The 288,358-nt window shown below is 44.7% G+C and overlaps 3 protein-coding genes across 6 annotated transcripts; 2 read left to right on the forward strand and 1 right to left on the reverse strand.

Moving 5' to 3' along the window:
* Positions 1-3,124: 3,124 nt before the first annotated feature.
* On the forward strand, positions 3,125-96,539 carry PPP2R5E (protein phosphatase 2 regulatory subunit B'epsilon). 4 transcript variants are annotated; one of them, XM_066608190.1, is made up of 14 exons: positions 3,125-3,217; positions 26,823-26,986; positions 63,207-63,403; positions 68,303-68,404; positions 73,272-73,364; positions 81,070-81,200; positions 81,356-81,415; positions 81,811-81,919; positions 84,194-84,247; positions 84,331-84,381; positions 85,926-86,045; positions 88,210-88,337; positions 89,739-89,840; positions 94,511-96,539. In XM_066608190.1, the coding sequence occupies exons 2-14, from the start codon at positions 26,830-26,832 to the stop codon at positions 94,608-94,610; spliced, it is 1,404 nt and encodes a 467-aa protein (XP_066464287.1). In that variant the 5' UTR covers positions 3,125-3,217; positions 26,823-26,829; the 3' UTR covers positions 94,611-96,539. The 4 variants fall into 4 exon arrangements, with proteins under 4 accessions (XP_066464287.1, XP_066464286.1, XP_066464290.1 ...); XM_066608189.1 differs by lacking the exon at positions 3,125-3,217 and adding an exon at positions 10,136-10,533; XM_066608193.1 differs by lacking the exon at positions 3,125-3,217 and adding an exon at positions 10,136-10,533 and having other exon boundaries at positions 89,739-89,825.
* Positions 96,540-118,691: 22,152 nt separating this feature from the next.
* Positions 118,692-122,062, forward strand: GPHB5 (glycoprotein hormone subunit beta 5). The gene is made up of 2 exons (XM_066605820.1): positions 118,692-118,895; positions 121,874-122,062. Exons 1-2 carry the CDS (start codon positions 118,692-118,694, stop codon positions 122,060-122,062), a joined length of 393 nt encoding a protein of 130 aa, XP_066461917.1.
* A 4,847-nt stretch (positions 122,063-126,909) lies between these two features.
* On the reverse strand, positions 126,910-200,056 carry RHOJ (ras homolog family member J). Its single transcript, XM_066608194.1, has 5 exons — positions 199,508-200,056; positions 143,299-143,357; positions 134,442-134,606; positions 129,303-129,398; positions 126,910-127,649 (listed from the first exon to the last, which is right to left on the reverse strand). Exons 1-5 carry the CDS (start codon positions 199,716-199,718, stop codon positions 127,503-127,505), a joined length of 678 nt encoding a protein of 225 aa, XP_066464291.1. The 5' UTR covers positions 199,719-200,056; the 3' UTR covers positions 126,910-127,502.
* Positions 200,057-288,358: the final 88,302 nt, after the last annotated feature.

A 288,358-nucleotide genomic window follows, 5' to 3' on the forward strand; every position in this document is an offset into this window, starting at 1 on the left:
GCTCTATGACACTGTGTTTGACTTGAAGAGAGAGAGTTAAGAGTCTGTGATCGAAAAACTACAGCGTGTCTAAGGGTGGCTTCACATGAGCGTGTTTTAATGCGTGCATATGCGCGCACAAAAACACGTGTCTATTACAACCACTGTGGTATGTGCACATGTTCGTGCTTTACAGGCATTCGCTGCTGGCGGCTCCATTGAAGGCAATAGTCTGCCGGAACCCCGTAATTGTTTTTCAGGGAGGAGCTTTAAATATAAGCTCCTCCCTGAAAAACAAACATTTTAGTGTGGGGGGGAGGGGGAAGGGAAATAATTTTTTTTAACCTGTCCGGCGCTTACCTGCTGCACCTGTCACAGATGTGGCAAAGGAATTCTAAATTACAGAGAGGAATAAAGAATTCCCTACCGCAACTGTCACATATGACAGCCGCGGTAGTGGATCCAGCTGCCACCACCCAGTAATTGTTTTTCAGGGAAGGGCTTTAGGTATAAGCCCTTCCCTGAAAACAAGGCAAATTAGTGTAAAAAAAAACCCAAAAACATACGCACCTTTCTTCAGCTGCCGGTGCTTAGCTGAGTCCTTTCTGTGCTATCCCTGGCTCTTCAAAGAAGTTCTTTCAGCAGGCGGGGATTTAAATCCCTGCCTGCTGAAAGAGCTGCTTCTGATTGGCTGAGGTGCTCAGCCAATCACAGGCAGCTCTCGTCTGTCAGTCATTCAGCGAGAGCTGCCTGTGATTGGCTAAGGTGCTCAGCCAATCAGACAGCTGCTTCTGATTGACTGAGCACCTCAGCCAATCACAGGCAGCTGCAGTAGGGAGTTCTATTTTTTTCCCCCGCAGGGATGAAGAATTCCTGTGCTGCATCTGTCACAGATGTGGCAGGTGCAGCAGGGAATTTTTTTTCCTCGCATGGATGAAGGAAACATCTGGCAGCAGCGGACAGGTAAGTTTATTTTTTTGTTTGTTTTTGTTTTTTGTTTTAAAACACTAAAATTCTTTTTTTTTTTTTTTTAGGTAAGGGCTTTACATATAAGCCCTTCCCTGAAAAACAATTCAGGGGCGCCGGCAGCAGCCGCGGCTCCATTGAAGGCAATGTACGGACCTTTATACACGTGTGTTTTTGCACGTATGGGGGTGCGCACCTATGTATGCACAAAAACACGCTCGTGTGAAGCCACCCTTACTTTTGGGAAACTCTTGTGTAAGAATCACCTATTCTTTCGTATAGGAGCATGGAAAAAATTGCACTCTCATGCCATATGATTTTGTATGTGAGTGCAAAGCATTCTTTCTACCATGTTAACTATTGGAAGTACATGCAAATTTTTTTTTTCCTATGCACGTAAAAAAAAAAAAAATGCATGTACAGCGATATAATGTGGTTTTTACCAGTGGAACGCGTTGTTAGTACAGAAAAATCGCAGCAAAATAGAGTGTGACGTAGGTCAGATTTTCTCCGTTGGGCTACTTGCCTATGGATGTTTTTTTCCGGCCGATTTTTTCGGACCAAAAGGTTTGATGGAAACAGGACTTATTCAGTTGACTGGCTGTATGCACACAGGCCTTCTTTACCTAGACTGATCGTACGAGTAGTAAAAAACTGCAGCACGTTCTCTTCTCGACGGAAAAACAGACATGTCTATGGAAGGTGTTAAGCATGTCGGACGGCACACAGACACAGAAGAATCCAGCTTAAAAACACGTCTTGTGTCTCCTTAAGGCCTCATGTCCACGGGGAAAATCAGGCCCGCTACGGATTCCTTATGTAGAATCCGTAGCGGGTCCCTCCTGCCTCGCGGACATGAGCGCTGAAAAGAAGAATAAATAAGAATAAACTTACCTGCAGCGGACCGGGAAGGTCTTCTCTTCTTCAGGGCCGAATCTTTTTTCTTCGGCCGGCGGATGTACTCGGCACGCCAGCAGCGTGCCGCGCGCATGCTCCGGGCCGAAGTAAGAAGATCCGGCTGTGAAGAAGAGAAGACCTGCGCCGTCCGCTGCGGGTAAGTTATTCTTATTTTAGGTCTCCCGCGGATCCGGACGGCTTCCATAGGCTTCAATAGAAGCCCGCGGGAGACCCGCATGAAAATGGAGCATGTCACGTTTTTTTTTTCATGCTCCCCTTTTTTTTTTTTTTTAATTCACTTATTGACCATCCGCGGGTATTTATCTACCCGCGGGTGGTCAATGCATCCCTATGGGGTGCGGATCCGTATGCGGGTGATCCGCTGTGGATTTAAAATCCTATTTTGCCGGTGGACATGAGGCCTTAGAAAGGGGATTGCGCCTACAACCCCCCTACATTTATTCCATGCACTTGCACGTTCTCCTTGGAAGGTGTGACGTTTTGTGGACTGGCTTCACCCTCTCAAACTCGTCAAGAATCGATCAATCTCACTCCCATATATAGTATAAGGGAGGAGTAAAACAAAACTCTCAAACCATTGGTTTATCGATGTGCTCTGCTCCTCCCCCCCCCCCCCCCCCCCTCATGTTCCATAATAGTTTGAGGTTGTATCGGTGTCTCCTAAACTCCAGTCCTCAATCGGCCAACAAGTCATGGTTTGAGGATATCTTATAGATAGGAAGCCTATAGTAATGTCTGAGACACTGAAATAAGTACATCACCTGTGCAACACTGAGGAAATCCTGAAAACATGACCTGCTGGGGGTCGGGAGGACTGGAATCTGGGAAATGCTGGGCTATACAGGCAGATATGTCCAGAAGATGTGGAATGATTTTCCCTTTAAACTTTATCCTAACTTTACAACATTCTGCTATGCAACAAGTAGGGCACAGGTAGCTATAGGTGTTCTGCTTCATCTAGTAGAGTGCTTGATTCCATGGAAGGGTTAACAGTGATTTATAGCATTGCATACATGTAGTATGTGGACATATCACTAATGAAGGATGAATCACATGCAGGAAGCTCCTGAGTCATATTTAGGTGAGTGACTGGGTCAGGACAGATTGGGGTGTGAAGGTCTCTTATCTTCTTGGCAATTAAATTATGAATGAGTAACATGGCCATTCTTAGAATGCATAATGAAGTAGGGCGTTGTGTTCAGGGAGGACCTGGCCGCTCTCCTGACGTGTCTGGTTTAGTAAATACTTGTATTCCCCTTCATGCCAAAGCACGTTTGAGAGCTCACCATTGTGCAGTTCCCTCTGTTACTCCTCCTGGAAGAGAGCTCACAGACCACAACGGGTTCCAGTAAAGGTATCAATTCACCTTCAACGGCTGTCGGCTGAATGAGTGTTTCTGCCATACAGCGCGGTCAAGTGTGTGTGTTTTTAGGGAGTTTAAAGGGGTTACACCAGAATATCAAGTTGTCTCCTGTCCACAGGATCCCTTGCTGATCGGTGGGGGTCTTAGTGCCAAGACCCCTACGATCAAGAGAACAGGACTCCCATGTTCTGCTCTGGTCACTGCAGGGGGCACTTCTTCCCACCTACTGACTGGAGCGCTGGCCGTGCATGCTGACTCAGCACTTCATTCAATTGAATAGGAGTGATGGAGCGTTAGTGCGCTTCTGGCACCAGCGCTCCATTCAGTCTCCTCATTGTGGGGGGTGGAGTAACCACACAGTAAGGAGTACTGGGGGAAGGGGAAACGGGATCTTGAGATTGGGGGGGGGTCTCAGTGGTAAGACCTACAATGATCAGCAAGGTATCCCCTATTTTGGTACAACCCTTTAAGCCGCAGGCAGACAGATCTAGTCGAGGCTCATATCCCACCACCAAAAGGATTGGGTGTTGAAATTCAATATTAGTGATGAAGTTTTCTCACAGCTATGACAGATGATCATTCTTGCTCTTTCCTGGCCGCATGGACCGTAGTAGGTCCTGCCGGGAAAGAGTTACAGCCCGTATGACGGATCACAAGACAAGCATGGTGATGCTGAGTGCATGACCTCTCCAGTGGGCGAAGCTGGAGACCTGAAGTACTGGATGGGCAGGGATACAGCCCAACTGCAGGCAGGGTGCTACCCTCATTTGCATATAGCAGGTACCCTAAAGACCGAGCGAGTGGAGACACGCTGGAAAATAAAAAAAGGTACAATTCTACTCTTTCTACCAGTGGCAAACCACCTTTGTTCTCTGTTGCCTGCCTTTCGGCCACGCTGACACGAGCGTTACACACACAGCATTTTACCGCTGTGTGAGGCGGTGTAGCGTCGCGTATGGCAGCCATTTTTTACTGCGCATCTCCCGCACATTGTCATGCGCAGTCTTCCTTCTTTCACAATTTTTTTTTTTTAAAACTTCCTGTTGCTTAGCGACGTTGCGTATAAACGCCGCACATATGCAATGGTGTATGTAAAATATTTATTACACACCCATAAAGAATAGGGCTGTACGCACGTAATATGCCGTAAAGTACATGTTGTGGTTTTTTTCCCTGCGCAGATTATACGCAATGTATATACGCAAGTGTGAATGGATCAATGAATATCAATGCCCTTTCATCGCCTCCCTTTACTGTGGATTATGCTGATCGGAGTTTAACTTAACCCTTATCAACCACATGGTTGGTGCAAGCAGCCCTTCGAGGCATACTGATTCTGAGAGGGAGTCACTGGTGGACACTCTTATGGTAAGGGACCATAGAGGACATGGCGTATAGCCGCTGCTAGAATTCTCCCTCTTTTCATCGTTCAAAAGTGGGGAAGCATGTTCCATAGTCACTAGCAGGGCATCCAGGAGGGGCGCACTGCCTCCCCACCAAACACTCTCTTGCTCCTGTTCTTGTAACAGGTATAACTAGGATCTACAGCTCTGGCACTATGGACTACCTGCCCTATCTAAGTGTTTTTATATAGTGCCCCCTATTCTGCAGCACTTTACAAATCGGAGGGAAAATGAATGCAATTCCTTAAAGATGGCCATATACAGGAGACAGACCAGACAACTTATGTCATGTGAAAGATGGTGTCCCGACTCTCCTGCCAGTAGATGGTGGAGGAATAGGGATGCTGGATTTCAATATGTCCAATCCTTTACGTTCAGCAGAATAAAATTGGCTGTAAGTGCTCCTCTATCAGGCCACTGATTCGCCTTTCCCCATTGAAAACATGCACTTCTGAACGAGCAGGTAGGTCTTGAACATGGAGAAAAATTGTCTTATTAGATAAATGGTCAAATGGAAACTGCAGTTTAATGTTTCCAAATGTAAAATAATGCACTTGGGAAGAAGAAATCCTGGGAATGAGTATTGTATCAGCTGTTCTGTGTGAGCCGGGACTTCAGAAGAGGATATAGGGGTTCTTAGTCTCAAAATGAGTCCACAGGGCGGTCAGGCAACAAAGAGGATGCTCGGCTGCAGAGCTAGAGGTGTAACCAGTAGAAAGAGGCAGGTTGTGATTCCGCTGTGTAGCGTTCTGGTGAGGTCATATCTGGAATCGACTGTTACTGTGTTTCCCTCGAAAATAAGACACTGTTTGCCCCCCCCCCCCCCAAAAAGGGTACAGTGTCTTATTTTTGGGAGGGGGGGGGGGGGGGGGGCTTATACTCACCTGGTCAGTGGCGTCCCGATGGTTTTCGACGGCACTGCGGTAAGCTGTGTCCTTGTCTCATAGTGGAGCTTTTCCTGGTGACCAGGCGTTGAATACACCGCCTCCCGCAAAGCGACCACTGTGATTGGCTAATTAAGTGCCGGCAGCCAATCACTGCCAGCGCTCGATGAGCCAATCACAGCCATTCAGTGAATGACATCACTGGCTGTGATTTGGCTGCCGGCATTCAATTAGCCGATCACAGCGGTCGCTTTGATGGAGGCGGGGTATTCAACGCCCTGTGACCAGCAGAAGCTCCGCTGTGATACAAGGAGGATGCAGCTTACCGCAGCGCCGCCGAAGACCATTGGGACGCCGCGGAGCAGGTGAGTATTGTGGTTTTTTTGTTCTTTTTTTGTGTGGAACACCTGAGTTAGGTCCTATTTTGGGGGAAGGCCTTCTATTTCAAGCCTCCCCCAAAACCCGATAGGTCTTACTATTGGGGTAGGACCTATTTTCGGGGGAAACACGGTAGTTATAGCAGAGGACTTGGAGGAGAAGACAAGTGTTTTTTGAAAGCTTCTACCTTCTCTCTTGCGGGCTACATAATACTTAGTAAGACCCAAATCTGTTCTGCTAGCGATTATTGTCACCAGTGGGGGATGGTTTTTCCTGTAACTGAGGCAACTATGGATGCCCCAGTTATAGTAGAAAAGCGTGAAATTGGAAAAAAATAAAAGAATGTAATTCATGCCCAGAGGTCTTATATAATATAATGTGGCACTCATTACTTATAAAACTAAAGAACAAACATATCTAAAAAAATATAAGAATAGCCCTGTGTGTCACAAAAAAAAACCGCAGCAAAAATAATTTTGGAAACTGGAGAAAAAAAAAAGTGGGGCCATAAAACCACCCCATGGGTAAAATTCCTGAAAAGTGTCTGGTTCTTTAGGACTGAAGTACCCTGAACCTTAAGGGGCTAAAAGACCTTAATCCGTATTGTCTTGAGAAAAGATCCCCTCATATCTCACGTTTAATGACACTCAGATACATACCTTTGATATCAATGGAAACAGAAAAAGTTTTGTTGTGCAACATCAAAAATTTTTCTACATCAGAGGTGACCAGTGTGACCCCCCTCTGTCACTGGACACACGTGGAGCCTGTAGTCACGTTCCTGCCGCACACGTTGTAGAGCATCACCAGTGACTGATTGGCCTCTGGAATTCGTCCTCGCAGATCCTGCATGGTGGGCGGTAATGGGGGCATGTAGACCCTAACACTCCCCAGAGAAAAACATCACAGGGTCCGGGGAACATGAAAGCAGATGTGCCCTTTTTCAGGCCTATACACTAAGGCCCAATGTCCACGGGTGGTTTTGATTTGTGGCGTGGGAGATCTGCAAATCAAGCCCGCCCATAGGGATGCACTAGCATCCGCAAAACAGCTAAAAGCATGCGGATGTGATTTCCCCCCCCCCCCCCCCCCCGTCTGACAGTAAGACAGTCCTCGTTGCCCATAGCAACCAATCACAGTGCAGCTTTACCTCAGCAGTATATAATAAAATCTGCGCTGTGATTGGTTGCTACGAAGGACATCTTACTGGTAGACAGCTCTGCTAAAGGGAAATGTTTGCTTTTCTGTTTCCATTGATATTAAATATATATATATCTGAGTGTCATTAAACGGGAGTGATAAGGGGGGGGGGGGGGGGCACATAATATGTAATAACGCTGTATATGTTACAGCGGAAAACAAGGCAGAGGGGACATGATGGAACCCTGTGGGGTTACAGGTATAAAGAAGGTTCAGGAAGGAAACGCTAGAACAGTGGGGCACAATCTGAGATTAGTTGGGGGAAGCGGAAGGAACGTCAGGAAATATATATATTTTGCCGGGGATGAGGATAGATCTACAGGGAGGCCTCAGGGGCACGCACAGATGCCGCATGGGCAATCCTGCACAGAACCCGCCCGTGCCCGGTGACCCTGCGTATCTGTCCATGTCTTGAAGTTCTGTACTGCGGATGTGTGTGGAAGAGCTGACCGTAAAAAAATCTCCTGCTCTTCTGTCAGAATCCGCGGCCTGACGGCAGCGGCTACTGCAGATGGACTGCGGATAGGACGGCCTGCATTGACTTCAATGGAAGCCATTTGTGTGGGGACTGCAATAAAATGGAGCATGCTGTGACTTTTCATCCACGAGCGGAAACTGCAACTGGTTTCCGCTCGTGGACATGAAAATCATTTTTCCATAGCGTGTTATGGAGGGTTATTGCTCGGGACTCCACAACACCGGTGGGCATTGGGCCTAAGAGAGACATAATATAAGGGCCGTTTAGATGGACCATGTGGTGTTTTCGGCCAGCTGGTAACTTGCTTGCACCCAGCCTTGTGGGCAGAGGCGGCAGTGCAGATGGCATCGTTCAGGACGTGGAGCATTTTTTAATTGGGATAAAATCCTGAGTTTTGCCCCTTCAGCCTGCTGGCTTTAGGCCGCGCTCAGAAAAGCGTAATACAGGGGCAGCTTTGCGTCTGTATTGCGGACATGTCCAACGCAGCTGTGAATCACGGAAGGGCCAGGACACACATGGCCACAGCAACAGGCCTGTAATAGGCTTGTGGCTTAGGGTAGGTTCACACAGGCGAATGCGATCTCGCCACGAGAAAATCGTGTCCATGTTCATGCGATATTTGAGCATCAGCGTTACTTTTTCTCGTAAAAACATTGCTGCCGCTTGCGATTTTCTTGCGCAATTTTCACACCATTTTCGCTCAGAAAGACAATAGGGCTTTCTAATGTTAAAATCGCGTCGCACGAAAATCACAAGTTCATGCGGTGCGATAAAACGAAGGCTTTATAAGAAAACATGGGTGATAAAAAAGAGCAAAACGCAGAAAGATAGGACATGCCGCCATTTTTTTACCACGCAACATTACAAGAGTGAAAAGATCGCAAGTGTGAAGGAAACCACTGAAAAGCATGGGTTTCATAATTCTGCGTTTTCACGGGATCCTGCATCGCGCCACTTTATCGCCCATGTGAGAGCTCCCTCACACTGGAGATTGCGATATCGCTGCAGGAAAATCGCGGCAAAATCGTGATTTTTTTTTTTCCTGCGATTTTTCTCGCGTCAACGCTGCTTTTCCTTGCAAAAACATCACTGCGATTTTCTTGCGCGGTCTATTCACGCAATTTTTTTTTTCTTCACAGATTGATAGTCCGTGTAACAGAATGCACAGCATGTCTTCTCCGCGTGTGATTCTCGGACCAGATTGGCCCATTCAAGTCAATGCGTGGATGCAAAAGAACCGAAATGCGCTGAAATGACATGCCAGCGTGTTCCGTTTTTGTCATGCACCCATTAGGAGCTTTAAATAACATCAATTGGGGCACCTTGCTTTTTTTCCCGCACGTGAAAACTGGTTTGTACTCAAGATGCCACGTTAAAAAACACAAAATCTAATGTAAATCGCTTAAAAAACGGACATAGTTTGCGATCCCGTGGCATGGAATTGCGGTGGGAAGCGCAGTGAAATCCCACAACCGAATATAGTTTACCAAACCCCATTAACGACCGTGGAAGAAACGTGCAGCAGATAGTCAGGCGGTGGGCTACGGCTCATTCCACAAGGGCGAGTGCGATAGCGGGCTGCCCAATATTGCGCTCGCCCGCAGATGCGAGATATTTTTGTGTTAGAAACCGCCTTGCATCACTTCGATTAGCCGCGGCGGCGGACCGTTTTCCATTGTTTTTACTAAGTAAACATGGCTGCACGCTGCTGTCCCGACCACATAGAAAACAATTGGTGATGCATTCCGAGGGAACGCCAAAAGATGGGACATGGCACAATTTTTTCCCGCAATGCGACATTCGTGTGTCTCGTGAAAATGGCCTTACAAGCCCGTCCGGCGCTGACTTTTTGCTGCACATTCATTTACTGGGCTATTTTTTTATATCTTTTTTTCGCTGTCTTTTACTTTTATTAAAGGTAAAAAGCTTAAAGATTTTATTAATTGAGTTTATTTTTAAAATGTATCGGTACAAAATCACGTGGATTGTGATGCAGAACATTTGCGCAATGCGTCCGTATACCCCATCTGGGGTGATTAGTGGGCTCCGACACCACTTTATAGGGCGCATTACACTACTGGTATTGGGGAGCCCCTATATACAATCTGCACCCCTCTAACGGACACACTATTAGGTTTTATGTTACTAGCACAAGGAGGGATACAAATCGCCTCATGTAAACAGGCCCTGACCCTACAGCAGGCCTGGGCGATTTGGGTGACTTATAGTAGTTGCATGGCACGCTGGTACTTGTAGTTCCTGCCCATTAGCCTAAAGCTTGAGCACGGCCCGTCCTTCACTATAAAGTTTCCCCCGTGAGGTGAGAACAACACCCCATTCCTGCCCGGCGTTTCCCGCCCTTCCCCCTCTAACATACGGGCACTTTTGATCTCGACCAATCCCGCGGCCCCCTTCAGCAGCGCTCTGCACTCTCACACTAACCTGCTAGGCTTGGGCCCTCGCCTCTCTGCTGGTGTGGAAGCAGCGCGCCGCGACCAATCACAAGGCGTCCTCCTTTTGAACCTGCCCGTTCGTCAGTACAGGACTGGGCGGGGCTAAAGATCAGGGAAGGTTAGGTTGTGGTTTGTGTTCTGTGTGCCATGGACTCAGCCCAGTGATATTGACAATAGAGAGGAAATTGACAAGAGGGGGGCCCGTCCTGACCGTCCAGCCGCTCCTCGCCCTCTGCCCCCCGGGGACAGCCGCACACAAGGCCCAGGCCCGGGGAATGTCACTCCCTTCTTGTCAGGGATATTCGAGGTGATTGTGGACGGAGGAGGAGGATTATCCCGGGCTCGCAGGAACGAGCTAGTGCTGGGGAAGCGCTGAGGACTGCGGCCTAGACCGAGAGCAGAGCGACCCGCGGGCAAGTAGGAGGGAGAGCCGCCTCTGTGCCAGCAGCAGCCGCCGCCGCGCGTTACCAGGAGACCTGCACCATCTCTAATCCCTATTAGGAGCTCCAAGGTAATCCTGCCACATTCCTGCCCACCGTGTGTACAGCCCCCCTCCCCCTGCTTCCTGGCAGATGGGGCATATACTACCCCTCTCTACTGCCCCCTGGGTGTGCAGATACAAGCTGCACATGTCTGTGTGTGTATATATTAGTAGGACTATGGATCATCTGAGCTGCACTTGCATATATCTGTGTGTGTGTGTATATATATATTAGTGCACCTATATAGGAAGCCCGCGGCGCTCCTCCATCTGCCCTCGGTTGGATGGAGGAATGTGCAGCCTTCCCCCTGTGGCCGGTGTCCGCGGGGGCCGGTGTTTGTGTACGCGGCCGTGTGTATTTGTTGCTGTAACAACATGCTGCCTGCATCAATGGGAAGCTCAAAGGTGGGTGACACCCCCCACCGCCGTCCTACACGTGGGGGGCAGCCATGTATCTGCCGCAGCTAAAGTTTGGACACATTGCAGCACTTGGTCTATTAGATGCCTTGTCAGAATGCAGGCCGCCCTGTACAGGCGCTGCAGGGCAGAGGAGAGGCGCTTAGAAAGCGTTTCCTTAAAGGGGTTCTTCATGATGCCACTACCGATGGCCTATTCTTAGGGTAGGCCGCCAATGCTCCGGCCGAACACTGCTCTTGTGCCAACAGGGCTCCAGCAGTCCCTGTGTTGGGTTGGTTGGCCAGAGACCCGTAGCTTGGTTTACTGTCGGTGTTAGAGGGATTGTCTTCCGCACAAGTTCTGGCCGTGTCCGAGGCGGGCAGACCCTGAGCGGAAAAACAACCCCTTATGGTTCATTCACATGAGCCATTCCGTTAGTTTTTCCCTCGGAGAGGAGGTCTGAGTTTAAAAAACAATCACTGCTTGTCCTATTTTTTTATTTTATTTTTTGTGCTCGGCTCACATGAGAATCGGATGTGTCATGTGATGCATGTTGTGCTGGAATGTGGCCTAAACCGTTACCCCAGCTGCAGGATATGTTCCAAGAACCATCGGTACTCACCTGTTACGGGGTATTCCTGGGACAGGGCGTTGGCTTCAGTTTTCGCGCATCTACTGGAGAGGTGGAAACTGATAGTTGGGTGGGGTCTGACCGCTGGGACACCCATGATATCCCAAGTTCGGAGGGGGAAGGGAGGTCACGTCGGCCCTACTGCTGGATACTGGAGTGAATTGGTTGCAGATGTGCCCTGCCACTCCATTCATTTTAGTGGGACTGACAGAAATAGCTGAGCTACCAGAAGTGGGGCAAACAGGACCCTGTTTTGGGATTGCGGAGGTCCCAGTGGTTGGACCCCCACAATCTATTCACATATCAATGGATGGGTGAAAACTCAAAAGGCCCTTCTTTAGAGTACCCTTTGAAATCCCTGGCCACTACAGTGTCAGCGCTGCCGTCCTCCCTGCTGTACATGCACATGACCACCACAGCCAATCGCTGGCCTCAGGGATCACATGACATGCATGCTAGTATCTTCACCAAGGCCAGGGATTGGCTGCGCTGATCATGTGCTGGTACAGATCATTATTATGCCTCCTGCAGAGCTGGATTTCGCATGCAGAATCCGGCCCTGGGAGCAGCGGCGTCCGCGCATACCTGGTTGTGTCCGCTTTCATCTGCACTGTGGCTGGTCCGCACGGTAAGCCGTCGGACATGTGCAGTACACATTTTTAAATTTTTTCTTAAACTACTGCTTTTCTCGCGTCATCGCCTAGCGATGAAGCAGAATCTGCAGCCTTTCCGCAATGAGATTGCAGAAGGGCCACGGCTTCCGTTGACTTAAATGGAAGTCGTCCATACGGATTCTGCAGAAAAATGGAGCTTGCTGCCATTTTTTTTTCTCCCTTTCGATTCGCACACGAGCGCAGGAAGAATTGATTTCCCATAGCATGCTATGGGTGATATTTGCTGCGGATCCGCGGTGCGGACACCCGCCATGATTTCCACAGCAAATATCCACCCACGGGCAGGAGGCCTTAATCTAACAGAAATACGTGACCGGTGGGATCTGCCGGAGAATCTGGTTTAACAATGGCTTGGGGGGCACACGCAGCCTTTGGCGCTTGTGTGATCGTCATCTTGCGCTCTGCAGTCATCCTTTTCGGATGTACATAGTTCTTTGTCACAATTGGGATCCAGTGTCGCCCATTTTCACTTGAGACGTGGTGGTATGTGCGGAGTTATGCCCCTTTTGCACAGGACGAGATTCTCGCGATTCCGGTTTTCCCGAGTGAAGGAACTGCTGATGTCGGTAGCGTCTTTACACTGCGCAATTCTAGTCTTCAGCGGTCACATTCCTTTGTGATATACTGAATGATACGTCTTTTAAGCGGCACGATAATTGCACAATTCGGCGCTGATTTGTATGCCGACTGAACGTGAAACGAAAAGCGCCGGATTCTCCTTCACCATTTAGTCGTTGGCTCGCACTTACACGGAACGATTCACTTTCGCACATTTGAATGATTTTCTGAACAGTAGAATAGTTCCGTGTAAACACGGCATAGATGTCCAGAAACGGCTCAGTGTGCCGGCTCCCACGTCTCCCCGAGCATATAATGAAGACTGACCACACGTGGGGCATTCACTGTAAAGTGTGGTACTCGTAAGGACTCAAGGGCCGCACAGCCAAGGCATCCATAATGTGGTAGGATGGCCGCCACTGATATTAGTCCATAAGGGTGTATTCACACATCGCTGATTTGCTGCAGATCTGCCTCGTGAATGCACCGTTTAGCTGCATGTCTCCTTGCATCAGGCTGCGGCGCTCTTTGCGTGTTCTGCGTCGTCTTCCTTGCACTTGTTTCCCATATCCCATAGCAGCGGGTGATGGCTCGGTGAGGCCGGCCCCCTACATACCTGGCATAGGTGCATAGCGAGCCGTGCAAACTGCAATTACAGGAAAATCATGTTTGTTTATCACATGTAAATACTACTGAATGAGCAGCTTAGTGACACATGAGTGCTGCAGGCTGGAAGGGGTTAAGAAATATTACTCTTAATAATTGATAAGGCAGGTGATAAAGTGCTACTAAATATACACTAAGCAGGTCCAGAGCCTCATCTGCTGGATGACTATATACGGGTTTATTACTACCGCCACATAATAAGTGGCTGGACGGATGTCTGTGGTTATGGTTGGGGGGTGTGGAAGTAGCAGCTAACCGTTGGTGCCCAAGGAGGTGCAAAAGCCCCTGTATTAGAAATTGCACATGAAGCAATACTTGTGGCCTGTTAAGGGGTCTTTCACGCATGCGGCTTATTTCTGAAAGACCCAAAATCCGCATTTACACCTGCAGATTAAGCTGCATCTTCAGAAATATTTTGCACGTGTGACAGGTCCCTTGCCTTGGGGACCAAGGAGCTTCAATTTATACTTCTGCACAGTCGTAGGCTGGGCTCACGTGGCCGTACTTCACAGTGTGCCGCCCATGAGACGTGCGCAGCAAGTACACAATGACAATGCGTACTTGCTGCCAGTCGCCATGCCCTGTCTTGTGGTATATGTGCACATAATGGGCACCAAAATAGAATATGCTGCAGTTTAAAAAAAAAAAATTCTTTGCCCGCGTATTTTGCGCAATTCATGTGAGCGGCACCTTGTAAGTGTGTGGCCGATTGCTACTGAATATGAGGAGCGGATAATACGCGATGAGTGTTTGGTCGGGTTAGCCCGGCTAAAGTGTATTGCCTTGGCTGTAACCAGTGCTTTACTGTAAAGGTATACAGTGCCATGTAAGTGCATTTGTCTTGTAGGCTGAAAGGTTTTTGGAATCACTTCTGACTATAATGGTGAATTAGCAGGAATTGAAAGGGGCTGAAATAACGCGAGCCAAATAATATCTCCCGACTCCCCTATAATGTGTATGGGGAAATCGGGAGAAATAGCTGTCAGCTCTAAAAGCTTTGTGTTTATGGGTTCCTTAAAGGGCTATTATACTATTGATGACTTATCCTCGAGATGGACCATCAATAGGTGGTCGGCAACTGTTCAGCGATCCTGATCCTCACTGATTACATGATCGGCCAGCCCGCTGTCAGTGCAGCAGGGTGGACGTCGCCATCGCTGGTCAGGATCGAAAGCATAAAAGACTGCTTCACTCCCATTGAGAGCATTGCCTCCTATAACACTTCTTCTAGATCTGCTGCACCAACAGCGGGCCGGACTCTCAGGTGATCGGCGGGGATCCCAAGCGGCGGACCTCTGATCACCAACTATTGATGACCTATCTTGAGTAGAAGTCCTGGGATACCCCTTTAAGGTGTTGGAGTTGTTGAGTTCTTGTTGCTGGACTACTACAAAAGCTGAAGTGGCTCCTGGAGTGTCCTGGCCTGCTCTCTGGGGTCTTGGAAGGCATTTGGGATTGTTTTATGAGGAACTCTTGTACTAGAGAGTTGTACCTAAAGACCTAATCTGATGGATGAGTAGCGCTGTGTATCCCGAAGTCTGCGGTCAGGAGACACCAGATAGAATGTTGGGTATAGTGAAATTCTATCTGCTGTGCCCTGCAGATGAGCGCTCCCGGCTTATCCCCATACCACCCATTGGAATAAACATCCACGTTCAGACAATCTGAGTAGACTTGATTATGGCGGAGTCTGGGGAGATATAGATGGTAAATGCTTGTTTTTATGTTAGCTGGATTGTGTCAACATAAAGCCTCCTCTACACGGCCTTATTACAGCTCTACGGAGGCTTTATAGGGCCAGCATTGGAGTACATGATATCACACTGAATTGCTTTCTGTTGTATTCTATACAGACAATGATGCGCTCCATGAGGATGCGTGAGGGGTGTAATGCTGGGCAGCCAAAAACTTCCGGATTGGCGCTGCTCTTGGATTACATTATCACCCTCAGGTAGCTTTAGGCTCGGGCTGTACGGTGATTTTGCACGCATCATACGTCACAAGATTGCAATAATGCTGTTGCAATCAACAGAAAGTGAATACGGCCGGCCGTGTTGTCGCACGCAATTTGCAGCGACGACAACCTAATGATTGTAAGAAATCCAGCAAGTTAGGATTTTCCATGATCATGGCTACTTCTGAGCCTCGACGTGACCCCATTCACGTACGCTGAGTTGCGACATCACATCGCATTTGCAAACTTTGGCCGTGCGACTTGTTGCAGCCAACATTGCCATGTATCTCCAGCCTAACATGCAGTGAATTCACTCTTGGGCCTCTACTACACAACTATATTACACATCCCTGTGGTACTGACCTGTAATATGGTGCTCAGAAAACCCTGCAGGCATCGCCTAAAGCTGACAGCTCTCTGCATATACACAGGCAGGGACAGGCTGGCACTGGGCCGCCCCCATGACTCGGAGGGCCGTTAGCCGTCAATCTTCAAAGTACGTTTAAAGCGTTGGAGTATGGTGCCTCAAGGAGGTATTATACGCCAGCATATGGAGTGCCCATGGATTTGTGAGGACTACGTTATGTGGGATTGGTCCGGCATGCAGCAATTGGTGCCTATATTTAAATGGAAAGTATATTAGAGAGTAATATTGGTACCTGTATGCAGAGGAGAGCGCCTCCTGGATGACATGTACTTCTCTACACTTCCATCACTGTCCTCTCCTTTCCCTAAAGCCCTCGATCAGTCAGGAGAAGTAACCCACCTCAATAGCTACTTAGGGTCCTGGATTTTCATCATAAACCCATATCTATGAAAGCGGGTAAAGCCTTCCAGATCCCTAGTTACTTATTGAAATAGTGTAGGTTCTCTAACGCCGTCACAGTGGGGTCACTCTTTGGGGTCTTACTTTACTGAAACATTTGCCATTTTCGGTTCTTTGATTTTCCTCTCGCTCTGTACATGCCATATCCTGAGCTGGCATTATATATGTATGAACAGTGGCAGCACAAGGTTGCTTTATAATACACTGTATAGTCGGAGAACACCGCACTGTTGCTGCTGACAATCCGTCTTTTGAACTGCGTTCTTCTGCCTGCAGTATCCCAGTTAAGGTTGTCAGAATTAAATTTACATTTTTTTTCCTATGCCCAAACATAGTAAAACTGCTAATACCGCCTCTCCTGGGTCCCCGTGTGTCTCCGCTGACAGCTCTGAGTCTTCACTGTGACGTAATGTTTACAGGCTGCAGTCAGCCTATGACAGAGCCCAATGCTTGATCACCGTGCTCTGTGACTGACTGCAGCAGCCAATCACAGAGGAAGACCTGGAGCTCCCGTAGGGGACATGCTGAGACCCAGGAGAAGCACAAATTAGTGTTTTTATTATGTTGGGCATGAAGAAAATACTCTTTAAAAAAAAAAAAAGTAACTTGAGATAACCCCTTTAAGTTGCGTTTACAGCGTCAAGCATGCCTGGAATGATCCTTTAGTTTTATTCAGAAACCTAAATAAATTTCGTTGTACTGAAGTTTTTTCATCTGTCTTCATGACAGCATCACAGGAGTGTGCACTAATGGAGACAGGATACACAACGAGGTTAAAAGGGTTACTGGGACTAAACTACAGTACTGATGCTCTGACCTCAGGATAGATCATCAGTAGGTCGGTGGGGGTCCATTGCTACGCATCCCCACTGACCAGCTGCTTGATTGCAGAGGCTGCTGTTCCCAGGTGAGCAATGTGACGCCTTTAGGGTATGTGATGTCACATTCATTTGTTCTATGGGCTGAGAGCAGCTCGGTCCTTTTCAAGTGAATGGGTCTGAGCTGCACTACTCTGCACCGCCACTATGTAATGTATGGCACTGTGCCGGGTATGGACTAAAGTAACCGATTGGCGGGGATCTTGAGCGTCAGATCTTCGCCAATCAACTATAAGCGATCTGTCAGCTCAGGACTGGAGCTCATCACTTTCATAAACTACAGTGGAATCGGAGTGGGGAACAAGATAATCATGTATGTGTGGCATTTATACGCAATGTTGCTAAGTGACAAAGTGGGAATTTTTTTTTAAAGTGTCATACAGCATGTGTGAGATACGCCGTCATGCACCGTGCAAAATCGTTGCCCTGTGCAGCGATATTCCTGCTCACCGCCGGCTTACAGCAGTAAAATGCTGCGTGTACATATACGATCATGTGAGCCGGTCCTGCATCATGGGATAGATGTGAAACTGAAAGTAAATATCTAACTCTCAAGGTGTTGTCTGACGAGGGGCGTGCATGGAAGTGCCTGGAATACACAGAGGCAGCAGGTATGCAAAAATGTGTTTTCACCAGAGTGGCCCTTGAATCCCTTTAGTGGTACGCCCAGAAAATCTCCGGGGCTTGCTGCACTGACCATGCAGTTGAACTCCGGAAGATTTCCACAGACAGCTCTAGTGCTGAAATGTGCAGAGCACTGAGCTGTCATCTAAAGTCTTCCGTGGTTTTTACTGCAAACTCAGTGCAGCAAGCCTCAGAGATTTCCCTGCCACAATACCAACTGTCAGAGTAGTACAGTACTTTCAAACACTTGCGGGATTAAATTGCATTGTTCACACATTTAAAGAACCTGCCCTGTTAAGGCCTCTTGTCCACGGGGAAAATCAGATCCGCTACGGATTCTCCATGTAGAATCCGTAGCGGGTCCCTCCTGCCCCGCGGACATGGGGGCTGAAAATACGAATAAATGAGAATAAACTTACCTCCGATCCGCTCCGTTTCTTCTCTTCGCTGCGGCGTCATCTTCTCTCGTCGCGGCCGGATCTTCATTCTTCGGCTCGGCGGATGTGCACGATGACGTCGGTGACGTGCCCCGCGCATGCGCCGGGCCGAAGCAAAATGATCCGGCCGCGACTGAGAGAAGATGGCGCGGCGCCGAAGAGAAGAACCGGAGCGTGTGAGTTAAATCAGATTTTTGTCTCCCGCGGATCCGGACGGCTTCCATAGGCTTCAATAGAAGCCCGCGGGAGCCGTCCCCGCGGGAGACCCTCATGAAAATGGAGCATGGTCCAGATTTTTTCATGCCCCATTTTTAAAAAAATCACTTTTATTGACGATCCGCGGGTATTTATCTACCCGCGGGTGGTCAATGCATCCCTATGGGGTGCGGATCCGCGCGCGGGAGAAGAGTTAAAATCCGCTGCGGATTTTAATTCTTATTTTCCCCGTGGACATGAGGCCTAAGGGGGTTTTCCAGGGAAATACTATTGATGACCTATCATCAGGGTAGGTCATCAATAGTTGGTCATCTGGGGTCCGTCGTTCAGGCCCCCGACCGATCAGCCGAGCGGGCACAAGCTGTCAGTGCCTCAATAACACAGAGGTTGGAGCAGAAGCCTTGGTTCTGACCTCTGTATATTACCCAGTGCTTATAACTGCAGGCACGGCTTTCATTGAAATCAATGAGGGCCGTGTCTGTAGTTACAAGCGACGGCCACTACAGAGGTCAGCGCAGAGGCTCCAACCTCTGTGTTATTGCGGTGCTGACAGCATGCGCCCGCTCGGCTGATCGGTCGGGGTCCTGAGCGACGGACCTCAGATGATCAACTATTGATGACCTACCCTGATGATAGGTCACCAATAGTATTTCTGTAGAAAACTCCTTTAAAGGGTCCTCATTTGCTGGTACCGATAATTGGCAAGTTTCTCAAACTACTGCACAGATACAAACAGACATATCACTGATCCGTGTGCCCGTTGCTACCTTGGGCTGCCTACACATCTGTGGAATTCCCTGGCCAAACGGGTCCGTCTTATGACGGAACCGACCAGCTATTGACTATAACGGGGTCCGTTCGGTTCTGTCATAAGACGGATCTATTGGGCCAGGAGATTCCCCTTTCCTGCCCCCATAACGTAGCAGGAAAATAGACCCCTGACACAGATGTTGAAGCAGCCTTGGTGTTGATGGACGCAGCGATTACTCCCTGCATACAGCAGCGCACAGAAACATGTTGCTGCGGCTTACAGGGTAATCCGAGTCCTAGGACGGCTGGGAATAGTGTTATTTCTCATGGACATGGCCGCTTATTCTGCGAAGTCCGATATGTTTTAGGCATTGGTCTCGTTGGAGAGGGACGGTCACTGTTCGTATTTGATTGACCTAATAAGCACATAGCTATCGGGCTCAGTCACACGGGCGTAATTCCCAGTAAATAGATCCCATTGACTTCAATGGCTTCCTTCCTATCTGCGTATTTTCCAAGCGTTTTTCAGTGATGTGAAAAAAAACCTGCAGCTTGTCCTATTTTTGGTGCGTATAATGCCCCAAATATGCCATAGAAGTGAATGGGCCTGCCAAATAGGCAGAAAACCTGTATACTTACTGCATATTTGTACATCAAAATCAAAGGCCTTTACACTGTTTTTTTTTTTTGCGCATGTAAATAAGCTGCATATTTACCGCAGTAGGTGTAAAATACACAGGGAAGAAGCGGTTTTCGGTCTATGAATGCTTAAATTGAAAAACACCTAAACTGGTGTGAATGAGCCCATATCCTTAGAAAGCAATGTTACATGCAGAGTGCCATCAGATAGTGACCCCTGGGATCTGTCCAGCATCGGGGTAGGACGGCCAGGGTTCACACTGTGGTTTCCCAGAGTCAGGCTGGTAGCAGCGAGCAGTGCCGCTCCTAACTTTCAGTCCAGGTTCACACAAGTAACCTTGAAGCCTCCTCAGGTAAGTTGCATATATTATGTGTTACCGTGCATTTCACCTCTCGCTACAGTAACAGGTCAGATCCATATCGTGGCCTCCGATCTGCACGCATGTTCTGCATGTCTCAATAGGATTTTCTAAAACTCCTTTCAGAGTAGTGCTGAAACGAAGATCCCCTAGATGTGTTGTGGCTGTATGTGTGATGACGCTGTGGTATGAGTGCTGCTTCTCCCCGCCGCAGTCTTACTCATTGCACATACGTCTGTGTTTTGTCCTGCGGTGTTCTTGGAGAAAGTACCTTTTGAAACTTTACTTATTTGTTACCAAAGCGGCGACAAGTGTGCGGCGGCCCGGCTGAAACGGCGCACACGTGGTTTACTGCAAACTGCCAATACTTATTAATGGCTTACACATTGATAGCAGTGTTGCGCATAAAACGGCACAACTATTGTCTTCCTGCAGACCTACCTGGTTAAAAGCAACACTGACTACAACATATAAGCCCAGTGGGAGGCCGTATCACATGCTGGGGTGCAGTTAACAACCACACTTGTAAAATATGTATCTTTTCTATTGCAGATGAATTACATTTATTTTATGTTTCAACTCTTTAAAATAAATATTAAAAAAAAAAGTTTTAAGATGTGGTTCTTCACTGCACTTCAGTCACAACGCTCACTGCTCGTATGGGTTGTCGTGTCCATTCTACCTGCAGATGAGACTTAGTGCTTCTTGCCTAGAATTAGTTTGTTGCTCTGTAGGCCATGAATCATGGTACAGTTTTTTTTTTTAATGGAGATCATGTTAACATACAAGTGTTTGGCCATGCTATCTGCTGTAAGACATAAGTCACTTCCTGTGACCTCCCATCGCAGGAAGCCCGGTGGCAGGTCCCGGCTTGTTGCTAGATTACCTGTGATGAGCCCGACCTCATCCTCAACATCTGCTGAAAACTCTGTAATGTTGAAAGCAAAGGAAGTAAAGAAAAAAAATAAGGTCAGAAGAATGGGGGAGGCTTGTCATGGCTTCACGGGGCTGCGTACCGCCTGTTCACATGTGGGCTCATGTGTCCCGTGCAGCCAAGTAGTAGACAACAGCTTAGTTTGATTTCAGTGCTAATTGATGTTCTACAGTTCAGCGCAGTTTGTCTCCGTTCATCTTGATTTCAGTTTTTTTAACTGCGGCCGTGCTCTTGTTTCTGTGAAATAAAAAGAATCTAATGGATCAGAGACTTTTTTTTTCTTCTTAAAGGGGTTCTGACATCAAAAAAAAAAAATTGTACTCTCCTTGCCTGGCCTGGCCCGATCGCCAGGCATGTCCCCTCCAGCCGGCATCTTCTTCTGTGCCTTTAACCCCTTGAGTGGCACGCCCGGAAAATTTCCGGGAGGAGCTCCACTGCTCATAGCGATACTGCCCGGAAGATTTCCGGGCTATGTATCACTATGGGAGCTGCAGAGCACAATGCCACAAGCTGTGACAGTGTGCTCTGCCTGCACAGACCCACACAGAGCAGTGCAAGGGCTTTGAAAAACCAGCAGAAGATATTGCCGACATGTCGGCAATGTCCTGCTTTGTTTACAGGTTGCCATAGAGACCATCGGCTTGTCAGAAGCAAGCCGATGGTCTCTGTGGCAGGGAGAGCTTGGTGCTTGGCTGTCAGAGGACAGCAAGGTACTAGCTCTTACAGCAGAGATCAGAGAAAACCTCCGATCTCTGCTGTGTTAACCCTTTACATGCTGCAGTCTATGTGACTGCAGCATGTAAAGGGTTGTCACTGCAGCATGTAAAGGGCTGTCACCATCGGACCCCTGGAATGTGATCAGGGGTCCTGATGGGTCCCTGTGGAAGTCCCCTATAGGGACAAAAAAATAAAAATAAAAAAAATTAAAAAAATAAAGTAAAAAAATTATTAAAAAAATTAAAAAAACACTTGTCTCCCTTTACTTTGTAAAAAAATCAAAAATACAATCACACATGTGGTATCCGTGTGCGTCATAATGACCCAGAGAAGGAAGTTAATACATTATTTAACCCCTTAATGACATGGCCCCTTTTTTTCTTTTTTCCCCATTTCTTTTTTTCCTCCCCCCTGTTTAAAAAATCACAACTTGTCCCGCAAAAAACAAGCCCTCATATGGCCATGTCAATGGAAAAATGAAAAAGTTATGGCTCTTGAGACGCAACTGCAAAACTAGTTGAAATTCAATGATTAGACCATTTTAAAAAACTTGCCCTGGTGGGCACGACAGGGTGGTAGGAAACCCGCCACTCAAGGGGTTAAAGCAGAGCAGGAGCGGTCAAAAAGACCGCTTCCTGCTCTGGTCCGTCCGTCAGGCCCGTCCGTCCTGCTGAACTCCGAGATTCTGCGCAGTGGAGACGCGGCCCGTCCTGACTCCTGTCAGAGGGCACCTCTCCACTGCGCATGCGCGCGATCCCGGCGCGGCTCGTAGAGGAAGAAGCAGAAGAGCAGCGCCTGCTGGGAGATGACCCCCCCCCCCCCCCCCCCCCCCCCGATGTCAACAACAACAGAACAGGTCAGTATAAGATTTTTATGCTTTAGCAGCCATTAATCGTGGGTTCCCTGGGTCCATTAGGCAGACCAGGGAACAATGGCTGCTAAAGCATAAAAAAATTATTTGTCAGAACCCCTTTCAAACTTTGGTCGGTGGGTGACGGTTCAGTTTTAAATGCATTTTGTTATTTGTTTCAGTTTAACAAAAATGTATTAAAACGTAAAGCAAAACACAGATGTGTACAAACCCATCAAGGGGTGATTTGAAAACCCAAATTTAGGTCGGTCTCACGCGACTGGATTTGAATTGTGGATTCTGCACTCGCTATTTGCATGGATGATCCGGGGTAAAACGCAGGCATTGACAGGCATATACTTTTTGATTTTTGATGCGAATTCCGTCAGCAAAAGAAAAATTGCAGCATGCTCTTATTTTTGCCAGAGTCAATGGAGGCATCTGACTTGGCAGCCCATATGCAATTAACATTGCTTATGGGCTGTGGGTACCTGGGCCTTCACTAAGCGACAGCGCTGAAAATGCAAACTGAAGAAACCCCCCCCCCCCCCCTACACTGCGCATGACCACAGGTTAGTGCTGTACGCAGGGTCGCTGGCCAGCTTCACAGCTGGTATCCACTACTGGCCTCCTGCATGCAGAATCCAACCCGGTCGTGTGAGCCCGGCCGAAGAAGAAGAAAAAAAGCGCTTTGCATTTAAATTTTCCTCCAGCCCCGCGCCGCTCCAGTTGGGTTTGTGTGTGCTCTTGGCCTTTGGATTATATGGACATACCGCGTCGGCTGTCTATATATTATGCAGTTACTATGAGTGTGCCCCATCTCTGCTGCATATGGGAGACACAGGGCCCCATATTCTTGTTTAGCAGTAAAATCCGATTAGCCAGCTACCCGTTATGATTGTCTGCTAAAGACTAGATGTTATTACAAGTGTTCCCCCTTGCTTCAGGAGGCTATGTTTTGCACAGTACAGCACCCATTCCTGCACCCTGCTCTCCCATCCTGTATACTTGTACATGCTGCATCCATCTACTGGAATGTCATCCTGCTCTCATGTCCGCTCCTTGCTGGCGCTTCTACCCTTCTCTTTAGTTGGATGTCCATTTGTGCATTGTCAGTGTTCTTCTCCTGGCCTGAGATACGACTCAGTAATACCTATATGATTAATCTATGGCTAATGCACAGCGCACTGCTGCCTGTTGATGTGGAGCACAAATCAAACTGCTGCCTTTATAGAGAAATTCTTCTAGAAAGCTGCTTTTCCTGCTCTATATTCATTGGCGAGGATTTCACACTCACTATGGGATATTTTATTTTTCTGGCCTTTTATTTAGTACACAGCAACTGGAGATCCCCAGCAGTAGTCCCAGACGAGGCTGTCATGTTGGTCCCTGTGCACACGGCAGAGCCAGCGTGACTCCTTGGGCCACTGAAACAACAGTCCGCCTTTTACCGCGATTAGCGTGGGATTTGAAACGCTGTGCTAATTGAAGCACTGATTTTCGGGTGCTGTCTGCTCTGTTTTCGCGCTACTTAACGCACCTAATCACAAGGATGTCAAACGCTGTACAAGGTGTTCAAAAATGCTGCTCAAAATCAGCTAGTATTACATTGGTTTGTTATTACCTGTCTATCTGAAACGCCTGGCCTTTTTCTTCAGGTGGGCCCTGTGATCTCTTTGTGAGCAACTCTGACTTACTTTGGTTCACGTATTTTGAAAATCAGTTTGTTAGTTCTGCATTCATAATTCCTGTGTGATATTACATGGAGCGTACCACACAAGCCCTTTAGAGGAGACTACGGACACTGCCATCACAGTTACTGATGATTAGGGGCTCCTGTCGCACAGTTGTAATAGAGGAGATCATAGCTCATCCTCCTGCCTATACACTTAAAGCTCATGTCTACAAGCAGATGTGTAAAAAGCTGCGTAGATCACGCAATATTGTACTGCCATGGGAGCCGTACATGTGTATGCCTGTTGGCAATGTTGAATATGCTACCCATAGAGAACAATAGAGCTGTACGTGCGTAGTGCACGCTGCCATAGAGTACTTGGGCAGTCTGTGGCATCATGGCTTTCTCCGTTGCTCCATTGAACATTCTCCTAGATTGCCCTGGCTGCCCAGACCCTAGTGAAGGCCTTGAGCGCTGCCATGTATTTAAGCCTTTTAAGCCGTAATAGGCCAATAGACAAACCTTGTCAGGTACAACACAAAAGCACGCTGAAGTCTCCGAGTTGAGTTTACGCTGTTGTTTTTTTTTCTGTAAGTCTGAGCTATTCAAATATTTACTTATCCCTCACCGTAAATACACTGCAAAAAAATCCACATTGTCAAAATTGCATGTGTGTTTTTTTTCCCCCCCTACTCTTTAGTATTCTTACCTTCCAAAAAATCTAAAGGGCTAATGCCGACGCCGGATTTCTGCCGCGTTGTACGTGGCGTTACCCTGCAGCTATTGGGTTCTATTAAACCTAATAGCTCAATGTTCATGCTGCGGAATTCCGCAGTGTGAAATAAACCGCATGTTCTAAATGCCGCTGGAATACACACGGCCGCCTTTCATTGTAGTCAGTGGAAGCCGGTATACTTCCGCTGTAAGTATGGGGGTTGGGGGGGGGGGGGGGGGGGTTCGGTCACAGCCATGGGCATGAGCCCTTAAAAGTGATCAAAAAGTCAACTAATGGCTCACACTAATGGCTCAAACGTTTTTGCTACAGGAAGTCTGTGTAGCCCCAGAGCTGATTTGCATGTCTCTGCCTACATGGACCACACACTGACCCATTATAGTCATTGAAGCGACACAAAGAAAAAGTCGCAACATGTTCTATTGGAAGACAGTCGCCATTTCAAGTTGGGTGAGTGTGCAAAAAAATATGGTGCGGACACAGAGGACGTCTTTTCACGGGGAGATGTGCCGCCAACAAGGGAGCATTCTTATGCCCTCCATGAATGAATGAGTGCTTGCTCATCCTAATGTTGATTGTGGGCATATTCCTATGGGCCAATTAGGCAAACGACCGGTCATGCCTGCTCCTCGGCTCATGTAATAGGGCCATGAGGTGGGCATCACACATTGCATTGTTGTGGAATGTCATTGGGGATTCCTCATCAGCACCATATTAGGTCTCATGTCCACGGGGTTAAAATCCGCAGCGTTTCTCCCGCACGCGGATCCGCGCCCCATAGGGATGCATTGGACACCTGCAGGTAGTTAAATACCTGCGGATGTCATTTTTCCCGTCAGGCGCGGATCCGCGTGCGGGGAAAAATCCGGACATGCTCCATTTTAGTGCGGGTCTCCCGCATGCTCCTATTGAAGCCTATGGAAGCCGTCCGACACCAAACAGAACCCTTGTCAAATGGGTACAAAAATGCTGCCCATTCACAGTCAATGCGACTGTTCCTTTCCATTAGGGGTACCATCACAATGCTGTTTTCAGCGACTGTGATGGAACCCCTAGAAGTAGTCACGCACTTGTGTGAGCACCCCCTTATATAATCAATATATAACCCCTCCTACTCTCTGTTATATATTTTTCCCATTATACCTCTCCCTCTATCAGAACCGTCCCATTGAACTGCGGCTGCAAATGGAACCCAGGGGACAATTCTAATGACCGGCATGTATTATGGAACAGCCATGCATGCAATACACTCTTGTAAAAGAACCGTCCGCATATAGTTTTTTTTCCTTTTGCTTAGCAAAAGGAAAAATTTGAGATTAAAATCAAGATTTTATTTTTAGGTCAAATCGCCCAGCCCTATTGTATGGCGACCGCCACTTGGGACTGTACCCTCACACAAAAGTAAGGTGACAATAGGAATTGGGGTAGAGGCGGGCTCTCCTGACAATGGGCTGATACACAACCTCCAAGGACTAACGCTTGCAACTGTACAGTGGGAGCTCTTGATTTAACCCTTTATGGATTTTGTATAGTTGCCTTGCTTGACTGTGAAGCTGCACTTTTTGATGTTCTTTGGCTATATATAAAAAATGTGAAATTCGGTGACTAATTCTTTTTAACATTTTTGCTATTTCACTTTTTTTTTTTTTTTTTCCCCTCAATGGAATGTGGAAAATGTGTGAAACTGTCAACAAGCTATCACTTTTTAAATATTTTTGGGAATGTTAAAGCAAAATAAGCATTTATCATTACTAACCCTGTGTATTCTACTACTGACGCTTGCTTTGTCATCTTGTCTTCAGTAGGGATATGTCCTCAGCACCAACCACTCCTCCATCAGTGGATAAAGTAGACGGATTTTCACGGAAGTCCGTCCGAAAAGCCAGGCAGAAGAGGTCGCAGAGCTCTTCACAGTTTAGGTCTCAGGGCAAGCCTATAGAGTTAACGCCTCTGCCTCTGCTTAAAGGTAAGTGAATGCACCATGTGTACCAGCAATCAGGTATATCCACGGCGGGATCATTTCTATTATACAGGATACTTACATACAAATGCGCCAAATACACGTGCATGATATGTACAACCTTTTAGGCTCTGTTCATATTAGTGTTAAAGGGGTTTTCCAGGCAAATACTATTGATGATCTATCCTCAGCATTGATCGGCTGGGGTCCACCGCTTGGGTGCGTGCTGTTAGCGCCACAAAAGACGGAGGTACAGAGTGGAAGCAGTTTGCTCAGACCTTTGTAGTGACCGGTGTTAGTAATTGCAGGCACATCTCTCTTTAAAATCGATGCCAGCTGCACCTGCACTTACTGGCGCCAACTTCTACACAGGGGTCTGAGCGAACTACTTTCACTCTGTTACCCCTGTGTGTTGTGGTGCCGACAGCAGGCAGCTGATTGGCTGGGATCTTGAGTGGTGGCCCCCAGCCGATCAACTATTGATGACTTCTCCTTTGTGTTTAAACTGAACACCTGAGTGAACGTGCAAACTGTGACATTGTTTACTCAGGCGAACGATTTTTCACTCCATCTAGAGGTCGCTTACATGGTTCAATATATAGTGTAGTGGATTTCTGATCATCTGGTAAACTAGTAGAGGGGAAGGTTTCCTAGTGAGACGACTGACCGCTACAGCTTTTGCTTTCCACTCTTCTTGTGCCTCGCAGTTTAGCAAGTTTTAAAATGGCATTTCCAAGCTGTTGGGCAATGCTCTATCAGAAACCTGTCCTTCTGGAAAGCCTGCTTCTTCACAATCGGCAAAAAGAACCAAACAGTCTTACTGTTCATACCTTCTTCCTCTGGAACATGTATTCCACTCTTTCTGCACTTGTCCCCTCTATTCTCAGGATCAACTTCTGGCCCCCTAGCAATATGCCAGCACTTCACAAGATGCGAATACCCCTTTCGAACATTGCTGATATGCTGCAGATTTTGGTTCAGATTTCACCCTTTCAACTGAGTTTAAATTGAAGTGTGTGAAATCTGCTGCAGATCTGCACCAAAATCTGCAGTAAATCAGTGATGTGTCAATGCACTCTTAAGGTGTTTGGCCGATACAGCCTGTGTACCTGCGTCACTTGGTTACATTAGGCCCAATGTCCGCGGGCAAATTTGAGTTGTGAAAGATCCGCAGTTCAAGCCGTCCATAGGGAAAACTTGCCGTCAGCACTTGAATTTGGACATGTGGATTTATTTTCCGGATTCTGCATGCAGAAAACAATTGGCAGCGTGCTCTGTTTTAGTGCTGGAAGTCTGATCCGCAGCCTCTCCGTAATTGGCATTGTGGGCTGGCTAATGATTCCACGGGAAACCAGGAGTTTATAAAAAATAATTTAAAAAAATGTATTGCGCATGCGCCAGCCGACACTTCCATGCACATCCACAGTACAGACCCGGACAGGAATGTAGGGTGGCCCGGCCGCAACAGGGTTGGATTCCACTGCAGGCTCCCGCATGCGGTATCTGACCCCACCCCTTCCCCGTCAACATGAACCCTTGCACATCTTGAATATCAACTAATGGTTCCTGATGCAGTTTTGTAGTAGTAAATTCTGGCTTGCTATTCATATGAATTACGTAAGAAACCATTACCTAGGAAATACTGAGGGGAAAAAAACGAAGCGCAAATGTTTACTATTAAAGTGAGTGGGATTAAAAGAAATGCTGCTCGCATGTAGAGGGAAAAGCACAGCAAATTTTCTGCTATAAGGGTACTGTTAGCCTGCCCTCACACGGGACTGATTTCCAGAGGAATGTCCGCAGCGGACATTCCGTTGCAGATCAGCTGTGGAATGCCTGCCTCCAATCCCGCACCTTCTGGTTTTGAAGAGGATTTCATTGTGAAATCTGCAGCGGAGACGGCGACGTAATTGACAGTTTCCGCTCAAGTTTTCTGCGGGTTATTTCCGCAGCATGTAGATGAGATTTTCAAAATCTAGTCCACTTTGCTGCTACTGTAAATACAGCAGGATTTCCGTGCGGAGGGTCTGCATGGAAATTTTGCAGTAATTCCGCCATGTGTGAATCCAGTCTAACTGTTAACCTGCGGATCTGCTACAACAAATCCGCAGCATTTAAGCAACTTGGAAAAAGACCCTTAAAGGGGTTTTCAGGATATGTATTCATTAGGGTGCCGCCCAAATTAAACGGGTGAATTAAAGGGGTTGTCCCGCGCCGAAACGGGTTTTTTTTTTTTCAACCCCCCCCCCCCCATTCGGCGCGAGACAACCCCGATGCAGGGACCTAAAGAAAGCTTACCGGAGCGCTTACCTGAATCCCCGCGCTCCGGTGACTTCTATACTTACCGGTGAAGATGGCCGCCGGGATCCTCTTCCTCCGTGGACCGCAGCTCTTCTGTGCGGTCCATTGCCGATTCCAGCCTCCTGATTGGCTGGAATCGGCACGGGGCGGAGCTACACGGAGCCGGCATTCTGCACGAGCGGCTCCATTGAAGAGAGCAGAAGACCCGGACTGCGCAAGCGCGGCTAATTTGGCCATCGGAGGGCGAAAATTAGTCGGCTCCATGGGAACGAGGACGCTAGCAACGGAGCAGGTAAGTAAAAAACTTTTTATAACTTCTGTATGGCTCATAATTAATGCACAATGTACATTACAAAGTGCATTAATATGGCCATACAGAAGTGTATAGACAGACCCACTTGCTGCCGCGGGACAACCCCTTTAATGTGCAGTCCTTAGGAGTGCAGTGAATGTCTGTCTGTGTTTTTCTGAATCCACAATCTGCTTACAGGGACATAAGTTTTATTATTCACGGGAGCCAATTGGCAATACAGCAGCTTGTCATTGTTCACATTGGACCTAATATCACTCCTATATACGTCGTCTGATGATGCCCGATCTCATGAGTTGTGTGTAGCATGTCCCATCGGAGAGAATACTTCCATTGTATGCCTGTTATCACATGGCATTGTTTAGGCCAACAGCGCCCCGCAGTTGTCTGAAGTATAGCACACGATGTAATTACTCCATTGGAGTTGACCTATTTACGTAATCAGGTGTCTCTGATAATGACATTGTTAATGTATGCATTCTGCATGTGAAAACAATCTTCACAAGATGAGCCTCATCTCATGACAGGTGAGAGTACATTAAGACTGTCACTTTGTATTCACACAGGTGAGTGTGATTTTGGTCAGTAAAGGCGGGTTTACACGGAACGAATGTCGGGCAAACGATGCCCGACACTCGTCCATGTGTGTCCTTGCTCCCATGCTCCTGCACGGGAGCTAGTATCGCTGCTCGCTCACAGAGCGGCCAGCATGAGGGGGTATGGCGGGGAGGCTGCAGGAGATCTCTCTCCTCTTGCTCCCCCGCCCCTCTCCATTGACATAACACAGCGGCCGTTCAGTACTGAACTGCTATTTTCACTGAACGATGAGCGATCAGCTCATCGTCCATCATTTATGCTGCATGAATGATGGACGATGAGCTGATCCTTCATTGTAAATAGTTCAGTACTGAACGGTCACTATGTTAAGTCAATGGAGAGGAGTGGGGGAGCAAGAGGAGAGAGATCTCCTGCAGCTTCCCCGCTGACAGCTAATGACAATAGTATGTGTGTAGATGAGTGTGGGGGCATCGTGTTCCCGACAGTCGTCCTGTCTTAAAGGCCCTTAAAGTGACAGTTTTTCATGTCATTTCTTTTCTTTAGCCGCGTTTTTCGTGTGTGAAATGTGTGTATTTTTGTTTGCCACTTCCTGGTTGTTTGTTTCATGTGTTAAAAATACATCGCACTCATGAAAATCACATGCAAATCGCACGGCATGTGATGGCGATGCATTTTTTTTTTAATGCTCCCATAGAAAACATTGGGCAATTCTTAATGAAGAATTGCACGAAAATAGGACATTCAGCAATCTTTCTTATTCTTAGACTATCTGTCTAAGGCCTCCTTCCCACGAACGGATTTACGCCGCGTAAATCTGCGGCAAAAATCCGCTGCGTTGCACCCTGCTATTAGGTTCTATTGAACCTAATAGCACAATGCTCACGATGCGTAATTCCACCGCGGAATTACGCACCGTGAAATCTCCCGTCCTCACCCGCAGCATGTTCTATTTGCCGCGGGTGTACGCGCTGACGGCTTCCATTGCAGTCAATGGAAGCCATCCGTTCACGCTATCTCCCGCTGCAACCAGCGGAAGATAGCGTGAAAAAACGCTTCCCCGCCTACCGCCGCGCGTCATATGACGCGGCCGGCGTGTCACGTGACACGGCCGGCCGCGTCATGTGACGCGGTGGGCGTGTCACATGACGCGATGGCGGTGGGCGGGGAAGCGTCTTCACGCTATCTTCCGCTGGTAAGTATGGGGTCTCTGGGGGGCGCCGTGACGGGCTTCACTGCGGAATATTACGCGGCGGAGCCCGTCACGCTCGTGTGAAGCCGGCCTTAGAGAAGAATTGCTTGTAGGAAAGGGGTACTCCTAGATATTTTTTAATCTCTTCTATTGGTCACCGTCAGATGATCGGCAAGGACCCACCTCTCAGATCCCCGCTGATCAGTTGATTCTTCGGGTCGCTGTCACTGCAGTCAGTGCTGGAAGCACAATGCGCTGATCATAGTGCAGCGGCCTGGATTGAAACTGCAAGTGCAGCTCCTAATGGATTTAGCAGAAACTGCACCTGCAGTGCCAACCCGAGCTGTTGGGCTATGGTTAGCACATTCTGCTGACCGCAGTGACTGCGGCCCCAGGAATCAGCCGATCATCTATTGACCACTTGTCTGTCATCAATAGGTTACTCTAGCTAATCTTGGAGATTGGAAGCCTGGTATAGATGAAGCTCACAAGGCTTCCCAGTTTGTAATGTGCTTTATATCACAACTTTATTGTAAGTGCAGCCTAAATGTCCCTTGTGCCTCAAACAGGACCCCATGTAGCCAGAGAGAAATGGTCTCCGAGCTGAACTAGCCGCATAGATAGAACTTTTAATAGCATGTCCTTAAGAAGCCGGAGCCTCCTGATCCTGTGATTTCCCTGTAGCCGCCCGCAGCACAATTCTTTTTAATAGCCAAAATAGATTTAAAGATGAGACAATGGCAAGCACAGTTTAATGTTTGTGTGTAGTTCAGTATATCTGTATTGGAAACTCTTTGCTCCTTTTCACACTGGTGTCATTGCTACTTTCCTTTTTTTACACGGCACCCATGAAAGTTTAGCTACATTGCCTTAGATTGGGTCCATCAGGTACCTAGAAACAAAAATATGATGGAAAAGCAGGAACACAAATGTGATCCAAGCCTTTCAATATTCAGTTACTTTTGTATGTACGCAATAAAGTAAGACTTTGGCTGGACTATGACAGATACTCTGAGATCCCAGTTACGGTAGATAAGCTTAATCAATTAAACCCCCCCATAGACTAGTTTAGGCGCTCCTTTCATGTGTCTGCAGACACATCTTAGAGCATCCATGCAGAGAGAAATGTGCAGGAGCTCTGTGATCTCCTCGTCTGACAGCTGAGGTCACAGAGCTTTGCCAGAGACCCACCAAGTTGAATAAGTGCGGTTTCTGGGCATGCGATTGCTATGATAGCAAGTCACAGCGATCACAGAAAACTTTGTATGTAAATGAAAAAGTTTTATACAGTTGTTTAGGGTAAATGTTATGAATCTTATTATAGGATTGTTTTTTGTTTTTTTTTCTCTTCCTTGGCTGCTTTTTTAGCTGTGCTGAAAACGCAGCCAAAATGCTGTCAAAATGCATGTCAGCACCAGTAAATGCAGCCTTGAAAAATGCAGCGTTTTTGCAAACACCTGTGTGAGGGGAGCCTAAGGCTATGGCTACATGGTGACTTTGCCATGACACAGGTCGTGGGGCAAAATATGTTGTGTAGCTCTGTGGCATCGCAACATAATGCAAGTCAATGCAGTCACATTAAGGCTAGAAAATTGCCATATCTGCAACACACCGATCGCAAGGAACTCAAATCCTTTGATTCTCGTCATCGACAGCTCATGGTTTTAACATCACCATGTTGACTTTCATTATGTTGCAGAGTTGCGCTGCGATCCCTGACCACATGACCTCTGTCGTAACCAAAGCAATTATATGTAGCCCTAGCCTAAAAACGCATGTTTTTTCCCCCTTTTTAAAATTTTTCTTTTTATTTCTTTATCGATCTATTGCACTTTTGCTCTTCTTTTCCCTTATGGAACGGGAGAACGAAAAAAGAGCTCGCTAGTTTATCATTTCACCAGAAAAAAAGCACAGCATTATGAGCTGTATAGTGTTTTTTTTTTTTTATTTCTCCAGCATTTATGATTCAAAATTTAGCACGAAAACCAGGGACAGAAGTCCAAACGGAGCCTTATACGGTTTTAGGGCAAATTCACACATGGCTGAATTTATGTGGCTTTTCAGTGTGTAAACCATTCTGAAAATTCACAAAAAGTCCCTGCCACGTGTGAACAAGATTTTCTAGATACACAGAAGTTACTTGGTGGCATTTATAAGGTAGACTCATATGTGAAAATCCAAATTGTGGGGTGCTTTTTTTCCCCTCTTATTAAGGAAATGAAAAATTTGGAGGTAAAACTACAAATGTTGGAGAATTTGGAATTAATTTGCCATTTGCATGCCATAAGATTAAAATGCTTTATGGAACACGTGGTGTCAACACGCTCACTACAGCACTTGATACATTTCTTGAGGTATCTAGTTTCCAAGACTTTTGGGGTGGTCCAATGTTCTGGGTACTTCAGGAACTCCGCAGATGTGACATGGTGTCCAAAAATGACTTCCACAAAATCTGCCCTCCATAAGCCAAGTATCACACCTCCACTTCTGATCTATGCCGTGTGTCCAAACCACTGTTTACATCCACATATGGGGCACTTTCAGATTTGTGAGAAATCAGGTAGCCGATTTTGGGATGCTTTTTCTCTTATTGCCCCTTGAAAAAATTAAATATTTTGGGGCCAAACCTATATGCTATCTGGGAACTGAGCCGCTCCATTCAGTTTAGTAGGGCAGACTGATATAGCTGAGCACTGTGCTCGACCATCTCTGTCTGCGGCCCACAGGGGCCAATTAGCCGTGGGTTAACGACTGCGCTGCATTATAGAAAGGGCTGGCCGCTATCAGTGACAATGTAACTACACGTGGCCTGTCCCGTTTATTAGAGCTGCAGTGGTCAGCCCGCCCCCTCGAGCTGTTACTAGGCCAGCGCCTGGCAGCAGTACTGTCGGTGGGTCTGCGTGTGTTCATGAGCGGGCAGCCGAGTGCAGACAGTAGTCAAACTGGCAGGTCGGCCACCCCAGGCTGTATTCATTTAGCAGTCATGAGTTCGGTACTGCCTGCTCTGTCTTTCGAGTGGGTACTAATTCATTTGAATGTGCAAAAAATCACGTGACGTAATTTTCACACATGCGAATTCCACCTTTAAAAACTGTGGCATAATTTGGGGCTTTCTGCTAGTTTTCGCTGTGGATCCGCACACAGATTTACCCATCGACAGGCAATATCCATGCGCAGAACTCTTGACGTGTTTAGTTGGTGTTTGTATATTTATTGTGCAGCCCCAGACAACTCCTCTTCCAATGTCGCCCAGAGGCGCCAGAAGGTTGGACACCGCTTCTATGACAGTTCAAGGGGTTTAGAGTGGGAGCTTCCAAAGCAGAGGGGCTCTCTGTTCTGCCTAATGGAAGGGGGTTCTGAGACAAGCCCCGCTCTATGATGTCCATATGTCCTAATGGGCCATGAGACAAGCTTAACCTTGAGGAGCAGGGTGTTTAGGTCCTAAAGGACCAGACACTTTTTGGAGATTTCACCCATGTGGTAGTTTTATAGCCCCTTTTTTTCTCTCTCTCTTCAGTTTCAGTAAATATTTTTGCAGCTTTCTTTTTTCTCCCTGGAACATATAGGGATATTTTTTTCACTGACTTATTTTCTCTCCAACTTTTAGTTTTATTAATTCCCACCCCCCTTCCCCCCGCCCCATCCTTCAAATGTATGTTTTTTTTTAAAAAACTCTTACTAAAAGTATCAGAATGGGTTCCTCATTTTGTTTTGGACGTTTTGATATTCAATTTGTTTAATTTTTGATTACAGAGTGCCTATGGCGACTGTTTTGGTTTGCATGAATGGTGGGTCATAATAAAATTATATATATTTTTTTTACTGCTTTGTAACCCTTTTTTTTTTTAACCATCTATGTCCTCCATAACATTATATAAGACCTTCTGGGAGTCCTTCACATTTTTTTTTTTTTTTTTTATTTCCTACTTTTCACAAACTTTTTTCCTTTTTCACTAACCAAGCTGGTCGGACTCTATTAGGACCATGCAGCTCTGCTGTGACAGAGCACCCGGTGATCACCGTATTGCATAGTGGAAGTAATACTTCCACTTTAACCTTTTAGTATATAGCGCTCATTGAGCGCTATGTAGCCGAGAAGGCATAGGTGGTAAAAAAAAAACCAAAAAAACGCTTCTCCCTTTCCCACAGTTGAGGAGTCAACCTGCTCCTGCTTGATGGTTGTACTTCTGTTATCGGCTGGGTTTAAAGCCCTGGACCAAACGCTGCATATTTACTGCACTTGGTCCTTAAGGGGTTAAGTGCACATCAGCATGTAGCTGATTTTGGTGCAGATATGCAGCCGTTTTTGCCCCTTCAATTCAAATGCATTGAAGACATTTGCACCAAAAGCCGCAGCAATCAGTGACGTGTGAGCGCACCCTTAATGAGAGCATGCAACTGTTGTGCCTTTGCCATTGGACAGTTTTCCCTTACCTGTTCCTGTTCCCTTTCTCCTGCTTTGCTGAGGTTTTGAGTAACTTTTTGTAAATACTTTACGTACGTCTAGTTTTTAAGATGCATAACTTTTATATTTTTCATTGATTTCAAAAGCAAAATGGTGAATCCTGTAGCTTTCCTGCTCCTAGCGAGCGGCCCGGGGTGGGAGCTAACAGGGCTGGAGCACCTGCAGCAGGGGTTAACAGCTTTGCATTGTGCCTCTCCTCACTGCTGTATTGTTCCCCTGTTGTTTTACTTGGACGTCTATGAATAAATGTCAGTTCTCCTTGCTGGTGGGTGATTACCAACAGACTAACGTTGTCAGCACTTCAGACAGTGTCACTTTGCAGGAACCCCCCACCTTATTGACAAGGTGAAGGCTAGTGCTCAGTTGTCAGTGTATTGACACATGTAATAGAGGAATAGTGCATGATAGAATTGTATGATTAAAGGGGTTGCCCTATTACTAAGTAACATCCTTCCAATAAACTAATCTGTACTTGCCCTTCCTCCACCACCAGGATCCAGCGCTGCAGCCCTACCGTGGTGCTGGCGTCAGTTGTGACTGCTGACATCACCAGAAGTCAGGTGATCACTGCAGCCAATCAGAGGCTGCAGTGTCACAGCTTGTTCTCCTGGCATCGGGGGCTCTAAACCTGAACACAATGATGCCAGGAGTTCCGGAACGTGATGCTGCAGCCTCTTGTCGGCTCCAGTGGTCACCTGACGTCCATTGACATGAGCTGTCAAAACAAACCCAGGGACCACAGCAGGGCTGCAGCGCTGGATTCTAGCGGTGATGGAGGCATAGGTATAGCTCAGTTTATTTTACTACAACAGCCCTATTGAAGGGATGTTATCCCGGAACTGGACAACCCCTTTAAGTGCTCCAGAATAGTCATTTCATGGGAAGACAAGTATGTCCGGAGACCTGACAGATCCTCCGTAAATATACTGGTGTCTGCAGGTCGGAAGGGGAGTAATAAAGCAAGTGGTGCGGGTACAATGCCATCCCTTAGAGGGAGCGTATGTCATATAAGAAGATGACCATATAAGTATCCGTGTTCTGAAACGGCCCGCAGACAAGCTCGTACTGCTGAATTAGTCTGCATAGCTTTTGCTTCAGTAGCTTTATTGTTTGTCCCCTGTAGACTAAGAGAAAGACCGGGGAACACGGAGGAAAATTACACTTATAAAAAGAAAGATTACCATAGTGAGTGCTACAGAGGAGTGTCTGCCTTTAGTGCGATCTGGCAGTGTTCAGCGGCTCCGCAGATACTGGGAGATTTCCATAAATGCTGTTTATTTTAGCACAGAATAGTGCATGCAAATGTGGACAAGCTTTGTGCTAGGAAGGGCCTCAGCGTGGTTCACTGCCTGAAAAGGTGGCCATACACCTGCCAGCCAAACCTGGGTCAGGAGGCTCCTAGGTGCCAGAATCCTACTGCACATTGATGAGGAGCAAACACCCCGAAACAGCTGTCTGTGTATGGATTCTGGTTTGGTTTTCAATCCCCAAGACCTGTATAATCGGTCGGACATTGATTTGCCAGAAGGCTGCCATCCAATAGGTGCCGCTGAAGAGGTATTCAGTCTTCCTCATTTTCTAATAAACCTTACATGGTCGCCCAAAGTCGGTAGGTTCTGCCAAGCTTGGGGTCTGTTTACACCGAACGATCATTTGAACGAGTGATTGACGTCAGTTAGCTCGCTCGTACGGCCTGAGGTTAGTTCATCAATAGTAAGTCTCGGAATACCCCTTTAACATTTAATAACCTATTATGTAAGGCTGAATAAAGACACTCATCCATCCAGTTCAGCCCATTATCTTGCAGCATTGATCCAGAGGAAATCACACATTCTCATAGAAGCCAGTTTTCTTCATCTTGGGGGTTAAAATTTCTTCCCCGACTACAAACATCGCAGTCAGAAAAACTCCCTGGCTCAACAACCCTTCTAAAGTAATCTAGTAACTATAATAAGTTGCTTTCCTACTCAAAAGCATCCATGGTCCCTCTTGAAATATTTTGAGTTCCCCATCACCACGTCCTCGGGCAAAGTGTCCCACACTCACTGCTCTTGCAGTATAGAACCCCCTTCTGTGTTGCTGTTGAAAGCAGTTTTTCCCCTTTTCCTGAAAAAAAAAAAAAATTAAAAATTTAAAAATTTTATTATTTATTTATATTGATTTATAATCTTCGTCTCATTCTTTGAGTATCAGCGTCCACCCATTCCATGTATTACTTTAGTTGCTCACCTTTGAACCCGCTCAGACTCCAGTGTTTATTATGCCTAAAATTATACACAATGGGGTAAATTTATAAGATCAGCATTTCAGATGCCTGTCTTAGGCTTCCTTCACACAGCAGAGCTGTATTCCGTATGCAGATTCCAGCTGTGACCTCCGGCCGGCCACCTTGTGTACCTGTACTGAGGATGACCGCTTGCCGTCAGTCATGCGCAGTACAGTTTGTTTTTTTTGTTTGTTTTTCCCATGACGTCGGTGGGCAATGACGCAGGTTTCCGCAGCCTATCCTCAATGTCAGTTGCGAATGGGCTGCGGGTTGGAATGCTACCATTGACTTCAATGGAAGCCATACGTGTGCAGTCCGCAAAAAAAAAAAAGTATGCTGCCATTTTTTTGTTCTGCTCATGGAAATCGCAATTCATTTCCGCGAGTGTAAAAGGAAAGGTAAGTTTACATAGCATGCTTTGAACGCTATTTGCTGCAGATCCTCCGTGCGGACACCGACCACAGATTCTGCAGGAAAAATCCATTGGTGTGCAGCCGGCCTTATCATAATTTACCCCGCTGCACAATGTTCTTAATACCTTGGTTAATATGTCAGGTGCATCTTGGCACCCTGCGCACCTACACAGAAATACGCCAACACAGTTTCTGGTGTAAATCAGTCCGGGGCAGCCACGCCACCTTCTAAAAGCACTGCCCATTTTTTGTTTTACAAAAGTGGCAAGAAAGCACAAAAAGCTGAAAAAGTTACTATTATTTTCACAAATCTTTGCTTATGCGAAAACGCAACTTTATAGTAGAAATTGGCATTAAAAAACTTAATGTCCTCCCAAGTCCTGTGTGGTCTGACTAATGGTTTGATCATATAATAGAAGGGGGTCCCTCTCAAGGACACGGTGTAGTTGTTGCAGGGAGTGATGGCTGAACGTGCGCAGGTCTCAGTAATATCCATTATGCCTGTTTCTGGGAAAACTGGATGATAACCAATACGGTTTTCTTTTCAGAGGCTCTATCACCACTCCTGATGTGTCTATTGTAGATTAACCCTCTCTCATCCAATTTCCCTGCCACCCGCACACACGCTTATGTATTTTGGGTGGGAAAGCGCATTGTGGATTCCTTGGAATTGCTCAACAGAAACACATAAGGATGAACTGTCATGATTGTTTTTATTAGCAATTTTTTGAAAATTAAATGAATTATTGAGCGCATATTATATAAACTCTTAATTTCTAATTTATTTAATAATTATCACCGTGCCATGTTTATAACACTGTGCAAAACATCTCTCCAACGTTGGAGCTCTGTCCTGCATAGTGTTAGAAGATGTGTTCGACTTCACCCTGACGTCAGAGCTATGCAGGTAAGTCTGAATGTCGGACGCGGTTCAACACTGGATTGGAAAGGTTAAACTTGTATTCCATCTGAAGTAATTCTTGAGCATCTTTTCACGTAGCTCTTCATTGTACTGAATATTTATGAACAAATTAAAATCTGGGTGTTAAAGGTGTCCTCTGATTTCCTGTGGCATCATCTGTCACAACAAAACTGAGAGCTGTAGTGGGCTGCAGTCCTGGGTCCCATTGGTGAAGCGGCGATGCAGTAGCGTGATAAAAGGCATGTATGCGAAGCCCATGCTTTCCAATCGGTTCCTGTACGTTGGCTCTGTTTTCTCTGATAGGAAACAAAATCACGGCATGCTCTATATTGCCGCAATTTGCGATTTCATTACTTATTTTATTTTGTAGCCCAGGTTTCCCTGTGGAGCCTTCGTTTTTGTCCCATCACAACACACAGAATTGCTGTTATTGTACGAAGCGATGTGACTTGCACATTCAAAAATAAGCCCTACCTCGAAACAAAACCCTAGCTGCACTCCAAAAAGAAAAATGGGAATACTCTTCTAAATAGCTCTGTCTGGTTCATCCTGCTGCTCTCCAGAGCTGCACCAGGCATCCTGCAGTCTTCGTTTGCCCACAGAAGATCACTTCCTGGCTGTGGGATTCACAAATCCTGCCTCCAGGAAGCGATGGCTCTGATTCGTCCAGCGAATTGATTGGCTAATTCATAAATAGGTTCTTCGGCCACTGCTCAGCCAATCAATGGCGCGGCTCAACCAATTCATTAATCTCCTCCACAACTTGCTGGCTGTTGACTGGCTGAGCAACAGCTGAAGAACCAATCAGTGCAGCACTGGATGAACTAATCAGAGCCATCACATTGGTTCATCCAGCGCTGCTTACCCAATCGCAGCCATCGTTTCCTGTAGGTGAGATTTATAAATCCCGCAACCAGGGAGTGATCTTCTGTGGGTGAATGAGGACTGCAGGACGACGGGTGGAGCTCCAGAGAGCAACTGCAGGACCCAGACTGAGCCTTTTAGGTAATCTCCCCCCCCCCCCCCTTCTTTTTATTTTTTTATTTTTTATATATGGAATGCAGCTAGGGCTTAGTTTCAGGGTACGGCTTAACCTTCTCACGATTTTATTGCGGACAGCAGCAATGCGATGCATGATTTTTTACTTAATACGTTGGTCCTATTGAAAAAGGATTGTCCAGTGACCGGACAACCCCTTTAAAGGAGATGTCTCGAGGAAGCAGTTAATTTTTTTTTTTGCCCAGTCCCCCCCATTAAACACACATTACTAAGCCCCCCTGTAAATGACATTTCTAGCTGGTTCGTACTTACCGTTCCAGCGTTTCAGCAAGTTATAAAAGTTTCCTCAAGATGGCCGCCGGCTCTTTCCCCGTCGCTCGCTGCAGCCCGACGTGCGCGCTCCCGAGACGCTGCCAGCTGTGTCTCCATGGCAACCGGACGCATCGCAGCCGCCGACCAGACGCCCCGCAGCCGCCGACCAGACAGCAGGTAACCGGCGCTAGCCCCCGGCTCCCCAGCGCTAGCTCCCCCGGCCTAGCGACAGCCCCCCCGGCCTAGCGACAGCCCCCCCGGCCTAGCGACAGCCCCCCCGGCCTAGCGACAGCCCCCCCATCGCAGCGACAGCCCCCCCGGCCTAGCGCTAGCTCCCCCGGCGCAGCGACAGCCCCCCCGGCCTAGCGACAGCCCCCCCGGCCTAGCGCTAGCCCCCCCGGCGCAGCGGCAGCCCCCCCCCCCGGCGCAGCCCGGCGCAGCGGCAGCCCCCCCCCGACCCATCACTTACCTGGGAGGCTTCTCGGGGCTGCTGGGCTGGGCTGGGCTGGTCTTCTCCGCTGGGCAGCTCCAGTTTCTGCACCTTCCTCTAACAGAGGATGGTGCAGAATGGCCGCTTCAGCGCGCTCCCGAGCAGTGACAGCTCGTCTGCGCATGCGCAGAAGAGCTGTAGCGGGGAGCACACTGAAGCGGCTCGTGCTGAATGGAGAAGACCGGACTGCGCAAGCGCGTCTAAAAAAGCAAGCTGCCAGCGAATTTAGACGGAACCATGGAGACGAGGACGCTAGCAACGGAGCAGGTAAGTGGAATAACTTCTGTATGGCTCATATTTAATGCACAATGTACATTACAAAGTGCATTAATATGGCCATACGGAAGTGTATAACCCCACTTGGTTTCGCGAGACCACCCCTTTAAACCTTACCATTCCTTAATCAGAGGTGTCCATTGCTGATACTGCCAGCACTGATTGAACAGCTTGTATGGACACCCCTTTATTGCAAACGCATGGAAATGTATGAATACATTGATAACTGAGGAGCTACACAGTATACATTTTTCATAAAACAAGCTCCAGCATTATTAGATGAAGAGTGGAAGCATGTAGTAAAACAGACGTGCCAGGAGTGGTGCCAGCTCCTCTGTGACCAGCCAACAGCAGCATCTTCTGGTGTCCTGGCCCCTGATGTAACTGGGCCCACCACTACATTTTCTGGTGGCCCCACGTTAGTTCAGCCAAAGCCTAGTTCCTCTGCTGTTGGCTCAACTATTGAACAAGTCTGCCTAGTGCTACAAAAGTGGTTGGTGGTATCGCTGCCTTTCAGGAATGGCCTCACATTTGGAGTAGTTTTCAGGCCACGTGACGTAGCTGAAGCTCCCGCATAACCCTGTTCCTGTGAATACTTCAACACTGGAGTGCTTTAATCAATTCTGCATGTTCTCCTAGACCACACAAGTGATTTGTAGACGTCTGGCCTAGAACAAAGATCTATAACAAGTCAGGGGTTAATCGGCTAAGAAATGCTGCCCTTATGTCAAGGGAAATGAAGAGGACATAAATGTGCAACCAGTAGATCGTGTCCGTCTGTAATTGTAACGTTATAGCTACGTTGCCCATATGCATCAGAGTTCATTTATATATGGCAGCTACTACATTGATGCCCTCCAAATGCCAGGGCTTGCCTCTTTTTAACTTTGTCACTGTGCTAATGGTGTGTAAAATGTCCTATATATACAGAAATATAGTTGGCGTGACATACGTATTTCATTTATGCTTAGCGTACTGGCTCTCAGAGGCCTGGAAAAGCCTTAACTTCTATCAATCTCTAACGGTGACCTCGTTAGGTTTAGTAATAGAAGTCCTGCAGAAGTAACTTTTCTCCGATTTTATATAGTCACGCAGCAGAGGAAAAGGTCTCCCTTAGTGACATCACACAGATCAGCAAGTCTGCAGGAAGTCAACTCCCTTCCATGTTACAGCCAAGCGTGTCTGCGGATTAACCTCACTAATAATTCACTCTGTAACGATTCAGATCACTATTCTGAGACCTACATATGGATGGATTGTTTTCTATCCTGTCAGTTCCATCCTTTCATTTCTTAGTACAGAGCGGTGGCTACTTGTCCATGCTTCACTTCTATTAAGAGTAGTTGGCCTTTTTTCATCTCCTTCCGACAGTCGAAGACTACCCCATATAAAGTGCTATATGGGGCCGTATTTAGCTGCTGGAAGGAGCCGAAAAAAGGCCAACGGAGCAGAAACGCTCCAAAGGTGAAGTGCAGATACTCCTTAAAAAAGAAAAATAATAAAAACTGCAAGTTTGAAAGTTGCAAAACTACTAAATAAAAGGGGCTTCATACAGACTGAATGCTAGATAGCCCCTCCATCCAAAAAAAGTAAATCTAGTAACACACTGTACAGTATAAATTAGTTTTTCTATATTAAAGGGCCATTCGGTTGAATTTTTCCTTTTCATTCATTCTGTAGCTATTCCCCCAGTATAGTATAAGTGAACTTGTGTTACCTTGGTTAAGAATTCCTTTCTATCAGAAACTCTTGGCCTCTTTTTCCTCTTGGTCATGTAATCTCAGTTCTGACCAGCTCAGATTTACTTGGGGTTGGATGTTCAGTTTCTAGTCAGTTTCACAGTCTGAGTGATGCTGTTGCATGGACCCTACCACTGAAACTGCCCAGAGGGGGACACAGACACTCCTGTCACAACTAATAACTATGATCACACAGAAGGGGCGGAGCCAGCGGCCGACATGTACAGTCGCACCTGAGAGGAGCTCCCCAGGGGAACTACAAAATCCTCCAAAATCCTGGCCTTAACATGGCACCAAGCGCTATAATCTAACCAACTGGACCTCTAGAATCTTGCGGAGGTGACTAAGCCGCGGCCAAAAGAAAATAACCTCTCCTGGCGCTGTCGGAGCAAAGGCAGCGCCACGCCAACGCCCTGCGGCCTTCCCGCTCAACCTCGGAGCGGGTGGCCCCCGCCTTGCTGCCCCGCTTCGCCGGTGTGCCGGTTCGGGACCCGGGCGGCCGACCCCCTTGCTCTGGACGCGGCTGATGCGGCACAAGACTCCTGGGAAGACCCGCCGCTCGGCGGACCCGGCGCCCCTCTGATCCTGGGCCTTTCTTGGCGGCTGCGGCGTGCCGTGCCCTGCCGTGGACTGTCCTCGGGGCGCCCCGGGGGGCCCGCGACTCACCGAACACCGCGCTGATACCCTCCCGACTCGGGACCCCCTTCAAACGCCGCAGCGCGCCATACCCTGCCGCGGGCGATCGGCGGGACGGCCCGGAGGAACAGCTGCTTACCTGACCTAGCGCCGACACTCCTCAGACTCCGGACCTCCTTCGGCCGCTGCGGCACATCACACCCGGTCGTGGGTTGTTCGCGGGGCGCCCGGGGGGGCCCGCCGCTCGCCGGACCCCGCGCTGGTGCTCCTCTGGCTCCGGATCCCCGGCGGCTGCTGCGGTACACCACATCCGGCCGCGGGCTGTTCGCGGAGCGGCCCGGACTTGGCTCCGGAGGGGTGAGAGGCTCACCCTCCTGCTCCTGCTTCCGCCGGGACCGGGGGACGTCTGGCGGCTGCGCGGCCCCGCGCCGGGACCCGGCTGCGGTGTAGCCCCCACCTGCACCATTCTGTGGAGGGGGAAGGCCCACCCTCGCCCGAGCTCCCGAGTTGGCCTGTCCCCCGGGGACGCTCTACTACAATTGGGCCGCGGGAACCCTACATTCTGAGGCGGGGAAACCGTTAAGAAGACAGCTCCTGAGAGGAGGGAGACCTGCTGCAGCGCCCCCGGAGGAAAACACCCACGGTGCAGCCCTGCTGAAGATCACAAGCCACCCAACGGGTCCAACAATAGCCTTACGATTTGAAACCATTTGCTGCCATTGGACCGCGACAATCCACATCGCATCGGACTCCGAGGCTGCAAGATCGCGATCCCATACCCGGCCCTGCGGAGCCGGCAACAAACCGTAAGTTTCCCTCTTGAAGGGCGACAGGGGGCGGCACCCCAGCCCGCCAGAACTGACTCTGAGGACACCACTATACCCTAGAGAAGCATCCTCTTTATCACTTAACGTACTTACATAGCGACCCTCTGGGGGAAGAGACGTTATTCTGCATTAAATCTAACCAGAACACGACTAGCCGGACCGGCAAAACACTAAGGCCCATCTGGGACACTAATCTTTCCTGGACCCTTGAATTACATTATATAGGCTGAAAGCCCGAAACTCAAAACCTTAGTTGACGGGGCGGCTGGCTAGAAGCATCGCTACTGACTAACTTTCTCGCCAAGGCCAGATCAAGCCCTAGCTGGATCCCCTTTAGCTATCTAATCTATGGGACTCCCGCTATCTGGAAATTGCGACTACTAAATCTCTAGAACTCTGCAGACCCACACGTCTAAAATCCTAAAATAGACATTCTACACTATCTCAATCGCTAACCTATCCCCTCCATAAGCAACGCTACCCGACATCGCCCGTGCTGCATAACCGGAGGAGGACACAGAAACACTCGTACACTGACCTCTCTAAATTAACGCGCATATCTGATACTCGCCATCATGAGCACACGCGCCAAAAGTGGCTCTGCAGCCGATAAATTAAAGGAATTCTCCCGCACTGAAACCCCCGACCATTCTCCACGAACAATAAGACCTATTCAAGCGAGAGAGTTCGATGTCGGTACAAGACAAGCCCCAGAACCAACCTTGCGGCAACTTCTGGAGGCTATTAACTCCTGTAAGTCCTCCCTTACTGACAAAATAGAAGAAGTCAAGTCAGACGTCACTTTGCTAAGACAAGATCTACAAAACATACGGGGCAAAATGCGAGAGATGGAAGACCGCATCTCTAATGCAGAAGACTCTCTCCGTCCGCTCCCCGCGGCGGTGAAGAAAGTCGAAAGACTAACTGAATTCTGCCAGACTAAGCTAGACGACCTAGAGAACCGATCGCGTCGCAATAATCTACGCATAATAGGTCTCCCCGAAAAGACAGAAGGCTCCCAACCGGAAGTATTCGCTGAAACCTGGCTGAAATCCCTACTAGGAGACGACACCTTCTCGACTCACTTTACAGTAGAAAGAGCGCATCGCGTCCCCGCAAAACCCCCGCAACCGGGTGCTCCCCCGCGCCCATTCCTGGCAAGAATCCTAAATTGTAGGGACCGAGATGCTGCTCGACGTCAAGCCAGACTGAGAGGGCCACTTAAACATAATAACGCAACCATCTCCATATTCCCAGACTTTTCCGCGGACTTACAAAAACAAAGGGCCACCTTTACGGAAGTCAAGAGGAAATTCAAGGACAGGAACATCCCCTACTCATTGGTGTACCCAGCCCGACTACGCATCGCGACACAAGGGAAAGCGATCTTTCTACATTCTGCCACCGAGGCACTGGAGTGGCTCGACATGCACCCTGTTCCGCCAAAAATGCCTAGCCCTAACACACAGGCGGCAAAACCCTGAACTTAGCTGCGATTAATAGAATTTGAGGTCCCCCTGACCCACGGAGGGCAAACAGAAAGCCATGAAGCAAGACAAATTTCTCTTAGTCTCTCTCTGCTTCGATGCCATCGTTACAACATATGTAAAACCCAGTTGGCAAAAGATTTGACCCTCTGTAGGCCAAAGAGATATCCCCTAACGATAACATCTGCTACTTTCGAGACAGACTGTAGCTAACTTCTCTTTTGTTCTTTTTCTGTTGTTTGACATTTACGCTGAAATTTAAGCAAGATGTCAATGGTTGATAGTTTAAATTGTTTTAAATTGAATTTTGTTATTTTTCTTGACAAGTCTGTGCTGATCCGACTTTTCTCTCAGTATATGCAAAGCCCCTATCTTTACCCTTACTTCATGAGTGCAGATAACCCGTTTAAAGCCCCATACCCATGCGAATACCAATGTCTCTGACGTGTCTCAGTTGGAACGTGCGAGGCCTAGGCACTGCTCTCAAACGAAGGGCAGTGTTTTCCTATATTAAGCAAATTAATCCCCACATCGTCTGCCTGCAAGAAACACACCTCACCATAGACAAAGCTGACACCCTCAAAAAACCATGGGTTCAGTGGATGGCCCACTCCTTCCACACCTCCTTCTCTAGGGGGGTTTCACTACTTGTCCACAGAACACTGAGATGGAATTCCATCAACATCCGTAAAGACCCTGAAGGCAGATTCATATTCACATATGCCGAAATAGACTCTAAACCGTATGTTATCCTGTGCATCTATGATCCCCCTCATAACAATTTACATCTCCTGCAAGCTGCCATAACATTTGCACATCAATACCCTATGGCAGGAGTGATCTGCATGGGCGACTTTAATCAAGTAATGGATCCAACAAAAGATAGATTTCGTGCACCCTTAAACATCACCACCACCACAAGCTCCCCTCTGCGGCAACTGATCGAGGGTGTTGGCTGGATCGACCTCTGGCGGTTGCGCCACCCCGAAACCCTAGAATATACCTGCCACTCTCTTGGACATAACGCCCTGGCGAGAATCGACTACATATTTAGCTCTATGGAACTTGCAGTCTACCTCTCCAATATTACACATTGCCCACGAGGAATATCTGATCATAGTCCAATATTATTAACGCTAAAATTTCCCCAACACAAGATACTGCCCACTTGGAAATTGCACCCATTCTGGCTTAAATTAATCGGGTCAGATGACCAAACGCCCTTTCACATATTTTTATTTCTAGACGCACATAATAACAACACCCACCCAGCCCTAAAATGGGACACTCTCAAGGCCTATATTAGAGGATTCCTCAAATCCGCTATTACACACATCAAAAAATCAACATCCCAGACAGACAGAGAACTGGAAACCCAGACATTAGACGCCGAAAGGCTATACATTTCCGACCCTACAAATGCTAATAAAATAGCCTGGCTCAGCCTCTCCCGCCTCTATAAACAACATATACACACTAAGACTAAACGTAAACTATTCTTTGCTAAACAATACTATTTCGAACTGGGAAATCAATCCAGTCACTTACTCGCCAATCTAATTAAACACGAAAACCAAACTAATACGATCCTTAAGATTAAAAACCAACACGGCGCGGAACTGACTGACGCCCCATCTATTACAAACCGTTTTAAGGAATTCTATGCCAACTTATATAGCTCTTCCACAAGTGACTCTATAGCAGACGTAATGAACTATTTACAGGACCTGACTTTCCCAACACTCTCTACAGAACAGATGGAGTTCCTGGAGGCCCCAATCACCCTGGATGAAATCAAACAGACAATCCAAGAAATGGCACTTAATAAATCCCCCGGCCCAGACGGTCTCCCAATAGAGGTATATCGGAAGTACAGTGAACAACTAGCCCCACAACTATATGAGACATTACAGCAGGCCCAATTAGATAAAGCACTCCCACCCTCCTTTTATAAGGCCTCCATTGTGGTCATATTAAAACCAGATAAAGACCCCACAGATTGCGGCTCCTACCGCCCCATCTCATTGGTAAATGCAGATTATAAAATCTTGACAAAAATCTTAGCCATAAGACTGAACCAAGTAATCCTATCCATCATACACCCCGACCAGACTGGTTTTATGCCAGGGAAATCCACAACAATTAATATACGCAGAGTCCAAACAGCTATTCAGCTGGGCAGGCAGAATAACATGCCATGGGCCTTGGCCTCCCTAGACATGATGAAGGCCTTTGACTCCCTGGAGTGGGTGTTTTTAGAAGCATGTCTAGTCCGTTTCGGGTTTGGCCCCCAGTTCTTACAGTGGATTAAAACCATATATAAACTTCCAAGCGCTAACGTGATAGTAAATGGTATCCCATCGGCCGAATTCCAACTTGCAAGAGGCACCCGACAAGGATGCCCACTATCCCCGGCCCTATTTGCTATAGCCATTGAAGCATTGGCGATCCGCCTGAGATGTACCCCCAGCGTAACCGGCATCAGATGGGGAGGGATTGAAAGTAAAGTGGGGCTATACGCAGACGATACAATTCTTTTCCTATCAGACCCAATAAACTCTTTCTCCCAGGCCATGGTCCAAATAGACAGATTTTCCCTTCTGTCCGGACTGTATGTCAACTGGTCCAAGTCTACGATACTGTACACAAATCTTACCCCGGAAAACGACCCCTGTGTATCCAGGTATGGGCTGAAAGTAGTCACTACATTTAAATATCTAGGGATGTTTATGCCCCAAGACCATAATAGGGCCATAGAGGATAATATTGACCCACTGTTGAAAAATATAAAATATAAGCTAAAAAAGTGGTCTAAGCTGCCACTGTCGGTAGCGGGACGCATAAACCTGATTAAAATGGCGGTCCAGCCAAAGTGTCTGTACGTGCTACAACATATGCCAGTGAGCGTCCCTAAACGCATCTTCCAATCCTTTAACTCCCTCATCACTTCATTCATATGGAACTCTTCACGCTCGAAATTAAGTCTATTAACACTACAAAGATCTAAAGAACAAGCCGGAATGGCCCTCACGGACCTACGGCTTTATTACCTAGCGGGCCAGCTACGAAACATCCGAGCCTGGGTCCTGGACCGCGAGATGCCAATAGCAGATCAATACCTGGCAAAACAGGTTAAAGCAAACTATGATCACACAGGTATAATAGAGGAGATTACAGCTCCTCCTCCTGGCTGTATACTTATGGTCTGTAGCTTATTTAGTTGAATATACTACATATAACCATTACATACCAGGAACACCTCCCAAGACTTGTCGTTTTTGAAAATGCTCAGATACTGTCACCATCAACAGTTTGGTCCTTGTTGGAGGTACTCAAATCCTTGTACTTGTCTGTTCTTCCTGCTTGCAGAACATGCATTTCCAGACGCGTTGTACTTATGCCTTCCCCTTGCAATCTATATAGTGCTCTAATACATTCTATGTAGAGTGCAGAAAGCGTCAGTACCATTTCCTGCATGGGATCTCCGGCGTGTCAGAGCTGCAGGCTCTTGGCATACTCCTGACCACTCTGACTGTGACTACTGTCACACTTGAGGGATGTTGGGGCTTCTATGGATGCTTGTTACGTGAAAAAGTGTGAAATTCAAGAAAAAAAAAGAAGAAATCTATGAATGTCCCCCCAGAGGTCTTATATGACGTCATGGCGGACATGGATTTTATAACAAAATTTTTTTTACAAAAATAAGAAAAACAAGTTCTAAAAAGAATGACCCGACGTGAACATAAACCGTCGCCATATTAGACCTGTAATCCGAGATTGTGCTAATTTATATAGCAAAACCTCTGAAATAAAGTGAATCCATTCCCATACTTTCTTTTAATGGAAACCTAATCATTTTAAAAATAAAGAGCTATAAATGTAACTTCTTTTTTTTTTTTTTTTTTTTGTACAAGTCCGTAATAAAATAAAAAGAAATGAAGAAATTTTAGAGAGAGAGGCTATTTTAAAATATAGCCCTGTAGGTGACGAAAAGAAGAACACAGCAAAAGTAATTTTGTCAGGCTAGATTTTACCACTAGGGTAAAATTGCTTAAAAGTGTCTGGTCTTCTAGGACTGAAGCACTCTGGTCTGTAAGGGGTTAAGAAGCAGCAGAACCTGTTCCAAAAGAAGTTACTTAAAAATAACTTTATAACCTAATTGTTGCGCTGTGCAACCAAAACATTGTGCAGAACGGCATAAAACCTTTTCTTATTCACGGACCGGCTAGCCCAGTTTATGAGAACAATGACACTTTAGTGCAGAAATCTGCATATATAGGAAACAAAAGAAAATCCTTTGTGCAGCTGCCATGTTTGTCACAGCCGTCTGGTCGAGTCCTCACTCACTGGTGCTGCTCTTCATCAGACTACCTCACAGCGAAGCGCTAGGATGGATTTGCTGTTAAGCATTTATCTGTAGGTTATTGATAATACGATTGCTGTATATACTTGGGTATTAGCCGACCCGAGTATAAGCCGAGGCACCTAATTTTACCACGAAAAACTGGGAAAACTAGGTGCCTCGAGTATAAGCCTAGCTAGACTAGGTAAAAAAAACAAAACAAACCCCGCAATACTCGCCTCGTAGCCGGCGTCAGTGCCCCTGACGCGATGATCTCCCCAGCAGTGCGGCAAGCTGCTATGTAATTGTCCCCGCTGTCATCTCCCTGCTCTGCTTTTGAATTCCCCCGCCATCAGCAAGTAAGCTCTGTGATTGGATCGAGCGCCAGCCAATCACAGCTGGTGCTCGATGAACCAATCACAGCCATTCAGTGATGTCATTGGCTGTGAATGATTGCGCGTCGGCTGTGATTGGGTCGCAGATTTTTTTTTTTTCTTTCCCCTAGTCCCTCATTCGAGTATACGATGAGGGGGGCTTTTTCAGCATTAAAAAAAAGAGCTGAAGACGTCATCCTATACCCGAGTATACACGGTGACTTTGTAAATACTTTTACCCATTAAATGTATACAGCTTCTATGTTGGTCTATGCAACTGCATGGTTACGGACTGCAAGCAAACCCTGTTCAGTCATGTGTTGCTCCGCTCCCTCTACCTCCTTCCTGTTGTCCTATTGCCAAAGGATGGGACATAAGGCAGTATTGCGTTGTAGAATCCGCCTACACATGGTTGGAGTCTGTCACCTGAGACAACCTTATGTCTTTACGGGGCATATGTTTTTCTCAGTGATTAGCATAAAAAGTTAAGATTCTGGCGCTCAGTTTTTTTTAGTATAAGACATAAGGGCAGATTTATTCAAACTAGTATTCTAAATGTCTGAGGTAATGTGCCAGATTTACTAAGAGGGGCACCCTTAACAAATTTGGTGTATTTTGGTTTATCTTAAAGCCAGAAAATGAAAAATCTGCACCTGCTCTGAGTTGGATGGACTTGGGCAGTTTTTTTTATTTTTTTTTAAATGTCATTTTCTGGTTTTGAAAGGCACACTTTGGAGTAACAGCCCTTTTACATGGTACAATTATTGTCCTGAATCGTTCTGATCGCCACACCCCAGTGGGAATTTGGATGATGATTGTTCCATGTAAATGCATGCACAAAACGGAACGATGAGCGTGCCATATAAACAGCAGTCATTCACTTCTCAACGACTATCTACTTACTGTGAGTGGAGGCGGATGGTGAAAGAACACTCCCCAACCGCTTTGCTGTGTGCGATGCCAACGATACTGGCTACTGTGTAACGGCGCAGGAGCAGGCAGTGCTTGCCCAATGGCTTAATTGGTGTAAATCACCATAAAACTGCGCTCCCAAGAGCATGTTGGTATAGCGTACTCCGCATGTGGGATTTGCACTCCGAATATGCTGTACCCATCTTCCACAACTGGCCATGTTGTCATCCGCACAAATTGCGCAAAATACGTGTGCAAAAACAATTGCAGCATGTTCTATCTTGGCACATATTCCGCATGGATACACACCAAGATAGTACATGGCGATTGGCGGCACGCACCAAGTACGTAATGTTGTGGTGTTCTTGCTGCGTGTCTCTTGCAGGCGGCAGGCAGAGAGATACATACGTGTGGGCCTAAGTCAGACTGCCTACAGATTACCGAGATAGAGCTGCTTCCAAATCCCATTTGGTTACAGGTCCAATGGCCGATATACATCAAGAAATATTAAAATTTCCCACATCATGCGCAAATCTCGCGGTGACCGGCCCTGTTGACAGACAGGACCATCTCTGCTGCCCTAAGTTCCTTCCACATCCCCTCCTCTGTTTAGCTTTGTAATGTGGATGACTGTCCTATGTCGGCAGCGCCGCTGATCAGACTGCCTGATTCCTGGAACAACAGGTGATTGGTTAGATATGGACAGAGTATATAAGTGAATGGGCGACCATATAATCCATGTCTTGGCCAATGTCCCCAGAGCAGGCGCTGCTGTTTGCAGGCTGTCGCCGGTACGACCTCCATGTACTCTGATTGGGCATTTCAGTAACTGGAGTACTACTACACGGCGCTGCTCACCACTTCCCCTTTGAGATAACGTCTTGTTTGTCGCCCTCTCCCACCAGCCGGCTTTTGTTGGTTGTTACTAAGGATCGATGCTTCGCACAGAACAACCTTCTGTATTTGTGTAAGTGCGGAGGGAAAGCCACATAGGCGTCTGTGCAGCTATTGAACATGACAGCCGGCTCCTCCATTCTTTCCCATGTAAAACCTGCAGGTAATAGGTTTACGTGACATATTTGCAGTGTTTTCAGCTATTTAGGCAGTGTTGCGTACGCGTTGTTTTGTCTGCCACTCGTGTTGAGGCAGGTGGCTCTCATATTTACCTCTGTCGCTGTTTGTACTACGGTTTCAATTATAAAACGCCAAGCTGTTCGCTGATAACCTTCCGATTTAGTTCTTTACACCGTTTCCTACAGCTCCGTAGTCTGCTGTATACCACAGACAGATATTGATTTATCTATCCATCCTGTAATCTTACCAGTTCTTTGGTGTGATATTAGATGGTGAGATTTTTCTAACAACTTGAACGATAAATGATGTAAATACTACAAGGTGGGGGTCTCACAGCTGTATGAATGAACTATGAAAGATGGGAACTTTGTGCCAGAATAGGGATCAAATCCATCACGGTCCATCCACGAGGATGTACAGAGGAAGATGAAAGTGAGACTATGCCTTTAAAGAAGCCTGGCTGACCCGGTTACCAAACTTACCAGTTAGAAGTGTAAAAGCCCATTTCCACGCAACGATTATCGCTCAAAAGTCGTTCAGACGATGGCAAATTAGGGATAATTGTTGCGTGTAAACGTGGCCATCGTTCACTTTTTGTATGAAAGGTGAGCATAAAATCTATCATTCAGCCAGAGAGAAATAAATGGTGTTCTCAGCAGGTTCCAGAGATTACATTGTATTCTGCCGACAGCCTGTGCGAAAACAATGCAGCTGTGTGCAGATCCCAGCCCACATGCTGGACTCTGCAAACAGCTCCCCGAAGCCCTTTTACATGCAAATGAAGGTGATAGTGTTAATGGACATTAGTGTGAAAATTTTTTGTGTGTGTAAACGGGCCTTAAGTTGCCAGTTGGAAGGACGGTACAACAATGCTGGTTATGCAGACCATTACGTCATTAAGCTTGGATTCTTAGCGCTATGCTTTAGCTGTAATGACTATTGGGCTTGTGAAGCGCTGGGGTTGCCCTACTGACCTTCTGTACACATGCACACTTGGCTCAACTGAACTGCTATCAGCCAGCTCTTATCACAGGTTGATCCTGCCTGTTTCTTTAACCCCTTCATGACATGGCCTATTTTGGGCTTAAGGACGCAACAATTTTTGGCGGATTTTCTTCTCCGTTTATCAAAAGTCATAACTTTTTTTTATTTTTCCGTCGACGCGGCCGTGTGAGGACTTGTTTTTTGTGTGGCGAACTGTAGTTTTTATCGGTGCCACTTTTGGGTACATAGACTATATTGTAAAACTTTTTTTTTTTTTTTTTAATGATAGCAGGGAGAGAAAACGCATCAATTCTGCCATAGATTTTATTATTTTTTTTTTACAGCGGTACTCATGCAGCATAAATGAGACATTCCATTTTTTCTGCGGACCGGTACGGTTACAACGATACCAAAAGTCTTACTTTTTTTTTTTTTTTTAGGTTTTCCCACTTTTTTGCAATAAAAACACTTTTTCTGGGTAATCTTTTTTTTTTTTTTTTTTTTTTTCTAAATTGCTGCATTCAAAGTCCTGTAACTTTTGTATATTTTTTGATGTACGGCGCTCTATGAGGGCTTATTTTTTGCGAGACGAGCTGTAGATTTTATTGGTACCATTTTGGGGTACATACGGCTTTTTTGATCACTTTTATTGCGTTTTTAGTGAGGCAAAATGCTAAAAATTTGCATTTTGCCTCAGTTTTTTAGTGTTTTTTTCCCGTGCACAGTCAAAAGCATGTGCAACTTATTGTACGCGTCGTTACGGACGTGACAATACCAAATATGTGGGATTGTATTTTTTTTTTACCCTTTTTTTATGCTAATCTGAGAAAAAGCATTAAAAAATGGTTTTTTAACTCTTTTTTTTTTTTTTAATTTTTTTTTTTTAATTCTTTTTTTAATCTTAGTTTTTTTTACACTGTTTGTGTCCCTCTGAGGGACTTTAACCACTGCCCTGATGATCGCTGTCATAAGGCATGGCAGAGCTACTGCTCTGCCATGCCTTATCGCTTGTACAGCGATTATAGGCATAGGCAATACAGGACGCCAGTGTCTGTTGCCATGGTGACAGGCCGGGCTCTCGTGATGACATCTACTTAGATCGCGGCAGGGAAGGGGTTAACAGCGGGGGGCGCATCTCCGATGCCCCCCCGCTATTGCAGCGGGATGCCGGCTGTGACTGACAGCCGGCTCCCGCTGCGGGATAGCGCGGGATCATATGTGATCCTGCGTTATCTCCAGGACGTAAGTTTACGTCCTGTTGCGGGAAGTACCAGGCTGCCAGGACGTAAACGTACGCCCTGCAGCGGGAACGGGTTAATAGCCAAGATTTGCGCAGAGCTGCACACGCTTTCTGTTGTAACAGTTGCAGTCGATAGCAATACATCTAGTTGTATGCATAAAGGGGTCCTTATTAGAGATGAGCGAGCATACTCGATAAGGCAGATTACTCGAGCGAGTAGTGCCTTATTCGAGTACCTGCCTGCTCGTCTCTAAAGATTTGTCTGCCGGCGCGGGTGACAGGTGAATTGCGGCGGTGAGTGGGGGGGGGGGGCCCCTGCCGGCACCCGCATCTTTAGAGACGAGCGGGCAGGTACTCGAATAAGGCACTACTCGCTCTAGTAGTTTACCTTATCGAGTATGCTCGCTCATCTCTAGTCCTTATAGCTTACATAGCTGTTAGCTGATGGCTTTTCCCTTCTACTCTGACATATGCATGCGTGCTTGGCCGAGCATGCATGTATTTTTAATTGGCAGTTAGGAATAAATCACTTCTGACTGCAACTTACCTCCCGCAGGAATAAAGGATGGACCGTGTTGAAGTCTGACATAAATGATCCTCCTTTTCCCTGAATCTGCCTTTGTGTGACAGTCATGACACCTCACAAACATTCACTAGTCAAGGTTAACCAATATACACCAAATGTGTATGTGGCAGAGATGGTGGGCTATCCCCATAGATGTAGAAAGGGCTGTGGAGTCATCAAGCCAAACTTCTGACTCCTTCATGAATGGCCTAAAGAGATTGTAAAAAAAAAAAAAAAGATATATTGTAAAGTTGCATCCAGCCCGTAATTATAAACATTTAATGTTTTTAGAACGATTAAGTTTTTCTAGTCCCCAGATAATCCTGGACTAATGTTATAATAGCGCCACCTGCTGTTTCTACATTGTCCACCTCAATTATTGTTCCAAAGTGGTCACACATGCTCAGTGTTCTGTCTGTTCCATGGGGTGGTATCCCAGGTGTGATGAGCGGCTACTTCTGAAGTTATAGCGTCTTCTCTGATGCCAGAACAGATGCTGAGCAGGTGATAATAGTGTGGGACAGCCTTACTGCGATTGGTCTGACAAGCAGAGAAGACGCTGGAGCTTCAGAAGCAGCTGCTCACCGCACCAAAGGTCCCCCCCGCATATCCAGTACAGCAGACAGAGACTGGCTCCGTAACTTTTACTGCCACCCCTTCACGGATTCCTCTCTTAGACCCCCTGACACCTGCAATCAGTGGCGTTAATTTTGGTGGCCAGTACTAGAAAATTGTTGGGTGGTCTTCACTGCCTAGTATGAATAGCTGACTTTTTCCATTAACACTAGGTGATGGTGACTGCACATAACAATTTAGGGCTCATTCACACAGGTGTAGGCGTGTGTGTGTGTGTGTGTGCGTGCGTGCGTGCGTATTTGGTGTGAAGGTGTGTGTGTGTGTGTGTGTGTGTGTGTGTGTGTGTGTGTGCGTGCGTATTTGGTGTGAAGGTGTCTGTGTGTGCGTGCGTATTCCCAGCGTTTTTATTTTTTCCACAAAAAAGCAAGGACCAATTGATGTCACTATTTTTTTTTTAACCACAGTCCATAAAAATACAGTGAATTGTGTTTTTGCTGCATCTATGTAATTCAATGGCGATTTCAGTCTGTGAATACGGCCCAAAAAAAGGACATACGAAAATATGCCCATGTGAGTGAGCTCTAAATTTGGCACCAAACCTAGCAGCGGTGACTGCAAACTGGAGGGAGGTTGGGAAAAAATATTTAAAATGTGCGGCAATCGGTGGTGAGGCGGCTATATAGGTATGTAGCGAACCAGACGTGCTCTACAGAGTGACTCCTGCTGTATCGGATGCACTTGGCCCACTCTCACACAGGCGCTTTTTACAGCGATTACCGTGACGTTTTGAACGTTAGAATGTTCCCATTAATTTAAATGGGGTCTTATAGACCTACTCTTGAACGCCACAATTTTCAAGTGTGGCCTGCTCTTTTTTGTCGCTTTTTTGCACTTTTTAACGCCCCTCATCACCCATCACAACGATGGGGTGCGTTGAAAACTGCTATCGGTTGCAGTAGCCTATGTCCGAAAACTGTGGTAAAATCACAAGGTTTTGCCGACGCTATGTAGGAGAGTGGCGTCCTAATAACACGGACCTGTAGACACGCGGTAACCACGCGCATTCCTCAACTGCTGAGTGCAAATAAAAAATCGCAGCATGTCCTATTCTTGCCCAATTGTCAGACCAGAAAAGCGCCTGTGTGTGATGTCAGCGCATAGATGGGATGTCCAAATGCTGTCCGTAGCAACTTGCGTCAAAGAACCTCGGGGGCAACTTTATAATCGCCCGTGTGCCCTACAACTGCTGCAGCCATTAACCATCCGTTGGCAAACTGTGCCGGAGTGCAGTGAAGACATGTCTGCAGCTTTTGACCGCTCCATGTAGCCGGACCCTGAGGGAGCAGATCCCAAATAGACACTTGACATTTTTGTATTATAATGTGCTCAGTGTTTGCCTCTTCCACTGGAAAGTCACAAAATACTGATAGGAATTGTTTCGTATTTGCCTTCTTTCTGATTTTTTTTCCTCCTCACAGAATGAGACCATTTAATATCTGCTGTTTCTGACTAATAGCCCACTGTGCACATGATTTAATCTGCCTGCTTCATTTAAAAGCATTTATGTAAGCAAAGCGCTTTCCTATCAATAAGCCCCTTCTGACCACAACCGTGGATCTTGCATTTGCTTTGAAAACTGTATTGAAAATGGCTTTAATATAGGCAGATTATATAAGGCCCCCCCGATGACATTCTCTCTGGGTCCCGGAGGTTGAGAAATGACCTGCAGGGGTGTCGGTGGCCTGGGTGGGTCAGTGTGATGGCATAACGGGGTTTGGTCTCCTGCAGGTTATACTAAATACAAGCAGAATACAAACTTCATAAACGGATTCCTTCTATATGTTAGAATAAAGAAGAACCCCAACAAGCAGTTCCCCTTATTCGTGGCGTAACGAATTCCAGGTCCCCAAAAAAGTGGCAACTAGTGCCGGAGTTATACCTTCACTAGAGTTGTCTCACGTCGGTATCTCCAACCCTGTCCTTGTGAGACAATGCCTTTTAAAGGATTAGTTCTATAAAGGTCTATCGAGTATAGCTCAGAAGCTGGAAAAATGGACTTGGAACCCCGTTATCCTTTTAATTATGGGTTACAAAACTGGGATGTATCATAAATGGTCCTTGTTGGAATACACCTTTAACCCTTTCCAATCTGGTGCCTGACCTCGTCCGACAGTGAGGTTTCCCTGCTTAGCTCCCATGTTGGGCGAGGTCTGACACATGTTACTAACACTATGCAGGAGAGAGGTCCGTCATCTGAGCTCCTTTCTGCGTATGTATATTACACTATGCAGGAGAGATCGGATATCAGAGTTCTCCTCTGCATTTTGTAACATATATGTGTATATTATACATGTATGTTATTACATATTAACTCACACTTAATTTTCCAAAAATTGCTAATAAAATTATGATGATCATTTTTTTGTGTTTCCGTTGAGTAATTTCAAGGAATCCACAACGTACTTTCCCATCCAAAATAAATAAATAGCTGGGGAGTGTGTGGGTGGCAGGGAAAATGGATAGGAAAGGGTTAAAGCCTGTTAACGGCTATGGGAACCTTTTGTGCATGAAAAATCATCACTTACATCTTTACTAAATCTCTGCAGGGAAAAAAAAGATGCACTTTATTTGTGTTCTATTCTTTTTTTTGCATTGAGTTTTCCTTCGCTTTTAGAAAACCTCATTCTTGGTTTGCAGGCTCTCGTACATTCAAGTTTCTGGCATTCAGTTGGTCTGTCTTATGTGTACAAACTTGGCTCCCCTTCTCCTTTTCTCTCTGAGGCTGTGTAGCATAAACCTGCCCATTTTACTACAGAGCTATTTCATCCTCTTTGAGTAGCTGTTGGTCCTGTTACCCCTCACTGCTGATGAAAGCAGAAAATGTAACCTGGAGTGAATTACAGCCCTCTGTAGCTTTTCAGAATAAAACACCCATGGGGGCAATGGGCACCCCTGTCCTGGCTGACAGAATCCCTTTAAGGCCTCCAGCACACGGGCAGGGCGGACCCCGCATGCGGGATTCCCGGCCGGTGACCCCAGCTTACCTGTCCGATGGCTTCTGCACATGCTGCGGATGTGCTGCCCGGAATTCGGCCGTGCATGTGCAGTAACCACCGATGCTGGGAGGGGACGCGTGTCTCGCAATACTTCCACAGTGCTCACTGCGGAAGTTCCGCGGGACGGACAGCTTTCATGGACTTCAATGGAAGCCGGCTGTGTGTATCCCACACAATATCACAGCATGCTGCAATCTATTTCCGCTCGTGGAGATGAAATGGCATCTTGCCATTGACAGCTATGGGCTGTATTTGCAGTGGATGCCTGCCACGGACTCTGCAATGCAAATACATCTGTGTGCAGGAGGCCTTCGTAGTGGCAAAACTAGTTTCTTAAAATGTTTTTGTCCCCTCCCCCCACCCCCAAGAGAAAAAAAAATTCCCCTAGTGGCCTGTTTGCCGTGTGCTCAATAAAGCAGAATAGCTGACAGATGTCTCCTATAGTATTGCTGTTAGTCTGAGCCCCATTGGGGACCAGGACTGATGTGAGTGAGGAATATGTTGGCTCTGGAAAAAATAAAACACAGGCTAGAAAGCCCGTCTCGGGGACTTCAACAGAGCTTGGAGAGGTCTACTACCTACTAGCCTCCTAGAGTATCCATGCAGGCACCATGGTGGGATGCTCTGCTGACACCTTTGAATACCAATTTAAAGAAACCTGTGCATAATCTGATTCCTCACCGTTTGATATGATGTCATGTAGGCAAGGGTGACCGGCCGCTCCCGTTCAAGGCCCGCTGTTCATGTTTATGTATTGTCACTCCGACACTGATGTGACAGCAGGGTTATGCAGAAAATGTAAGATTCAGGAGAGAAGTGTGGTTTATATTTGTATAACTTTTAGGCCTAAAGCAATTAGTAAAACCAAAAGGCCCCAAGGATTGTGGACCCGGGGCCTCGTCCCTGCATGTAGCGCATATTACTGCGGCAGACCGACCTGTCTTCCAGCTCTGCTCAGTATGTGTGTTGTGTGCGAGCTATATTGCGAGGGGAAAAAAATTGTTGTGATTTGCATTTTTTTTGTACCCCATGTTTCTCTATGGAACTTTCGTTTTTATCACAACGCACAAAATTGCTGTTTTTATGCAATAAACCCTAGCTTCACTCCTAAAAAAAATTATAAAGGAATACTTGCCTAAAAGGCTCAGTTCGGGTGGTTCTCCTCTCCGGAGCTCTGCCACGTGTCCTGCAGTCCTCGTTCGCCCACAGAAGGTCATTTCCTGGTTGCAGGGTTCATAAATCCTGCCTCCAGGAAGCGATGGCTCTGATTGGTTCTTAAGCGCCACTCAGCCAACCAATGCAGCGCTGGATGAACCAATGCGAGGGCTGTGATTGCCTGGCGAACAGTTGATCTCAAGTGATGGACCCCTGCTAATCTTTTATTGATGACGTGTCCTGAGGATAGGCCAGCAAACGTTTATAACTGGACAACCCCTTTAACTGTTTTTTTGGCCTGCATGTGTTGCGCCATCTTCCACACCCAGGTATGTCCTTGAAGATGGGGTAGTGATTCGACACTGTATAGAACCGACTTGCATTACTCAAGTGTCAAGTGGTGAGGCTCCTTGTACCACTGTAGACCTGCTGATGCATCTTTTTTTTAGAGAACTCACCAGATATTTACAGGATGAATGAAGGGAAACGCCAGCTGAAGTGTATCAGATGCTAGTGGAAAGTATACCAAAGAGGGTATCCGATGTCATTAGGGCCGAAGGAGCCCCACCAAGTATTAACATATGGAAATAAATACTACTTTTGATTCTTGCTCAGGTGTCCAATTACTTTTGTAGGATAGTGTATTGCTAAATGTCATCCCTGTACTCTTAATGCATTATTCTGCCTTCGCCTCTCTAGTCCTGGTGGGTTTAATGATTCCTTGACTGTTCCCGGCACACGTCTGTAGCCGGTCTCGGGCTGCTTTCTCCTGCCTATGATAGACAGGTTAAATGCTCTCTTTATTACGCCAGCCTTGATGGGCTTTCCACATTGCTAAGTAATTATTTGTAACAACAATGGCTCTGTATTCTGGGAGCGATGATAATGTTATTTATTAACAAGGACTAGTAACCGGATCTGCCTGTGTGCATCAGCTTCGCTTGTATTACTGATCACTTAACACAGCCCCTGTGGAGGTCATCTACTAAATCATTTATACTACATAACACAATAGTTTTCATGGTGACAGCGCACAGCACGCGTGACCGCCACTATTACTGATGCATACTGCAGGGAATACCTATGGCGCCATCTGGTGCTCAAAATGTATAGCAGTGTGCAAATCCATCTAATGCACGATGGAGGACACACATGCTCAGTCACTCTCCCCACCGCCAGGAGCAAATAGAAGTAGTCTTCTGCTTCTCAGGGAAGGAGTGGAGCTTCTTATTTATGCTACACTACAGATTGCTTTAAAAGAGCATTTTAGGACTTTGGGCATGTCCGTGATTCATGGGACGCTCCCTTTAAAAAACCATAATCGCAATTCACCAGTTGAAACAATGCCACCAATTTTCAAATGTATTCTGTCCGATTTTCCATGAGGTCCATCACTTAGTCATGTGATCCTCCTCCATAGCGTTCATTGGCTGGTGGGATGTGCAGACGCTCTGGCCACATTGTCATGGATAAGCATGTGCTCTTTGGAAGGATGCCCACAGCTTGAAGAGGCCTCAGTATGTCCTCTTTGGGTGTAGTGGGCGGGCAAATACAGTTGTGTGCAGGTGAAGGGCAGAATTAGCACTGGCATGGAAACCAGTGCTACCACTCATGGGACTCCGCAGGACGGCGACTGAAGTGACCTGGCAGTTTGTCCAGGACCATAACGAAGTGCCAGGAACACCGAAAGACATGCAAACAAAATCAAGGTGGGGTGGCTAATGCAGGGCGAGGCGCTACTGGGGACAATTGAGAAAAAATTTAAGTTGGGCAACCCCTTAAATAAGCCTGGGCAATCGTATACCCTGTTTCCCCGAAAATAAAACAGTGTCTTATATTAATTTTTTGCTCTAAGAAATTTCACTTTTTTTTTACCTGTATAGCTGCCTGGGCACTATTTTAATTGATTTTTTAAATTCACTAACTAGGGCTTACTTTGGGAGTAGGGCTTATATTTCAAGCATCCTCAAAAGTCTTGAAAAATCAATCTGCATCATCAAAAATCATTTTCAGAGTAGGTCTTATTTTCAGGGAAACAGGGTAGTAGCTGGATTTTGCTCACAAATTCATATACTGATTTGCCGACCTGGAAGGATTGGAGACCAGTGCTCAGTGTCAGACCATGTAGGAAAATGCCTTTATTGAGGAAGGGTCATACTTGTTGTTTCAATTAATTCTTGTGTTTTCAGGAGGAATAACAGAGGAACGGCACAATGCAGAATTCTAAGAAAAGGAATTACATTTTTTTCACTTAATGTGAATCTATCATCTACCTACAGCTCTAAAATCTGTGTTTATGGGCTGAAAGTAGGTGAACCCTGAAGTACCAGGGATGTAAGTCTTCTACTTACCTCCCTCATCGTTCACCTGGTGTGAGCGCTTAAAGCCGCCGCTGCAGTGCATTGACTGGTGCTGCTAAGTAGTCTATTAGTAGTCTACACTGCTCAATGCTTTCAGTGGCCTTCAGCGCTCATACTGGGGGAACGACCGGGGAGGTAAGTAATACTTACATCCATGGGTCACTTTGAGCCCATCAGCTTAGCTTATAGGGCTATACTTAGATGACAGAGTCTGGTTAAACAGCGCAGCGGGTTCTCTCCACGATCACTGTTTTCACGTTTCTGCAGTTTTGAGACCCTCCAGAACCCGTTACTTGTGTGGCTCTTTGTGAGATGATGTGTTGGGCTTGTGAGTGCAGCTGCTGTGCAGAAGTATGCAGTTATGGTGGTGGTCTAACGCCGACTATTTTGTATTTCAGACGTCACAACCACAGAGCAGCCTGAGCTGTTCCTCAAGAAGCTTCAGCAGTGCTGTGTAATTTTTGATTTCATGGATACACTGTCTGATCTTAAAATGAAGGAATACAAACGGTCTACTCTGAACGAGCTGGTTGACTACATCACGATAAGCAGAGGCTGCCTCACAGAACAGACGTACCCTGAAGTAGTAAGAATGGTGAGTCCTGCCAAGTAAAGGCAACCCTGTCTGTGTGTCCTCCGCTCATGGCTCCCCCTGTCTGTGTGTCCTCCGCTCATGGCTCCCCCTGTCTGTGTGTCTTCCGCTCATGGCTCCCCCTGTCTGTGTGTCTTCCGCTCAGGGTTCCCCCCGGTCTGTGTGTCTTCTGCTTTAGAGCTCCCCCCGGTCTGTCTTCCGCTCAGGGCTCCCCCCGGTCTGCGTGTCTTCCGCTCAGGGCTCCCCCCGGTCTGCGTGTCTTCCGCTCAGGGCTCCCCCCGGTCTGCGTGTCTTCCGCTCAGGGCTCCCCCCGGTCTGCGTGTCTTCCGCTCAGGGCTCCCCCCGGTCTGCGTGTCTTCCGCTCAGGGCTCCCCCCGGCCTGCGTGTCTTCCGCTCAGGGCTCCCCCCGGTCTGCGTGTCTTCCGCTCAGGGCTCCCCCCGGTCTGCGTGTCTTCCGCTCAGGGCTCCCCCCGGTCTGCGTGTCTTCCGCTCAGGGCTCCCCCCGGTCTGCGTGTCTTCCGCTCAGGGCTCCCCCCGGTCTGCGTGTCTTCCGCTCAGGGCTCCCCCCGGTCTGCGTGTCTTCCGCTCAGGGCTCCCCCCGGTCTGCGTGTCTTCCGCTCAGGGCTCCCCCCGGTCTGCGTGTCTTCCGCTCAGGGCTCCCCCCGGTCTGCGTGTCTTCCGCTCAGGGCTCCCCCCGGTCTGCGTGTCTTCCGCTCAGGGCTCCCCCCGGTCTGCGTGTCTTCCGCTCAGGGCTCCCCCCGGTCTGCGTGTCTTCCGCTCAGGGCTCCCCCCGGTCTGCGTGTCTTCCGCTCAGGGCTCCCCCCGGTCTGCGTGTCTTCCGCTCAGGGCTCCCCCCGGTCTGCGTGTCTTCCGCTCAGGGCTCCCCCCGGTCTGCGTGTCTTCCGCTCAGGGCTCCCCCCGGTCTGCGTGTCTTCCGCTCAGGGCTCCCCCCGGTCTGCGTGTCTTCCGCTCAGGGCTTTCCCCCCCGCCGCCTGCGCGTCTTCCGCTCAGGGCTTTCCCCCCCGCCGCCTGCGCGTCTTGCGCTCAGGGCTTTCCCCCCCGCCGCCTGCGCGTCTTGCGCTCAGGGCTTTCCCCCCCGCCGCCTGCGCGTCTTGCGCTCAGGGCTTTCCCCCCCGCCGCCTGCGCGTCTTGCGCTCAGGGCTTTCCCCCCCGCCGCCTGCGCGTCTTGCGCTCAGGGCTTTCCCCCCCGCCGCCTGCGCGTCTTGCGCTCAGGGCTTTCCCCCCCGCCGCCTGCGCGTCTTGCGCTCAGGGCTTTCCCCCCCGCCGCCTGCGCGTCTTGCGCTCAGGGCTTTCCCCCCCGCCGCCTGCGCGTCTTGCGCTCAGGGCTTTCCCCCCCGCCGCCTGCGCGTCTTGCGCTCAGGGCTTTCCCCCCCGCCGCCTGCGCGTCTTGCGCTCAGGGCTTTCCCCCCTGCCGCCTGCGCGTCTTGCGCTCAGGGCTTTCCCCCCCGCCGCCTGCGCGTCTTGCGCTCAGGGCTTTCCCCCCCGCCGCCTGCGCGTCTTGCGCTCAGGGCTTTCCCCCCCGCCGCCTGCGCGTCTTGCGCTCAGGGCTTTCCCCCCCGCCGCCTGCGCGTCTTGCGCTCAGGGCTTTCCCCGCCGCCGCCTGCGCGTCTTGCGCTCAGGGCTTTCCCCCCCCGCCGCCTGCGCGTCTTGCGCTCAGGGCTTTCCCCCCCGCCGCCTGCGCGTCTTGCGCTCAGGGCTTTCCCCCCCGCCGCCTGCGCGTCTTGCGCTCAGGGCTTTCCCCCCCGCCGCCTGCGCGTCTTGCGCTCAGGGCTTTCCCCCCCGCCGCCTGCGCGTCTTGCGCTCAGGCCTCCCCCCCCCCCCCCCCCCCGCCGCCTGCGCGTCTTGCGCTCAGGCCTCCCCCCCCCCCCGCCCTGTGTGTCCCATTTTGCTTCCTATTGTGGACCAGAATTCCCCTTGAAAGTGTATGGGAGTGTAAAAAAAAAATAACGCACTGAAAACGGATGTTACATAATAGGTCTGCCTGATGTTTGTTTTTCTTTAAGTGCACATGAAAAACACAGTTCATGCCGCATATTTGCTAAAAGCACACTTGTACACGCAGTGAAAACACATTTTTATTTTTTTCGCTGACCCACAGTGGCCTGTGTGAATGAGGCCGAGGGTTGTATTCACCTTTACCTTGTGAGTTTTGTTCGATTTCTGAGATGGATAGAATTTGCTGAGGAAAAGAAACCAATTATTTCAGTGAGTTAATTTACACAAGAGATTTTTATCTATTTTTCCCCCTCTCAGACCGATGCAGCAGTTTTTCTAACTTGGATCATGTCCTTTATTTATGTGATTTTATTTTTAAAAAAATGTTCGTCCCATGAAATGGCCCAGTATCTTCCATGGGAGTGTTGAAAATAAAATGTGTCACAATCGCACATCATGTGATTTGCATGCAATTTCCATGCAAGTGCTGTGCGTTCTTACGCATGGGGAACACTTGTTTAAAAACAAAACACAGGCCGTACAGAGCAGAGAAACATGCGTGATTAAACATGGCATCGAAAATGGTTCGTTTTTACTGACCAAAATCGCTCTTGCCCGTGTGAAACCAGTTTAAGTGTAGCAGATGGTGAAATTGGACCGTGTTGGGGTAAAGCACAGTGTAGTGGAATAGGTTGGTGCTATAGAAGCTGAATGGCAGAGCGGTGTCGTGTATATTAGGATGATAACACTAGGCATCATTTGTGCGACTGGCTTCTCGCAGTGGCTACCATCCGCAGCCCGCTGCGTGAAGCCTTCCCTACACATACAGGGGAAGTCGGGATATAATTATAAACACACTGCTTCCTCCTTCAAAGTACAGGATGAAAAACTCATCAAGGGAAGGAACGCTGCCATCTAGACAACCAGTTCACTCCACTCCACCATCTATATTCCCCATGACGTCATAGAAGACCTCTGGGGGTCATTCACATTGTCTGCTTTTTTTTCTTTTTAATTTCACTTTTCCCCCTGTAACTGGGGCAACCATAGGAGTCCCAGTTATAGGGAAAAATATCCACCTGTAGTGTCATTGGTCACTGGCAGAGCTGATTTGGGTCTGCTAAGACCCTGCAGCTCTGCCACTGTGCCAGTAGTGGGCACCCAACGTTCACGCGATCATCAGGTTAAATAGCGGAAGCGGCACTTCCACTTTCTGTAGCCTCTTCATTCCCAGGATCCGTGGGGGTCCCATAGGTTGGACTCTCACCAATCATAAACTCCATGGAAATGTTTGGCCCAAACTTCTTTATCTCACATCTCTCCACTTCCGAGGTCCTACAACCACATTTACATACATGTGAATGATTAGCAGTTCTTTCTTTAATTATATTATCCGCTATATTAGTTGTTGACCTTTTTTATATTTCTTGCCCCTTTTAATACTTTTATGTTTGTAAGGTAGGTATTGGATTTTTGAAAGCCAAATGAATTGGAACTAATCTGCCGCAAAGACCCCACGCAGGGGGCTACGGAAATGTTGAGGACTACAGAAGTCTCTGTAATCTTTTTTGTATTGGGAGTCTAATCCTAAAACAATATTGACTTCTACCATCTATCGCCCAGTAAAGAGTGATCTTAATCTAGATGCTGAATGCTTCCTCCCCACACCTAGAAGTTTCTCCACGCTAATAGTTTAACTGACTTTAAAGCAACTCATGTCTGAGACTGGAAACACACATTAGTGGTAAACTTGCATTTCAAAAACTACGAAGAGGTGAGCCTAAAAGATCAAAACATCCAGGCAATTAGTGGAAGGGAATTATGGTACTCTGTATTAACGTTAGTCCGTCATTAGTCAGCGGTACTTGTTAAATATTCGCGACTGAGGAGAGGTCTTGAATAATCAAGCTTCTAATATTATGCCCAGCATCCCAATTACTGTGACCTGTTTTGGTGTTTGGCTTCCTATATTTCCTGACCCATTTTCCTACACTGGACTGGTGGTTTAAAGTAAACTGGTTGGTCTTAAAGGGAGTCTCCTTGTTCTTTTGAGCCCCATAAGCTAAATGTATGGGCTAACAGGAGCTGAAATGCTGAGTCCAGGGCTATGAGTATTATACTTGCCCTCTTCTGCGCTTCCACACTCTGTTCTCAAAGCCACCGCTGTATGCATCCAGCAGATTAGATAGCTGCAGGCATAGAATGAGAGGACTAGTCCTCTATGTGCGTGCACAAGTCATCTGCTGGAGGCATACACTGGCGGCTTTGTCAGCGCACAGCATGACAGCAGTGGGGAAGGTACGTATGATACATCCCTGGACTCAGCGTTTCAGCTCCTAAGAGCCCATCAGTTTAGCTTATGCGGTTCATAGGAGCTGACAGATTCTCTTTTTACAGAGAGATTTCTGAAGACAAGACAAGAGAAAATAGGTAAAGATAAAGTCCCCTGGTGCAAGCACCGAGTCATGACCGACTCCTAGGGTGACGTCGCATCGTGACGTTTTCTTGGCAGACTGTTTTTGCGGGGTGGTTTGCCATTGCCTTCCCCAGTCATCTTTCCATGAGACGCCCAATAAGTATAGTGCACAGGTCCCGTTAATTAGACTATGCCTTGTCAATCCAAACCCCCAGCGTTCAGTTGTTTCTCTATGCCCAGTGTCGGATTGGGTGGATGAGTATGCCCATGCAAGCACTTTAACTTGGTGTGAACTCTTCCTCCCTTTTTAACACACCCATTCACCTATAGGTACTACACCGGTGTTTGCATTTATATCGGCTTTGTAATTATTAGACCGAATTGCTCCAAAACCTGGCAAAGTCAGTAAAGTACAGATGTTTGTCACCCTTGTATAACAGCTTGTACCTCTACATACACAGATGCCACGGCATCGCAGGAGCCTCAGAAAACTCAAGTGCTGTTATTAATTATACATTTTCTTGTTCTAGGTATCTTGCAATATATTTAGGACCCTTCCTCCGAGCGACAGCAACGAGTTTGACCCTGAAGAAGATGAACCTACCCTTGAGGCGTCGTGGCCGCACTTACAGGTATGTCTGCACTGTGCTGTCTATAGCAAGGTAGCATTGCATGTAAGTACACAGTGAGATGCATTGCTTCCCTTGTCGTCTGTCGGGTTCTAGCTTCCACTCTTGGTATATATTCAAGTGCGGAAAATCTGCTTCTGTCTTAAGAATGAAACTTTATATGTCTGAGACATAAGCTGAGGACTCAACAAAAAGACAAACTAAATTCACTCACAGAGTGGCAAAGAGATGTTTGTCCTCCTCTCTCCATTTATGGAATTACTTGGCAATAAAGAAGCCAAACGGATCAAGTATGCAAAAATTGCCTGCAGGTTCTAGTTGTTTTACTGCTTGAGACATTAAAGAGGTATTCCAAGCTTTTACTATTGATGACCTATTCTCAGGACAGGCCATTAACAGCTGAGCAGTGGTGGTTCACTGCTTGAGATCTGCGCCGATCAGCTGATCCTCCTACCCTCTTTCAGTGCAGCGGGGCTGGACGTAACCATTGGTGCTCAGGGCCAGAAGTGCATTAATATAGGCTTCGCTCCCATTGAAGTCAATGATGCTTCTTATTACACTTACAGCTCTGACCATTGATTTTTTTTGTTTCAAAAGAGTTTTATTGAGTTTTTAACATTTTTTGAAGTGTTACGCAAAATAGTTCCCCGCGCAGGGGGTATACATATACAATGCTTATTTAATGAACAGTTAACATATTAGACATACGGTGTTGTAAACAGTGAAAGTAATGTTCCACACGCATTCTAGTTTCTACTTGTGAGCCTGTGTTTATGAGTTCTTTTCTGTCTAAGTCTCCTCCTCGTCTTGTGGTTGTTTGTAATTTTATTTTCTTAGCTATTGTTTGTTTTGTACTTATTCTTACGTTGCTGTTTATGTCCTATTTATTCTTGACTAGTGTGTTTTACTAGAATTTCTTCTCCGTTTGGGGTTTCAAGCATGGAGTGACCTGCTTAGGCCCGAAATAGCTAGGTGTTCTGCCCATGGCTCCCACGTCTTGAGGAAAAGGTCCATGCTGTCTTCCCTCATGGCCGACAGTTTTTCATAGAGCATCATTCTAGATATTCTGGCCTTAATTGGTTCTAAAGAAAGGATGGGTGAGAGCCACTGTGAAGCTATGTATATTTTGGTTGCCATACAGATCTGTTGTGACAATTTGTGCTGCTGGTTGTTGTATCCTTTAGGTTTGTCAGCCAGGAGACATACAGTTGGTGAGACGGGAAAGGCCTTTTTCAGGACCCCTGTTATCAGTTTTGCTACTTCTTTCCATAATCTAGTGACCAGGGGGCAGGTCCACCATGTGTGTGCTATTGTTCCCAGACTGTCGCACCCTCTGAAGCAGTTTGGGGAGGTAGCAGGGGAGTATTTGTGGACTGTGGTGGGAACTAGGTATGCTCTATGTAGGATTTTTATTGCCGACTCTGCAAGGGTCACTTGATGGCTTCCTTTTGCTGTGAAAGTGCAGCAGTGATGCCAGCAGGGCAAGGACATGGAGATACCCAGGTCTGTTTCCCAGCGCTGCATAAATGGTAATTTTGTTTCTGTGAGGGGTTTGTTCATGCTTGAGTACAGCGCGGAGATTATGCCTGGTTGGAGTGGGGACCGGAGGCAGACTCTTTCGAGAGGTGTGGGGGTTGTCTGGGGCCTAGTCTTGTTTTGTAAGGTGTGTATGAAGCTGTGTATTTGGTGTAGCTCGAGCCATAAGTCTTTTGGTATCGAGTATTTTTCAGTCAATTGTTGTGGGGAAAGGATTTTATTTTGATCTGTAAAGTGGTGGAGGAGTGTAATGCGGTTGACTCGCCACCACTTAAAGTTTTCTTCCTGGAGACTCAGTGGGAATGCATGGTTGGGGATCACTGGTGTCAGCGGTGAAATAGGAGACATTAATTTGAATTTGAATCTGTTTTTTCTCCATATCAGGAATTGGTGGTGCGTTAGTGGAGCTTTATGTGCTATATTTATGGATTTCCAACTTCTGTCCCAGAAGATGGTTCTCAGGTCCAGTGGTCTGATAAGAGAGGCTTCTATGTCGACCCATAGAGGTTTTTTTGAGCCTGCCATCATTGAGGGGATTTGTGTTAATTGGGCTGCTAGGTAGTACTTCTTTAGATTAGGTACCGATAGTCCTCCTATTCTTTTATGGTAGTGCATTATTTTCTGTTTGATTCTAGGTTTTTTGTTTCCCCAGATGAAATGAAATATAGCTCTTTGCATATCTTTTAATTCTTTTGGGGGGATGTTTATAGGTAGGCACCTGAATGGGTATAGGAGTCGCGGCAGTATGTTCATTTTGACCGAGTTGATACGGCCTATCCATGAGATTGTGGTTTGGCTCCATTTCTTCAGGTCAGCCTTTAGAGAGGTAAATAAGGGGGGATAATTCCATTTGTATAGTGCGTCTATATTTGAGGCTAATTTAACACCTAAGTAGGTGATGTAGTGCGGACTAGCTTTGAATCCAAAGTTTAATTCTAGGAGTTTCTGGAGGTGTGTAGGGGTATTGTGGAGCAGAGCTTCTGTTTTGTCCATATTGACTACCAATCCTGAGACTTCTGCAAAGGAGTCCAGGATTTTTATCAAGTTTGGTAGTGAAGTGAGTGGTTTGGTTAGTGTGAGTAGGATATCATCCGCGAAGAGGGTGACTTTATACTCTTTATCTCCCGCCCTAACCCCAGAAATATTTGGGTTCTCTCTTATCATCTGGGCCAGGGGTTCCATCGCCATTGCGAAGAGGGCTGGAGACAATGGACAACCCTGTCTCGTTCCCCTCTGGACCTTTATTTTGTTTGGTGTGGAAGAGGGTAGTTTTAGTTCAGCAGAGGGGGTTGAGTAGAGGGCTTGGAGTGCTGTAATGAAGTTCCCCTTTATTCCTGCTCTATCTAACACTGCAAATAGGTAGTCCCATGAGAGGCTATCAAAGGCCTTTTCAATGTCTAGGGCCAGTGTTACTTGCGGGTTTTTATGTGACTTTGCGATATGTATTAAATTAAGGACCTTTCTGATATTGTCCGGTGCTTGTCGGGACGGTATAAAACCTACCTGGTCTTTTTTAATTAAAGTGGGGAGGAAGGCGTTTAAACGTTTGGCTAATATGCTGGTTAAGATTTTATAGTCTAAGTTTAATAAAGATATGGGCCTGTAATTCTTAGTGGAGGTATGGTCCTTATTGGGCTTGGGGATGACTGTTATATGTGCTTTTAAGAATTCTTCAGGGATTGCTTCTCCTAGTATGATATTATTATAGAAGCGTGTTAATGGGAGGGTGAGAGTGTGTATGAACTTTTTATAGTATAAGGCCGTTAGACCGTCCGGGCCTGGTGCTTTTCCTGGTTTTAGGTTTTTGATAGTATCTTCTACTTCTTCCACCGTTATATGTTGGTTAAGGTGTTCATTTTGGTGCTCTGCAATCTGTGGAAGCTGTATGTTTTCTAGGTATTTCTGGGGAGCGGAAGGGGATTTCTGGGGTTTGTATTTGTATAGTTTATTGTAGAAGTCGGAGAATGTGCGGGCAATTTTATCGGGGTTTGACGTGCAGGTCCCACTTTCTGTTCTGATGGAGTGTACTATATTGATTCTTTCCTTTGCTCTGAGGCGGGCTGCCAGTAATTTGTCTGGTTTGTTAGCTAACTTGAAATAGGTCGCTTGCGTCCATTGGAGTGCTTTTTCTGCCTGGGTTGTGTATAATAGGTTTATTTGAAGTTTTGCATCTCTTATTTTTTTAGTTAAGGCTATACTGGGGCGCTGCTGGTTAGCTATTTCAAGTAGTACAAGTTGTCTTTCCAGGGCTTGTAGGGCCTGCGATTTTTCTTTCTTTTTGATGGAGGCTATTTTGGATATTTGACCTCGCATGAAGGCCTTGTGTGCTAACCAGATCCAGACTGGCGTGGAGGCTTCGTTGTCATTTGTTGCTATGTACTCATTTAATTTGTCATTTATCTGAGCCCGTGTTGTGGGATCCTTTAACAGCGATTCATTAAGTCTCCATCTTCTAGAAATAGGTTTGGGGGACGAGCTTATGAGGTGTGTGAGGACAATATCATGGTCTGACCATGCGCAGGGGATATGCCTTGATTGGGCTAGTACGGGGAGTAGATGGGTTGAGATTAGTGCCCAGTCGATTCGGGAATATGATTTATGTGGGGCTGAATAAAAGGTGTATCCCTTGTTCAATCCGTTGATCTGACCATTGATTTTAATGGGAGCAAAGCCTTTATTACACTTTCAGCCCCGAAAATTGATGATGACATCATTCTGCTGCACTGACAGCGGACTGGAGGTTCAGCTGATTGGTGGGGATCCTGAATGGTGCACCCCCGCCAATCGTATGTTGATGATCTATCCCGAGGGTAGGTCAATGATGGCCAAAAGAATGGAACACCCCTTTAAATCATCAGTATAAGTAGTGTATAGAGAAAGCGCACATTATTTTTTTACCACTCCTTCATTAGAGCTCATGCTTGTGGCTCATATGGACTCATTGGCATTTGCTTCCAGAGGAGAATACTTCTTTAATATGTGAGGAATAAACCTCCATGTGGTTCTACACTGATATGTACTGTATTACAATCACCGAGTAACTATGCATTCACAACCACCTCTACAGCTGGAACTGAAACCAGAAGGAACGACATTACGCCACATTTTATGACAAAACTGTTAATTGGTAAATCCTTAATTGTGTATTGGTGGTCCCTTTCTTAATGCAGAATTCTCATTTCACATATTTATGACATACCCATATACCATAGAGTTCTCAAAGGTGCAGGTCCTATCTTTAGGACCTGCACCTGTGTTAGAGAACAAGGGGCCACCAGCCTGAAAATGGGTGAAACCCTCACTGACTGACTGTTCATCATCTGTTTTCTTACAGCTTGTATATGAATTTTTCATACGATTTTTGGAAAGCCAAGAATTTCAGCCCAGTATTGCCAAAAAGTACATAGATCAAAAATTTGTATTACAGGTAAGCACATCTTATTATCTAACTTATACATTCATGTTCTATCAATTCTGTAATTTTGTTTACATTACTTTCTTTATGTAGAATGCTTAAGTTAGCTTTGGACAATCCCTGCTTGTTGAGGCCCTTTTACATTTAACGGTTGTCGCTCAAACAAAAGTGCGCGATAATAGTTACATCTAAACAGGAGCCGTCGCTCACTTTTTGTTTGTCACTCAGTGTCAGTCTGCATATGAATCATTGCCAGCGCTCTCACTTTTTACTACATCTAAACACACTCTGCTCAGTGTTTCACATAGAATATGAAGGACTGGGTGAGATGTGTGCAATCCACACCGATGATCTGCCTGTCTAAACACTCCACAAGAGCGCAAACAACTGTGAAGGAATTATCGTGACGTCACTTGCTCCTCCACTTGTTCAAACGAGAATCATCCTGTGTAAAAGGGGCATTGGAAGGGTCCCTTGGCAATAAGCAGATTACAAAGAAAACCTGGGGAAACCTAGCAGTCCCTCCATAGGAGAAATGAAGCATTACACCTCTACTGTTTGTAATACAGGACAGGTCCCCCAGAGCAAGAGACATTTGTAACTGCTTTCCACTCTCGCCAAGAAGACAAGTATCCTGAACGGAGGAGACCCCTCTGTCGTACCAGAATTCCCACTTGGGGTGTGCAATATATTTTTAAGATGAGAAAATACCTCTTAGGCCTCATGTCCACGTGCATGCAGATTACAGTGCTGAATACTGCAGTGGAATCCGTGCGTGCCCGTGGACATGAGGAGGAAAATACATTTTCTTACCTCTTCAGATCCAGTGCAGATCTTCTTTCTTCATCGTGGCGGCTGACGCGCACGCACAGTGCAAATTTTTTTGTCAAATCTCCTGCTTTTCCGTGGATTTGCGGAGTGTCCACAGTGACAGCTGTGGGTGGTCTGCAGATCGGACGGCTTCCGTTGACTTCAAAGGAAGCCGTCCACACAGGATCTGCAGGAAAATGAAGCATGCTGTGATTTCTTCCCGCGCTTGAGATCCGCATGTCAGAGAAAAAAAAAAAGAAAATCACATCCGCATGCTTTTTACTGTCCTGCGGATGCTAATGGGCGGCTTGATTTGTGGATCTCCCGCGCAGGTTCCGCAAATAAAATCTGCCTGCGCACATTGGGCCTTAGATAGTTCTATTGTTTTATATATATTTGGGACACGGTAACAAGTCAAGTTCTTTTTCCTATTGATGTATATTGTGCTTAAAGACCATCTCTTTCCATATGCACTATTAGAGCATATGGACATCATAGGGGAGCAGCTTGGGTCCTCACTGTGAGCCAGCTAGAAAGCTCATGATCATTAAACACCTTTTAACATCTCTATTCTGTACTCGGATTCCAATTTTCTCTTTCATGTAAAAATAAAATCTGTGTGCTGGCATACAATGGGAGACACTCCTCCATGATCCTTTGCTGCGGTTGTCGGCCGCAGCGGAGGATCGCTAAGTTTCTTCTATTGTTTTCAATGGGGAAACCTAGCACATGGTGCGATGCTGCCGCCGGCCCCATTGGAAACAATGAAAGATGCGATGTGAGCGCACACAACAAGATAGGGCCTGCCGTGATTCTTTTCCTGCATCAAATCACTTATGTGTATGACCCCATTCAAAAGAATGGGGTTCATGTTCGTGCAAGATTTGCGTGTCTCGCAACACCCACATCTTGCGTGATTTTCTCCTCCGTGTGAAGCCGGCCATTGGCCTCCTGCACACAGGCGGAAATTCCGCGGCAGGATTTCCCGCAGGATTTCCACCATGCCCGCTTGCATAGGATTGCATTAGATAACGCAATTCTAGGCAGACGGCCGTGATTTGTCCACATGAAAACACACCTGGAGAACAAATCGCGGCATGTTCTATTTCTGTGCGGGTCTCAGAGGCCCACACAGAAATGTCAGTGGTGACAGGCCGGCTCCTCTCTGCGCATGCGTCAGCTGGCACATAGCGCAGCAAGGAGACTCCCGGAGCGGGTGAGCTGCAGGGCTGTGCAGGGGCACGGGTTCGTATCCCGCTGCGATAATTCTCGCGTCAGGATCTGACGTGGTCGTCTGCAGGCGGCCTTAGAGGCTTCTTTTCCCCCCAGCTGCATTATGACCTGCAAACTGAATAGACTCGCCTTGTGACAGAGACGGGTGGCATTTAACAGACCCCAATGACTACAATGGAGTATGTTCGGTTTCTGTTCAGCCACCTGGCATTTCATGCTGGATCTGTGATGGAGCCTCTGTATGCCGATGTGAGCGTGGCATTAATTAGTCAAATACAAGTTCTCCTGCAATAAACGATCTCTCCTACAGATGTGTGAGAAATGTGAGAAGTTGTTTTTTTTCTACTACAATTTTAGATGGGAAGTTTTTTTTGTAGCTTAGATACCAGTAGTAACACGCAGCACACACAGGGCGGGATGTATTATAGACTATGCGCCATACCTGCACACAACTGCTCTGTAGTAACGTGTGACTTGGTGAACATTTTGCTCCTCACTTACCAATTTTCTTATGTGACGTGAAGTGGCTGCGCTTGGTGGGAAGGTTGCGGCCTGTCGGAGCCCAACACATTTACTATATTTACATCAGGTGTGAAGTATCATGCACATCTGCCTCAGCTAGTAGCAGCCGTAGATCTTGCTTACTGGCACACGGGCATCTTAAGATGCACCAAACTTATTAAGAGGTGCACACCTCTTCATTGCTGTTAAGGATTGGCAGGCGGGCGGTCTCGCTCACATGTGCCCTACTCTTGGGTTGTGGGCAGTCTGACATCTATTTGACAATCCTTAATGCTATAAATCCAGTACTAATTCCCATTCCTCCTAAACACTAGTGTTAGGAGCCTGCTCCTGTCTCCGGGCCGGTGCTCAGTGTCAACTTGTTGATAGAGATCTCATAACATTAGGCCTGGAGAATGAGCTTTTTCTTGCCAAGCCCGTTGCGTTTCTTGGTGACCCAGAGGAAGACATGTGTTGCTAAGAGACAAGCATTTTAAGAATCCCGTGCCGTCTCATGGAGTGACTGGCACTTGCTTTTGTATCCACTTTTACTTAGCTAGATATAATAAGCATGTAAATTATGCAAACACTTCAACCAACAGCCCAAAAATAACCTTTCAGATGTATTTTTAAAGCTACTGCCAAGCTCTGCAAACAGTTCTCATGATCTTGCAGGGAAGCTTTCTCAGTACATTGGATAAATACTGAGGCTTCTGCTGGTGAGCGCTGTACCGTGGAAGACATGCCATGTAAGGGCCCATTGCAGCGGTTTTAGATATAATAGAAACCTGTCAGCTCCTATGAAACCCCTAAACTAAAGTTGTGAGCTCACAGGAAAGGTGGCGCCAAGTCCAGGGGCGTGCGCCCAAGAAGCCCAGTGCATGCATTAGGGGGCAGCAGGTGAGTAGAAACATCACACCCCCTGGACTCTGCGCACATCTCCTATGAACGCACCCTGGACTCTGCGCACCTCTCCTATGAACGCACAGCTTTTATTCATGGAGGCGAGTGGTAAAAGTAACAATATTGTATCACACTTGTTATTAGGTTGCATTTATCATACCAACCCAATGATTTCCATGACTGTTACTGGTGGATTGCAGTACACTAAATACATTGGTGCAAGACTGAAGACACAAAGGGACTTGTGTTCCTTGGCCAGTACTTTATAGTGTTGTAGAGCAAAGAGCCAATATTACTGTCCGTTCACTTGGCCATCTCGGCTACAACTTTAGGCATTAAGTGGCACACTGAGATTGCTGTAAAGGTGGCATCTGACCACAGCCTATATCTGTAATCCATGGCTCATCCCAAAGTGGGGGGCACACATTCATTTCAATGGGACCACTGGCAATAGACTGGGCATTGTGGGGCATACCTTCATTTCAATGGGACCACTGGTATAAGAATGTCCGATCTCCAGCAGTCCCACTAAAGTGCATGTTCTCTGCCCCCTCACACAATCAGCAGTTGGGTTACACATAAAGGCTGCGGTGAGACAACCCCTTTAAACAAGAAGTCTTGATGCTGCTGTTTAGTCTGCATAGATTTTCTTTCTCCTTGTATGAATCGGGATTTCTAAACCTCATTCACATACATTCTACAGGTTGTGGATCCTTCATCAGGCTGTGATTCAGTGTCTGTACTTGGCAGAATGCAAATCACCAGTGCGGGGAGTTGGGAGAGATGTGCAGAATTGTGACTGCAGCAGTGCTGTCTGTTCTATTTTTTTGCATTTAGCGCATCTCCTCAACCATGGGTTGTGCTAAAGCGACCGTCAAAGGCAGGAACGCTACCTCCGAAACCGAAAATAGAATCGCAGCTCTTTCCCGTAGCCATATGAGAGAGTGGCCTAATGTCCTGTACCTATGATTTTGTGCCTAGAATTGATAATATATACTTTAAGGGCTTGTTTGCACAGACGTATGTGCGATTTGAAATGCACTTACGCCTATGTATTTTGCCTGCTCATGTGTGTATTTGTGTACACAGATGTACCGTGTGTTTATGCGCACGCAAAAATGCACACAATCACATTGATTTTGCGCATATAAGTGCAGTGAATACGCATGTTATCTGTGTATGTCGTGTGCATTTATGCAAATCCATTGATTTCAATGGCCTCTCCCAGTCTGCACATGTGCACCAAGATACATCATGTCCTGCTTTTTTTTTTACACGATTGCATATCCCATGAAAAAATACGCTCCTATGGATGAACCCATTAAATGTAATATGTTCTATTCACTGCGTAATGCACGCAAAGCTTTTGCAAATATGCTTGTGTGAACGAGCCCTAAGAAGCCCTATAGTTTTAACCACATGCGGGGAAACCCAGTTGGATTAATGTTATAGATTTGGTCCTTCGAGGAACTTCCCAGTTCAGCTGTTCATTTTTAATGCGATCTCTTCTGCCACCTAGTGCCTGAATGTGTTACTGCTGTGTCTGTTTACATTTCCCCATTGTGCAGATGGGCGATATTTCACTGTATTACCCATGGCGATAATCCGCACACGGGTAACACAGTGAATGCTTTCCATAGGATAACTGTGGAAAGCGCAGCCCAATGTACAGGAGCGGAAAATCGCTCACAATTTTCCACTCGCATCTAAAAATCGCGACTTGCTGCAATTTGCCGCGATTCTCTGTGATGAACCTTTAATCATAGATGGGTTGATCGTGGAAAATCGCGATGACAAAGTTCTCCCTGGCTGCGGCTCCCGCGGCGGTATAACACACCGCCTGTGGACAGGCAACCTAAAACCTGTTGCAAAAATGTATGTTGCAACAGAAATGTGTCATTGCTAGGCCAGGTTCACACCTCCAGCCAGAGGTACCATTGCAGATCCGGCACAAAATACCAGAAGAAATATCGCCGCAAGCAGCACTTACTCTTCCGGTAAGATGGCTGAGCAGAATTCGAGCGGACCCCATTATAGTCAATGGGGTCGGTTTGATGCTGTTTGGTTCCTTCATAAGACCTATTCGGCCAGGAGATTTCCCTTTCCTGCTTTACAAATGGAGCAGGAAACGAGAACCCCAAAGCAGAGGCGAAAGCGGCCTTAGTACGCTCCTCCTTGTCACCGGTGTTAGTCTGAGGCATACGCATTATCCGTATTGGCTTAGTGACCTTAATGGTCCTGCTAACGATGGTGGTGATTTTTCCCTACTTGGGCTGACTAGTATAGAGGGTGTTGCCATCTCGCCCTTGACTGTCCGGGGTGGGATTACCCCTTTTCACTATGTCAGTATATATTTATAGCAGCTGTAGCTTTGTTTTTCGCATCTAGAACTGCTTCATATCCACTGCATAGACAGAGTTTAAATGGTCACAAACTTTTAAAAGAACTTATGTGCTAATATGATGGTCTGTGTAGAAGAAAAAAAAAAAGCCCCATCTGGCAGTAAGGATCTTCTCACCTGGGCATACACAGTGTAAGTTGAGGAGCTCAGCACTGCTCCTGCTCTGGAATATCAAGCTGCTTCCTCCCCTGTCCGCCTGCCCCTCACCGCGCAGAGCCGGATGTCAGTGGACAGGGAAGGAAGCTCCTATATGGTGTCACTGGAAGCACCACAGTTCCAGGAGTGGTGGGTCACATGATGGGTTGCAAAAATGCAATAAACAATGGACATGCATTAGGTAAAGGTTTAATGTACGGCTGTGGCTTTGATAAGGAATAGTAGTACTGTGGCCGAAATACCCCTTTAAGTCTATCAGTTCTTCAAGGTGGTGCAAACAATTTTGCCCTGCATATTCAGCACCATATTCAAGCAGTTTGCTTTTGACATTCCAGAAGTGTTTGCATCCCTCAGTAAGCCTCCGGCGTATTGCAGGCTGCGTCGTTCTTCTGCTCTTGTGTGTAGTTTGCTTATCCCTCTATAGTTGTGGAGCTCCAATTAGACCAAGCCTCGCAGGTAGGAATTAGGACTTGCCAGTTGTTTCCAGGAATCACAAAACATAATGTGTAGTTTACACCAACACAATGGATATTGAGAAATGCAAACTCCTAACACAAAGTTTTGTCTCTGTACGACCCTTGTTCTTATACCCTGTTCCAGTATATGGACGTCAATAAAGGGGTTACCCCGATTGGGGCACTCGTTTCATGTGCCAGAACTGGGAGGCCACTAAGCAAGAGCAGCTCTGGTGGACCGGCCCCATCCATGTATATTACATTGCTGGCATACATCTAAAGCCAGTGCCAGGTTCCCTGGGGATAATAGCCGATTGCTGGAGTTTTGCTAATTTTGTATGCTTGCCTTTCCACCTGTACCATCTAGTATACAGTAGCGTCTCTCCACGTCCAACTTGAGTTAATGTGGGAGAAAATTAGTTGAAGCATACTTTAAACAATATGTCCCACTTCTAGATATATTGCTGCAGGAAGCAGACACCTCCATACATTGCAGTGGCCCGAAATTGGTGTTGCAGACTGAGACCTAGTCAAGTGAATAGGACTCGACCTGCAGTACCAACCTGGGCCACTGCATAATGTATAGAGCTGTCTGCCTCCTGCAGCAATATAGCTATAAGTGGGGCAAACTTCTTCAAGTCCAGCAGCCTTATCGCCCTAAACTGTTGAAGTAGTGATTGTACACTAGTAATGTCTCACCACCTTCAGCTGTATGCACAATGAACCTCATGCCTCCATAAGTCATTGGTAGGGGTAATAGATTAATATCGCACTGTAAGGAGATGCTAAAAAGAAAGGATTTTTCATCTAAAGGAGCTTTCTCATCAGACACAATCCTATTCCAAAATGTGTCCACCAGGGTGATCAGCTGATCCTGCTCCTGACATTTTTGGCAAATGGAGGCCAGCCAGTCTTTTCACCTGCAATGGCGGCTGCCGGGAGATTACATGGAATACAAAGACTGCTCGAGTTCACCAAAATGGAGCAGTTCTCCATTCTGGCTCATGGAGAGATGCTTCCTCTATGTCCTAATGGGGCATGTGGACAAGGGTGGTCTTCATGAGAAAACGGCTTTATGGGAAGCAGAGGTACACACATATGGGACCAATACGGAGGCGATTGGTATGGCTAACAGCTTTTCTATATATAATCTGTGAACCGGGGCTAACGGTGTCGTTAGTGGCCACTACATGTAAATATGAAGCTCTGGCGCATCGCTCTTAACCTGATTGGATACTAACTCTCATTTCTTTTTCAGCTCTTAGAGCTTTTCGACAGTGAAGACCCTCGTGAAAGGGACTACTTAAAAACAGTCTTGCACAGAATTTATGGCAAATTTCTCGGGCTTAGAGCATTTATTCGAAAACAGATTAACAATATTTTTCTACGGTAAGTGTATTGCATGCGTTATGTCCGTACAGTGAAATGCTGAAAAGCATGCATTAAAGAGGCGTTTATCTAGGCAGGGCATGCATTTGTGGAAACGGATCCTCAAGATTGTAGTATTTGTATCCTACAATAATGTTTTCATCCTTTTATTGTAGATTTGTTTATGAAACAGAACACTTTAATGGTGTAGCAGAACTGCTGGAAATATTAGGAAGGTAAGATTCATTCTTGCACCTTGATGTATTGGCATTATACCTTCCACTTTATGAATCCCAAGTTGTGGAACTGTTTAAAGGGGGGTGTACCACAATGAAAAGCTATCTCCTCTCCCCAGGATGGGGGATAACTTGCTAATTGGTTGGGGTCTCACCGCTCAGACTCTTGATGATCTGGATAACAGGCCTGCTGGGAAGCTTGCTTCTACACGCTAAGCATCATCTGACCTGCAGCACAGTCTGACATGTTTGGATTTGGCTGTGGATTCACTGCACTTTTGCTGTAAAATACACAGCAAAAAAAATCTGCTGCACCTGATCCTACGTTTATTCCATATATGTTCTGTTGACTAAACTATTGATCTTTTTGTTGTTGTTGTTGCTTTCTCTTTTAGTATTATCAATGGCTTTGCATTACCTCTAAAAGCAGAACATAAACAGTTTCTTGTGAAAGTGCTGATCCCTCTGCACACAGTCAGGAGCTTATCCCTCTTTCACGCACAGGTATGATCCTTTTATGTCTTCCAGGGTTACATTTTGTCTTCTCGTGTTTTGTGAATACTTATACTGGCCTCACCTGTGAAGGAAGCAGGAGTGTTATCAGTCTGCTGCTTAAAGGGATTATCCCAAAATTGACTATCCACGGAATAGGTGATAGAAGTCTGATTGCCGGGGGTTTCACCACTGAGACTCGCATTAATCCTGGGAGCTGCGTGGTGCCACTCCAGTCTGCAGGGAGGAGGAGATTAAATGGATCGATGCTTGAGCATGCGTGGTGCCACTCCATTCATCTTCAATGGGACTGATGGAAGAACAAGCACTCGGCTATCTTTAGCCATCCAATTGAAGATGAATGGAATGGCACAGCTCATGCTCAGCTGCCGCCTCATTCAATTTCTTCACTGCAGGGATCCTGTAATGAGGAGAAGTGGACACACACCCCTATTTTCGGGATTCCCCTATTTTCCCCACCTTCACAGAGTTTTATCTCTGTGGATAGGTGATAAGTCCATTTGGGGAATACTCCTTTTACCTCTTCCTGCAGCCCTTTGTGGGTTTTTTTTCTTCCTATTTTTCCATCTCCCCTTCAAAATTAATAAAGTCACTTTAATTTTTTGCCGACTTGTCCCGCAAAAAAAACAAGCCCTCATGTGACTGAGTTGTATTTTTCAGTGGTACTATGTAATGTATTGGAAAATGTTTTAAAAAGTTTCTAAGTGAGGTGAAATGAAAGAAAAATGCAATTTTGCCATGGGGGGGGTTCTTTTGCAGTATTCAAGATGCAGTAAAAAGCATGTGTTGTTCTGTGGGTCAGTGTGATTAGGGCGATACCAAATTTATATAGACTTTCTTTTAAATGGTGTACTACTGAAAATGCCTCTCTTTAAAGGGGTTCTGACATAAAAAAAAAAAAAATTGTACTCCCCTTGCCTGGCCTGGCCCGATCGCCAGGCATGTCCCCTCCAGCCGGCATCATCTTCTGTGCCTTTAAAGCAGAGCAGGAGCGTTCAAAAAGACCGCTTCCCACTCTGGTCCGTCCGTCAGGCACTTCCGAGGTGAACGTCACAAGCAGTGCTTTCTGTGGGCGGCCCGTCCGTCCGGCTGAACTCCGGAGTGCTGCGCATGCGCAGTGGAGATGCAGCCCGTCCTGACTCCTGTCAGAGGGCACCTCTCCACTGCGCATGCGCGCGATCCCGGAGTGGCGCGGCTCGTGCAGACAGAAGAGGAGGAACAGCGCCTGCCGGGAGATAACCCCCCCCCCCCCCCCCCCCCCGATGTCAACAACAGGAGACAAGGTAAGTATTATCTTTTTATGCTTTAGCAGCCATTAAACCATGGGTTCCCTGTGTCCATTAGGCAGACCAGGGAACAATGGCTGCTAAAGCATAAAAACATTATTCATGTCAGAACCCCTTTAATAAATAAATGCTTTCTTGCCATGTTTTGATACCCTGAACTTTTTATCTTTTCCGGCAGTGGTGCTCTGTGAGGGTTTTTCTTTTTTGCAAAGCAACGTGTAGTTTTTGTTGGTACCATGTTGGGACACACGAGACCTTTTGGACGCTGCTTGTTCAATTTTTTTCTTTTCTTTTCTTTTTTTTTTTTTGAAGATTGGGTAACTGAGAGCACAATTCTTGTTTTGTTTTTTTTTTTCTGATTTGTTCAACGTGCAGAACAAATATGATAGTTTAATATTTTTCAGTTTTACGGACAGAGCAATATTTTCTTTCTTTTTTTTTTTCATGCGACCGCTTCGAAAAGTTTTTAAAAATGTGCTTTTTTAAATTTACTAATTAAAAAAAGCCTTTTAATTAAAAAAAATTGTAACTCTCATATGGCCTTGCAGTGGCGATCTTCTGCTTGACTGTGCAATATACTGCAATACAAATATAATAGGCATTTTACTAAGCCTTGCCAGAAGCAGTGCCTAACAAGCAAAATTCCATGACAGCGATGGGGGCCATACCTTTCAGGGTAACTGAAAAGTAGTCTAAGATCTTGTTTCCTGTGGGCCGTTCAGGTGCGAGGAGGACCCCCCCTCCCTCTGTCAGAACGTTTAAGTGTTGCTGTTTGAGGTGACAGTGGCATCTAAAGGGTTAACTGTCAGTTGAATGGCGCTGAACTGCATGCTGTTCATCTGTTACTCCTGAAAATGTATGAATAAATCTGATAACTGGCTTTGGCACATTACAGACCACTCCTGTTTCAATCAGCTTCTGCAGAAAATGCCCCGTTCATGAATGTGATACCAATCTTTAATTGTGTTTCCCTCTGCAGCTGGCATACTGTATAGTACAGTTCCTGGAAAAAGACCCTTCCCTCACAGAACCAGTAAGTGTTGTGTATTTGCATCAGAATTCAATTACTTTTTCCCCAGTCTTTGGCTCATAAGTTTTTCATATTTTATTTATTAGGTCATTAGAGGATTGATGAAGTTTTGGCCAAAAACATGTAGTCAAAAAGAGGTAGGTGACCGCTGTAAGACTATGGCTGCTCATCATGTCTTATAAAGCTTACATCTTCCAGGCATTTCTCTTGCACTCAGATTTATTTCCTCACCTTGGCCTTTTTTCTTAAAGAGGCAATGCCAAGATATCAGCTTATGCCCCCTCTATGGCACTGCTGGAGATCGTTCTGCACGGTACTTGGTTTCTTTTTGACAGTCCTGTCGAGATGGAGTGACAGCACATGCTTCGCTGTCGCTCCATTCATACAGTGGGCATAGGAACCCCATTCTTGTGGTTGGTGGGATCCTCAGTCAGAATCCCCATCAATCCGACACTTCTACTCTATACTGGGGAGAAGAGAGTAAGTTGATATCTTGAGATAATCCATTTTGTCTAGGATCTCTCTAGGATTTCAAAGTTCGTTGTGGTTAACTGTGCTCTACAAACTACAGCACAGAATTCCATAGCATTTAATAGTGTGGATTCAGCTATGGATATGGACAGAATATCTGGCAAAAAGTTACACCGTGTAAATGCAGGTTAGGGATTACTTTACATGGAACATCCTCCGTCAATGATGATCGCTCCTGTGCTTTCACACAGCAGTAGTAATCGCTCACTGAATGGAGGTGGAGCGTCCGAGATCTCTTCCAGTCGCCCACCTCCATTCTGAGTAAACAGGCAATTGTTCATAGATGACTGACTTTCTACACACGTCCAATAGTCACTTTTTAGTTGAGCTAAAAAGCAAACAGCTCTGATAACTGAGCCATTCTCACACTTGCCTTGTCTGGTCCTGTGTTTACAAGGGTTGACAGTCCCTCGAGCGATTATTGGTCTGTGTAAAGCACCCCCATAGTCTTTACTATTAGCCCATACTACGGATAGTATAGTTAAGTTGAGTAAATTAATGTAAGGCCGCCTGCAGACGGGCGGAAATTCCAGCAGATGCCCACGGTTTGTCCTCGCGAAATCTCGCGCGGCAAACAAACTGCGTCATGCTCTTTTCTCTGCAGGGCTCGCAGAGCCCCGCACAGAAACGTCACTGCCCGGCCGCCGGCTCCGTTCTGCGCATGCGCCGGCTGCCCGTCGAGCCGGCACATCAAACACCCGGAGGCACGGGTAAGTACACGCTGCTCTCAGCAGGCGCTCGGGTCGGGTCTCGTGGCGAGAATCCTCGCAGCCGCATCTGACCCGCCCGTGTGCAGGCAGCCTAAGGCTGAATATTGCTATGTTGCACCAGCATGAACAATGCAAGCTCACTGTATGGATTAGCATTGGAGAAGATGGAAGGACCTGTAGACTGAGCCATCAGAGAACCTACTTGATAGTATTAACTCTGAACAGTATTCAGCAGCTTGCTGTGTATTGGAATGCATATAAATTGCTGAATGCAATTGGACCAACGTTTTTTTTATTTAAAAAATAAATAAATAAAAAATGCAGATACGTTTTTACTCCATAATACAGCCAATGCAATAAAAACATTGTCCCCAAAGTGTTTCTGGCCTGGCTGTAGTTGAAAGCAATATCATAGCCTTGACCGTTATTCTGTTTTCCAGGTCATGTTTCTTGGGGAGTTGGAGGAGATCTTGGATGTTATTGAACCATCACAGTTTGTCAAAATCCAGGAACCTTTGTTTAAACAGATTTCTAAGTGTGTTTCCAGCCCTCATTTCCAGGTGAGCTCACTAGCCATAAGATTAAAAAGAAAAGGATCTACCCATTTCCCAGCCACCGTTACATCATGGCAGTTGTCTGGTGATCACATTAGTCACTTTTTTTGGTTTAAAAAGTTAAACCACATCTTTTGATATCCATGGAGAGGTGGTTCTTCCTGATCTCTGGAAGGTGTATTGTAGATACTTCACAAGAGGACAACTACCGGTCTCTACGCTACTACACACAAACAATACAGCTGTGGTCAACATTATTGGCACCCCTGAATATAACATATATAATAATATAGTTTAGCCCCATTTGATGCACAAGACCCAAAAATAAAAACACTGCACGAAGAAAGAGTACTATACTGTAAACCATGCCAGGATGCGATGGATGGCGTTGTCAGGTGTTTGGGGTTAAAATAACCCCTGATGAGGCACGTAGGTGGTGAAACATGTTGAGCGGGTGTCTGTTTATTGCTTTTTTAATTTCAGTAAGCTCTACAATTTCTGCTAATGCTCAATAAGAGATAGGATTTCTTCTTCTTTATATACTATTTAGGAAATATGGGATATAGCTAATATCTGCCAGAGCAGCATGTGGAGGACACGGGGTTTTAGATGCCCCTTTTTAATGCATACCAATAAAGATTGGACCACCTTAGTAAAGTGATACCATAATTTGGGTTATATTGCCTCTGGCAAATCGTGAATTGTCAATTATACCTTGTTTTCTCCTGGAGTCTTGTAACAGATTACTTTATAGTTAATGACGGGCTCCCTTTAATATGTGACCAGCTGTCACATATTACAGAGCCTAGAACGTGACCTGCTAGAATGGTGCTCATTCTTTTACAAGAAGAATGATACCCGTCGAGTCACACCAATCATCCATTCTGTCTTTGTGTGCTATTGTATTAAGCATTTTCTCAAACGGGGATGACAGATTATAATTATCACTGTCAAATAGCATAAAAATAGTACTGGTTTGTATGAGGTGCGGGAGACGGGGTGGAGGATGGCGGCGCTGCCTGTCAGTGCGATGTGCAGGAATTATGAGAGGGTGCCACAGTTGCCGTTTAAAGGTGGTAAAATAGGATCCTTAGAGGGGATTCTTAGCGTTTCTTTGAGCATGTCACTGCTACAGCTATTGTTGAAAATAACCTTTTTAACAAAGTACAGTGAAATTTCTTTCGAAGTGTACTAATTGTTTCCTAAAACTTTCAATGCGTAAGTTATGTTAGAAGTGTAATCAGTGGAGACCTGAAGCTGAGACCTCACCCGATCCGTGAAATGAGGTCTCAGCCCATGATCCCACTGATGGAGACGTCTGACTTTTCACTGTAAAATAGTGATAAATAGTTTAAATAAATATAAATAGTTTTATGAAAGGTTAGTTACCCTTTTGGGAGTTACTCCCATCTTGTACAGTGATTACATCCCATAGGTCTGATAATCCAGCACTTGGTTTTACTGTGGAAATACAATGTAACGTAATATTTCTCTTGAACAGAAGCAGAAGGCTGAAAGAGGCAATTTGGATTATCGTCTAATAAGAAAATAGTTACAGTAGCAGATTTGGGTCTACCATTATAAAGTCAGTTTTATGTACTTTACTGTAGCAGCCAAATATAGAATTTCTGGTACGCAGATGCCTAGCAGGTTCCATCAATGCCAGAAATGAGATTTACTGTGTCCATGTTCTCAACCTAATTTCATTGGCAAAAGTTAAATTTCTTCGGAACCCCTCGAGATGATATTTCATAACTTGAACCTGTAAAAGGGGTTTTACCATTTCAGACAGTGCCATAAATGTGTTATACATGCACGTCCTCCAACCTCTAAATGCTTCCCCTCTTCACTTCTTTATTACTCCCCACCAAGCTGGGTACTCATTTTATTGTCCTCGGAAGGATGGAAGGCTGAGTCAACTTTGCGCCAGCTACCTGAATCATGCGGGGACTAAACTCGCAACCTTCAGGTCGTGAGCGAGAGCTGCACTTCTGCTGCCTTAGCGCTCTGACTGTGGGATTCTCTCTGCCTCCTTTTTTCTTCGCCATGTCCTCCAGCAATCACAATAATGCTCACCATTGAAGAAGTTCTTGGAGTGCCCTATAATCATTATTGTACACAACACTATTTTCCTGGTCAATGTAACATGAATTCTTTTCCTTGTCTGAAGGTGGCGGAGCGAGCTTTATACTATTGGAATAATGAATATATCATGAGCTTAATAGAGGAGAACTCAAATGTGATCCTTCCCATAATGTTTGCAAGTCTGTACAGGATTTCTAAAGAACACTGGAATCCGTAAGTGGAATTTTTTTCCCTGCTTTTTGCTGCGTTGTTTATCTTCTGGGAGCCCTTATTGTCATCTTACGTTACACAATGTCACAGCACAAATATACTGCAGCTTCAGTGTTTTTGCATGGGGTAAGGAAGCCATAAATGACATTCTGTGCCATCCACTAATATGCTTTCATAGGATGAATTTGCAGCCTAGCATTGGAGGCATTTAGGAATCCAATGTGCTGCAGCTTCCTAGCAGCCCCGAAACAAGGTGCACTGCTTTATGACAGCTAGACTGAAAGCTTCAGGCTGCTGACATCCTTCAAGGAAGTCCATGCCCTCGCTGCGGGATCACCAGCAGTTTAACAAATACTACAATATTAAAATATAAGAGAAAGTTCGAAAGTGGGGTTCGCTGATACAGCGACAATCTTGTATTGCAGCTAGTCTCGTGCCCATGAAGGGTCTGAGCTGTAATACCACGGCTGAAAAAAAGACCCCCTTTTGAGTAAAAATATGATAATTATGTGGACTTTTGGCCTCTTAGTACACAAGTTTCGGATGCATAGAATTTCTGTGATTCGGCTTGTAATGTTCTTGCAGTATAATCGCCCCTCCAATCTCTCTTCACTGATCCTTTAGATTGCTACTGTGAAAAGAACGGAACTGCAACATGCATGTTCGCACTTTGGGAGCCGTTCTCGGGATTGCTGGCGGTTCCAACAGTTGGACCCCTGCCAATCCGCAAGTTATATCCTGCATTATGAATAGGGGACAACTTGCAATCATGGCACAATCAATTTAAAGTGGTAGCCAGGTGACTAAATGTATTAGGCTGGGCTCCCACTGGACGGATTTCCGCCGGGAGAAGCGCCGCGAAAAAACCCGTGGCAGCTTTGAAGCGGCCCGGCCGCTCGCTCTTCCTCTGCGGCTGGCGCTCCCATAGAGGAGAGCGCGGCCGCAACGGAAAGAAAAAAAGAATGGATATGCTGCTGTCGGCAAAGCCGCGCCGCAGCAGCGGTTTCGGCCGGATTAACCGCTCAGATTGGCCGTCCCGTGTGGACGAGATTTCTGGGAAATCTCGTCCACATGGCTGGCTAATCCCGAGATTAGCGGCCGCAGGCGGATTTGCTGACGCAATTTCCGCGGCAAATCCGCTCTGTGTGAACCCCCCCCTTATAGTGATGCTGCCTCTTTGGGCTGGATGACTCAAAATAGCCTCCTTATTGAGGAAAGTACTGCAGTTGCCGTGTTGCCAGTGCACAGGGTGACTGCATTGGTTTTTGGGTCCTCCTACCTGTGGGCACAGTCACAACCATGATCAGCTATGCAACTACTGTATCCTAAGACTAAAGCCAGCTTATGCTTTCTGTTGTATCTTCCACCTGTTTTCTCACAATCTGTAACTTTTTCTCCCCCCAGGGCGATCGTCGCTCTCGTCTACAACGTGTTAAAAGCTTTTATGGAGATGAACAGCACCTTGTTTGATGAACTAACAGCCACTTACAAGTCAGATCGCCAGCGGTAACTTTTTATAGCTTCTTCTTGTCTGTAGCACTGAAAGCTTCTGCTGGTTTTCTGTGCTGCATTGACTTGACTAACGTATAGTTATACAGTTATGCGTTGGGCCCTGTTCACACTAGTCTCATGATTTCTGCTTTTAATGGAGCCATGTCAGGTATGACAGATCCATTTGTAACTGATAAGTGAATCGTAATTGATCTAATAGTTCAGGTATTTCTGATGGCATAATTAGTGCAATAGAAACACGCATGCTGTTCTTGTGTAAATAAAGACGCCTGGAAAAAAATCCTGCAGACATCATCCAAAAAAAGGTGGGGGCAGTTTATTACTGGTTTTCAGCTATAACAAAACTCTTTTACTTTTGGACATGCCATAAATTAGGGAAAGTGAATAATAGGCTATTAAAGGTTTTTAGAGACCACCCCTCTTGAATTGTAGCCACTGAGCATTCAGCCAACGAGCACAGGTCCTGCAGTCTGTGACTGCTGCAGCCAATCACTGACCACAGCAGGGACCTTCAAAAGGCAGCGATTGGCTGCAGCAGTCCTGGTTAGCAGCGATCAGGAAGGATAAAGGGGCTGTGAAGCAATTTCAAGTTGTAGGGAAACCCCTTTAATGCTCGAATAGTTCTAGATGATTATATAATAAGTGGATGAGTGATCCATCCTATGATGTTGGCGTAGTCAAGTAATGTACACCGTTGGCCCTTATTACTGACCAGAGGTACGCTTTCCATTTGTACATTTAACAGTTTTTCAATTATGAAGAATAAACAAACGCTCACCCTCTTTCCTGCATACACTTGATCCTTGTGGCTCGGCTATGTAGCCATCCTGGGCAGTTTGTGTAGTCCTTCACGATATCCTATAGGAATTTTAGTAAAATTTTATGCTGTGATACTGAATATTAATAAAGGCTAAAGATTTTTTTCCATACCTATGAAGGTGGACTTTCTTTTTACTAAAAGTTATATTTTCAATTGCAGGCTATTTTTTTCAGTATGTATGCGCCCCCTAGTGGCGGTCGTCTTACATTTTCACTCTTACTGATTTCCAGGAATACCTTTTTGTTTGCTGTAACACCATAAATATCTCTGGCCTGTTGTTAGTAAGCTTTGCGTCTTTCTCTAGATTAATGCCCCCTGTAGGTAGGCATGAGTTAAGGTTTTGAAGACATAAATAATTTTTCATATTCCACATTAGAGGGCTTTCCCCGTGTTCTAATGTGATGGCAACATCTCTATCTTAATTGGTGGGGATCTGACTACTGGTATACTCGCCGAACGTGAGAATTAAGGAGCCGCAGTGTCGGCTTAGTGCTGCACACACATGTAAGCCCCTAACAGTCACGTCAAAATTGGAAAATTCTTCTTAAAAGGTCATGTTGCCAAGCGGAATTTCTCATGTAAATAATTTGCTGCGGAACTCATGTCACTAAGGGGTTAAAATGCACTTAAGGTGACAAACTAATTTTTACTTCCATTTTGGGTTTCCAGCAGTGTATTTTTTTGTTAGTGTAGCCGTATAAAATCCTGTGTTTTGCAAGATGAGTTTTTGTTTCTACTGGAACCTATATAAGATACATAAAAAGTATTGAGCAATTTTTTTTTTTGGTGGGCAATGGGAAAAATAGCTATTTCACCATAGTTTCTTCTTTAGGATATATTTCTACGACATTCACCATGTGGTATAAGTTTACGCTAACTTAGTTCTATCATTAAGATTATAACAACACTGAGTTTAGAGGTTTTGTGTTTTACTACTTTTGCAAAATAGAACCGTTTTCTTTTTCTTTTTTTTTCTTTGTTAACAAAAATTTTGCATGGCGCCACATTTCAAGACCAGAACATTTTTTTTTCCCGTTGGTAGAGGGCTTATTTTTTGCAGAATAACTTTTTTTCTATCTTTTTTTTTTTTTTTGTGGTATGATTTCAAGGTATATATAACTTTTTGATTACTTTTTATTGCTGTTTTGGGAAGTGAGATGAACTGAAAATGGCTATTTTGGATTATTTTTAATGGTGTTTACCATGTAGGATACATAATGTAATATAGTACGGGATGTTATGATACTAATTCAGTGTAGGGGGTGATTTGAAGGGGTTGCCTGAATTATTTAATGCTCCTTCATACGAGTGTGTGCGCATTTGTGAGCACCTCAGCGCAACCTTTTTGCGCCCCAAACAGGGCTTTTTTGTGCGCCCATTGGTGTATTTTACTGTACTTCTTCTACCTGCAGGGCATGTTCATTTGCACACAGCAAACAGACGCACTGCTTGAAATAGCGAATTCTCCTCGAGTTCCAGATGTTTTTTTCCCCAGCAAAATTACGCAGCGTATTACATGGACTTTCTGCCCCCTCCCCCCATTGAGTCCTGTGGGTACCTTTTGGTGCATTAATGTGCAGAAAAGTAGAGCATGTCGCAGTTTTGTTTAGTTTTTTTCGTGACCAAAAACGCGTGTGCAAAATACGGAAGTATGAACAAACCTATTGAAATCATTAGATTCTATTCACTGCATATTGCATTCGTAGATTTATACGCACAAGTATGCCCGTATAAAGAAGACCTTACACTGTAGCTAAACTGCAGATCACGGAGCTCTGCCATTGGCTGCACCCACCTGTTACGCTGCGTACACAGGCTGCTGCGGCGCAGGACACAGCGGGGAGCAATGGAGCATCAGCTGTTTTTTTTTTTTGCCATAGGGGATCTGTTTAGCTGTAGTTTAAATAACTCTGACAATCCCTTTAATGTGTCCCTGCGCAGCACCCTACCCAGCCACCAACTGTGTGAGGACCTTAGCACAGGCCTGTTCTCAGGATCAGTGGTGGTCCCAATGGACAGACACCCCCGGTCATCAACTAATGGCATATCTTAGTGATGATCTGTCACTTTTTAAGATGGAAGACGGCTCCAATAGCAGTTTCATACCAGGATAGCTGCGTACGTGATATGAAACATGTTGAGAGATGAGGCATGGGTTAATCTGACGGGACAGAAGCGGTGCTCTGCCAAACCAGTATTAGACAATTGTTAACTGTGTTACATGCGTGTATGTAAGGAGATAGTGTCACAAGTACGGGAACAATAAGCTACTGTCAAGAGTAGGGAACATTTCTCAAAACCACAGAATCGCATTCCTGGAAGATAGAAGACCTATAGTAATTGTATGTGACATAATCCTGGGCTGTCTTATGTAGAGTGCCAGTCAGCGCTAATGGTGGCTGAGGGTTTATCCAGTTAGGGGAATTTATCTTCTGTCAGGAGTAATAGGATTGACTTTTGCTCTCCCTCGTCTTGCTGTGCTGACTAGGGTGCAGTGTCATTGCTTCCTTAGTGACATGTCATGTAGCTACTGCGGACCTTTACACCACTGCAGTCTGCTGTAATTGGCCAGTGCAGTTGGATGGTAGAACCAAAGTTAATGCAACCTAAGGCTGCGTGCGATTTTTCTCGTGATGCGACATCGCTACAAATCGCATGTATGTGAAGCCCATGCTTCCCAATGGGTTCCTTCACATTCACGCGATCTTTTGTAGGCTGCTACATTCCGAGTGAAAAAAACGTAGCATTCTCTAGACAGCCACAATTCGCAATGTTTTGTAGCCCATGTTTCCCTATGGAGCCTTCCTTTGTGTTCCATCGCACGAAATCACAGTTTTTGTGCAATGCAACTTTCACAGAGGAAGTCCTACTGTCCGTCCCTAAAATAAGCCCTAGCTGCATTTTAACAAAAGAACAGAACCTTGCCCAACAGGCGCTGTCCGCTCATGTTAAGAAGGTTGTGAGAGAAGAGTGCGTGTTAGACCCAAGTGGCAGTGCTCATACCTGAAGGAAAATGTTAGAACTTGTTAGCGAGAACTTATCTGTCCAGTCGGGTCAGTCAACATCAATAGTATCTGTCGGCACATTTATCTGGGTCATGTAGGTTGACAACATTCCAAAACTTGGAGAGAGAGAGAGAGGGCTCCCCCCTGTTCCCCGCTGCTGCTGCCCGCGCTGCCACGGCGACCCCCGCCCCCCGGCGGCCCCCGAACCTTTACGCCCGAACACTGAAGAGTTCGGGAAAGCCGGTGTCCGGGTGCGTAAGTGTCCGTTACGGACACGTTCGATCATCTCTAGTAATGACCTTGTCCATAGTGATTGTCTGCAGGATTTCTGTTAAATTTTTCCAAGGGCTTTTCTACAAGCTAACTATTATTATTGCATTCTAATCCTTGTCGTAAAAAAAAAACCAACTCTTGTACGCACCCATTAAATATCCCATCACTCCGGTCCCGGAAGGTCCCACAGCAGACATATGCCAGTCACTGGATTCAGTGGTGATGCTGCTATGTACCTATCACAACTACTGAGTCTAGTCCTTGACTGCAGCTGTCACATAAAGGGGAAACGGGCCATGACCCCCTGCGGGGGCTTCCAGAACTGGAGGGAGGGGGCATTTAATGAGTTAATTACTGCATTGTTTAATCATTTATTCATTCCCATAGCTCATAGCAAATATTTTAAAAACTCCTGGAAAATGTGTTTTTAAGGTGAGGGATGGGGCTTAACATTGCAATACGTGAGAAAGTATAAACCAAAAGAGGGAATCGCCAGGATGTTTTGTGCATTTTATATATTTTTAGTGTCTTTTAAATAATTCCAGATTTTTATTCTGCTTTGCTAGTGAGAAGAAAAAAGAAAAGGAACGCGAAGAACTATGGAAAAAATTAGAGGACCTTGAATTGAAGAGAGGTCTAAGGAGCGACGGCATCATCCCGACTTAACAAAGGAAATGATTTCATCCTTATCCTGTGGAGTCACATGTATGTAGTAGAAGATGGAGCAGCAGTTTTCTGTATTGTGCAACTTTACAGTAGATAACATTTGTTTCATTATTACAACAGCACTGTATATAACTGTCTTAAGTAAGGAAAAGACAAAAAAAAAGAAAACAAATCTATGGACTTTAATCCAAAGTTTGGACAGTAGATGAACTTTTCAGAACTTTGCAAACATAATCATTGTTTATTTACATCTTCTCGGATCTTGATGAAAATTTTACAGTGTCAAAAACTCCTCCCCACATTTTGTCAGGCACTTGGTATTTATCATAGGGCAAATTATCACAGTGTTTCAGATCCAGGCACCCTTATTAAATTTAGCTTTTCTTTCTGCTAAACTGTATAAATCTATTTATATAGTTAAAAACAAAAAAAAGTGAAAAAAAAAGAAAAAACATAAATTCTGAATTTGCAGAACATCCTCCTTCTCTGGACACCATTTTCCTTTGTAGTGCTATTATTTCTTATTTCTTTTCTTTCTTTCTTTTTTTTTTTGCACATCTGTTCCAGAGCTTGAATGTCTTAGCAAAACTGTTCACCGTAACAGTTTTGTGTCCTGGTGTGTATATAATATACATATATTATTAATTTTTTTTTTTTTTTAAATAAGCTCTGCTGCTTCTTTGACTATTCAGTATGCATAAGAGCGGTGGCCATTTGCAGCCCTCCAACTCCCAGCATTACACACTAGCTGAAGGGAAGAATGTGCCCTCTATTAGTCCAAATAATCACTAGAGCTTCTTGCAAAGAACAGTATATACACAGAGGCTCTTGTGCTTATTTTGACTACTTGGGGTATGAGTGGAGGTATGAAAACTACAACACTGGATGATGAGCGTTGTAGTTTCACAGCTACAGGTTGCACGCCATTGCTGTAATACGTAACCCGTAGCAAAAAAAAAAAAGCTAGAGTTTTTTTGCAAAAAAAATAAAATAAAATTAAATATGTATCGCTCTGGCACTTGCTTTGACTATTGGGTATGCATTAGGGCTGTGGTGTGCAATCTGCGGCCCTAGTTAAATTGCAATCCCCAGTCATGGGCTGTTAGGGACTGGGATGATGTAGTTTTACATCAGCTGCAGGTTGCACATACACTGCATTTAGAGCATCTGTCTGCAGCCATTCAGCTGTTGTAAAATGCTGGGAGTTGTAGTTTTACCACAGCTGGAGGGTCAAAGCTAGCACACACCACTGCAATAGAGAATACAGAGGAAGGACGCTTGTTCTTCCAGCGCCGTATGTTGAAAACGAGATTGCATTCTCTGTATATCAAACACTGACGACCATGTAAAACCCAAGCAGTATTAGTTTGTATCTGAGACACCACTGCGACACACAAACACAGGGCTGTTTTAAAATCCTATATATTATATATATTTTAGCCATTATTATCCTACAAATTTTATTGGACCATTTTGAAATAAAGATTTAAAAAGAAAAAAACACTATAAGCGGTGAAAACAGGACAAGGCGGTGTTGGAGTGGTACTGATTGTATTCAGAGACAAATCCGTTTGAGCTGTTTGGAAGTCATTGCCTTATTTTATAGTAAATATTTATTAACGTATTCCAGCAAAAGAGGATGTTACCTCTAGGAAACACACTCACTAAAAAGGAAAGAAAAATCCATGTTGCAGTGTTTTTGTGGACATTAGATCTGTACGACACGATGCCAGCCCCCCCCCCTCCCATCGGGAAGGTGTTTTTTGTTTTTGCCTGCAACATCAGCCTGCATTCTGAACTGGATGCTCGTTTCAACTACTGTGTTTACCATCAAAAGTGATTCTTCAAAATGCTACTGAAAAAGGAAAGAAATTCTGGAAATTCCTATTGTCCTGAGTATTAATAAAGTGAAAATGCTTTTATATCAAAGGTGCATTGTGACCAAATTGTTTAAAACCAAGCGAGGAGTGCTTGACCACCCATTGCACTAGGAGTCAAGTGAAATCGGCAAGTAATAAAGGTAAAATGTATTAATCTATGCATATTCAGCTGCGAAGGGATGATCAGCACTTGTTCTTTATCCAACGTGCACCAGAGCATTCTATTGCTGCCTATTGGTAGCAGCAAGAGTGTTTTGGGTATCATCGCATGTAGCCATCTATACTCGATACATCTGACTGGATTGGCTTAACACATGGTCCCACTTTTGGAAAGGTTATTTAAGGGTGTGTTCACGTACAGCACAGCGGAGAAAATCTGCATCCTTTGGTACGGATTTTAGTGCAGATTTCGCTCCTTCAGCTGAAATTAAATTGAACAGGTGAAATCTGCTACGGATTTGAACCAAAATCGGCATAAAAATACAGATATCTCTTTTTTGACTGCGAAAAATCGCAGCAAATCTGCTACATGTGAGCGCACCCCACCCACCCCCTACAAAAAAAAAAAAAAGTTCAAGTGAAAATGACTAAGCTGCAGTACCCAACACAACCCATATGCAAGAGCGGTGCTGGTTTTTGGAAAAAAATATACTTTTTTTGTTTCTTCCGAACTCCTACCATCTCTTTTATTATACATGTTCAGCTTGAACGCAACAGATTTTTCTTTTTTTTTTTTTCTTTTTAAAGAGGACGGTGGTGGCCAACTCTTCAACGCTGTTCATCCCAAGGGAAATTTGAAGATCAGCAGAAAAACATGAACAAGGCCAATATTCCCCCCCCCCCCCCCCCCCCCAGAGCCATTAGCAACCAACGGGGTCTGTAGCCCACCACATTCTAGTTTTTCAGTAATAAAAATGTATTTTCTATGTCCGTTTTTAGTTTGTTTGCTCTGCAAATAAAGTGAAATTGTGGTAATTCTTTAACCACATATCATCCAGTCTTATTTAGTATTCACAGTCAGGTATGACTTCTTGAGGTGTTCTCCAGGGGTATGTTAATTCATTTCATTGAACAGAGCACAGGACTTGTTGAATTTGCAATTCTCTATATATCTCAACTTAGCCTATATTCAAACACCTTTATTTGTTGTGCTTTTCTATCCCTGGTTTCCATGGGAATACCTTAAAACTGTGTTCAGACGGGAACCTTGAATGAAAAAATTGCCTTCTAATTAGTCAAGTGAAGAGAAAAGATGCAAACATTGGTCTCCATTTTATAGGGTTTCTATTCATTTCCATCATTTTAGGAGGACACTATAGCCTAGTCGACTATACTAGAAAACAGAATCCACATCAAACAGAACAGAGTTTGCACCTTTTGGTTACCATTTATTTTATGAAAGTCAATGGTTCATTTCCGTATTCCATCTTAATACCATTTTCAGTTATTCAGATAGAACCCCAGGACGGAAAGGCTCAGTGTAGTCAATATGTGTAGTCAGTAGTCAGGGAATGTTAGTCAAGCCCCATTTACACGCAAAGATCGCTCAAAAGACAGTTTGAGTGACAGTTTTAAGCGATCATTTTGCAAAGCTACTAATGGGCACTAATGCCTACTAGTAGCTTATTAGCTTCATTTGCATTTAAATGAAGCTCCCTTCCATGTATGCAAATAACAGCGGAGTGGTCTGTTATCTGCATACAGCTCAATTGTTCTCCTGCGGGACAGCAGCTGAAAACAATGTTATCAGCGCTCCTGTGGAGAATCACAGCGTGCGGTCCCCGCTGTCAGCTGCCCAGCTGAACGATGGTTTTTATGCTGAAATAAAAATCGTTCGGCCGAAAAGCTAACTACGGTAGCATTTACACGCAACGATTATCGCTTAGAAGGCATCGTTTGAACAAATTTTGAGCTCTAATTGTTGCGTGTAAATGGCCCTTAAGTCTTGCAGCATATTGAAGAAAAATAACAATAGTTTGGCATTCAGAGGGACTCGGCAGGTTGGATAATTGTCCATAAACAACAGTAGATTAAGTAATATGGAAGAACAATTTTTGGTTCTGCTCTGCCCAATGTTGCGGGATTATTCTCTCTTGCAGTTTGGCTGAATGTGTTGAGTCAGTAGTTGACCTGTTCCTGGTGGATACCTTCTACATAAAGCCCAAATGTGCCCAAACACATTAGACCAAAGTTGATGAAAATGGGTGATTGCAACCTTAACGAATTTTTGTCGTTTTAGCCAGTCAATGACACACCATCTAGAACGAAGTCACTGTGTTTGAAAGTATCATCCGATACAAGAAAGATCATTCTGTGAAAGATCTTTCATATCATACCATATAATGTGTATTAAAATTTATATAGCTGGGTCAACAGAATGGTGGTTCACCAGATGACCATTCAATGATGGTCCAACCATGAGCATACGCCTATCCAATGTGTATGGCCACCTTAACCATATCGCGTGCGCCGTTCAATGAACTGCCAGTCAGCTATAATCAGTTTTTACTTGGCCACCCGGGTTTTACCTTAGGACGAGACAGAGTACTGGCCATCCACTCTTGATGGAATTAGTTTGCTGCCCTGTATGGTGGACCATGTTTCTAGGTTGGTCATCTTTTCCTGGAATACTTACATGGCAGGATGTTTAGTGCAACAAAGCCTACTCCATCTGTACATAAATATATTTTGTTAATACTTGCATAATGTTATATAGTTCAGGACTTTTGTAATTTCAGAATACTTTTAATTAAGTGATGTATCTATGGAGATATTGAACATACACATTTATCTGTGACTTGATAATCCTACATGTTCTGACCAATACACCTTAGATCTCTATATTGTAGCCATTTTTAGAATATAATTCTGTGTGATTTTTGGACTAGGTTCACAATTGTATGTTTTTCTGATTTGTATAAAGCTTAAGATTCTTATTTTTGTGTACTACCTCTAAGCAGAAATTGAAAAAAATTAACATGTAATTGCACTTAAAGCAAACTTTCAACATATCATAAACACAGGTCAGAAGTTTTAATCAGCCGGTTGCTGAGACCTGCATCGATCGCTAAAACAAAGGGGGCAGACTCTCAAAGCCAAGCGCCATCTTCCATCCTTGCTAGCTGAAGACCGGCTTGTAGACTTTTTAGCTCCATCTTTAGCCGGCCAAGAGAGACCGCACTCAGTTTGATCACTTTTGCCTCCTTCGTTTTAGAGATCAGTAGGCGTCTCGGCATCCAGATCCCCACTGATCAAATTTTCCGACGTATCAAAAGTTTTCTTAAAGGTGCCGTTACATTTTAACTTTGAGACTTTCTCTCATCCAGCCCCTTCAAAAATCTTCTTTACATTAACGTTAGTGTTTTGAAGATCTGTTATGTTCCTCTGTCTGCCTTGAGCACATAAGCATGTAGCATTGCCATCAAAACACCAGTATTCGTCTTGGATAACAAGACATTGTCTACCTGCAGCTGCTATTAGGGGGAGCGTAAAGGCATATGGTTTATATATTGAACTTAGAAATGACAGTAAGCAGGCAGCCCCCTTTAGTGGCAGCTGCAGGCGGTCAACATCTTATCTTTTGAAATCCTTGAGGATTGTAGCTTTTTCGTAAAATTAGACCGTATTCACACGGCTGATATTTCCGCGTGAGTTCTGTCCATATCGGAGATGGGCAGAACGCGCACAGAAGAACCCCTTTAATTTAAATATGTTCTATCACATGGGCAATTTTTTTTATTTTTTTTTTAACCCCCACATGCTGAGATTTTTCAAATCTAGTAGGACATGTGCGGGATACCACACATTACATCTCACTGCATATGGATGGGGGTGTCTGTGTGATGCGCGTTGCACCTGAGATCATTGGGCGCAACTCGCTCTTGGGCATGTGAATACAGCCTTAACCTATATTAAAAAGAATTAATCTGTTCAGAATTTTGGACCTAACAGTCTGATGAAAGCTGGACATTCATTTTAAAGGTATTTTCCACAGCACTAGCCATGTGGATGAGATTTTAATCCATCTCATCCACATGCTGTGGACCAAATCTGGGCAGAACCTGCAGCCGAATTGATATCCAGTGCGGATTTTAAATCTGCAGCATGTCAGTTGTTTGCTGTTGATTTCACCCTTTGCAGTGCAAAGGCTGAAATCGGTGGTAAATCCATACCAAAGTCCACATGCTGCAGATCCAGTGTGAATATAACCTAAGGAATTCATACAACCTGGTGGACAAACATCTAGCTCTCCACAATGCAGGTCTTTAGGAAACTAATGCTTGTAGGCTGGGACAAAGACCGAAGTCCATCCAAAAGCTGGATTTTCACTTTTTGCCTGGAGTTACATATTACTGTTTTTACTTTCTCACTTTGTTACATAAAATGTTCAGGATTATCAGATCACACGTTGTATAAGATTAATCTTTAAGGTCAGAACAGGAAGATATTGTGATCTATGTTACCTTGTACATACTGCTGTTATTTCTGAAGAATCTGCTGTAAAGTGAAAATGTATACATACACCTAATGTATGGCTTGGTATATAAATATGTCTTTCAAAGATAAAGTAGATCGTTTTTTGCTGCCATATTGGCTTCGTTCAAAGGTAAACTGCAATTTCTTCACATTTTTATATGAGCCTGAGTAGCAACTTGTATGAAAAGGGTATTCCGGAACAGTACGAGGCTCAAGTAACCCATCAACCCATCTTTTGAGGTCCTGTTTATTGAAGGACCTATGATATATATGGGTCTATTAAGAATAAGTATACACCAGGTTTGATTTATACCATACCAAAAAGCAATATACTCGACAAAACATTCTACAATTATCAATGTTTAGGAAAAAAAAGACATTTTTTATGTACTTTTATGGCTTTTTGATCATCCATTGGGAAAATGTGCTCAATTTTGTTTTCTTGCCCAAGGCTGCATAAATTGGTCGCTAAATTCTGTGTTGAAGTGATCCACATCATTTTCCACTTCTGGGTATGTAAACTCTCTGTGAAGGCAAAGTATAAGTTTTTGTCTCAGTAGAGTGGACAGACTTCAGACTCCATCCTAAAAAGTATCTGCTGTAGTGTGACATGGATTTGGCATTTAGACCACCTTTTTTTGTAATTGGCGAAGGCACCCAAGTAAAGCAACTGCAAGGGGAAGTGCACTAAGTGGCATGGGATTGGTGGAATAGAGAACTCCTTAACCCTCATTTTCAAGGGCTGCCAACCATGCTCATTCATTGAACTTAAATATATTTATTCTTTTTTTTTTTTTTTTTTTTTAACTGCATTTGGCTGTTTAATATACACATGCTGGTAATGGAAAAGTGTAAGGTCAAAGGAGTTGAACACAAAGTATCAACCTGTGACGTTTGTCGCAGTGACATATTAGTTGTCCAACATTAGAAAAACATGTATGCGGTTTTTCAGAAACAGTGCCACACCTGTCCACAGATCGTATGTGACATTGCAGATCAGCCCAATTTACTTCAATGGAGCTTGACTGCAATACCAGGAACAATTGGTGAACAGCTGTGCAACCGTTTCTGTAAGAAAGTAGTTTTTGATTTTCTAATCCTGTACAAATCCTTTAAATTGGTACTTACCTATTTATTGGTATCTGTGGTGGACTCTTTCTGGAGTTTATCAGTTGCCTAAAGCATCCATGTCTACAAAATGTCTCATATCGCAGTTTGTGGCTATATCATAACACAATTCTGTGCTCTAAGTCCGATGTCCAAATGTGACTGATCCATAGAGATCAGAGTGATTAATCGGTGTCTTTATGGTGAAAATTTGTTCCATCCAATGAAAATCTATTCCATTGGTCAGAAAATCTAGAACACATGCTTAAGATTCTTCTGGTTTAGTGTTTAACAATAATTGACCAACATTCGCAAATATATAGTATGAGAGTTGTCCTCAATATGAAATGAGTGAAAAATGAGTTTGAGATTTCATTCTGTGTGTCTTTGGCCTAGACTGACCTGTTTCTCTATCCACCCCTAACTCTCTACATTCTTGTCATGTGAATTAATGGTCTTCTTCCCCCCAATCGTTAATGCAAAAAAATTGAGTCAATTTTTTTTTAATTAAAGCAAAGAAAGTTGATTACCACCATGGAGCCTAGCCAGTTTTATAAAATGATTGTGTAGCCTGTTTATGCCATCTTAGCCCTTTTGCATTGTTGACACCATGTTGATCATGAATGATGAGTCTTTAAAATTGCAAATTAGCTTTTCCCATAATTGTCAAATATTGTCCCCTTGCAACATTAGGTGTGTGATATTTTAATAAAAAAGTACATTTAAAATACAAATGTTGTAATTTCTTCATATTTGTCACATAGTGCCAAGGTGACTTATTAACTCTAGTTGCAAAAGTAGTTTGGATCTCATAGGATGAATGAACAAGAGTCAGCTGGAGCCGATACGATGAAGAGAGTAAACATTATCCTCAACGTCAACCATTATCGAAATGGTAAATGTAAAGATCTTTCATGCTAAGAGTTTTTAAAGTTTTATGAATTGGGCAAAAACTAATTGGAGTAGACTGGAAAATTTTTACATCCTCTGATGGTTCCTATTTAGGTAGACCTGTCGTATCAAGGTTCCTACCATCACATTGAACTCTTAGCTTAGGTCTTTCTCAATACCATAAGCAAACTTTTCAGTAGTTATAACTCAACAGTTGCAGGGTATTAAGTTTTGTTTCTGAAATCCAGCAATTCTTGGGTCCGACTCTCAATTTCAGTCACACTTAATGCTGCGTGAAGCAATTTACAACCGAACAGCTGGTTAAAAGGAAACTTGGATTACAAGCCTTAATTTAAGTTCAGTGGCCAGAACAGAACGATGCCATAAAGAATGTTGATGAAGTGATTCAAATCCTGGTTCAAAATCAAGTCAACAAGATTCTGCTGCTCCTCTTAAAGTTTCCAAAAGAGAGAGGTGCATATTAAGTGTTTTCAAGCACAGAAAAGTTGGTTGCTTAAGTTTGAATATGATTTCACTGCCTCCATACAGTTCAGGCCATTTCACGTTGCCTTTTATTACTATTAATACCTCAGGGGCCTAATTTTCTTAAATGAAGGCAAGCTTGCAATATTTCAGTGATTTTGTGTACAGACACTGTATTAGTTTAAAGTATTGGAAAAAGCACCTTTAAGTCTATTTAAGATAAATTTATTTTTGTCTTTTTTTATTTTTAGTGAGGGGAAAAAAAGGACATCTAGTAAATTGAGTCAGACTTGTGCCTTTCAGCTGTGTGTAAAGTGAGAGGTCAATACTATATAAGGGTATAATGAGAGGAACAGGCAAATAATGCCAAACTGTGCCCTCAACAAAATCGATTTAACACTTTGCAATCCAATTTTGGATTCAGGGTTTCCTAGGGGGCTTTCTGTTTCTGCCATTACACAATGGCGCCATCTGCTGGCCAGACAGTACTGCCGTATGTGACATGCCGGAGAGGCCCCTAACAACAGCGCGGCCCGGCAATATACAGTAAGAATACCCTGCCGGACGTCTTCCGACATGGGAGCTGTACAGCCTTCAATCAGAATGTCTGAAGACGTCAGACAGTGGATTGGAAAGGGTTAAAGAGACACTCACCATTTTTTTTGCACCCCTCTCCAAGAGCAACATAAGGTAGTGAGTTACACTGATTATTCATAAGACTGCTGTGAGGATGTGTGCAGTAATTTTTTAGAAACTTACCTTTTATCAGTAGCAGCACATGCATAGAGGACTATTTAAAGTAGTCCTGGATATTCATAAACTGCAACTATCTCCACCCACCCCGCCATCCAGCCAGTGATTGACAGCTGTTTGCCGATTTCTGTGCCTAGAGAGAGAGCTGCCAATCATTGGCTGGAGGGTGGGATGGGTGTGGCCAGCTCGCTGCTAGCCTAAAGTGCCAGGAGCAGTATCTTTACATGGAGCAACTATTGTTCATATAGTCTCTCTGAAAAGCTGTTGAAGCGTATAAACAGTCATTTGCTTTTATACAGAGCAATGATTGTTCATTAGTTTGTCGAAATATAGTTCATAGATGGGATCTCTAGGCCATTTCTTTCACAAGTTGTTCAAATAACTTTACACCAGTCGCCTTTTGTTTAACCAACAAGTATTTTTTTTCTTTTTAGTTACCGTTAGATGAAACAAAATGACTACGGACTGATTGCTCATCACTCTGATAGCGGTCATGTTTACAATGAATAACCAGTTCTTGAATTCGCTCTTTTGAGCTATTATTTGGCCAATAGTCTTTCCACGTATAGGTACCATTAGTCACTCTGTCAGGGAAATTTCTGCGTACAGCACCAATCAGGCCCACCCCAATGCCCCGCTGCCGGCAGTAAACAAGAGACACCACACACGGAGGTCTGGTATAGTTCCTCACACGGGGACATGACTGCGCACTTTATTACAGATTACATGGGATCTTATACCCTTTGGTCTCATCACTAGGAATGGGTGATGGGCTCATTGGCTCAAATTCACAGCATAACCATATATGGGAAGTCCGGATTTCCGGCTGAGGCACTGAAAGTTATATACATAGTTGAACAGTCGTTATCTAGATATGGCGCTTCTGGGAAAACAGCCAAGTACGCGGCCTTCGTGTTCGGTTCTGTATCATCTCTGAATTTCTGGACACATGTCTCTCAGCCTTGCAAACTTTTGGAATATCTGATGTAAGGCGACATAAGTTTTTCTCATTTTAACTTTGAATAGAACTTGCATACAGGTATAAAAGCATAAAAAACATTTGGCAATATATACATATACCCTCACAACTCGCTTAGGATCTGGAATACAATTGATATTGCATAGGTTACCAGGTAGCAATATGAAGAGTGTCTTGCAAGTATCGTGAGATTCACTGATGGTGCATTTAGTCTCCTCTGCCTACCCAGCATGTTGTCCAACAACTAGAACTATGCCAGACTAAAAAGATTATAGCAGAAAGCCAAGCTCAAGGTAAGACTAACATTCCAGATTTTCCTATAGTTCCTGTTGGTTTGATTCATTCTCTACAACTGCATTTTATACGTTTTGGTGAGTGCAGAGACAAGTACAGTCATCCCTTAATTCAGATACTACACTGGTCTGTTCCCCTTCCTTTTCTTACTAGGGCTCATTCAGATAGCAGTTTTAAAAAAAAATATTTTGCATCCATATTGATCAATCAAAACCAGGACAGGGTCCAAAATACTGAAGAGATGCAAATCTTTCAATTATACATTTTTCTATAAACTCCATTCTGGTTGAAATACTGATGCAAAATATTGATCAACTACAGCAATCTGAATGGGGCTTTCACGCACAAAGGTTCAAGGTAGTTGCCATTTAATGAATTTTACTGATGATTCCCTGCACTATTCATGGTTCAAGATTTGAGCCTGTGACATGAACAGCATGGTGACTTTAAGGTTGGCATTGTTGTCTTGCAGTGCAGGGTCCTAGGTTTAGATCCAACAAAGTGCAACATCTGCATGGAATTTGCATATTCACCGCATGCTTATGTGGATTTCTTTTGAATTCATTAGATTTCCCCTGCATTTCAAAAACCTATTGATTGACTTCCTATGACATTGTCCTATGTAAGTGTGAACTTGGATTATGAGTCTCCACAGGGACTAAGGTGAAAATAAACACACCTGTAAAGTTCTGAAATGATGCTTAGTTAGATTTTTGATTGTATGATGGCCTGAGATTGTAATCCCAAGACTGGATCAAACCTTTCTTTCTGTTAATGGGTTTAATTAAAGTGCTCTTTGTTTCTGTCGGTGTGTTTTTAATGATATCTGATTTTTATATGTTTAATATTTCTGGACCGCTTAAAAAAAAGAAAAAAACACTTGTGTAATGAGACACACATACGCACAATATGCAGTAGGTTGGAATACCAGATAATGAGGGGCTGCTGATAAGTCTTTGGCTTTACCCAAAAAGAAACAAGATAGGAAGATGAAACTTTACATTGATTCCACATCCTCTCTACTGCTATCAACACACTTCTTACATCGGTATTCCAAGCTCTGCAAGCCTTGCAAAAGGAAGGATTTCAGTTGTACCTCAAACCAGTCATCCATAGCAGCCTTGGCATCAGAAATGGTGTGAAATTTGGTACCCTTGAGGCATTTCTTCAGGTTTGGAAACAGATGATAGTCGGAGGGTGTTAGATCTAGGGAATAAGGTGGGGGGTCAACCAGCTGGAAGCCTATATCCACCAGTTTTGCCACGGTTGCTTGTGCAGTGTGAGTGGAGGTGTTGTCTTGCAGGAACAAGATTCCTTTGGACAGCTTGCCGCGCCTTTTGGCCTTCAGAGCTGCCTTCAATTGGTCCAAAAGTTCAATGTAATACCTTGCATTGATGGTGGAACCATTTTGAAGGTAGTCCAGTAGCAGCACGCCCTCCTTATCCCAGAACACAGACGCCATCACTTTAGTGGCTGATTTTTGCACCCTACTTTTGGTGAGGAGAACCACTTCCTTCACTCTTTTGACTGCTCATTGGTTTCAGGGTCATACAAATAAATCCAGGTCTCCTCCATAGTGACCAGTCGAGCAAGGAAGTTCTTATCAGTCTGGAAACGCTGACAAATGGACGAGGAAGTTCTCACTTCCATGCTTTTCTGATCTGTTGTCAAACATTTGGGGACCTACTTTGCAGATAGCTTCTTCATGTTCAAATGTTCATCGATAATGACACAAACAGGTTCACGAGAAATCCCCATGATCTCTGCTATTCCTTTAGCTGAAATTGGCCGATTCTCCAGTATGAGGTTGTGCACATCATCGACAATCTCCGGAACAACACCGTCTCTCGGTCGTCCAGGACGTTCCTAATCATTGGTGCTGAAGTGGCCCGTTTTAAATTTGGCGACCTAGTTCTTAATTGTAGAATATAAAGGGCATTGATCCCCCAATGTCTACGACATATCACCATGAATATCCTTCGCGGACTTTCCTTGCCGAAACAAGAATTTTATCACTCCTCTGCTCTCATTTGCTGTGAATATCGCCTTAGACTCCGCCATTTTGTTTTCCCGCTGCCTAGATCACTGTGGCCATAAGCTACAAACACAAAATTTTGAAAACTTATATTAGACACATAAGGCTTTCATGTGATGTAACATTCGTTACCATAGAAACAAACAAAAAAAAAAAGAACACAAAGCCAAAGACTTAGCAGCCCCTCGTAGAAGACTTGTCCAGTGCCGTATGGTGTTCACATATTAAAACAGCTCTTGAAAGTCTGTGTTTGGATTAATTACCAGGAAAAATGAAACACATAATCCGTGTACAATCCCAAATTGCATTTTCTTTTAGAATCGTTTCAATTAGGCACTTAGATTTCGGAAATCCTATTAAAAACTAATACCGTGGGATGTAGCAAGGAGGTATAGAGCCAGGAGCGTTTCTAGTAAAACTTGGAATAAGTAACGTAATCTTTTCACACAAAAAGGCAACATAAGTAAAATCCAGTCATATGAAAAGATCAAGACAGTTGATTAACACAAAAGCCATCTCTGTGTGATGATAAAAACACAAGATTTAGAAACAAATCTATCTTGAAAGACATTCAGCTCCCAAAGTAAAAAGAAGTAAAGGAAACTTATTTACTAGCAGAAAGAGGATTTGTACATTGTTGAATGTAAACTTTGTGTTCTAGGTTATAAACGTCTAATATACAACTTTTTTAGTTTTGATCAAATTGGGAAAAATTCAAAGGAATGCCAGTTTTTAGGCTTATCCAATATAGTGTGTTGGTAAGAGTATTCACAGTTGTATTAAAACAAGCCCTTGTGGAGGGTAAATGTAAAGATGAAACCCCATGTAGGTTGCATTACACTAGGATGGAGTAGAGTTGAGATTCTGGTTTATTGCTCTCTTAGGTAACACGTTAATGGACTCACTTTTTCTTTGGAGAGGGATCGATTTCTGATGTAATTAATAGTTACTAGTATAACAGTGCACACTGTTGCTTAAAGGGGCCTTAACTTTTTAGATGACTTGGGCTTATCTACTAGTTTGTGTTAGTATCATTTTTGTAATACTTGCCTTTAAAATTTAGTTGCTTTTCCACTGTAAATGTTTGAAGGAGCGGTCACTAGGGGTCTCCCAGCATCTCTGCAATCAACTCTGTCATTAGGTAAAGAGCTTCTGTGTTAACTGGGACATTTCCATTTCCACAAGTTCCCCTGCATTTACTGACTGCGTTCTGTCATCTCCAGACACTGATAACTCCAGTCTCTGCCTCTCTTCATGTTATAGTGTGTAGCTGTGTCTGTGCACACACAAATTATAGTGCATTTACTAACCATTTTGCCAGAATGTCTCTAAATGCTTGATCAGAGGGGTAGGCATTCACATACTGCCTCCCTGTTGACTGAACCAGAGACAGTGCAATGCAGCATGGAAAGTTAGGACAAGTAAATGCAGGACAGTGAACTACTGGCAGAAAGCTAGGCTTGCTACACAAACCCTCCCTGAAAGTGGATTGCAATGCACAGGGCAGCAGAACAATGGGGAAGACCACCTGAAAATCAGAAATTACAGATATGAAACGGTGCAAACTGCAGAAAATGAGTAAGGAGGATTTGAGTATTTTAGAAAACTTAGGTATGCTTTAGGCCCAATGTCCACGTGTGGATTTTAATGATAAAACGGGAGATTCGCAGCTCTAGCTGCCCAGAGGGATGCATTAGCATCTGTAGGGCAACTTAATGCATGCGGATGTGGTATATATTTTTTTCCAGGTGGGCGGGTCACACGCACGGTAAGAAATCGCAGCATGCTCCATTTTCCTGTGGGGTCCCGCAGCGACTGCTTCCATCGAAGTCAAAGGAAGCCGTCCCCGCCGCGGCACACCTGCAGCTGTCACTGTGGAGGTGCCACGGATTCGCTGGAGAGCAGCAGATTCAAAAACAAAAAAAGTGAGTACTGCACATGCGCTGGGCGCGTTGCCTAACGCTCCCGGACACGTCCATTGTGCTACAGAAAGAAGATCTGACCGGCTCTGAGGAGATCTGCGCTGGGCGCATCGCCTAACGCTCCCGAACGCATCCATTGTGCTAAAGAAATTAGATCTGACTGGCTCCGAGGAGATCTGCGCTGGACCAGGAGAGGTAAAAAACATTATTTTCCTCTCCATGGCCGGGGGCACGCACGGATACCACTGCGGGATTCAGCTGTGACCTTAAGCTGTGAAATGGGACCTCGTATTTAAAATATAAAACTAAATAAAAACTCGAGTTTATTTGTCCTACTCTGTCATGTTGTTAAAATGTTCCACAGTCTAGGTGCAAATCTGAAATAAAGCTGTTCTTGCTTGTTAGCTATTCAGTATACTAGGGATGAGTAAAACTTAAAGTGTAAGTGTCATTCCAAAAAATGTTTTACCATGCCAAAAGTTTTGATTTTGTGGATCTGTGTACTGAGGCCCCTACTGATCACTCGAACAAAGCAGCAGAAGTGCTCATCCAAGCACTGTTTCTGCTTACTAGCTCAAGACTGGCTCATAGCGCTTCTGCTGAAATGTCCCTATGGGATGTCAGCTTCTTGAAAGTACAGTTACAATAATTGTAACTAAAAGGGAATTCAATTCTTATTCTAGCTTTATAACTGCCATAGCTTTTTTTTCTTATATAGAGTACAAAATCTGCATAGACAGAAATACTGTGTAAAGAAAAATAATCAAGCAGGTAGGAGTTGTCGTTTTTCCTGCAAAACTCTGTATGCAGTTCCATCTCAGGCAGGTATGTAAATGATTAGTTGTGGTGTGATTAGATGAACGGTCTTGTCACCTGAGGCCCTAAAAGTGGTTCCACTCTTGGCCTATAAAAGGCTCTCAGAGGCTACTTCTGTGTAGTGACCTCTTTTTCTGCTTGTGTACAGCTTGTTGACGACGACGCCTCGAGACGGGATAAATTATTGCAATGTGAGAAGCTTGATGGTTGTAATAACCCATTATCTGCCACCTGGGCCATTCTGACCAGACTGTTAGGAGGTATCAGGACCAGCGGATGCGTGAGGGCACACACACGGAGACTGAGTTCGGGGCGCCCTCAACAGATCACCAGTGGAGAGGATCGTCTGATTGTCCGACAAGAACAAGCAGCTCCAACTGTTTCATTGTCCATTAGTCAGAGACAGATGGTACCATCTTTACAAGTGTCTTGTTGGAACCATTTTGCAGCGCTTGGCTAAAGGGCATTTGGTCTCATGGTGCCCATTTTGCGTACTGCCTTTGACACCCACCCACCATCACCTCCTTTTGCAGTGGTGTCATGAACAATAAAACTGTACTTCTGTGGAGTGGAACTATGTTGTCTTCAGCGACATATCCAGATTGTTTGGCTGCCAGCCGTATTCGTTCCTGGAGATCTAAGGATGAGCACCTTTGCTGTTGAGCAGCACACTGCTGGTATGATGGCTTGGGGGGCCATTGAATACAACCGTCGGTCACCTTTGTTAGTATTCAAGACAGCTCAGCAATATGTTCAGGACATCCTGCAGCCACATGTGTTCCTCTCATGGCGGCTTCCAGGATGTATTTTCCAGCAGGATAATGCCCGGCCGCACAACATTGTCACATTTCATGGCTGCCCAGTTGCCAGATTTATCATCAATAGAACATGTATGGGGTCATGTGGGATAACAACTTCGACAGACTACGAGTTTGCACAATCTAGAGACTCAGTTACAGCAACTGTAGACCAATATGCTACAGGATGACATACTGAACCTGTATGCCTCCATGCCCGCCCATATCACATGTTGCATCCATGGAGGTGGCCCAACAGGGTTCTAGAGCCTTCCTTCAAGTTTTCAGTTTTCTGCAATAAATTCTTTTGCTCTGATATAGTAATCACTTATCAAAGTTACAATCGCACATAAGTTTCACTTCATTCTGACAACTCCTTCTAGGGGATGGATTTTCTTTGACAATGAGTATAATTACATTATGAAATTCTATATAGACAGTACAGCAGTTTTCTGCTATATGGTAGCAGCAATGATGGGGGGGAGTTTGACAGAGAAATGTCAGAGTTAAAGGGCCTTTTATATGGACAGCTGATGGGGAACAAATCCCATCCACTCAATTGTTTAAACAAATGAAGGTGGAGGCAATCGGCCAACAAAGGAGCAAATGATTCCCCTTAGTGATCGTATATTTTATGCATACGGCTGTTGCTGGTCGCACATTGGCCTGTGTAAACAGGGATGTGTTACAAACTACAACATAACTGGATGTTCCTGAAATGGTCGTACTATAGGTCATTCAGAAATATAGTAATGCTAATCGATCAATGTAAAATGAAACTGGACAAGCCCCAATCAACTTGCAAAAATGGGCTAATAAATCTTTCAGATTTCCACACCCAGTGATTCTCATTCATCGTTCAGTTGCTGCATGCAGAAAACTGAACAACAGATCATTGATCAACAACTGCACACTTACTGTGAATGAAAGTGAGTGGGCCCGAATGATCGCGGACCCACTTCACCTCCATTAAATAGCAGTGATTGTTCCTGTGTAAAAGCATAGAAACTAATAATCACTCTGATGACCTGTTGGGCATCTGTACCCGACATCTCGTCTAGAAGGGCCCTCATTGCTGGTAGGAAATCTGACTGTGTAAAAGAGCTTTTTCTGACTACATATCCGTTCCCAGAGACCCGAGAGTGACATACAGATCCTTATCTCTGTATATATTGTATCCTGTTTCATCAAATCCTCCAGCAGTATAATAGAGTTGTCATTAACTCAACTGTAACAAAATGGCTCTGCTCAATCTGTCTAAGCCTTTACAGCAAAGCTGATAAATGAACTGCAGAAAATGTGAAATATCAGCTTGAGGCTGGATTCACACGGGGTCGGCAATGTAAAAACACGTGAACGGGCGCACAAATCTAACATTTGTGAACCTGTTTAGACGGCCCTGGCCTGGCGCTAAACTGTGTCTCCCCCTTCCCTCCCCCTCACCGTCTTGGCAAGGGGAGGAAGTGGGAGCTAGTGTGCTAAGCTCCCACCCCCTCTCCGCCCCTTGTTGCAGCCAGCAATGGGAGGGGCAGAGCTTAGCTCCACCCTTGCTCTGCCACTTCCCATTGCAAACAGCCAGCAAGGGGTGGAGAGGAGCAGGAAAGGGGGTGGGAGTTTAGCAGGCACACTGCTAAACTCCCTCCCACCTCCCTTCTCCAGCAGCTGTCATAGGCTCCCATAGGAGTCTATGCAGCTGGCGGTGGCGTAAAAACGCCCAGCCAAAATGCACTATCTTGGCCCGCCGCAGAAATACACCCATGTGCACTGATGCATTGTAAACTAATGCATCAGAGGGGCAGCGTATATCGGCTGAGCGTGAAAACCCGGCAGATATACGCCCATGTAAATCCAGCCCTAGTGTGTCTGCTGTAGTGACCAGTGTTTAAACTGCAGTATTTTAATTTTTTGTCTTCTAATGTGTCATTTGTGTGCATGTCAAATGACACATTAGAAAACAAAAAATTAAAATACTGCAGTTTAAACACTATTTCTATGTATGTGTGCGCCTGTTTCAAGTATAATTAGAATATTATATATTTTCATTGACAATTCCATTTATCACACTTTTACACACAGCATTTTCAGAGATATGTTCCTACCTTACTATAAATAGTCCTATACACATTCTACACTCCTTTCTAATTTTAACTATTGAGTCACAATGTTGCATACAACTCATTGTATTAGGGCTTATTCAGACAGATGTATATCGGTCAGGTTTTCACGTCCGATATACACTGTCCCTCTCTGCAAGGGGAGGAGGTGGGCCTGGCCAGGAGCAGTGCACTGAGCTCCCACCCCCTCTCCGCCCCTCGCCACTGTTTGCAATAGGAGGGGGTGGGACAGGCAGAACTTGGTTTCGCCCCTGTTCCGGCCCTCCCATTGCAAGCAGCGGAGAGGAGGCGGGAGCTCAGTGCAGTAGCTGCCGGCCAGGCCCGCCTCCTGCTCTTGCAGAGAGGGTCAGCGTATATTGGCTGGGCGTAAAACCCTGTCTGAATAAGCCCTTACTCTGGACTGCAGTTGTAGCTCGATGGTTGAAATTGGAGAATTTCACTACAAAAGGTTTGCGTATAGAGTTGAGCGAACGTACTCTGTCGAGCTTGATGCTCGGGACCCGGCGTCCCACATACAAAAATGCTCGAGTCTCCCATTGTAGCCAATGGGGTTCGTTACTCGAGTAGAGCTTTCGAATTTTACAAAAAGCTCGACTCGAATAACGTGGACCCGAGCATTTGGGTGCTCGCTCATCTCTATTTGTGTAGCCACGTTCTTAAGGCCTGACCTGCTACGTGGAGACTACTTGTAGCACAACTGATGTACTTAAACTATTAAGCAACAGTGCAAAGCAATAGATTGGGTTTATGCAATCTGGTGCACTTGAAACTGTTGCTAAAATCAATCCGTAGTGCTATGAAAAGTCTAGATGTAGCCATAACCTCTAGAGGCTTTTCACTTTTCAGCTTGTTAATTAAATAATGTTGGGGTTCCAGGAACGTCTACTAACTGGTGGGCTACCTAACACCAAAATTGCAGACTGTTAAATGTTGCCGAGGTCAGCAGAGACGTATACTAGTGTACTATCATTTACTGTAATGGGCTTGAAAATGGTGTCCTGACCCAGCAACCTTACCCTCAATTTTTTAATTTATTTATTTTTGGCTTGTGTAGTCCTTTATTACAAACCAATATCGCATGCCAAATTCTCCTGTATTACAGTGCCTCCATATGACAACCGATTCTCTTGAATGCAATATTTTTATTATGTTATCCAACTCTACATGCACATCCCCCCACCCCCTCCCAGATTCTATTTGAATTGTAGGTACATGGCTGATCACTGTGGACACCACATTAAGGATCAGAAATACTGTCATGTGCGATTCTTAATATTTGTTTCTAGATGTTCTTTCTATAAGACAAAAGCCATCTGACTTGGACATATACCTTATTATTCTTTTTTTTTTTTTAAGTTGGTCATAACACACTGCTACACCAAGCTCTTAGTAATGCAATGATTAAGTGATCTTGAGAGTAACTGACGGCAATGACGCATATATCCATGGCTTATTTCATCACACACACTCACAAAATACTGGCATTGTGGTCCTTTTCATTTGGGCTACAGGGTAGAGATTTATGAGATTAGTGACAATATATGGAAGAAGATGGTATTTGAGAATTCGTTCTCTCTTTATTATGTTGGGGTTTTTTTTGTCTTTTTTTTTAATATCTATAAATTTATCACCAAGGTAATACAGGAAAAAACAGTAAACTAAACACCAGAACAAAGGAGGAGAAAGCATTCCAAAAGGCTGGACACGAACAATAGTGAACTTGATAAATTAAGCCGTCTTGTCGTTAACCTACATCACTTCACTTTTATGTTCTGTCGCAGGTATTAAGTGTAAAGGACAGGATTATTGATAATTGCTCCTAATTTATAAGGCTGTCATGATTTGTTTTTTTCCTAATTTTTATTTTAAACCCACTTATTTAACCTTCACATCTCACACTAGTTGTCTATTGTGAATTTCCTATTTTTGGCATACATAATAGTTTCCAGCTAATTTAATCAGAAAAGTTACAATACTTCTGTCATTGTGATGGCTGAATAAGGCTCAAAGAGATGAGTTTAGAGAAGCTTCCTGTAAGCTCTTCATGATTCACTAGTTTATGCACACAAATTTGCATTATATATATAATGTCCATCTATTATATAAAGAAAACCACTACATATAAAGAAAAAAAGCATATTCACTTTTCCTCGGACATCCCAGACTCCTGGCACCATGGCGCCCAGCATGTGACCACTGATGCCAGGAGTTCGGATGATGATGCTGTGGCTTCTTGATTGGCTGCAGCGGTCATCGTACTTCCATTGAGCTGATACCAGGAGGCTGGTGCTCGTGTGGCGCGTGGTCAAGGAGAGGTATCATGCTTTGTTTATTTTAGACTGGGCCCAGCTGCTGGCAAAATTTTCCTGATAATGATAAAACCCCTTTAAGTATTACCATAAAATATATAGAAAAATTTAAATTAAGAAAAATGCAGCAATATGTGTTAAACAACCACCTGCAAAGAAAGAAAAGTTTGTTGTAGGGTCATGCAGAAACCAGGGCTTTGTAGTGATCTGTGGCGTCCAACTGCTATGGCTGTAATATGGATATAAAAAAATTGGTTGATTTCTGACTGTTTGAAACCTTTTAGATTGTTTTTCTTTCTTATAGAACATCGTATGTAACAAGTTTTATTTATTATTTATATATAATAATACAGACTTTCAAATCCTCATATACTGGATGTGAAAACAATTTCTAAGCATTCCATGCTTAAAAATGAGAAGAATTGTACAAAACGTAGTGATTTGTGTTAACTTTCTATTACCTTTTTTGTTCATCCATGTGAAAGTTTAGGAAGCCTTTTGTCAGTATTGTTTGCTTTGGATTAATGTCACTAGGGTAAATCGTCATTGTTTTAACATATGATTTCCTGAAAAGAAAAGATAACATACTTAAGTGAGAGGCTGGTTGTACATAAGCTGGGTATTGATGGTCCTGGAGGTTCATGTAAGGATCTGCCTTCACTTACTTTGATTGACAGGTCTGTTTCCACATATATGTCTGTGCATCAGAGAAGCTACAACAGAGAGCAGGCGGCGAGGGAGGACACAGTCTCCATAACCAGGTCTGCTCATTCCCATTTTAATTCCATAGATGTTGTGTGTATATATCTATAAAACTTTGTATTTCCACATATTGTAATGGTTTGTCTCCTTTATGTACGGTATATCATATTTTGCCATGCTTTATTAATTGGTTTGCAGTTCTCTAAATATTAAGACTTTTTAAGACTCTAATATAATTTTAATTTGGGTAGAATGAATGTGGAAATACATTTTTTTAACTAAGTATGATGATGGTGTATGATTACATTTTTAGCTATTGTGTTAGACTATTAATTTTCTTCTGCTCTCCATTGCTTGCCACCATTTAAGTCTACATTCTTAGAGAATCTTGTGTGTTGCGAGACTCCCAAAACTTGCACTACTATGAACTCCATTCTTTTGAATGGACTTATTTATATGAGCAATTCCCCCCCCCCCCCCCCCCCATCACAGTGAGGATAAAAATCACAGCATGTCCTATCTTTTCCCTTGGGACCTTAAAAGACATCGCATAGCACTCACATGCCGTGCGAAGTGCATTCGAGTGCGATGTGATGTTTCCCATTGAAATCAATGGGAAACACTTGCGATCCTCTGACGCGGGTGAAACATGCATTTGAGGATCAAAATTTCACAGAAGCGGTCATGATGGCAAGTGCAATATCGAGCTGAGTTTTTGTGCTCTCGTCTTATGTGTAGCTTTTGATGCAACTTTTTGAATCGGATACAGAAGTTAATACAAAAGAGAAGTAGTATCAGCCTTTCCTTTAGGCTACATTGAGATGTAGCCGAAAATCTGCAGCAGAAGTTTTTGATTTGGATCCTCATCAAAATCCATACCTGGATCTACATTTAATACGTGAATTTTGACTCTGATTTCACTCTCTAATGTGGATTTTTGTGCAAAAAAGCAGCAGCATTTGCGCTACGTGTGAGCATACCCTTCTGCTTTTTAAGTCCATTAGAAAAGCAAAACTGTACTAAACCATAATGATGTACATTGACTAAGACTAGCTGGTGAAGTGCCTGGAGGAAGTAAAATGTGACAGATTCATTAAGCGGTGTGTGCCTTCTAATAAACTTGGCACATCTCTGGTTGTTCGTGTGTAATAGAGACAAAGCTATGCTATAATCTTCTATTTCTTGTGTACATTATAGTAAATATGAGGGGCCATGCGTCCCTCCCACTATGCTATGACCCAATTCCCAAAGTTACACTATAGGTAAAAGTTGCAAATTATGGTGTAAACATGACATGTGCTATAATTTGTGACTTTAATGCTATAAAAGTGAGGCAAATTACTTTATGCATTTTCCCCAATGTGTGGAACCAGTCTCAACTCTATTGTCACTTATTTAGGTATGTGTTTTATAAGCATAGAGTGCTCAGTTTGTAGAGGTATTGATTAAAAAAGTGAGATTATTAAATGCACTTTGTACTGTGACTGCGGATGGTGGAAACTCTAATGGTGGCTATTGAGGGAAATGTGTAGGTCTACATAGTTCCCTATGTATGCATATTGTTCATAGAATTTGTGAATTCTATTTATACTATATAAAATATGTATAGAATATTCGTAGCTTGATGTTTAAAATTTCTCAAGGCCTAGCCCCTTGCTCTGCATGTATGTATATGCATATATTGTGTGTGTGTGTATATGTATGATATATGTGTGTCAGGACAGTTGTAGTTGTGCAACAACATAGAGGGGGGCTCTTTACTGTAAGAGCAGTGGGACTGTGGAACTCTCTGCCTGAGGACGTGGTGATGGCAAAATCGATAAAGGAGTTTAAGAGGGGACTAGATGCCTTTCTAGAGCGCTATGATATTACAGGATATAGCCACTAAATAACCAGTGGAGTTGTTGTTCCGGGGTTTGGAGTTAGATAGTACTTTCAAAACGTTGATCTGGGGATTATTCTGACTGCCATTATGGAGTCGGGAAGGAATTTTTTCCCCCAAATGGGCTAATTGGCTTCTGCCTTATTGTTTTTGGTTTTTTTTGCCTTCCTCTGGATCAACCAGGGGGGGTGGAAACAGGCTGAACTAGATGAACATTGTCTCCCTAACATTCTATGTTACCATGTAACTGGAGGGTCTTAGGTTAGAGATTACTGAGCTGCTTAAATCGAAGTAGTGCTCCACTCCTCTGCAAAGAGAACACACCACTGCTGGCTGTGTATCCCTAGCTAAAACACTGAGGAAGGGGCGCAACAGCCCCGAAACGCGTCTATATGCTGGATTAATTTTCAATAAAAACAGAGGGATTGAACTCAAAAACATATATCATACCTCCTTGGGATAAACGGGATTGCGCCTATAACCACTTTTTTTCTAATTTGTCTCATAAATAGAAGTAGTAACATTGCAGCAAACAGATATGTGAAAGGTTTTGTTAAAATATCCAGAAAAACTCAAAGCTATATTTTATTTTTTTCCTTGCTCAGTAGAATAAAGTGTTGCATCTGTCTTCTCCGCAGACCATGAACTACCAGAGAATGACGCTGATTTCTTTGCATCTGCTGATCCTTTGTAGCTGCTGGAACACGTACGCCGTCTCAAACATCAGCCTGAGAACCTTCATTGGCTGCGCTGTGCGGGAATTCACATTCTTGGCAAGGAAACCTGGATGTCAAGGTTTGCGTGTCACCACTGATGCCTGCTGGGGTCGTTGTGAGACTTGGGAGGTAAGTAATTTCATTTGATTTCTACTTTTTTTTTGTCCCTTTCACATTCAATCATTTTATATTACCTTTGTGATATTTAAAATTGGTGGTTTGCTGCCACCCAATGTCATAGTCTAAATGTTTCTTGACGTGCTAGTGCGACAAGGGCAAGTGTTAACAGAAGGAAACACAACTGTTCATCGGGCATCCTTTACACGCACTCTATTTGTGGCTTTTTTATCCCAGAAAAAGCCAGTATTCTCTTAAGTGGTATGTGTGTCTTTCACAAGCATTAGGTTTTATTTTTTATTTGTTCGGTCATGCGTTTTTCTTTGGCAATTTTCATATCCCATAGAAAAAAAAAGCTTATGCAAAAACACAAGAACTTAAAAGCCTAATGCCGGCTTCACAGGAGCAATTCGTATTGCAGAATCCACGGTCTGTGTCCTGGTGGAGGATCCGCCGCAAATCGCAACAATTAAATTAACATTGCTTAGCGACGGCGCAGAAAATACAAATATTGGAAAACAAACCCTGTACTGCGCGTGACCAGCAGCGAGCCGACACGGTCATCCACCATACAAATATGACAGGAAGGCCTTCACAGCCAGAATCCACTGCAGGTTCCCACATACAAAATCTGACGCGGTCATGTGAAGCCGGCCTTAAACAGCCTACTGCTATTTCACTGCTCCTGTCCCCAAAAAAACACAATTAATTAGCAATTAAAAATTGTTGTTTTTCCTATAACCACTGTGTGCAAGCACCCGTATGACTGTCATATCTACACAGCTAAGCAAATCAATAGCTGTAGTAGGTCAACAACATTCTCAGGTCCTGTTATGGAACCGTCCTGTGTTGGTAGACAAGATTTATTCAGACAGGTATACTGTAGCAGTGTTTAAAGGGCTTGTTCAGTGACAAAGTTTTCGGATGTTTTACCAACGTAGTTTAATTGAACTTACTATTGCACTCTCATAATGAAACTGCACCAATGTCCCCTATTTCAGCCGCCACCGCCATCAGTCCAACACAAGCGGAGAGCTTCTCATCCTCATGACGGTCATTTGTTTGAAGGGAACTGGTTGTCTGGCTCATTTTATCGGCTGCCTTCCCAGATATGGCTGATGCAAACATGTAGAAGGAGGCTTTTTGAGCCAGCGCTAGCAGGGTACCATTTACCTCCCCTTGGTTGCAAGACATTACTGCAGACGTAAGAGTAGTGCTAGGCACGTTTTGTGCACAGTGAGAGACCACCGAGGTGTACAGATCATCTAGCCTGACTGTTGCTGCCGGGCTAGGTCAGAACTGTGTTCGAGAGAAGAACCATCAAGGATTTAATTTTCTGGAGAGCATCAGTGTCCTGCCATACAGCTCTGCTGACCAGGGGTACACTATCACGTTGCTGTAAAGGAAGACCTGTGTCTCTGCTCTACATTACAGAATCTCCTGCCACTATTGGAATCTATGGGAAATGCGGCAGTTATTAAAGTTGGTTGAGTATGTGGTCCAGACCCGTCGGACCCATCATCTCTCTCCTCCACGTCCCATATATCAGGAGTCCTTGTGACCGGTAGTTTGCCCAGAACCATCCTTCGATATCACATGATTGGGTTGAGTCTCCACTCTGATGTGGAGCTTCCAGGACTATGAGGGGGTCTGAGACCTACCGGACAAAAAGTTACCTGCTATACTTCACATGTGTAGAGCATTCCCACGTACGTATAGAGCGATGAAGCCAGACACGACACCTCGCCGCACTGTGCATGTCTGAGGAGTACAAGGTAGCAACCAACGTGTAAGCCTTATAGGAGATTGGTAGTGTGGCCAGGGAATGCCGGGGGGCAGATTTTGAGCCCAGAACGTGTGACTCTTCCTGATATTGCTGAGATAACTTAAATGGTAATCTGCATACAGTGCGCAGCATTTGAAAAAGTGATTTTTGCTAGTTGGTTGCCTCAGATTTGGCACAAAGGAGCAGGTTCAGAGACCTTTTTGGTTCATGTGGGTAGCAGTTTAGGGTCCAAAAATGACCTAACAAGATGTCTTTAAAAGTATATCTCAAGCAAACTTGATATACTGATACACAAGGATTGATTGACTCATTGGTGTATTGTGCCCCACTGTACAACGCATAATGCAGCGCATCAGTTTTAGCTAGAGTGTTCCTTTTTAACCCCTTCTCTCCCTGCACCGTTTCTTTATGCACCAGATGGCTGGGCTTCATCGTGACCCACTATTTATTTTTGGCGCTTGCACTGTGGGGAATCAGCCACTGCTGGACACTGTAGGTCTTTAGGAATAAAATGATTGGGTATGTTAAAATTCAACATGCCCAATCCTTCACCCTCGGGGGACAGTTGGGACCACCCCCATATAGAAGTTGGTTCAATCACCATTCATTTAACATGAATAGCTAGATTACATTCCACATCAAAGTCAAATGCACGTTCCAGTGAAGGGAAAGTTACGCATCGAGTGTCACCATGTACCCCTTGTCTGAGACCCATATGTTTTTCTGCAAAATTTTCAGAAAAACAGTGTAGTAGGGAGTTTTTTTGATATAGTATTGAGGGAAAACGATGGGATTTTGTTCCATTTTCCCTGGCAGGAAACAGTGACCTGATGTTGGTAGTAGGTAAATAGGGAGATGCATGGTTTGTGGTGTTTTTCCTCACTTGGCCTGAGATTTTTTCTTTTTTTGGGGGTCATGGCATTATATTTATGATGTAGCATGTTCTAGTGTTTATTACAAGTTCTTTTTGTGTTTTTCTTTAGCTTGTCTTAGACACACACGTTTGGTGATTTATCATAGAAACTAGCATTTTTCCTGGATCTTTTTTGACTTTTGCTGTAGTTTAGGGCGTGCATTTTTTAACTGCATGGCAGATCTGAACATCGTGAACCAATACTGTATACTATGTGTATTGTAATTTTAACAATGCAATTGTTGGTCTTTTACCTTGTAGCATTTATATATCAATTTTCTTCTCTTACAGAAACCTATCCTTGACCCTCCCCACATAGACGCTTACCACAGAGTCTGCACCTACAACGAAACAAAGCTGGTTACTGTGAAACTACCAAACTGCATCCCCGAGGCGGATCCTTTCTTCACGTACCCTGTGGCGATCAGATGTGACTGCGGCGTCTGCTCCACTGCAACTACAGAATGTGAGACCCTCTAAGGTGTTCTTAAAAGCTGCTACATTTTATTCTTCATCTCAGTGGAAAAATGTGATATTTACTTGTTTTCTGACACATGAGCAGTAAACCCAACAGATCATCCTGCCTTAGGCAAAGATATACTCTCTCTGTCTAAGATATATATGGGGAGGCAGCCATTTTTTTGTCTTGTCACTTGTATGTCCCAGTAATAACATTGACTCCTATTTAATAGTTTTTTACTCTCAGCACTTTAAAAAAATAAAAGTTCTTCCTGACCGTTTTCGATTTACCCGAAACACTTCTGGCAGATGTTACTTTAAAGTCCATATTGAAATATGAAAACTACTACAACTCCAGCATTTTGGTCGGTAGTGGCTTTTTTTGGATTAGTGGTGGTTCAATTGTTTTCTTTTCATGCATGCTCTGGGTATGGTGTTTTACCTGTAGCTTTTAATATAAAAACGGCATAAAAATTACTGTGGGGTTTTTCATGCTATAAATAGGCATTCAAATGTAAATCTATGCCAGCTCATGGCTGGCATAGGGTTCAAAGTATGGCACCTGGACTGGCCGGTCATGTGCCAAAGTCATTAAGAGGCTTGTGCCTCTTTATACATTTGTCGCACATCACTTCAGGCTGCTTTTTACTTAGATTGGTCTATAAGATGCAAGTCCCTAAGTAAATTTCCCCCAAGTTCCTTGGTAGAACTTTTTCTAGCTTGTTTTAAAAAAAAAAAAAAAAAGTTTCTTGTGTGGTTTTTACAAGCTTTCATTTGCTAGCTTTTCTTATTTTTACTTTTTTACAAGGTACACACATACATGTGTTTTATGCCTTTTTATTTCCCATAGAGGCCTTTATGGGAAATGCTCAAAGAAACTCCACACCTAGAGCATGCTGTGACTTGTTTTTGAAAAAAATGCACCCAAAAAAAAAAAAAAAAAGGAGAAATGGTGCAGCTTTTTTTTTGCCAATTAATAGACAGAAACATCAGGTAAAAGACTGCAAAAACAAACTTTGTGAATACAGCTATGGGGTATGTTCTCAAATAGTGGAAAATGGTGCTGATTGCCCGTAACAGAAAATCAACATCCAAACCACAACAAAAACAGTGACAAACTTTGTACCATTGGTGTGGATTTTGATGGGGTTCTTGACGCAGATCGACAACAGAATTCACCCTTTCGGTTAAAGCTGCTTTCAATTCGCTTCAACCCCTTCATGACATGGCCTATTTTGGGCTTAAGGACGCAACAATTTTTGGCGGATTTTCTTCTCCGTTTATCAAAAGCCATAACATTTTTATTTTTCCGTCGACGCGGCCGTATGAGGGCTTGTTTTTTGCGTGGCGAACTGTAGTTTTTATCGGTGCCACTTTTGGGTACATAGACTATATTGTAAAACTTTTTTTTTATGATAGCAGGGAGAGAAAACGCATCAATTCTGCCATAGATTTTTTTTTTTTTTACAGCGTTAATCATGCAGCATAAATGAGACATTCCATTTTTTCTGCGGACCGGTACGGTTACAGCAATACCAAAAATTCTTACATTTTTTTAGGTTTTCCCACTTTTCTGCAATAAAAACCCTTTTTTTAAAACTTTTTTTCTATTCTAAATTGCTGCATTCAAAGTCCTGTAACTTTTTTAATTTTCGATGTACGGAGCTCTATGAGGGCTTATTTTTTGGTACATACGGCTTTTTTGATCACTTTTATTGCGTGTTTAGTGAGGCTAAATGCTAAAAAATTTTTATAGTGTTTTTTTCCGTGCACAGTCAAAAGCATGTGCAACTTATTGTACGCGTTGTTACGGACGCGACAATACCAAATATGTGGGGTTTTATTTTTTTTTACCTTTTTTTATGCTAATCTGAGAAAAAGCATAAAAAATGTTTTTTTTTACTCTTTTTTTACATTTTGTTAATTCATTTTTTTAATCTTAGTTTTTTTTACACTGTTTGTGTCCCTCTGAGGGACTTTAACCACTGCCCTGATGATCGCTGTCATAAGGCATGGCAGAGCTACTGCTCTGCCATGCCTTATCGCTTATACAGCGATCTCAGGCATAGGCAATACAGGACGCCAGTGTCTGGCATCCTGTTGCCATGGTGACAGGCCGGGCTCTCGCGATGACATCGCGAGTTCCGGCCGGAGACACAGAGGGAGTCCACTCCCTCTGTGAACTCTTTCCCTGCCGCGACCTACTTAGATCGCGGCAGGGAAGGGGTTAACAGCGGGGAGCACATCTCCGATGCCCCCCGCTGTTGCAGCGGGACGCCGGCTGTGACTGACAGCCGGCTCCCGCTGCGGGATAGCGCTGGATCATATGTGATCCCGCGCTATCTCCAGGACGTAAGTTTACGTCCTGTTTCGGGAAGTACCAGGCTGCCAGGACGTAAAATTACGCCCTGCAGCGCGAAGGGGTTAAAAACCATTTTGACCCTTTTTTGGAGCTGATTTTACGTTGCAGACAGTCTACACCATTTTGCCTCAATGCAATGCTAAAAGTGAAAAAAAACTGTCCTAATAATTATGTCCAACTGGAGCAGGATTTAGGTGAGAGCCATGGACCCCAAACTGGAAACCTCTTTCAGCTTTCTTTACATAAACCAGGCTGATGGCAATGTTTTTTTTCAAAAACTCTGTATCATGATGGTAGCTGTCTTCTCTATTTTGGTGCTTTTTCCCGCATCTCATCACCCACCAGAATGATGGGGTGCGTTATAAAGCAATGTCGAATGCAGTAACCTGCATTCGAAAACGGCTGTAAAAATCATGGCATTTTGCCAACACCAGTGTGAGAGTAGCCTTGGGCTTCCTGCAGACAGTCTCCTGTAAATGCAAGTTGCTGAGTTATCCTTTTGGGAAATCTGTGTGACCATAAATATGGCTGCTATTACCTACCCCAATGAGTTACTACCCAGCGTCCCCAGACTCTCAAAGACAAACCTGCTTAGTTGTAAGATTATGTATATAGGAATTTAAAGTTGACTTGGAAATGCCGTCCATTGTGCAAGCAGCATCCTGTAGATTGGAGGACTGGAGCAGATTTATGTATAGTTTTATGCAAAAAAGATTATAAATTGTATTTTGATATAAACCCCTGTTCATCATGGGCTTAGGAGTCTGGTGGGCAGTCCTATTCCATAACTGATGGCCCCCCCTCTGTGCATGTAGAGATAACCAATTACTAAGTAGGGCTGCCCACTAGAATCACAGGTGCAAGGATTAAATGCATAAATTACGTTTTTTATGAATGCCTTTTCCCTGGGAACTATATATCTGCTCGGCTCACCTTGTTCTAGAACATGCTGCCTGCAGGTCAGACGTGTTCAATATGTAACTTTATCCTTTAAAAAAGTTGAAAGATAAGATCTTGTGGAAGACGCAATATAAGCAAGTATCGTTGTCACCCAGTTTTCCCAGAACTCGGCAGCTTATATACCGTATTATAAGGGATTTTGAAAAAATATTTGTACAAATGTAAGAACATCAAGCCATTAGTGTTTTATTTGGCAGTGCAATTACTTATCTAAGTATATATAGACATATTTATGGGCTTTTATATTAACCTGACAATATATTTTTGTGATGGCTTATCGTGAAATGATCAAATAAATTAATTTTAAAGTACAATTATTTGGCCTTTTTTTTTTAATCTTAAAGGGATATTTCCATTTCTGCATAATCACTGCTAAGATTTACAGACCAGCCTGGATGCTGCAGCCACCAGATTTATCAACCACCAGTTCAGCTATTTCTGCAATCGCTACCATGGATGCCCACTGCGTACAGGCTGGCATCTCAACTCACTATAGTTGACTGAGATATGAGCACCCCTTAAAGGACATAGGAGGCAGTCACTTTATAAAAACAGTAAAGTTGTTTTCCCCAGTTCTACCCATCAGCCTTCCAATGGTGTCCAAAATGATGTGCTGATGTCTTAACACATCCTTAAATGAGTTGTCAGATTACACTGAGTTTTTAAAATTAGATCCAAACCAGTTAAAACCATAAAACAAAATATACTTACCTGTCCTCTGCCCTAGCGATCCAGCACTGCCGCCCTGCAATCCTCTCAGTCTGTGTTGGCAGTGGAAGTCAGAAGCAACTCATTCGCCACCCATTCTCCTGACATCAGCACTCACATCCTCGGTGCCATGACGCCAGGAGTTCGGAACAATGACAACACATCCTCTGGCAGGCAGCGGTCACCTGACTTCCCATCTCAACACAGACCGAGAGGATCATAGGGTTGCAGAACTGGATTGCCGTCGTGAAGGATGGGCAAGTACTGTTTGTTTTAACTGGTTTGGACCGAACAACCCCCTTTTAAAGCAATAGAGTGTTGTCAATGTAAGCCATTTGTAGTTCTGTATGAGAAAAATGAAATTAAATACATTTTAGTCTGCTTTCAGCCCTCCCTAGAGGAACTCCCTGCACATTATTTAACCCTGTAATAATAGTATACAGTGAGCTCCAATCTCTTTAAGATATTATAAGATTAATCAGCGCAGACTGTTGGACTTAAAAACTACAAGTCTGGAACTTTTTCTGGTAAGGTAAAAATCTTGAAATATTGCTGTGCCTAATATGCCAACCACCAGTCTCATAGTTTGCTTGTATTACATATCTACACTGTACTAAAAAGCTGCTGTCTGACAAGTGTTGGAAGATTTCAGGACGAAAACTACTTCATACCGAGTCACAACCTATAACCAGTATGAAGGCTGCAGCTTGTTGGCATGCGGAGAGCAGTAGTTGTATTGCAGTTGACCAACCACACCCGGTAAGCCTCTATAGGCATCTCTGTTGTGACCTCCATATTTCTCGATCGTCACCATAGCTGGAAACTCAACAGACAAACATTTTGGTTCATGGGTTTTATTATATATAAGCAGGTAAACTCAACTAAAAGGTATAAAACAGAATCAGAACAGGTTCCATTCTCCTTTCAAAGAGATACATTTATCTCTCCTTGGAGTGAATGGAACTAGGTCAGCATGCAGGTACCAAAGAGAGAGGGCACCACGGTACTGACCTTAGTGTTAATGACAGATCATAAGTTTATTAGCTAGAAAAGCGTTCTTATAGAAGTTTCGCCATTAATAGTCCTTCCTACTTGGAAGTCTTATGTTCAAGCCATTGGCTTATTGTAGTATTATTCTGAAGCCCACCCTAATGAATACATATCTAGGATGTCCATTGGAAAAGAAGGCACATATGGTGTATAGAGCCGTATCACAGTGTAAGGGGTGTAGGGGAGGGTGAGATACAGTGAGTTAGATGTTGCATCATGGAGGCGTCACAGATCAAAGGCTCCATATATGACAAAAGTCATTTTCTCTGGTCATATCCTCCACTTTGCTTTGTTCATGAAGGGCTGACCACACATCTGTCCACATTCTGTGCTTTTCCTGAGCCCTGTACGATAGCACCATACGTTTTTTTAGGAATGAACTCAGACAATTGTACAGGAGTTGCGACACTTCCCGCAGCCTCTCTTCTTCTTCTTTGGGTGGAACACGGTGAGAATGGCTTCATCAAACACATTCTTGAGCCCTTTTTGTGTCAGGGCTGAACACTCCAAGTAGCATTGTGCTCCGATCTGTAGAACACAGACTGAAAATCAGCACATATCATCACCATACACTAATTACAGAAACATTTCAACGTGAAACTGATGATGCAATAAAAAAAAAAAAAAGAGCAATTCCTTATGCGGATTTGCACAAAAATAGTACATAAGGCAATTTTTGAATCTCACAGCATCGCTGCAAGTGAAAAATCGCTCTTGTGAACAAACACATTGGAAAACAGAAAAGTTCAGTTCATATCAGTATTGGATAGAACTCGCATGTGAAACTCACCCGGATTGAATGACACGCCAGTACTGGACAAACAAAGATGGACACACCGTTTCTCCAACTACCTGGTTCACACTGTGCATATGCATCGGTAGTCTAAGACACTACATGCTGCTCTAACTGGCATGTGTTGCTGATGTGGGCAGCACTGGCCAATCAAAGCAGTGTATAGTGTCTTAGACTAATGATGGTGATCAGTCAGAGAAGTGGTATGGCTAGCTTTATTTGTCCAGGAGCGGAGGGGTTCTTTAAGGACTTGGGCGCTTTAAGGACTTTTTTACGGAGACTGTTTTGAAAAGATGAGACACCTTGTTTTAAAGGGTTTATGGGACATTCAATTGATGGCCTGGTTTTACGACAAGCCATCAGTGTGTGTGGCTGGTAGTATGTAGCTTGACAGTGGTGTGGCTGGTAGTGCCGCCCCTGGTTACAAAAGCCATGTGCTTGTGAGCCACAATCAACTCAGGGTTACGGTCAGGAGCCATATTAAACTTAAAATCGAGGAGAGAAACTTTTAGGCTAGATCTAAACACAGGTATTGTGGCTCTATTATGGCACATCTCAATGTACATTAATACAACTGCACTGCAAGTTGGCAAAACCCAACAATCGCAAGAAATCCAAAGCAGGTAGATTTCTTGTGATTCTCGAGTTGCGCCAACTAACTGTATGTGGCAACATGATCCCATTAACTTACATTAGGATGTGATGTAACAGGGCCATAATACTATCTTTTTCAGCATGCCATTTCTTACCACCAAAGTCATTATATAACCCTGGTTAAATGTAGAGAAACAAACTGAAATGGCTTCTATTTTGTGATTGTTGATATTTTTTTATTCTATTGTCTGTACATGACTATGGGGGCTGCTATCTTGCCTTTGCTGCAGAGAAAAGGTTTACTACAGCCTCATGGGCCATTCACATAATGTTGAGGAGCGGACCCGTTGACTGCCATGAGATGGTGTTTTAGGCATGCTATATAAGCTGTGCAGAGGTCACTGTACAGGGAGGGGGAGTAGTTGACCACCACCTATTGTGAATGGTGGATCCTGTGTAATCTATATATAGAGATCACCTTTCATTGTAATCCTGCCTGAGATGTTAATGAGATGAATGCTGAAATGTTTTCTCTACAGAACAGGAAGTATTGTCATATTATTAGGCTGAGTAGTCAATGTGAAAACTGCAGGATTTTTGGAATTTTTAAAAAGTCTAAAACATGACATTAAGAATTTTTGGCAATTTGTTTTCCCATTTTCAAACATCTTTAATATAAAAACCTAATTTATGCAATTGGTCACATTCCAATGACTCAATATTTTTAAAGATTTGAATCTGTATTCTGTGACTGGAGGAAGGAGCATATAACATAGTTATATAATACAACCTACCATCTTTGCGAGTTTCATTCCTTGCTCGTAAGTAATAGGTTTTTCTTTCATGTGAAGAAGTCGACCCAAAGTTTTCGGATCATCTCGCAAATCAATCTAGAATTAAATATAGAATTAATAAAGAAACCAGGATGCAGCATGCTGCCACTTATTCACATGCTTTTCATTGGAGATTACAATTTTCTTACTTAATATTATGGACATTATGTAAAGTGCAGCCAGTTTATGCATCAAGTTTAAGAAACTGTGTTATCTGTAGAGATGAGCGAGCACCCAAATGCTCTGGTCCACGTTATTCTAGTAGAGATTTTCGTAAAATTCGAGAGCTCTACTTGAGTAACGAACCCCATTGACTACAATGGGAGACTCGAGCATTTTTTTTTGTGGGACGCCAGGTGACGATCTCTCTCTCCCCCTCTCTCCCTCCCCCCCCTTCCCCCCACCCTCCCCCTCTCTCTCCCCCTCTCTCTCTCCCTCTCTCCCCCTCTCTCTCCCCCTCTCTCTCTCCCTCTCTCTCCCTCTCTCTCCCTCTCTCTCCCTCTCTCTCCCCCTCTCTCTCCCCCTCTCTCTCCCCCTCTCTCTCCCCCTCTCTCTCTCGCTCTCTCCCCCCCTCTCTCCCCCCCTCTCTCCCCCCCTCTCTCTCCCCCTCTCTATCCCCCTCTCTCTCCCCCTCTCTCCCAGACAAAAAATTTGCCAATGGCAGAGTATGTTCGCTCAACTTTAATTATCTGTAATTCCTTAATATCAGGGGCATAACTAAAGACTCTTGGGCCCAGGTGCAAAAGTTCAATTTGGGCCTCCCGCTACTTGCCCCCTATCCACTCTCCCGCAGCTACTTTACCCTTGGTCTGCCCCCCAAAATACAATAAATATATACCGTAGTATAGATACAATGGTTCAGCTCTAGTAACCTCCTAAGTAGTACAACCACCATATAATAGTCAGATGACAGCTCTACACAGTAATATTAATTAAAGCGCAGTTACTTCCAGTGATCATCTGTGATTGGTGTCATCTGCTTTCTCTTTTCTTCTCTATTCGATTCAGACTGCCATGACGATTTCCTATATCTACGACTAGTCTCTGCTTACTTTCCATTCTGCCACTACCCCCAATGACCCTCACAGTGGCTCCCATAGTAAAAACATCCCTCATGTGCCCCACAAAGGGGTAATATTCAGACTTAGCAATAATTCACCCATATTGACCACCAACAGAAATAATGCCAGCTTTGTACCCTCACACTGTAATAATTCTTTATGCTTCACATAGAAATATTTCATAGCACGATGACTCCCTTTCCTTCATGTCACAAATTAAACAGGAAAAGAGAATGGCTGTGATTGATTCATGAGTGCCGTGGCTCAGCCAATCACAGCCAGCCCTTCCTGGAGGCAGGGATTTTGATCCTCCAAACCAGGAAGGGCTGGCAGAAAACTTCACGCAAGTGCTGGAGAGCTTCAGGGAAGAAGACACGCCAGAGATAACAACGCCTCTTAGGTGATGTATTAGGTGATGTAGGTGTCTTATTTACTGCAGCTAGGGTTTATTTTAGGGATAGAGCTTATATTTCATGCCCCCTCCCCCCTGAAAATCCTCCCATGTGTTGCTACACAGTCGACGACTTTGTAGCACCACGTGCGACTTTATAGTGACACAAAATTGTGTTATCGCCATGAGAAAATACAGCGATATCGCACGGATCATCGATGAGATATCGCTATTTTTCTCACGTCCATATCGTATCGCCATGCAGAATCGGCCTAAAGTCTACATCCTGGGTGCCTGGTTCTTGCGTCATGTTCATGGCGGGGGCTCAGAAATTAGCCCATGCCACCCCGCAGTGGGAGCCAACTTCCCATTGCAACAGAGGTGTTCAATGAGAATAGCAATCTCTGCTGTTAACTCCCTGCGTGCCACGATCAATGTACATCACGGCATGTAAAGGGCTCACAGAGGGAGTGCGCTGGTGTCTATGCTATGGCTTGTGATCGCTATTGTGAGTGAAAAGACAATGCAGTATTATAGCTGTTATGGTTCAAATACCTTACAGAGGCATAAAAAAAATGTAAAAACAACAAAAAAGAAAAAAATACTTTCTGGGCACTTTCCCATTTGTTTACAAAAATCTGACATATTTGGTATCATCCTATCCGTAACAACATGTACAATAAATTGTACATACTATTTACTTTGCAGGGCAAAAAACATAAAAAAATCCCCCTGAAACACAAAAGCAAAATATTTTGTTCATTTTGCCTCCCAAAAAATGCAATAAAAAAGTGCTTAGAAAATTTGTAAAAACAAGTGCTTGCAGAGCTCAGACCATGGAAAAATAAAGTTATGGGACTTTGAATGTAGAGATGTAACAAAAAAAAATTAAAAAATTAGTTACCAAAAAGGGGGTTTTACAAAAAAAAAAAAAAATAGCAGAGTTGATGTTTTCTCTCCTGTCCGCCGAAAAAACTAAAGAAAAATAGTACCACTAAAAACCTACAGTTTGCCACGCAAAAAACATGCCCTCATACAGCCATGTTGATGGAAGAATAGAAAGGTTATGGCTTTTGAAAAGTGGAGATAAAAGTCACTTCCTTATGGCCAAAATAGACAGTTTATGACGCAAGAAAACTGAAGGACAGATCAGTCTGCGTAAACAGGTAGTCATTGATCTGCCTGTTTACTGTGAATGGAGGTGGGTGGGCAGCAATGATCTTCAGCCCGCTCCGACTCCATTCACTCAGCGATAATCGTACCTATATAAAAACATTAGTGATTATTGCTGGGACAACTGTTGGCATATCGGTGCTTGACAATCGTCGCGTGTAAAAGCACCCTAAGGGCGCCTACACACTGCCGTTTTTTTTCCTGCGATGCTAAATTGCGTTTTGCGTTTTTTCTGAAGAGCAATTAGTATAGAATGTGTTCTTGTCCATTGGGGGTTGTTTTTCCGGTCCGTTGCAATTTTTAACATAGGAACTGTCAGTTGCATATGTCTCCTTATTTTTCTCTTAATGCACCCATGATTGTCAATGGAAATTAACGAAAAACGCCACGAAAAATGTGCGGAAAACGCTGCGTTTTTCACGCACGAAAATTGGCAACGCCAGTGGGTAGGCGCCCTAATAGTTAAAGGAGATGTCTCGAGGAAGCAGTGAATTTTTTTTTTTGCCCAGTCCCCCTAATTAAGCATACATTACTAAGCCCCCCTGTAAATGACTTTTCTAGCTGGTTTGTACTTACCGTTCTAGCGTTTCAGCAACTTATAAAAGTTTCCCCAAGATGGCCGCCAGCTTTTTTCCCGTCGCTTGCTGTAGCCCGACGTGCGCGCTCCCGAGACGCTGCCAGCTATGTCTCCATGACAACACGACGCCCCGCAGCCGCCGACCGGACCCCTGGAGTGAACACGGCCGACCAGTCACCCACCGCCAGGCAGCAGGTAACCGGCGCAGCCCCCGGCCCCCCCACGCTAGACCCGGCTCCCCAGCGCTACCACCCCGGCTCCCCAGCGCTACCGCCCCGGCTCCCCAGCGCTACCGCCCCGGCTCCCCAGCGCTAGACCCTGACAGACGAAGGCCCCCTCGGCCCAGCGCTAGGCCCCGGAGCCCAGCGCTAGGCCCCGGAGCCCAGCGCTAGGTTCCGGAGCCCAGCGCTGGGCTCCGGAACCTAGCGCTGGGCTCCGGGGCCTACCGCTGTGGCCCGGGACCTTCACCTGTTAGTGAAGATCACCCCCCGACCCATCACTTACCTGGGCTGGGCTTCTCCGCTGGGCAGCTCCAGTTTCTGCACCTTCCTCTAACAGGATGGTACAGAATGGCCGCTCCAGCGCGCTCCCGAGCAGTGACAGCTCGTCTGCGCATGCGCAGAAGAGCTGTAGCGGGGAGCACACTGAAGCGGCTCGTGCTGAAAGGAGAAGACCGGACTGCGCAAGCGCGTCTAAAAAAGCAAGCTGCCAGCGAATTTAGACGGAACCATTGAGACGAGGACGCTAGCAACGGAACAGGTAAGTGGAATAACTTCTGTATGGCTCATATTTAATGCACGATATATATTACAAAGTGCATTAATATGGCCATACAGAAGTGTATAACCCCACTTGCTTTCGCGAGACCTCCCCTTTAAAGTCCAAAACATCAAGACTAGACAGTTTTCATAATGTAGCAGATTTAGCACAATGGCTCTTCTGAATGATGAATCTGTTGAATCTTTAGACTGTCTAGTCTAACTTATCCCAATTAGTGGTCTTATTTTATCCCAAAAATGTCATAAAATGTTACATTTAGGCCATGCCCTCTTTTCAAGAAGCTATGCCCCTTTTCCGGGCAAATTTGTAAAAAGTGTCAAAGTTTAAAAATACATGATAAATGTGGTGCAAAACATGTAAGAAAGTTTTAGTAAACTGACATATTTCCATTATGGATAATGCCCAGGGACGGATAATCACTGCAGGATTCGCGGTCAGATGCGCGCCGTGAATCCTGCAGCAATGTCCATCCATAGACATGCTATGTTAACAGATTCTCCCCTGCTCATAAGTGGAAATCAAATGCGATCGCAGCATGTTCTATTCATCGCGGAAAATCACACGGACAGCTTCCATTGCAGTCAACGGAAGCTGTTTGTACCGCAATTCACCATGCTGTGAGCACAGTGGAAGTATCGTGGAAATCCAAGACACTGCCCAGCGCTGGCGCGTCATACCCCGCACTGCGCATGCACGCCTGCTGAGACTCTCACCGCAGATCCGGAGGGGCAAGTATAGGGTCTCTGGGGGGCGCCGGGTCTGATTCCGATGCAATATTTTTCAGGCGGAACCATACCCGACCGTGGGCATGAGGCCTTAGTAAATTTTGCCCCATTGTATACAAAGAAATCTTCTAATGTTGATAACCGATTTGTAAATATCACACTTATACATAATTGATAATGCATGAAAACGAACAAAGGAGGACTAATTAAAACCATAAAGTATGAAAAGAGTGGGGTAACGCATAGAAGGGATCCACATTTTGCCCTGGGAGGATTATCATCCTGCAAACACTTCTGCATTTGTATTTTAATTCTCCATGAAAGATGAAAACTTGTTTCTAGACGTCCTCGTACTTCATTGGTAGTGCTATACAATGCAGTAATTCTATTTACCTGAGTACCTATTAAGACATAGGGGACATGTGGCATACAAGCCCTGAGTTCTGATACCCATTCCTCCTGGACGTTATGGTAAGAAGCTGGATTGACAACCGAGAAGCAAATCAGGAAGACATCTGTATTGGGGTAGGAGAGGGGTCTGAGCTGGTCATAGTCTTCCTGTAGAGAAGCAATATTAAGAAATATTAATATACACAGCTACAATCATCTCTTTATCTTTGCCAATGAAGATTATCTCTCTGTTTGTAAGCAGAAATCAACATCTAATCTAACCACTAGGTGGCAGCAAATACATAGTTTTTAAAGTCCAGTACGAGTTTGACTAAACAAAAATAATCAACGCAGATCAGCTCTGCAAAATGGAAATGTATTGTTATAGAAAACACATTACGGGCTATAAACCTTCTAGTACCAGAGTCCTCATATATTATAATGATGTGCTGGAAACTTTATGGATTTGCTATGTTTGCTTTTGTGATCCATTTCTAGGAACCTGTTGTGGCTTCTATTTTGTGTCTGACCTTTTTTGAACGAATGTTTGATTTACTTTCCCCCAATCTAATCCATTACCAGATCCAAAGGATTTCCTTAGTGCTTCCATTATGGTTATTTTGTCTCCATTTGACAAGTTCCCATCAGGATCAGGTTTATTCAACAAGACAGACAGATACAACAAGACAGCATTCATTGTATGGCATGAGGCTGGGGCTACGTAGAGACTTTATTGCGCAACTTTCAATTTTAAATATTGAGTGACCACTGCAGTTCACAAAAGTGCAGTCAGTTGTATTGAGCTCTCCATATTAAACAGGAATCACAGTGGTATAGGAATCTATATTTTTATATCAGAGACCCTTCACAGATATAGATATTTAAAACTTAATAACTTTTATTAAATATTTCTAAAAACGTGGGCTCACATATAACGCACAGATGTAGAAACAATACAAAAAGATAACCAAAGATGTTTTAAGATTGACCCTGGTTAGTGATCGTATAGAGTAGCGATTTTCTTATTCACTCACAAATAAAGTTAAGTCGTCGTAAATAGATATATACGAGTCTTACGAATACCGCTAATAAGGAGAGATGATGGTAACTTTATATATGATGGTTGGGCCCAGAGTTGAGTCCCATAAACCACCAAAGATGTGCCGACGTCCGAATGGTGGGTCTTTAATCCTTTAAATAATTACGCGGTGCGTGAGTGGTGAATAAGTACCCAGTTGTACCACGATGTTGTTTTACACACTATTATATTGTACACCGATAGTGTTAGACAAGAGGGCTCATCGCACATCAATAGTGCCAAACAAGGCTCAAAAGGGCTCCGCACATCAATAGTGCCGAAAAGAGGCTTAAAAAGCTCTCAAAAAGCTCGACGCGTTTCCCTATCCTGATATAGGACAGTTCCTCAGGAGCGACGGTGATTGTCACTGTAAGTTACTGTAAAGTACTTGTAAGGAAACAAAAGTCACCAGGGTTCAGTAAGTTAGTTCAATCTTTCATTAAGATAGTGGGACCCAGTTTTGGGTAGCACCACCTACTTAAGAAAATTTTTTCTGTAAGTTACGGTTACCACTTCCTTATTTCCACATCCCCAGGTCCCGGTTGGTCACTTATTGCATCATAGGTGTGTATAACTTGATGCAAAATAGTGACCCCCCCCGGGCTCTCTTTCTGATATCCATCTCTTGAATACTCTATGACCCTCAAGGGGGACTCCCTTAAAGGTTCATATACTTATCAAACCACTTTAGGTATTACCCTATAGCATTATCTATTCATAATGTAATCACGTGGCACCTAAAAAATGTTATCTGACACATCTTCCATTTATGATTCAAATATTATTGATATCATTGGACTTACATACGACACTATGTCCCTGAATGAGTGAAAATGATATGACAGAACCATTAGGGGTTAATCTTGTCTGACCTGAACATAGAAGGGCAACAATAAAGACATGGTGACAGAACCATCTTGGGGTCAGTAGACCTTTTCCGACACTGACAACATTTAATTTCTAGCGGCCGCTGCATAATGCATCTTCCAAAACTAAAAAGATTATAAATAATGCATAACCTCTCGATCCTCCTTTCATTTACTTGTTGAAAATACTATTAGGACCTTTCACTTATCGTACTGAGCCCGATGGGGGGGGTGTGACCTCTCTGGTGGTTGAGTGACGTTCGACCACGCCCCCTCTTACCACTAAGTCTCCAGTGCTGCTCCCTGGAGTATGCCCCGAGTGATGACGGGACACCTCTATCCGAGATATCTGTTTACCATCTGTGTCCCGTCCAATAGGGAGGCGCGCTGCGCGGTGACGTCACCACGCGACGCGCTATGCGTTCCGCTCTGGAACGCATAAGTGACTTTATGGTACTGATCACACAGACTGGGAGCCCCTCCCTCCGGGGTGACGCCACGCATGATGACGTCATCCCGCCATGTGAGCTCATATATGTGAGCCCACGTTTTTAGAAATATTTATTAAAAGTTATTAAGTTTTAAATATCTATATCTGTGAAGGGGCTCCATATTAAACAGGAAGCGCTCAACAGCTGTCCCAGCAATGATCATTCCTGTGCTTTTACACATCATCACTCAGTGAATGGCGGCGTAGCGGGCCGGTGATTGTTGCAGCCCGCAGCCTCAATTCACAGTAAACCGTTTATAGATGAACGACTGCCTGTTTCAAATTTGCCCTTGTTTCATGTAGCAACCAATCACAGTGCAGCTTGCATTTCTTATGGAGCTCCTGAAAAACAAAAGCTGTGCTGCAATTTGTTGCTATGCAGAGTTTTTTCCTTTAACAATTTCATTAATCTTCCCCTTTGTGTTTTTTCCCAACTATTATCTATTCAGAGACCCACTACATTTTAGTTTTTCCATTGATGAAATTGGGAGGGTTTTTTATTTTTTATTTTTTTGCAGGACAAGTTGTAGTTTCCATTGCTATGTCATGTCTTTTGTGTAGATGCACTGTGCAAACTGTCTAGTCTCTTATTATGTGAATTGCACAGCTGCAGCATATGAGAGGTTAATGTTTGCAAGTGGCTGGGATATGTCCGGAAAAGCATCAATATCTGTCTAGTCACATGATGTCTGTACCCTGTAAATGCTAGTTATTGGAGTGTGGTGAAGTAGTCCATAATCTTCAATGGCTGTGAGAGGAGTGAGAATGCCAACCACATGGGGGTACCTTTAACCCTCATGTGGTGAAGAGAATGGAGGCTGAGGAAAGGTATCTTGATGTCCCTATCTCAAGAACCTTCATTTAAGAGTGAGAGCTGAGTGGAAAGAAGAGTCCGCCGTGCAGTGATCCAGGTTCGGAATCAAGTAAATATGAAATGATCCTACCTCCATCTTCCTCCGGAGTGTTCCCCTTCCAGGAGCGGTACCTTACAGATAATGTGAACTGTAGGACCGGTGTCATCCTGCGTCTCCTCTCTGACCTCAAATCTGCTGTCCTACCTGCACTGGTGTGTATTAAGCTGTACGCTGTCAAGTTACAAGTAAAGTTTTTTTCAGCTCCTGTCCATTCCCAGGGACTGAAGTACTAAGGTTATTTGTGTGTGTGTGGACTTCCTTCATCTCTCCCCCGAGGATCATACCGGTGTGTAAGGAACGGTGGTGTCACACGTGACAAGTCTACAATCTACCACACGTATACAGGTAATTGCTGTCCCAGCGTTGCCTGGAAGAGGCCTAGTGATACTTGGGCCTAGGTTGCTTGCATCCCTCCGGGGAGGAGTCTGGTAAGAGCCACTGTGACAAATGCCAACTCTACCCTCCCAGCTCCTCAGCGTGGGTCTCGTGTCTAGGTGGCCGCTGGGGCACTACACATTTACAGATTCATGAGAATGAGTACATTCTGTTTTCATAAAGGGTCTGCTTGAGTACACATTTTGGACAGAATTTGACTTTTCATGCAATTTCTTACTTTTGATACAAAGTTGCCTGAAGTTGGTTATGTACATATAAACGATAGAATCATAGACTGGTAGAGTTGGAAGGGACCTCCAGGGTCATTGGGTCCAACCCCCTGCTCAGTGCAGAATTCACTAAATCATCCCGGACAGATATTTTTCCAGCCTTTTTGTTTGAACACTTCCATTGAAGGAGAACTCACCACCTCCTGTGGTATAGAATGGTAGAGTTGGGAGGGACCTCCACAACTACTAAGTTGTATTTTGATAACCCATATGCTGGGTGCTCTCTATAACATTTCGATTTGGTAGCCTAGTCACCTTTTGTGGCATTCGGTATATATTTAACACATTTGTAGATAACAGAAAAATATTGTATGCTCCTGTTGATGTAGATGATTTTTTATATATATATTGCACACCATGATATTAATTTTTCCATTTTTCTGCTTGCTTCTGAGTTTTAGGTTCAAATGTCTGTTTTAATGCATTAAGAAAAAAAAAAGGATTCCCATTTACAAAAAGTTGCATGAAGGTGAACATTGCAGTTGTCTTAACGGGTTTTGATAGCTACTAGCAGGTTGTCTGCTCTCAGGAAATATATAGTGTTTAGGAATGCAGTTTTCAATGTGTGTAATTCCGGTATTTTAAAGGTAACTTAAAAAAAAATTCTAGCTTTGAACCATATTTTTTGCCTTTCGAGCTCTGGTTTTGATATAAAAATGTGTGCATGTAGCCCTAGACTTAAAGGGGTTGTCTCGCGGCAAACATCAAAATTTTACCTTACCCCATTCCCCCTGTCACCCCCCTGGCATAAAATAGCAATTTAAAGCGGTTTTTAAAGCACTTGCTACTCACCGATCCGACGAAATATGGAGTTATAAAAATCTTCTCCCTAAGATGCCCGCCAGTCCTTTCCCAGGGATGCACCGCGGTTTTCTCCCATGGTGCACCGCGGGTCTTCTCCCATGGTGCACCATGGGCTCTGTGCGTTCCATTGCTGATTCCAGCCTCCTGATTGGCTGGAATCGGCACACTTGACGGGGCGGAGCTACGATGACAACGCGGTGACCAGCTCTCCGGCACAAGCGGCCCCATTCACCAGCCAGAAGCACGGACTGCGCAAGTGCGTCTAAGAACGCCAGAAGACATCAGAATTAGACGGATCCATGGCAACGGGGACGCTAGCAACGGAGCAGGTAAGTGAATAACTTCTGTATGGCTCATAATTAATGCACGATGTACATTACAAAGTGCATTAATATGGCCATACAGAAGTGTATAGACCCACTTGCTGCCGCGGGACAACCCCTTTAAGGCTGGTGACACGCGACTATGTTTCAACCCCCCTTTTGTGTGTAATGTGAATTTGTGTACCAACCTGACTGCAGGCCTCCTGACCAGAACATCTTTTTCCTGCACCGTCGCTAGGTGATGACGCCAGTACCCGCGACCTATCTGCAATGTCCAATGTTGGATGCACTTTTATTTTTTAGGAGGTAATGTGCGTCTAATATTTTGCGTGGGTCACCTTTAAGCTACTATTAGCAAATTTAAGCAGTACACTTTGTGATAAAGTTGCCTAAAGGTGCCTCTTTGTGTGTATTTAATGCTAAGTTGCATTTTTAAAGTGTGCCGGGCATCTACTTTTAAACAATATGTGGCTGCTTGGAATCCCTTTTTTATTATGTAATTTAGGTTTTATTTGTACACGTCAAAAATGTGAGAACTGTCCTAGCTACTGGAGGGGGCTAAAAAATAAGACAAGGGCTCAAGAACAAAACAGGGAAAAAGCATTAAAGAATTTAAACTTTCTAGCTTGGAGGAGAAAAGGTAGACGGAGACATGATGGAAACCTTTATATATGATATAGGAGGAGAGAAGGGAGAGGAGTACATGATGGAAACCTGCATATATGTTACAAGAGGAGAGAAGGGAGAGGAGGACATGATTGAAACCTTTAGGCTGACTGTCGACAGGCGATTCTTTACTGCATTTCCCGCAGCGATAATCCGGCCGCGGGAAACGCAGTAAACGCTTTCCATAGACTACTATGGAAAGCGCAGCCCTGCTGCCCATGAGCGGAGGATCATAGCGATTCTCTGCTCATGGATCTTAAATCGCTGCATGCTGCGATTAGCCGCGATTCTTTGCAGTGAGGCTATCTGTCAGATAGGCTCAGCGCGGAGAACCGTCAGCTCTCCCCTGCTCCCCAGCGGCAGCTCTCACGGCAGAGATCTGCCGCAGGATATCACTACTCCCATGGACATGAGCCCTTATATAGGTTACAGTAGGAGAGAAGGGAGAAGAGGACATCATTGAAACCTTTATATATGTTACAGGAGGGAAGAAGAGAGAGAGAGGACATGATGGAAACCTTTATACATGTTACAGGAGGAGAAAAGGGAGAGGGGGACATGATGGAAAAACCTGTATGTATATATATATATATATATATATATTACTGGTATAAATAAGCTTTAGGAAGGAAGTGTATTTATTAGGAAGCTAAATGCTTGAACAAGGGGGAACCATCTGATATTAGTTGGGAGGAAGATGCTTGGAATAAACGTCTAGCAGACGTCGTTGTAAAATCAGCAATAAGTGAATGCAATATACCCGGGATAAGGGTAGATCTATCCTAAGAGACAAAACACAAATAAGGCAGACTAGATGAATCATGTTGTCTATTTCTACCCTCAATTTTCTATGTCCAAACACCCCTGGGAGCAAAAGGGTTAAAAAATAATAGTATTAGGCTGTGTAGCAGTAGACCATGCCATACAGATATACAAAATGCTCTGAATAAATGGTAATTATACACAACAATTACCAAATTAGCTCATTTCGAATATATTTCATTGAGGGAAAAGAAAGTGAGCCGGTGCGCCTGTGTAATATGCAGCAGTTGGGGAGGCGACTCTCGGCTTACCCCATCTGTCCTTTACCTTACAGTAAGTGGCCCTGTCACAATGTGCACACAGTGATACTTGTTTCTTACAGTAGGATCATTGGCGCCAGCGTGCAAGTATAATTAGTCTCAGGAAGAAGGACTCAGCCATTTAATCCAGCACGGCCTGAATCAGTTACATCAATAACCTTGTAACTTGATGGGACACTGTAAAAATGCAATCTTTGCGTTGCAGTGTGGCATGAGTCACCATGTAATGTGGGCAGAGAGCAGCTCATCAGTCTTCTGTCTTGTTACTATTGTACCGGGGAAGAGTCGGACTATAGAAAACACCTACGTACGAGATGTTGGGATTATTACAGGTCAATAAACACACATTGACACATCTGTGGTTAATAATTATTACATTCTGATTTCAGAAACTGACAATTCGTCCGCTTTCGCATTGGCATATTGTCATTGTGCGACGGGCGCTGCCAATAGCCCATTGATTTGTATTGGGCTTTTCACACCAGCATTTTTTTGCATGTGCGTATTAGTTCTGCAAAAAGAAAAAAAATCACAGCATACGTTGTCTTGGTGCCAATATAGTGCACGGGGATTGGTAGCACACAGCAAGTACACGTCATTGCGTACTTGCTGCATTTAGCTTCAACAGAAATTCTTACTTTGTTTGCGCCCCCAGTATGCATATATGGTGTCTTGAGTCAAAAAGGCGGCGCCATCGTCCTCGTCACAGCAGAAACACAGCCAATCTCTCTATGTATTAATGTTAGGAACACTTAAATCGTGCCGTACGCCCCTCCAGCTGCATCTTCCCACACGATAAGGTCAAGGTAAATACACTTTGCATCTCTGTACACGTGCGGGAAGGACGTGGCTGGAGGGGCGCACGGTATGTTCATGAGATTTCAGAGTTACCAGTGCCGACATTAATACTCAGAGGGAGGTGGTGAGTGGGAGGAAAGGTCCGGCTTCTACTGTGATTCGCTCACTTGGGGGTATGATGGACCTGCCTCTTTGATGCAAGACGTGGGATAGGGGATAACTTACTGATCACTGGGGATCTGACAGCTGAGACCCTTACTAATCTGGAGAATGGGGGTCCCCTGTTCTCCTCATTGTGGTGTTACTGCACCCCCTGCAGTGAGTAGGAGATGGGATGGAGTGGTGGTTGTGCAAGCGCGCTGATGCTCCATTCAGTTTTATTTGGATTGTGGAGTTACCCTTGCAGCAAGAGCCTGCAGTGACAGGCAGATGGGTACAGGGGGCCCCGTTCTTGAGATTGGTGGGTGTCTTAGCAGTGAGATACCCCACTGATCACCAAGTTATTTCCTATTCACAGGATAGGGGACAACATTTCATCTTGGTACAGCTCCTGTAAAGTTGGATCATCTCTCCTGACATGTCTGTTTTAGTACATACTTCCATTCCTTATAACATAGCAATTCTGGAGCAGCATTTCTTTCAAATTTGCATTGTGCCATTCCTCTACCACTCCTTCTGGACATATATGAACAAATTAACAAAAGGTTGTTACCTTGTCAATGGGGCGTAGCCCTACAGCATCTAACACTGACCAATCAGTGCTGATAGCAATATACCTACCAACAAGGGGAATAGTACCGCCCAGTTGTCATTTAATTTACACATTTTCAGGAGCCATAACAGAGGAACAGCACAATCTAGAGTTCTGAAAAAAGGTCCAGAATTGTTATCCTATGAGGAATAAAAGTATTTACTAAAACAAACATGTCATCGGCGCTGAAGGGTCTTCTTGAAAGTTACCAGTGGCTATATAGTTTCTCCCTGGTATTGAGCGATACATATGGCAGATTGTCTTAGAGCGCTTTAGGTATCAGAAATGGAAATGCCCTAATTAAACATGATGGGACTGCATTATGGATTATTGTAACACTGACAGCTATTTCCAGTTTTTACAGAAGTTTTTTTCCCTTAATTGACAGTTTTAAAAATGAAATATAAAAGCTGCAGCAAATACCTGCCCTGCGGTGTCATAAAGTCCCAGGAGATACTGCTTCCCTCCAACCGCCACAGTCACTGAAAGACAAGAACATGTGAGGATATTAGCCGAGGGGGCACTGCTCATCCGTCAGCATCCAGGCTTGTAATATTCTGCTAGTCCCCATTTCATTTCCTGTAGCCATGACAGAAGTGAACAGACAGATATCATGTTTCGACGGAGGCGGTAGAGGCCGCACTTTAAACAGATGGTCCTAGTCAATGTGTGGAGTGACTGCGACATATTTCTTACAGTCTGTCTCTGATTAGTCATTTAACACACTCCAGAGACGACGACGCTCGTTTGTACTATACATGGAGAATAAACCTTGGCGTTCATTAGTCACTGGAAATACATTGACAAGACATCCGTGTGCTAAATAGTTACTGATAAAAAATAGGGACTCAACATCTGCTGTTACTTCATAATCCGGAACACGAAAATGACAATCTGTAGCCATGAGATAGAAAAACCACATGCAGAATAAAGAGGCTCCTGATAATGATAATGCTATAGTGATCAGTTCTCAATCTCTTGCATTATATCTCCATATTCCTGGAAAGTCAAAGTGGCAGCTTGCAGTGACCACTGAGGGGAACAAACTATGTAGGAATTTATTATGGAGTTCGACAGGAGTTGTAAACAGCTCCTAAGTTCCTCTAGTGGGACAGCAACTGACAGAAACTAGAATTTTTTCGTTTAGCTTCATGATTGTGTGATGGGAAGCAGGGAATTTGGAGTACTGGAATAGAAAATGTAGCACCGACCCAAATGAAGATGTAATACCCAATGAATCAGTACAGGATAAAAAAACAAAAGTAAACCGTGAACAAACTTGGATGTTCAATTCAAGCTGGATAAAAAAGGAAAATAAAAACGTTTGGCAATTGAATGATGATTCGAATGCCATCTATAGGCCTGTAGTATAAATGGACCATCAACCTGACTAAATTTTATGTTGCTTGGATGGAGACTGGATAAGCAGCTACTAAGCTCACATATCACTGCTTATCTTATTGCTGTTTTGTGTATGCCCCCACAGATTTTACACTGTTGTTGTCGGATTCTGATAATGTTGATGGATGATTTAATTTCTATGGCCTATTCAAGCGTGAATTATTTGTGTAATCTATACTAATCAGAAATGCTTCTGCTTGTTGTGTGGAGTCACAAAGGAGGTACTATTATAAGTACTCCTGTGAGTGCTTTGTACAATCACTGTGTGGGGCATCAATGGGGAAATGTTATTGTTTTGGGGTACTATTAATTTGTGCGGGAAAAAAGAAGGTACTATTAACATATGGGATTCTATGGCTAACAAGTATATGTAGAGGTTGGGGATAAGTAGGAATCTGCTTGAAAATTGAAGAGCCAAAAAATGTCTGCAGAGACAAATTGTGCCCGAAAGAATTTGTCACAGCGGTCTGGGCTGGATGAAGAAAAGAAGAAAAGTGAAAGTGAATGACTCCAATTAGAGAGGTCACTGGATTTAACTAACTCTACTGTATCGCACAAATATATATATATTATATACATATTTTCTTGGGGTGGTAGGGTATCTTTATAAACCCTCGCAACGCTACTACTGGCTCCTCCATGTGCCCTATTATCCTGCCCATTGCAGAGTTTCTGGAGCCAGCATAATCAAAGTTTAAAGCTACCCTCCAGGCCTAGAGAACCTAGAATGTCTGAACCGCTTCTCTTAGTACCTGATGTATTAGTATGTATTAGTCTAAAGGCCCATTTACACGGAGCGATGATTGCTCAAAGATCGCACAAACGACTGTTTGAGTGACAGTTTTGAGCGATCATTTTGCATAAACTATTAAGTAGCTACTCTGCTACTTAAGAGCAATTAAAGGGGTTGTACCGCGCCGAAACGTTTTTTTTTTTTTTTCAATAGGCCCCCCGTTCGGCGCGAGACAAACCCAATGCATGTGTTAAAAAAAACAAAACGTTTAGTAGTTACCCGAATCCCCGCGCTGCGGCGACTTCTTCCTTACCTTACTAAGATGGCCGCCGGGATCTTCACCCACGATGCACCGCGGGTCTTCTCCCATGGTACACCGTGGGCTCTGTGCGGTCCATTGCCGATTCCAGCCTCCTGATTGGCTGGAATCGGCACACGTGACGGGGCAGAGCTACGAGGACCAGGTCTCCGGCACGAGCGGCCCCATTCACCAGGGAGAAGACCGGACTGCGCAAGCGCGTCTAATCGGGCGATTAGACGCTGAAATTAGACGGCACCATGGCGACGGGGACGCTAGTAACGGAACAGGTAAGTGAATAACTTCTGTATGGCTCATAATTAATGCACGATGTACATTACAAAGTGTATTAATATGGCCATACAGAAGTGCTGAACCCCACTTGCTTTCGCGGGACAACCCCTTTAAGTGTGCAAATGAAGTCTTAGCTGAAAGCAGTTAATAGCTGGAGGGCTCTTATCTGCATTCAGCTCCTTTGCTCTCCAGCGGGAAACAATGCTATCAGCACTGCCCGTGGAGAACTGCTAATAAGGCTGAACTTTGATTTTTAGGTTGGGCTGAATTTAACAATCAACTAGCAGTGCACGAAAAGTGCATGATGGCCGCGCGTTTAGACGCAATGATGATTGCTCAAACGATCAATTTTTAGCAATTTTTGAGCAACCATCGCTCCGTGTAAATGGGCCTTAGGACACTACATGTTACTCTAACTGGCCAGCACTGCTCATGTGAGCAACAGTGGTTAATCAAAGCAGGTGTAGCGTGTTAGACTAATGGCCCTTTTACACAGAAGGATCATCATTCAGATTCCCGCAAGGGCCAGACAACAAAAGCTATTGAAAGGCTATGGAAAGGACAAACAAAACTTTTTCTTAACACCTTAAATCAAGTTAAACTTTGCTACAGCTCTAGCTAGCCACTTTGTGCTCCTTCATCATGCTGAGCAGTCACACCTCAGCATGTCCAACAATACATCAATAACTCCAGGCATACAAGCAACTATAATAAAGACATAAATAAGTAACTGTATGGAGAACTGCTCAGCATTACAAATATATGAATAAATGTTCCTAATAAATATAGAAATTTATAAGAAAAATTGTTGCACCAGCCGCAGCTGTATTCTAACTGCAGAGCAGTATGCAGGACGGCGTACGGAGGTACACAGAGTCTCGTCACCTCCTTACTCTGGAGCAACAAGCATTCCATGTGGTGGTGTATTACAAATAAATAATATATATAATAAAAGGTATCATATCTTCAAGATTACTTGGTTTCTCTTACTGAGAACAATCACACTTTGCTATTATAGCAGGAACGGAGAAACCTTAGATCCTGCCAGTTTAACCCCTTTAAATGCAGCAGGTAAGCAGATAATAGGGGAAGGAGTTCTTTCTGTTACTCTTCAACACCCTGCAGTACCATCAGGGAAACTATCTCTTCCAGCAAAAAAAGAAGACCTCACCGAGCTCCGATACCAGGAAAATCAAAATGTTATGAGTCTTAGGCTGCATTCACACGAACGTATATCGGCTTGGTTTTCACGCCGAGCTGATATACGTCGCCCTCATCTGCAGGGGGGGAGGATGGAAGAGCCAGGAGCAGGAACTGAGCTCCCGCCCCCTCTCTGCCTCCTCTCCGCCCCTCTGTACTAATTGCAATGAAAGGAGGCGGGATGGGGGCAGGGCTAAGCCCCGAGAATTAGCCCCACCCCGTCCCACCTCTCCCCATTGCAAATAGTGCAGAGGGGCGGAGAGGAGGCAGAGAGGGGGCGGGAGCTCAGTTCCTGCTCCTGGCTCTTCCATCCTCCCCCCCCCCCCCCCCCGCAGATGAGGATGATGTATATCGGCTCGGAGTGAAAATAAAGCCAATATACATTCGTGTGAATGCAGCCTTAGAATGTAGCAATGCAATTCAATTGTTTCCCTTTAAAAAACTGTTTTTTGTGCGATAGGATTAAAAAAAAAAGCTATATAAAATTGGTATAACAGTAATCATGCTGATGCAGATAAAAAAGTTATCATGTTATTTTCACTAAATGGTGACAACAAAAACAAAAAAAAAAGACAATGGCGGAATTCCTGGAGGTTTTTTTCCATCTCCTCCAAAAAAAATGTAATAAAAGTTATACAATGCATTATATGTACCCCACAGTGGTGCCATTAAAAATACAACATATCCCACAAAAAACAAGCTCTCGTACGGCTCTATCAACAAGTTACAATTTGACTATGAAAATCACTTGGTCCTTCAGGTACAAAATAGCCGGTCACTAAGGGGTTAAAGTCCATAGTGAAAGAAATTGATATATACAAAAATCCACTGTAAACACACATGACCGCATATTATATACATACAGGAAAAATAGAATAAATATTAAAAGAGGTTCTAAGGTTTCCTATAAGCAGGGCTCACATTTGTCGATAATGTGGAACAGCTGCATGAAAAAAAATCGTAAGGTACAATAGCTCCCCCACCCTGTATAGATTAGAGGGAATAAACACCATATGTAATGGGAATAATATGACCATATATGGACATTTGGGTTAATCCAGTTGCACAGATTCAATGATCTATAACACTGGTTTGTCGATTTTGGTTTTAATTTGCAAGTTTTGAATATTTTTTTTTTTTACCAGATTCTTACATATTGTATTCAGATGTTCTTTGTAGTCACAGCTATTCTCCACAATGAGTGGCTGTGCCAACCGAACTGTCAGATTTTTTTTTATATAGTGTGAACAATGAGAGGGCAATTCCAGCAAAACATATGCTATAATGGATAGTAACTGTGAGGGCTTATAACATAAGCCATCATACTTCCGGCCAGAGAGGACGGCCTTCATGAGTTGTAGATAATGAATTTACAGGAAGGTGCAGAAGGATACAGAATAGAGTTCTAGACTAAAAGGCTGTATGGGATTAGGAAAACACATCTTGCTTTTATTTTTAGACATGGTGTTACTTCAGCCCATAGGCTGCATCTAGGCTCATCCATCTCTGCATGACGCTCAACACGAGCTATATCGATGCTGTGCATTAGGGAGTAGAACATAAACCCCTGTTCTAACCTTACTAAATCCTCCGGATGAACTAGCTTTGAAAGCGGGTAGCTAGGGAAACACATCGAGGTACAGGATAAGAGTAGTGAAGTGGCTTGCTTATACAAGTATGATAGAAGGCAAAACAAACATGTGAGAAGGCTTTGTAATAAACAAAGGGCAACCTTTATATGGAAACTAACGCATAATTGGTCTGGAGCAAATTAATGCAGGAGACCTATGCGCATTACTATGAATGGTAGTCCACATGTTTTAGTGGATTACATACAAGAAAATCATAAAGCTCAGCCGCCTCTTTGATTTATTGTACAAATAATAAACATCATCAGATTTGTTAGATGTACAAGAAACCTGAAACTAATACTCAGTGAAAAGGATTTATTGGGGATCCTAATATGAATACTCAAATACAGCTATAAGCACAGAGAGTGGTAAAACGATTCATATCACACTGTATAAAGTGTCCAGGCTGACAGAGTGAATAAAGAGTACAAAGACTCACTGTACTTAATTAAAGGATTGAGAAGTCTATAGTGTTGATCGACATAACCATCAGATAATAAATCTAAATCTGCTATATTGCCTCCTGACACATAGTGCGACGTCCTGTCTTGGACGTACACACCTTTCTAATGTTATGTACATAATTCACTCTCAACCCTCAAATTAAACGTGACACTTTCAGTGTATTTCAGTGTTTTTTCTGACTTGTCATCAACTACTTGATGTACAACTCAATTGATTACATTACTAGGGACTAGAGATGAGCGAGCACCAAAATGCTCGGGTGCTCGTTACTCGGGACGAACTTTTCGCGATGCTCGAGGGTTCGTTTCGAGTAACGAACCCCATTGAAGTCAATGGGCGACCCGAGCATTTTTGTATATCGCCGATGCTCGCTAAGGTTTTCGTTTGTGAAAATCGGGGCAATTCAAGAAAGTGATGGGAACGACACAGCAACAGATAGGGCAGGTGAGGGGCTACATGTTGAGCTGCATCTCAAGTTCCCAGGTCCCACTATTAAGCCACAATAGCGGCAAGAGTGTGCCCCCCCCCCGCACTGTCAGCATAAAGATCGTTCTCCTCTGCCATAGCTGTAACAGCTGTGGCAGAGAAGAACGATGTTTGCCCATTGAATTCAATGGAGCCAGCAATACAGCAGGTTCCACTGAAAGCAATGGGCTGCCGGCGATCGCAGGATGAATTGTCGGGAAGGGCTTAAATATATAAGCCCTTCCCTGCAATTCATCCAGAAATGTGTTACAATAAAAATATATACCGGCGTATAAGGCGACGGGGCGTATAAGACGACCCCCCAACTGTCACCTTATACGCCGGTAATACAGCGGAGCAAAGAATAAAAATCATTACTCACTTCACCGGGCGTTCTGCGGTGCTCCTGCAGGCTGTCGCTCCCTCCTGGTCCCCGGCAGAGCATTGCTTTCTGGACGCAGTGGTTGAAATCCCCGCCTCCAGAAACACACGTGCCTTCAGCCAATCACAGCCATTCAATGACATCATTGTCATTGGCTCTTCTCAGGGAAGAAAATGAAAGTAACCCGAACATCGCGTGGTACTCATCACGAGTAACGAGCATCTCGAACACCCTAATACTCGAACGAGTATCAAGCTCGGACGAGTATGCTCGCTCATCTCTACTAGGGACCCATGATACTGTGTAACAAGCCAACGATTGAGCAATAATAAATATACATCAGATTAAAGGTATCTAAATCTGTTACATAATGAATACAAAAGGATACAAACACAGAAGATCAAATACATCTTTATTCAAATGAGCTCACTCTATCGTTGTGAGACCAAGAAGAAATGAATGGACCTTGAGACATAATAAATACTATTGCATTCATTTGAAATTTCAAACGGGTTCCCTATTGGTCTGAAAACCTTTTAAACCATTATTGTTTTTTGTAGTGTGTCTTTGACTGATAGTCATTTTATAATTTACTAAATAAAAGTTAATTTTTAATCATAACCAGTGAGACATTGATAGAAATTTAGGATATTTTTGCCATGGTGAAAGGCATCTAGTATTGCAGCTCAGATGCCTTAAAGTGAATGTGGCTAAATTTCAAGATTACATGTAGTTTATGGAGAAGAGTGGCACTGTTCCTGGAAGAAAGCAACATGTCTTTCTAATCTCATATAACCTTTTTAACATATGTTAGGTAGGTACTTCACGGGGTTGTCCCAAGATTGACAACCCCTGTTCTTGTGGAGGTCATAGAGCCAGGATCCTGTTCAGGATGACATTCTATAAACTGGAATCAAGAGCCGCTCTGTAAGACTCTGGCGGACTTGAACTGACCCTCCCGTTTTGGGAAAGAATTCTGTCTCATGAACAGAGAGGGTGGGGACTATATAATCTGCAGGGTATTTTGCCAGCCCTCTGATCTGCCAGTTTAAGGAACTGTTTTCAGCTGTCCAAGATGGCCACCACAAGTCTACCTAATCCCTATAATGCACCGCTAGTGTTAGACTATCAATGCACTATATCTGCTCTCTGATTGAAATCAATGGGCTGCCGGCAACCCCTGCACTGATTTTCGGGGAAGGGCTTTAAACATAAGCCCTTCCCTGAAAATCATCCCTAGCGTGTGTAAAAAAATATATACTCACCTCTCCGCAGCTGTGGCGCTCAGGTGTGTATAGCCACTTGGTCCTCCTGAACTGCTCTGAAGCTCTTTCAGCAGGTGGGGATTTAAAATCCCCGCCTGCTGAAAGGGCTGTATCTGATTGGCTGAGCACTCAGCCAATCACAGGCTGTGCTCAGCCACTCATTGAATGACAGCTGAGTGCTGCCTGTGATTGGTCACAGCGCTCAGCCAATCACAGGCAGCTCTTGGCCATTTATTGAATTCATGGAATGTGATTGGCTGAGCACTGTGACCAATCACAGGCAGCGCTCAGCTGTCATTCAATGAATGGCTGAGCACTGCCTGTGATTGGCTGAGTGCTCAGCCAATCAGATACAGCCCTTTTAGCCTGCTGAAAGAGCTTCAAAGCAGTACAGGGAGACAAGTGGCTAGATGCGCCTGAGCCCCGGCAGCAGCGGAGAGGTGAATATATATTATGGCCTTTTTTAGTCCCCTCACTCAAAATCTAGGTGCTCTCCCTAAGGAGAAAAGATAGCTTTTTTAAGCACTATATATACACAGTGAAAGCAGTGTGATTTTCACACACCAAAATAGCATAGGCCCATGTGAATGTGCCCTAAGCCCCTGTTCATACGACACAGTATGCTTTCCCATCATTGTCAACATCTGATATAAGTCTTAGTACAGTAACAGTAAATCCCGGGTGTGACAGATAGGAATGTGTTGGTTTTGGTTAAATACTGGAATCCAAGTGTATTTTCATTACTAACACATAGGATATTTTATGTTTTTAGTAAATCAGGCTTATGCTTGCCACACACATAGTAAGAAGCTGCTGGAGACTTGGCGGATGACTGTTTTTCCCTGCATTTAAACTGCAGGGGGCTCTTGAATAAAATGCAAACTGTGCCAAACCCGGAGGAAGGAGCTAAGCAAACACAAATGTGGAAACATCCATTAATGAGGATGAGAAGTAACAGTTTGTACTGCAATACATCTCCTATCAGAATTTCCAATATACTCAATCAAAAAGCAGCCGCATCCCATGTAGGCTGCTGTAAAACTGCACAGGTGATGAAGGCAGGCAGAGAGGTGAATTTGTGGTGTGGTGTGGTGGTGACAGAGGCGGTACACAATTTCTAATAAACTAAACTTTACTTAAACAGATATTAACTGGTCACTTCAGAGGAGGGCAGATTATATATGAACATTGCATGTACAGTATATGAACCCATTCGAATGAAGGGGGTTCATATTTGTGCATCTCAAACACAAGATTTTAATCGCCTCGGGTAAATCCGGCCTCAGAATGAGATTACATGGCATCTCCATCCGGGTTGTAGCAATCCACCTGCTTCTTCAGACTACCATAGACCATTACCTAATCCTGTTTCAAGAACACCAGACCCCTTCCATCCTGTTGGGACTGCCTCTCTCCTACAGAGACACACAAACGTCATAGATATCAACTATATCCATACACATGGTTACATCACATTTCCTACAAGTAATGCCGGTGTTTGCTGCACTCTTCTACTATACATATTGTACACAAATTAGCTTATAAATAGCATCTCTAAGTAAGACCCACTGCCTGCGACACATGCTTGAGCATAACTGAAAGTTCCTGGGTGTGCACACTGAAACAAGGCTGAGCCTCACTTACATCCTGGTCTGCAGCAATGTACATTAGTCCTCTGTTGGTGCAATCTGCCACCTTCACTACGCTACTCCAAAGTCTTTCTTTTGCAGGCCATCACAACCCAAGCTGCCCTTCAGTCCTCAATCATCAGGACCCTTTTGTCACTCATAATTCGGCCTCTGGCCGTCAGGCATGGCTTAATCCTGCAGTAGCCCTGACTGATTCCCCCAGCACAGGGATCCAGTCGCATACATCGCTTTTGCTGCTTAGTCTTAGGTCACACAGGGCTGCTACCTGGCCGCTCCCCAATCTGAGGAGACAGCCGCTCTTGCCTCTTCTCACCCATGGCAGCCACCGCGTAATTCCACTGGCTGCTGCTGGGCTCTCTCATATGCTGATTGGCTGCTCACAGTCTGTCTACGTCTCCTGCACTCTATTGATGGTGCAGCTACAAATCCTTTTATAACTAAGATGGACACTGCAAATCACTCATAAGGGGCGTCTAGCTTCACTCAAGTGAAAGAATATTTGATGAATATTAGGCACCATACTTTTTTTTCTCGCTTTTTCCTCCTTCTCCTCCTCTGGAGGAAAAGGGGGAGGAGGAGGAGAAGAAAAAGATGATATACATCTGCACTAAACATCTGGATTTCTAGTACAGTTTTCCATTTAAAAAAATCTGACATGGATTTCATGAACATACACCAGTCACTGTATGTTAATGGGAAGTAGGAGATACTAAAGCCACATTCACAACTGCATTCGGATTTCCATTTGGGTACACAGAATTCCTGCCCATGCAGATCCATCCTATGATTGAATCGAACAGCGCTCAATGGATCTTATTGACTATTATATGGCCCATCTGGCTTTCTCTATAACATCTGGAATTCTCCTAGACACAATAGGGCAGCATGGTACACCATTTGGTCTAGGACTATATGCAGGATTTGTGCCGGAGGCTCTGAATGGAGTCTATCAGGCAGATGTAAATGTGGCCTAAGCTTTTGCGGTGCATTTCAAAACAAGCTTGCCAATGACAACCAGCAGAATTGTGGATGTACCTGTAGACGATAACACAGACTGTAGCTCGGGATCAGTACAAGTTATGTAGTGAGCTTATTAAGTTATTCAACTTTTTATTATAATTCTGTCTATATACAAGAGTGGACATACCATGTAAATGGAGTCTTATAGTAACTAGAGGCCCTGATTTAAGTGGACAGTCCTCCGTTCCAGGACAACAAACTCCTGTGGAGCAAAAGGTCTTCTCTAGTGCTGTTACAAAGTACTGTGGTTGCCTGCATTATGGGGGCACTATGGTCTATGAATAGACAGGGGAAGCATTCGCAATATAAGCCTCTCTCTTCTCCATAAACTTTAATAATGAGGCTTGGTCTTGGAAATGCCATATACAAGTACAGTACATCCACCATATCTGCATAGGACAAAAGTTCATCTTTCTGTTCCCTCTGTTAAAACTTGTAGGCCCCAATGCACATTTTGTAACAGCCCCCACCACCTCCCATCTGTCATTACAATACAGATGTGTTTTGTGGCAGAGTAGCCTTTGGGCCCCTTCAAGCACCAAGTCTATAGCACCTCTGAACCCCCTATAGCTACATCCCTACCTATGTAGTGCTTGGTATACGCTGGATCTTGTACTGTAAGCTGCATAAGAGAAGACCCTCTTGAAGCATGAACGCCTAACAGTAAATGACGTTAAGCATTTCCTAGAAATTGGGGGTGTTGGGTTTTTTTTGGCATTGAGAGTTAAAGGAATTAGAATCAGATTTCATATTTTAGGACACTGGAATAAAGGAATTGAGGAACACTGCTGTATAAATGTCTGCCAAACCACTCCTTCTACTGCTATACATCTCTCTTGGCAGATATCCCAGGCTTGCTGCATGGTAAAAACACATGGACACAGACAGATTTGTGTGTCACCTGATTTATCCAACACTACTTTGGGCTGAACTACACTTCACGTGGAAATTAAAATAACAGCCCAGTCATGGGAGCTGACATTTGGTCAAACCATAAGATCTATCACATATTCAGGTGCCAATGAAGTAAAATGTGCATACACGTAATGCCACGTATACCGTTATTGTACTTGCTTATGCATGGATGATGCGATTTTATGTTAAAAACGTGCATTTTGCATCACATTTACATGTGTTTTTTATGCACATGAAAAAAAAATCCTATTTCAGCTCAATAGCAAAATGCTTTAAAAACAGAGAGACCAACAGTGAGAGCAGATAGACTGACAGCCAATATCTGGATATTGAAGTTTCGGTGATGTGTAATTGTGAGTACCATTATCCAGGCTGTTCACCAGTAAAACAGATTATTCTGACATCATCACTGTACAACCTCCCTAAAGGTACTGTGCTAATGATTTGTTCAGGGAACAGTGACTGCAGATAGGCTATATTAACTTACTTCAGAGAAGACTCCTATTTTCAAACAGAATCTGTGGAGCCAATTACCCCTGACCAGGGTAATCCATTAATTGACCATGAATTCTACAGCGAGGACACAATATTAAGAGCATCCAATTTGTAGGGTATGGACTGAATTGTAACGTTGATTGATCCGTAAACTGTTTGCATTGTATCCAAACAATAACATTGTATGGTATTGCATATTCTTCTTTATTGTACATTCAGTAAAGCAATATTTGCTCAACTGAACTGGTGTAACTCCTCTCTATAACCCGCGTTATATTCCGCAACTGTTACACTCAAGCAGAAAGAAACTACACTGTAATAGAATGCAGGAACTACGGTGTTCAGGAGATATTGGACTTGACATTACTATGCTTTGGACTATGTATGTGTGGAGACCTCTACTACAAATAGAGGATATAGGATCAGCGGGGGTCCCAGCGGTCAGACCATCGTGGCTCAAATTGCTCCTATCATAAAATGTGCTTTGTTGGTAAACCCCTTCAATAATGCTTATGTGTAAGAGATGGAGCTGCTGGCTAAGCAACCATGGGCCACCAATTGACTATAACTAGGTTATTTAAGTAGAAGCCACATCAATGGCCACTTTAACTGTAACTTGAAGCGACACAACTGCACACTGTTACTGTAGTGACCGGGACTGGCATTACAGAATAGAAGTACTTTACCTGCAAGTTAAGAGCAACCATTGTAACTACCAGTTCATTTAACAAAGGGTAGTTATGCTTGATGTCATTTAATAAGAAGAGGGAGTCAGAATAGGAACTAAAGAGTTAAGGTTGTTTAGGCAGTTCACCATCGTAAATCACGTAGCTGCTGAGCCATGACAAGCCCTTGGAGTGAGGGAAAAAGGAGGGGGTTTCCTCGCTCATTTCGTGTTGCACAGTAAAAATTATAAGTCTTGGGATATGGAAGTCAAGGGGGAGTATGGAGTGAGTCGGTGTTGAGAGATGAGTATGGAGTGAGTCGGTGTTGAGAGATGCAGAGTGAGAAGTAGGGAGTAGGAATGGCTGCAGCCATGCTTCCCTCTCCTCTGTCCTGCTGTAATTAGAGATGCATTATGTAAATGTTTAAGAAATCCTGTGTGCAGCAGCTACTAAAATCACCCCGATGCTGAGAGAAACTGTTTGTTTTTCCAAACCTGAAGTCCGTTCCAGCCAGCTCTGCTTTCTACCAGACAAGCAGCTGCTTCAGACAAGCAGTAGAGACTCTTCATAGGAATTTTGTGGGTACTGAAGAAATATTAGCTAGTGTTTCAGGATGGCAAAACTGTTAGTGGGGTTGTTACGGGGTTTTCAGATTTCGTCAATCTCTCTATAGTTCCCCCTTAGCTCAGATGCTGCCTCCCCAAGGCTTGTTTATCTGTGCACAAAGTGTGAAACTGTGTGTATGCAAGTTGTATATGTAATTTGCTGGTGTTTAAAATTATCACAGACAACCACATGCCTGAAAGTAAATGGTGTGCCTGTCATTTACTTACAAACGTGTGTTAGTCTTTTAATCCAGGCACTGGTGTTACAATCACCTAATTCCAGTAGTCGTCCAGATCCTGTTGTATACCTTCAACAGTGCGCAAGATTACAAAGAGCGTGCTGCACTTATCGCCACTGTGACACGGCTCCTTAGCCACATCCCAGAAACCGCTGAGAGAGTGCAGGCCTCTTCCCGCTTGTCATTTGGTGCATTAGGTTCTGGCAAAATCAACAGTGCCCACACCTCTAGTTGGCACTGTTGATTTGCTCAGAGCTCACTTTGCAGCACTGATGAGAAAGCGTAGGCTTGAGATCTACTCCTGATTCAACTATGGATCCCTACAATTCAATCTGTAAGATGCTCATAGTTTTACTAAATATATCAATGTCTTATATTGCTTTAATATTGGAAATTACATGTGTAAGTGAGGACATTGATATAGTTGACCCACAGTTTTTTGCTGTGATCCTCCAGTTTGGTTTGTATGCTTGTTCATCTTTTTAGCATCCTTAATAAAGAATTTTGCCAACATTGATGCTACTGGACAACTTACTGTTTGTATATAATTTGTAAGACACATTTTTCAGAGAGCGTTTGCACTCACCAAAATCAATAGTTGATGGAAGAATTTTATCTACATCAAAGTCATAAAGCTGTCATCTATATATCATCTGAGCTATAGATCATAAAGCAGGCATCTGGATAATGCAGCCACTGAGATATCATAGCCAAAGGGGATGAACATGTAAGTTTTTACATAGGATGACAATGGAGGTAGCAATCATTACATAAAAAGATTAATATGGCCAATCGCAGGGAATATGGCTGCTGTCCCGGGAATACTGTATATAAGCTGTACTAAGCAAGCAATATAGTGTTCTATTCTTTGCTGTAGATGGAGCTGGCTGTTGTTTCCTCTGTTTGTTCTGTATTTTGTCTGATCAAGTACCTGTATACACAAAAGGGCTTTAATCCCGACAGAGTCTATGTGAGCGGACATGTTTAGAGACTGGGATATTTTTCAGTGGTTTTACTCCTTATTAGGTGCGTTTTTGTGCCTCTGTAGAAAGCCGTAGGATCTTTAGGATGATGACTGACTAAGGAAGCTTCTAGAGGCTACACATTTACTGCCAATTCTTATTAACAAAATATGCAAAACTTGCACAATTTACAATAATCAAGCACAGAAAACTTAAGCAACACTGCAAATAGTCTTTATTATGTACTGGGCAACTTGAATTCCCCTTGTATTATCATTCCGAATGTAAAGGCAGTGATATTATCAGGTAATCAATATATAACATATATATGAAACAGACCCCCTAGACTATCATATGGTGCAAATAATAGTACTGTAGACCTCTTGCTTGCAGTAGAAGAACCATTGCACCCTGACAGGCACCAAGGCTTAGGTTTGACTGCACCCTTTATAGCTATACCTAGCAGGATCCTAATATTTCAAATGTAAGTTTGATGACTTAAAGGAGTATTCTGGGCTTTTACTACTGATGACCTATCCAGAGGATAGGTAATCAATAGTTGATCAGCAGGGGTCCGCCACTTAGGATTCTCACCAATCCTTCGGTCTAGCAGTCAGTACAGCGGAGATGGACGTCATCATTGTGGTCGGAAGTATACTAGAATGGCTTCACTCCCATTGAAATTAATGGGAGCAATATCTTCTATTCCACTTCTGGCTCCCAATTGGGGTTGGAACTGAAAGAGTAATAGTTGGCTTTGCTGCCATTGATTTCAATGGGAGTGAAGTTGCCCATTACCCTTCCTGCTCCAATCCTCATTACAACATTCGGCTCCACTGTACTGATAGCAGGCCGGAGGATCAGCTGATGATCGGGGATCCGGAGTAGCAGACTCTAGCCGATTAACTACTGACAGACTACCCTGAGGATAGGTTATCAATAAGTTTACTGATCATGCAGGGTAAAAAAAACTCCAGGGACTTTGTTTTGCAAAAATTGCAACAAATTAGAAGAAAAGCTATGAAGTCAAAGCCCTCTGCTACTTAAGATGACATCAGCATAAAAAAATTGCACATGGTAGGTGTGTGTGGGGGACAAAGAGCAAGATTTTGCATTGGGCCCAGGAGCTTCAAAATACTTATTTTACTTGCCGACTAGATCACGGTTTTCAAAACATAATTGGAGTCCAAACCAGGTTATACAAGGCAAGCAGCCAGCAATAGCAGAAAAACAGTCTGCAGCATTCTCAGAAACCCAGAGCTCATTAAACACGTTCACCTCCAGTTTGCAGGAATAGATACATGTTCCAGCTTTTTTATGTGCAGCCGCAAGGTATCTCTATTGCCCATAAGCTAAGCAGATGTTACTTTGGCAGCCAAAGTGAGTAAATCAGGACAATTCGCCCTGACGGGAATTACAGGATTCTATTTTAACACCTTGAAACAGCAGAATCTACCAGAGGAAAAAATGTATTTATATATAAACTATAAATAGTAACATAGTTAAAGGGACACTCTAGAAGGAACTGATATGCTGTCTTAGGGCTCCTCCATACGACCGTGTTGGTACAGCGTATTCTGTGTGAGTGCGTTTTGCATGCAGAATATTTTGTACCAATCTGCCATAGGCTCCTATGCTGCTAATCACACATATTGTACGAAATAGGCACGCAATAAAGATCGCAGCATGTTCTATCTTGGTGTGTATTACACACGCCAAGACATTGTATGGCAATCAGCAGCCCGCAGAAAGTAAGCAATGTTATTGTGTACTTGCTGCATGCTGCAAAACTATCATATGCGGGCAGCATGCAGTGAATTACACTTGTGTGCTGCCGGCCCTATACTGTATATAGCACAGGCCATGAGGGACAGAACATGGCACGTGGATTCTCTGTTTAGTCTGCTTTGAATGCCTGTATCATGAGTCCCCCTCAGGGCTTGCTCTAGACAAGAACACTTGTGCTTTTTAACCTGCACTAAAGGAGCCCAAATATATACCTATATAATAATATCCAGGCCTTTAGAGGCATCTTCTATGTCTAGAGGAAAGACTAGTTTCTCTAAAGAATGTATAAAAGTAGGGGGAAAAAATCTGTTTTATTAGTTTTTTATCTAGAAACCACAGCACTTTAGTCTGTTTGCATTATTGCAGCTCAACCTCATTCACATGATTTTCCCCCAAACTCCTACAAGCCCTTAAAGGGGTTTTCCATGCAAAATACTATTGATGACATATCTTCAGGAGCGATGGACCCTAGCCCATCAACTGATGGGGCACCCACTACAAGCATCATCAAACACAACAGTCAGAGCGAAAGTCACTGCTCCAAACCGTGTAGTGGCCGGCGCTTGTAAAATGTCTGCAGGTACAAGTGCTGACCATTACAAAGGGGTCAGAGCATGAGCTTCCACTCCAACTGCTGTTTATCCCAGTGCTGACAGTGGGCTTCTGATCAGCTGGTAGGCCAGGGTTCTGAGCAGCAAAGCCCAGCCGATTAACTATTGATGAACTTATGTCTTCTATCCTGAAGATAGGTCATCAGTAGTATTTTTCTTTGAAAAGCACTTTAATACATACCTTTATTTTACAGCAACTTTTCAGTAAAATTGCTATGTGTATACATAAGGAGTAGTACTATAGCTGGCCATTATATAACTTGGAGCCTACAGAAGGGAAAAGGGGTAGAAAATACAGGATACATCTTCAATTCTCAGTTGTCCTTGACCTGGTGGGAAGAGACTGTCTGCTCCCATACAATGCATATATAGAGAAGAGGAGATCCTACTTCCCTGTCATCATCTCTCATATACAGAGAAGTAGCAGCAGCATGGAGGACGTTATGCAGCAGTACTGAGTTGTGTTGATGTTATTCCAATAGCTGTGAGGCAGACACTTACTATAGCAGCATCTCTGTGTGTCTCTGTGCTTTTCAGTCATTCATTACACTCCTCCTCCCCTCAGACTTCTATGTGCAGAATGTAATCCCCTGAAAAGGCAGAGATTGTGGCGAGCATTATCACAATGTCTGCAGCCTGTGAGTGCATGGGAGCCTTTTGTGAAGATACCTCCTCACCCATTGCTAAGCAAACATCCATGTATCCTTGTCACTACAGCAGCTCTGTACCTAACAACAGACAGTGGATTGTGAAGAGGCTGGCAGCCGCTTCAAATGTGATTTACAGTGGTAAAGCAACAAAACTTTTAGTGTAAGTATATTACAGAAATGATGAGACTGACCCAAGCTAGTAGAGGAGCATAAGTTGTCTAAAAAGTTAGTGCCCTTTAAGAAAAAAAAATTCCCTCTGAAAACTCTGATGGACCTATGTCTTTTTTTTCTCCACCATTAAAGAAACACAACCGGGAAACCTACCACACAGTGCTATGCATTGTGCAAGTCAAGGCCTGAAAGCGTGGGCATGTCCCAGGGATTCTATACAAAATTGCGTACTGTTTTCTGGAAGAGGAATACTACTAAGTTATAAAAAAATCCTATACATTCAAGGACGCAGAAGATTTATTTTATGACATTGTGTGGAGTTTCCGTTGCGTCACAATCTCATACAAGCTGGAATAAACCTCCTTCTCAGCTATTCATGTACGTCCCTGACTGGAGTGGGAGACCCATTGTGATATGATCCCACACAAACCCTTTATCATGTGGAAAATCCCAGCTGACACAACAGTCTTTGTATTTCTTAAACAGATAACACAAAGGAGACTCACAGAAAGGAGCTCAGAATTATTACATAATGAGAGTAGATGGAGGCATGCGTCCTGTATGTTCCAGCAGTATATTATCCTATTGTTCAACTTAGGGCCAGCAAACAAAACAGAGAGAACTTAAAGGGGTTGTCCCGCGAAACAAAGTTGGGGTATACACTTCTGTATGGCCATATTAATGCACTTTGTAATGTACATTGTGCATTAATTATGAGCCATACAGAAGTTATTCACTTACCTGTTCCGTTGCTAGCGTCCTCGTCTCCATGGTGCCGTCTAATCTTCAGCGTCTAATCGCCCGATTAGACGCGCTTGCGCAGTCCGGTCTTCTCCCTTCTGAATGGGGCCGCTCGTGCCGGAGAGCGGCTCCTCGTAGCTCCGCCCCGTCACGTGTGCCGATTCCAGCCAATCAGGAGGCTGGAATCGGCAATGGACCGCACAGAAGACCTGCGGTCCACCAAGGGTGAAGATCCCGGCGGCCATCTTCACAAGGTAAGTCAGAAGTCGCTGGAGCACGGGGATTCGGGTAAGTACTGGACGGTTTGTTTTTTTTATGCCTGCATCGGGTTTGTCTCACGCCGAACGGGGGGGCTATTGAAAAAAAACAAAACCCGTTTTGGCGCGGGACAACCCCTTTAAGCTTCTTATGAAAAATTTGAAAGAAGGCATTGAATGGAAGTTTTAAAGAGGGTTCTTTACCTTTTAGACAAAAACGAAAAATTTCATACTGATGCAAAATCATTATATACTAAATGGGCTGCAGGTCTTGGACTACGAGTCTCCTCCTCAACCTACAAGCTTGTATGATCACATCAGTGATGTTTCCTGGGCTGTCATCATTATTCTTGTCCATCAATGTGAATGCCTGTCTATTGGCCCTCTTCTCCTTTGTCCTGTGAGGTGCACACAGGGTTTGCACCAGAGAAACCTACACAGCATAATAGAGACTGCAACCAATAAGCGCATTCCCTATAAAGAGACAGTAACCAATAGCTGAGTGCCCTGAAAAGAGACCGACTTAAGCTGTGTGTCCTCAGTGTGAGACTGTTTCTTGTAATTGCTAGCCCTTCACTTGGATAACTATACAATGAATCAGCACACCCACTTCTTTCCCCTCTTTATTTTCTTTGCTTTCTCCTTTTCTGCTCCCTTTTTCTCTCCTATGCCTTTAGGTCTATGTAAGATTAGCCAACTTTATGCTCTGTATAACAATGCTATTGGTTAAGCTTCAAAGTTGTACAATTTGATCAGAATTCAATAAGTTATTTGAAAGGAAAAACCACAATCCAAAAAGTTTGGCTCACGCAAGTGCAGGTCTGACCTAGAAAATGTCAAACACAAAAATAAAATAAAAATAAAAAAATGGAATCTGCTCAGGTTTCAGATTCTTTTGGATTATCTAGAACATTGTTGATGCATAGTACCCTCCCCTCACCTATTATGAAAAACGTTGACGTTGGTTCCAGTAATACCGCTAAAAAGTTGGATGAGGGTTGTTTTCCTTTATAAAGATTAGGATGCATGGTGTGAAGCAAGGGATGAACTTCTAACTTGTGCTGGGTGTGGATGTTGTACACAATGAAGACACCCGGCACATGTAAACAGTGACACTGCCTTTTGCCTATCACTCAGGAAACACATGTTGCTGTAGCTTACTGTTCAAGTGAGGATTCATCTTATCCCAGGATGTGCAGATATATAAGCACTGTGGGGGAAAAAACTAACATGCTGATATTAACAAATACAAGGCTGCATCTACAAGGAATAATTCGGTGTAGTTAATTCTGAATCACAGCTGAACCTAATCAATTACCTTCAATTTACACACACAATTTATCTAATGCAAAAAGTTGAGTAACTTTGTAAATACATTGTATATTTTATCTTGTACTGATCCATAGTTACAGCCGATATAATAATGCTTAACTGCATTCACAACTTTGTAACCTTCAAAGCTGAAATTTCCTAGCAATCATTTTCTGGAAGGGCAGTGGAGTTAGAGTCCCATTTTAGTGGAGTCGGAGTCAGTGGAAATGTACCAACTCCAACTTACAAAAAAATATATATACGTATATTATAGATATGATATTAATTCAATGCAGTATTTGCTGTATATTTCCTTTCATATGAATTTAGGAAAGTTTTGAAATGTCCTATAAATATAAGTTCTATTCATCCAAACCACCATTTATCAATAACATTGATAACTAGGATGGGGAATGTAGGAGGTAGGTTAATTACTTTATCATAATGGTGATGAAAAGTCACATTTTACCATTGTAATACAGTAAATTTATCACTGAAAAAATTAGTCATATGTGAAGGAGTGGGAGTTGGAGTCTGGGAAATCGGGGAATCAGATATTTGGCTTGCCGACTCCACAGACCTGTTTTCTGGCTAAGTGTTTGCACAGAGCTTCCTATGGTGATCCACATTCTGGTAAGCTTTATATTTATAATAGGAACTGTACTATAATCTGATTTAGGGAAAACTGAAATAGACTACTACATTATAGGTGCTGAACTAAACTTGTAGGGATGTCTCCGATAACAAGATTGGTGACAGTTTCTAATAGAAACCTGTAGAGTTGTGAATTTAGCTCTTGCCTAAATTTATATTTATAGAGCAGTTCCCTTTATCATACTAAACTACACGTTTAACATACTGCATATATTTTCAAGTAATGTTAAAAAGATGGAGTACAGAGGTATTATGGTGTTAGTGGGCTAATCAGACCCACAGAAGAACACTACTATGCATGCAAAGTACTAAATAAGACATAAAATAAGTCCATAAACAACATATTGCCGATTGTTTCCAGAATGTGTTATTTGTAAATGAATGGAGTAAAAATAAGTAAAAACTGCAAATAAAAAAGGTAACAAACACATATTGTATGTAGCCATATCGATTTTGTCAGAACAGGACAGAAGTTGTGAATTAGTATGATGTGCGGATATCTGTGGTTTTCTACCAAACTGTACAGTAGGCAAATCTTAGCCTCGGGCAACAGTGTGACAATTAGTCACACATCGCAAAAAGATTGACTGTGTCGGATTTTTGCAATGACCAGGAAATCCCCATGGGGAAGCAGAGGTCTCCTTACAGCAAAGCCCTGATTTTTATGTGACTAGCAGATGACCAGATATCCCCATGTTGCCATTACCTAAAGAAGTTATTTTTTTATAGCCTTTTGGCAGTACTTGCCAAAAGTGTAACTTCTTCACTTAAACAATTTAGCATTGTAAAACTGCTTTAACCACACTAGTGCTACGGCCATGTGAACAATAGTTATGTCAGTGCTTTACATGGCTTCATCTATGGCTGGGGAGCAGCTCACTGCAACAGAAACCTAACTTCAATCATCAGTTTGCACTAGAGACTGACCAAGGCGTTCTCAACCCTGTACATACATGTAAAGGACTACTCTATATGGTCAAAAGGTACGCCATTGTAATGGATAGAGAGATGGGCCAAAAGTTGCACCTAAAATGCAGTGTTCAACAGAAATTTCCCCATATTTCGGAGCTATAGAATTGGGAATGCCTCAAGTACTGTTTCTGATAAACTGAGCCCTGTGATATAAAAAGGGAATTCTTGATGTACCATCAAAGGAGCGCAGGAACTGTTAAAAGCAGAACTGGTGCTGGAGAGCTGAAGTGAGTGCCATAGCCTGCAGACACAAAGAATGTGCCTAACAAATAGCATGCACTGTACTAAGAGGCTGAAGCCTGGCTGCTGCCCAATAATTAGAAAACGTGTGGGAAACCAATACTGCACCATGGACCAAGACCAAAGAAGGCACAAGGAGTTCCTTGGAACTGGGTTGTAAGTGAGGCCAGCCTCAGTAAAGCCACCAGGTAGCATACCTCTACAAATCAGGTAGGTAGTCTGCAGGCCTGCTGTACACAGAGACAGATACATTAGCCCCTTTGCAACCTTCCTATTTTGTACCTTAAGGACCAAGCGAATTTAATTGTTGCATTGCAAGAGCCATAATGTGTTGACATAGCCATATGAGGGCTTGTTTTTTGGGGGACGAGTTGTATATTTTAATGACACCACTCAATAGTACATATAATAACTTTAATTACTTTTTTTTTGGGGGGGGGGGGGGGTGGGGGTGGAGAAGGAAAAGTGTCCAGCAATTCAGCCATTGTTTTGGGGTTTTGTTTTTACAGCATTTACCATTCAGTAAAAATAACATAATTTCTTTGTCTGGATCAGCACAATTACTGTGATACAAAGTTTGTATACCATATATACTCAAGTATCAGCCGACCCAAGCATAAGCCGACCCGAGTATAAGCCGAGTCAATAAGTTTTACCACAAAAAAATGGTAAAACTTATTGACTCAAGTATAGGCCGAGCTATACTCAAGTATATACTAGGTAAAGCAAAAATGCAATACTCACCTCCCAGCCAGTGTCTGTGTCCCCGACGCGATGATCTCCCCGCTCGGCTTTGAATTCCCCTGCCGTCAGTGCTGCGTAAGTAAGCGCTGTGATTGGATCGAGCACCAGCCAATCACAGCCGGCGCTCGATAAACCAATCACAGGAATTCAGTGATGTCATCCACTGAATAGCTGTGATTGGATTGAGTTCCACTTACCTACACAGCACTGACGGCGGGGGAATTCAAAGCTAAGCATGGAGATGACAGCGGGGAGAATTCTCAAACAGCTTGCCGCACCACCGGGGAGACCATCGCGTCGGGGGGACACAGATACAGGCTGGGAGATGAGTAGTGCGTTTTTTTTGTTGTCGTTTTTTTTTTTTTACCTCACTCTAATATAAACCGAGGGGGGCGTTTTCAGCATAAAAAAATATGCTGAAAAACTAGGCTTATACTCGAGTATATATGGTATATTTTTAAAAATATTTACTACTTTTACACAATAAAAACACATTTTTATAGAAAAAAAAATACTCCAAATCACCACATTTGAAGACCCATAACATTTTTATTTTTCTGTCAATGCAGCTATGTGAGGGCTTTTTTTGCGGGAAGAATTGTAATTTTATTGGTACCATTTTAGGGTACGTGTGACTTTTGGATTGTTTTTTATTATGTTTTTTGGAAGGCAAATAAAAGAAAAATGGCAATTCTGGCATTACCTTTTAAAATTATTTTTATGGTGTTCTCCATGTGTGATAAATAACAGGTCTTACCACAACTTAGACAATTAAAATATTTTGTTATGTGTTGCTTTTTTAAAAAATATCTTTTGGTATTTTATCCATTTTAAAAGAGTTTTTGTGTGTGTGGGGGGGGGAATAAATGCATATTTTTTTCAACTGGATTTTTAAAATTTCAAATAAACTTTGTTGTACTTTTTGACAGTATTTTTCAGTCCATGAAGTGGACTTAAAGATGTGAGCATTCGATTGCTAGGATAGTAGACTGTATTACTTATGTAGTGCCTTCTACTAAGCCTATGACACAACATCAGAGTCTGCTGGAGACGCGGCCTAATAGGCTGAGTTCCATGGCAGACATTGAGGCCTTTGTCAGACTTCTGGCTGCCATGGGAACCCAGTGGTACCTTTCGATTACACTACAGGGCAACGATGGGTGATAGAAAGAGCCCCCTGTCATTTGCTTACATGCAGCAGTTACCATTAATTGTTGCATGTAAGGGGTTAAACTGCCAGGAGCTGAGGTTTCTCCATTCCTGACTATTAGAGCGGTAGCCTGGCTGTCAGTAGTCAGCCAAGTCATTGCCTTATAAAGATGTATGTGCAGGCTTAAAAGACCATTAGTGAGGTTAGTAAAGAGGCGTATTGCAGTCATGAACAGGTTATTGAACATTCAAATGCTGATCACAATTCCTGGACTTGAACACCCAGGAGTAAGCTAAAGCTAATTATATTGACATGAGTTGGGACTTCCATCTCAGGCACATTAATACTGGGGTTCATTTCAATTGTGTTCACAGTTTACTGTTTTATGGAAAAATGAATTGTTAATAGAGATGAGCGAGCATACTCGCTAAGGACAATTACTCGAGCGAGCATTGTCCTTAGCGAGTATCTCCCCGCTCGGAAGAAAAGGTTTGGCTGCCGGCGCGGGTGAGAGGTGAGTTGCGGCCACCAGCGGGGGGGAGAGAGGGAGAGAGAGATCCCCCCTCCGTTCCTTCCCGCTCTCCCCCGGCGCTCTCCGCCCGCAGCCGAATCTTTGCTCCCGAGCAGGCAGGTACTCGCTAAGGACAATGCTCAATCGAGCAATTGCCCTTCGTGAGTATGCTCACTCATCTCTAATTGTTAACCCTTTATAGAGATATTGTGTATTATGCTGTGGGGTTTCTGTTCTATTCTAGAACTAGTCCCCGTATAATATTGCTAATAATGTTCTGTTGGTATTATTGTATTGCGTGTGTACCGCATTAATAATTCTAGAACCTACTTAGCTGTAGCTAGTGATAGATATATCTATGGTACAAGTTAAGCTGATTGCTTGTTACAATAAAAGTATTCACATTCATCTCTTTTTATTCAAAAATCAATATTGCATATTTTTGTAACTCTGTCTGCTGGATTGTACCTTGAATCTGTGTTGTTATGTCACCACCTGAGACATATGCATATTCCTAAAAATGCTCCTGGCTTTATACATGCTCAGTTGGCTGAGTTTGGAGTTACCAGAAGCCCTAGTTTTCAGGCTATGTTCAGATAAGAGGAAGATGGAGGGTGTACAGGATAAGGAAAATAATGGCTGCTTTGTTTTAGAAAAAGTGCCACACCTGACCATAGTTTGTGTGAGGTATAACAGCTCAGCCTCATTTAAGTGTGTAGGACTAAATAAAACCTGCAAACAACAGTGCTGCTGTTTTTGGAAAAAAAAGCAGCTGTGTTTTTCCAGTACTTTGTAACTCTTGTAACTCCCTGAAAGGTGCATAAATCAAATCCTGCTGATTATACTAGAATTAAAACAACTGTCATCCAACAGGCAGTCTGCTAAATTTCCATTATAAAAATGTAAAGAGTAATAAAACTATATTTTGTGAACACAAAATTTCTGCTTCTCTGAAATCTGAATGAGCTTCAGTTGATTAAAAAAAGCAACTGATAGATTTTATGATGTAAATGGGTTTATTTCCCTGACATATACAACGCAGGACTAACTTAATTCTAGCTGGAGGGAAAAAAGATCTTTTTTCCAGGCCGAAAATATTTTTTATTTTCATGCCGTTGAAGAGCTAGTCAGTAATTGCCATAAGCAGCCAAATATACTAATTATAACATGGTCTAATTAAACTATTAATTGGCTGCACTTTATCATTTGACAATACTGCTTCATGCAAGCTTTTAGGGAGTTAAAGGGGTATTCCATGACCAAGTAAATTTCCAAAATACTTATAAAATTATCTCACAATGCTATAGTAAATCCATCCTTGTTATTTGTATAGCGCCAACCTATTCTGCAGTGCTTTCAGGTAATTTTTTTTATAGCACCAAGCTGGGTATTCATTTTACCGACCTCGGGAGGATGAACATTCTTGAACTGGCTACCTGAACCATTCAGGGCTTGAACCTGCAACCTTCAGGTCATGAGCGAGAGCTTAGGACTGCATTTCTACTGCCTTAACATTCTGCGATGCCTTTCCTCTGCTTTTGCTACTATTTTCCTACTATCCTCTTCATTCAGCAGCATCCGCTATACGTTGTTGTCGTTTACATAAGCACTTCCTGTTCACAGTCCTCCTGTGCTTCTCTACTACATCTCCTATAATCCCCTGTGCTACATCTCCCTTAATCCCCTGAGCTACATCTCTGCTTGTTCACTCTGTACCCTTCTTCCACCCATTCATTAATACTAACTCCTACCTACTACACCACTTTCCTCTTTTATCACCAGCTATAGAAGAGGAGAGAGGCTGCATCACCATAACCAGCTATAGAAGAGGAGAGAGGCTGCATCACTGTCACCAGCTATAGAAGAGGAGAGAGGCTGCATCACTGTCACCAGCTATAGAAGAGGAGAGAGGCTGCATCACTGTCACCAGCTATAGAAGAGGAGAGAGGCTGCATCACTGTCACCAGCTATAGAAGAGGAGAGAGGCTGCATCACTGTCACCAGCTATAGAAGAGGAGAGGGGCTGCATCACCATCACCAGCTATAGAAGAGGAGAGAGCCTGTATCACTGTCACCAGCTATAGAAGAGGAGAGAGGCTTTATCACTGTCAGTAGCTATAGAGAGAAAGCCTGGGTGCAAACACTCATGCAAATGAATGGGTCTTATTTCCATCCAATTTTTGGACCACTTTTAGGTCCAAAAATTAAAAGAAAAAAAAAACGTCCGTGTGCAATTAGCAATTAGAAGGGGTGAATTATAGCTATGCCAGAGATTTTCCTACTTAGCAGTGAACTGCAACTCTCTGAAAAATCGTATTGAGATTGCATTGTATCTGATCCTCGTGACAGCTATTCTCTTATCTCTTATCGCACCACAGAAATGTCTGCATGGAAATTAAAGGGGGCTGCAATACCAGACATGGCCCACAGACGATTGGTGCTGTTTCAGGGGGAAAAAAAAATCTTGAATTGTTGATTTTTTATAACCCATTAAGGACCGTAAATATGTTGCAGCGAGTTGCAGGTGGTATACGGAGCTGTCTTGGTAGTGGAAAATGGAATAAAAAGTGATAAAATGAAATCATCATAATAAGAAATAAAAACTACAAGTCACCCCGCAAAAAAAAACAAGTCCTCACACAACCACATCAATGGAAAAATAAAAAATGTTATGGGTTTCAGACTTTGGCAATGGAAGCAATTTTTTAAAAGGGTCTATCATTTTAAAAAAGTAATGTGTTAAAAAAAAACTGTAGGAATTTGGTATCACTGAGCCACAGAATACGGCTAACATAGCATTTTTGCTGCACATTGAACACCATAAAAACAAAACTCAAAATACACAATTGTGTTTTTTGGGGGTTTTGTTTCACCCCACTTGTATTTATTAATAGTTTTATTTAATATACAATATCTTGTGTTGAACAACTTTTATAAATGTACAAGTCATCCCACGAAAACAAGCCCTCCTGCAGCTCTGTTGACAGAAAAATAAAGTTATAACTCTTGAAAAGTGTCCGAGACCCACTTGAATGGCATTGACTGTACTGTGTGGCTTCAGTCTAATAGAATGACACCAGAACAACCGGCTTTAGTAGCGCCACCATATAACTTGTATATTTCCATTGTGGTAAAGTACTGTACAATGGACAACGATTGCTTAGAGAAATATAAATCAATGTCTTTGTTCTCAGCGCCTTCATGATATGTAGCAGTTTATTTCTAGACAAATTAGTAATTTATCTCACATACACGTGATCTATTTCAGTGGCTTAAGCCCCTCTCTCTCTTGGCTATTACTCCATAATAAATGTGTCATTCTGTCATTTGTCACCATAGCACAATACCAGCATTAACACAGACAGTGGGTGGATTTTGCATACTGATCTAATGCATTCTTTTAGAACAACGAAGCTTATAGAACATCTCAATTTGTTACCAAACCTCATTTTGTGAATATCTACAATATATCAGGCTGAATGTTTGACTTAAGTACGTCTAATGTGCCAATACAGGCTATGTGCACAATGTCACACAATAAAAGGAGAACACTCAATGATCTGGCACCATGTCAGCCTCTGATAAGAAAATGGAGTTCATTTACATCTCAATTTAACACAGCTGAAGACTTAGGAGTAATATAGAAAGCTTTTATAGTTCTGTTTCTGGGCTAATGGAATGCGAGGTGACCCATGGTGGAGACATTGCAATGTCTGATGCATGTAAAGATATAAGATAAGAAGAGACTAGATGGATAAAGCATTAAAGTATAAGGAGGGCACATAAGTCACATGTTCTGGGGCCTCCACCATTTTGGAGGACCAAGAGGGTCTCTAAACACCTTCCCTGATGGCCTTATCCAGCAAGAAGATATGACGATACATGCGTGTGGTTCTCTTTGGAACTTCAATACCGTCATTGACTTGGCCATCTCCGAAGCAATACATTTCAGTGGAGGGGACCACATAGCTACATGGACACCTCTACTATATGGGATTGTGAAAGGTGGCCATGGAGTCTGGATCCCAGAGGAGGGATGATTTTTGTCCAGAGACCACTAATCATAATCCAGCCCTGTAGAGATACACGAACCCTGCTTGTTACAACATAAAGCTTCATGTACATAGTGAGATCGGTTTTATAATCGAAATGGCTTTATTTCCCTAACATATACAACACAGGACTAACTTAACTCTAAAAGTCTTTTTCAAGGCTGAAAATATTTTGATTTTCCTGCCATTGTAGAGCTAGTCAGTAATTGCCATGAGCAGCCAAATATACAAGTTATAACATGGTCTAATTAAACAATTAGGTCTGAGATACCATAAATGGATTAATCCATTGAAAATAATAATGGGTTCTTTTCACATGCGGGTTCTTTCCTTCTCGCAATAGGACAGAACTTCTGTGCAAAAATAGGTTGTGTGACTACACCCTAACGCTGGGTTCACACAGCGTGGATTTGCCGCAGAAATTCAGTCTGGAATTTCACTATGGCAAATCCGCCTGTGGCCGCTAATCCCGGGATTAGCCAGCCATGTGGACGAGGTTTGTCAAAAAACTCGTCCATGTGGGATGGCCAATCTGTCTCGGCAAAGCCATCAGAAGCTGGCGCTGCGGCGCGCATTCCCCAGCCGCAGCATGTCTATTTTTTTTTCGTTGCGGTTTCCCGACTGAAATCTTGCGTTTTTTTTTACTGTGGCAAAATCGCGAGATTTCCGCTGGGAATACGTCCCGTATGACCCCAGCCTAATACTTTCGTCACATCAGTTTGTTTTTATGTATCTGACCTAAATTTCATAGTTGTAGCCCGATTCATTTTTTTTCAGCAGTGAAGTGAACATGGTCTCCAACTACTGATGCAAGTTTCCAAATGGAATTTAAAGGAAACTAGAAATTAGCAGATCAGGTGGGTAGGCCAAGTGAGGGGTGATATCATCTTCAAGATTCTCTTTGAAAGCTTGTCTCCACATTTGGAGACCATGGTCACTTACGATCTGTGAGAAAAAAAAAAGTCTGACCTACATGTCATAATTTTAAACAAACTTTGATATGATAAAAGCCTACAAGTAGGTGAAATGGCACAAAATAAATACTTATCATTGCTCTCTCGTAGTTAGTCAGGGATACAAGTAGAATTCAGCCAATACAACTGGTAATGAATGCTACACACGAAGAAAGGTTTCATCTACAGATATGGTCACTGTGCCAGGGGTGCCGCGAACAAAACAGCTTATATAAATTACAAGGAAATTTTGTAACATCTTCTTGTGAGACACGGACAAAGAGACATAGCTCTATTGGATGCAAGGGTGGTAGTTTCACGTGGGACCAATGGCCCCTCTGCCACAGAAGACACTATTATAAATACATGCTGGGTGGGGATCCTGTTACGCCACTGATGGTACACATCTGGGCATACATGCCCCTCATCAGGTCAAAAATATTGCCCTGCATATGGTCAGATTATGATTAGAGATGGGCGAGCATATTCGTTAAGGACAAATACTCGAGCGAGTATCGTCCTTTTCGAGTATCTGCCTGCTCGTCCGCAAAGATTCTGGTGCCGGCGGGGGGCGGCTGGGGAGAGCAGGGAGGGAAGGAACAGGGGTGGGAGAGCTCTTTCTCTCTCCTTCCCCCCGATCCCCCTTGCTCACTCCTGCAACCCACCGCTCACCCCCGCCGACACCCAAATCTTTGCGGACGAGCAGGCAGATACTCGAAAAGGACGATACTCACTCGAGTATTTGTTCTTAACGAGTACGCTCACTCATCTCTAGTTATGATGCCAACACTTCATACGTCACACAATCACCATCATAAATTCAACCGTGTGTTTTTGCATCCTCATCTATATAAATAGCCAGTAAGTGCCACGATCTTTGAATGCTTGGAAAACACAGGAAACATTGAAGACATCCTGTCCTTAATTTATACACATTCATTACCCCCCCAGTGACCTGCCATGATCTGAGAGTTAAAAATAAACTTCCTTAAAAGTGTCAGCTTTAGAAATGAGGAATCAATCATCTGAAGGCACAAACAGCTTGTAGCAATGAGCACTGGAGCTACTATATAGAGTTTCATATGATTAATAAAATAACTGTCTGCATCAATTTTCACTCCAAGTCATGGATACAGAGCTAAGTGAAGAATAAAGGCTATGTGTACATCTGCAACCAAAGTTGTTTTTATTACTTCAATGCATCTAAAATACAACATGAAACTACAGTAATTAAAACTAACCACCATTTATGGTCTACAGATCATCTGCAACCCTACATCTGTGTCTTCAGAGTTAGACTTCACAAACCAAGTGACTTGTTTGAGCTCTTTCATCTCTCGCTCTTCTAAGGGAACATTGATCGGCATAAAGAGGAGGTGACCTACCCCAGTGTTTTCCTGAGCCTAGCTTAAAGATCATCTCCATCTAAATTACACTCATTGTTAAAAATAATCCCTCCCTAGAAGGAGTTGCCTTTCTATATGTGATTGTAATGTTGATATAAGTAAAGGCCCACTTACACACAATGATGATCTTTCAAAGGATTGAAAACTTTAGCAATCGTTTTGCATAAAGTGTTAATGGACACCAATGTCCATTAGCACTTTATCAGCTTCATTTGCATGTATAAGGACCTCCAGGAGCTGTTTGCAGAGCCCGGCATGTGAGCTGGGCTCTGTACACATCTGCATTGTTCTCACATGGGCTGTCAGAAGAATACAATGTAATCTTAAACACCCTCTAAGAATACATTGTTAGGTCTGTGTTATCTCACTTAGGCTGAACAATGGATTTTAAGCTCACCTTAAAATCATCGTTCAGCCGAAAAGTGCACATGGTAGTGTTAACATGCAATGATTATCGCTCACATGCTATTGTTTGAACGGATTTTGAGCAATAATTGTTGTAAATGGGCCTTTTAGTGATTACAATATCAGAGCAAAAGGATTATTTATTGTGGAAAACTGAATACTTGAAGGGAGGCTCTAGTACCCTGTTGTACCACCTCTAGCTTGGATGCAAGATGTGATACCAGTGGGTATAGAGGTTCTAGTATCCTGTTTTACTGCCTCTAGCTTGGCTTCAAATTGTTATATGGGCAGGCATGAAGGCTCTAGTGCCCTAATGTACCGCCTCTAGCTTGGATACAAATTGCGATATGGGCAGGCATGGAGACATACAGGTTCTGTATGGTATCCTGCAACATACCGTGTTTCCCCAAAAATAAGACACTGTCTTATATTTTTTTTTGCCCCAAAAAGGGCACAGTGTCTTATTTTCATTCGCTGAATGGCTGTGATTGGGTCATTAGGCGCCGGATGTGATTGGCTCATCAGGCGCTCGATAAGCCAATCACAGCGCTCGCTTTGTTGGTGGCGGGGTATTCAAAGCCCCGTCACCAGCAGAAGGCAGCTGTGAGATAGAGGAGGACGCCGCGCCGTCAGGACCCAGCGCAGGGACACACCGCAGACACCGTCAGGACGCCGCGTGCCATGTAAGTATTGTTTTTGGTTTTGGTGGGGCATCCGAGATAGGTTCTATTTTCAGGGGAGGCCTTATATTTCAAGCCTTCCCCGAAAACCCGATAGGTCTTACTATCGTGGTAGGACCTATTTTCGGGGAAACACGGTATCAGTCCACTTTTGCTGTAACTGAGCCTCTAGATCTACAACCTATGAGTTTGCATGAAGTTAGTATCTCAGGTGGTCCCATACATGTTCTATTGGTGTTAATTTTGGCAGCTGGGCCAGATATTAGCATCTTATGAGCATTCTACTTTAGTTGTAGTGCTCCTTTAATTGTTTATTAACATGACTAAATACACTTTATTATATGAAGTAGTATTTGTATAGCCACAAACATTTCCATATCGACATAGTAACCAGATGTGGAAATCATTTCTAGGAAATTTCTTGTGGGACACATGACACAGCACAGCTGAGGAGAAACATTCTGGATAAAACATACAACCTTATCACGTTAAATAGTAACAGCAGAAATCTTTTCACAAGTATGGAACAATGTATCCAAGATCAGGGGTGTCAAAGATGTTCAGAAGAATTCAGGTTAGAACTCTGTGCAGGCTAATCATGGAACATCCATATCTTCATTATTCTTCCACTATAATGCACTTGTCAGGCCCCACATGGAATACTGTGTACAGTTCTGGACACCGGTGCTCAGGAAGGATGTTGCAGTGCTTGAGGAGGTTCAAAGAAGGGCAGCTAAATTAATAAACGGAATGGGAGGACTGGAATACCCAGAGAGGCTATCAAAATTGGGATTATTCACCCTAGAAAAAAGACGGCTGAGGGGCGATCAAATAACTATGTATAAATACATGAGGGGACAATACAAGGATCTCTCCCATGATCTGTTTATACCCAGGACTGTGACGGTAACAAGAGAGCATCCTCTACATCTAGAGGATAGAAGGTTTCATCACCAACATAGAAGGGGGTTCTTTACTCCTTTGGCCTTCAGAACTGCAGCAATTCATTCTGGTATAGATTCAACTAGGTGTTGAGGTTGGTATGCAGGAATACTGGACCCACGATGTGAAGAAATTATTCCCCACACCATTACTCCATCTCCACCATTCTGACTTGTTGACAACTGACAGGGGTTCATCACTTCATGCTGCTTGTGCCAGATTCTGACCCTACCACCAGCACGGTGCAACAGAAGTCTGGATTCATCTGACCAGGCAATGTTTTTCCACTGCTCAGTGATGCAATATTTGCAATCGTTTGCCCACTGGAGTCTTGTCTTTCTATTTTTCTTAGATAGCAGTGACATTTGAAATGGTTGCTTGCTGTTACAGCCCATTTGTGCTAAGGAATGACAAGTTGTGTGTTTGGATACATTAGTTGGAGCACCAGCATTCTTTTTGGCAGCATTTTGCTTTACCGTGCGCCACCTGTTCATCAGAATGACATCCTCCTCTGACTCCTTTCGTCCGGGAGTTGTTTATGTCCACAGGATCCTCTTTTTCCGCATGCTTTTCCACCATCACACCATTCTTATTATACTCTCCACACCATTGCAAGAGAAAACCCAACAAGGCTGTCAGTCTTTGAAATACTAGCGCCTGCTAGTGTAGCACCAATGGAAATCTTTTGGATTACTCAATTTTCCAATTTTATTGTGGATTCACACTGAAACTGATCCACAGAAAACTTGTCACTGGATTTTATGCTGCATTCTGGGGTCTTGTATCTAATATCTATACAGAGACGCTTAAATTGTGCAAAAAAACCCCCCAATGAGGTGGAAGCCAATTTTCCTAATTTAAAAGGAAAAAAATGCTTCACTGAAACTCTGGAAATTGGAATAATCCCTGGATCACCAACCCTTTTGAAGTAATTAGTGACTATAACATGTAATACTGTATCGCCGAAGAAAGGCGTCCAGGCCCCTCTTAAACTTTTATCGAATTCACCCCCACCACGTCCTCTGGCAGAGAGTTCCATAGTCTCACTGGTCTTACAGTAAAGAACCCCCTTCTATGTCGGTGTAGAAACCTTCTTTCCTCTAGACGTAGAGGGCGCCCCCTTGTTACAGTCCTGGGTATAAATAGATGATAGGAGAGATCTCTGCATTCTCCTCCTGGTACAGTTATATATAATTAGGTTGCCCCTGAGCTGGCTTTTTCCTAAAAACCTCTGAGTCTCGTAGTTATTACTTTAGTTGCCCGTCTTTGTACCCGCTCAATCTCTGATATATCCTTCTTGAGTACCGGTACCCAAAACTGGACACAATATTCCATGTGTGGTCTGTCCAGTGGCTTGTAAAGAGGAAGAACAATGTCCTCGTGCCCCTAGACCTATTTTAATGCACCCCATGATCCTATTTGCCTTGGCAGCAGCTGCCTGATACTGGTTGCTCCAGTTAAGCTTACAGTTCACTAAAATTCCCAAATTTAGTGAATTCTGCACTGAGCAGAGGGTTGGACCCGATGACCTTGGAGGTCCCTTCCAACTCTACCTGTCTGTGAGTCTAAGGCCTTTTCCATGTCAGTTTTGGCTAGTGGCTTCCAATTATGCATCATATCATACCTTCCCCTTTGTATAAGTAGCTGTAAGTGATGATATTCAGAGATTCCAAAGTGGTGATCAGAACTGAGTAATAAAATGTATTAAGAGATCTTTTAACCTAATTTTTGCTGTGACGAATATGAATTGCTCAATTATGAATACATGACTGTTTTCAATGAGGCTCCTACAAGTGTACTGGCTGAAAATTGATGCCTCACTCTTGATAAATGAACTGTTGTGCTTCATAAATGAGTTTCTCTCTGCCGCCCTCGCAGGTTAGCACATTACACAGAAATGCATTATGAAAATGATCTGCTTCCATTTTCCTCTTCATTGATCACCACGTTGAGGAAAATTCATCAGCTTGTAACGTTTGTACTCGCCATCTGTTTGGAGGAAGTAATGGATATTTTACTTTCACAAGTTGATTACTTAATTGTGGTTTGCTGCTTTTGCAAATTGACTGATTTCTGATTACCGTAATGGGGTGCAGACCAACTGATCTACGCTCTAGATTACAATGGTGTAGGTAGTATTCTGTCGTTTACTGCAATGTGACGGAGATTGCGATAACTGCAAGTTATGGTCAAGCTGAAGTGTGAGAGTCCTTTTGCATGGAACGATTGTTGTGCAAATTATCGCTGTATTGTGCAAATCTGAACAGTAATCGTTCAATGTAAGCACTGCCAGTGACTGAATACATTTGTTGGCTTATCGTTTGTCGTTCAGTTTCTGCAGGCATAAAAATCAAATGACAATCGGCCTGCATAAATAGGGAATTGTTCATGTATGAATGACAGCCTGTTAATTGGGGATTGAGAATGGTGGCCAGAAAAGATCTCCAACCTCCTCCGCCTCCATTCACTGAGCAATCATTGCTCCTACGTGAAAGGACCCAAGTGGATAATTGGTAGTAAATACATACATGACATTCTGAGCACCTCTATAAAAAGACTCACAAGCCCTTAAAGCAACTCTTCATTTTCAAAACAAAATTCAGTCTCAGGGCTGAAGGGGGTTCTCTGCCGTCTATCCAATACACCGGTTCTAGGTCCTGTTTTTGGTCTTCCAAAATAGTTGATGCAATCTTAAAAATATCTAATCCCCAGAGTGTATTACTAGTATTAGACTACCAATGTACTATACCTACTCTGATTTGCCAGCGCTGCTCACGTGATCAGTGCTGGCCAATTGGAGAGCACTTCACAGTGTGTGGCCATCTTGGATAGCCAAAAAAACTGGACTGCAACCAGTGGATAGGATGGACAGCAGTGAAGAAAAAGTGTAAGTTTCTCTGGTCACTGGACAAAATTTTGGCCCAAATTTGGAGGGCTGCCGGTTGTACAACTGTCCAGTGTATAAGTGCATTGTGCTACTTCCCACATATAGCATTCCCATTTTAATACATCATTAATGAGCACAAATTAACCTTGGTCTACAAATACCTGATGGAGGTGTAGGCGCCTCCATATATTTTACACAACAGTTGTCTGAACCCACCAACTTTGGTGGGACTGGATGACTCTTGTATGTGAATGGGGATCTCTTTCCTCTTACATGGAAAAAAAAGGATGGGGGGGAAAAGGAAAGATTGGGCACATTGAATTTCACCAATTCTTTTACCCCCTGGAGATAGCCATAGTGAAACAGCTATGGTGGTGGTTTATCTCCACCCTCTCTTGACCAAACTGAGGGTTCACATGTATGTGGGAGTTGAGAGAAATAGCTGTCAGCTGAGCAATTAGTTGGCCAACAGCTATTGAAAGTGCATGGACACATTAAAAAGGAACCTGTCATGACCTTTAAGGCCATAAACTATGTTATGGGGCTCAAAGTTTAAGGAACGGGAAGTGGTGTTTGATACTCACCAGGTGCCCCGTTGCTGTGCTGTGTCCCTGCAAAGTTCATGCGTGCACACAGCATGACTCTTCTCAGATTGCTCCATGCATGCCCTCTCCCATAGTGATAAATGAGCCCAATAATGTAGTTTATGAAGCTCAAAAGGTCATGGCAGGATCCCTTTAACTTGAAGCTTCTAGGCTCCAATGCAAATTTCTAACATGCCCATCATCCACCATGCATTATTTATAATACCGATTTCTTCTTATAGGGCTGAGAGGGCTTCGGGTCCCCTCAGTTACCATGGCATGGGTGCAACTGTTACTCCTATAAATATGTCTTTGCTGCCTCATTGTTACTAGAAACTTTCCTAGTGATGGTGTTCAGCTGACCATCACCCATCTGACAGCTACAATTACCGTCCGCCTGATCAGACATTGTGAGAAGCTGAGGACAGCTATAGACATTCTCCACCACCTACTACAAACTTGCATGGAGACTAGAAAATGTAAAAAATGAATCTCTAAAGTAGACAATTGCTTTGAACACCTGCATAAAATGCAACATACATACTCAGTAAATATTGGAATTGCCAAATTTCACTTCTAGAATTCTTAAGATTTTCCTGCAGATTTAGAAGTTTGCTATAGAGCCATAGTATACTATTTACTAAAGAGTACTGTCTATGGGAAGAGATTGTTCTACGCTGCAAGGTCTGGTAAAACGTGTCTAATCTCACAGTGTAACCTGAGGACATCCGCCACAGCTAGTCCCATGAAAGAGCGTGACTGATGATGTCATGGGATCCTTGTCCGAATCTCCTAAGCTTAAGGGGAAAGCTGAACATAGTGGAAATCACTCTTGAAAAGACGCGCCTATAAATTCTATATAGGACATAATGCCCTGCGGACAATCCAAAGAGAATACAGAAGAGAACCTTGATGTGGGGCACGTCTTCTGCAAAGGCAGCTAAACCCCCAAAATTCTGCATTGTAATTGGTCAGCTGGTTGTGCAAATAATTTTAACATGTCCTATGGAAGAAGGGTCTGCTCCATACACAGTGAGTGTCGGCTGTCTTTGACAGCTTACACTTGGACCTCAGACACGATCAGAGTTCACACTGATTGCAGCTAAATGCAAGTTATAGTTTCCTAAGGAGACAAAAAAGAAACAAAAAGAAAGTTTTATTATTGTAAAAAAATAAAGCATATTAAAAGTTTAAAGAAAAAACCCTTTCCGGCGTTTAGAATAAAAAAATCTAAACAAAAAAAAACATATTTGGTATTATTACTGTGTCAGTAAGGCCTCATGCCCACATCCGGGTCAGATTCCGACTGCGAGACACAGCAGGATACGACCTGTGCCCTCGCATTGACCTCCCACTTACCTGTCCGGCGTCTTCTCTCTCCGCTCAGCGATGTGCAGGCTGGCACACAGCTGCACATGTGCAAAGCAGAGCACTGGCGTGCGAGGCCCACACAGAAATAAGACATGCCGCGAGTTTTAATACCGCGCGAGTTTTCACACGATCAAATCGGGCTGTCGGCATAGGATTGCATAAACTACTGCAATACTATGGCAGCGTGCAATGGCGGAAATTCCGTGGGCCTTTAAATCCATTATTTTGATAGAAAAAAAAAACAGACTTGCAATGTTTTTTGTTCACTCTGTCTCCCGACAAAATGTAATAAAAAATGATCAAAAAGTTACATGTCATCCAGAATGGTATGAATAAAAAGCACAGGCCGTCCCACAAAGGACAAGCCCTCACACAGCTACATCGATGAAAAAAATAAAGTTATAGTGGTCAGAAGATTGTGGCAGAAAATGTACATTTTTTAAGCTACTTTATTTAATTTTTTTAAAAGTAGTACGAAGAATAAAAAAAAATAAAATATAAATTTAGTAGGATCGTAATCCTGAAAACATGACCTGTTGGGGTGCCCTGAGGACTGGAGTTGAGAGACACTCTATTAAAACACTAATGCTTAGGAATAGAGATGAGCGAGCACCAAAATGCTCGGGTGCTCGTTACTCGGGACGAAATTTTCGCGATGCTCGAGGGTTCGTTTCGAGTAACGAACCCCATTGAAGTCAATGGGCGACCAGAGCATTTTTGTATATCGCCGATGCTCGCTAAGGTTTCCATTTGTGAAAATCTGGGCAATTCAAGAAAGTGATGGGAACGACACAGCAACGGATAGGGCAGGCAAGGGGCTACATGTTGGGCTGCATCTCAAGTTCCCAGGTCCCACTATTAAGCCACAATAGCGGCAAGAGTGGGGCCCCCCCCCAACAACTTTTACTTCTGAAAAGCCCTCATTAGCAATGCATACCTTAGCTAAGCACCACACTACCTCCAACAAAGCACAATCACTGCCTGCATGACACTCCACTGCCACTTCTCCTGGGTTACATGCTGCCCAACCCCCCCCCTGCACGACCCAGTGTCCACAGCACACCAAATTGTCCCTGCGCAGCCTTCAGCTGCCCTCATGCCACACCACCCTCATGTCTATTTATAAGTGCGTCTGCCATGAGGAGGAACCGCAGGCACACACTGCAGAGGGTTGGCACGGCTAGGCAGCGACCCTCTTTAAAAGGGGCGGGGCGATAGCCCACAATGCTGTACAGAAGCAATGAGAAATATAATCCTGTGCCACCACCATCAGGAGCTGCACACGTGGGCATAGCAATGGGGAACCTATGTGCCACACACTATTCATTCTGTCAAGGTGTCTGCATGCCCCAGTCAGACCGCGTTTTTTTATAAATAGTAACAGGCAGGTACAACTCCGCAATGGGAATTCCATGTGCACCCACAGCATGGGTGGCTCCCTGGAACTCACCGGCTGTACATAAATGTATCCCATTGCAGTGCCCATCACAGCTGAGGTAATGTCATGTTTAATGCAGGTGGGCTTCGGCCCACACTGCATGCCCCAGTCAGACTGGGGTTCTTTAGAAGTGGACACATGCAGTTACAACTCCGTGTGGACCGACAGCATGGGTGGCTCCCTGGAACCCACCGGCTGTACATAAATGCATCCCATTGCAGTGCCCATCACAGCTGAGGTAACGTCGGATTAAATGCAGGTGGGGTTCGGCCCACACTGCATGACCCAGTCAGACTGGGGTTCTTTAGAAGTGGACACATGCAGTTACAACTCCGTGTGGACCGACAGCACGGGTGGGTGCCAGGAACCCACCGGCGGTACATAAATATATCCCATTGCATTGCCCATCACAGCTGAGGTAATGTCATGTTTAATGCAGGTGGGCAAAAAATTAATTGGATTACACTGTAGGCGAGGGCCCAAAAAAATTGGTGTACCAACAGTACTAATGTACGTCAGAAAAATTGCCCATGCCCAACCAAGAGGGCAGGTGAAACCCATTAATCGCTTTGGTTAATGTGGCTTAATTTGTAAGTAGGCCTGAAGGCAGCCCAGTTAAAATAAAAATTGGTTCAGGTGCAAGTTTCAACGCTTTAATGAGCATTGAAACGTATAAAAATTGTTTACAAAAATTATATGACTGAGCCTTGTGGGCCTAAGAAAAATTGCCCGTTCGGCGTGATTACGTCAGGTTTCAGGAGGAGGAGCAAGAGGAGGAGGAGGAATATTATACACAGATTGATGAAGCTAAAAGGTCCACGTTTTTGATGGTGATAGAGAACAATGCTTCCATCCGCGGATGCAGCCTACATATTGTTTAGGTATCGCTGCTGTCCGCTGGTGGAGAAGAGAAGTCTGGGGAAATCCAGGCTTTGTTCATCTTGAAGAGTGTAAGCCTGTCGGCACTGTCGATTGACAGGCGGGTACGCTTATCTGTGATGATTCCCCCAGCCGCATTAAACACCCTCTCTGACAAGACGCTAGCCGCAGGACAAGCAAGCACCTCCAGGGCATACAGCGCGAGTTCAGGCCACGTGTCCAGCTTCGACACCCAGTAGTTGTAGGGGTCAGAGGCGTCACGGAGGACGGTCGTGCGATCGGCTACGTACTCCCTCACCATCCTTTTACAGTGCTCCCGCCGACTCAGCCTTGACTGGGGAGCGGTGACACAGTCTTGCTGGGGAGCCAGAAAGCTGTCAAAGGCCTTAGAGAGTGTTCCCCTGCCTGTGCTGTACATGCTGCCTGATCTCTGCGCCTCCCCTGCTACCTGGCCCTCGGAACTGCGCCTTCGGCCACTAGCGCTGTCGGATGGGAATTTTACCATCAGTTTGTTCGCCAGGGTCCTGTGGTATAGCATCACTCTCGAACCCCTTTCCTCTTCGGGTATGAGAGTGGAAAGGTTCTCCTTATACCGTGGGTCGAGCAGTGTGTACACCCAGTAATCCGTAGTGGCCAGAATGCGTGTAACGCGAGGGTCACGAGAAAGGCATCCTAACATGAAGTCAGCCATGTGTGCCAAGGTACCTGTATGCAACACATGGCTGTCCTCACTAGGAAGATCACTTTCAGGATCCTCCTCCTCCTCCTCAGGCCATACACGCTGAAAGGATGACAGGCAAGCAGCATGGGTACCCTCAGCAGTGGGCCAAGCTGTCTCTTCCCCCTCCTCCTCATCCTCCTCATGCTCCTCCTCTTCAACGCGCTGAGATATAGACAGGAGGGTGCTCTGACTATCCAGCGACATACTGTCTTCCCCCGCCTCTGTTTCCGAGCGCAAAGCGTCTGCCTTTATGCTTTGCAGGGAACTTCCCAAGAGGCATAGCAGAGGAATGGTGACGCTAATGATTGCAGCATCGCCGCTCACCATCTGGGTAGACTCCTCAAAGTTTCCAAGGACCTGGCAGATGTCTGCCAACCAGGCCCACTCTTCTGTAAAGAATTGAGGAGGCTGACTCCCACTGCGCCGCCCATGTTGGAGTTGGTATTCCACTATAGCTCTACGCTGCTCATAGAGCCTGGCCAACATGTGGAGCAGCGTAGAGTTCCACCGTGTGGGCACGTCGCACAGCAGTCGGTGCACTGGCAGATGAAACCGATGTTGCAGGGTGCGCAGGGTGGCAGCGTAGGTGTGGGACTTGCGGAAATGTGCGCAGAGCCGGCGCACCTTTCCGAGCAGGTCTGACAAGCGTGGGTAGCTTTTCAGAAAGCGCTGAACAACCAAATTAAAGACGTGGGCCAGGCATGGCACGTGCGTGAGGCTGCCGAGCTGCAGAGCCGCCACCAGGTTACGGCCGTTGTCACATACGACCATGCCCGGTTGGAGGCTCAGCGGCACAAGCCAGTGGTCGGTCTGCTCTGTCAGACCCTGCAGCAGTTCGTGGGCCGTGGGCCTCTTCTCTCCTAAGCTGAGTAGTTTCAGCACGGCCTGCTGACGCTTGCCCACCGCTGTGCTGCCACGACGCGCAACACCGACTGCTGGCGACATGCTGCTGCTGACACATCTTGATTGCGAGACAGAGGTTGCGTAGGAGGAGGAAGAGGAGGGTGGTTTAGTGGAGGAAGCATACACCGCCGCAGATACCACCACCGAGCTGGGGCCCGCAATTCTGGGGGTGGGTAGGACGTGAGCGGTCCCAGGCTCTGACTCTGTCCCAGCCTCCACTAAATTCACCCAATGTGCCGTCAGGAAGATATAGTGGCCCTGCCCGCCTGTGCTTGTCCACGTGTCCGTTGTTAAGTGGACCTTGCCAGTAACCGCGTTGGTGAGGGCGCGTACAATGTTGCGGGAGACGTGGTCGTGCAGGGCTGGGACGGCACATCGGGAAAAGTAGTGGCGACTGGGAACTGAGTAGCGCGGGGCCGCGGCCGCCATCATACCTTTGAAAGCCTCCGTTTCCACAACCCTATACGGCAGCATCTCCAGGCTGATAAATTTGGCTATGTGCATGTTTAACGCTTGAGCGTGCGGGTGCGTGGCGGCGTACTTGCGCTCGCGCTCCAACACTTGCGCTAGCGACGGCTGGACGGTGCGCTGAGAGACATTGGTGGATGGGGCCGAGCACAGCGGTGGTGAGGGTGTGGGTGCAGGCCAGGAGACGGTAGTGCCTGTGTCCTGAGAGGGGGGTTGGATCTCAGTGGCAGGTTGGGGCACAGGGGGAGAGGCAGCGGTGCAAACCGGAGGCGGTGAACGGCCTTCGTCCCACCTTGTGGGGTGCTTGGCCATCATATGTCTGCGCATGCTGGTGGTGGTGAGGCTGGTGGTGGTGGCTCCCCGGCTGATCTTGGCGCGACAAAGGTTGCACACCACTGTTCGTCGGTCATCTGCACTCTCAGTAAAAAACTGCCAGACCTTTGAGCACCTCGGCCTCTGCAGGGTGGCATGGCGCGAGGGGGCGCTTTGGGAAACAGTTGGTGGATTATTCGGTCTGGCCCTGCCTCTACCCCTGGCCACCGCACTGCCTCTTCCAACCTGCCCTGCTGCTGCACTTGCCTCCCCCTCTGAAGACCTGTCCTCAGTAGGCGTAGCAAACCAGGTGGGGTCAGTCACCTCATCGTCCCTCTGGCGGGATGACAGCGCTGATGTAACAGAGACAGCAGATCCAGGAAACAATTTTGCGCCAGCCTGCTGTAACGCTTAGCTGCGTATTAATTAGGACTACTACCCCCAGCAGATAGATACTGTAGGCAGCGTATAATATTATGTATACTGTTTCCCTCTGGCGGGATGACGGCGCTGATGTAACAGAGACAGCAGATCCAGGAAACAATTTTGCGCAAGCCTGCTGTAACGCTTAGCTGCATGTTAATTAGGACTACTACCCCCAGCAGACACGCAGTAAACTGAAGACGGTCACAGGCAGCCCAAATATAGCATTTTTCCCCAATTTTTTGGAAAAAGCCCACTGCCTATATAGCCTGAATATCTCTTTCCCTGCCTCACCAGTACTGGCCCTATACTCTGTACAATGACTGCAGACTGAGGACGCAATGCTCTGCACGGCCGATATACAAAAAAAAAAAAGTGCAACACTGCAAAAAGCAGCCTCAACAGTACTGCACACGGTCAGATGTGGCCCTAAGAAGGACCGTTGGGGTTCTTGAAGCCTAAAATAACTCCTAACGCTCTCCCTATAGCAGCTCCGGCATCAGCCGCACTTTCCCTGATCTCTGTCAGAACGCATCTGTGGCGAGCTGCGGGAGGGGCCGATTTATATACTCGGGTGACACCTGATCTCGCCAGCCACTCACTGCAGGGGGGTGGTATAGGGCTTGAACGTCGCAGGGGTTAGTTGTAATGCCTTCCCTGTCTTTCTATTGGCCAGAAAAGCGCGCTAACGTCTCAGAGATGAAAGTGAAAGTAACTCGAACATCGCGTGGTGCTCGCCTCTAGTAACGAGCATCTCGAACACGCTAATACTCGAACGAGTATCAAGCTCGGACGAGTACGTTCGCTCATCTCTACTTAGGAAGCATTTGCCACACTTCACGAAGGATTCTTTCACTCAGTAGAAAAAGATATAGGATCCATGGCAAACAAGTTTCAAAGTCCTGATGGGTTTTCCTGGCTTACAAAATCAAAGCAGCAAGTAGAGGTCTGCTCTCCTGAGTGTGGTTTTCTATCTACCACTGTCTTGTCAATCATCCAGAGGTATAGCCATCACAGTAAAAAGGCCGATTGAACAGGAACCCATCTCGGGAAGCTAGAGTCACGCAACTGCATATTAATTACAGACACAGCAGTCAGCGATTGGCATCAGCAACCTCCTAAATATATTTCTTGCTAATTGGACAATGTTAGAAAAGAAAGCAAATGGAATTAAAGACCAGAGGATAGAAAATCTCTAGAAGTCCCCTCCCCTTCCCAAAGTTTAATTAAATGCTTTGTGGCGATCTCTGCAGGGGCGGTGGGGTCGGCAAGGACACATCCGCTCACTCAGTCCGTATAAAAGTCCAACCAGTTTTATTTTTGGTTTGAGCTACAGAAAACAACAACCAGTGGGAAAACAGCAGCACGTACTTAGTGCAATTGAACAAAACAAACACTTGCCCAGCAAGGCACAAACTAGACCGTGGTTTTTCACCTACTTCTATATGCAGAAATTGTCAGCAAATCAACAAACATACCATGGTGGCCATGTAAAGTCATAATACATAATGAATCCACATGCCCTAAAAGTGTAATTGTTTTATTATGAAGTACAGTTGTCTATGTACTCAGTCTTTAACAGATCAATCACTGCATCTGGTTGTCTGTTGTAATTGAACTCTAATTACTGCATGATGTTTATGTAAACCTAAACCTCCAATTGCTCTTGGAGAAGGATATACAATCCTATTAGCATGACTACCAAGTTTTAGGGAGCAACACTGAGCTTTATTCCACAGGGATATCTACAATATTCATAGATTTTCAATTAAATCATATTTCAAGTTCAACCCCACAAAAATGTGAGTTATGGCCATTAAATGTCTTTACTTTCTGTAATGTGAAATGAATCCACTTGTAAGGGTTGTTACAGTACAAATGTGTTGAATGGTAGTAGTCTCCAATAGGCTGGTTTGGCGTGAATGTAAAATAGGGTACATTTTTGCATCTATATTATGGGTACAAATCCCAACCTGGATCCTTATAATGCTGCTAGTTCAGGTCATTGGATCTGCAGTTAGGTTGGGACTACTGTTGAGGGAGCCGAAACAGACGAAGTTTGCTAAACCTAAACCTGGGGCAATTAGTCTCAGCAGAACCCACTAAAATGGCATCTGCCATATGTCAGAAAGGAGAAGGAGGAAGGATCACATTAACCCAGGGTAGCCTATAATGCCTTAAAAACAGTTGTTCTTTCTCTTTTTTTTTTCTTCGCTATTAAACTTTGCTTTAAAAACAGCTCAAAAGTACTTAGATACATTCCAAGGTGACCCAGTAGCGTTATACAAGACTTTTTTGGCTCTTAAACAGTGTGATACACCAGTGCATCGGTGCAGTTCTAGGTCTGTTCGGACTAATGCGGACCAAACCAAACTTTTTCCCAAAATGGAAACTTTTGGTGAACTGGACAAACTGAACTTTTCAAAAGTTAATTAATTACTACCTGTCAATCAACGAAAACAGTGCTCTATCTGTAGGGCAACTAACAAACCTCTAATATTAGTGAGAAAGAGATTTTCACCTAAAACAGTTGTGCAAACAGCACAACCTGCTGATTAACACGTTAGCTTCTGTCTTCTCTGGACCAGAACGGTGCAGGACATCTCCATACACAATGTCGTGGGAAAGGAAAACCAGAAGGATTAATGCCGCGTTGCTGAACACAGCAGGTAATCCACAGTGTAGAAAGGATTTATTGGGCAACGCGTTTTGGCATAGCATGGATGCCTTCTTCTGGCGGATGCCTTCTTCTTGGTGGACAGAAGAAGGAATTAATGCAATGCCAAAACATGTTGCCCAATAAACCCCAGCTTCCTGTACTGTGGATTCTCTCCTGTGTTCAGCAGGAAATATAATGTATAGTTCTATGGGAAAAGATTCAGTATAACTTATTACCTACTCTCTCTAGAGTTCCTGAGTCCTAGGGGTGATACTACTTGATGATTGACAGCCTTCCCTTTGTGAGACCACCCTCTGGACTCAGACCAGAATGATCAGTGATTTAAACCAAACTGCTAGTTAAAATGAACTACTTGTGGATTTTACCAATGCAGATTTCCATAACTGCTGTGAGTTTTCCCACTGCGGAGAGCCTCCAGTAGATAAGCTGTGAAGCTGTGAATGAAGTTACCCTAAAGTGGTTTTCTTGGGCTTGTGCTAGGCCAACATCAATGAAACATTGATGGCATATCTTAAATACAGGGTTTAAGTTCTCTAAGATACAAAATATACTCCTTTTTTCCTACAGGGGATCAAAAATCTCACCTCTATCAAAACTTCCCAAGTCACTACAAATATATATAAAAACTGGGGCTTATTTGATAATACTGTCTAAAAGTTAGTGTCAATTTACACTAACACTCTTTTAAATGAAAGAACAACCCTTTGCTGGGCACAGCAAACAAGTGTCTGAAAGGCATAGTAAATTTGGGGCAAAACATGTTTGACAGTTTGCCAATACAATCTGCACCAGAAAACTATTGAATTTTCAATAGTAAAGAAGCCCTATTGTGTGCCGTTCTATAGACTGATAAATGCAAGAGGTGATGACCAGTACTGAGAATTCCTTAACTTAAGAGACCATACACACCCCAATGCTGTAGTAGAGGTCCTTCATGTGCTTTTTTTATTAGTATTTTTAAACTCCAAGTTTTTTCAGAGCATATTTTACAAATGTTTTCAGTTGTGCTTTTTTATTTTGTACCTTTTCAAACATGTTTTTTTCTGGTGTTTTTTAAGCTCTATAGAGAAGCCTATGGAAAGGTGGTAGAAGAAACACTATAACCAAAGCATGCCATTTTGAAAAAAAAAAACAAAAGCACCCATGAACACGCCAAAAACAGAATACTGTATATTTAGATTTTTCAGTAATTTGCTATAGACTTTAAAGTAACATCTGACCATGGCATATCTAACAAACAGATTAGTTAAAAATTAAGTGCAAAACGTGGTATGGGAATCCAGCCTTATGGGACAGTAGGCACTCTGTGAGGCAAAGCTTACGTCTGCATTACATAACTGACTAAAAATATCACAATTTTTTTTCTGGCAGACTCAAGGAATGGATGAGAAAAAAAAAAACTTGTGCTCTAAGTGCCTCAATATAGAAATCAATAACATGCAGAGGAACCGTATGGAGCTCTAAAAAGAAGATAGAATCCTGTTTCAAGTCTAACTTTGGTAAACGTTTGGTTGAGCACAAACCCAAACTGGGTTTTTATCAAAGTTCTACCCGAAATAGAGCTCTACTGTTTACGTTTGCTCAACACTAGTTCTGAAAACTCATGTAAAACACTAAGAGACATTAAAGCCCTATATAACACTATACAGGGCTTTTATGGCTCTTAGACAGATGCTTTACACATCAGTTTTAGAGGTTTTGGCGAACTTCTGGTTCAGTTTAAACTAATTCAGACCAACCAACCCTTTTTCAAAAAGTTTGACCAAACCGAACTTTTCAAAAGTTTGCTCATCATTATTGGTTACATACTATTCATTGGACATCCTTTTACTAGATGTAAAGCTGATCTTGCACATTCCAATTTGCCCACTAACTCAATCTAGTGGGATCCAACAACTAGAAACTTTGTGTCTACAATTCTTTACATCTGTTGGCAATGTCATTATTGATGATCACATCCAACAACCTACTGTTAGTTGGGGTCCATTTTACGGGTTCTTTGGGTACAATACTTCTTTATGCATGAAAATACAATAGTATACAATTGCATATTCTGCACTTGTGTCATATTTTACTACAGCGTAGGACCCACAGTAGGAGGAAAAAGTTGAACTTTTAGCAGAAAGTCAACAGAAAGCGCTCATCGTAACATGAATGAGGAATTAATTATACAGTGATTAACACCATGACGGTGCTCTTGCCCACGCTGCCCATTATACTTTGACCTGGGTGTTATGTATCAATCCAAGTGTAAAAAAATGACTTGGCCCAGATCTGAATGTTCGTCATTCAGACAATATGCTTCTTACAACAACTTATTCATCTTTCTGAAGACCAGAATCTTAAAGGCAAACAAAAATGAGACTATGCATGCATCATACAAGCATGTCTCATTATTTAATGGCCATTTTCCTCCAAATACCGAAACGATACAAGTGCTGACAAATCTTGTTTTTTCAAAACACAGCTGTCTACAAATATCTGAAGGGCTGTCACAGTGCAGAGCAATCAGCCCTATTCTCATTTGCACACGGAAAGAATAGAAGCAATGGGATGAAACTGAAAAGCCATGTGCCAGAACATCAAGCATTCTGCTTCTAGGGAACCTGTGTTGCCCCTAGAGGTGGTAGGGATGGGACCTTGTAGGTGAGGGATAGACTCATGGGGATTTGCCTCTTGAGCGTCTGGGCTCTACTGGCTTCAGATGGCTAAACTTTGAGAATCTCCTTAGTTACTGGTTGCCTGTATGACCAGCGTGTTCCCGTGCTATACCTTTCATAACTGTGAATGCAACCAGCTTTGAGTTATGATGCAGTGGAAAGAATACTCGGACTTTCACATAGTTTTGATGTGAAAATCATCTTTACTCAATGCAGGTAACAAAGGCAAACATTAAAGCTGGGTGAGGAAACAATAAAATAGTCTGCGAGGACAACACCATATACATCCTCTATGCCAGTTCTATACCAACTACCCCAGTATGCCCATGTACTCCCTTTTCTTTGGCACCTATGTCTATATGGCTCTATACCTTGGAGCGGTAGGCGCTTCATATGCAGCATACTACGGAGGCAGTCTCCTCTAGATGCAATTTCTTCAAGGAGAGGATCTCTCATAAGATGAACATGGCACAACATTTAGGAATGGGGAGCTACAGTGTGTTTCTATAGACTTGGAATTTGTACAAAGCCATAATATGGCCATGTGAATGAAGGCTTAAGAGAGGATCACAAGCCTATACGAGACAACCTATAAGGATTGGTATAGTGTTATTTTTAAGATGCTCAAACCCCACAGATGGTTCAAGGATGGACAGCATTCTACTGCAATAGCACATTTCCCTCTCCCCTCCCCCCCTATGACGGAAAACGTTAATGATATATTAAAGGAAACTAGGTAGGAAGGAAAGAGGAATACGGTTGACTAGGACTCTCAATGAGTTCAGAATGAGGTCCAGGAGATCATAGTTACAGGGACACTAATAGATACTTCACATAACCTAAAGTATTTGTAACATTTTATTTCTTATAAACCATCCATTTAGCTGTAAATGCTAAACCAATAACAATGCTAAATCTGTAACAGGGCACCCAACTATAACATAGTAGAGTTATGCCCCTGCATAAGGGCTTGTACGTAGCTATAATAATGCCAAAAGCCTTCAAGCATCATTTGTAATATACTCTTCATATAAAATTTGGACCAAGCAAGGATTCTGGACACTGCATGGTATGAAGGATGTGTGCATCCACAGAGTAGTTCAGTAGATAACACACAGAGGTGGGCAAAAAAATTGCATCACACGCTCCATTTGGTGTTTGGAATTGAAAAGAGTAAGTAAGCAGCACAAAACCTGCATGAACTGTTGTAAATCGGCAAAAAAAAAAACGTTTTAAAACTCAATTTAACTTAAAGGTGTTGTCCCGTGGCAGCAAGTGGGGTTATACACTGCTGTATGGCCATATTAATGCACTTTGTAATATACATCGTACATTAAATATGAGCCATACAGAAGTTAATCGCCCTGATTGTCTGGAATCGGCACACGTGAAGGGGCGGAGCTACGCGAAGACGCGTAGAAGGGGCGGAGCCAGAATGCCGCTCGTGCCCGGACCGACCAAAAGGGAGAAGACCCTTCTGCACAAGTGCGTCTAATCGGGCAATTAGACGCTGAAATTAGACGGCACCATGGAGATGGGGACGCCAGCGCAGGGAAGGTGAGTATATAACTTCTGTATGGCTCATATTTAATGCACGATGTATATTACAAAGTGCATTAATATGGCCATACAGAAGTGTATAACCCCACTTGCTGCCGCGGGACAACCCCTTTAAATTTAAATGAAGAAACTTTTACTATAGTTCACAGTGGTTTTATGCTGCTTACTTACTGTTTTCAGTATCAAACATTTAATAGGAATGTGATGCAATTTTTTGCACACCTCTGTATGTCCATACACTGTGCTACCATGGTTTCCAGACTAAATGGTTTGTACAGGATTATAAAAACATGTCTGCTTTCTTCCAAAACCAGTACCAAACATGTGCACTGGTTTGGGTAGTATTGCAGCACATCCACATTCATTTCAATTGAGCTGAGCTGTAATAATAATAATAATAATAATCTTTATTTGTATAGCGCCAACTTATTCCGCAGCGCTTTCAGGTATGGATAAATGCAAAACAATACAACAATTACAATATAAGGTACACTGGGTTAGACACAAATGGGTTGGGGGTGGTACAGGAGGTGCACGGGGTGGGGAACACAGGCAATAGGAAATATTATGTACAGATCATTTATCAGAAGGCAAACAGGGTGGAGCACCATAGGGAGGGGCGAGGGACTAGGTCAGGGGATTTGATATGCTTCCCTGAAGAGGTGCGTTTTTAAGGCACGTCTGAAATTTCGTGCATCGGGAATTGTCCGGATGCCTTGGGGTAGAGCATTCCAGAGGATGGGTGCTGCTCTAGTGAAGTCCTGTAGGCGAGCATGAGAGGTTCGTATTACAGGGGTGTTTAGTCTGAGGGTGTTATCTGATCGGAGTGAGCGGGCTGGGTGGTGTACTGACAATAGGGAGGCGATGTATGGTGGTGCAGCGCCATGCAGAGCTTTGTGAGTGAGGTAGAGGAGTTTAAATTTAGTTCTGCAGTGGATGGGCAGCCAATGCAGCGACTGGCATAATGCAGAGGCGTCTGAATAGCGACTGGATAGAAAAATGAGTCTAGCTGCTGCATTTAGTATGGATTGGAGCGGAGCGAGTCTAGTGCGGGGGAGGCCAATGAGTAGCGAGTTGCAGTAGTCAAGCCGGGAGTGGATGAGGGCAACCACGAGCGTCTTTAGCGTGTCTGTGGGTAGGAACGGACGTATTTTAGCAATATTTCTGAGGTGCATGTGGCATGTTTGGGCCAGAGATTGGATATGGGGGGCAAAGGAGAGGTCAGAGTCCAGTGTGACCCCAAGGCAGACAAGACACAACCCATTGACAGGTGTGGTGATGTTCTTGAAAGAACGCAGCCATGTTTATACAATCCTGTACAGTCCCTTTAAGATGGAAAGTACAGACAAAGTTTGTACTTGAAGGCAATTAGCCATGATAATAATTACATTATCTATAGTATATCTTTTACTATGTATTCTAATCTGAAGCAATATTCAGAGTTCCAATAGTTGTCATTGGAAACAGTTAACAAGTTTCTCAGACAGATACCTAACAGTTTATCTAATAAAATGATGAAAGATAATTAGTTTTTTTCTACATCAAATTATTCTACATTTTTTATTGTAAAGACTACTATTTGCAGAGAGCAAGTCACTTGTGAAATCTCTGTGCACACATTGAGCTCCCAAGGACTGCTGGGAGACTTCAGCTCTGAAGCCTGCAGAATTGTAAATACAGATCAGAGTATTATTATAGACGGTAACTCAAGAGGTCTTCATTCAACTTGGATCTATACTCAATAATTTAGATAGAGGCCTTGTGAGGATGCACGATTGTCAGTAGTTTAACCAGATGTTGACTTGAGTTTGACTTTCAAAGCTGTATCCCTCCCTTTTGCTGATTCTGATCTCCTCCTGTATAACATCCACAAGCAGCGGATCACAATCACCAAAAGGGAGAGATACAACGTGGAAAGTCAAACTTAAGTCAACATCTGGTTAAATTGATTATTTCATTCTCCCCATACAAGTAAACAGAGCCTACAATACAGCTATGTATCGCACTTCGTCAATGGCAAGTTTGGTCAGGATATGGTGATGTTGTGAATGTAAGGGGCTACCAACAAGGGATCAACACAGCCTCCATGATGTCATGAGCCCAGAGTCTGTCCCTAAACATAGGGGATAGTGGAGAAAGACCTTTTGAGCCTGCCGTCTCCACAGGCCCTAAGTCACTAGCAGTTCTGAAAGATATAAGTAACTTAATAACTGTTTCATAGCTGCAGTCCTGGAAGTGTGAGCTGAAGAGAGACCATGGACATTGCAGCCTGCAGAGTCTCATTACTGCCCGGAGGTAGACAGCAGGGTACAGCTCCAGGAGAAGCCTCGTCAACAGGAGTGAGAGTGGGATCTGGGACACTGCCCACAGCAAACTGTGTGAATACACTGTTAGGAGGTTTCCAAGCTACAGGAAAGACAGCGGCTACAAGTGCCCTGCGGATGAAGCTAGTGCAGAACTCGATAAAGCTGACGGAGATCATCCATGAAGGACACTGGAACAAGTGACGAACTGTGAGTGAGGCCAACCTTTGTTTGGGGAGTGGGTGTGCACACTCATATTAACTGAATCAGTGTACCTATTGTATATTTACAGACATGCTGCAGAAGTTTGCATTTAAAAGAAATATTGCTCACAAGTCATGGACAGAGACCAAATGGGGTATATTATCACAAGCCTTAAGAGTAAACATGCTGAGGACGGGTAATTGTACTGGTAACTGAGGAGTGGAACAGTGTATATTGCAATCATGCTTACAAGAAAACATTAGTGCCAAGCTTCAATAACCACTCCTCTGCAAAGAGAACACACCACTACTGGCTGTGTATCCCCAACTAAAATACTGAGGAAGGGGCGCAATGGCCCCAAAACGCATCTAGATGCTGGATTACTTTTCAATAAAAACAGGAGTCCAGCTCAAAAACATGTCTCGTGCCTCTGAGTGTAATGGGATTACGCCTAGAACCACAATTTTTCCTACATTTATCTGATGAGTGTCAATCACCATCACTCTTTACTGTTTAAATGAATACTTCCCATCGTATTGAGAAGGTGCAGATAGCATAGAGTTAAGGTCCATTTAGACCTGCTGTTTTCTCGTTTGAATGAGTGAATAATGTCAGAGAACGACTAAGCAAGCGGTATTTAAACCGAACGACTAGTGAACAAGCCAACAAGGATTTTTTTGCCTTATAAATAAATGCCGAGAGAAAATGAACGATTTATCGTTCAGCATTGGATCGTTGGCTGTGTTTGCACTTAACGATAATCGTTTATTTCCACTCGTTTGAACAATATTTATTTATTTTTTTTAACAATAATCATTCTGTGTAAAAGGGCCTTTACTGTAGAGCCAGTCAGGTTGTTTGATTACTTCTATTTCTTATTTACTGTCAAACCAATATTTGCTTTCGGTATTCTTTAATACATTCTGTATATAGTCTTGGGTCAGAAACGCTATCTTTTCTCCTTAGGGAGAGCAACTATATTATAAACTAAGTGAGGAGACTCAAATGGCCATGCACGCTCCTCTGGGTAATATGCAAATATGGGGAATTAAAAGCAAAGCCAGACTCCATGTACAGACAGCTGTTTCAGGGTTTTTGCCCTTCATCAGTGTACAGTAGGAGTCTGGCTTTGCTAGTGAGAGGCCTGGGACAGGGGTCAGAAACGCTATCTTTTCTCCTTAGGGAGAGCAACTATACTATAAACTAAGTGAGGAGACTCAAATGGCCATGCATGCTCCTCTGGGTAATATGCAAATAAGGGAGATGGAATAAATCCTCTACAGTGCCATCTACTGAAAGGCAGCATTCTTTCAAGCCAAAGTCAGACTTTTTATACAAGCCATGTTACAATGACCGGGAATTAAAAGCAAGTAATAGCGTTTCTGACCCCCGTCCCAGGCCTCTCACTAGCAAAGCCAGACTCCTACTGTACACTGATGAAGGGCAAAAACCCTGAAACAGCTGTCTGTACACGGAGTCTGGCTTTGCTTTTAATTCCCGGTCATTGTAACAAGGCTTGTATAAAAAGTCTGACTTTGACTTGAAGGAATGCTGTCTTTCAATAGGTGGCACTGTAGAGGATTTATTCGATCTCTCTTATTTGTATATAGTCTTGTAATTCCATTGGATCCATAATGTCCTGAAACCCATTCACTGCAAAACTCAAAACGGATTGAATCTATTCAAACAGCTCCGATATCAACTAATTTCTACAGTTTGCTAGTATACATTATCATGCAAAGCTATAAAGACTTTATGGGCTATGAGTGCCCATTCCTTGCTCATGTCCAACATATTTACAGCAAAGCCCACTATTATGAATGAGAAATTATCTCATTTTTTCCAGCTATGATATTTTGCATTAATACAGCATTTCCACCACATGGTGAACCTGACTGGAAGAATAGGAGTAGGGGCAGGAAAAAAAAAATCTGTAGGAACCTGGTATAGTCGACGGGCCTGTGTAAGTTGGTGTTCCCCAACCAGTGGTGTTTCGCCCTTTGTAATTGTTACTCAACCATAGTGAATTCAGTGAAGTCATAGGATTACAACAACAAGGGTAACATTCCCTTTGGTGTAACAACTTATGAAAATTGCATTTTTTAAAGTGAAGCTCCAGTGTAGGGCAAGTTTTGACCAGGGAAGCATACAAGAGTTTTTCCTATTGAAAAGTACAACTGTTTGGAGGCAGCAGAAGATCACGCTACTTCATTGATCCTGGCTATTCACTCTCACTGAGCATGTAATATTCATGCTTGCTATATTGTGTACTATTGGGTAAGGTGAAATAGATAGTGAATGATAGAAGTGTAAGGGGTGCCCTCTTAGCTTTCCTTACATGTGTCCAATCATTGCTGTGAGTATATGCATCTTTAAGGGGGCAGGTGGCTTCTTGAGAATGTGGCAGAAGATGAAGCTATGCCATCTTGCTTGACCAGAATAGGAGAGACCAGCTTGCCAGATAGTTGTCTCGAACGTTGCTCTTAAGGAGTGATGCATGTAGCCCTGGTGACACTCCTGGCGATTCTTTCAGACAGCGGTAGTTTGTTTGTCCAATGTAGATGTAGCATCACCTCACCAATGGCAGTGCACTCACTAGCGTGAAGATTTGGGAAGTGAGGGGAGCGTTGTATCTAACTAAATCAGCTACCGATACACAGCCGATTTCAAATCAAAATCTGTTCCGATGGTGTGGATTTTGACTTTTTTAGATGTGGAAATGTTGCGGAATTTTCAGCAGAATTTTCTGCTGTGGAACTTCCACAACATTCCTGCCCTGTGTAAAGATACCATTAAAGTGGGTGTCCACTTAGAACAAATCGCTTTTGGTTAGAAAGGCTCCTTTGGACGAACTGATCACAAGGTCTTCTACTGCTCGGATCAGCTATAATCTAGTAACAAGTGTAAGATACCCCTGCAGCGCTACCACAGGAAGAATGAATCAGTATGTTGTTCCCATGGAAATCAATCAGTGGCTAGGTCCTCCAAAGAAAATCTTGTTGGCGCTTATTGCTCTAGCTAGTAGAAGGTGGTCCTGAACAAGAGACCTCCTCTTAACTCAGAATTTCGTAGCAGAGTATCTTATTATGTGTTTACAAAACAACCCCTTTAAAAAAGTGTCCATACACAATAGATGAATGGTGGTGGGATCAGCCAATCATCTAATGTATATGGGGTATCTCAACTCCTCTCTGACAGGAGATGTGTGCCATGTTGGATATCAACAGGCTTAATTCTTTAGTTCTCAAGGGAGATCGGCCACTGCCATAAGTTGTCTGGCAGCAAATTTTCCCCTTATTATTGAGAACACATACACATTTGCCTGAGCTCTATGGGGACGTAAGAAATAGCAGTGTTCCAAATGACCAACAGATATCTAACGCCCATGGCCATCTTGACAAAGAGTGGACCTTTCACATAACAATTGTCTTTTCAGAGATACAATCAGGAAGCCTCTAACATCAGTAGTGTTCTCAGGTATATAGTTATAGTAAATGACAATTAACAAAAAAACCCCAAAAACTTCTTAATCTTTAAATTGAAACAAAGAAATATATTCAAGGAGACTAAAGCCAGCGAAAGATCTTAGGAGACTGCCTTCTAAAATCTCTGATGTAGGACAAGTGACTGCTATGACCCTTTTTACACAAGAACTAAGTGCCGATTGTGCAAGGACAGCCCTGTACCACTTTGTCTCTTGCTGGCTTTGTCTGGTTTTTTTTTTTACCACTATAGTAGGCCAACTGTGCAGCCCTAAGTTAGACCCCCACCGACCAGACATTGGTGGCATATTCTATGCACAATAAGGGACTTTCACACGAGACGGAATAATCTGCACGACACACTGCAAATCGCAGTAACTTCCGCAAAATCCGCAGGCTACTTGTGGATTTTTATGCAAAATTGAAAATAGCTTAAAACCTGCCTGGAATTCTGCATCAAAATCCACAGTTAGACCTGCGAATTTTGGTGTGGAATTCTGCAGCTGTGGATTTGACTGTGTCCTGCGGCGTAATTCCGTCCCGTGTGAAAGGTCTTTGATAGATTTCAGTCCCAGTTTCCCAGTTATTAAGAAGAATGAGCACAAATCTAATCTAAAAAAAAAAAAAAAAAGGGTGAACACATTTGTGCTAAGTGGAAGGAAACTAACCATAAAGTTAGTAAATAGAGAGATCACTTAGTGTATGGATGCCAGTGGTTGAGATAAAGTGTCCATATGCCACTATATTGCCCTCAAATACACATGTTATTGAAGAGGAGTAATATACAGAGAAAGACAGAAGGAAATAGTTCTAGAAGAAAGGAGCGCTCGCTTACCTGCATAGTGGTCAAACACAGTTGGCACATACTGCTCAGGGAAGGCATCATTGGCATAACTCATCACCAGACAAGTTTTCCCAACCGCACCATCTCCAACAACCACACACTTCAGCATCCTCTTCATGCTGTTAGTGCTGCCAGACCCACTGCTGTCATTTTCGTCTCTCTTATCCATGTCTGGCTGCTGCAAACTCCTTTCAGAGTACATGAAGTATAGAATATTCTGCGATCCAAATTTCTTTTCTTACTTTCCCCCTGAGAGGCTGGAAATCATAATGCACCCCACATTCTGCTGCAATCTCCTGCAATGATCATACTTTGCTACTTTGTATGCCTGTAGACTTGGTATTTTGCATGCAAGTGTTTGAGCTACTCATTGCTACATTTCACAGACTTCCCAGACTTTTCCTCATCCTGACACACACAGCTCAGTGTTTGTGCATCACAGGAGGGGGAATTAGACGTGTGGACGTCACTTGTCCCTCCAGTAGGCTGACCACAGAAATCAGAGCTTGCTGCTAATCCTTTCCCAGCCTCCACTCTTTCCAGTATCTAATATGGAAGGGAGGGAAGGAGGATGGAGGGTTTTTTTTTCATCATCTTTCTTTTTGGGCTTGCTCGGTGTCAGGAAATCATGAGTTTCCTGCTGAATTCCATATTAGGATCAATGGGCTGGAGAACAGTGAGGAACAATGGGAGCTCTGTGTGTGTTTGAACTGTACAGGAACTTTGCCAGCGCTGAGAGTTACAATAACACTAGAGGTCTCACTGCAGGCTCCTTCTCCTCCTGGCTGGAGACACCGATGATGTCACTTCAGCGCTGTAATCAAACTATTACACCAACAAGCTGCAGGAAAGCACAAGCAGTTCCTGTTAACCGCTTTACTTCCAGCCATCACTACCAATATAACTAGCTCCACTTTTTAGGTACTTTACCAAACAATTTATTTTGCAAGACTTCAACACCCAACTTGCCCCCAATCGCTGTCAGTTCATGCTGGAGTTGTAGTTATTCAACAGCCGAAGAGACAGAGCTTAGAAATGATTGATGTTAGGGTCCTTTTACACAGAAAGATCATCATTCAAAAAAAAAAAATTGTTGGATGGTGCGAATCTAAAAACAATGATCGTTCAGGGTAAACACGGCCAAGGATTGGACGATGAAGTATAATTCCGTTGCTTATCATTCATTTTATGCAGATATAAAAATCATGCAAGTTGTAAAGAGTGATCATTCAGTCGTTCTCATTGACTGGCGCAGTCCGCTGAAAAACCAGCGATCAGGTAAACAAGCGAATGACAAAATATGTAAACAATAAACTGCGTGTGTAGACTGAGAGCATGTTAAAGGAAACTATATTGTCATTGTCTGCTTGTTTAAACGATTTCTCTGCAACGCATATTTATTATAAACACTCATTAAGGTCTCCTTCAAATGGCCGTAGGCATTTTTACGGGCACCCGTAAAAACATGTGAACGGGTGCACAAATCTAATGCTGGGCGCCCTCTCAGATGGCCTAAGCCTAGTGCATATACGGCGAGGCCGAGATGCTGTTGGGCAAGGAGATACTCCCCCTCCCCTTCTCTCTCCTCCCCTCTGTCTGTTTGCAATGGGTGGGGGCGGGGCTAAGCTCCCGTCCCCTTCCATTGCAGACAGCAGGAGGGGAGGAGAGAGAAGGGGAGGGGGAGACAGCTTAGCTGCTAAGCTGTCTCCCCCTCCCCTTCTCTCTCCCCCCTCCTGCTGTTTGCAATGGGCAGGGGCGGGGCTAAGCTCCCGTCTCCTCCCATTGCAGACAGCCGGAGGGGAGGAGAGAGGAGGAGAGAAGGGGAGGGAGTTTAGCAGTTACGCTGCTAAACTCCCTCCCACCTCCCTTCTCCGGCTGCTGTCATTGGCTCCCATAGGAGTCTATGCAGCAGCTAACATATTCCGGGCATAAAGATAGTTCCAGGACTATCGGGAATAAGCCCGTGTGATCTGATGCATTGGAATCCAAATATGCTCGGTATTTGCACAGGCACGCATGCAAAAAACACTCCTTCACTGTACAAATATGTTGCGCAGGAGAGAGTTTTTGTGCTTAAGCTCAGGTGAAGGAGCCCTTAGTGATGTTAATTTTGTTACAACTCTTTGATGGTCGCAAAATGGGACAAAAATCGCAACCATCTGTTTAACCCTTGAAGAGTATACCCTCCATTATACTACATCTCAGGGTCCACCAAACGGCGTGTACAGCTTCACAGGGGCAGGAGGGGTAGAAGGCCATCTATACCCCTTATAGGTACTGGATAGGAGCTGGCTGTTGTTCTGGGAACATTACTATGATGTTGGATGGGGAGCATGATTTAGGCCATATTCACACGAACATATTTGTGCTCGCAATATGCAGAAATAAAACCCCTTGATTTCAATGGGTTTGTTCACATTTCTGTATTTTGTGCACATTTCAGTTGTGCAAAAAAGCCTGCAGCATCTCTCCTTTTCTGCGCCCCAAAAGGTTCCTATAAAGATTAATGGGGGTTTGGAAATGTGCACGCAATACAAGATGCGTAATACACTGCGCCATTCCGCTGGAAAAAGAACACATCTGGAACTAATTAGACAAATTAGCCATTTAAATCGGTGCGTCTTTGTCAAGCGTAAATGAGCGTGCCTTGTGGGGCAAAATGTACAGAAAATACTCCGATGCATGCGCAAAAGAGCACTGCTCATTCTGCAAAAATGCTACACTCAGGCGTGAAAAAATAGGCGTTTGCTCATGTAAATCTGGCCTTAATGACTGCAGTATTGGGGTGTGATTCATGTTATTGAGGGCATGGTTTACAACACTAATGCATGATGGGGGGCTCACATAGAAGGTGGAAGACCCCTATGCAAGAAGTCTCTGTTCAACCTTATGGCATCTATCGCGGGATTATGAGGGGTGATTATGTCTATCACCTTACACCACTGAAATATCCTCCAAGAACATAGTAAATCACTAAACAGATGCTCTAAGTAAATATACATTTTACTCACATAATGTTCTCATTTTAGCCCAAATCTAATTAAACTTCAATTATAACACATTCTCAGTTCTAATTACATTTTCCACCAGTTTTACTGTGTAGATTTATAGCTTAATGGTGGTTTAGCTAAGATTAGACATAGGCCAATCCTCCCGTTCCCCTTTAGATTGCTGAACTTTCTTTACTGTAATGAGGGAAGACTCCAGGTTGCAGAGTCGTTAAGGAAGTGTAAAGATAGATTTGGTCTTCTAGTGACTTTAACATCTGCCACAGAAGGTGTTGAAGATATTAGAACAATGTCAATTAAGCTGACAGCATTCTGGCACATGTAGATATGGCAGCGATTTTGATTTTTGCATACAAAAAAAAAGTAGTATGAACAGGATGTGGGCAGAATGTAAATGTACAAGTCTATGGGAGAGTGTGAACATAGCACTGAGAAGAGTCGGATTTGGAGCGCCAGCTTGATCTTCAGATGGAGACGGCACTGGATCACAGGAGTGGGCGTGCATAAAAAAAAAAGCTCACCTGGCTTCCTGTCACATTTCTCAACAGCCCCAAATTTAGTTTATGGTGCAGTGGGCACCGGACAGGCTCCCTTTAACCCCTTAAGGACCAAGCATCGTAAATTTACGGAGCTTGGTCCTGGGTTTTAATACCGTCTGATAGCAAAAGTACACCTCGGGATTAAAGCGCCTACTCTCCTGCAAACAAGCAGCAGCAGGTCGGGTCCTTGGCTGTCAGACACAACCGAGGACCTGGAGGAGAAAGGAAAAGCGTTTAACTTCTTCTGCCTTCTCCTTTCTAGGCTATATAGGGCTCAGTGAGTGCTATGGACTAAAGAGTGAAATTGGAAGTGTTAGTTCTGCTATGCTACCCAACGATCATACGCCCGCCTGGTGCCCCCTGGCACAGCAAACCTGCAGGGTCTCAGCAGACCCTGATCAGCTCTGTTAGTGACCGATGTCACTACTGGGGAATGTTTTCTCCTGTAACTGGGGGTCCTATGGATGCCCAAGCTACAGTGGAAAAGTATGATATTTAAAACAAACAAGTGAATGTTCCCCAGGAGGTCTTATATGATGTCATGGGAGACATAATGTTAAAAAAAAAGTTACGAAAATAAGTTAAAAAAAAATATAAAAATAGGGCAGTAAAACCACCACATGGCTAAAATCCCTAAAATGTGTCTGGTCCTCTAGGACCAAAACACCCTGGTCCTTAAGGGGTTAAGTTACACTTCTTCAGAAAAGAAAAATGCAGGTATGGATGTAGAATAAAATGCAGAAAATTATGGTGAGCAACAGATGGAAGAGATAATAGGTACGATTAGGGAATTATTAAGAGCAGAGGCAGGTGTTTGGAATTAACCAGGTTCCCTTTTTTCCTGTAAAACATGTATTGAAGTATTTACTGATACTTGTGGTTAGAGAAAGGAAAATGAGTCGCCTACAGTTAGTGAAGGCGTAAAACATTTGGTTGATTTAAGTAATATCAGCAAGATGTGGACTATAAAACAACGAATCTTCTTTGGCTTTAGTCAAATGTTAAAGGGTTATTTCCATCTTATAAAGAAATGGCATATTGCTTGGATATGCAGTTACTTTAGGATCAGTGGGTTTCGAGTTCTGGGACCCCCACGATACAGAGAATGTAGGGGGCAGCAGTGCTGCGTCACTTTTTCCCCAAAACCCCACTCACTTAATAAACAAAAAAAACCCTTATTCATACGAGCGTATATTGGCTGGCGTTTTCACGGGTGGACGATATACGCTTCCATCTGAGCAGTCCCCCCCTAAACGTGATTTTTGGTCATGCAACACCTATCACAACCGTAGGGCTAAACAACAATTTTTGGTCTTTCAATCCTTGCCATGGCCAAAGTTACCATGTAACTAGCTGGTGACAGTTAGAAGAACAGCTAGAGGGAAGAGATCCAGTGAGGCTTGTCCTGAACTGGCACACCCAAACAAGTTTGAAAAGTTGGCAGACGAGGGGAATGCCATTATAGGATTAGCACTGCTGCAGCACGACATGGCAACTGACCGCTGGGGGGGATATCTGCTCCAGTAAGAATAGGAGCACAGGGCAGGCTAGAAAGGTCCTGGTAGTGGAGGACTCGATTATTAGGGGGACAGACAGGGAAATCTGCTACAAAGACCTGTATCGTTGAACGATGTGTTGTCTTCCTGGTGCTTGAGTTCCACACATCACGGATCGGGTTGACAGATTACTGGGAGGGGCTGGTGAGCATCCAGTGGTCCTGATACACATGGACAAATAACAAAGGTAGAGGTAGGTGGAAGGTACTTTAAAATGATTTCAGGGAACTAGGATGTAAGCTCAAGGCTAGTACCTCCATAGTAGTATCTTCTTAGATACTACCTGTACCATGAGCCACACCAGAAAGGCAGAGGGAGATTAGGGAGGTAAACAAGTGGCTTCAGAGTTGGTGTAGGAAGGAGGGGTTTGTGTTCCTGGAGAACTGGGCTGCATCTCAGTGGGGAACTATGCTGGGGTAGAAGACGGCTAGAAGGTTGGAGGAGTATTTAGACTGGGGGAAGAGGGGAATACAGTATAGACATTGATCTGGGACTAAGCAATGAAAATGGGGTTGGTGCGGTGGGAGGGGTTAGTACAGTTAGAAAAGGCAGGAGAGTTAATAGGGATACACTTAAAATGAAAAATAACAAACTTTCTAAACTGTATGGTGTCTAATGCTAAAAGTCTGATCAATAAAGTTGACAAAACTAGAATTAATAGTATCTGAGGAAAATTACAACATGTCGGGAGTAACTGAAACCTGGTTGGATGAAAGCTGGGACTGGGCGGTAAACTTACAGGATTACAGTCTTATCAGAAGAGATCATAATAACTGGAAAAGGGGAGGGGTTTGTCTATGTAAAATCCAGTTTAAACTTATGTGGGTGGGAGATGAACAAGTGGAATCTCTATGGGTAGAGATACATGGAGGGAAGAAGAATAATAAAATCCTCATAAGGGTTTTCTACAAACCACTAAATACAATCGAAACCACTGAAAATCTATTACTGAGGGTTTATTCACATGAGCGTATATCAGCCGCCGTTTTCACGGCCGATATATGCTACGGTCTGATGCATTGAATTCCAATGCATTAGATCCCACAGGTGTATTCCTGCAGCGTAAAAGCGCTCAGCGACCAAATATAGTCCTGGAACTATCTTTGTGCCCGGAATACATCGGCCGCTGCATAGGCTCCTATGGGAGCCAATGACAGTGGCTGGAGAAGGGAGGTGGGAGGGAGTTAGCAATGTTTGTGATAGGAGGGGTGGACAGGGGCGGTGCTTAGCTCCACCCCATCCTGCCCACTCCAATTGCAAACAGCCGGAGGGAATTAGAGAGGAGGTGAGCCGGCGAAGGGGAGGCAATGGCATTGCGGCCAAGGCGTATATGCACCAGGCCTGTGCCATCTGAATGGGTGCACAAACGCCTACGCTAATGGGAAAGAGCCCTAAGGCAAATAGATGAAGCAGAAAATCACAATGATGCAATTATTATGATAAACTTTAACTATCTGAATATAAACTGGGAAGCCAAAACTTGTGGATCTCATAAAGGTAACAAGTTTTTGTCAATAACTTCTCCCAACTGCAGAACTAAACTATAGGGACAGCCATTTTGGGCTTAATATTAACCAACAGACCTGACGGAATAACAGTGGTGTAAGCTGAGGGGCACCTGGGAAATAGTAACCATAATATAATAGGTTTCCACTTGTCTTTGAAAAGGGAGTTTTATTAGAGAGCTACGAAAATACTAAACTTTAGGAAGGCAAAGTTTGATCAGCTCAGAGAGGCCTTAAAAATACTGACTGGGACAATGTCCTCAAAAATAAGAGTACAGACAATAAATGGCAAATGTTTAAAAACATCTTAAACGCTTTCTGTGAAATGGTTAGAAATAACAGTAAACCAATGTGGCTCAATAAAGATATAAAAGGGGGGAAAAAAAGCAAAAAGAAAGTGTTTAAAATCCTAAAACAAGGCGGTAGCAAAGTAGCACTAAAAATCTATAAGCAAAAACATAAATTATGTAAAAAGCAGCAAAAAAAAAATCTGCAAAAGGTAGAGACAGATAGACTCATTGCCAAGACAAGTAAACCTAACCCTAAACCATGTGTCGAAATCAAGGCCCACAGCCTGAATCCGGCTTACGATGTGATTTTATGTGGCTTCCTATGAGGTCTGGATGCAGGGGGACCGGCTTTCCACTTTCCCCAGAAGATGCAGCCAACACTTGGCAGAGAGGGCAACGCCAGTACAGAGAGCAGGTGCTGTCTTGGATTCTGAGCTCTTGAGCACACCTCAACACTGCTTTGTTCAGCAACTCACAAGCGGTGGCATAGCTCTGACAGCCTCCAAGGTAGGAAGCTTGATGTTAAAGAGGTGGAAGGGGAGAAATGCCATCATAGTTTATAGAGCTCCATAGACATGGGGTAGTTGCATTTAAGGCTCATTCACTAAGGTGGATGTAGTTTCAGTCAGTGCAATACACTTGCAATACACACGATTTCAGACTGAGAGCAGAAGCACACGGTCGTATGTGCTACTATGCTTGCCACTACTGAGCGTAGTTGCGCTGGAACAGGTTTTTCCCCCTCTTTTCAGACTTTTCAAATTCCGCGTGAGTTTGAAAAAAACTGTGAAAGATAGGTCCTGCCCTACCTTTCCCACACATAGTATTAACTACATGCAGGAAAGATAGGGCAAGTCCCATCTTTTCTCACCCTTACTATTAATGGGTGAGAATACTGCTAATTAAAACAAAGCCATTGAAATCAATGGTTTCAGTTTGTACCGTTATGTGGCCGCATAACAGGTCTAAATCATACCCATGTGTTTAAGCTCTGAAACTGTGTATTCACTGCATATTTGGAACTTCTTGTGCTTTTTTATGAACACGTATTCACTGTCTAAAAAAAAAAACATAAGAAGGTCCCATAAATTTTTCCTGCTTTCATTCGTAGATATGCAGTGAATACATTTGTATTATGTATATTCACTGTGTATTTACGCAATCCCATTGACATTAATTGGCAATTTTGGGCCATAATGTGGACCAAAATAGGACATGCTGCAATTTTTTTCATAAAAGTGAAAACACAGGTCTAAATAGCCCAATGCAAATTAACGGGGATTAAGCTGCACAAAAATTATACGCGTAATACGCTGCGCAAGTACGCATGTGTGAATAAGCCCTTAAAAACGTCCTTTTGAAGACAACCATAATGCTGATGTGACCCTCGGGGAAAATGAGTTTGACACCCCTACCCTAAACTGTTCTTTAACTATATAAATAGTCAAAAGACTAATACTAAAAGTGCTGGCCCTTTAATAAATATTGTAGGAAAACATTGCAGATGGTGATGAGGAGAAAGCAAATCTATTAAATAGTTTTTTCTCCAGTGTTTTCACAAAGGTAAATGAAATGTCAGATGAGATTCAGGGTGCATTCAGACCACCGTATATCGACTGGGTTTTCACGCCCAGCCGATATATGGCATCTCTCTCTGCAGGGGGAGGAAGCTGGAAGAGCCGGGAGCAGTGCTCTGAGCTCCCACCCCCTCTCTGCCTCCTCTCTGCCCCTCTGCACTATTTTCAATGAGGAGAGGCGAGACAGGGGCGGAGCTAATTCCCGGAACTTAGCCCCGCCCCACCTTCTCTCATTGCAAATAGTGCAGAGGGGCGGAGAGGGGGTGGAGAGGAAGCAGAGAGGGGCGGGAGCTAAGAGCACTGCTCCCAGCTCTTCCAGCCTCTTCCCCCTGCAGAGAGAGATGCCATATATCGGCCGGCGTGGTAAATTGCGATTTTGCGTGATCGCAATTTTAACATTACAAGTCTCATAGACCCCTGCAGAAGAAAAAACGCTGCGAATTTCGCAGTTAAAAAAGAACTGTAGTGGGTAGTCACCCTTACTGGGTACTATGGTGTGTCCCAGTAGAGCCAAAATATGTGATAATGGCAGACTTGCAAGAACAAATATACAAAGCTTGTATCAACACCAACAGGGAACATGAAAATTAATCAGACGATGGAGGATCACAGTCAGGTAATATAGCAGGCTGGGTTGCACCAGTGGGGTCAGTTTAACCACTAATAGATTAGAGGTGGGAGAGTTGTACGGCAACTGCCAGCTGGAAGATGGCCATGCAGAAGGATAATTCCTACTGATTATCACATGGTGCTGTTTCTTCAAGAAAGCAGCCACATTTTTCTAATCCTATTCAGGCCTTAGTCACACGGGTGTTTTTTTGCGCGATTTGCGGATCGCATGACGGATGCGCATCCGCAAATCGCGTGACCATGGCCCAAAAATTGCCCGAAAATCTGCTCCTAGCCGCGTTTCATTAGAAACGGGCCGGAGCTGTCCAGCGCATTGCATTCAATAGAGCCGGCAATACAGCCGGCTCCATTGAAAGCAATGCGCTGCGGGCGATCGCGGGATGAATTGTCGGGAAGGGCTGAAATATATAAGCCCTTCCCTGCAATTCATCCAGAAATGTGTAAAAAAAAAAAAATATATACTCACCTTGTCCCGGCAGACGGAGTTCAGCGCGGCCGGCCTGCAGTGAGTGTGAAGGGGGTGTGAGTCAGACCTGCCCCTGATTATATATTTAAGCCCTTCCCGACAATTCATCCCGGCAGCCCATTGCTTTCAATGGGCAAACATCGTTCTTCTCTGCCACAGCTGTTACAGCTGTGGCAGAGAAGAATGATTTGTCTACTATATGTTCTCAATGGGGTCGGCGCTGCTGCCGCCGGCCCCATTGAGCGCATATAGAGAAGAGAACAGGAATCGCAGATCTCAGATAGGTGTGATCTGCGATTTCTGTTCTATAATTTATCGGATGAGCGCATAAAAAGCGCTCATGTGTCCGATACCATTGCAAAGCAATGGTTTTAAAAAATCGCCGGACGCATGCGCATGCGCAAATCGCACGAAAAAATGCCCGTCTGACTAAGGCCTCAACCTGATTTTGGATACTGCCTATCCTGGAATTTCTGAATAAAGTATTTTTTTAAATGCTACCACATTCAAAGAGCCATGACTATTTTTTCTTTTGAGGTAGGCATTTGAGGGATTTTTTTTTCAGGTTGAGTCGTAGTTTTCATTAGCACCATTTCAGGGTACTTCCAGACTAATTGATTATCGCACTTTCCACCATATGAAAGTCCCATGAATGCAGGGCCTTTTTTATGTGAAAACAGCCTCACATTACTGCGGGGATTCCCTTCAACCCATTGCTCTCGATGGGGCGGCAGCAGCACCGGCCCCATTGAAAGCAATCGGAGAACTTCGTGATCCTCTGTGACAGCAGCAGTGGGGAATTCCTTCACCCTCGTGGGGAATCCCTTAATCCCTGCTGCTTCTGAAGGGATTTCCCAGCGGAGATGAAGGACGTCCCCAGCCGCTGCTGTCACAGAGGATCGCAGAGTTCTCCCATGGCTGCCGCCAGCCCCATTGAAAGCAATGGGCGATATCGCAGGAAGATAGAACATGCTGCAATGTGTTTCTCACATTGCATCGTGGTGCCATGTGGAAAACATCACTCATGTGTATGACCCCATTCAAATGAATGGGGTTTGAATTTGTGCATTTCACAACACACAGATCTCACTTGATTTTGTTGCACGTGTGAAGCCGGCCTAAGGGACATGAACGTACGATCCTGTGATCACTTCAGTAATAAATTTCAATACTACTGTATATACTACTGTATGTATTGCGGCCTAACAGGCATTTAGCAATGGCAGGCCTTGGGGACATTGTTAGATTGAATTCACATGCATTAGATTTGCTGCAGAAATTTCTGTGACTGCAGATTTGTTCTCTCAGTCTGAAGATGCCTTTTTCTCCAGCAATTGCTTGGATTCTGTAAGTTCCAGTCAGATATATCGGATAGTAGCAGAAATGTCAGCAACAAATCTGTAGTGTGTGAATAGACCCAGGCTCCTGGCTGTAATGGAAAGCCATCGGATACCTGCAATTGCCCCAATGGACTGACAGGGAAGTCCCCGCTAAACTTTAGTCATATCTAAGTGATTAAAAAAAAATCATAGAGAAGTATGGCCATGTTTACTTACCAAAGTATCAGTAGGATACAGAAAGACAAATACACCACCTCCCAATTGATGCAGACGGCCCTAATGCTAAATGGAGGAGCTTAAAAGAGGTGCAAAGTACTGATGAGCAACCGCTCACATGACCACCCTAAAAAGCAGGGAGTGGCTCCCCAGTGCTACACCTGCATATAGATAAAGCATATAAAGGCTGCCAGGTATAGATGAGCGAGTATACTCGCTAAAGGCAATTGCTCGAGCGAGCAATTGCCTTTAGCGAGTATACTCGCTCCTCTCTACTGCTAGGCCAAACTTGTTCCACTCCATGTAGATCCAAAGCCCACAGTTTAAAGTTAGACAGGCTGAACCGCAATCCAAACTCAATCCACATCGGCACTGACACCCCGGGCTCCCCAGCATCCAAAGCCATACAAAGGGGGAGCTCAAAAACTGCACATAGATAAATGATACGAAACGAGGCCAGTTGATACGAGTGGTGCACCCTACAGGCTTGCAGCCTATTAGTAAGGCCATTTTTTATCTAAGTGGTTAAATGGCCAAAATAGACATCATCTCAAAATCCAGCCATGCCAGCAGGATGGCAACGGTATATTACAATGAACAACCAATATCATTGCTTTCTAATGACGTGGCAGTTTGCATGAATGACCTGCTTATTGCAACATACACACAACATAGGTGGGAAGGGGTTAAGAAGAATCTGTCACCAATGACTGGCTATAAATGCAGTTATTCATAGTATTCGTGAATTTCAGATAAATTGACTCTCTTTTGGGGGACAGAGGGACCAGTGTTGTCAGTTGAATCCGTTTTTGTCCTCCTTTTCCATGTACTACTGTATGAATTAGACATTCAGAATTATTCCACAAGACTATGGGGGGATTTACTAAGGACAGGTGATGGAGCAGTGCGGCAGAGTAAGTCACCAAGTAAGTTGTACCAGGATCACAAGTTATCTTCTATCCATACGATAGGAATAACTTGCTGATCGTAGGGGTCTCAGACTGAGACTCCCATGATCCTATAAATGGAGGCCCATGACCCTATCCTCCTTACTGCAGCCCCCGCAGTGAGGAGGGAGACAGAATCGTGCGTTATTCTTGCTTGCACAACTCGGACTGCTACACATAGCCAAGTGTCAAGCGCTGGAATGGAGCCCTGCCCAGGCCAGCGCTCCTTTCATTCTGAGGTCACTGCGGGGGGTGAAGCTACCCCTCAGTAACAGGTAGTGGGGGAAACGGGATCCCCATTTTCAAGATCACTTGGGGTCTCAGCTGTGAGACACCCAGCTATCCCTATACTGTGATCTTGGGATCCTTGTACAACCCCTTTCAGGTCAACACCTTTTAATAAATTTGGCATATCATTGGCCAGTCCATGCAACAGAAATGCAAATCTATGCCAGCTATGAACTGGTGCAGATTTGCTCTACAATTGACGTCCATTTGTCATGCAAACTATAGTAAATATATCAGGCCATTAGTGGCCATGCACAGTTTTTTAGAAAAGCAATGAGGACGTCAGAAAAAGGAAAAATAGCAGATTTTTACGCTAGAATTGTGGTACTTGACAAATTCTCTAAGGGACCTTTCACATGAGACGAAATATTCCGCAACAGCTTTGCAAAATATGTCCGCACCAAAACCCCCCACTGCTAACTGTGAATTTTGATGCAGAATTGCCTGCATATATTCTGCTATTTTCAATTTTGCACCAAAAAAGAATATTTTTTGTGTGCATTACTTTTAAAACAGTTGTACGTTTTCCAATGTTATTTAAAGGCAGAAATTATGTGATCCTAGTCTTATGAGAAATAATGGGCATAACAGAATAAGGAAAAATGTTACTGCCGTTCTTTCTTGATGGTGAGTCTGGTGTCCTCCATATGACCCACTGTAAATTCCTGGGTAAGGTGTGTAGCGGGGTTGTTCATCAGTTATACAAAATACACAGGAAATAATCCACTTTGCTGTGTAAGCTTCACCTCTTCTAATCAATGGCTTTCCCTTGTCCTCCTTAACACGTTGAGTGCCCAGTGCTTTTGGACTGTGTTTTCTGCAGGGCCCACAATTTATCTACAGGTTTTTTTTATCCAATGTATCATACACCTAACAAAATATTTCCTATTAAGGCCCGATGCCTGCGGAGGGATTATCGGTGCAGGATTCGTAGCCAGATGCCAGTTGCGAATCCCGCAGCAATGACCGTCCATAGATATGCTGTGTTAAAAGATTTTCCCCTGCCCAGGAGCGAAAATCAACAGCGATTTTCCACTTGCGGGGGAGAATCGCAGCATGTCTTATTTTGTGCAGAAAATCGCATGGATGGCTTCCATTACAGTCAATGGAAGCCGTCCATCCCGCAATATTCTGCGCAGTGAGTACTGCAGAAGTATCTCGGGAATCCGCGTCATGTGCATGTGCCCCGGCTCGCCAAGCGAGACACTCGCTGCGATTCCAACAGGTGAGTATAGGGGCTCTTGGGGTCGCCTGGTCTGATTCCGTTGTGAGATTTTGCAATCCAAATCTGACCCAGCAGTGGGCATGAAGCCTTAAGAACACTATCACGCATTTTTGGGAGATCAGGGCCCCTGCGGAAAGATACCTGTCATCCACTCTTGGGTGACACAGCATTCAAAGTATTTGAGTTTTCAACACGTTTTATAAAACACAACAGGTTTTCCTTACACTCTCATTTGCTGTTGTTTGCACCCTGTAAGTTCAGATTTTCAGGTGGTTTTTTTCAATTTTCTGTTTCTCCGCTGTTTGCAATCCACTCTCAGGTAGAGGGCGTGTCACAAGCCTAGCATTCTGCCAGTAGTTCACTGTCCTGTACTTCCTTGCCCTGACTTCCCATGCTGCACTGAACTATGGTTCAATCACCAGGGGTCAGTATTGGAATGCACGCCCCTCCACTCTCCCAGGATGATTCAGGCATTCTGGCCAAATGGTGAGTGAACTCAATATAATGTGTGCACACCCCTCCCTGCAGTGACAAAAATTGTGGAGATTGTTATCTCAGTGTCTGCAGTTCTGTTAGCCTGCAGCCTCTGGGTGCATGGGAATGCTCACGTGAGGACAGCTCCTCCCCTCGTTGCTAAGGAAACATCCCCGTGTCCTCGTTACTAAAGAAGCTCTGTACCTAACGACAGACAGTGGATTGCAGAGACGCTGAAGGGAGACCCCTAGTGGCAGCCACTTCAAACATGACTTACAGTGGTAAAGCAACAACATTTTTAAAGCAAGTGTATTACAGAAATGATGAGACTGACACAAACTAGTTGATGTGCAGATGTTCTCTGAAAAGTTAGTGCCCCTAAGAAATGTTCTAATGTTAAAAAAGGACAGCAATTTAAGTGGTACATGTGTTTTACTACAAGAGTTCTTTTTGGGTAACTTTGCTCACACGTTTTAACATGATTTTTTTTCTGTCCCTATTGACGTTCTATAGAAATGCCTATGTAAAATGCCAGAAAAAAAGACACACACACAGTACTGTGGGTAAAGCGTTCCATATTTCCCTACTGACCTTCAGCTAACATCTGGCTGTGGCGTCTGAAAAAGAAATGTTGCAAAGAACAATGCTGTATTTTTCCTAGAAGTGCAATGCATGAAACCATCCTAAAGAGTCTGGGGAGATCCTAGAATTAGATTTTTTTTTTTTTGGGAGGGGGGTGGGAAGTTGCACCTCTGACAGCGTCCTCACATCTGTTGACCTCTACAGGGTTGCTACTTTGAAAGTGCTTGTGCTACAGGGTACACCTCTACAGGGGAGATGGCACAAGCAATGTATTACATTAGGGGTTGTATAGGATTAGATAAACGCAGCGCTATTCTTGTCCAGAGATCACAGGAAATATCCAGCACTGTATAGATCCATTTAAAATTGAAGGTTTCGAAGGTTTTAAAAACACATATCAGGTTAAGGGCCTATTCGCTCATGACTATTTTTCATCATTAATATTGAGCCAAAACCAAGAGCGGGTCCGAAATAGGGAAGGAATGCAAATCTTCCCATTATACTTTCTCTCTGTACGTTCTACTCCTGGTTTTGGCTCCCAAAATACTGATGTGTGAATAAGCCCTGACTGAAGCGTTTAGACTGCCAATTGCTTTCAGTCCAGTTAAGGGCAGTTGTTGCTCCAAGCGTGTCAGTCATCTTGTAGAATATTTCCTGTGATCTTCATGTTTTTGCATCTCTGGGCATGCAGGTGATCCATGTAGAATTAGGTTGGTGTGGAGGCTTGATAAGAGCGGGTTCCTGTGGTTTTTACTACATGAGTGCTATTCTTGTCCATAGGTTGTAGCCAGTATTGCAAATCAGCCAGTTTCATTTTAATGAGGCTGAGCTGTTCTTCCACACACAACCACTGGACCGGAAAGGCGCTATTTACAGCAGAAAGCAGCTACGGTTTTCTAATTTCATACACCTAATTTAACCCTTTCATGATCAAGGGGCATTGATGCTTCTTCGTCCAGATAGCGTTTGCACTGGCATGGCATGCACTGCTTTAAAAAGTATCTGTGCATATTATAACTACCTTTTCTTAGTTTTTTCTTTATCCCCAAGACATAAGGGGTTTTCATTTGTTTGATTTGTTTAATTCTCTTTTTTCCTTTTTTGAGCAGACAACTAAAAACGTAACATAGATAAACTAACTCTTTAGTGATATTTCTCACTAGTTAATTTGATTAAGGCCGGATTCACTAAAATTTGCGATGCAATTCCATGCAGATCTAAGTGGAGAATAAAACACAAGAATTTTGGTACACAGGGCTACATTCGCGTGTGGATCTATGGCAAAATATGCATCAGAAATATTCAGCTTAGCAGTAGATTTCTGCTGTGGATTTAGAGGAAAAATCCACTTCAAATTTCGGCATGCGTACACATTCTTAGATACCACAGTCACACTGACCACAGCATCTAAAGGGTTACATGGCTGGGATCAGAGTTAGCTCTGATCCTGACTATTAGTGCAGGACCCAACTGAATTGTGATAGCTGAGCTATTCCCGTGCCAGACTTCCGATGTAGTGCTGTAAAAAGACACATGCATCTTTCAGTAGAAAGCTCATTGGTGTGCATTATAAAAGTTGCAAATACTTACTTGTGCAAAAATGAGCAACTTTTTTATGCCAGAAACGAGCTTAAAAAATGTTAGAAATGTGCCCCAAGGTGTATCTATGGACCAAAATAGTATGTTCACATGTTGCAGATTTATTGCATAAATCTCTGCATGTGTATGGATTTCTGCAAACTCTGTTCACATAAAAGGGGCCGTCGCTGAAGTTTTGTCAATAAATCTGCAAAGTGTGAACTTAGTCTAACTCTCCATAGCTCTATATGGATATATCCCATTATCTTATACAGATGAGTAGCATCTATGATTCATCTCCAGGACTACATTGGACCATTATAAGGTCGCTGATTTGCTGCAGATTTTGTTTCAGATTTGCTGTAGCAAACAAAATCCGCAGCAATTCAGCAACGTATGAACACAGCATAACATTAGGTTAGTATGATGTTACATTTTTCTGGTTTCTTACAATTTGCAGTTCGTCACACTCCAATAACATCCAAACCGCAGCAATTGTTTCTTTAATTATTAAGAGAGTACTGGAAAGCGATACATCAGGTGACATCATTAAAACACGATTTGTAGAGCACATCTGCTGAATAAGTTAGTGCAGCACTGAATCACCAAGCCAAGGATGAAATCACCCAACGCAGACAGTTCTGGAGCCGCCAGATGTTACTTCATGGAGAGCCGATTTCATGATTTGGATAGAAAAAAATTACAGCTGTCATGTATATTTTTATTGCATGTTCGTCTGAATGATGAACCCTTTTATAATTTCTTTTCAGCCAGTAAAGTAGGCAAAATGTAAAAAATGCTGTACAAAAAATGTATCCCCTTTAAATTACTTAAGCACATTCTAATGAAAGTGGCAATTTAGAGAGATGGCCTAAGATTAGAAGTAGCCTTTTTTCTAGAAACAGCGCTACTCATGCTCATGGGCTGTGTCTGGTATTGCAGCTTAGCCCAACTCACTTGAATGAGGCTGAGCTCGATACTAGTGACAGCCCATGAACATGAGCAGAACTAAGCAATGAGAAATATTAACCCATTCTCCCACTGTGATGTACGTCACAGAGGTGTGGGGCGGATATGAAGCGTGCCTGGGAGCCGCTGCAAACCCGGTGGATGTCAGCGATTTATGACAGATGACACCTGCCACAAACAGCTGTGGTCGAAGCTTTCTTCGATTGCAGCTGTTTTACAGCTTATATGCATGGTCAATTCTGATCATTGCATGTAAACTGTAAACCAGAGAGGGTGTACACCCTCCAAATTACTATTGGCCCCTTGATGACATTGCATGGTGCTGATGCTGGTCATGGTAGCCCTGGACCTAGTGAAGACTGCCAGGGCTGCCATGTATTTATCCATATTAATATGTGAACGTAAATAATAGAATATATTGCAGTACTGAAGTATTGCAGTATATTGTAGAAATGATCAAACCATTGCAAGTTCAAGTCCCCAAAGGAGACTAAGAAATAATGTAAAATGTAAGCGAGATAAAATAAAAATAAAAAAGTTGAAAAATTAAAAATTGACAATTAAAACCTTTTTCCCATAAGACAATCAAAATTATAAAAAAAACCCATAATAGTCATCAATCATCACGTCATTATCTCTAAGTGAACGCTGTCATAAAACTGAATTAAAAGTGATCGAAAAGTTGTGTGTAGCAAAAATGGTAACAATAAAAACTACAGCTTCCACGGCATATGCTCCCATCGACGGAAAAATAAAGTTATAGTGTTTAGAATATGACGGCAAAAAGCATTTTTCTTTTTAATAAAAGGGTTTAATTCTTTTTAAAGTAGTACAGCATAAAAAAATTCTAAACACAAGATTGTCATATTGGTACTGACCCAAAGCATGAAGTTAATGTAATTTTGACAGCACCATGAACACAGCCAAAGCAGAATTCCCCCCCCCCCCCAAAGAAAAGAGGGTGTATTTGTGTTTTGTCCCTCAAGGAATAAGCCCTGATACAGCTACCTTGATGGAAAAATAAAAAAGTTATAGCTCTGAGAACACGGGGAAGAAAAAAAAAATAAAAACTCTAAATATGTCTGGTAGTTGAGTGGTTAAACTAGTTTCAGTCTGCATGAGTGAGTACAGTTGAAAGGCTCAGGCAATATAATGTTATCTGCCAGAAAATCGATTTTTAATGATCAGTTAATGCCATAAATCATTTGGAATTTTTCAAAATAATTACAACTTGGTTGAGTGAAACAACAGCACTCTGGTTCTCGCTAGGGGTTATTTTTACGCAAAAATTTTCAGATTTCCCTTTATTTAATAAATTACAATAGAATACACAGCAAAACATGGAGATACCGCTTTGTTGCTGAATCAGCATTACTTTGGCTGATACCATCCAGGAAGTGCTGCCACCTTCTGGCAGAATGTTGCAATTTTTTAAATCTAAAAATAACTGCTACTGCTGAGGTCTACAAAATTTTGCCATCAACACAAAAACGGAGAAACTGTTGCTTACCATAATGTTCCTCTGAAGCATTCAGTTAGGAATTATATAAGTATAGAAAAGTAAAAATAAGCAGTTTTTCCTATTTTTTTTATTGTTTTCAGCAGCACTCCTGTCCATGGACTTGTTCAGCTCAGACCAACTCACTTTTTTTAAATTTTGACGTGTTTTTCTTATTTACTTTATAAAAGTTTATAAAAATGCCTGCAGAAAAAAACTAAGGTGAATTTGCACGCGCAAAATTGCTCACGCAAACCGCTGACAATCGAACCCATTGATTTTAATAGGTTCCTTCAAATTCAGCGTTTTTGTACGCACATTTCTGTCAGGCAAAAAAATACATGACATGCTCTATTTTATGAACATTTGCGGACCCAAGGTACCCCATCCGCACAAAATCACGCATGTAGCTGCGTGATTCTGAAGTGTTAATTGATAGCACCGGGCACTAATTAGGCTGCTCAGCCGGTTCAAGAATGGTGTGGGCACATCCCGCACTGATGTAAACGGGCCCGGCAGCACAAGAAAGTACAGCAAGCAGCACACATATTCTCCTGGTAATACGTGATAGCGCTCCATTCACATCACATCAAACTCTCACGAACGTATATACTCATGCGTTTGTGTGCAGGAGCCCTAAAAACAAAAGCTCACCTAGAACATGTATGCTGCATTTCGAAAACATATGCCATGGGACCAAAAGACTAACTAAGGGCTCCTTCACACGGGCGTATTTGCACAGAGAACAGAACCCATTGACGACAAACGGTTCTTACACATTTACCGATAATGCATGTGCATAAAAAGAGAACATACTCTAAAGGTCACCATAGAAGTCTATGTGGGGGGGAGGAAGCCAATTTTTTATGTTAGGCTATGCCCCTTTTAAAATGTTAATTATGTATGGGCTGCAGGTTGAATGCCTTCATTGATTTCAATGGAGGCCGTCCGTGCAGAGTCTGCAATAAAAAAGAGCATGCTGCAATTTTTCTTCTGCTCACAGAATACGCAATTCATGTCCACGAATGTGAAGGAAAAATTGAAAGTTAATCCCTTTCAATGCCTGTGTTTTGCAGCGGATCCTCTGTGTGGACTGCGATAGCGGATTCTGCAATTAGAATCGGTTTGTGTGAGACCTCCCTCATCCTTTGTGTTCCCTCACTGTAATAATGCCCCTTTGTGTAGTTACCTCCACTGATCACAGGTGACAATATCCCTGATGTCCTTGTCAGCAGCAGTATTCAGTTACCAAAGCAGCAGTGATCCACATGCACAGCCACCAAAATCTGGAATTCACGGATCCAAAATAGCAACCAAGACTGGAAACCCACAAACATACAACACCTAGCCCCACTAACCCACCACCAATTTTTGATTTGGAGAAAGAACAGATTTAAATATGCCATGATGTCACCCATCCCACAACTACTACCGGTGATCCCCAATCAGGCGTTTCCCCTTAGCCTACAAGAACAAAATTACCAATGGTGGCGAGCCAATCACATCACGATCCTACACCAGTTCATGCCCTGTGGGAAACTACTATCTATGCATCAATTGATAGATAAAAACACAGTCCTAGAAAACTTATGGTTTGAACTAAGACAAATATACAGCTTCCTACGCTCCCCACTGAACACTACTAACCCGCCATCCATTCCTACACCTTTCGAGGGAACCTGCTTATGGTCACCACTTCAACCGGGTGTAATATCTACACTATACGCTTCCATGAATAAACCCCCAGAAGGCACAAAACTTCCCTTTATGACATGCTGGGAGTCAGATCTGAGTGTTACCCTCTCTCTACCACGATGGCATCATTGCTGCACATTCGCAGCAAAAGCCAGTCATCAAGTAACCTTAGCAGAAACCGCAGTAAAAATACTCCATAGATCATATTTAGTCCCCACAACGATCAATAAATACTCCCCTACCACCTCCCCGAATTGTTTCAGGGGATGCAACAACCTAGGTACAATCTTCCATACATGGTGGACTTGCCCCATAGTGGCCGCCTTTTGAAGAAGAGTAACCAACCTCATATCTAGAGTATTGGGTAAGACATTCCTCCTCACTCCATCTGTGTGCCTCCTGGCTGACAAACCCATGGGATATAGTAACCAACAACACAAACTAGCACAGCAGATCTGTATGGCAACCAAAATCTACATTGCATTCCAATGGATGAAACCCACCCTTCATATAGAACCAATCATAACTAGAACATCAAGAATGATGCTCTATGAAAAATTGTCAGCCATGAGGGATGACAAAATGGATCTATTTCTCAAGACCTGGATGCCCTGGGCCTTTTCATTAGATATACCAGGCTTAATCAGACCCCTTAGTTCATAAGCTACCAAACCGATAGAAGAACAAATAAAGATTGAATACTGGAGGAGGGAGGGATGGGGAAAGGAGGAGGAGCCGGGGGAGAGCGATATCAAAGACAACACACAATGGTGGAATTAAAGGACACAGAAGAGAAGAAAAACACGAGCACTTAAACCAGTCCACTACCTACACTAAGAACATGGTGAAATCCAAACATTGAACAAAAAATGTTATATTATTGTTATATGCCTTTCAATATTTTGGCACCCCCTGCCTGGGGATTCAAATAAGCTTAATGCAACTGTAATCCGACATCTCAATAAAAATTTTTGGAACCAAAATAGCAACCAAGGAGTAATCGTGACAGCATATCAAGTGCTGAAAAATAAAAATCGAGGAATCCCAGTACGGATCCCTTCATTCCACTGCAATTAAAACTACCCTCAGTTGGTACTGAGCATAACATGGACACAGACTCAAATTTTAGAGAAATTAGGATAACAAACCTTCATTAATGGCAATGGCCCACAGATCACATATCTTTATTAATAGCAGCCATAATATAGCCCTACCGACAGCGTGGGGCACCCTAATAACTTATACAAGAATATACTAAATAATTCAAGTTCCCACTTGTCAGTATTATTCTTCCAGCACTACACCTCCAATTTCCCCCACTTATCAGCACAATGCTTTGAATGTAGTTTGATTTATGTAGGGGAAACGACAATGGAAACGTATTCTTAGGCTTCATTCACATGAGCGTATATCGGTTGTGCTTTCACTGTTGTTTACAATGCATCAGTTCAGATGGCGTATTCCCGCAGCATAAAAGCCAGGCAGGAAAGACAGTTCAGGAACTATCTTTCCGGACGGAATGTGGCGGTGGCTCCCATAGATTCCTATGGGAGTCAATGGTAGCTGCTGGAGAAGGGAGGTGGGAGGGAGTTTAGCAGCATGTCTGCTGAACTCCCACCCTCTTCCTTCCTCCTCTCTGCCCCTTTCCGGCTGTTTGCAATGGGAGGGGGTGGGACAGGGCAGGAGCTAGTTGCTAAGCTCCTGCCCCATCCCACCCCCTTCCATTGCTGGCAGCCGACAAGGGGCGGAAAGGGGGCGAGAGCCTAGCACACTAGCTCCTGCCTCGTCCTGCCCGCTGCCCTTGCTGAGATCTGGCGAGGGGGCAGGACAAATTGTTTCCCCGCCCCCTGCCCAACGGCATTCCAGGCTCGGCCATTTGAGTGCCCGTTCATGCGATTTTCGGTTGCACTGTGGCCGTAACATGGCTGACTGAACATCGCTACATTCGTGTTTTACATTATATATTTTTTTGTATTCTAGGTCTTATTGAAGATGACTGCTGCCCAGAACCCCAGCTGATCAGCTATTTGAACTGGCCGTGGCCTCTTGTTTTTCCACTGACATCACATCCATTCATAGCGTGGCCTTTCCATAGCTATGTTTTTAATTAAGTAAATTGGATTGAGCTATTATACCAGGTACAGCAGCTATGACATCTACAACATGTGTCTGGTATGCAGTGAAGAGGCATGCCCAAGTGCCACAGCCTCTTAAACCATCTGATCGGTAGGGTCTCCATGCAGTGGGCTTCTACCAATTTTATTGATGACCTATACTGAGGTTAGGTCATCAATTTCAAACTCCAGGAAAACCCCTTTAACCCTTTGCAATCCAATTTTGGATTCAGGGTTTCCTTGGGGATTTTCTCTTTCTGCCATTATACAATGGTGCCATCTGTTGGCTAGAGACAGTACTGCAGTATGAGACATGCTGGAGAGGCCCCCGACAACAGAGCGGCCAGTAATATACAGTAAGAATACCCTGCCAGACGTCTTCCGACAAGGGTTAATGTAAGCATCATAAATAACAATAGTAGTGAATACAAATTATGACATAAAAGTAGTAAGACTAATTGCAAGAAAAACGAGATATATTTTACACATGACCCCCATTATGCTATAGCCAGTGCTCGATGAATGGCTGTGATTGGCTAAGCGTCAGGCAATCACAGCCAGCCCTTCCAGAAGGCGGGAATTTTTTAATCCCTGGCCAGAAGATGAAGAGGAGAAACAGTTCTGGGATCCGAGGAGAAGATGCGGTGGAGAGCAATTCTAAGGTGATGTATGTGGTTTTTTAATTTTCCCTGCAGCTGAGACTTAGATTTGGCTTTGACAGTAGGATTTCCTACTGTCAAAGTTGCATCTCACCGCACGAACATCGCGTTTTTGTGCGACGTGATGCAACAGAGAAGAAGACTCCATAGAGAAACATGGGCTAAAAACCTCACGAGTCGCAGGCATATCACGGGATCCGCGAGATTTTTGTGTTGAGTTATTGCATGCTACAAAACATCGCCTGTGTAAAGAAGCTTATAGAAAAGCATGGGCTTCACATACATGCGATTTGTATTATTGTAGCAACGGAACAAAATCGCGTGACTTTATCGCCTTATGCTAGCTTGCTTTTGTTTCTTAGGCGGTGTTTTTAACTGTGCTGTACTTGCGACCTTACTGGTCCCTGGGCCTTCGGTTATGCTGCACCATGGTTTCTGTTGTGGGGAAGCAGAAGAGTGGAGAAGTAGAGGACCAGTGATAGCTGATGCTGGTGTGTTGTGAGGCCTGTATGTCATTTAACAAAGTTGAGATGACGAGGACGAAAAAAATGGTAGTGTGAGGGTATATGTATATATTGCCATATGTTTTTTATGCTTTTTACCTGTATGCAAGTTCTATTCAAAGTTAAAATGAGAAAAACGTATATGTCGCCTTACATCAGATATTCCAAAAGTTTGCAAGGCTGAGAGAGATGTGTCCAGAAATTCAGAGATGATACAGAACCGAACACGAAGGCCGTGTGCTTGGCTGTTTTCCCAGAGGCGCCATATCAAGATAACGACTGTTTAACTACGTATATGACTATCAGTGCCTCAGCCGGAAATCCGGACTTAACATATATGGTTATGCGGTGAATTTGAGCCAATGAGACCATTACCCATTCCTAGTGATGTGACCAAAGGGTATAAGATCCCATGTAATCTGTAATAAAGTGCGCAGTTATGTCCCCGTGTGAGGAACTATACCAGACCTCCGTGTGTGGTGTCTCTTCTTTACCGCCGGCAGCGGGGCATTGGGGTGCGCCTGATTGGTGCTGTACGCAGAAATTTTCCTTGATAAATGGCGCCCAACAAAGTGGGATGGTAAAACCGGAGCCGTGCAGCGCAGTCCACCCGGATCCACGCCACGGAGAAGCCGTCCTGCTGCAAACCGAGCCTCATCAACTCACAGAACTCCAGATAAGACCGGCATATATTTATGTTGTGTTTTACACTGAGAGTCTTGCAGCAGGAGGGACTATCTGTGTTTTGTGACCGGACGGGTTGGGTTAAGAGTTCTACACGGTAACTCGTGGGCTTCGGGTTTGCCGTCACGGACCACTGACCGTGATAAGCGCACCAATTGCTCACCCAGGAACTAGTCCGTAGTCTATTTGTACTTTGAATTCCGTAGCGTTTTAGCAATAGTGGAGGTTGTTTGTTGTATCTGCAGAATTTTTTTTCTCTCTCTTTTCATTTCGTCTCAAAGAAGAAGGGACCCTCGGTTTTAGTTTAGTTAGTTGTTGATGGTTTAGCAGAGAGGGATGCACTCTGTGAGATAGGTCCCATAGAAGAAGGGACCCTCGGTTTTAGTTTAGTTAGTTGTTGATGGTATAGCTGAGGAGAGGGATGCACTCTATGGGACTGGTTCCATAGAAGGAGATGGCTTCGGTTGTTTTGCCGTATATAAGGGGCTAACAATTCGAGTCAGAAGGATGCACTCTATGGAGCGTGTTATTATTATTATTGTTGTTGTTGTTATAATATGCATAAGACCTTATTAAAGAAGACGGAGCCCCTCAAGGGCCGCCGCCGTGCGGATCAATTGATGGCGGAGAGACAAGGGTCCCGATCTGTAAAATGTAAGAAAACTCTTATGAAAATGTGTAACAAGGACCCGCACGGTAGATTACAGCATGGTGACTGGGAGGAGGTCTTTAGGACCAAGAAGGGCGCCTTGAAAGACCAAAGGTTGCTAGAAAATGCTAAAGTGAGGAGGAGAGAGACAGTCAGAGAAAGTTAAGTATGTACACGTATTAAGAAAGTATCTGTAAGTGAAATGTTGGAAAGTACAGTAAGTGATCAAGAGGGTGTCGGGAGAGTGTCTACTGAAGGTTACATTGGCAGTTAGGTAGGGAGAGAAGTATGGGGAACAAGCAAAGTCGAGAAGAAGGTTACAAGACATGTGATTTGTTTGCAGAGAGAGAGAGGAAAAGGTGTATAATACTAGGTAGATAGATATAAATGTATGTGTGTGTGTGTGTGTGTGTGTGTGTGTGTATATATATATATATATATATATATATATATATATATATATATATATATATGTACAAATGGTTAACTGAGCTTGCTTTTAGTGAGAGAAGGATTGTTTACTTGAAGCTGCAGCTTGTGTCTAGCTTCCAAGGCCAAGCGATAACAGAGCGACAGAGAAGGAAAGGAAGGGGGGCTGAAAGATACCCACGCATTCTAAAATATATCAGCGTTTAATATAGCATATAATAGCTTCAGTAAATAAGAAAGATAGAATGTAACAGTCACTCAGCAAATTTTTTCACATAATTGTCAAAAATAGCGCTCATTCACAATCTCATCTCAATAGAATCATGTACTTTATAACATTATAGCACTCACGTCAATGTTTTTCAACTGATGTATGTATGTTTGTCACACTTTTTGTCTGTGCATCTATATGTACTGGTACACCTTCAATGGGGGGTGACGGGGCAGACTTGAGCGCATGGGTGGATGAGAGTCAATGACCCGTGTTCAGACTGTGATGAATGTGAAAATGTGTGATGCAGATATTGACTGGGGATAAAAGTCCCCCCCACCCCCCATGCATAAGACTTTACTTGGTTGTGATGTGGACATGCAGACTGTTAAGCTTAAATGAAGGTGTGAAGAAAGAAGCAAGCGACCGGTATCGAAGGGGTGGAGCTAGATGATGTAAAATTGCGTAATGGATCATCCTTCTTTTGTCCACAAAGTACGTGGGTGGGTGAGAATCTTGAGCAACTAGTAAAAGTTTTTTTTTTCCCCACACATTTGATAAGACATTGCAGGCAGGATCAGATTAATAATGAATTTGCTTATAGGATGTCACATTTCAAATATTAATAGTTGTTTGTAGATTATTCTGCCCCGATGTAACTCCTGTCTCTGTTATTGGTGCTGACATCTTACAGGCCTTATCTGCATCCATCAAATTTTTTTTCCCCCAATGTTATACTACCTTGAACCCGGCTACTATTCTTCCAATTGAGTACCCTGGTTCAAAGGGGGAGGGGGGAGGAGAAGGCATAGGTGATCTAGGTATTGCAAATCAGCCATTTTAAAATTTTTTGCAACAAGATTCTGATCTTTTTGAAATAGAATATCAGCATGATTGTCTAGCATTGATGCAACAAGAAAATTTAAGTTTTAAAAAAAGTTACTGAAACCCCTTGTTGACAATGCATATTTTGAGTTGTTTTTTATAGATGGTCCCAGGGTGATTGACGGCTCCACACTGGATATGCAGTGGTCACACAACAAGATGTCCTAAAAGCAGAAGCTCTGCCTCCGCATGTCTCAGTACAAGAAGCGGAACTAAAGGCCCTCACTGAGGCGTGTAGAGTGGCAGAAGGTAAGACGGCAAACATTTACACTGACTCCCGGTATGCATTTGGCATAGCTCATGATTACGGCCCAACATGGAGGCCAGACAGTTCTTTACCTCAGCAGGACAGCCAATTAAGAATGGTGCAGAGGTGCAGAGTCTCATGGAGACCCCACTTCTACCTGACAAAGTGGAGAGCTCACACCAATTCCTATACCGGAGAAACAAGAGGCAACGCCATCACAGACCACACAGCAAATGCAGCGGCCCTCAAGCTGTGGAAGAAAGAAGAAAAGAGGAATTTAACAATAACTTTGGACTTTGATAAAAACTTTGGACATTGACAAAAACTTTGGACATTGACAAAAACTTTGGACTTTGATAAAAACTTGTACTTTGATATGCTAAAGACTTTACAGTTACAAGCCAGCAAGGAAGAAAAAGACAAATGGACTAAATATGGGAGCAGCAGAAAAAGGGACGGCGTATGGCGAACAATCAACAGAACTTGCCTACCACTGTCCCTGTGCCCCATGATGGCCCAGCTGACGCACGGAAAGACGCACCTCTCAAAGCAGCAATGATGTCGACGCCTGAACAAGGACGGGTGGCTCCTGGGTTTTCTGTAGCTGCTGCATCATTTGTCCAATTTTGCATGATCTTTGCCGTAAGCAATAGTACAGAAGTAAAATTTGCCGCATCACACTTGCCGGGACCACTCTACCCATTTCAGGGATTGCAAATTGGCTACACTCAGCTTCCACTTGTTGGGAAGTATGAATATGTGCTTGTTGTTGATTTCTTTTCAGATTGGAGAGACCGACCCTGTTACCAAAGTAAATAAGGAGGTAACCGCACAGAAGCTCATGAATGAGGTAATCTGCAGATACGGGGTACCGGAAGTGATTGAGTCAAACAAAGGTACACACTTCACAGGTGAAATAATGCAACACATCATGTCTGCTTTGGGTATATTCCAGGCTTTTCACACACCCTACCATCCACAGAGTAGTGGGAAAGTAGATATAAAAGGCAATGGAGGAAACGGGCAAATTTTGAATTGAGTGACTTCCATTAGCTTTTCTTTTTCTTAGGAAGGTACATGCCACAGTAGCTGAGTTTGGGGAGTGATTTTCTTGTTAATTTTGTCATAGGCCTCTCCAAGGAATTGTCAATAACGCATTCTGCAGTCTCTGCTTTTCTCTCAGGTCCGACAGACGAGTGTCACAATCTGAAACCAGGTGACAGGGTCTATGTGAAAAAGTTTGAGAGAGAAACCCGGTTTGAAGGTCCTTACCAGATGTTGCTCACCACCCCAACTGCGGTCAAGCTCGAAGGAAAGCCCACTTGGATCCACACTTCGCACTGAAAAAACTCATGATCCTGCATATCCTTTACAGGCTATGAGCAGGGTTGGGGACCTGGGCGGAAGTGGATGTCACAGTGACATTGTGGTACAATTTCTCTAACACACACATAGCCACCACACACACCTTTGACTACTGTACACTAGCCCCGTGTTTCAGGGATCAGAACAAATTAATACAATCAAATGTGCAATATGAAGACTACACTGAGGGTGAGAATCCAACACTGCATCGTGCTAAGAGAGAGGTTGACGCTCCAGGTGGTAACTTTGATCCACATGTATTAGAGATGAGCGAACGTACTCGTCCGAGCTTGATACTCGTTCGAGTATTAGCGTGTTCGAGATGCTCGTTACTAGAGGCGAGCACCACGCGATGTTCGAGTTACTTTCACTTTCATCTCTGAGACGTTAGCGCGCTTTTCTGGCCAATAGAAAGACAGGGAAGGCATTACAACTTCCCCTGCGACGTTCAAGCCCTATACCACCCCCCTGCAGTGAGTGGCTGGTGAGATCAGGTGTCACCCGAGTATATAAATCGGCCCCTCCCACGGCTCGCCACAGATGCATTCTGACAGAGATCAGGGAAAGTGCTGCTGATGCCGGAGCTGCTATAGGGAGAGCGTTAGGAGTGATTTTAGGCTTCAAGAACCCCAACGGTCCTTCTTAGGGCCACATCTGACCGTGTGCAGTACTGTTGAGGCTGCTTTTTGCAGTGTTGCACTTTTTTTTTTTTTTTTGTATATCGGCCGTGCAGAGCATTGCGTCCTCAGTCTGCAGTCATTGTACAGAGTATAGGGCCAGTACTGGTGAGGCAGGGAAAGAGATATTCAGGCTATATAGGCAGTGGGCTTTTTCCAAAAAATTGGGGAAAAATACTATATTTGGGCTGCCTGTGACCGTCTTCAGTTTACTGCGTGTCTGCTGGGGGTAGTAGTCCTAATTAATACGCAGCTAAGCGTTACAGCAGGCTTGCGCAAAATTGTTTCCTGGATCTGCTGTCTCTGTTACATCAGCGCCGTCATCCCGCCAGAGGGAAACAGTATACATAATATTATACGCTGCCTACAGTATCTATCTGCTGGGGGTAGTAGTCCTAATTAATTCGCAGCTAAGCGTTACAGCAGGCTTGCGCAAAATTGTTTCCTGGATCTGCTGTCTCTGTTACATCAGCGCCGTCATCCCGCCAGAGGGAAACAGTATACATAATATTATACGCTGCCTAGAGTATCTATCTGCTGAGGGTAGTAGTCCTAATTAATACGCAGCTAAGCGTTACAGCAGGCTTGCGCAAAATTGTTTCCTGGATCTGCTGTCTCTGTTACATCAGCGCCGTCATCCCGCCAGAGGGAAACAGTATACATAATATTATAAGCTGCCTACAGTATCTATCTGCTGGGGGTAGTAGTCCTAATTAATTCGCAGCTAAGCGTTACAGCAGGCTTGCGCAAAATTGTTTCCTGGATCTGCTGTCTCTGTTACATCAGCGCCGTCATCCCGCCAGAGGGAAACAGTATACATAATATTATACGCTGCCTACAGTATCTATCTGCTGGGGGTAGTAGTCCTAATTAATTCGCAGCTAAGCGTTACAGCAGGCTTGCGCAAAATTGTTTCCTGGATCTGCTGTCTCTGTTACATCAGCGCCATCATCCCGCCAGAGGGAAACAGTATACATAATATTATACGCTGCCTACAGTATCTATCTGCTGGGGGTAGTAGTCCTAATTAATATGCAGCTAAGCGTTACAGCAGGCTTGCGCAAAATTGTTTCCTGGATCTGCTGTGCGTTCCGTAAGGGAAGTCAGCCTCCAACCACACGCCAATAAGCGGCACATTTAATTACAGCGTTCGGTTTCTTCACTACTGGTAATACAGCATGCTGAGGGGTAGGGGTAGGCCTAGAGGACGTGGACGTGGCCGAGGACGCGGAGGTCCAAGTCAGGGTGTGGGCACAGGCCGAGCTCCTGATCCAGGTGTATCACAGCCGACTGCTGCGGGATTAGGAGAGAGGCACGTTTCTGGCGTCCCCACATTCATCTCACAATTAATGGGTCCACGCAGTAGACCTTTATTAGAAAATGAGCAGTGTGAGCAGGTCCTGTCGTGGATGGCAGAAAGTGCATCCAGCAATCTATCGACCACCCAGAATTCTGCGCCGTCCACTGCTGCAACTCTGAATCCTCTGGCTGCTGCTCCTCCTTCCTCCCAGCCTCCTCACTCCATTACAATGACACATTCTGAGGAGCAGGCAGACTCCCAGGAACTGTTCTCGGGCCCCTGCCCAGAATGGGCAGCAATGGTTCCGAATCCTCTCCCACTGGAGGAGTTTGTCATGACCGATGCCCAACCTTTGGAAAGTTCCCGGGGTCCGGGGGATAAGGCTGGGGACTTCCGGCAACTGTCTCAAGAGCTTTCAGTGGGTGAGGAGGACGATGACGATGAGACACAGTTGCCTATCACTCAGGTAGTAGTAATTGGAGTAAGTCCGAGGGAGGAGCGCACAGAGGATTCGGAGGAAGAGCAGCAGGACGATGAGGTGACTGACCCCACCTGGTTTGCTACTGAGGACAGCTCTTCAGAGGGGGAGGCAAGTGCAGCAGCAGGGCAGGTTGGAAGAGGCAGTGCGGTGGCCAGGGGTAGAGGCAGGGCCAGACCGAATAATCCACCAACTGTTCCCAAAGCGCCCCCTCGCTCCATGCCACCCTGCAGAGGCCAAGGTGCTCAAAGGTCTGGCAGTTTTTCACTGAGAGTGCAGACGACTGACGAACAGTGGTGTGCAATCTTTGTCGCGCCAAGATCAGCCGGGGAGCCACCACCACCAGCCTCACCACCACCAGCATGCGTAGACATATGATGGCCAAGCACCCCACAAGGTGGGACGAAGGCCGTTCACCGCCTCCGGTTTGCACCGCTGCCTCTCCCCCTGTGCCCCAACCTGCCACTGAGATCCAACCCCCCTCTCAGGACACAGGCACTACCGTCTCCTGGCCTGCACCCACACCCTCACCTCCGCTGTGCTCGGCCCCATCCACCAATGTCTCTCAGCGCACCGTCCAGCCGTCGCTAGCGCAAGTGTTGGAGCACAAGCGCAAGTACGCCACCACGCACCCGCACGCTCAAGTGTTAAACGTGCACATAGCCAAATTTATCAGCCTGGAGATGCTGTCGTATAGGGTTGTGGAAACGGAGGCTTTCAAAGGTATGATGGCGGCCGCGGCCCCGTGCTACTCAGTTCCCAGTCGCCACTACTTTTCCCGATGTGCCGTCCCAGCCCTGCACGACCACTTCTCCCGCAACATTGTACGCGCCCTCACCAACGCGGTTACTGGCAAGGTCCACTTAACAACGGACACGTGGACAAACACAGGCGGGCAGGGCCACTATATCTACCTGACGGCACATTGGGTGAATTTAGTGGAGGCTGGGACAGAGTCAGAGCCTGGGACCGCTCACGTCCTACCCACCCCCAGAATTGCGGGCCCCAGCTCGGTGGTGGTATCTGCGGCGGTGTATGCTTCCTTCACTAAACCACCCTCCTCCTCCTCCTACGCAACCTCTGTCTCGCAATCAAGATCTGTCAGCAGCAGCACGTCGCCAGCAGTCGGTGTCGCGCGTCGTGGCAGCACAGCGGTGGGCAAGCGTCAGCAGGCCGTGCTGAAACTACTCAGCTTAGGAGAGAAGAGGCACACGGCCCACGAACTGCTGCAGGGTCTGACAGAGCAGAACGACTGCTGGCTTGCGCCGCTGAGCCTCCAACCGGGCATGGTTGTGTGTGACAACGGCCGTAACCTGGTGGCGGCTCTGCAGCTCGGCAGCCTCACGCACGTGCCATGCCTGGCCCACGTCTTTAATTTGGTGGTTCAGCGCTTTCTGAAAAGCTACCCACGCTTGTCAGACCTCCTCGGAAAGGTGCGCCGCCTCTGCACACATTTCCGCAAGTCCCACACGGACGCTGCCACCCTGCGCACCCTGCAACATCGGTTTCATCTGCCAGTGCACCGACTGCTGTGCGACGTGCCCACACGGTGGAACGCTACGCTCCACATGTTGGCCAGGCTCTATGAGCAGCGTAGAGCTATAGTGGAATACCAACTCCAACATGGGCGGCGCAGTGGGAGTCAGCCTCCTCAATTCTTTACAGAAGAGTGGGCCTGGTTGGCAGACATCTGCCAGGTCCTTGGAAACTTTGAGGCGTCTACCCAGATGGTGAGCGGCGATGCTGCAATCATTAGCGTCACCATTCCTCTGCTATGCCTCTTGAGAAGTTCCCTGCAAAGCATAAAGGCAGACGCTTTGCGCTCGGAAACAGAGGCGGGGGAAGAAAGTATGTCACTGGGTAGTCAGAGCACCCTCCTGTCTATATCTCAGCGCGTTGAGGAGGAGGAGGAGGAGCATGAGGAGGATGAGGAGGAGGGGGAAGAGACAGCTTGGCCCACTGCTGAGGGTACCCATGCTGCTTGCCTGTCATCCTTTCAGCGTGTATGGCCTGGGGAGGAGGAGGAGGAGGATCCTGAAAGTGATCTTCCTAGAGAGGACAACCATGTGTTGCGTACAGGTACCCTGGCACACATGGCTGACTTCATGTTAGGATGCCTTTCTCGTGACCCTCGCGTTACACGCATTCTGGCCACTATGGATTACTGGGTGTATACACTGCATGACCCACGGTATAAGGTGAACCTTTCCACTCTCAAACCCGAAGAGGAAAGGGGTTCGAGAGTGATGCTATACCACAGGACCCTGGCGGACAAACTGATGGTAAAATTCCCATCCGACAGCGCTAGTGGCCGAAGGCGCAGTTCCGAGGGCCAGGTAGCAGGGGAGGCGCAGAGATCAGGCAGCATGTACAGCACAGGCAGGGGAACACTCTCTAAGGCCTTTGACAGCTTTCTGGCTCCCCAGCAAGACTGTGTCAACGCTCCCCAGTCAAGGCTGAGTCGGCGGGATCACTGTAAAAGAATGGTGAGGGAGTACGTAGCTGATCGCACGACCGTCCTCCGTGACGCCTCTGCCCCCTACAACTACTGGGTGTCGAAGCTGGACATGTGGCCTGAACTCGCGCTGTATGCCCTGGAGGTGCTTGCTTGTCCTGCTGCTAGCGTCTTGTCAGAGAGGGTGTTTAGTGCGGCTGGGGGAATCATCACAGATAAGCGTACCCGCCTGTCAACCGACAGTGCCGACAGGCTTACACTCATCAAGATGAACAAAGCCTGGATTTCCCCAGACTTCTCTTCTCCACCAGCGGACAGCAGCGATACCTAAACAATATGTAGGCTGCACCCGCGGATGGAAGCATTGTTCTCTATCACCATCAAAAACGTGGACCTTTTAGCTTCATCAATCTGTGTATAATATTCCTCCTCCTCCTCCTGCTCCTCCTCCTGAAACCTGACGTAATCACGCCGAACGGGCAATTTTTCTTAGGCCCACAAGGCTCAGTCATATAATTTTTGTAAACAATTTTTATACGTTTCAATGCTCATTAAAGCGTTGAAACTTGCACCTGAACCAATTTTTATTTTAACTGGGCTGCCTCCAGGCCTAGTTACAAATTAAGCCACATTAACCAAAGCGATTAATGGGTTTCACCTGCCCTCTTGGTTGGGCATGGGCAATTTTTCTGACGTACATTAGTACTGTTGGTACACCAATTTTTTGGGGCCCTCACCTACAGTGTAATCCAATTAATTTTTTGCCCACCTGCATTAAAGCTGACGTTACGCTGTGATAGGCACTGCAATGGGATACATTTATGTACAGCCGGTGGGTTCCAGGGAGCCACCCATGCTGTCAGTCCACACAGAGTTGTAACTGCATGTGTCCACTTCTAAAGAACCCCAGTCTGACTGGGGCATGCAGTGTGGGCCGAAGCCCACCTGCATTTAATCGGATGTTACATCAGCTGTGATGGGCACTGCAATGGGATACATTTATGTACAGCCGGTGGGTTCCAGGGAGCCACCCATGCTGTCGGTCCACACGGAGTTGTATCTGCATGTGTCCACATCTAAAGAACCCCAGTCTGACTGGGGCATGCAGTGTGGGCCGAAGCCCACCTGCATTAAACATGACATTACCTCAGCTGTGATGGGCAATGCAATGGGATATATTTATGTACCGCCGGTGGCTTCCTGGCACCCACCCATGCTGTCGGTCCACACGGAGTTGTAACTGCATGTGTCCACTTCTAAAGAACCCCAGTCTGACTGGGGCATGCAGTGTGGGCCGAAGCCCACCTGCATTTAATCGGACGTTACCTCAGCTGTGATGGGCACTGCAATGGGATACATTTATGTACAGCCGGTGGGTTCCAGGGAGCCACCCATGCTGTGGGTGCACACGGAATTCCCATTGCGGAGTTGTACCTGCCTGTGACTATTTATAAAAAACCGCGGTCTGACTGGGGCATGCAGACACTTTGACAGAATGAATAGTGTGTGGCACATAGGTTCCCCATTGCTATGCCCACGTGTGCAGTTCCTGATGGCGGTGGCACAGGATTATATTTCTCATTGCTTCTGTACAGCATTGTGGGCTATCGCCCCGTCCCTTTTAAAGAGGGTCGCTGCCTAGCCGTGCCAACCCTCTGCAGTGTGTGCCTGCGGTTTCTCCTCATGGCAGACGCACTTATAAATAGACATGAGGGTGGTGTGGCTATGAGGCCAGCGTGTGGCATGAGTGCAGCTGAAGGCTGCGCAGGGACACTTTGGTGTGCGCTGTGGACACTGGGTCGTGTGTGTGTGTGTGTGTGGGGGGGGGGGTTGGGCAGCATGTAACCCAGGAGAAGTGGCAGCGGAGTGTCATGCAGGCAGTGATTGTGCTTTGTTGGAGGTAGTGTGGTGCTTAGCTAAGGTATGCATTGCTAATGAGGGCTTTTCAGAAGTAAAAGTTGTTGGGAGGGGGGGCACTCTTGCCGCTATTGTGGCTTAATAGTGGGACCTGTGAACTTGAGATGCAGCCCAACATGTAGCCCCTCGCCTGCCCTATCCGTTGCTGTGTCGTTCCCATCACTTTCTTGAATTGCCCAGATTTTCACAAATGGAAACGTTAGCGAGCATCGGCGATATACAAAAATGCTCGGGTCGCCCATTGACTTCAATGGGGTTCGTTACTCGAAACGAACCCTCGAGCATCACGGAAATTTCGTCCCGAGTAACGAGCACCCGAGCATTTTGGTGCTTGCTCATCTCTAACATGTATACATAGATGCAATAGGAGTGCCAAGGGGCTGCCAGATAAATTAAATTCTAGAGATCAGGTTAAAGCAGGTTTTGAGTCCTTATTTGCTGTTGTCACTGTTAATAATAATGTAGATTGGATGAATTATATCTATTCCAATCAGCAGAGGTTTGTAAACTACACCAGAGATGCTTTGCAAGGGTTAGCTGACCAGTTAGGGCCCACTGCATCCATGGCGTTCCAAAATAGAGTGGCCCTGGATATGATTTTAGCAGAAAGAGGTTGGGTAGGTAACTTCCTGTACGTGTATTATCCCTTTGATCAAAAAGAGTATGAGTAAGGGACTGGACAATGTGACACCAACATTTCCCTTGTTTGAAAAAGATGAAGAGCCAGTTCCGATAATGTCAACCACGTACATTACCAGAAGAATGGAGAAATGTACTAGTACTGCGCCTGCCCCGATCTCCTAAGATGGATTATGGATTGTCAGTGGAATTCCCATTTGCCTAGGGATAGTGCAGAAGACCTTAGGTTCCGGCGAGGGCGCACCCTGCGAGGTGTTAACTTGTACAGATAGAGGGTATGGATGCCCGGAAATGAGCCCAGGGAATCCATGGCCTCCTTCTGAGGTGAGGTAGGGATCCCCCCCTCCTAGGAGTAGGGCCTTACGGGCAGTGTGGAAACCCTGACGCAAGGGAGAGGCAACCGAGGGAGAGTGCAAGGCCTGGTGCTTGATCTCCATATAAGTTTTTAGGGGGGTTTGTGAGGGTATATGTATATATTGCCATATGTTTTTTATGCTTTTATACCTGTATGCAAGTTCTATTCAAGGTTAAAATGAGAAGAACTTATATGTCGCCTTACATCAGATATTCCAAAAGTTTGCAAGGCTGAGAAAGATGTGTCCAGAAATTCAGAGATGATACAGAACCGAACACGAAGGCCGCGTGCTTGGCTGTTTTCCCAGAGGCGCCGTATCAAGATAACGACTGTTTAACTATGTATATGACTATCAGTGCCTCAGCCGGAAACCCGGACTTAACATATATGGTTATGCGGTGAATTTGAGCCAATGAGACCATCACCCATTCCTAGTGATGAGACCAAAGGGTATAAGATCCGATGTAATCTGTAATAAAGTGCGCAGTTATGTCCCCGTGTGAGGAACTATACCAGACCTCCGTGTGTGGTGTCTCTTCTTTACCGCCGGCAGCGGGGCATTGGGGTGGGCCTGATTGGTGCTGTACGCAGAAATTTTCCTTGACAGTAGTGCATCATGTTGGCTTAGGCGCAGGATCTGTGAACACTTTGCACCATGAAGCTGCCCATGCAACACTGGAAAAAATAGTGAATATTGAGCAGAGTGATGGTGCAGAATGTGGAATTTTGATCGCTTTACTGAGAAGTGCCGCAATGCAGTGAGCAGGTTGGCGAATTTGCTCATACATCTGCTCCTGCAACCCCATTAAGAAATGCTCATAAAACATCTACAGCTTTTCTGTTGTTTTTTTAAATACGTTATCTCCCTCTGTAATTAAGAAGGGTAAGCATGGCCCTGTTTTATATGCTTCATCTGCATCTGAAAATACTATTATGCAGGCCATTTCAGCGCAAGCTAGTGGTGTGGATATTCAATGATGAATAAAATGAACCTAGTTTAAGCAATGGTATTCTAGCTATGACTAAAAGCAATACTGTTTTGGATTCCCTCTCTATTCAGGTTAGCAGCCTGAAAAAGGATGTTGAATTTATAACACATGATTTGCAGAAATTTACTAAATATTGTCTAAAGCAGAGACTCATATTAATAAAATGGAGAAAAAGGTTGTTCGTATGCAGGATGCAATTAGTAAATGCAAGCAGTCTATTTATTTTCAATATAAAACAGATGATCTGACTAAGGAGAAATAATTTGCAATGGTGGAAGGACTGTATCCAAGATAATTTTTTGAGGGAGAGCTGAAATCAACTATTAGTGGATTATTGGTAAAGTACTTGACTGCTTGAGGTGAAATTATTTGTTAGATAGGTGGAAGGTTCCTGGGTACTGCCCCTTAGTATTAGTGACCTTACTATGATATTGTTTTTTTTTACCATTATCACTGCGCCTTGTGATTAGTGTCCTAGGGATATGGTGATATGTTTATGGGGTTTGGTGTGGCAGGGTGTTTCTTTTCTCCCCTTCTCTTCTCTCTCCTTCTCCACCTCCACCAATGCAATGTAACCATCGTCTTAAATTTATATGTGTAAAACATAAATTGAATATTATTTACCATGGTTCAAGAGGTTAATATCATTTTGTGGAATGTGCAGAGTATGGGGAATAAAGCAAACAGATATGCTAGTCTTTCAACCATTAAACTATTTCAACCAGCTATTGTTTGTCTGTTAGAATTACATTTAATAAAAGATACTGTACGCTTGCTTCACCATTCTGTATGGGCACATTCTTTTCATTCTGTGTACTCGATTTATTTACATGGGATAAGCAACTTAGCCCCGCCCTTGTCTAGCCCCCTCTCATTGCAAATAGTGGTAAGGGGTGGAGAGGGGGCGGGAGCTCAGTGCACTGCTCCTGGCTCTTCCAGCCTCCTCCTCCTGCAGAGAGGGACACAGTATATCGGCCGGGCGTGAAAACCCAGCCGATATATGGTCGTCTAAATAAGCCCTTAGATGTATTATTGCACAAAATAAATCATTTTTATTGGTAATATATATCCCCTATCTGTATTCCAGCAAAAGTATTAAGAAGGTGATGGAATTTGTAGCTATATCCCCCTGCTGTTCCTATATTAATTGTGGGAGATTTTAACCCTTTCCAATCCAATTTGTATCCTGGCTTTCCTAGGGGGCTTACTCTTTTTCTGCTGTTATACAACGGCGCTGTATGCTGGCTAAAGCCAGTACTGCATGAGGTGACACATTGGATAGGCTCCGACAGCAATGAGACTGGCAATATACAGTAATGTCTTTAGACGTCAGACAGTGGATTGGAAAAGGTTAATTATTATCTGCATTCCTTTTTGACAGATTTAACAAAGGCCCTATAGTTGCTTTTCCTTCCCCAACTGCTTTTGCACACTTAGTAATGGAATTGAGTTTATGTGATTTGTGTGGGTTGAGAAATCCAAAAATTTGACAATGCTCTTGTTATTGCAGTTCACATAATACACTTTCCAGAATAGATCCCCCGATAGGTCCTCCATCTATGCTTCCATCTGTTTGTAGAGCGGAATATCTACCACAAACTATATCTGATCACTCTCTACTGGACCCCACATTTTTTTAATGAATTAAAGCAGAGCAGAAGGAAAAAAATTACGATTTTGGCAATTTTGTCATTTTAAAAATGTTTTTTTTTGTACAGCACACATGTGAATTTATGCCCCAAAATGGATACCCATGTTTGTTGTGTGTTCAGAGACATACCCATTGTGGCCCTAATCTTATGCCCATATGCACAACGGGGTCCAAACAGAAAGGAACAATAAACTTTAACTGTTTTTAACGTTCACGTGATCGCCATTATCTGTTGGATAATGGCGATCACGTGACCAATCACGGCTCACCGCGGCCCTTGGTCACTGCTCTAGGCACTCAGCTACTGAGCAAGGAGATCTTAAATTTCACGGGTTCTCCCCAGCTTCTGCGCTTATGTGTGCCATTTTGGCAATGGGTGCATGCCCCTAAGTTGGGGAAAGATGCGCGGATAAAGATCCCATCGGAGGACATCGCCGGGGGCTTTAGGTAAGTAATTTCACCTCCCCTCACGAATTGGATCCGTGATAGGCGGGTGAAAGTATAACTTTTAAAAAACTTTTATGTGATCGCCTTTATCCATTGGATAGCGGCGATCACATGACCAGGGACCATGTACCGCGGCCCTCGTGAAATCTCCAGGCTGTTGGCTATGTTTGGTAGCCAGGAGCAGGGTAATTTTAAATTACCCTGGCAATCTACAACTTTTGCGAATGTGTCAGCTATTTCGGCGATGGGTGTGTGCGTGGAAGCCGGGGTAGGGTCCATGGATAAATCCAGGAGCCTTAGGTACGTAATTTCATCTCCCCTCATGGATACGATCCGTGAGGGGCTGTGCAACTTAAACTTTTTTCTTTTTTTTACTCTTATTCTTTACTTTACTTGATCTCAGGTATTCATTGGATAACAGTGATCATGTGACTGGGAACCGCATACAGCGCCTCCCTGTGTTATCACTCTGCTCTCAGCCACACATGGTAATGGGGAGCCAGAGAGATTTTAAATTTCCCGGGCTGTGAACCCTTCTGTGCATGCGCCCAACGTTTATGTCTGTTACGCATGCACAGAAGGCGACGTCGCGAGCCATCATGGAGGACGGGGTGAGTACTTTCAGCCATTTCCAGTGTGCAGGAGCTCTTATACAATGATTATAGGGAACCTGTCATCAAATATTAGCACAGTAAACTAAGTTATGGTGCTTAGGGTGGCCACACACGGGAGTAAGGGCATATATGCTTGCTATCGCAAGGTGTATATGTACTACGCAGGACACACAATTGCGGTGGTATTGCTTAGCACCGCAAAATTGTGCAATTCAGTGCACGATTTCATGCAGATGGGGGCCTACGGTGCACAATTGGACCCAAAAATAGAGCATGCTGCATTTTTCCCCCCGGAAGTCTAGGGAGCCTTTTTTCATACTCACGTGGTCATCTGTTCTTGCGGTGTCGCCCACCACAGTTAGCACGCGCACATCAGCTAACTCTTTTCAGAAGGCTTTGCATGTACTCCAATAGAGTTTTTGGTGCCTATAGCCGATGACCGTTTCCCTTTTAAGCTTCATTTATATGAGATTTAGTTATACAAAGTATTCATCCTTCCTTTTTATCTGCAGCACCTGCTATATTTTTTTCTGCTTTACATGCTTTATGTCAAAAGTGTGTTTTTAGTCTTTGCTTTTATCTGCCACAGGAACACAGTGCTTATCATTTCCTGCTCCCTGCAGATAATATAGCAGGCAGTGTAAGCGCAGAGTTTCCTGACAGAAGCTCTGATACACACTGCAGACTTTACCCCCATTGTTATATGTGTTGTCTTCTATTTAATGCTAAGGAAATTATAAAGATGAAATTATTTAGCATGTCTTATACATTTTCTTGATTGTCTTCTAGACTGGGATGATCTTACATCTGGTCAAGTACTGGACTGTAAATTTTTGCTCATTCTAAGTGACACTAGAAGGTATCTTCACACATGTCTACGCACCCCAAGCAGATGTATTGGACAGTCTACTGCATAGGAATCTACTGTAAGGCTACATTTACTTACAGTATTTTGCATCAGCATTTAAGAGCCAATCCAAGAAGTCTAAAAACCTGCAGAGAGAAATAATAAGTATATGTCTAAACAAAATGACTCCATTGTGCATTTTTGGCAACAGGAAGAGACAAACGCCAAGGATGCACTATGCAGTCATGTCTAGGTACCCTATGTATTAGGACAAGTACTAAGGGTGCATTGTGTAGCCATGTCTGGGTCCCCTGTATATTAGGACAAGTACTAAGGCTGCACGGTGCAGCCATGTTTGGGTACCGTATATATTAGGACAAGTGCTAAGGGTGCACTATGTAGCCATGACTGGACCCCCTATATATTAGGACAAGTACTAAGGGTGCACTGTGTAGCCATGTCTGGGTACCCTATTTATTAGGACAAGTACTAAGGGTGCACTATGTAGCCATGTCTGGCCCCCTATTTATTAGGACAAGCACTAAGGATGCACTGTGTAGCCATGTCTGGTCCCCTATATATTAGGACAAGTACTAAGGGTGCACTATGTAGCCATGTCTGGCCCCCTATTTATTAGGACAAGTACTAAGGATGCACTGTGTAGCCATGTCTGGGTCCCTTATATATTAGGACAAGTGCTAAGGGTGCACTGTGTAGCCATGTCTGGTCCCCTATATATTAGGACAAGTACTAAGGGTGCACTATGTAGCCATGTCTGGCCCCCTATTTATTAGGACAAGTACTAAGGATGCACTGTGTAGCCATGTCTGGGTCCCTTATATATTAGGACAAGTGCTAAGGGTGCACTGTGTAGCCATGTCTGGCCCCCTATTTATTAGGACAAGTACTAGGGCTGCACTATACTGTCATGTCGGGGTCCCCTATATATTAGGAGAATGGAATCTCTTAACCCATTTGGCACTCCAGAAATGAGTATATGAGTTAGAGGCATCGTATATACATGCAGCTCTCCCCATTGTAGTTTATAGGTTGTTACCTCGACATCTATCATCTACAATGGAGAGAACCACATGCTTTGTCTCCCCCTCTCTGGAGTGTTGATTGGGGAAAGGTGACACCCATTCTCCCAATAGGTGGGAGTCCTGGAAATAAAACCTACTTTAATTTGTTGTGGCATATACTTAGGATATACCATAAATGTCTCAGATGGGAATACCCTTGTGGCCCTTGGAAGTGGTTCAGTATGGCAATGTGGCCCTCAGACCAGAAAAACGTTGTGCGCCCCTGAACTAAAACATGATATTGAGTTGTATCATCTGCAGTGGTGGTGACATCATAGGGAGTCAGAAGAATTTCTGATGAAAAAAATAATAGTTTGGGGTTTTTTATTCGTTTATTAGGTACTATTATTATTAAGAGCAGCACAATTTGTTCTTTTTCCTCTTTAAACCACAAAAACTTAATTGCTGCAATTTTCTCACAATTGCTCTAAGTAGAGACTATTTTGAAAAATCCCCAATGAAAAACAATTCACTTTGGAAGATGTGCTACACCCGCTGCTATTAAGAAATATTTTATTTTCCCTGGATGCGGGCCCAGTGGACAGTCTGAGTCAGCTGTCACCTGTTTCTTGGTTTAAATAATTTACCGTTTAAGAAATGCTTCTGCTCACATTTTTGCTGTGCAGTTTCAATTTTTTTTAACTTCCCATGCTTGACCTTACAGCACCAATACAGACCCTTTACCGTCTAAGTATGGGCTACTTACTCCTCTGGGGAACATTAGTCTCTAGTGCACACACACTTTCTTTTCTCTTGTTCATGAAGTCTGGAGGGAGAAAAACTTATTATTTGTGACTGTATTTTTGAATTTCTTGTGACCATGGTAGCTCATTTAGGGACATTATAATTAAAAGCATTATGTCATTATGACAACCCAGCAAAACAGTTACGATATTAGCACCATATGAAAATTAGGGTGACATCATATTTCTGAGTACAAGTACAATTCCCAGAATTGTCTGCCTATTGATCTTCATTAGCCTACTGTGTGCCAGAGATGTACTATGTACTATTTGAGATGTCTGGTCTACCATATGTACCTCAAAGGATGTGCTTTACAATATTGCCACAAGTGCCTGCTATACTGTGCAGACAAGACCCCAAAATAAATTCAGACCCCTGACCAGACTCCAACATTAAGTCAAACACCATACTTATTTTCAGTACTGAAAGTAGATATGAAACTAAGTTTAATTAATCACCTTACTACAATTACTGCTTGGCCTATGCTGAAATGTTACTACTTATTATGCTACAAGTGATGTATCACAGTGGTGATACTTATGAGATTGCATTAAGACGGTCACAACAATTCGGGTCGTTGACCGCGTCTTCTTAAGTCTCAGGTGGATTGGAGTTTTGGAGGCCGCACTACATATTTTCCAAAAGACTAATACTCCTACTCCTAGCATTTTTCAGGAGTATTTTTAGCCAAGGTGGAATATGCAATCTGTAGTAATTCAGGTTAGTAATACATAGGCATACATGGTGTTAAAAACTCACTATTTATGCAAGGAATTTTGTCTATAATGCCTAACAATTAGAGATGAGCGAGCACCAAAATGCTCGGGTGCTCGTTACTCGAGACGAAATTTTCGTGATGCTCGAGGGTTCGTTTCGAGTAACGAACCCCATTGAAGTCAATGGGCGACCCGAGCATTTTTGTATATCGCTGATGCTCGCTAAGGTTTCCATTTGTGAAAATCTGGGCAATTCAAGAAAGTGATGGGAACGACACAGCAACGGATAGGGCAGGCGAGGGGCTACATGTTGGGCTGCATCTCAAGTTCACAGGTCCCACTATTAAGCCACAATAGCGGCAAGAGTGGGCCCCTCCTCCCAACAATTTTTACTTCTGAAAAGCCCTCATTAGCAATGCATACCTTAGCTAAGCACCACACTACCTCCAACAAAGCACAATCACTGCCTGCATGACACTCCGCTGCCACTTCTCCTGGGTTACATGCTGCCCAACCCCCCCCCCCCCGCACGACCCAGTGTCCACAGCACACACCAAAGTGTCCCTGCGCAGCCTTCAGCTGCCCTCATGCCACGCCACACTCATGTCTATTTATAAGTGCGTCTGCCATGAGGAGGAACCGCAGGCACACACTGCAGAGGGTTGGCACGGCTAGGCAGCGACCCTCTTTAAAAGGGGCAGGACAATAGCCCACAATGCTGTACAGAAGCAATGAGAAATATAATCCTGTGCCACCGCCATCAGGAGCTGCACACGTGGGCATAGCAATGGGGAACCTATGTGCCACACACTATTCATTCTGTCAAGGTGTCTGCATGCCCCAGTCAGACAGCGTTTTTTTATAAATAGTCATAGGCAGGTACAACTCTGCAATGGGAATTCCGTGTGCACCCACAGCATGGGTGGCTCCCTGGAACACACCCGCTGTACATAAATGTATCCCATTGCAGTGCCCTGGACAGCAGAGCTAACGTCAGATTAAATGCAGGTGGGCTTCGGCCCAAACTGCATGCCCCAGTCAGGCTCGAGTTTTTTATAAGTATACACAGGCACGTACATCTCCCTAATGGGAAGTCCATGTGGACTGACAGCATGGGTGGGTCCCAGGAAGCCACTGGCGGTACATAAATATATCCCATTGCAGTGCCCAGCACAGCTGATGTAACGTCAGCTTTAATGCAGGTGGGCAAAAAATTAATTGGATTACACTGTAGGCGAGGGCCCAAAAAAATTGGTGTACCAACAGTACTAATGTACCTCAGAAAAATTGCCCATGCCCAACCAAGAGGGCAGGTGAAACCCATTAATCGCTTTGGTTAATGTGGCTTAATTGGTAACTAGGCCTGGAGGCAGCCCAGTTAAAATAAAAATTGGTTCAGGTGCAAGCTTCAACGCTTTAATGAGCATTGAAACGTATAAAAATTGTTTACAAAAATTATATGACTGAGCCTTGTGGGCCTAAGAAAAATTGCCCGTTCAGCGTGATTATGTCAGGCTTCAGGAGGAGGAGCAGGAGGAGGAGGATGAATAGAATACACAGATTGATGGAGCAAAAAGGTCCCCGTTTTTGATGGTGATAGAGAACGATGCTTCCATCCGCGGGTGCAACCTATGTATTGTTTAGGTATCGCTGCTGTCCGCTGGTGGAGAAGAGAAGTCTGGGGAAATCCAGGCTTTGTTCATCTTGATGAGTGTAAGCCTGTCGGCACTGTCGGTTGACAGGCGGGTACGCTTATCCGTGATGATTCCCCCAGCCGCACTAAACATCCTCTCTGACAAGACGCTAGCCGCAGGACAAGCAAGCACCTCCAGGGCATACAGCGCGAGTTCAGGCCACGTATCCAGCTTCCACACCCAGTAGTTGTAGGGGGCAGAGGCGTCACGGAGGACGGTCGTGCGATCGGCTACGTACTCCCTCACCATCCTTTTACAGTGCTCCCGCCAACTCAGCCTTGACTGGGGAGCGGTGACACAGTCTTGCTGGGGAGCCATAAAGCTGGCAAAGGCCTTGGAGAATGTTCCCCTGCCTGCGCTGTACATGCTGCCTGATCTCTGCGCCTCCCCTGCTACCTGGCCCTCGGAACTGCGCCTTCTGCTACTAGCGCTGTCGGATGGGAATGTTACCATCAGTTTGTCCGCCAGGGTCCTATGGTATAGCATCACTCTCGAACCCCTTTCCTCTTCGGGTATGAGAGTGGAAAGGTTCTCCTTATACCGTGGGTCGAGCAGTGTGTACACCCAGTAATCCGTAGTGGCCAGAATGCGTGTAACGCGAGGGTCTCGAGAAAGGCATCCTAACATGAAGTCAGCCATGTGTGCCAGGGTACCTGTATGCAACACATGGCTGTCCTCACTAGGAAGATCACTTTCAGGATCCTCCTCCTCCTCCTCCTCAGGCCATACACGCTGAAAGGATGACAGGCAAGCAGCATGGATACCCTCAGCAGTGGGCCAAGCTGTCTCTTCCCCCTCCTCCTCATGCTCCTCCCCCTCCTCCTCAACGCGCTGAGATATAGACATGAGGGTGCTCTGACTATCCAGCGACATACTGTCTTCCCACGCCTCCGTTTCCGAGTGCAAAGCGTCTGCCTTTATGCTTTGCAGGGAACTTCTCAAGAGGCATAGCAGAGGAATGGTGACGCTAATGATTGCAGCATTCCCGCTCACCATCTGGGTAGACTCCTCAAAGTTTCCAAGGACCTGGCAGATGGCTGCCAACCAGGCCCACTCTTCTGTAAAGAATTGAGGAGGCTGACTCCCACTACGCCGCCCATGTTGGAGTTGGTATTCCACTATAGCTCTACGCTGCTCATAGAGTCTGGCCAACATGTGGAGCGTAGAGTTCCACCGTGTGGGCACGTCGCACAGCAGTCGGTGCACTGGCAGATTCAACCGATGTTGCAGGGTCCGCAGGGTGGCAGCGTCCGTGTGGGACTTGCGGAAATGTGCGCTGACCCGGCGCACCTTTCCGAGCAGGTATGACAAGTGTGGGTAGCTTTTCAGAAAGCGCTGAACCACCAAATTAAAGACATGGGCCAGGCATGGCACGTGCGTGAGGCTGCCGAGCTGCAGAGCCGCCACCAGGTTACGGCCGTTGTCACACACGACCATGCCCGGTTGGAGGCTCAGCGGCGCAAGCCAGCGGTCGGTCTGCTCTGTCAGACCCTGCAGCAGTTCGTGGGCCGTGTGCCTCTTCTCTCCTAAGCTGAGTAGTTTCAGCACGGCCTGCTGACGCTTGCCCACCGCTGTGCTGCCATGCCGCGCGACACCGACTGCTGGCGACGTGCTGCTGCTGCTGACACATCTTGATTGCGAAACAGAGGTTGCGTTGGAGGAGTAGGAGGAGGAGGAGGGTGGTTTAGTGAAGGAAGCATACACCGCCGCAGATACCAGCACCGAGCTGGGGCCCGCAATTCTGGGGGTGGGTAGGACGAGAGCGGTCCCAGGCTCTGACTCTGTCCCAGCCTCCACTAAATTCACCCAATGTGCCGTCAGGGAGATATAGTGGACCTGCCCGCTGTGCTTGTCCACGTGTCCGTTGTTAAGTGGACCTTGGCAGTAACCGCATTGGTGAGGGCGCATACAATGTTGCGGGAGACGTGGTCGTGCAGGGCTGGGACGGCACATCGGGAAAAGTAGTGGCGACTGGGAACCGAGTAGCGCGGGGCCGCCGCCGCCATCATGCTTTTGAAAGCCTCCGTTTCCACAAGCCTATACGGCAGCATCTCCAGGCTGATCAATTTGTCTATGTGCATGTTTAACGCTTGAGCGTGCGGGTGCGTGGCGGCGTACTTGCGCTTGCACTCAAACAGTTGCGCTAGCGACGTCTGGACGCTGCGCTGAGAGACATTGCTGGATGGGGCCGAGGACAGCGGAGGTGAGGGTGTGGGTGCAGGCTGGTAGGCACTCGTGCCTGTGTCCTCAGAGGGGGGTTGGATCTCAGTGGCAGGTTGGGGCACAGGGGGAGAGGCAGTGGTGCAAACCAAAGGCGGTGAACGGCCTTCGTCCCACCTTGTGGGGTGCTTGGCCATCATATGCCTGCGCATGCTGGTGGTGGTGGCTCCCCAGCTGATCTTGGCGCGACAAAGGTTGCACACCACTGTTCGTCGGTCGTCAGGCGTCTCTGTGAAAAACTGCCACACCTTAGAGCACCTTGGCCTCTGTAGGGTGGCATGGCGCGAGGGGGCGCTTTGGGAAACAGTTGGTGGATTATTCGGTCTGGCCCTGCCTCTACCCCTGGCCACCGCACTGGCTCGGCCTGTGCCCACACCCTGACTTGGGCCTCCGCGTCCTCGCCCGCGTCCACGTCCTCTAGGCCTACCCCTACCCCTCAGCATGCTGTATTACCAGTGGTGCAGAAACAGAACGCTGTAATTAAATGTGCCGCTTATTGGCCTGTGGTTGGAGGCTGGCTTCGCTTACGGAACGCACAGCAGAGCCAGGAAATTATTTTTCGCAAGCCTGCTGTAACACTTAGCTGGCTGAGTATGAATTAGGACAACTACCCCCAGCAGAGACCTAGTACACTGAGGACGGTCACAGGCAGCCCAAATAGATTTTTTTTCCCAAATGTTTTTGGAAAGGCCCACTGCCTATATACACTAAATATGTCTTCCGTCCCTGCCTCACCACTACTGGCCCTGGACAATGTAAAATTACTGCAGGACGCAATGCTCTGCACGGCCGATATACAAAAAAAAAAAAAAAAGTGCAACACTGCAAAAAGCAGCCTCCACACTACTGCACACGGTTAGATGTGGCCCTAAGAAGGACCGTTGGGGTTCTTGAAGCCTAAAATAACTCCTAACACTCTCCCTATAGCAACTCCAGCAAGACAGCACTTTCCCTGAACTAGGTCAGAATGCATCTGTGGCGAGCCGCGGGAGGGGCCGATTTATATACTCGGGTGACACCTGATCTCGCCAGCCACTCACTGCAGGGGGGTGGTATAGGGCTTGAACGTCGCAGGGGGAAGTTGTAATGCCTTCCCTGTCTTTCTATTGGCCAGAAAAGTGCGCTAACGTCTCAGAGATGAAAGTGAAAGTAACTCGAACATCGCGTGGTACTCGTCTCGAGTAACGAGCATCTCGAACACGCTAATACTCGAACGAGTATCAAGCTCGGACGAGTACGTTCGCTCATTTTTACTAACAATGTTTCTTATAAATAGAGAATTTAGAGAATTCTAATCCTGATTGATAATGTCTGTCTCTTTTCTTTCTTTTCTATCTGGGTCCAGACCGCCATGACCACTTCTTCCAGCCATGACTTGTCTCTGTACACTATCCCCATCATGCCACTTCTGCCAGTAAATTTCTCAATACCCGCTATAGTAATAGTACCTGTGGTCCCACTAATAGTGCCCACTCTGTTTCCTTGCTTATTGTGCCCCCACTTTTTTGTAAAGCCCCCTCTGTGTGGTTCACGTAATAGTGGTGTAGTGGCCCAGAGTTAGGGGTCTCCTCCAGCACCTCAGAATACATGTTTTAGGCTTGTCTCGTATTACTGTCATAAATGTGGTATGAGTATGTGTATTGGAGTTTGCAGGCATGAAAGGGGTTAATGTATGGTAATGTCTGGTGTTGTCTGGAAATTGTATTGTTTTGTCTGTTCGTGGATTGGTTGATCATGTGATGTGTGTTGAATTATGTTTGTGGAAAGAGAGGTCCAGAATCAGAATCACAAAGTGACAGTTGAGTATTTGAGTCAGTGAGGAGTAGGAGTTAAGAGGAGAGATGGAGGAAACAGAGAAATGGTCTGCCACTCATGCCAGAGCCCAGCCATTCCAGGAACCCTCCATATAACCACTAACCTTAAAGAGAGTGAAAGCCCAGAAATGATAGCACCGCGTAGGAGTACCGCGCAAGAACCACATGTGACCGGAGAAAGAGTGAAACCAAAAGTGTGTGGAGAAAAAGTGAGTGTTTGACAGCAGTTAGAGAGAGTGTTCAACTGTGAGGAAAAGCCTACAGATAACTAAGACTGTGGATGCATGATACCCTAGGAATCCTTACTACTTCAACACTATGCAATCGTTGTATGCAAGAACTGTTCATTGTCACTGTTTGAAGAGTTTAAGTAAATGGACAGGACCGAACGTTCCTGGTTCTCATTCAGAAAATACTCTCTGTGTGTGGACTACTTTATTCACCTGGAGATCCACCACAGAAGATGGAATGTTGGCATCATGAGTGACAAACAGGACTTCAGGTAACCTCAGTTACTAATTGTTGGTCTTCCCCTGCAGTAATGAGGGCAGGTTCTTACTCGGCTATCTTGAGGGGACAGTAGAGCCACCCGCTCCTTGGGCGCTACAGTGGTCCCTCTATGTAATATATCTCCATCTCATACACTAAAGCTGGACAGCAGGGCTCTATACGCAGTATAACATAACTCCTCCCCCTACTCTCCAGCACACACTATACTCAGAGTTGGAGATCAAGGGGGAGGAGTCTGGTTTGACTGATTATACAGCTGTCCTGTCCAACTCTTCTGTTTGTGTGTCTGGGGGGAAAGGGGGGTTTGTAGAAGATTTAATTGCTCTACTGATGTGTTCAGATGTATGCATGAGGTGGTTTTCAACTAGTAAATTTGCCTGTACATGTGTCAATGACCCTTGTATAGGTGTTATTGTGACCTCTGTTTGGAGGTTTACCACCAGGGTACTGGCATCCAGGGATCCATAATGCCACCACATTATGGCTATATTAAACCAGCCTGCTATATAAGACATATTTAGTGTAAAGGCATGGCTCCAAAAGCACACCCGTTTTTAACTGGAGACATTCAACACCCAAAAAAACAACCCTATTATTATTACTGAACAATAAATAGACTTAAACGGAACGGGGGACCTCAAAACAGCAACAAAACTAAGTCATAGTGCTGTTCAAAAAGATGACAAGGAGCCAGGGGATGTATTTTCCTGCTCTATAGAAGTCTATGGAAGAAAGCACATAGCAGTCTGAAAAGCATCAGAATTTACTGATGGACACCGCAGGAGTGGGTGAGAATAATAATACACCCCCCGACTCCCTGTCACTACCATAACTTAGTTTATGTCGCTGTTCAGAGTTGACAGGTGCCCTTTAAAGGGCTCTGCCGTATTTCGATGTGCTGCGGCAGAATAATATATAACTATTGTGTATCTATTTCTAAACCACATAGAAACACAGTATTTCTGTATTTTCCGTTACATTACCATCAACAAATTTGAACTTGGTCGCCACCTTGTGGTGGTTTTTTATAAGGTTGAGTAGACAACAAGAATTAGCATGTATTGAATGTTTAGGATGTATGAAAATATATGCTATAAACCTGTATGTTATAATTTCTAAAAACTTGGTGTTCATATGACCCACTACTTTCAAGTAGCTAGTATGTAGAGGTGCCATATTGCTTAATATATTAGATGTCTTGCGTTGTTTTCTTTCTGCACTGAGTCATGGGACTAAATCCAACCAAGGGCAATATCTGCATGGAGTTTGTATGTTCTTACAGTATTTTTGTGAGTTTTCTGCGAGTACTCTGATATCTTCCCACTTGGCTTTTTGTTTGTGTTTGAGGCAAATAGATTGTGAGCCCATTGGGTAGAGGGAGTGATGGAAGTGAGAAAAGGCTCGCTACAGTGTTGCAGAATATGTTGGTGCTATATAACAAACAAGAAATAAAGTTAGGATAATTAGCTTGGCCACTAAATGAAGTAAGGGAGACATTCTTTTCTTTTTCCCATAAGGAGGACACCGTATGACAAGCTTCTAATTCAATTCTGCACCAGTGGATTTGCAGACAGCTAACTAATAATCTTTGGTTTCCACTAAGGATCATTATTAAGAATACTGTAGGTTCTAATCAATATGCTGAATTCATCACTGTTGTTTCATTGGTGTGAAAAGTATACAAGATGACAATCCCCAGATGACAAAACCTATGAAACAGATTAAACCCCTGAATGTGCAATTAATCTTTGTTCAGGATGACAGCAGTTCATAATTCACAATATGCCAATGTATTTCATAGATTTAAAGTATATCTACTCACTTAGCAGAATGATTTAACCTTGGGAAAACACTGTATCAGAATTGTTCCCTACCAGAATATGTTAGATTCACACTTCTACTATAACCTAAGGTGTAAATGTAAGTGTAAAGAATGGAGATGGAACAATACCTCTGCAGCGCCACCTATTGGAAGGCAGCATTCCTGCAAGTCAAAGTTAGACTATACAAGCCTTGTAACAATGACTGGGAAACTGAGTCTAACATTGACTTGCAGGAATGCTGCCTTCCAATGGGTGGCACTGCAGGGGTATTGTTCCATCTCCCTTATTTGCATATTACCCAGAGGAGTATGAATGGCCTTATAAGTCTCCCCAATCGCTCACATTCTAGGTGCTCTCCCTAAGGATAAACGATAGCGTTTCTGACCTAATGTGAAATGTGTAACAGGCCCCCATGTACCATTTCTAATACTCTTTGTTGTCTTCTTAAGTGGCCTTTTGGATTCTCTAAGATACTATGGCCTGAGTGGGACTGCTGCTTCTATACTCCCTATAGATATGCCCCTGTTCAGGACACTTAGCTTCGGTCAGTGATTTCCAACTGGGGCACTGCAGCACCCTGGGGAGCTGTGAGAACTCGCCAGGGGTGCAGAGGCGCCCAGGAAGGGAGACAGGTTGGCAAATGACTTTCCAATCGGACTGCTGCTGGGATTAAAAAAAAATGAGCAGTATGGTGACAGCAGGTGCTGCTGGCATGGGGGTGTGGGTGCAATAACTGCTGTTGGGAGGGGGAGAGGTGGGTACAATGACTGCTGCTGGGGGACAATGGGTGCTGTTGCTGGAGGAGGAAAGGGGTGAAACAGCTGCTGCTGAAAAGGGAGGATTGCATACAATGGTTGTTGCTGCAGGGAGTGAGTGCAATGGCTGCTGCTTCTTTTCTATTTTTGAGTAAAGTTCAGGTGCTAGTAATTAACAATGATTAGTAGATATTGGAAATTACTTGTTTTTAGCTAGATTTTGTAAGACAGTTTATGGAATGGTTGTCCCAATGTATTTTATTTGGAGGTGCCCCAAGGCTGAAAAGGTTGGAACACACTGGTATAAGTAATGGAGAAAAAACAGCTGGTGGTTGGCACTGCCCAGATGGCGATATCTATCCAATTGTTGCCTAACTGGATACAGAACTTTATTATAGCTGCTATACACTTCCACCTCAAAATGAAGTCCTGAGGAAGATTGAAACGTATAGTAACCATAATAAAGTTGTGTATTCAGTGATGCAGTAATTGGATTGATTTTTTGACATTACAGCAGCACTCACCACCAGCTGTATTTTCCCCACTAACGAACATTACCAGTTTAGGAATCATATTCATAGCACTATACCTAGATTGTTCCTTTTGTTTTTTCCTTACCCCCATTTTTTCCCCAGAGCAAAATCTGCCCAGGCTTCATTATCTGCCATACCAGACACATTGTTTAAAGGTTGCTTCTAGGATCTTAATGGTGGTGTTTCTCTAGTAATATCTGAAGACAACCAGTGACATTCAGCTAGAATACACTTATAAGACCATAGCTCACAAAAGTATGTGAGTTTTGCCATTCCAGCTAACAGGCGCATGCAATTAATCATACAACTATGCAACGACTAAGAAAAAACACCAGCAGTAGAACAGGTGATAGAAAAGCATGGGCTCAGGGTTGGACACAATAATGGGCACATAAGGGCTCATTTACATGAGTGTCTGCAATTTTAGGCTGTGAAAAATTGACTGATTTCACTACATGTGTATATGCATGTTGCATGGGGTTTTGGTGCATATGTGCTTTTTTTAACGACCATGTGTCATCCATGTTTCATGCGTGCAAAAAAACACAGGTAGGCCCAATTCATGTCACTTTTTTTTGTATCCGCTGTCTCCTGGCAACATGTGTAAAAAAAGCAGTGCACACGCATGTAACATCCATGTTCACTGCATTTTTTTACGCTCCCATAGACTTTCATGGGCGATTTTGGTCCATGAATAAGAAACAAAATAGGACATACTACACTTTTTTATTTTAACAGGCAACATCTGTCTGCATAAAAAGCACATGTCTGAATAACTAATTTACTTTAATGGGTCTGTGTGCTGTCCGTATACAGACGGTAAGGATATGGACAACACAAGGACAAAAAAATACGCCTGTGGGAATTGGCCCTAATATAACAGTGATTTAAGGGTCCAGCAAACACAACCCCATTATTTAGATAGCCAATTAGGAACTCCTTCCCAAAAAGGGTTGGGTTTCAGCAGTGTGGTCAGCTGACCCACACTAATGGATAGCTGTGGGACAGTTTCATAGGCATTGTACCAACAACAAACTAGAAGACAGAAGGCACTGAAACAGCAGGGCAATTTCTGCTGATCATAAAAGGCTCAGAAGGAACACTGTTTGGCATTCGCACAGGCATTGAGAGCCTCTCCCTTTCTAAGCCCCATATATGGCACAATCAGCACTGATCTCTCTATTTTATGGGTAAAATGGCTTGGATGGGATTTATCTTAGATTCTGGCCCTTACAGAAGAAGCCTGGCTGTCAAGCACTGTCAAGCTTCTGTGCCTCCACAATCACTATGGAGTACATGTACGTATGGTGCCGGACCAGCCCAGTTACTGTGCCATAAAGCGGGGAAGGTGAATCTGTCAGTTAAAAAAATTGTGAATGTTTTGCCACCTGCTGTATTACAGAGGTATTCTAGGGGAAAATACCTATGTAATACAATTTTGTATGTAAGGGAGATAGAAGGTTATTGTGACAGTTCGGCTGTTCTTATATGTCTTCCAAAGTAAGTCCAGACCAGACCATAGAATAAATTGATACCGCAGACCTGAATCCAAAAATAATATGCCAGATCCCAAAATAAATTCAGGCCCAAAATGAATACAGACCCCAGAGCAGACCCCCAAATGAATGCAGACCACAGTCCACACTCAAAAATTAATTCAGACTGCAGACCAGACCCCTTAACCCCTTAAGGACACGGCCTATTTTGGCATTGAGGACCAAGCGATTTTTGGTATTTTTCCATCTCCATTTTTCAAAAACCATAACTTTTTTATTTTTCCGTCGACACGGCCGTATAAGGGCTTGTTTTTTGCGTGGCAAACTGTAGTTTTTATCGGCATCATTTTTGGGTACATAGAATATAAAGTCCTGTAACTTTTTTATTTTTCTATGTACGGAGCTCTATGAGGGCTTATTTTTTGCGAGACGAGCTGTAGTTTTTATTGGTACCATTTTGGGGAATGTACGGCTTTTTTCATCACTTTTATTGCATTTTTTTGGGAGGCAAAATGCTAAAATTATCATTTTGCCTCTGTTTTTTAGGGTTTTTTTTACGCTTTTTGCCGTACAAAATAAAAAGCATGTTCAACTTTTTGTACACATTGTTACGGACGCGTCAATACCAAATATGTGGGGTTTTAATTTTTTTTAACCTTTTTTATGCTAATATTAAAAAAAAGCACAAAAAAAGGGTTTTTTTAACTTTTTTTTTTACATTTTTCTTTTCTTTTTTTTAAACTATTTGGATCCCTCTGAGGGACTTACAGTACAGCACTTATGATCGCTGTGATAAGGCATGGCAGAGCTACTGCTCTGCCATGCCTTATCGCTTATACAGCGATCATAGGCATTGGCAACACAGGACGCCAGTGTCTGGCATCCTGTTGCCATGGCGACAGGCCGGGCTCTCACGATAACATCTGTGGACTCTTTCCCTGCCGCGATCTACTGTGACTGACAGCCAGCTCCCGCTGCGGGATAGCGCGAGGTCAGTTATGATCTCGCGCTATCCCGATGACGTACCTGTATGTCATTTTGCGCGAAGTACCCGCCTCCCTTGACGTACCTCTACGTCATATAGCGGGAAGGGGTTAATTACTCCAGACCCCACCATGAATTTTTACTAGACCCTGTATATGCACTCTGGGTCCTGGTACCATATGCTTGGTGCACATATAGTCCTGACACTCAAGACCCCAGTGCAGCTATGGAGCTGAAGAAGGGATATGTATGGAGGAGGTAATGCAGTAACTGTGTAGTGCCATGTAATGAAAACTACAAAAGTCCCAGTTACAGGACTAATTTTCTCACTCTGCCGACACCCACCCCCCGGTCTGGTTTCGAATCCTGGTTAAACCTGCTACCAATCCTTCATGATCTATAGCTGGTAAGAGGATTACGAGGGAATGATAAACTTATCTTTTTTTGCTGTTATTGCTCTATGATTTTCTGTTTTTTTTCTGGTGATCCACCTGTATATAAATAGTTTCATTCAAGCATCCTAGTAGTGTGGGAAACTTGTTTTAATAAAAAAGCACATTTATCAATGCTTGTGAAATACATCCTTTGTCAGAATGTCAGGATGTCCTGGTATCATTTTTGAAAATTAATAAATTAATTCACTCTCCAAAGCTATTGATAAATCACCCCCATTATCTTACTCCAAGGATGTGTGCTCACCTGTAATTAAGGCCTCATGTCCACTAGCTAAATGGAATTGCGGATTCCGCAACGGATTGTACCCATAGTCATTGGCCATCCGCGGTCCATTAAATTGATTTTTGCACCCGTGGATGGCATTTTAAAAGAATTGCGTTTTTCACGCACAGGAGAAAAAACGCGGCATGCTCCATTCTGCCGCGGATTCTGCGGGGATCGGCAACATTGCTATCACATTCATAGCAATGTGTATTCAAAAGTAGGAAAAAACTCACTTTATGCGCTCCGTCAAACCGTGTCAGAAAAGAGGAATCTTACTTGTGAAGGGGTGCCTGGACTCCTGGCACCCCCAATATCCAAGGAAGCAGAAAAAACTCCAATGGAGCAGGCGTATTCTTCATAGGTCGGTTTATTTCATATAAATGATTAAATTGGCGCTGCAACGCGTTTCGGCTTCTGTCAAGCCTTTTTCAAGCATAAAAACAATTGGCAAGTGGTCTCTATTTATAGCAAACACACACTGAGGGTAAAGGAGGAAGGGGAGGAGAAAGCAGACATCCAATGCAACCTCTAAATAATAATTACATTGTCCTAGGTAATATAGTATCCCCATCTTAATAACACTCTATTACTATTGTTAATAGGATATATATATAATAATATATGAAAATAAAACTTATCGAGTGGTGCCCGCAAGTAGCGCGGCGCCGTTCTGTGACGTAGTCTGGAGTCCACGGAAACAAGGGAGGAGGTGCTGTGTTACTGCACCAAAGATTAAGGCATTCCCTGAGGTCTAACTGGTAAGCGTTAGGTATCCCAGGTTACGAGAAGGGGGCGGGGTCTTATCGCATCGCCCCTAGGAGACCTCCCACCACGTCATTGGGAAAATCACGTGGTGCTGCGCCGGACGTAACGACGTCCGCACATGTAATTCCATGGAGGGGGCGGAGTCTAACCGCATCACTTCTGGGAGGTTACCTACCAGGTCATAGGGTGGTCACATGGTACCACGCTGGACGTAATGACGTCCGCACATGTAATTCCATGGAGGGGGCGGAGTCTAACCGCATCACTTCTGGGAGGTTACCTACCAGATCATAGGGTGGTCACATGGTACTACGCTGGACGTAATGACGATCGCATACGGGGGTGTTACACCTCGCAATTATGCGGTTTCCTCCCGTGGCATAGTAGTATGCGTAGTGACGTCCATGTTCAAGGGCGTTGTATCACATGATTAAGTCAACGGGGAGCCGCAGAGAAGAAGGTGTTTCCATAGTATATCATGTGATTAACTACGGAAACCCTTCTAGATCAAAATTCAAATGCAAATAGACTATCAGTTAAAAGCAATGTCCCAACCGATAGATAGAGGGTCCAATACTGCATGGTGGTATCTATTGTATCCCTTAATAGAGTAAAAATATAGTAAAAATATAAAAGGGTAGGAGAGGAAAATAAAAAATAATAATAAATAAATTAAGAAGCAAAAAATGGGAAATAGGGCCACTTGTCACTTTTTTCTGGTGATCCACCTGTATATAAATAGTTTCATTCAAGCATCCTAGTAGTGTGGGAAACTTGTTTTAATAAAAAAGCACATTTATCAATGCTTGTGAAATACATCCTTTGTCAGAATGTCAGGATGTCCTGGTATCATTTTTGAAAATTAATAAATTAATTCACTCTCCAAAGCTATTGATAAATCACCCCCATTATCTTACTCCAAGGATGTGTGCTCACCTGTAATTAAGGCCTCATGTCCACTAGCTAAATGGAATTGCGGATTCCGCAACGGATTGTACCCATAGTCATTGGCCATCCGCGGTCCATTAAATTGATTTTTGCACCCGTGGATGGCATTTTAAAAGAATTGCGTTTTTCACGCACAGGAGAAAAAACGCGGCATGCTCCATTCTGCCGCGGATTCTGCGGGGATCGGCAACATTGCTATCACATTCATAGCAATGTGTGTGGATATCTGCATGCAAAAAAAAATACCATTCAAAGCAAATCCACGTGGAATCCTCATGTCCACTTGAAAAATCTTGTATTTTTCAAGTGGACATGAGGCCTAAGACTTGTCATCTCATTCCACCCTATTTTCCAGCACAGAGTTAAAGGGAACCTGTCACCTGCCTAAAGCACCATAAACTAGCTTATTGTGCTGTTAAATTAATTTATGGTGCTTTAGGCAGGTGACAGGTTCCCTCTAAGAATGCACACACTGGATTTCTGGCTTCATCACTATGTAATATGTGATCTTGACAAAATCACCCAAACCAAAAATTGTGAAATACAGTCAATGATCAAAACACTTTAATTGGTCGCTAAATAAACCAAACCTTAATTAACTTCACATTACTGTAATTTCATTCCGTGTCTCAAATATATAATCAGACCAATTTCTATGAAAAAGGCAAAGCAAATGGCGCACCTCACACTCGGGAAGAGTCATTCCCTAACACTCAGGACAGGAAACCCCGCGGTGGAGGGAAGCTCCAGGGAACCATGGCTGGAGGATTGCCCTTCTTCTGGGCTTAGAGATTTGATGCCAACGTGTGACAGCATAATTTATCAGAATTTGTACAATATATCTACAGTGATACATAAAATAAATCCACTGAAGATCTCATAGTGACAGAAAATAGTCATTAAGGTTAAATACTTAAATAAACAGATTGATGTGCAGTTATACAGAATAAAACAAGGTAAGGGTAAGCGGGCACCTTTTACAAACGTCTTATGGAAATAACTCATTCTGGATGGGCAGGAGATCTGGCTGCAACACTTGAAAGATTTGAAATTGATATTGCAGATTATATATTACTGTATCTACTTAGCAACATTGTAAATACGATGAAATACTAATTAAACTGATGATTTCAAGAGCTGTCACTGGAAACAGTCAACAAGCTTGTCACAGATGCTTTTACTACATTTTGTAATGCAGTGAGATAGTATGTTCTACATTAGATTACTCCACAGTACACTTTACATAATCCAAATAACAAGGGAAGCTCTGAGGTGTAGCAAGGAGTTCAGCACAGGAACAGAAATCCAGGTAATACATGCTTACAACTGCAGAGGCACATCCAAATCGTAGTGGTTATACAAAGACTAATACTATCACCATATAGGGGTCATATATGTGGTTGATACCAGTTCTACAATAGTGCTCTTCCTACTGTATAAGTGATTACAGTACAATAAAATACAGTGACTCGCAAGAGACTTTGCTTTGACTGGAGTCATTAAATTTTCTAGCCTTTTCCATGTGGCCCAGACCTGCCATGACTTGCCTCTGCAAAGTTCGCTACACAAACATATTTGACTCATCACTTTTTCAGCACCCCACCAGCCTTTTACAGAGCTGCATATACTTTCCAGTCCGCTGCTGCTCCCAATATTGAGCCTGTTGCTGCTGCATCTGGTTTATTACTGTACTTCACAAAGGTTTCGTACCGTGTTAGCCAGTAGAGCAAATGTGATTGTTCCCAGAAACCAAGTAATCTTGTAGATATGATACCTTTAAATGCCTAACAAAAATATGTGATGTTAATGCGAGCTTTTGGATTTACTCAGAGTCCTTGATCAAAGCAAAATGAAATGGATTCAGAAACTTGTGCAAGAAGTAAAAAAAGCCCTTAGGCTGGCTGTACACGAGTGTGACGGGCTCCGCCATGGAATATTCCGCAGCGAAGCCCATCACGGCGCCCCCCAGAGACCCCATACTTACCAGCGGATCCGGCGTTTTCGCTCCCGCATGACGCTTCCCCGCCCACCGCCGCTGCGTAACATGACACGCCCGGCCACGTCATATGATGCGGCGGCGGTAGGCGGGAAAGCGTTTTCATGCTATCTTCCGCTGTGTTACAGCGGGAGATAGCGTGAACGGACGGCTTCCATTGACTGCAATGGAAGCCGTCAGCGCGTACACCCGCAGCAAATAGAGCATGCCGCGGGTGAGGATGGGAGATTTCACGGTGCGGAATTCCGCAGTGGAATTCCGCACTGTGTGCCCTGAGCTATTAGGTTCAATAGAACCTAATAGCTGCAGGCAACGCAGCGGATTTTCGCCGCGAATTACGCGGCGGAAATCTGTTCGTGGGAAGGAGGCCTTATACTTAGCACAACAAACACAAAGCACATTCTTTGGCACCATCTGGCATAGACAGCCCAATACTTTGACAGAACAACTAACAGGACATCAGCAATGTTAGATAGAGAATGGTAGAGCAGAGAGCATGTAGCTTCCTTCTCTTCCATTGGTTTACTACTGTATTGGGATCCTGAGCACGTTGATGCAGTTGAGAGTTGGGTGTGCCAGAGCACTGGTTGGGTTCCTTGATGTAATTGGGCATAGTCTTGCTACTTCCTCTCCATAGCTTAATTTTGCCATTAAGGTACTAACCACATCCTGTTGCTTCCAACTTGCATGGTACAAGTAAGAGGTCCTCCTGTATTGGGTTCAAGGTTTTGGTGGCTAAAGCGAGCAGAAGGACAGATTCTACGGTAAGTTGATTTATGCAATGTGCATCCTTCCAGCCTTCCTACACGGGACTCATATTTCTAATGCAATACTTCCAAGTCTTCACTTTAGATTCCTCATATGTTTAAGCCACAGTTAAAAATGTCATTCTGTACCTAGAAAGGTCTTCTGCTGTAAGCGTTTGGCTGAAATAATTATACCGGTACTCATTCCAAGTGCGTTTTCATTAGCAAAATCTGGCAAGGGAAGAGAATGTCCGGTCTTTTCAAGAGGAAAAACGGTGAGTCACCTTCAGAGGTTTCTTTAAAATAGAGCTAGACAGCAGCAACTTGTCAATTCAACCTCTTTCCACTTAAATGTTAATGGAATATATTATAGAGCAAATCCCACTTCCACAGAAGCATGATTGATATTATAAAATGCAAGCCGAACAGAAAAACTGTGAAGCTATTGGGTTACAAATGCCAAATGTAACTTGTCAAGTGTGCTCCCTTTTTGCCCCTCAATTGACAGCCATCCTGTCAAGCCTGTCTGGGACAAGAACAGCTTATCTCAATAAACCATGGCTTGCGTTCCACTATGTGCTTTGGAAACAGTGGAGGAACGTTACGGCATGTGCTTTGCTTGTGCAGCAGATATGCTGTAGTGGTGGAGACTGTCAAGTCATTAGAAATGGGAACCAAAATGAGTAATATAAGATGATTTATTACACTGCTTGTTCATTGATTTACCATGTTCATGGCAAGTTGATTGACTGAACTGGTCACTTGAAGGTCTGGATCGCAATAAGTCTTGCAAGTTAATCAGAAATAAAAGCACTTTACAGATGAAAGCAGGAAATAAAAATGCTCATACAATAGAAGACAGCTGTGGGTTTAGGTAAAACAGGGCTTCATGAGGTTCAGGTAATATAGGGAGGGGAGTTTGCATGGAGACTTAGGGCTTAAACTGATGGAAGTGTTATTACTACGTGCAAGAAAAGAGTACTTACCCTATCTTTCTCACATGTAGTTAATACTACATGCGAGAAAGATAGAGCAGGACCTATTTTCCTGCTTCTTTTTTCAAACTTGCATGCACTTGCGCAGAGTTTGAATAGTCCGCAAAAAAACTCAAAACCCGGTTCATGCGCTACTATGCGCCGTAGTGGCGAGCGTATTAGTGCATGCTTCCATTTATTTTTGCCCTAAAAGGTGTCTGATTTCAGAAACATATTTAACCTCTTCCCGACACACATATAGCTAAGTACGTCCTAACTGCATATACCCCATGCAGTTAGGACAAGTATATTGATGTGGTCTGAACTGGGTGAGGTAAGTAACGCACCCTAGCTATCCATGTAGTAATTTAATAAGGCTAGATTCACAGGAGCGTTTTATTTGTAGCAATTGTGCCGTGATAAAATGCTGGTTGAAAATCGCGACCTTCTGATGCATTGGATTGCAGATTTTCCAGTAGTACGTACAGTGCGCATTCCGGTAGCCGTTTTTATGACCAGCCAGAAAAGATAGATCTTGACCCATCTTTTGCCTGAATATGCCAGCCATTCCCATAGACTCCTATGGAAGCCTATGAGAACCATTAGAAAAGGGAAGGCGGAGGGAGTCTAGCAGCGGCTCATATTTCTAAAGTCCCTCCCCCTTCCTTTGCCGGCAGCTCCCATAGGCTGGGAAGGAAGGGGAAGGGGCTAGCTCTGCTAAACTCCCACCCCATCAAGCCCCTGTCTCGCCCCCTTCCCTTGCTGCCAGCCAGCAAGGGGCGACAAGGGGGAGGGAGTTTAGCAGAGCTGAACGCTCCCCCCGGCCAACGGTATTGTGGGCTGTGGCGTATATACACCGCAGCCTGTCCATCTGAATTTGCATGAAAATGGGAGATGCAGCCATGACTTGGTCGTGGCTGCCTCTCGTTTATGCGATTTTCGGCCATGATTCGGACAGCCGAAAATCACATCCCCCGTGTGAAAGAGCCTTAAGACTGAGGTTGAATTGGTGATCCAATCCAATTATGTGGTCTTTTGTAATCAGTAGGAAGCACTGGTATGTTCATTGTTAGGCCTCCCACGAGCGTTGCGATTTTTACGCTGGTCGCAACAGTATATTGTAGCCACAAACAAATCCCAAGATTAATTATTATTTTCTCGTCCGTTCACATGGTTGTATCGCATGAAAAATACACTGCAACCTGGAATTCAGTTGGTCGGCAGAAATCCTCAGAATGACTTCTAATGCTTAAATAGAGCCAGCTGTCTTTGCTTCTGAGTGCTGGGCGCAGGTAAACTCCCTTCCTGTCCCTTTTTTCAGCTCCCATTGGAGTCTATAGGAGCCTCCAGCCATTTTCATCAAAAGATAGGTCAAGACTAGAGATGAGCGAGCGTACTCGGCCACGCCCTTTTTTCGCCCGAGTACCGCGATTTTCAAGTACTTCTGTACTCGGGCGAAAAGATTCGGGGGCGCCGTGGGTGAGTGGGGGGTTGCAGCGGGGAGTGGGGGGGAGAGGGAGAGAGAGAGGGCTCCCCCCGCCCCCCGAATCTTTTCACCCGAGTACTGAAGCACTCGAAAATAGCGGTACTCGATCGAGTAATTACTCGAAACGAGTACGTTCGCTCATCTCTAGTCAAGACCTATCTTTTGACTCAGTGTGAAACATCGGCGACCGAAAATGGTCAATGATTTAATGTTGTGACACTGCGATTTTTTCACACGCATGAAAATCGCCCATGTGAATGAATGCATTTAAATCCAATGCTTCACCTGGTCGGGATTTTCGGCCAATGCTTTATCGTGGCTAAATAGCTACGAAAAAAAGCTTGTGTGAATAAGACCCCAAAGTGGAAGTAGACCGCTTTGTCTACAAGACTCTTGTGCAGCTACACAGGCTGCATAAATGGTATAATATATCTGCTCATTAGTGATATATGCATCAGGTGTCACAAGAAATGCGCATATTAGAAAGGACATATTCAAGTGTCATGTCGATATTAAATGTGAATATATGACAAGATTGATAATAGGGAAATGTCAATGCGGCTGAAGTATGACAATATACTGTAGGTAAGAAAAAGAATGTCAATGCTGTTAACCTGTAATAAAATATGGATGAAGAAGAATAATCCATGTTATTTTTTTACCTGTAGGCAACTGAGAACATCTGTCACGTCTGCCAGGGATGTGCTGCGTAAGCATCTCCTCTTCTTCTTGTAGCTGAATCGTACTGTTGAGCCACCATCTGTAGTACCTCCCTGGATCACCTTGTCCCTTCTTTCTTTGCCTGAAGCTAGCAACCTTTTCATTTTTTCTGTGGATCTGTTAAATTTTATTCATGGTTACATAATTGTCTAGTATGGATTATTTCAAGTTGCAAAAATCTTGAACATATTAAAAATTCTTCAACAGAATGAGAGAAGTCAAAATTTTCCATGAGTGGAATGCTTACTATCTTACTAACAAGCTTACTGTTTCCTACCCATGTATATCTGCATAAAATCACTTTTTTTCAGAAAAAAATGATGCCTTATTTAGAGCTGATTTTCATTATCTATATATTTTGATAAGACCAACTTTCTTTCCAATCAAATCACTACATCCTGGCTTTGACCACCTTGCATGATACCAGAAATCGGTACTTTGATACATGTGTCTTGAGATAAAAGGGCTTTTCGGAACTTGCAGGGGTTAAGCCAAGAACCCCTCGGGCACATGAGCATCATAAAATGGGGTCCTCTATCCACTTGAACGGCCATCCTGTAATTATACATAAATGGCTGACTGTGGGTTTGTCCAGCAAATTCAGTTGTTTGCCAAGAGTGTTGGGAGTGGGACCTAGGGTAATTAGCTGTTCACCGTGGACTCTGTGTTCTGAAGTGGGTTATGTCAGATGGCACAATCCCTTAAGATATTGATAAATTATCCTTAGCATAGGTCATTAATATCAGGTAGGAGTTTGATTTCTGCACTCTCACCGATGAGATGTTTGAAGAGGCTGTGGAACTCGGACAACCACTGCAGCCTCTTCCTTGGTCTGCGATACCACATTTATTGGTCATATAGCCTTTGTACAGCTCAACTTTAAGTGTATGGTGTAATACCAGGCATTGACTCTATGAAATGAATTGAGCTATGCCTGGTATATACTGAAGAGGCCACAATGCTCACTGAATACCGCAGCCTCCCTAAGCAGCTGATTGGCGTGGGTGCCAGGAGTTGGGCCTCCACTCTGATATTGATGACCAATCCTAAGCAAAAGTCATTACTATCCAAATAATGGAAACCCCCTTAATATACAGTCTTTGGTGGACTCAGATTTTCAATCTGTGTATGGCCATATGAAAGGTCAATACTAGAGATGAGCGAGCACCAAAATGCTCGGGTGCTCGTTACTCGGGACGAACTTTTCGCGATGCTCGAGGGTTTGTTTCGAGTAACGAACCCCATTGAAGTCAATGGGCGACCCGAGCATTTTTGTATTTCGCCGATGCTCACTAAGGTTTCCTTGTGTGAAAATCTGGGCAATTCAAGAAAGTGATGGGAACGACACAGCAACGGATAGGGCAGGCGAGGGGCTACATGTTGGGCTGCATCTCAAGTTCACAGGTCCCACTATTAAGCCACAATAGCGGCAAGAGTGGGGCCCCCCCCCTCCCAAAAACTTTTACTTCTGAAAAGCCCTCATTAGCATGGCATACCTTAGCTAAGCACCACACTACCTCCAACAAAGCACAATCACTGCCTGCATGACACTCCACTGCCACTTCTCCTGGCTTACATGCTGCCCAACCGCCCCCCCTCCCCCCCACAGCGCACACCAAAGTGTCCCTGTGCAGCCTTCAGCTGCCCTCATGCCACACCACCCTCATGTCTATTTAGAAGTGCGTCTGCCATGAGGAGGAACCGCAGGCACACACTGCAGAGGTTGGCATGGCTAGGCAGTGACCCTCTTTAAAAGGGGCGGGGTGATAGCCCACAATGCTGTACAGAAGCAATGAGAAATAGAATCCTGTGCCACCGCCATCAGGAGCTGCACACGTGGGCATAGCAATGGGGAACCTATGTGCCACACACTATTCATTCTGTCAAGGTGTCTCTGCATGCCCCAGTCAGACCGGGCTTTTTAATTCATAGACACAGGCAGGTACAACTCCCTATTGTGAAGTCCCTGTCGACCGACAGCATGGGTGGCTCCCTGGAACCCACCGGCGGTACATAAAAATATCCCATTGCATTGCCCAACACAGCTGAGGTAGTAATGTCGTGCTTAATGCAGGTGGGCTTCGGCCCACACTGCATGCCCCAGTCAGACTGGGGTTCTTTACAAGTGGACACATGTAGGTTAAACTCCGTGTGCACCTACAGCATGGGTGGCTCCCCGGAACCCACCGGCGATACACAAAAATATCCCATTGCATTGCCCAACACAGCGGATGTAACGTCAGCTGTAATGCAGGTGGGCTAAAAATTCATTTGATTACACTGTAGGCGAGGGCTCACAAAAATTGCTGTATCAACAGTACTAATGTACATCCAAAAAATTGGCCATGGCCAACCAAGAGGGCAGGTGAAACCCATTAATCGCTTTGGTTAATGTGGCTTAAGTGGTAACTAGGCCTGGAGGCAGCCCAGTTTAACTAAAAATTGGTTCAACTTAAAGTTTCAACGCTTTTAAGAGCATTGAAACATATAAAAATTGTTTAGAAAAATTAGATGAGTGAGCCTTGTGGCCCTAAGAAAAATTGCCCGTTCAGCGTGATTACGTGAGGTTTCAGGAGGAGGAGCAGGAGGAGGAGGAGGAGGAATATTAGACACAGATTGATGAAGCAGAAATGTCCCCGTTTTGGACGGTGAGAGAGAACGTAGCTTCCATCCGTGGGTGCAGCCTACGTATTGCTTACGTATCGCTGCTGTCCGCTGGTGGAGAAGAGAAGTCTGGGGAAATCCAGGCTTTGTTCATCTTGATGAGTGTTAGCCTGTCGGCACTGTCGGTTGACAGGCGGGTACGCTTATCTGTGATGATTCCCCCAGCCGCACTAAACACCCTCTCCGACAAGACGCTAGCCGCAGGACAAGCAAGCACCTCCAGGGCATACAGCGCTAGTTCAAGCCACGTGTCCAGCTTCGACACCCAGTAGTTGTAGGGGGCAGAGGCGTCACGGAGGACGGTCGTGCGATCGGCTACGTACTCCCTCACCATCCTTTTACAGTGCTCCCGCCGACTCAGCCTTGACTGGGGAGCAGTGACACAGTCTTGCTGGGGAGCCATAAAGCTGTCCAGGCCCTTAACCCCTTAATGACGCGGGCATTTTTCTTTTTCCATTTTCGTTTTTCCCTCCCCCCTTTCAAAAAATCATAACTCCTTTATTTATCCATCCACGTCACTGTATGAGGGCTTGTTTTTTGCGGGACGAGTTGTGTTTTTCAATGGTGCTATTTAAAGTACCATATAATGTACTGAAAAACTTTTAAAAAATTCTAAGTGGAGTAAAATGAAAAAAAAATGACATTTTGCCATCTTTTATTGCGTCTTGCTTCTACGGCGCACAAATGGCAACAAAAACGACATGATAACTTTATTCTATGGGTCGGTACGATTACTACGATGCCAAACTTGTATAGGTTTTTTTTTACTATACTCCTCTTTTTTTTTTTTAAAGACATAAAATTTTTTTCAATTATTTTCTGCGGTCATTTTGTGCGCGCAATAACTTTTTTATTTTTCCGTCGACGTAGTTGAGCAAGGTTTCATTTTTTGCGGGATGTCCTGTAGTTTCTGATAGTACCGTTTTGGAATACATACGACTTTTTGATCGCTTTTTATTGCGTTTTTTCTGGGAGACAGGGTAACTAAAAAAATGCATTTCTGGCATTCTTCATTTCTTTTTTCGAACGACGTTCACCGTGCGTGAAAAATTATGTGGTACTTTGATAGTTTGGACTTTTACGGACGCGTTGATACCAAATACATATTTTTAATTTATTATTTAGATTTTTTAATAATAGATATGGCAAAAGGGGGGTGATTTAAACTTTTACAACTTTTTTTTTTTTTCAATTAAAAAAAAACTTTATTGATTTTTTTTTTTACTTTACTTTGAAGTCCCCCTGGGGGACTTTAAGATGCGATGCTTTGATCGCTCCTGCAGTATGACGTAATGCTACAGCATTACGTCATATTGCTTTTTGACAGGCAGCCTATGAAGCCACCCCACGGGGACGGCTTGATAGGCAGTCTGCTAAGGCAGCCCTGGGGCCTTTCATTAGGCCCCCGGCTGCCATGACACATGCACGGCTCTCCCGATCTCACCGCGAGGGGGGCCGTGCGGGACCCCCGAACATCGTTCGGGGGATTTAAATGCCGCTGTCAGAATTGACAGCGGCATTTAAATGGTTAATAACCGCGATCGTCCGCGCGGCCGCTCGCGGCTATTGCCCGCGGATGTCAGCTGTTATAAACAGCTGATGCCCGCACTGTATGAAGAGAGGTTGCATCGCAACCTCTCTTCATACATACCCCGACGCCCCATGACGTACCAGGTACGTCATTGGTCGTTAAGGGGTTAAAGACTGTTGCACTGCCTGGGCTGTACATGCTGCTCGATCTACGCACCTCCCCTGCTACCTGGCCCTCGGAACTGCGCCTTCTGCCACTACCGCTGTCGGATGGGAATTTTACCATCAGCTTGTCCGCCAGGGTCCTGTGGTATAGCAACACTCTCGAACCCCTTTCCTCTTCGGGAATGAGAGTGGGAAGGTTCTCCTTATAGCGTGGGTTGAGCAGTGTGTACACCCAGTAATCCGTAGTGGCCAGAATGCGTGTAATGCGAGGGTCACGAGAAAGGCATCCTAACATGAAGTCAGCCATGTGTACCAGGGTACCTGTACGCAACACATGGCTGTCCGCACTAGGAAGATCACTTTCAGGATCCTCCTCCTCCTCCTCCTCCTCAGACCATACACGCTGAAATGATGACAGGCAAGCAGCATGGGTACCGTCAGCAGTGGGCCAAGCTGTCTCTTCCCCCTCCTCCTCATCCTCCTCATGCTCCTTTTCCTCCTCCTGAACGCGCTGAGATATAGACAGGAGGGTGCTCTGACTATCCAGCGACATACTGTCTTCCCCCGGCTCTGTTTCCGAGCGCAAAGCGGCTGCCTTTATGGTTTGCAGGGAACTTCTCAAGATGCATAGCAGAGGAATGGTGACGCTAATGATTGCAGCATCGCCGCTCACCACCTGGGTAGACTGCTCAAAGTTTCGAAGGACCTGGCAGATGTCTGCCAACCAGGCCCACTCTTCTGAAAAGAATTGAGGAGGCTGACTCCCACTGCGCCGCCCATGTTGGAGTTGGTATTCCACTATAGCTCTACGCTGCTCATAGAGCCTAGCCAACATGTGGAGCGTAGAGTTCCACCGTGTGGGCACGTCGCACAGCAGTCGGTGCACTGGCAGATTAAACCGATGTTGCAGGGTGCGCAGGGTGGCAGCGTCCGTGTGGGACTTGCGGAAATGTGCGCAGAGCCGGCGCACCTTTACGAGCAGGTCTGACAAGCGTGGGTAGCTTTTCAGAAAGCGCTGAACCACCAAATTAAAGACGTGGGCCAGGCATGGCACGTGCGTGAGGCTGCCGAGCTGCAGAGCCGCCACCAGGTTACGGCCGTTGTCACACACGACCATGCCCGGTTGGAGGCTCAGCGGCGCAAGCCAACGGTCGGTCTGCTCTGTCAGACCCTGCAGCAGTTCGTGGGCCATGTGCCTCCTATCTCCTAAGCTGAGTAGTTTCAGCACGGCCTGCTGACGCTTGCCCACCGCTGTGCTGCCACGCCGCGTGACACCGACTGCTGGCGACGTCCTGCTGCTGCTGACACATCTAGATTGCGAGACAGAGGTTGAGGAGGAGGAGGAGGAGGGTGCTTTAGTGGAAGAAGCATACACCGCCGAACATACCACCACCGAGCTGGGGCCCGCAATTCTGGGGGTGGGTAGGACGTGAGCGGTCCCAGGCTCTGACTCTGTCCCAGCCTCCACTAAATTCACCCAATGTGCCGTCAGGGAGATGTAGTGGCCCTGGCCGCCTGTGCTTGTCCACGTGTCCGTAGTTAAGTGGACCTTGCCACTAACCGCATTGGTGAGGGCGCGTACAATGTTGCGGGAGACGTGGTCGTGCAGGGCTGGGACGGCACATCGGGAAAAGTAGTGGCGACTGGGAACTGAGTAGCGCGGGGCCGCCGCCGCCATCATAGCTTTGAAAGCCTCCGTTTCCACAACCCTATACGGCAGCATCTCAAGGCTGATAAATTTGGCTATGTGGACGGTTAACGATTGAGCGTGCGGATGCGTGGCGGCGTACTTGCGCTTGCGCTCCAACACTTGCGCTAGCGACGGCTGGACTGTGCGGTGCGAGACATTGCTGGATGGGGCCGAGGACAGCGGAGGTGAGGGTGTGGGTGCAGGCCATGAGACGGTCGTGCCTGTGTCCTGAGAGGGGGGTTGGATCTCAGTGGCAGGTTGGGGCACAGGGGGAGAGGCAGCGGTGCAAACCGGAGGCGGTGAATGGCCTTCGCTCACCTTGTGGGGTGCTTGGCCATCATATGTCTGCGCATGCTGGTGGTGGTCAGGCTGTTGGTGGTGGCTCCCCGGCTGATCTTGGCGCGACAAAGGTTGCACACCACTGTTCGTCGGTCGTCAGGCGTCTCGGTGAAAAACTGCCAGACCTTAGAGCACCTCGGCCTCTGCAGGGTGGCATGGCAAGAGGGTGCGCTTTGGGAAACACTTGGTGGATTATTCGGTCTGGCCCTGCCTCTACCCCTGGCCACCGCACTGCCTCTTGCAACCTGCCCTGCTGCTGCCCGTGCCTCCCCCTCTGAAGACCTGTCCTGTGTAGGCGTTGCACACCAGGTGGGGTCAGTCACCTCATCGTCCTGCTGCTCTTCCTCCGAATCCTCTGTGCGCTCCTCCCTCGGACTTACTGCCCTTACTACTACCTCACTGCAAGACAACTGTGTCTCATCGTCATCGTCCTCCTCACCCACTGAAAGATCTTGAGACAGTTGCCGGAAGTCCCCAGCCTCATCCCCCGGACCCCGGGAACTTTCCAATGGTTGGGCATCAGTGACGATAAACTCCTCTGGTGGGAGAGGAACCACTGCTGCCCAATCTGAGCAGGGGCCCGAGAACAGTTCCTGGGAGTCTTCCCGCTCCTGAGCATGTGTCATTGTAGTGGAGTGAGGAGGCTGGGAGGAAGGAGGAGCAGCAGACAGAGGATTCGGATTTGCAGCAGTGGACGGCGCAGAACTGTGGCTGGACGATAGGTTGCTCGAAGCACTTTCTGCCATCCAGGACAGGACCTGCTCACACTGCTCATTTTCTAATAAAGGTCTCCCGTGTGGACCCATTAATTGGGCGATGAATGTGGGGACGCCAGAAACGTGCCTCTCTCCTAATCGCGCAGCAGTCGGCTGCGACACACCTGGATCAGGAGCTCGGCCTGTGCCCACACCCTCACTTGGCCCTCTGTGTCCTCGGCCGCGTCCACGTCCTCTAGGCCTACCCCTACCCCTCAGCATGCTGTATTACCAGTGATTTGATTTCCCAGGCAGGAAAGAAATTGGCGCAAGGCTGCACTCAACCGTAGCTGGTTGCGTCTGATTTTTTTACGTTCTCCACGCAGCACACACGTACCCAGAGCCCTTAGGACTGACAGAGGCAGGGCAAATATACTTTTTTCCCTTTTGTTAAAAAAGAAAAGGCCCACTGCGTCTATTCAATGACTAATATAACTGTGTTGCGGCCCTGCAAAAGTGTCACAGAACTTTACTGTTGCAGAGTTATTAACTGTGGCAGAGCAGGTATTTCCCAGGCAGGAAAGAAATTGGCGCAAGGCTGCACTCAACCGTAGCTGGTTGCGTCTGATTTTTTTACGTTCTCCACACAGCACACACGTACCCAGAGCCCTTAGGACTGACAGAGGCAGGGCAAATATACTTTTTTCCCTTTTGTTTAAAAGGATAGGCCCACTGCGTCTATTCACTGAATAATAAGTTTAATAACTGACACTGTGTTGCGGCCCTGCAAAAGTGTCACAGAACTTTACTGTTGCAGAGTTATTAACTGTGGCAGAGCAGGTATTTCCCAGGCAGGAAAGAAATTGGCGCAAGGCTGCACTCAACCCTAGCTGGTTGCGTCTGATTTTTTTACGTTCTCCACGCAGCACACACGTACCCAGAGCCCTTAGGACTGACAGAGGCAGGGCAAATATACTTTTTTCCCTTTTGTTTAAAAGGATAGGCCCACTGCGTCTATTCACTGAATAATAAGTTTAATAACTGACACTGTGTTGCGGCCCTGCAAAAGTGTCACAGAACTTTACTGTTGCAGAGTTATTAACTGTGGCAGAGCAGGTATTTCCCAGGCAGGAAAGAAATTGGCGCAAGGCTGCACTCAACCGTAGCTGGTTGCGTCTGATTTTTTTACGTTCTCCACGCAGCACACACGTACCCAGAGCCCTTAGGACTGACAGAGGCAGGGCAAATATACTTTTTTCCCTTTTGTTAAAAAAGAAAAGGCCCACTGCGTCTATTCAATGACTAATATAACTGTGTTGCGGCCCTGCAAAAGTGTCACAGAACTTTACTGTTGCAGAGTTATTAACTGTGGCAGAGCAGGTATTTCCCAGGCAGGAAAGAAATTGGCGCAAGGCTGCACTCAACCGTAGCTGGTTGCGTCTGATTTTTTTACGTTCTCCACGCAGCACACACGTACCCAGAGCCCTTAGGACTGACAGAGGCAGGGCAAATATACTTTTTTCCCTTTTGTTTAAAAGGATAGGCCCACTGCGTCTATTCACTGAATAATAAGTTTAATAACTGACACTGTGTTGCGGCCCTGCAAAAGTGTCACAGAACTTTACTGTTGCAGAGTTATTAACTGTGGCAGAGCAGGTATTTCCCAGGCAGGAAAGAAATTGGTGCAAGGCTGCACTCAACCGTAGCTGGTTGCGTCTGATTTTTTTACGTTCTCCACGCAGCACACACGTACCCAGAGCCCTTAGGACTGACAGAGGCAGGGCAAATATACTTTTTTCCCTTTTGTTTAAAAGGATAGGCCCACTGCGTCTATTCACTGAATAATAAGTTTAATAACTGACACTGTGTTGCGGCCCTGCAAAAGTGTCACAGAACTTTACTGTTGCAGAGTTATTAACTGTGGCAGAGCAGGTATTTCCCAGGCAGGAAAGAAATTGGCGCAAGGCTGCACTCAACCGTAGCTGGTTGCGTCTGATTTTTTTACGTTCTCCACGCAGCACACACGTACCCAGAGCCCTTAGGACTGACAGAGGCAGGGCAAATATACTTTTTTCCCTTATGTTAAAAAAGAAAAGGCCCACTGCGTCTATTCAATGACTAATAACTGTGTTGTGGCCCTGCCTGCACAATTCTGTGCCTGTAGTATCAATGCAGGGTGCAATGCTCTGCACCGCCGATTTTGAGAAAAAAAAAAAAAAGCAACACAGCTAACAGCAGCCTGCACAGTACTCCACACAGTTAAATGTGGCCCTAGAAAGGACCGTTGAGGTTCTTGAAGCCTACACTCACTCCTAACACTCTCCCTGCCTAAGCACCACTTCTGTCCCTAATACCGGGTGCAATGCTCTGCACTGCCGATTTTGAGAAAAAAAAAAAATTTCTCCACTGCTAACAGCAGCCTGCACACATGTAGATGTGGCCCTAAGAAGGACCGTTGGGGTTCTTGAAGCTTACACTCACTACAAACACTCTCCCTACAGCAACTCCAATAGAACAGCACTTTCCCTCAGCTAACTCACACGCCATCTGAGGCGAGCCGCGGGAGGGGCCGACTTTTATACTCGGGTGACATCTGATCGCCCCAGCCACTCACAGCAGGGGGGTGGTATAGGGCTTGAACGTCACAGGGGGAAGTAGTAATGCCTTCCCTGTCTTTCAATTGGCCAGAAAAGCGCGCTAACGTCTCAGAGAGGAAACTGAAAGTAACCGGAACACCGCGTGGTACTCGTTACGAGTAACGAGCATCCCGAACACCCTAATATTCGCACGAATATCAAGCTCGGACGAGTATGTTCGCTCATCTCTAGTCAATACATTTTGCTTACTAGCAAATTTTCATGAATACAGCACATAGAGCTGGCGCCCATAGATGTTCTCCATGTTTCCAGCATGCTACACACATAATATATTTCTTCACTCTGCTAAATTCCTAAACAATCAAGTTAATTGAAAGACTTCCAATGACACCTTAATAGAGATGAGCGAACGTGTTCGTCCGAGCTTGATATTCGTGCGAATATTAGGGTGTTCGGGATGTTCGTTATTCGTAACGAACACCATGCAGTGTTCTGGTTACTTTCACTTCCTTCCCTGAGACGTTTGCGCGCTTTTCTGGCCAATTGAAAGACAGGGAAGGCATTACAACTTCCCCCTGCGTCGTTCAAGCCCTATACCACCCCCCTGCTGTGAGTGGCTGGGGAGATCAGGTGTCCGCCTAATATAAAAGTCGGCCCCTCCCGCGGCTCGCCTCAGATGCCTGGTGAGTTAGATGAGGGACAGTGCTGTTTGTACCGGAGCTGCTGTAGGGAAAGAATTGGTAGTTAGTGTAGGCTTCAAGACCCCCCAAAGGTCCTTATTAGGGCCACTGATAGCTGTGTGTTGGCTGCTGTTAGCAGTGGCAATTATTTTTTTTTCTGAAAATCGCCTCTGCAGAGCGTTGCACCCGGCATTAGGGACAGAAGTGTTGGATAGGCAGGGAGAGTGTTAGGAGTGAGTGTAGCCTTCAAGAACCTCAACGGTCCTTTCTAGGGCCATATTTAACCGTGTGCAGTACTGTGCTGGCTGCTGTTAGCTGTGCTGCATATTTTTTTTCTTCTCAAAATCGCCTCTGCAGAGCATTGCACCCTCCATTGATACTGCAGGGAAAGAATTGTGTAGGCAGGGCCACAACACAGTTATTATTCATTGAATATACGCAGTGCGGCCTTTTGCTTGTAAAACAACTGAAAAAAATTGTATTTGTCCAGCCTCTGTCCGTCCTAAGGGCTGTGGACACGTGTGAGCTGCGTGTACAACGTTAAAAAATCAGACGCACCCAGCTACGCTTTACTGCTGGCTTTGCCATTTGCTTTCCTTAATTGGGAAAAAAATACCTGCTCTGCCAGAGTTATAATAACTCTGCTACCCTCACGTTCTGTGACACATTAGCAGGGACACAGCACAGTTATTAAACTTCTCATGTTCATTGAATATACGCAGTGCTGCCTTTTGGTGGAAAAAAACTGAAAACAAATCTATTTGTCCAGCCTCTGTCCGTCCTAAGGGCTGTGGACACGTGTGAGCTGCGTGAACAACGTTGAAAAATCAGACGCACCCAGCTACGCTTTACTGCTGGCTTCGCCATTTGCTTTCCTTAATTGGGAAAAAAATACCTGCTCTGCCAGAGTTATAATAACTCTGCTACCCTCACGTTCTGTGACACATTAGCAGGGACACAGCACAGTTATTAAACTTCTCATGTTCATTGAATATACGCAGTGCTGCCTTTTGGTGGAAAAAAACTGAAAACAAATCTATTTGTCCAGCCTCTGTCTGTCCTAAGGGCTGTGGACACGTGTGAGCTGCGTGAACAACGTTGAAAAATCAGACGCACCCAGCTACGCTTTACTGCTGGCTTCGCCATTTGCTTTCCTTAATTGGGAAAAAAATACCTGCTCTGCCAGAGTTATAATAACTCTGCTACCCTCACGTTCTGTGACACATTAGCAGGGACACAGCACAGTTATTAAACTTAGATTATTCATTCACTAGAGGCAGTGGGGCCTTTCGTTTTCCAAAAAGGGAAAAAATTATATTTGGCCTGCAGTCTTGCGCCAATTTATTTCCTGCCTGTGAAATCAAATCACTGGTAATACAGCATGCTGAGGGGTAGGGGTAGGCCTAGAGGACGTGGACGCGGCCGAGGACGCGGAGGGCCAAGTCAGGGTGTGGGCACAGGCCGAGCTCCTGATCCCGGTGTGTCGCAGCCGACTGCTGCGCGATTAGGAGAGAGGCACGTTTCTGGCGTCCCCACATTCATCGCCCAATTAATGGGTCCACGCGGGAGACGGTTATTAGAAAATGAGTAGTGTGAGCAGGTCCTGTCCTGGATGGCAGAAAGTGCTTCGAGCAACCTATCGTCAACACGCAGTTCTGCGCCGTCCACTGCTGCAAATCCGAATCCTCTGTCTGCTGCTCCTCCTTCCTCCCAGCCTTCTCACTCCACTACAATGATACCTGCTCAGGAGCGGGAACACTCCCAGGAACTGTTCTCGGGCCCCCGCTCAGATTGGGCAGCAGCGGTTCCTCTCCCACCAGAGGAGTTTATCGTCACTGATGCCCAACCATTCGAAAGTTCCCGGGGTCCGGGGGAAGAGGCTGGGGACTTCCGCCAACTGTCTCAACAACTTTCTGTGGGTGAGGAGGACGATGACGATCAGACACAGTTGTCTTGCAGTGAGGTAGTAGTAAGGGCAGTAAGTCCGAGGGAGCAGCGCACAGAGGATTCGGAGGAAGAGCAGCAGGACGATGAGGTGACTGACCCCACCTGGTGTGCAACGCTTACTCAGGAGGACAGGTCTTCAGAGGGGGAGTCAAGGGCATCAGCAGGGCAGGTTGCAAGAGGCAGTGCGGTGGCCAGGGGTAGAGGCAGGGCCAGACCGAATAATCCACCAAGTGTTTCCCAAAGCGCCCCCTCGCGCCATGCCACCCTGCAGAGGCCGAGGTGCTCTAAGGTCTGGCAGTTTTTCACAGAGACGCCTGACGACCGACGAACACTGGTGTGCAACCTTTGTTGCGCAAAGCTCAGCCGGGGAGCCAACACCAACAGCCTCACCACCACCACCATGCGCAGACATATGATGGCCAAGCACCCCACAAGGTGGGACGAAGGCCGTTCAGCGCCTCCGGTTTGCACCGCTGCCTCTCCCCCTGTGCCCCAACCTGCCACTGAGATGCAACCCCCCTCTCAGGACACAGGCACTACCGCCTCATGGCCTGCACCCACACCCTCATCTCCGCTGTCCTCGGCCCCATCCAGCAGTGTAGTTCAGCGCACCGTCCAGCCGTCGCTTGCGCAAGTGTTCGAGCGCAAGCGCAAGTATGCCGCCACGCACCCGCACGCTCAAACGTTAACCGTCCGCATAGCAAAATTCATCAGCCTTGAGATGCTGCCGTATAGGGTTGTGGAAACTGAGTCCTTCAAAAGTATCATGGAGGCGGCGGCCCCGCGCTACTCAGTTCCCAGTCGCCACTACTTTTCCCGATGTGCCGTCCCAGCCCTGCACGACCACGTCTCCCGCAACATTGTACGCGCCCTCACCAACGCGGTTACTGCCACGGTCCACTTAACTACGGACACGTGGACAAGCACAGGCGGCCAGGGCCACTACATCTCCCTGACGGCACATTGGGTGAATTTAGTGGAGGCTGGGACAGAGTCAGAGCCTGGGACCGCTCACGTCCTACCCACCCCCAGAATTGCGGGCCCCAGCTCGGTGCTGGTATCTGCGGAGGTGTATGCTTCCTCCACTAAAGCACCCTCCTCCTCCTCCTCCTCCTCTGTCTCGCAATCAAGATGTGTTAGCAGCAGCATGTCGCCAGCAGTCGGTGTCACGCGGTGTGGCAGCACAGCGGTGGGCAAGCGTCAGCAGGCCGTGCTGAAACTACTCAGCTTAGGCGATAAGAGGCACACGGCCCACGAACTGCTGCAGGGTCTGACACAGCAGACCGACCGCTGGCTTGCACCGCTGAGCCTCCAACCGGGCATGGTCGTGTGTGACAACGGCCGTAACCTGGTGGCGGCTCTGCAGCTCGGCAGCCTCACGCACGTGCCATGCCTGGCCCACGTCTTTAATTTGGTGGTTCAGCGCTTTCTGAAAAGCTACCCACGCTTGTCAGACCTGCTCGTAAAGGCGCGCCGGCACTGCGCACATTTCCGCAAGTCCCACACGGACGCTGCCACCCTGCGCACCCTGCAACATCACTTTAAGCTGCCAGTGCACCGACTGCTGTGCGACGTGCCCACATGGTGGAACTCTACGCTCCACATGTTGGCCAGGCTCTATGAACAACGTAGAGCTATAGTCGAATACCAACTCCAACATGGGCGGCGCAGTGGGAGTCAGCCTCCTCAATTCCTTTCAGAAGAGTGGGCCTGGTTGGCAGACATCTGCCATGTCCTTGGTAATTTTGAGGAGTCTACCCAGGTGGTGAGCGGCGATGCTACAATCATTAGCGTCACCATTCCTCTGCTATGCATCTTGAGAAATTCCCTGCAAACCATAAAGGCAGCTGCTTTGCGCTCGGAAACGGGGGGGGGGTCGGGGGGGGCGGGGGAAGACAGTATGCCGCTGGATAGTCAGGGCACCCTCCTGTCTATTTCTCAGCGCGTACAGGAGGAGGAGGAGGAGCATGAGGAGGATGAGGAGGAGGGGGAAGAGACAGCTTGGCCCGCTGCTGACGGTACAGCGGCTGATTGCCTGTCATCCTTTCAGCGTGTATGGCCTGAGGAGGAGGAGGAGGAGGAGGAGGATCCTGAAAGTGATCTTCCTAGTGAAGACAGCCATGTGTTGCGTACTGGTACCCTGGCACACATGGCTGACTTCATGTTAGGATGCCTTTCTCGTGACCCTCGCGTTGCACGCATTCTGGCCACAACGGATTACTGGGTGTACACACTGCTCGACCCACGCTATAAGGAGAACCTGCCCACTCTCATTCCCGAAGAGGAAAGGGGATCGAAAGTGTTGCTATACCACAGGACCCTTGCGGACAAGCTGATGGTAAAATTCCCATCCGACAGCGCTAGTGGCAGAAGGCGCAGTACCGAGGGCAAGGTAGCAGGGGAGGTGCGGAGATCGAGCAGCATGTACATCCCAGGCAGTGCAACAGTCTTTAGGGGCCTGGCCAGCTTTATGGCTCCCCACCAAGACTGTGTCACCGCTCCCCAGTCAAGGCTGAGTCGGCGGGAGCACTGTAAAAGGATGGTGAGGGAGTACGTAGCCGATCGCACGACCATCCTCGGTGACGCCTCTGCCCCCTACAACTACTGGGTGTCGAAGCTGGACACGTGGCCTGAACTAGCGCTGTATGCCCTGGAGGTGCTTGCTTGTCCTGCGGCTAGCGTCTTGTCGGAGAGGGTGTTTAGTGCTGCTGGGGGAATCATCACAGATAAGCGTAGCCGCTTGTCAACCGACAGTGCCGACAGGCTAACACTCATCAAGATGAACAAAGGCTGGATTTCCCCAGACTTCTGTTCTCCACCAGCGGACAGCAGCGATACGTAAGCAATACGTAGGCTGCACCCGCGGATGGAAGCTACGTTCTCTCTCACCATCCAAAACGGGGACATTTCTGCTTCATCAATCTGTGTCTAATATTCCTCCTCCTCCTCCTCCTGCTACTCCTCCTGAAACCTCACGTAATCACGCTGAACGGGCAATTTTTCTTAGGGCCACAAGGCTCACTCAAATAATTTTTCTAAACAATTTTTAAAAGTTTCAATGCTCTTAAAAGCGTTGGAACTGTAACTTGAACCAATTTTTCGTTACACTGGGCTGCCTCCAGGCCTAGTTACCACTTAAGCCACATTAACCAGAGCAATTAATGGGTTTCACCTGCCCTCTTGGCTGGCCATGGCCAATTTTTGGGATGTACATTAGTACTGTTGATACAGCAATTTTTGTGGGCCCTCGCCTACAGTGTAATCAAATAAATTTTTAGCCCACCTGCATTAAGCACGACATTACTACCTCAGCTGTGTTGGGCAATGCAATGGGATATTTTTGTGTACCGCCGGTGGGTTCCAGGGAGCCACCCATGCTGTAGGTGCACACGGAGTGTAACCTACATGTGTCCACTTGTAAAGAACCCCAGTCTGACTGGGGCATGCAGTGTGGGCCGAAGCCCACCTGTATTACGCACGACATTACTACCTCAGCTGTGTTGGGCAATGCAATGGGATATTTCTATGTACCGCCGGTGGCTTCCTGGCACCCACCCAGGCAGTGGGTCCACAGGGAGTGTAACCTACATGTGTCCACTTCTAAAGAACCCCAGTCTGACTGGGGCATGCAGTGTGGGCCGAAGCCCACCTGTATTACGCACAACATTACTACCTCAGCTGTGTTGGGCAATGCAATGGGATATTTTTGTGTACCGCCGGTGGGTTCCAGGGAGCCACCCATGCTGTCGGTCGACAGGGAATTCACAATAGGGAGTTGTACCTGCCTGTGTCTATGAATTAAAAAGCCCGGTCTAACTGGGGCATGCAGACAACTTGACAGAATGAATAGTGTGTGGCACATAGGTTCCCCATTGCTATGCCCACGTGTGCAGCTCCTGATGGCGGTGGCACAGGATTCTATTTCTCATTGCTTCTGTACAGCATTGTGGGCTATCGCCCCGCCCCTTTTAAAGAGGGTCGCTGCCTAGCCGTGCCAACCCTCTGCAGTGTGTGCCTGCGGTTCCTCCTCATGGCAGACGCACTTCTAAATAGACATGAGGGTGGTGTGGCATGAGGGCAGCTGAAGGCTGCGCAGGGACACTTTGGTGTGCGCTGTGGTGGTGGTGGGGGGGTTGGGCAGCATGTAACCCAGGAGAAGTGGCAGTGGAGTGTCATGCAGGCAGTGATTGTGCTTTGTTGGAGGTAGTGTGGTGCTTAGCTAAGGTATGCATTGCTAATGAGGGCTTTTCAGAAGTAAAAGTTGTTAGGAGGGGGGGGGGGCCCACTCTTGCCGCTATTGTGGCTTAATAGTGGGACCTGTGAACTTGAGATGCAGCCCAACATGTAGCCCCTCGCCTGCCCTATCCGTTGCTGTGTCGTTCCCATCACTTTCTTGAATTGCCCAGATTTTCACACATGAAAACCTTAGCGAGCATCGGCGAAATACAAAAATGTTCTGGTCGCCCATTGACTTCAATGGGGTTCGTTGTTCGAAACGAACCCTCGAACATCGCGGGAAGTTCGTTCCGAATAACGAACACCCGAACATTTTGGTGTTCGCTCATCTCTACACCTTAATAAACAGGTGACTATTAGAGGGGTTCACACTTCTGCTTTCAATATAACATGTAGCCAGTAGCCAATTAGCTGTAATACATTTTTAACCAACATATCTTGTACAGGAGGACACAGGAAGAGGGTTTTTTCAGAGTGAAGCTTTTAAGGAACATTATTCTGTCTTAACCTGTTATATATTTAAAAGCTCAAACCAAAACTGTCCCATTATAGACATCCTTCAATTTTCATGAAATGCATTTACAAGGCTGCTTAGGTCCAGATGCTGCTTGTGAAGTCAGCCAGTAGTTTTATGTCAAGCACTTTAGAGACTAAATACATTTCACTTCCCTTTTAAGAGTGATTTACTGGCATCCCAAAAAAGGTAAATGTCTTCTTGTGTCTCTATATAGTCTTGCACACTCCATTATGTGAATGTGAGTTCTAAAGCTTGTCCTAGACGGCCCTATTGTATCCTTAAGGACGGCTTCACACGGGTGAGAAAATTGTGCGAGATTTGTGCGTTGTGAAGCACACAAATCTTGCACGAATATGAACCCCATTCTTTTGAATGGGGTCATACACGAGTGATGTTTTCCCGCACTGCACTACAATGTGATGCTGTAAACAAATAGCGGTTTTATGCTATGTTTTATAGAGGCAGAGTTCTCACTGAAAAATTGTGAGTTCTGCCATCTATCTATCTATCTATCTATCTATCTATCTATCTATCTATCTATATCCAATGTCTGTGTTTGTGTGATTGGTTGCAGTGGTCACATGTCATGTTGAGATGTCATCACTGGAGCCGGAAGAACCGGGACTACGAGGTAGGGTGACCTGGGAAATGTTGACATTGGAGTGGCAGGGGATCGGTAAACTGAGAATTACGCTTTTTGTTATTTCATAGAATAGTAAAAAATATCATGGGGTTGGACAACCCTTATTATTTTATATAACGGGCCTCACAGATAAGTGATTTAGTGACAGTAGCGGATTTTCAATCGGTCCGACTGTCATCTAATCACGTTAATTGTTCTGACTGCTGTTCTGGTTGTTGCAAGAACCTGCAGTCTGTGTTTGTAGCCCAATAAAATTTTAATGTATACTAATAAAGGATACATTTTAGATATATGTTTATTCTGTGAAGGGCTTAATATTTTATACTTTAATATTATTTATTTGGTTTAAAGCCTGAATGTAACTACTAGGATAGCAAGTATAACATCTGCTATGGAACCCAGTTCATGCCGTGACGGAGTCCTGCATTGATCCTGGAGCCTCAGAGATGAAGGTTAGTGATCGCTGCAGACTATAGAGGGAGACAGAAGATTTGTGTGTAGGTGATTCCCACTTTTATTACCATGAGGTAAAGGTAAAGTCCACTGGTGCAGGCACTGAGTCATGACTGACTCCTAGGGTGACGTCACATTGTGACGTTTTCTTGGCAGACTGTTTTGCCATAGCCTTCGCCAGTCATCTTTTACCCCCAAGCAAACTGGCTACCCCTTTTACCGACCTCGGAAGGAAGGAAGGCTGAGTCAACCTTGAGCTGTCTACCTGAAGCATGCTGGGAAGGAGCATCTAAGGATACCCAACATCCATTTCTATCTCAAAGACGTTAGGTGTATGAAGCAGCAAAGCAGTATAGAATCCTTGTCCAGGGTTATATTCTGGTCCAAGTTTGTTGACTGCTGTACTAAGCATTGTTGAGCAGGATGAAATGAGTCTGTTCCTGCTGTAAAAGTCACAGGACTTCCTGCAGCTGTATTTTGGGAAACCCCTGATCAGATTCCAAAAGAAGCTTCAGGAACACTTTATTATACTAATAATACTGTAACTTTCAAAATTTCACAGATGATCCGATGTCACCAGCTGTCACATGGTCCCGGAAGTTCAGAGCTGTTGCTCCAACCACTTGAACTCTCATAAATCCTGGCCATTTGTGTTCCAATTCCAATGGAGTAGTGGCCACACATGTTCTTCCACTCTCCTTTTAAGTCAATGATAGACAAGGAAAGTGAGTTCACTTAAAGGGGCTGTCCAGGATTAAATAAACAGTTTTTTTTATTAAATAGCACCACTCCTGTCCACACGTCATGTCAGATATTGCTGCTCAGCTACACTGAAGTGAATGGAGCTGAGTTGCAATGTCACAGTCAGCCTGTGGACAGTTGTGCTGCTGATTTTGGTAGAAAGCAGGAATGTTTTTTAATTTTCAACATTTGGTTAAACTTACAAGATGTTGCAAATGCATGATAATGTAAATAATGGCACAAACAACATATAGTATGTGATTTAAAAGGGGAACAAATATTTTTTGTTAGTCATTTAGACTACTTTGCCCAATGAACACTGAATTGTCAGCAGAGTCTTACTGAGTGCAGTTCAACATTGTGTCCTTGTGAAAACTTTCCTTGCTGCTGAACATACATCTTCTGACATGAGGAAGAAGCCTGACTCACACATTGTGAGAGATTTGTCATGGAATTAGATGATAACAAGTTTAGACATTGCTAGTTTGAATCTAGTAAACATGATTGATCTGGGATTCCAGGAGGCAACACAAGAGAGGGTTGCAGCAATTAAACCTCCTAGAGAAAGACATTATTGAAAGTCTTGGCAGAGGCAGGATATTGCGGAATGGCTGCAATGTAGAATAAGTGCTGAGTTTAGGATGTAAGATGTCCCTTTGGACAGAATAACATGAGTCATTGGTTCCGCTCTATGAATAATATTTTTACTGCTTAAACTGAACATCGAGTCATGCAGAATAAATAAATATATATTAATAAATGCATAATCATCTCCATTAAAATTAAATGACAAAAATTCTTTCTATTTTGTGAAATGCGCCATTAAAAATTACTTAAAGGAGTTCATTGATGCCAAAAAGCTGGTTCAGTTTTTGCAAATGTAGAGTGAAGAAACTAATATACTCTAATTTTTAAAACTTCGTAGATGACTCAATGTAATTGGTAGTCGGGTGGTCTTAGAAGTTCAGAGACGTTCTTGTAGGCTGTGGTGCTCAAACAGAGACTCAGGTGGTGGGAGCTTCCTCTTCCTCCATGTGTGCCGGTGACGTGTATGAAGGTGCTGGCTGTCTGGCTCAGTTCACTAGCTAAATCATCCCTCTTCTTTGTCAAAGCTGATGTGGAGACCACGCAGAGAAGCAAAGTGCTGCCTGGCAAGCTGCCCACATCAAGGACCAGATAGCAGTGGCATGACGTGCTCAATGGTAATTAACTACCTGCCTTCACATCATGTGAGCGAACTTGCTTTGCAAACTATCCCTTGCAATGCTACACACTATTTAGGCACTATATATGGTACTGTTATGTTATGTGGTCATCAGTATTAGGGCTCAGTCAGACGGGCGTTTTTTCGCGCGATTTGCGGATCGCATGACGGATGCGCATCCGCAAATCGCGTGACCGGTGCGCGCAAGTCGCCCGCAAATCGCCCGAAAATCTGCTCCTAGCCGCGTTTCATTAGAAACGGGCCGGAGCTGTCCAGCGCATTGCATTCAATGGAGACGGCAATACAGCCGTCTCCATTGAAAGCAATGCGCTGCGGGCGAGCCCGGGATGAATTGTCGGTAAGGGCTTAAATATATAAGCCCTTACCTGCAATTAATCCTAAAATGTGTAAAAATTAAAAAAGATTGTATACTCACCTGCCGGCAGCCGGAGCTCCGAGCGGCCGTCCTGCAGTGGGTGTAAAGGGGGTGTGAGTCAGACCTGCCCCCTGATTGGCTCAGTGCTGAGCCAATCAGAGGCATGCCTCACTCACACCCATTCATGAATTCATGAATGGATGTGAGTCAGACCTGCCCCTGATTGGCTCAGCGCTGAGAGGCAGCAGTCACTCACCCATTGATGAATTCATGAATGGGTGTGTGAGTGTTTTCAGCCTCTGATTGGTCAGGGCTGTGACCAATCAGAGGCAGATCATTCAGCAGGCGGGGATTTTAAAGCCCCGCCGGCTGAATAGTGCCAAGAAGCAGTTCAGGAGAACTGACAGCGGCCGCGGCTGGACTCCGGCTGCAACGGAAAGGTGAGTATACAATTTTTTTTTATTTTAACACATTTTAGGATGAATTGCAGGGAAGGGGTTATATATTTAACCCCTTCCCGACAATTCACCCCGCGCACGCCGGCAGCCCATTGCTTTCAATGGAGCGGCTGTATTGCCGCTCCATTGAATTCAATGGGCAAACATCGTTCTTCTCTGTCACAGCTGTTACAGCTGTGGCAGAGAAGAATGATTTGTCTTCTATATGTTCTCAATGGGGTCGGCGCTGCTGCCGCCGGCCCCATTGAGCGCATATACAGAAGAGAACAGGAATCGCAGATCGCAGATAGGTGCGATCTGCGATTTTTTGTTCTAGAATTTATCGGACGAGCGCATAAAAAGCGCTCATGTGTCCGATACCATTGCAAAGCAATGGTTTTAAAAAATCGCCGGACGCATGCGCATGCGCAAATCGCGGCTAAAAACGCCCGTCTGACTAAGGCCTTACGTATGATACTATTTAGCACTGTATGGCAGCATTATTAGGGCATTGTATAGTATAAAAAAGAAAAATGTTTGGTATCGTGTTAGCTAGCAGAGCTCCGCCCCCGTCCCGGCCCTCCCATTGCAAACAATGGTGAGGGGCGGAGAGAGGAGGAGAGGGGACAGAAACTCAGAGCACTGCTCCGGGCCCAGCCCGCCTCCTTCCCCTGCAGAAAGGGACACCGTATATCGGACGGTCGTGAAAACCTGGCTGATGTGTGAATAACCCCTTCTAATAGGATATATTTGATGATATATATATATATATATATATATACATATATATATAAGTATATATATATATATATATTGCATACATACATGCACACAAAGAACTGAGACATAATGTGATAATATGCATTATATCAATAACAGGACAGGATGTTCCACTATTGCTTTTAATGCAATTTTATCCAACTATGTGTATACAGTATATATGCTTATGATATATCCAACTATAAAGGCGCATTCAGATGAGTGTATATGCAAATACACTTGCCTCAGCGTAACGTATATACTCAATGAACAAAGTTGACTTTTGCGCACATCGGTACATAGTACTATACTTTTTGCGCATGCAGACACTGTTCACATGCATGCGCAACAGTCCTCCACCCTGATTTAAAAAGCTATTTTGTCTAATAAGTTTGAGATGTGTTCTCTTTTTAATGGGATTGCGCATACATTTGTACACCTCCCATAGATTCCATGGGGTCCTTGGAGTGCATATTCGCAGGAAAATAGAGCAAAAAAAAGACATGAGAACAAACCCATTGAAATTAGTGGGTTCTATTCTCTGTGTTTTGCTCATGCAATTTTGGAATGTACAAATATGTCTATCTGTAGGAGCCTTAAGCCTGATAAAGAAACCTAAGTAGTTTTGAAAGTTTGCTGTTATTTCACTTATTTTTGTTAGCCATTAAAAGTATGAGATCAGCAAGATTATTTATTTTGTTTCTGTTACGGAGAGCAAAAACATAGGGCATTATATGGCACTGTTTGAATAATGTATCACACTGTTATTTCGGTAGTATATGCTACTGTATGGAGCTATTATTTAAGCTTTATATGATATTATTAATTTCAGAGCAGGAGTTGCTATTTAGCATCAGTGCCCCTTCTGCAAGTCCATACAGCAATGATGTACCCTTTCTCCATTGTAGTTAAAAGCAGGGATCTAGCTAAAGGCTCATAGGCCCAGATGCAAAGTTTTATCTTGGGGCTTCCCAACTTCTCTTAACCCCTTAATGCAGAGCCATAAATTGAAGCTCCTGGCCCCAATGCAAAACCTGTAACAGGACCCCCAACTATAATGCTTTATTCATAGTACTGGGCTCCCTATATGGAGAAGAGAGGCCTTATGGGCCCCCTAAGGCTACTGGGCCCGGGTGCCACCACATCCTCTCCTATAGTTACACCAGTTGTTAAAAGGGGTTGACCCACAAAAATATTGTCTTAAGTTGCATTTAGCCCATAGTTCTAAGCATTTTTTTGTATTTAAACTTGTTAAAAACATTTTTGTACAAAAATATTCCTGGACTAATGTTAGAATAACACCACATTCTGTTTATCATGTCCACCACAACAATTGTTACAATGTGGTCATGCATGCTCAGTGTTCTCTGTCTGTTCCACTGGGTATGTGGGGGGGGGGGGGGGGGGGGGGGGATCCCAGGTGTGATAAGCGACTACTTCTGAAGTTGTAGCATTTTCTCTGATGCCAGAACAGATACTGAGCAGGTGATAATAGTGTGAGACAGCGTTACTGCGATTGGTCTAACAAGCAGGGAAGATGGAGGAGCTTCAGAAGTGGCCGCTCACCACACCAGAGGCCGTCCCACATATCCAGTTGAGCAGACAGAGAAGCAAGACTGAGCCTGTGTGACCATTTTGGAGCAATTACTGGGATGGACGCAGAACATAAACAGCAGGTGGCACTATTCTACAATTAGTCCTGGAATATCTAGAGGTATAAACATTTTTAATACTGTAAATACAGGAGATGTTTATATTTGTGGACTGGATTTAACTAGAAACAATATTTTTTACAGGCAACCCCTTTAAGAGATTCTATAGGTCTCTTTAAGAGATTTTATAGGTTTCTATAGGTTTCAATATTTTTTTATGGGACAACCCCTATAAGAGATTCTATAGGTTTCAATGATGCATCAGTTCTTTAAACAAAATTGTTGCCTTCACTGGTTAATCCAGAATATATAGACTTTGGGATAAGGGATCACAATGCCTGGTGACCCCTACCATTTATATGCTAAGGACTGTTCAATATTGAATCATTGCTAAATTGGTGGTAACAGCTAGAAAAAATACATATGGGATTTAACAGCCAACACCACTGTCTAAGGGCTCATGTCCACGGGGAAAATATGATTTAAGATCCGCAGCGGATCTCCCGCACGCGGATCCGCATCCCATAGGGATGCATTGACCACCCGCGGGTAGATAAATACCCGCGGATGGTCAATAAAAGGGATTTTAAAAAAAATGGAGCATGAAAAAATCTGGACCATGCTCCATTTTCGTGCGGGTCTCCCGCGGGGACGGCTCCCGCGGGCTTCTATTGAAGCCTATGGAAGCCGTCCGGATCCGCGGGAGACCTAAAATAGGAATTTAAAAGAATTTACCCATCCGGAGCGGACCGGGAAGGTCTTCTCTTCCTCACGGCCGGATCTTTCTTGCTTCGGCTCGGCGGATGTGCCCGGCGCATGCGCGCGGCACGTCCGCAACGTGCCGGCGGCGTGACGAATTCATCCGCCGGCCGAAGAAAGAAGATCCGGCCGCGACGCAGAGAAGAAACGGAGCGGATGGGAGGTGAGTTTATTCTCATTTATTCTTATTTTCAGCGCTCATGTCCGCGGGGCAGGAGGGACCCGCTACGGATTCTACATGTAGAATCCGTAGCGGGCCTGATTTTCCCCGTGGACATGAGGCCTAAGTCAACTGCAGGGATGATTATTCTTTAAGTTCATGATCCAAATGTCTGCATGTAGTTATGAGCTGAACATTGGTGTAAGGCTTACTTATAGACACAGTATAGAAGTTATGCCTGTATGAATTAGCCCTAAAACCAATGCTGGAGGTGTAAACTATACCACCTGTTGTTAAGCACAAATCAGTGGATTTCCTTTGTTAGTTATCTGTTGCAGTCAGTAATATAATATGGCCATGGGAATTGGCACGTAATTGAACTCCTGAGACAAGCAGGGTCTACACATAGTTTACCTCATCACAGAAATATTCCCACAGCTGCGAGATTTCACAGTAAAGCGGGCATGGATGTCTTGGAAACATTGTAATCTATCCAAACATAATATAAAACTTTCTTGTCACATGTACCAGTAAAACTTCCACAACCACACTGGAAGAATTTACAGGTATTTACATAATGGATGATTGACTATGTTTTTAGGTGGTTGTGATATTATGAATGTGATCATTAGCATTGTTTTTATTGTTATAGATTGCCAAAATGATAATATGCTGATTGCATTGCCATTAACTGCTTCTGTCTGCTGGTAGAAGAATATAGAAGTATAGGATTTCCCATATGGCCCTTTAAGCAGGCAGCAATGCTTCAAAGGCAATTACCCAATTCCATTCTTCTTACATAATTAAAAGAAGTTAAGTGTTTAACCAAGAATCATGTATTTATCACAGGAGGTACAGACTTTTGGGAAGCTCGTCCCCACAGGCTGCAGTGTCTGGTATTGCAGCTCATCACATTCACTTGAATGCAACTGGACTGCAGTGTCAAGCACAGCCAACCCTAAGGCCTCATGTCCACGGGCACGCACAGATTCTGAGTACAAAATCCCGCAGCAGATTCATGCCGTGCCCGCAGACATGAGGCAAAAAATACATTTACTCACCTGTCCAGACGCGGCGTGGGCCTCCTCCATCGCGGCCGGATCTTCTTTCTTCTGCATGGAGGATGCGCTCGGCACGCCGAGCAACGTGCCGCACTGTGCCTTTTTCTTCTTTTAAATCTCCAGCTTTTTCGAAGACCTGCGGCACGTCTGCAGTGTCAGCTGCGGGCGTGCCACGGACCAGACGGCTTCCATTGACTTCAAATAGATACCTGTGGATGCCCAATGATAGTCTATAGCATTGATGGCGAAGCTTGTAGAGACCGATTGCCCAAACTGCGACCCAAAACCCACTTATTTATCACAAAGTGCCAAC

The sequence above is a fragment of the Eleutherodactylus coqui genome, chromosome 6 (genome assembly GCF_035609145.1).
Source record: "Eleutherodactylus coqui strain aEleCoq1 chromosome 6, aEleCoq1.hap1, whole genome shotgun sequence".
Taxonomy (NCBI): Eukaryota; Metazoa; Chordata; class Amphibia; order Anura; family Eleutherodactylidae; genus Eleutherodactylus; species Eleutherodactylus coqui.

Bases quoted from the DNA above. Each gene is read 5' to 3' on its own strand.
- PPP2R5E (XM_066608190.1), top strand. From the start codon at position 26,830: ATGTCCTCAGCACCAACCACTCCTCCATCAGTGGATAAAGTAGACGGA. The intron at 81,416-81,810 runs GTAAGATTCATT...TTTCTCTTTTAG, and splicing joins CTGCTGGAAATATTAGGAAG to TATTATCAATGGCTTTGCAT. The intron at 86,046-88,209 runs GTGAGCTCACTA...CCTTGTCTGAAG, and splicing joins TTTCCAGCCCTCATTTCCAG to GTGGCGGAGCGAGCTTTATA.
- GPHB5 (XM_066605820.1), top strand. From the start codon at position 118,692: ATGAACTACCAGAGAATGACGCTGATTTCTTTGCATCTGCTGATCCTT. The intron at 118,896-121,873 runs GTAAGTAATTTC...CTTCTCTTACAG, and splicing joins GTCGTTGTGAGACTTGGGAG to AAACCTATCCTTGACCCTCC.
- RHOJ (XM_066608194.1), bottom strand. From the start codon at position 199,718: ATGTACTCTGAAAGGAGTTTGCAGCAGCCAGACATGGATAAGAGAGAC. The intron at 143,358-199,507 runs GTAAGCGAGCGC...CTTGTCTTTCAG, and splicing joins TGTGTTTGACCACTATGCAG to TGACTGTGGCGGTTGGAGGG. The intron at 127,650-129,302 runs GTAGGTTGTATT...TGTGTTCTACAG, and splicing joins GAATGAAACTCGCAAAGATG to ATCGGAGCACAATGCTACTT.